This window comes from Ursus americanus, chromosome 14 (assembly GCF_024610735.1).
Source record: "Ursus americanus isolate L20-20 chromosome 14, mUrsAme1.1.p, whole genome shotgun sequence".
Taxonomy (NCBI): Eukaryota; Metazoa; Chordata; class Mammalia; order Carnivora; family Ursidae; genus Ursus; species Ursus americanus.
The window spans coordinates 68,950,983-69,220,574 of NC_142140.1; the positions used below are offsets into that span (position 1 = coordinate 68,950,983).

At 43.2% G+C, this 269,592-nt stretch overlaps 6 protein-coding genes, 1 long non-coding RNA gene, 1 other non-coding gene and 1 pseudogene across 23 annotated transcripts; 4 read left to right on the top strand and 5 right to left on the bottom strand.

Annotated features, from left to right (window-relative positions):
- Positions 1 to 18,721: 18,721 nt before the first annotated feature.
- TVP23C (trans-golgi network vesicle protein 23 homolog C) lies at positions 18,722 to 38,541 on the bottom strand. The gene is made up of 7 exons (XM_045778212.2): positions 38,403 to 38,541; positions 34,076 to 34,158; positions 32,660 to 32,804; positions 29,653 to 29,742; positions 28,324 to 28,455; positions 21,606 to 21,734; positions 18,722 to 19,829 (listed from the first exon to the last, which is right to left on the bottom strand). The coding sequence occupies exons 1-7, from the start codon at positions 38,412 to 38,414 to the stop codon at positions 19,803 to 19,805; spliced, it is 618 nt and encodes a 205-aa protein (XP_045634168.1). The 5' UTR covers positions 38,415 to 38,541; the 3' UTR covers positions 18,722 to 19,802.
- A 1,600-nt stretch (positions 38,542 to 40,141) lies between these two features.
- Positions 40,142 to 83,914, bottom strand: FBXW10B (F-box and WD repeat domain containing 10B). 10 transcript variants are annotated; one of them, XM_087867638.1, is made up of 16 exons: positions 81,854 to 83,914; positions 79,328 to 80,958; positions 77,349 to 79,063; positions 75,039 to 76,164; positions 74,241 to 74,417; positions 72,842 to 73,269; positions 71,931 to 72,053; positions 69,169 to 69,278; positions 66,915 to 67,115; positions 62,270 to 62,391; positions 57,459 to 57,607; positions 56,311 to 56,453; positions 49,281 to 49,439; positions 47,400 to 47,668; positions 45,926 to 46,081; positions 40,142 to 41,787 (listed from the first exon to the last, which is right to left on the bottom strand). In XM_087867638.1, exons 4-16 carry the CDS (start codon positions 75,541 to 75,543, stop codon positions 40,988 to 40,990), a joined length of 3,342 nt encoding a protein of 1,113 aa, XP_087723764.1. In that variant the 5' UTR covers positions 75,544 to 76,164; positions 77,349 to 79,063; positions 79,328 to 80,958; positions 81,854 to 83,914; the 3' UTR covers positions 40,142 to 40,987. The 10 variants fall into 10 exon arrangements, with proteins under 10 accessions (XP_087723764.1, XP_087723762.1, XP_087723767.1 ...); XM_087867636.1 differs by having other exon boundaries at positions 75,039 to 75,843; positions 75,971 to 76,164; positions 79,328 to 83,914; XM_087867641.1 differs by having other exon boundaries at positions 72,842 to 72,969; positions 73,069 to 73,269; positions 74,241 to 74,372; positions 79,328 to 83,914.
- Positions 83,915 to 84,046: 132 nt separating this feature from the next.
- On the bottom strand, positions 84,047 to 105,848 carry TRIM16 (tripartite motif containing 16). Its single transcript, XM_045778138.2, has 6 exons — positions 105,103 to 105,848; positions 98,453 to 98,548; positions 93,635 to 93,868; positions 90,230 to 90,395; positions 89,652 to 89,747; positions 84,047 to 85,718 (listed from the first exon to the last, which is right to left on the bottom strand). The coding sequence occupies exons 1-6, from the start codon at positions 105,601 to 105,603 to the stop codon at positions 85,135 to 85,137; spliced, it is 1,677 nt and encodes a 558-aa protein (XP_045634094.2). The 5' UTR covers positions 105,604 to 105,848; the 3' UTR covers positions 84,047 to 85,134.
- A 3,041-nt stretch (positions 105,849 to 108,889) lies between these two features.
- Positions 108,890 to 134,157, bottom strand: LOC148109023 (uncharacterized). The gene is made up of 7 exons (XR_015726782.1): positions 133,956 to 134,157; positions 132,445 to 132,530; positions 119,550 to 119,645; positions 118,480 to 118,733; positions 117,168 to 117,272; positions 110,909 to 111,079; positions 108,890 to 109,152 (listed from the first exon to the last, which is right to left on the bottom strand). It is a non-coding gene; the product is annotated as an uncharacterized LOC148109023 (long non-coding RNA).
- A 1,435-nt stretch (positions 134,158 to 135,592) lies between these two features.
- LOC123779765 (uncharacterized) lies at positions 135,593 to 145,715 on the bottom strand. Of its 2 annotated transcripts, XM_087867644.1 has the most exons (3): positions 144,460 to 145,715; positions 142,135 to 144,371; positions 135,593 to 141,114 (listed from the first exon to the last, which is right to left on the bottom strand). In XM_087867644.1, the coding sequence occupies exon 3, from the start codon at positions 138,633 to 138,635 to the stop codon at positions 137,073 to 137,075; it is 1,563 nt and encodes a 520-aa protein (XP_087723770.1). In that variant the 5' UTR covers positions 138,636 to 141,114; positions 142,135 to 144,371; positions 144,460 to 145,715; the 3' UTR covers positions 135,593 to 137,072. The 2 variants fall into 2 exon arrangements, with proteins under 2 accessions (XP_087723770.1, XP_045634223.2); XM_045778267.2 differs by having other exon boundaries at positions 142,135 to 145,715.
- A 13,915-nt stretch (positions 145,716 to 159,630) lies between these two features.
- ZNF286A (zinc finger protein 286A) lies at positions 159,631 to 177,942 on the top strand. 2 transcript variants are annotated; one of them, XM_045778216.2, is made up of 7 exons: positions 159,631 to 159,723; positions 160,121 to 160,358; positions 161,526 to 161,614; positions 164,946 to 165,060; positions 166,242 to 166,334; positions 173,638 to 174,892; positions 175,793 to 177,942. In XM_045778216.2, exons 2-6 carry the CDS (start codon positions 160,322 to 160,324, stop codon positions 174,867 to 174,869), a joined length of 1,566 nt encoding a protein of 521 aa, XP_045634172.2. In that variant the 5' UTR covers positions 159,631 to 159,723; positions 160,121 to 160,321; the 3' UTR covers positions 174,870 to 174,892; positions 175,793 to 177,942. The 2 variants fall into 2 exon arrangements, with proteins under 2 accessions (XP_045634172.2, XP_045634171.2); XM_045778215.2 differs by having other exon boundaries at positions 173,638 to 177,942.
- Positions 177,943 to 186,324: 8,382 nt separating this feature from the next.
- Positions 186,325 to 197,727, top strand: LOC148109024 (uncharacterized; annotated as a pseudogene).
- A 3,050-nt stretch (positions 197,728 to 200,777) lies between these two features.
- ZNF624 (zinc finger protein 624) lies at positions 200,778 to 241,730 on the top strand. Of its 5 annotated transcripts, XM_045778219.2 has the most exons (6): positions 200,778 to 200,846; positions 209,141 to 209,229; positions 211,704 to 211,769; positions 221,356 to 221,482; positions 222,207 to 222,302; positions 233,481 to 241,729. In XM_045778219.2, exons 2-6 carry the CDS (start codon positions 209,143 to 209,145, stop codon positions 235,697 to 235,699), a joined length of 2,595 nt encoding a protein of 864 aa, XP_045634175.2. In that variant the 5' UTR covers positions 200,778 to 200,846; positions 209,141 to 209,142; the 3' UTR covers positions 235,700 to 241,729. The 5 variants fall into 5 exon arrangements, with proteins under 5 accessions (XP_045634175.2, XP_045634177.2, XP_087723772.1 ...); XM_087867646.1 differs by lacking the exons at positions 200,778 to 200,846; positions 221,356 to 221,482 and having other exon boundaries at positions 209,209 to 209,229; positions 211,704 to 211,783; positions 233,481 to 241,730; XM_045778221.2 differs by lacking the exons at positions 200,778 to 200,846; positions 221,356 to 221,482; positions 222,207 to 222,302 and having other exon boundaries at positions 209,157 to 209,229; positions 233,481 to 241,730.
- A 15,941-nt stretch (positions 241,731 to 257,671) lies between these two features.
- Positions 257,672 to 257,743, top strand: TRNAW-CCA (transfer RNA tryptophan (anticodon CCA)). The gene has a single exon. It is a non-coding gene; the product is annotated as a tRNA-Trp (tRNA).
- Positions 257,744 to 269,592: the final 11,849 nt, after the last annotated feature.

Genomic DNA, 269,592 nt, shown 5'->3' on the forward strand with positions numbered 1-269,592 from the left:
CCGGGGAGCAGCGCCTTCCCTCCTCTCCCTTGGGAGGCAGAGACATGACCAAGGACACCTGGGCTACATCAGACGTGGATTTTATGCTGAAATGTCGCCAAAGTCATTTAGATTCAGAGAACGGTGGCAACGGAGTATTTTGGGGGTTTGTTTTTGTTTGTGGAGAACCGCAATCTAGAAAAGCCAGATAATACAAGGCAAGTCTCTCAACACCGAGCCAAAGAGTTGAGACGGTAATTATCCCCAAATCCAGCTTTCGTCACAAATGGCCTCACTTTAACTTACTCATCCCCAGAAAGGGCCCGTCTCCAAAGACAGTCACATTCTGAGGTGCCAGGGGTTAGGACTTCAGTATGTGAATTCGGGGGGTGACGCGATTTTGTCCAGAACAGTTAGCGCTAGGACGATGGGTTTGGTTCCAGGAAGACCAAGTTTGAGGTGACGGCCAGACCTCCCAATGTAACTACCCAGCAAGCTGTATGGCAGATCTGGGCACGAAACTGAGATTGCATACAACCAGGAGAAGCCTCTTGCCCGCCCAACTCAGGGTGTGTGCTGTCTGGGGAGGGACACAGGCGCGGTTTCTCACCCCGGGTGTGCGAGTCCAGAAACTCCACCGTCTCGGTTCACCGAGCTCTGACCAAACCCCAGTGAGTCAGTTTCCTCACTCCGCAAACTCAAAAGAGACCGCCTCAGAAGCGAGAGGGCCCGTTTAATAATTAACCCGCAGAAATCCCTGGAAGGCTAATGCGTGCCAGCCATCTCCCTTGGCCGCTCCTCCCTGCTGACCACTGGGATTTCTCGCCCTTTCCCCCATCACCCTACACCGATGAGAAGCTTTCTGCGGCCCCAGCACTGGGCCCCACTCAGTTTCACACCCCCTTTCCTTCATCCTTACGTGGATCTTTTTTTTTTTTAAGATTTTATTTATTTATTTGTCTGGGAGGGAGCAGGAGCAGGGGGAGGGGCAGAGAGAGAAGCAGACTCCCCGCTGAGCAGGGAGCGCCATGCGGGTTCGATCCCAGGACCCTGAGATCATGACCTGAGCCGAAGGCAGATGCTTCACCGAGTGAGCCACCCAGACGCCCCCCCAAACGTATCTTATTAATATTTGTATCCTTCCCGGCATCTAACACAGTTTCTTTCTTTTTAATATCCACTGTGCGTTTGCCACAGTACCTAGTCCGTCTCATCAAATCTCCAAGCGACTATTGGAGATGGGTATTTCCAGCCCTCCTTAAAGAGGAAGCCTGGTCCAGGGAAGAGAAGCAGCGTGCGGGGAGCCGCTCAGGTGACAGGGGGCAGACAGACAGAATGTGAGCCCAGAGCTGAGCCTTATGCTTTTTCTCTTTCTACCACACCACGAATTAGGCTGAAGATAATCCCCAGCCAAGAAGAACGCCCCTAGGCTCTCACAGAGAGCCCCAAGGGCACTAAGGGTCACAAGGTGGGGCTCTAACCCCAAAATAAGGAGTTCAGAGATGCGATCATGTCCCAACTCCCACTCTATATGGTTGCAGCCCTGTGCACTGTAACAACATCGCATCCAAGCTCAATACCTTTTGCATTTGCATAATCCAGAAGACATCCCTAGTATTCAGTGCCCCCCAAGTGTCCCCTTGGCACTCAGCCAAACCTCCAGCATACCCACTGTGCCCACGTAGCTCCGATGTCGGGAAAACAGATGACAGCTGGGGTCCCCAGCAGCTGGCCGAAAACACAGATCATGACCAGGACAGGTTGTTACTGGGCCTTAGAGCATTGTTAAACATTCTTTGGCCCCAGGACAGCAAATAGGGAGACACTGTCAGTTCTCATTCTAATTAATAAGAAGTCATCGTCGAGAATCGGTGTTTCCAGAGAATTTCCGTGGCTAAGACTGAGCTCGGTGGACAACAGTTCCATGGTTGACTAGTGATGTCTGCCAGGGGCACGGCAGGGGAAGCAACACTCCAGAGGCACATTTGCTAACCCCTCTTCGGCCAAAGCGCTCCATGTCCACACAGGTATTGAGGAAGTACCCGGTGGATATCCGCATGGCTTATTACAACAGCGTGCGTATGACACATGTGCAGAAAGGCACACAAAAGGTGAGAAATCAAATTAAAATATAAATGCAATTGATAGGTGGGGGCAATTCTTGTTTTAAAACCCTAGTCTTGGGGCACCTGGGTGGCACAGTGGTTAAGCGTCTGCCTTCGGCTCAGGGCGTGATCCCAGGGTCCTGGGATCGAGCCCCACATCGGGCTCCTCTGCTATGAGCCTGCTTCTTCCTCTCCCACTCCCCCTGCTTGTGTTCCCTCTCTCGCTGGCTGTCTCTATCTCTGTCAAATAAATAAATAAAATCTTTTAAAAAAAAATAAATAAATAAAACCCTAGTCTTTTTTTTTTTTTAATGGGGTGGGGTCTTCGGGGATTCTTCCTTTTCTCGACATTCTTCAAAACACAGTCAGTTGGTGTCACCTGCCTCTTATTGAGTCCAAGCTAAAAAAAAAAAAAAAGAAAAAATCAAGCCATAAAGAATCTTGAGGATGGGCCCCGGATGTCATTTAGGTCGGTCCCTTGGGCACAGCAGAAATGCTTCCAGCAACAGCCCAGCACACCTGTTCAGTCCCTTCATCGGCTCAGTTGGACAAGGCAGTCAGTTGAACCTGATGGCTGTAATCGCCACGAATGTTTCCTTGGACTCAGCCAAAATCCTCTCCCTCTAATCTCTCACCAACAGCCCTAATTCTAACTCCCCGAGCCACACAGAACACGAATTCCCTGCTCAACATGACAGTCCCGCCAATCTCTGAACACACTCGGCATATAGCCTCCCTGCCCCCCTGAGTCTTTCCTACTCCCAGCTAAGCAGCCCCAGGACTCGCACTGTTTCCCAGGTGACCAGACTTCAGATCACCTGCTTACCCTGGGCTCCCTTCTTCAGATCATCTTTGATCCCGGCTCTGTTTCGTTTCCTGCTCCTGATCTCATCGTCAGAAATTGCCTCCAGGCAGAAAGCCAGGGTGATTATAAGGCTCACTTCATTTAGTTCCCCGTTCTCAGGCACTGCAGTTATGCACCGCCTGTTTTCCAATGCCTGGGGGGAAACATTATTTCATCTATGTTGTCCAGTTTTCTCATTGTTTTCTACGGGAGGTTGAGTCTGGTCCTTGCTACCACATCATGGCTGGAAGTGGAAATCCCCAGAGAACATTTTTTTCCTACACATTTATAATTTTGAAAGTTCTGGGGCGCCTGGGTGACTCAGTCGTTAAGCGTCTGCCTTCGGCTCAGGGCGTGATCCCAGCGTCCTGGGATCGAGCCCCACATCGGGCTCCTCTGCTGGGAGCCTGCTTCTTCCTCTCCCACTCCCCCTGCTTGTGTTCCTTCTCTCGCTGGCTGTCTCTGTCTCTGTCAAATAAATAAAAATAAAATCTTTAAAAATAATAATAATAATAATTTTGAAAGTTCTTCCTGAGACTTTTTAGAGACTTGTCCAATGTCGCGTCCCCCGAAGCGTGTGTAGGAATGTCTGGTCCAGACGTTTTCCGAAGGTTCCATTATGTTTGCACCCGTAGCTGTGTGTTACCAGGGACTTGCAACATGCGATCGTTTATTCCTCACAGTTCCCGGGAAGCCGGTAGAACTAACACCGTTTTTGCAAACAAGAGAACCGGGGTTGAAAAGACTAATGATCGGGGCCCTGCATCGACCAGGCAGCCTTGTCTTCACAGGGTGATACCAAGCAAGATGCTGAGGCCTTTCCTATAAGTCCCAGCCTCCCAAACGCACATAATATTAAAGTTTAAATGGAAAAATATGTGTGCTTTCTAGTCACTGTGACTTTACCTGGCCACAGGTCTTTCTAAAACTTCGGCCTGATCCTTTTTCAAAACTGGGCAACACGGAGCGTCTGGGTGGTACAGTCGGTTAAACGGGTGACTCTTGATTTTGGCTCGGGGCATGATCCTGCATCAGGCTCCCTGCTCGGGGGAGAGTCTGTTTCTCCTTCTCTCTCTGCCCATCCCCTCCCTCCCTCATGCTCTCTCTCTCTCTCCTAATCTCTCTCTCAAATAAATAAATAAAATCCTTAAAAAATAAAAAATTGTGCAAGTCAAAAAACACACTAATCCAAGTTAAAAGTGAAGTTGTAGACCGGAAGAAGATATTTTCAACACATGGCAAAGGATGAATATCCAGAACATTTAAAATGTCTTCTACACCCCACAAAACCAGCTGAAGAAAGCCTGGCAATTTGAAGAACCACCAGATGTTTCCCACGAGTGTAGACCAGAGTGGGGTGTGTGTGTGTGTGTGTGTGTGTGTGTACCTGCATACTACTCTCCACACCTTCACACAAGTAATTCCTTTGACTTAGAATGGCTCTTTCTCTATTTTGTTCCCATACATTGTTCTAGCATTGGGGTGAATGTCAGTCTGTAGCAAGTATTCTATCTCCCCCACTCCTGTTTCGTTAGATCTTTGAATTCTTTTTTTTTTTTTAAGATTTTATTTATTTATTTGACAGAGATAGAGACAGCCAGCGAGAGAGGGAACACGAGCAGGGGGAGTGGGAGAGGAAGAAGCAGGCTCCCAGCGGAGGAGCCTGATGTGGGGCTCGATCCCATAACGCCGGGATCACGCCCTGAGCCGAAGGCAGACGCTTAACCGCTGTGCCACCCAGGCGCCCCAGATCTTTGAATTCTGTCCAGGTCTTTGAACGTCTGCCGTAAGTCCACTTCTCTCCTAGGTGTTAGGGTATCTAGATGGGTCTTTGGTTGTTGCCAGCCTATTCCTGTAGATAGGTCTAAGGAAGGGGATAGAAGGCAGGGTTCTCGGAAGCAGCATAATGGGACCCCAGAGAGAGGAGAGAAGAAAAGATGAAAAAGTGTTCCAAGGTGTGTTTAAATTCTCAAGCAAGAGGGGACCCCATTCTCTTTGATGTGGAGGTATGAGACAGATGGCCAAGAAAGCTCCCCAAGGGAGTGCATTTTTAGCCTAATTTTTGGTAGATGCTTTCCACCATCTGGGCGGCACCTGCCATCCCATCTCTCTGTTTTGTCTTTTTTCTCTTCCAGAAGGGGCTGCTTGAAAACCACTGTGCCTTCTTTCCAACAGATGAAGTTGTAAATAGGCATCAGCAGCTGAAAAGACATGCCAGCAGTAGCCAAAATCAGACAGTATGCACACGGTGCCCTACGAGGACCCCCACTCAGCTCTTGGTGGTGGCAGCGCTACCCGTGGCCCCTGCTGCCCGTGGCCATCGGTGGCTTCATCCTTAGCTCCTGCTGCTCCAACCAGGGGGCCCCAAAGAAAGTTACCTGTGCCTTGAGAACACTTAAGTCTGCAGCCTAGCCCCGGTCTACAGCTGAACACGGATGCTCACTTTCACCTGGGCTGCTAGACGGCGGGTACCCTGTTTACTGCGTGTCTGGTGTGGGGCTCTGCACGGGGAATAGACACGTGACCGAGAAAGCTAGGATCCCTCCTGCCATCGAGTTGACAGACAACTGGAGGAGCTTGATGGCTCGTTTTATGTGTCTACTTGGCGAGGCAAGAGTGCCCCGTTATTTAAGCAAACCCGAGTCTCGGTGTTGCTGAGAAGGTATGTTGTACCTGTGATTAAGATCCACAATCTGTTGACTTTGCATAAAAGAGATTCCCCTCGGTAAGGTGGGTGGGTTTCATCCAAAGAGTTAGAAGGCCTTCCGGGCAAAACTTGAGCGTTTCCTGAAGAACGTTGGCCTGGGGCATTGCAACAGGAGCTCGTGCCTACGAGTGCTGGCCGAAGCTGCCCTACAGACTTGGGACTTGGCCAGCTGTCACAACCGCAGAAGCAGCCAGTTCCTTGAAATACATCTGTGTGTGTGTGTGTGTGTGAACTAGATACAGAGGCACCTCTACACAGACTTAGTTCATGGAATGTACCCTACTGTTTATAGATACGGAGATACAAAGATAGGGACAGAGCGAGAGAGGGAGATTCGCTTATCTCCCCTGCTCGTTCGGTTTCTCTGGAGAACCCTGACTAGTCCAGGGAGAGTCCCATGTACACAAGGGATTACTACGCAGTGTCCTCGGTGCTATGACCCCGGGAGCAACGTAAGCAGCACGCAGCCGTGTAACCTTAAATCGGACTCGGCTGGAACCCTGGATCCGTCGCGCAGTAGACGCGCCATGACCTTGGATCAATTCCTACACTCTTTAAGCCTCAGCTCACTTGCGTGTAAACGGAGACAGTATCCCCCTCGTGGGGTTCTTGCAAGGGGTCAACGAGGTTAACGATCCTGCCCGTGAGCACTCGCGTGGGAGTAGGAGGCCAGGATTCAAACTCAGGTCTGCCAGGCTCCGAAGTGTGTACCCTTAACTCTTGCTCTGTCGATGCACATGGGCGTTGGTTCTGCAACTGGCACTTGGCCACGGACAATCCATACGTCGTCGTAGCTTCCACTCCGCTCTGCGGAGAGGCCTCTTAAATTTATTACACCTTTGGCCCAATCCAAAGGTGGAATTCCAGGCTCCGTTGCGTTCCGGTGCTTGGATGTGACCACTGGCTTCAGACCCAATGTCTCTTATCTATCTATCTATTTATTTATTTATTTATTTATTTATTTATTTAAGAGAGAGAGTGAGCGTGAGCAAGACGGGCAGAGGGAGAGAGAGAGAATCTCAAGCAGACTCTGGGCTGAGCACAGAGCCCGACATGGGGCTGAGCACAGAGCCCGACATGGGGGGGGATCTCACGACCCTGAGATCACAGCCTGAGCTGAAACCAAGAGTCGGACCCTTAACCGACTGTGCCACCCGGGTACCCCAAACCCAACTATCTTCAATCCAAACTCATCGTCTTCCCCCAGCACTGACAAATCCCAGCTTCGTCTCTCTCTATATATGACCCTGGGAAAACTACTGACCTTCTAATCCTCAGAGTTCAATGTGGGGGGAGGGAGATTTGGCAATACGAGGAAAGCAGACGTATCACAGGTGGTTCCTATGTTTCTTTTTGTCCACAGTACCTTTATCTCTGTGTCTGGTACACTCTAGGTACGGGATACGTTATTCTATTTATTCGTCCAGCATCTATTCATCAGCACCGAATTTAATTAATTGCACCACAGGAAACATGGATTTAGTCCTAACTCACTATTTGCAGGCTAATTTTCCAGGAAAATCACCATTTCCCACTAAACCAAGTAAATAAGGTGCTGCAATGGGAACGGTTTCATTTACATTTTATGTTGATGTACTGCCATCTAGTGGACGATGTGCAAGTTACAAGCAGAAAGAGGATGGGGCGCCTGGGTGGCTGAGTCAGTAGTTTCTGACTTCTCATTTCCATTCAGGTCATGATCGCAGGGTTGTGAGATCGAGCCCTACTTCGGGCTCCAAGAGCATGGCGCCTGCTTAAGATTGTCTTTCTACCCCTCTCCCCCTCTTTAAAAAAAAAAAAAAAAAAAAAAAAGGAGGAAAAGAGCGGGTAGAGAAAAGCAACATCCTAGAAGAAATGTTTACAATTATGAAGACAAATCTATGCATGACATTGCTGGATTTCAACAACCATATGAAAAACATAAATAACAGGATGCCTTTTAAATATAAAATAAATTATAAACGAACACTATAGCAAGTTACCAGCTCATATAATCTTATGATCCTCGCTTGTTCTAAGCAAAATGAAAAATAAGAGAGTCAGCATTCTTCCCTGCAACTGACTGCTTTGCTCTGTTTGAATTCTCCAGGCCCTGTGTTGGAGGGGAATCCGAATTAAAGAGAAGCCGCTCAACCAGGGGTTGGATTTCCTGACAGCTCTACCTTTAACGAGCTAAGAACTGTTTTCCTTTCTGAATAAGTTACCATTATCAAGCGCTTCCCGTGAGCTTGGGGCCGTGCAGAATATTTTACATGGATTATCTCGCTTAATCCTTGTGAATCCCTCCCCCTGCTAACTCAAAGGGTAAGTGCCTTGTCTATAAAAATAGAATAAGTGACTTGTTCAAAGTCAAAACCAGGACATAAAACTGGATCCATGACCCAGATGTGTCTGAAAATACAGATTCTTCGTGATTACGTCGTCCCACGTGCAACACTCCTGCACAACGCCAAGAATGTTGTGAGGACGAAACGAGTCATGGAAAGCACTTTTTGGAGAAAGCACGATGTTTGAAAACTTATACATAAAACACCGTTACCCCCACAAATAGGTGTAAGATGCTCTATGTTCTATTAGGACAACCATTACTTTACAAAAGTATTATTCGGTTATGGATTGCTTTTTCTCAGCAGTGATGTCCCCTCTTTCATTCCTTAAAATTCCTAAAATTAGTAATTTTAATCTTTTTCCCAGTGAGTTGAGCTGAAAGTTGGTCAGTTTCGTTGCTCTTTTCAAAGAACTGATTTTTGGTTCTGTTGATTTTCTCTATTGTTCTCCTATTTCCTCTCTAGTATTTCTTTCCTTGCTTACTTCGGGTTTACTTTGCTCTTCTTTTTCTAGTTTCCTAAGGTGAAAAATTGGACTATTGATTTGAGATCTTTTTTCTTAAGACTTTTTTTTAGTTTTATTTTTTTAAAAGTATTTATTTATTTATTTATTCATTTATTTATTTATTTAGAAAGATCTATTTATTTATTTGACAGAGAGAGAGGTGGGGAGGGGCAGAGAGAGAGGGAGAGAGAAACCCAAGTAGACTCCACGCTGAGCACACAGGCAGATGTGGGGCTTGATCTCACAACTCTGAGATCAGACCTGAGCCAAAACCAAGTCCGACACTTAACTGATTGCGCCACCCAGGCGCCCCAAGACTTTTTTTTAGTTTTAGATTCACAGCAAAATTGAGAGAAAAATGCAAAGATTGCAAACAAACGCATAACCTCCCCCACGATCAATATTTCCCAGCAGAGTGGTTATCTTTGTTACAACTGATGAACCCATATTGACACATCATCATTTCCTTAGGCTTCCGTCTTGGTGTTGTACATTCTGCATCTGGTTAGATGTAAGAGGCCGTGTGTCCATCATTATAGTATCATATAGAGTATTTTGCCTTTTCCAGAATGTCATGTAGTTGGAATCATAATGTGTCATCTTTCCAGATTAGCTACTTTCATTTAGTAATATACATTTTTTTCCTCCATGTCTTTTTGTGGCTTGATAGTTCACTTTTTAGTGATGAATAATATTCCATTTTCTGGGGGCACCTGGGTGACTCAGTCGGTGAAGCGTCCAACTCTTGATTTCGGCTCAGGTTGTGATCCCAGGTTCCTGAGATCGAGCCCCGTGTTGGGCTCCACACTGAGCATGGAGTCGGCTTGACTTTCTCTCTCTCTCTCTCTCCATTTGCCCCTCCCCCACCCCCTCACACGCGCATGTGCTGACGTGCACACATGCATTCTCTCTCCAAAAAACAAACAATCGTATTCTGTTGTCTGGGTGTTCCACAATTTAACTATTCATTCATGTACCAAAGGAGAGCCTGGTTGCTTCCAATTTGGGTCAATTATCACTAAAGCACCCAAGTCCAGCTTTTTGTGTGGACGTGTTTCATTTCATTTAGATAAATATCAAGGAGCGCATTTGCTGGACCATACGGGAAGAGTATGTTTCGTTTTTTACGAAACTGTCCAAGTGCCTTGCAAAGTGGCTGCAGCATTTTGCATTTCCACCAGCGATGAGTGAGAGTTTATAGTTACAAATATAGGGGTTTATAGTTCTAAATTTCCCCTCTACCCATGGTTACGGCCGCATCCCATACGTTCTGGTATGTCGTGTTTTCATTTTCATGAATCTCAAAGTATTTTCTAGTTTTCCTTCTGAGTTCTTCTGTGACCCATTGGTTCTCTCAGTGTGTTGTTTAATTTCCACATATTGATTTCTAATATAACCCCGTTGTGCTCAGAGAACATACTTTGTGTGTTTTTAATCCCTTTGGGTTTATCGAGGATTGTTTTATGGCCTAACCTATGGTCTATCCTTAAGAACGTCCCACGTGCTCTTGAGTAAAATGTGCACGATACTGTTCTTGGACGGAATAGTTGTCTGTTAGATCTAGTTGGTTGGCAGTGCTCTTGGATTCTCTGTTTCCTTGTTGTCCTGCCTCATTCATCTAGCCGTTATTAAAAGTGAGATATGGGGGGGCGCCTGGGTGGCACAGCGGTTAAGCGTCTGCCTTCAGCTCAGGGCGTGATCCCAGCGTTATGGGATCGAGCCCCACACCAGGCTCCTCTGCTAGGAGCCTGCTTCTTCCTCTCCCACTCCCCCTGCTTGTGTTCCCTCTCTCGCTGGCTGTCTCTATCTCTGTCAAATAAATAAATAAAATCTTTAAAAAAAAAAAAGTGAGATATGGGGGTGCTTGCGTGGTGCAGTTAAGTGGCCGACTCTTGATTTCGGCTCAGGTCATGATCTCAGGGTCCTGGGATCGAGCCCCGCATGGGGCTCTTTGCTCAGCAGGGAGCCTGCTTGTCCCTCTCCTCTGTCTACCGCTCTGCCTACCTGTGCTGTCAAATAAATCAACAAAATCTTTAAAAAATAAAATAATGTCTGGGCTTCAAGGATGGTTTCTGTTGACTTCTTCTTCCCCTGTGCCTGAGCCATATTTCTTGTTTCTTTGCCTATCTCCTAATTCGTTGAAAACTGGACAGTTAGAATAAGGTGGCAATTCTGAAAATCAAATTTGTTGCCCCCCTCCTTTCAAGGTTTTTTGTTCTTGCAGAGGTTTTTGTTTGTGTGTGTGATTTTCCTGAATTATTCCGTAAAGTCTGCATTGTTTATCACGCGTAGCCACTGAAATCTCTACTGTCAGCTTAGTCTTCAGCTAATAATTAGATAGGATTTCCTTAAGCACCTGAAACGGTATCTCCCACCTTTTGCTGAGGGCCTCTTGTGGACTAGGGCACATCTTCAAGACTCCAGCAGCTGACAACTAAGCCTTTACTTTCTGTTTGGGCAGAGACTCAAGATCATCCAGAGCTGAGAGACTGGGGCCTTTTCGGGTCTTTCCAGGGCATGCAAATCCTGCACAGGCATATGCTTTCCCACATCCCTAGAAATAGCTTAATGATTTTCAAAGCCTCCTGTTGCATCTCACTCTTATCTTTTTGCATTTTTTTGACCAGTCTCGTTTGCCCCAACTGGCATCACCCAACCGGCAGCTGTGCTATTTATGCAGTTACCGCGGATTATTTCCAACAAACCACCTGCGGACAGGGTTTTTCTCAATGGGTCATGTTAAATAAAGAGAAGCCCCATCACTGGGATTTTTCTAGGGAGCTGTCAGGCAGATCAAACAGTGACAATTCTTTTGGATCACTCCAAGCCTATTTAGGGGAATTCCAAACTATTCCAGTGGTTGCTAGGCCCACTGTCTTTCACAGTTACCGTGGCTCAAAGTTGCTGGTTTTCGAGGCTACCACAGAGCTAGGGAGAGGGGGCTGGCAGCGGGACAGGTTAAAAATACTGCGAAGCTTATTGTTCTTAGAGAATCAACCATTTTTCTTGAATACATGTTCCTCCAATTGTTGCAGTTCATTGGCTAATTTCTGGAGTTTGAAAAAGTCGATTTTGACGATTTCTGCCAGTGTTCTCATTGCTTTTCTGGAGGATCGGAATTTCAGAGTGCCTTACTGCACCATTCTTGAAATGCTTCTGCAGGATTTCTTTCGATAGAAAATGGAATACTTGCTCTCTTAAATTAATGCAATCAGCATATACTGAATTCACTAGAACAGCAGACATTCCTCCTACGACAAACCATCCAAATGAGAAAACTGTCTGGCTTCTCCAATTTCGCAGAATATCAGCGCTGGTTCCTGGACTATGGCATCCCCCCCCCCTTCAGATGAGAACACCAGAGTTCAAGCCCAAATCTATCTGCTCTTCAGCTCCACCTGAGTGAAGGGGATCTAAGGGATCGACTGTCCATTAATAAGTGCAAACTAGTGTTTCTCACCCCTCCAGACCCACACCCACTTGTTATTACAAATATTTTTAAATGCCCTTTAAAAATGGCGTTAGCCTAAAAAATGAATAAACAATGTAACTTTAGGCATTTTTTGAATCACTATCGTCTAACTGTAACTTACGAGAAATAGAAGGAAGCAACTGAGGGTGGCATGTAATTCAATATGAAAATAAATGGTCACAGCTGCTGAAGACACAATAAGTAGTCAGATGCTTGCATGGATGTACATGTAATTACCACGAAAGGGGTCACTACGGATGCAGACCGAGGTAGCTTGCAGTGAATTCTGACTTGCCACTCAAATGCCATGAGCAACGTTGCCACTGGTGACAGGAGTTTTCAAAATGGTGAAAAACTCTTGGTAAAGTCCTGAGCAAAGAGTACAACCTTCCCTCGCTCGACAGTTGCGTTTTTGGAGGAGTACCGCAAAACTGCAACAGCAAAAAATGTAAATTGTAGTTTATATATGTACAACGGACTTAAGAGTCCGGGCTCAGATAATTACTGTCAGCGTTCGCCAGCTAGAGACACCACGGGGAACAGAGCTGTGGTCGAGCCAAGTGGGTTTACTAGCGCTCTTTGCACAAGGGAGACCCCACACCATGGAATGCCTCAGTACTGGGTGTCAGCAAGGATTTATTCTAGGATTTGGGCTTGTGTCAGGCCCTTTCAAGAAGGGTTCCACGAGTCGTAGGTTCAGTCTGGATTGGGTGCTTTCAGAAAACGAAGCAATTCTACACGTGGGCATCTTCACGCTCATCTGGGAGGTAGCAGAAACAGTGGCCCGAAGCAGCAGTCAGTCACTCATGTAGGCCAGGACGGGGAGGGGTGTGTTTGGTCATTTTTTGTGGTTTGTGCAGTATTCTCGTTTCTATGCTCCAGCATGATTACAGAGTCCTTATTTCTGCCTTGCTCTGTCACGGTCACAGAATGGCTCTGTCAGATGTTAGTGTTGAATAAAATTATGTTATGTTCAACAGGAAGCCATAGGCTTTGCAGTTCAGGTCGGGTCAGCTTCCAGCTGACAGCTGTTAGGCGGGTGCTTTTTCTTTCTCATTATAAACAAAATGTTCATGTAATTGTTCAGTGGGAGATGCAGATGTTATTAGAGACGTAGGACAACTGTTGGCTGTAGATAACTGTCCTGTGCTCCACAAGGGCCTGGCGCCCCCAGGGCTCCACACGTTCAAATATCACCCAGCAAAGGGACCAATCATTGTGTTAAGCAACCCCCTCCCTCCCCAAATTACAAAAACACCCTCCCTTGGGGGTGGCGCCGTCCCCCTGAGAACTACTGCTCTGAATATCCTACATCTGACCCCCATATCACATTGATGTCAGGACACGTATTAAAAGTACATCAGACTACACCCTCCCAGAACTATCTTACCAGGTTGTAGTGAACGGCTTTGCATCAAAAGTTGGCTAAAAAAGCTGTGTCGCTCAAAGGCGAGTTAGCGTAGAAATAGCACTATCAGCACTAGCTGCCAGCAGCCAGGGTCCTCCACATAAAGCCTCCCGTGAGAAATACGTGGTCAGCAATGCTAGTCGCTTACCTAATGTCCCTTGCTTTTTCCCCTAACAAAATCTCATTTTTAGGCAAGACAGCAATGTGCCTTCCGAAATACCTGCTCTTCCGGACTTCCTGACACCTGAGTGACGCCATTTTGGCTACTGAGACGTACGCAGCAGCAGGTCTCCTGCAACTTCGGAGGAAGCTTTCGCGTTTCTGATGAAAGGGGACAGATGCAACTGGAGCGTATAATCTTCTTCCTCCAAAAGAGATGAGTCATCTTCAGCTGTGACCGTCCTCTTGTGACCCTGAGGCGATGAGCAAGGAGACAAAACCCAGCTCTCTGAAGAAGCGTGCAGTAGCCACAGCAACACTAGCCAATTGCCCACTTGCAGACTTCCTTTGTGGAAAAACACACGGACTCTTTTTTTGTCTGAGCCACTATTCTTTGTAGGACTTTCTGTTCCTTGTGGCTGAACACATTATTACGAGAGGAAATCAATAGTTACAACAGATATCTGATGGAATAAAAAAAAAAAATAGAGGTTTATGTTAAGCCTTTAAAACATAGTAACCGATTGGACAAAAAACGGTGCCCGAACTATGTGTGGGGGAAGCGATGGAGTTAAATCTTCATTCTTCCGTAGGAGGAAGTCAACAGCTGATGTATCAAGCTGAAAGGCCAAGAAACACTGTAAGCACTATAAGAATATTATTTAGAAGTATGGAAATAAATATCCCAAAATATAAAATCAGAGGCAGCTGAAGACATTTGCTTCAGGGAGCAGAATTGAGAGTGAGATAAGACTGTTGCTTTTCTTTTTTTTTTTCTTTTTTTTTTTTTTTTTTAAGAAGACTGCTGCATTTTTTTGTAGTCTCTGTAATACTTGATTTTCAGACTCAAGTTGTTTTTTAATTAATTACTTTTTTCTTGGCAATAAATTGTAACTTCTTCAGGAAATCATATGCCTCCTCCTTTCTTATGTAGAATAATATAAAGGTTTTAAAGAATGCCTGCTGCTTCCTGTAAGAATTAGGTATGATTTCGATTTTATTTGTAACTGGAAAGTAAACTTAACATACAATTTTAGAATGTGTTCAAAACCAGCAATAGACTAAGTTTGAAAATCATTGCACGATGGTAAAAATTGGCACAGCTGAATTTCACCTGCAAATATAGTTTGGTTTCACATGTGTTTTTTTGTTTGTTTGTTTTGAGAGAGAGAGTGCACACACAAGCGGGGGGGTGGGGGGAGCAGAGGGAGAGAGAGAATCTTAAGCAGGCTCCATGCTCAGCGCAGAGCCCAACTCGGGTCAGGATCTCGGGACCCTGAGATCCTGACCTGAGCCAAAATCAAGAGTTGGACGCTTAACTGACCGAACCAACCAGCTGCCCCTCTTTCTTATTTATAAATTTAATTTATAAGTATTAAAGGATTAGATTTCATGTAAACATCTAGACTTTTCGTGTCTCTTGAAAAACCGAAAAAACCTAGCAATAGCAGAACCACACTCTTGAGTGGCAATGATGGCTGGAAGTGAGAAGCTTCTGGACCTGCAGATGGTGTGTGGACTCTCCTAGTTGGCAGTTTTCACCTGGTCAGTGTCACCTGCCTGGTCCCACCTGCACTACAGGATAAGGAATCCAGTTTCTTTTCTTGCAAAAATGAATAGCTTGGAGCAATGGTAAGATTAATGAATTCGGACTAAAAGTTTTCTAAGTGGGACTTATTGGCTGTGCAACTAATAAGTCATGTTGTGAAAACAAATTAACCACATAATCAAGTGGCTTAACACACCAAAAGTTTCTTTCTCACTTGTGCTGTATGTCCCGCAGGAGTAGGCAGGGGGATTCTGCTCTACGAGTCACCCTGGGACGCAGGATGGCAGAGGTTCCACCATCTTGACACCCCCTGGTTGCCACCAAAGGGGAAGAAAGAGTAGAGATTTCCCATTCTTCACCCAGAAATGACACTGGTCACTTTCACTCACGTTTCATGGTCATAACTGCTCACCTGGGATCAATTAATTAAGGGAGCGGGGAAATGCAGAACAAATGGAATACCTGGGGAGCACTACTATCTCTACCACACCCAACCTTCAGTAAATCATTTTACTTATCTCACAGGGCACCTGGGTGGTTCAGTCGGTTAGGTGTCCCACTCTCGATTTCAGCTCAGGTCATGATCTCAGGGTCCTGGGATTGAGCCCCATGTCAGGCTCCGTGCTCAGTGGGGTCTCTGCTTCTCTCTCTCTCTCCCCCTCTCACTCTGCCCCTCCTCCTGCTCACATGCACTCTCTTCTCTCTAAATACATCTTTTTTTAAAAATTTGTTTTACTTATCTCAGTCCTAGTTATGCACTTGTAACATGAGGCGATTAATGGTCTGTCCTCCCTCTTGGGCTTACGGGGCGAATCAAATGAGATCCCTCATGTTGGCAAGGATGCGTAGAAAGGGGAACCCTCTTGCACTGTTGGTGGGAATGCAAACAGTACAGAAGTTCCTCAAAAAGTTAAAAACAGAACTACTCTACAAGCAGCAATTGCACTATTAGGTATTTACCCAAAGAATACAAAAATATTGATTCAAAGGAGCGCACACACCTCTGTTTATAGCAGCATTACCAACAATAGCCAAATTATGGAAAGAGCTCAAATGTCCATCAACTGATGAACGGATCAAGAAGACGTGGTGTATGTAAACACTGGAATATTACTCAGCCATAAAGAAGAATGAAATCTTGCCATTTGCAACAATGTGGATGGAGCCAGAGTGTATTACGCTAAGTGAAATAAGTCAGAGAAAGACAAATACCGTATGAATTCACTCATATGTGGAATTTAAGAAACGAAACAGATGAAGATAGAGAAAGGAGAAAAAAAGAGAGAGAGAAAGAGGGAAGCAAACCATAAGACATTCTTAAAGATAGAGAACAAACAGGACTCATGGAGGGCGGCGCATGGGGGATGGGTTAAATGGGGGATGGGCATTAAGGAGGGTACTTGTGATGAGCACTGGGTGTTGTAGGTCAGTGATGAACCACTAAATTCTACACCTGAAACCAATTTTACCGTATATCTTAACTAGAATTTAAATAAAAAATTGAAATTAGAAAGAAAAAAAAAAACAAAAGAGATCATACATACAGAAGAATTTTGATGAGCTCTAAAAAGTCATACCAATTTAAAAGGATCCTAGTACCTACCCCATGGTGGAATACGCTATCACCCCTACACACACACACACACACACACCGGCCTATTTATCTCAGAGGTGTGGTCCAAGTATAGATACTCTGGGAGCTATAAAATGCAATGTTGCTTTCATTTTAATGGCACGATGCAGCCAGTTCACCTGTACTCAAGGCTGATCCAGGGAAGAGAAAAGAGAAAATAATGCTCATTTTCTTGGCCTCTCCCAAGTAACTTTTCAGTCTTGGTGAGAGGATTAAAGCAGATGTGGCAGATTTTACTTTCCAAAGAAGGCTCACAGTCTCTCCCAGCCCACATGTCCTTGTTTAATCTTGACCGTCCTCTCATCAAGCTGGGGTCCACGTACCCTTCCCTTCAACTCGGGGGGGCCTTGGCGACCGTGTCAACCACCAGAGGAGCAGAAGTGATGTCATGAGGATTCTCAGACTGGTCGTAAAAACACCATGTGCTTCTCTAGGGAAGCTCGCTCTGAGACTCTAGCTGCCAGCTCGTGAAGCAGCCCAAATAAGCCTACACAGAGACCACACGAGGACATCACAGACGTGCTCCGACAACAGCCTAGCAGAGCTCCCAGCTGACAGCCAACATCAACCTCCAGACCCGTGGCTGAAGACACCCCCCGAGTTCCCTGCCCCTCGCCAATGTGTAAAGACGGGCCTTCAAATCGTCACAGCTGAGCCCCAGATACTATACAGCAGAGAAAAACTGTCCCACCGGGCCAGTTCCAAATCCCTGCCCACAGCACGTGCAAGCGTAACAAAATGACTATTTGACATCACCACGAAATGTTCCTGCAGCAACAGCATCTGGTAGCACTGAATTCATTAGCACCAGTAACAGGAGCTTTATTACCACACAGAGAAAAGGACAAATGTGTGTTTACTGAATGCTATACTTACGGAAACAATTATGGGGGATGCTAAAAATAGATGTACTGATAAGAATTCCGCTAAGCTCTAGCAACAGAGAAGCCAAAACAGGAACAGGTGAACAAGAGAGAAGTTTGTTTCTCACCTAAAAATTCAGACAGGCAGCTCAGGGCTGCTATCCCTGTCAGGGAGAACTCAGACAATCCCTACCTTATTTCTCTTATTCACACAAAGAGGCTTCCATCCCACGGTCAAGATGGCTGCCCAAGCTCCATCTGTCATGTCTGCATTTGAGCTAGCAGGGAGGACAAACCGGAATGGGACGGGTAGACCCCTTTATTATTTTTTTTTGAAGATTGATTTTTTTTTTATTGTTTGATTGATTGATTGGGCAGGGGCAGAGGGAGACAGAGAAACCCAAGCAGACTCCCCGCTGAGTGCAGAGCCCCAGGCAGGGCTCAATCTCAGGACCCTGAGAGCATGACCTGAGCCGAAATCAAGAGTCGGGTGCTTAACCGACGGAGCCACCCATAGGCCCCTCCTTTTAAGAATACCTCCTGCAAGTGCGTCCTCCGGCCAGAACGCAGCCACATGGCCACACCGAGATGCAGGAAAAGCTGAGGAAAGCTGTCTGTTGCCCCATCCCTGCTAATAAGGGGGAAATCTGTTGAAGGGAAGAATGGACCTTGGGAAATAAGTCGTAGCTTCTGCCACACGCATATTCCAAAGTTCAATTCCTATGACACAGCAACCTCAGGAACCACACCAGCGTGGCCCCCGTCAGACTCTCAGCTCTAAAGATTTAGTTTAGAGCTTTCCGATTCAACACGCGTCTTTACGCGGTATCGACTTTCCTCACCAGACGAGTATAAGCAAAATGGCAAGTAAACACTTAAGAAACTACTGATTCCCAAGAAAGCAAAAGACATTTAGTGACAAATATGTCCTCTAAAAACCACAGTATGTCCTGGTGGGTCTTCCTGTCATCTGTGTTTCCTTGGACAAGGCACTCGGTAAACCTACAATCCCGTTTCGTCAGCTGTAAACAGGTGTCACACGTAACTGCTTTGTCGTGAGGATGAAAGGAGGTAACACGTGCTGAAGTGCTCTGTAAACAGTAGAGTTTTATACAAAGTTATGCACCTTCAAAGTTATCACTCCAATAAAGACACGTATTCAATTAAACATCTTTTTAAATTTTTTAACAATGTATAAATACATCCCACAAAATAATCTGTTGGTTAAAAGACTCCAACAAAGTTTACAGAACCTACAACAGAATTTATAGACTCCTACAACCGCTTGTAGATTGTGACATATATTGCTTGAAGAAATACCATTAATACAAAGGCATGATTTACAATGTCCCCATTATAGCAAGAAACAAAAAATAGATTCATACAATAAAATGTCTTTTAGGCATTTATTATGCCAAGTATGTAAATGATTATTCTCACTATGACATAAGAATAATATTCTTTCAGTGATAAAAGATAGATTTCAGGAGGCCAAGGCCCACTGAAGAGCTTCCGGAAAGTTCTAAAGTAAAATCTAGCCATCCCTTCCAAAAAAATAAATAGAACAGCAGCAACCTCTAAGGAATCCCCTAAACATATACTGAAAATTCCATGTATATTAACTGGGCCTTAAGTACATGAGTTATTACAAATGAACATAAAATTTACAAACTAGTTAACCACTGGCCCAAATGTGGTTTTTACCTGCCTGTGAGTGCCTAAGAAAAGAAGTTCCATCACGAAGTATATATTAAGTTGTAAAATTAACAAGGATAGCTAATTTATATGTAAGCCAAAGTGCTCACTCTTACCATGGAAGCAAAACTTTCTTCTGACAATAATCGACAGAAATAATATGTACACACCTAGATTTCTGAGACAGACGGAGAACATCCTCCCATATTCTACGGATCCAAATGCAAAGGTCTCCATCACATACGTACGTGCACGCACTTTCAGTAATCTGGGATATACGGGCACTATAGGACTATGCGCGTACACGTGTAAAACCAGGAACCACTTTTGACAATGTTCCTGGCCACACCATACTTTCAAGCCCCCAATGCTAGAAAGAGAATAAAAACGTGATATGAAAACTCCCTCTCCATTTTTTAAAAGTAAATTTTAAACTGGCAAAACAAACCCAACACTCCTCTTTGCAACAATGGACTGAGTTCCAAAAGCCTCAGGGTCCAGAATCTTTCAGCTGTTCCCCCGTGCAACAGGACACACGAGATTGCTCTCACTCTCTTCAGGAAGTCTGCTCATCTCCGGCGCTCTGCAAAAGAGAAAGAACTCCTTCATAGTGAGAACTATTCCACTTGACATGCCAGCCTTCAAGCACCAGGAAAACATTCCATGTCTGTAAGCGGGGCCAGCTGCTACACCTTTACAGGAAGTGCACGGCCCAGTGAAGTTAAAAATCATGGACATGCGGAGAAGTACATCGAAGGATCCCCCGAGATGTCCAGCAAGTCGGTCTTGTGTCAGCAGAAAACTGCCAGGCGCCATGTAACTCTACTGACCCTACCCATGTTATGTCAGGGTCAAGGCTTAATTTCCCTGTATTCAATGTCCCTCCCACTTCAGAAACACTAAAAATCCAAAGGGAAAAAACTAGTCGACGCACACTTGACAATCACCGTACACTGGACCCCTGCAAAGATGTACCTGGGACTGTGCAAAAACCCCTCAGGAAGAGAATCGTGTCCCTACAAGATTATTCCTTTTCTGGACTTTTCATCATTTATATAAGTAGAATAGAAAGAACAATGAATTTCAAGTGAGAAGAGGTGGGTTAGGCCCTAGCTAAGTACCCTGTATTAGCTGTATATCCTTAAGAAGTCACTCAATCTGTCAGGGCTCTAGCCATCTAAATGTAGTCCCGGGACCACCAGCCACCTGGGAACTTGCTAGACATGCAAACTGTGAGACCCCGCCAGGTCAACTCTGGGAGTAGGACTCAGCCATCTTTGTTTTAGCCCTGCAGGTGATTCTTTTTTTTTTTTTTTTTTTAAGATTTTATTTATTCGACAGAGATAGAGACAGCCAGCGAGAGAGGGAACACAAGCAGGGGAAGTGGGAAAGGAAGAAGCAGGCTCATAGCGGAGGAGCCTGACGTGGGGCTCGATCCCTTAACGCCGGGATCACGCCCTGAGCCGAAGGCAGACGCCCAACCGCTGTGCCACCCAGGCGCCCCCCTGCAGGTGAGTCTTAGGCAGGTTCGAGTTTGAAAACCACTGTCCTGTATGAGATTTCTGCCCAACCTCTTGCACTAAACACATGTGAGCTATCATACGAAGTACCCAGTCAATTCTCCCAAGTGACTTAACAGTAACTATTCACCTATTCCACTGAAACCCCTGATCTAAATCTCCACAATGGGGAACTATAGTAAAACCTTTATACTCTAAAAAACAAACAAATCTGAGTACTCTAAAACAATCTTTAATGATACAGTCTTATGTCTCTACTTTTCTTACCATAAAATCCTAAAATCATAATATACGTTCTCCAAAACTTCATTTAGAGCCACCAGAAATCATGGAAAGCTACTGAACTTAATGTTTGTTTTTTTTAAATAAGTTATTATCAATAATAGCTTATCCCCGGTTTTAAAACAATTTCAGGGCAGGGCTCCTGCGTGGCTTAGTTGGACTCTTGATTTCAGCTCAAGTCATGATTTCGGAGTCATGAGATCAAGCCCCCATTGGGCTCTGTGCCAAGCATCGAGCCAGCTTAAGATTCTCCCTCTCCCCGTCCCCACCAATTATTTTCTTTAAAAAATAAATAAGTAAATAAAATTTTTCCAAAAAAATAATAAATAAATAAATAAATAATAAAATAATTTCAGGGCACTGACAATACATTTCTAGAATGTCCTAAAAGTCAAGAGTTGCTAACATAACTTTATCATCATCTCATACTTAAGTATGTGCTTTAAAAAAGCTTATTTTTTAAGTATTTCCTAAAAACCAAACTCTGTAAGAATTAGAAATGATTGCACTAGTCAGTGCGCACATCGAAATGACTCTTACATCCAGAAAACACTTACTTGTCTTAAAAACTGCTTTCCGAGATACGATGTAGCCATGTTGGTTAAATTCTTCCTGCTGCCCACTTTGCACCTGATGTAACCATACAGGTTGGCACCTTGCAGCACCACACCCATGATAACCACTGCCTGGGACAGAAAAAATAAGCAAAGATTACTGGCCTAAAACTGACTGACCTTCCTCTGCGACCCAAACAAAACAAAACAAAAAAAAAACAAAACAACACCACCACCAAGACAAAGCAGACTGTCATAGGAAAGAGAAGGAAAAAGGAAGCTCATGGGTGGGGCTTGTGCCAATGAGACTCCTTCACCTGGCAGAACAGACCCACCCAATACCCGCTGAGCACAAGGCACTCATCACCCACCCAACAAATATTTACTACACACATATGCTATATACCAGGCCCCACGCTAGCCCCTGGGGATGCAGTGGAGGGACCATCCTCTCTCTAGGATTTTCCATGGGTCTGCAAATACAGACATAAAAATAAATAAATAAACAGAGATTCAGAAGAGGCTCAAATGTTAATTATTCCTTTAAGAATTACAAAAGAAAAGGGGCGCCTGGGTGGCTCAGTCAGTGAAGCGTCTGCCTTCGGCTCAGGTCATGATCCCGGGGTCCTGGGATCGAGTCCCACATTGTCGGGCTCCCTGCTCAGCGGGGAGCCTGCTTCTCCCTCTGCTTGTGCTCTCTGTCCAATGAGTAAATAAAATCTTAAAAAAAAAAAAAAAGAATTGTGAAAGAATGGTCAAGAGATCAAGCTCAGTAAACCGAGAGCATGCAGGGGGGAATCTCCGCTCTATGCTGACATGTACGCGTGACAACTGGCTTCTGGGAGAGCAAAGCAGAGCTGCCGGGCAGCAATCAACAGGCGTTTGCCTCCTGTGATGAGCGAGGTGCACGGGGAGCACTGGGAGGAAAAGCACTTGGCAGAGTAGTTTCTTCCTGGTGGCCACATCCGGGAACCTATAGGTCACCCCGCTAAGATCATTAAACACTGAGAATAAGAAACTCAAGCCTGCTCTTTAAATATTATGGAAGAAAAGTCAATTAGGACAATGTGAGGAGGTCCCATGGTTCCTGTAGAACAGGGGTTGGAAAACTTTTTCTGTGAAAGGCCAGATAACAAATATTTGAGGCTCTGCGGGCCATGCGATCTCTGTTACAGTCACTCAACTCTGCCATTCTAGCCTAAAAGCAGCCACAGACAATATGTGAACCAACAGGCAAGGCTGGGTTCCAATGAAAAGTTAGAAAAACGGGCGTTGGGCTGGATTTGGCCCACAGGTCATAGTTTGCCGACCCCTGCTCTAGAATAAACAACTCATCAACCCCTCTGCTGTTATAAGGATTACTGGAGAAATGCTTCTATAGTTAAAAAGCAACACAGCTAAACAGAGTATCTCTTGCCAATCCAGACTTACTCTCCTTAACTCTTAACAAACTGCAGCTGATTTTAAGGAAGCTAAAGGATTTGAATGTTGAATTAAGGAATAGATACAAATTCCTAGTAAGTGGAGTTGTACTTGCTGTTTAAAACTTGTGTTTCACAGAAATGAACACATAAGAATTATACAAGGTTGTTACTTACCTAAATAAACATAAAACTATATATTTTTTAAACATTTTATTTATTTATTTATTTGACAGAGAGAGAGAGAGCGCGCGCTTGCACAAGCAGGGAGAGCAGCAGGCAGAGAGAGAAGCAGGCTCCCCGCTGAGCAGGGAGCCCAATGCAGGACTTGATCCCAGGACCCCGGGATCGTGACCTGAGCCGAAGGCAGATGCTTAAGCAACTGAGGCACCCAGGCTCCCCATACAGCTATATTTTTATTTAAATAAATCTCCTTCAATTTCTCATGCTTCTCAAACTGGGACACTCCTAACGTGTCAGGAGCACGGGCCCTGCAACCAATCTTCAAATGTATTTATTAGTTACAACAAGCACACGTCTGGTTTACGATGGTACAGTGAAGCCAGATAGCAAGATCTCTCTATCCCTAATATATAAAAGATTTTTAAAATACACAGGTTTAAAAGAGGTTTTAAAAAACAGGTTTCAAAACAAGGCAAATAAGCTGGGACCAGTAAACATTTAAAGGGGGGGGTGGCTGGTGTTTGGAGAAAGACCCACTACACAGCTCCTTACTCTTCAAAGACCCTCTAACAGAAATTTCACGGATGGTCACCACCCCAACATCTTGGAGGCAGGAGTCCAAAGGATACAGACAGCCCCGAGAAAAAATGCAGAAGGAGACATGACTCCCAACCGCCCACCACCAACACAGGCGACGAATCCCAGCAGCCTGCCGGGAGATGCCCCCTGGTAAGAAGGAGTAGCACAGAAGGACCAGCAATCATCATGCCGTGTTCCCAGCAGGACAGAAGCAGGAAGAGGTTCCTGGACAGCCTGAATGATGGGATCCCAGACCACCTTCCACATAACCTCTCCCAGCTCTGTTTTAGGGACGTGGAACCAGTGCTAGGGAAGGACTGCGCTGACCGCCCCCAGATGGATGCGAAGTCTCCGGGGCCTCTCAAACGATCCAAAGCAGGAGAGTAGCACCAGCATGAACCCAGGAGAAAGAACCGCACTACCTAAGAGAAGGCAAAACCCAAAGGAGCTGGTGAGGCAGCCGGAGGCCGGGCTGTGTCCTCTTCCTCACAGCCACACCTCAGGCCACCAGAGCAGAGCCCAGACGTCTGAGACAGCACCCAGAGGCAGTCAAGGAGAACTCGCCTGCATGAAGGCAGCATGGAGAAGAGGTCTCCGGGCCAGAGCTGCCGCTGCAAGCATGCGCAAACTGCAGGGAAAGAGGGAAAGAAATCCATGCAAAACTATGGAGGAGGAGGGGGAGGAAGAAGAAGATGATGATGATGATGAAGGACGATGATGAAGATGATGATGATGATGGAGGAGGAGGGGGGAGGAGGCGAAAATAATAAGAAAGGAACACAGTGTGAAAAAGGAGAAGAATCTATTCTGAAACAAACGTAGCCCACCAAAATGAAAGCATTTCTGGGAACACTTCACCCTATGAGGAATCTGAAGATAAGCATTCAAAGGCGCGTCAAGGTCACGCAGGGCAAGAGGAGGAGATGAAAATGGGGCTGGCAGAGCTGAGGAAGTGCAGAAGGAAGCCGCTGCCCCCCCACCCGCGCCCGCTGGGAGTGGCCCGCTGTTGTCGCACCCCCACCCCCACCCCGCCTTCCCCTCCAGCGTGTTCCACTAGCAGGGCGGCTCTACCAGAGCAGCGACCTTGTCTAGCTGGCCACCAACCGCACCCGAGGGCCTGGAACGGCTCCGGCATCGGGAAGGGTCCTCAGAAGACTTGCTGACTGAATCAGCAGAAAGGAAAAAGTGAGAGAGGGAGAGAAGAACATAAAAAATGACCCAACAGAGAGAGAATGGTCCGTCAGAATCAGAGAAGCCCAAAAACAGAACATAAGCGAACGTAAACACTTGGCAGAAGACAACCGTCCTGATTCAAGGCAAAACCTGCGTCTACATCCTCGAGGAGCACAGAGTTTCCAGAAACGTCAACAGAGAAAGACAAACACAAGGACACACTGGATTTTTTTTAAAACTCAAGAATTAAAAAAAGCAATTTCTTCATCCAGGGAGAGAAATGATGCACTCACTCACACGCAGGTTAAGTGAACCCGGCCTCAGGTTTCTCTGCAACATTCAATAGAAGAAAACGATGATGTAATGTCTTCTAAGGGCTGTGAGAACGCATCTGTGACCCACCCCGCCACGTCATCAATCGAGAATGAAGTCAATAGGGAGGCGCCTGGCTGGCTCAGTCAGTAGAGCATGCAACTCCTGATCTAGGGGTGTAAGTTAGAGCCCCATGTTGGGTGTAGAGATTACTTTAAAATAAAAAATAGGAACAATAAAAAAAAATAAAGAATGAAGCCAACAGGTTCATATTCTTTCTCTTTTTTTTTTTTTAAGTAGGCTCCAAGCCCAGTATGGAGCCCAACACAGGACTTGAACTCACAACCCTGAGATCAAGACCTAAAATGAGGTCAGGAGTCGGACGCTCAACCAAATGAGCCATCCAGGAGCCCCAACAGGCTCATACTCTTCAATATGACAGAGCCAAAGGAAAAGAACACCTATAAGGTTTTTTTTGGGGGGGGGAATCACCCAACAATGAAATTTAGCCAAACAGGAGGTAAAAGGAAAAGCTGCACTTGATAGAACTGAATCAGTGTATTTTAACAGATCAAAGAATGAACACCCAGTAAGAAACATCATTTCAAAAGATAACTGTTAAACCTTGACAACAAAACTAATACTGGAGCGAACAGAGCTCGGGCAAGAGGAAGGGAAGAAACAACAGAAGGGACAGAAGAGCGTTTCTCTCGTTCCCTTTCTAACAGACTCTAGAGGTCAAGAAACCTGTTTAAGAACAACACTTAAAACAACTAAAATAAGCCTACAAGCAACAGAAATCCAAAGGCAGAAGCAGGGAGGAGAGGCAGAAGAGAGCGTGGCTGTTAACTGTGCCATCCTTCACAGCAGGAAACCAAGACAGACTCACTACGTTTCCCAATCCACAAAAGAGGGTGTGATACAAACGTAAAGTAAGAGAGGGGCGCCTGGGTGGCTCAGTCGTTAAGTGATCCCAGAGTCCTGAGATCGAGCCCCACATCAGGCTCCTCCGCTGGGAGCCTGCTTCTTCCTCTCCCACTCCCCCTGCCTGTGTTCCCTCTCTCGCTGGCTGTCTCTCTGTCAAATAAATAAATAAAATCTTTAGAAAAAAAAGCAAAAAAACAAAGTAAGAGAGACCTACTAGAAAAACTAAAAATACACAATAAGCCTCCCAAATCCCAAAAGGGAAAGTATGTACATGCATACACAAAGAAAAAAAGAGCCTATAGAGCAAAACAGAACAGAGAAGGAAATATTCAAAATATGGGAAAAAAACATAATTAAAGCCAGAATATACCTGGTATCAATAAATGTTAAGTGAGATAAACTCAACTATGAAATGAACAAGAATCACAGTTTGGGTCAAGTGACAGATTATATTTTCCAAACACGGTAGCAATAACATCTGTTCCACATGCTTTTCTAGAACCTTCTCCTTCCCCCCATCAAGCTACAGAGCTTAATTCCCATTCCCCTGAATGTGGAAGGGTGGCAAAAGTGATGATTTCTGACCTAGATTGCTGCCAAGGCCTGAGTTGTGTCTCCCCAAAATTCTACTGTTGAAATCCTAACCCCAGCACCTCAGAATGTCACTGTATTTGGAGACAAGTTTACAAAGAGGCAATTAACGGGGCGCCTGGGTGGCTCAGTCAGTTAAGCATCTGCCTTCAGCTCAGGTCATGATCTCTGGGTCCTGGGATCGAGCCCCGCATCGGGCTCCCTGCTCAGTGGGGAGTCTGCTTCTCTCTCTCTCTCCCTCTGCCCCTCCTCCCTGCTCATTCTCTAAAATAAATAAATAAAATCTTTAAAAAATTGGGGCGCCTGGGTGGCACAGCGGTTAAGCGTCTGCCTTCGGCTCAGGGCGTGATCCCAGCATTGTGGGATCGAGCCCCACATCAGGCTCCTCCGCTGGGAGCCTGCTTCTTCCTCTCCCACTCCCCCTGCTTGTGTTCCCTCTCTCTCTGGCTGCCTCTATCTCTGTCGAACAAATAAATAAATAAAATCTTTTTTAAAAAATAAATAAATAAATAAAAATTAAAAAAATAAAAAATAAAGAGGGAATTAAGGTAAAACGGGGTCACCAGGGTGGACCCTAATCCAGTACGACTGGTGTCCTTGTAAAGGGATTAGGACACAGATGTGCACAGAGGAAAGACCACGCAGAGACACAAGGGAAAGACGACCATCCACAAGGCGAGGACAGAGGCCTCGGAAAGAAGACATCAAACCTGCCAACATCCTGATCGGGGTCTTCTCGCCTCCAGAACTGTGAGAGAATGAGTTCTGTCGCTTAAGCCCCCCCAGAAGCCAGTCCTTTGTTATGGCAGCTGGAGCAAACACACACGGCCATTAAAGGCAATTCAGCCTCTGAGCTCAGACCCTCCCCATCGGAGCCCGAGCCCCGACCCTCCGAGGAAGCATTCACACTGCCATGAGGCCACCACGCTGTGAGGAAGCCCCACCTGGCCAGGGGACTTCACACGCCTGACTGCAACCACACGGACCCCAACGCATAACCTCCCACACAAGCCCCCCCCTTCTGAACCAGAGAAACTGTGAAAGAGAATAAAATTTTTTAAATTATTTTATTTCATTGTTTTCTTTCTTATTTATATTTTATTTGTAGCTTGATGGGGGGAATAAAAATTTATTGTTAAGCCACCGTGTTCTGTGAAGATATAAGCAATAGACAGCCAGAACAAGTTACCAACTGGTATTTTCGGAGAAGACCCCTCGGTTAGTTCCAAACGAAGCTAAACATGTTTGTTTGGCGTTTACTGAACATCCAACAAGATCATACTGTGATAAATATATCGTAAGCTCTGTAAAAGGTGGGTTAAATCAAAATTCTGCTGGGCACTAGGGGAATGGGTGAAACTAGGTATTTAAGAGGATTCTTGGAGAAAAGCAGAGTTGGGGAACGGAACTTGGGAAACGCGTAATGGACCTGCCTATTCAAGAGAGGTCCCGAATGTTCACACAGATGGTTGCTTATGGTGATTACCCATCAGACATCCTAAGGAATTAGCCAGGACATCCTCACTGATACTCACCAGCCACTTCACTCTGAAGGAGAAGAGCGCGCTAAAGGCAAATATCACCCACAGCACAGGGCAGGCAATAAGTCCTAACCAAAAGATTCTTGATTCGGCCTCGGAAACAGTTTTACTCTCTTGAGCGGATGCCTAAGAAAGAACATAAACAATAACTGGTATTATAGTATTTATCAGTAAGAAGTTTCACATTTTTAATGAAAAACACCTAAATCTAAAATCTGAATAAATTAATAAAGATGACCCAAGTCTCAAGTTAGAAATCCGCCCCCCCCAAAAGAACAGTTAGTATATCTACCACTATGTTATTTTCGGAACTGGCTTAAATATGCTTTAACTCAACGATTTTGTATTTTCAGGGCAGAATGGGCAGTCTGTCATGACCCCAGATATGGGTAAAAGTAAAGCTTGTTTCTGACAGGCTGCTATTCGATTCTTCCTGCTCTTGTACCGTTTATTCATAATCAAGCTTTGAATCACACCGTAGGATCTAAGGATCAAGGAAATCAAGGCTATAATCATCCCAGAGACTAAAAGGTCAAGTCAGGGTCCAGAGAGAGAAATGGAATCAGGGGATTTTGGACAACGGCCAAAATGTCTCAGTAATACCCAGAAATTTGAAGTCCATACAGATTTTATAACGTAAAGGAACATGGGCTTATCACTAAGCACAGTACTGCTTTCTCAGAAGTAAAACTCGTCAAGGCCCTTCCAAGCAGAAGGCAAACAACTTAATTAGTAGTGTTCTCCAAGAATTCTGTGCTCTGCCTCCCCCGCTGATTCCACAGGGAAACCGAATGTTCGCTACAGATAAGCAGCCTAACTCAAAACAGATCAGCATCCCCAAGGGCTCCTGGAGTTAGAGGCTTAAAGAACATTGTTCTGGTTGATTCGGATTTCCTATCTACTTGTAATCCCTCTTTTTCTTTCTCTTTTCCCTGCCCACATGTGGAAGCGGACTGTGGGAGCAAGGACAGAAGGAGCTGCTGGAAGCAGTTATCTGCTGACGGGGATAGAACCCTGGAGAGACCGGGCACAGCAACACCAAGCTGAGGGTCCTCAGAGGCCCTTTATCCGCAGCCCCTGAGAAACAGCTTAGCACATGGAACAAACTCGGACTCAGAGGCTTCTTTCCTGTACACACCGTACTTCCAGTCTCAACCAGACAGAAAAATGCAGTTTGAAAAGGCCTTCGGGTTTAGTGCTGACATGCCAAGGGATCCGGGGTAGTACTTTTAAGCCTGAATACTTCACCCGTAAATATTCTAATGTAATCTGCACATAATTTATCGAATGATATTTTTGGGGGAAGAAAAGGGGGCACTATACCTTCCTGGATTCAAACACCCAATGGCTTTTTCCATCTTCATCTACGTGATTCCACCAACGCAGACCGACCATGAGTCTACCTGTGACGTTCTGGTAAAGATGAACACAAACACACACATTTTGAAAGCACTGTTTAAAGGCCTACGGTAAGGTCATATCTCAGTGTAACATATCATAAACCAAAAAAATCTTCAGCTCTACCTCCCATAATATCCAGTTAACAAAGACCACCACATACCAGGCCTGGACAAAAAAATAAAGATAATGCAACAGCGCCACGAGCAGGGGTGGAGGTGACAGGATAAGCGTATCAATAAACATCACCCTTCTCTTTTTTCTCATGAACTCTTGTCCCTTCTTCCAATTCTCTAATGTGTTCCTTTTTTTTTTTTTAAAGATTTTATTTATTTATTTGAGAAAGAGACAGAGAGAGCGAGAGAAAAAGAACATGGCGGGGGGGGGGGGGAAGGAACAGAGGGAGAGGGAACAGAGTCTCCGCTAAGCAAGGAGCCCAATGTGGCACTGGATCCCAGGACCCTGGGACCATGACCAGAGCCGAAGGCAGATGCTTCACCGACTGAGCCACCCGGGCACCCCCCTAATGTGTTCCTAAGCCCCATGCTCTTTAGCTACTGAGACCTATGTGCTCCCATATATCCTGACCGTAGCTACATACATTCTATAATTGTATATCTCTAAAAATGGTTGCTCTGGACTGAATGTTTGGGTCCCCCCAAAATTCGTAAGTTGAAACTCTAACCACCCCTCACCCCCCCAGTACTAGGTCAGGCCTTGGTGCAGTGATTAGGATTAGATCAGGTCCACAGTGTGGAGCCTTCTCGAATGAGACTGGTACTAAGAGTCAGGAGATATAGTATTTATCAGTAAATACTGACTTCCTCCTCTGCTCTGCCATGTGAGGATAAAAGGAGAAACTGGCAGTCTGGAACCCAGGAGAAGTCCCTCGCCAGAAGCTGACCATACTGGCACCTTGACGTGGGACTTCTGGCCTCTAGAACTTGAAAACTAAGTTCCTGGGGTGCCTGGATGGCTCAGTCAGTTAAGCATCTGGCTTCGGCTCAGGTCATGGCCCTGGGCTCCCTGCTCAGTGGGGAGTCTGCTTCTCCCTCTCCCTAATAAATAAAATCAGGGAAGGAAGGAAGGAAGGAAGGAAGGAAGGAAGGAAGGAAGGAAGGAAGGGAGGGAGGGAGGGAGGGAGGGAGGGAGGGAGGAGGGAGGGAGGGAGGAGGGAAGGAGGGAAGGAGGGAGGGAGGGAGGGAGGGAGGGAAGGAAGGAAGGAAGGAGGGAAGGAAGGAGGGAAGGAAGGAAGGAAGGAAGGAAGGAAGGAAGGAAGGAAGGAAGGAAGAAAGAAAGGAAGAAAGGAAGAAAGAAAGAAAGAAAGAAAGAAAGAAAGAAAAAGGAGGGAGGGAGAGAGAGGGGGAGGGGGAAGAAGGAGAAGTTTATCAGAAAATATACTTTGGGGCCACATTTTTTAAAACCCTAAACCCAGAAGGATTTAACTATTTAACTATAAGAATTGGGAAATGACCAGGAAGAACTAACCGGAGGCCGTGTTCTATTTGGCTAAACAGAAATTACTTGAGCAACAAAACGAAACATGCCTCAAAACAAAAATTGTGACCAGGATACAGTAAACAGAGCTAAAGCAGCAGAAGACATTCAAAGAAATACAAGCCAAAGACAGTACAAAAGAAAAGCCTAATAAAAGAGACCTTTACACTCATTCTTAAGAGCTTTGTGGCCTGTGGAAGCTGGCCACCACCAAGCCAGCCACTTCTGGTGTCGTAAGAGTCAAGAGGTCTAAAAATGTCGGGGCTGGTGGCTGTGAATAGACCTGTATCATCTGCCTATTCTCTGAGTCAATACACATGCCTCTGAAATCCCAAAATTAGCTTTGGCTTTTTTGTTACCTTTGATTTTTCCCCCACCATTTTACTATGAAAATTTCCAAACACACAGAAAAGTCAAATTTTACAGTGACCACCCACACACCTACCACTAGAGTCTACGCTTAGTATTTACCTACAGTTACTTTATCACATGTCCACCTATCTAGGTACCTGTCTGTCCATCCATCCACCTCTCTACCTATCACTGCATCTGAGTTTAAAGCCATTTCTTACTCCCTCCCATCCCTCCCAACAGGGTTTCTCAACCTCAGCGCGACGGACATTTGGGGCCAGATCATTGCTGTGGGGGGGCTGTCCTGTGCGTGTGAGGACACTCAGCCGCATCCCTGGCCTCTACCCACTGGATGTCAATAAAACACCTCCCACAACCCCAGCCATGCCGACCAAAAATGTCTTCAGACACGGACAAACGTCCTCTGGGGGACGAAACTGGTCCTGGTTGAGACACACCACCCTGGAACACACAGAGGAGCCTTTGTGAATGGTGGCCACTCCTTAAGAATGTGTGCGGGATCTGTTCTGGGCTCTCCTCTAGAAACCCTACACAGCACACCTAGAGGTAACCCTGAAGCAAAACAAGTATAAGAATGAGAAGCAGTAGGGGCGCCTGGGTGGCGCAGTCATTAAGCCTCTGCCTTCAGCTCAGGGCGTGATCCCGGCGTTCTGGGATCGAGCCCCGCATCAGGCTCCCTGCTCCGCTGGGAGCCTGCTTCTCCCTCTCCCACTCCCCCTGCTGTGTTCCCTCTCTCGCTGGCTGTCTCTCTCTGTCAAATAAATAAATAAAATCTTAAAAAAAAAAAAATGAGAAGCAGTATACAGGATCTGTGGCTGCTGGTCACATTTTATCTGTTTAATTTTAAAGCCGACGCAGGCTGACGTAAGGCACAGACAGATGAGTCACGTAATAACCTACATGCGATCTGAGGATATTAACACAGATGAGGGTGAGGCAGGTAACAAAAAGATAAATTAACGCAAACCCAAACTGCTAAGGGTCTTCTTTTTTTTCACAGTTCATGCATCATTCAATCTTATCACAGTAAACACAATGTTAAAATAAAAACGATCAAACCTACCTTGACTGCCCAAAAGTCACATGACAACAACAAGATAATTGTCACCATACAGGCAATAAAGCTGCTGCTGAACAATTCACAGAGAAGATAGACTACAACTGCACTGACGCGAAAGAATAAATGGAAAAATGATGCCACTGGGTGTCTGAAAACCAAAACATAATAAAAGAAATGCAATTACATTTCACCACAGGTACTGCAGACGGAGATGAACAACGTTTCAGCCATAACACAACCATGCAGAGTTTTGTCAAAGCCAAAGAGATGACCTGAGGAAGAAGTAAACCGCCCACTTCTCTTTGTTCCGAAGTCCCACTATTTGACTAAGCCGTGTTGTCAGAAAATATACTATAGAAACAGGACTTTTAACACCTCACTGAATATAAACTTTCACAAAATATATAATGAGAAACTCTGCCAAGCTTGGAGAATTAAGGAAACTATATTCTTGGGATTAAATCCTATTTTCACATAAAAAACTACTTCGGGAGTGCCTGGCTGGCTCAGTCGGAAGAGCACGTGACTCCCGATCTCAGAGTCATGAGTTCAAACCCCATGGTGGGCACAGAAATTACTTAAAAATAAAAAATAAAAGTAAAAGACTTCCTGGGCCCTCAGAAATCACTTCAGGCTTTAAGGCAAAGTAACTATCAGGTAGACATGTTTTTGCTTTTTAACAGCTTTACTGAGGTATAATCCACACACCATACGATCATCTATTTAAAGTGTATACACCAGTGGTTTTTGGTATTTTCACAGAACTGTGCGATCAGCACCGCAATCACTTTTAGAACTTTTCTTTACCCCAAAGGGAAACTCTATGCCCACTGGCAGTCCCTCCTCATCCGCCCCAATCCCACCCCTCTCCAGCCAGAGGTCACTACTAATGCACAGCTAACTCTATAGCTTTGCCTGTTCTGGACATTTCCCATAAATGGAATCATACCATTTGTGCTCTTTTGTGACTGGCATCTCTCACTTAGCATGTTTTCAAAGGTCAGGCAGAATTTGATGGCAGTAAGTGAATTTCTTTAGAGGCAACTAAATTTGGAATAGAAATATGTCTAGCTTGACGTGTTCATGTTATTTTATAGATAAAACACGTGATTTTGAAATTTGCACAATCAATCAAAGCGGAACAGATCTAGAGAAACTAAAGAAATGTGTGTTCTTGGGAAACAGCAGCTAGAAGTAAAAACCACAGTGTTCACAAAATTGGACTCACAGAAGCGAAAACTCGGCACTGAGTACAAATCCACACGCCAGTTATTCCCAAAGAAAATCTGAAATGTCTTCGTCTCAGACCAAAGCTCAAACTAGCCATGTCCACTACACACCAAATACATAATTCAGGGCTCGCTCTGCCCTAAATCCCATCGGCTGGCAGCCACACAATCTTACAACGTGTCCTCTTACCTGATCTTGGATTTTTTTGGTCTGTTAGTTGTCTCCTCTTCCGCATCAAACAGGGAAACATCCTCGGTGTCATCATTACTGTCCTAGCAGGAAAATTGAGTATCCATGAAGCAAGATGAAATTCGGTACTCACGTGCTTCCTACATACAATGTAGCATGCTAGGGGTGCCTGGGTGGCACAGCGGTTAAGCGCCTGCCTTCGGCTCAGGGCGTGATCCCGGCGTTGTGGGATCGAGTCCCACATGGGCTCCTCTGCTATGAGCCTGCTTCTTCTTCTCCCACTCCCCCTGCCTGTGTTCCCTCTCTCACTGGCTGTCTCTCTCTGTCAAATAAATAAATAAAATCTTTAAAAAAAAAAAAAAAAAAAAAGAATGTAGCACGCTAGTCCAAACGGAGGACAAAAGTAAGACACAGTCACGGACACTGGGGAATTCACAACCTAGGGAAAGGGCACCCCGGGATCATCTGGCAACGAGCCATCGCTCCCTCGCTGCTGAGCCCTATGAGAAACCCCTGGGGCGTCAATGACACTCCTGCAAACCTCCCACGTGCGCTCTCGGCTGCTTTCTCACCAGTCACAGAGAAAGCAGAGACTATCAGGGACACACTCGATGCTTCTGGCTCCTTCACAAAATCACCTGCTTGCACCCTCGTTTCCCTTCTTACCCTTCACTTTGTATCCAAGGCGAAAGCAATTGTTGGGCTTGGAATCTCTTCTTCTCCCGCCTCCTTGGGGGCTTATTCCATCAATTTCCCTTTTGCTTACACTTTCTTATATCCTCAGGTCTTTCTATTGGATCTTTCCGATTACAAATGAACTTTTTCCTGCGTCATTTATTGCTTGAAAAGATGTTTTAAAAACCCTGATCCTGAACCTCCCCTTCTATCTTTTGCTCTCATCCCACGGCATTCCTCCCCTTTCACAGCCTTAGGTTCGAAGGATGGCTCCCACCTCAACTTACTGCTTTGGCCTCAACCACAATGAACCTGCTTTTACACCTGGCCTCGGGCCAGCCACCCGCCACTCACCTGCCTTTACCTCATCCCTGCCCGACTCCGGCCCCTCATTACACACAGAGCCGTCTTCCTAACCGGAAGGTCACACCAGGTCAACCCCCTCTGCAAATATTTTCAATGGCACTCCCACATGTATAGGATAAAACTGAACTCCTCCACGTACAGTACAAGGCACGTCATGACCTTCTGACTCTCCCTCCCATGGGGCAGTGCCGCAACACCGCTACCACGTGTTCTCTGAAAACACCACGGCCTCCCAACTGTCTGCCTTTCACGTGTGTTCCCCGCCCAGAAAGCTCTTCCCTTCTCCATCCCCTATGCAGCTCACCATCAGGCAACACCAGATCTAGCTTTCAAATTTCAGCTACAAGACTGAAAGAGCTGAGAGACTCTCCCTACAAACCCCAGGCTTCCCGTTTCCCATGTTCCCACGGCACCAGGACAAACGTCCACTTGCGCAAGAGAATCAGGGATTCTCTGCAGGTCTCCACTGACTACCTCCACCTAGACTCCAAGCCATTGGAGGGCAGGGAGTGTCACTGCATCGTGGTAAGTGCTAGTGTCCAGCAGATCACCCGGCCAGGCAGTACGGTATTTACGGAAGGCACGGGCAAACGCACAAAGGGGGCAACTGCAGACGGTGATCGGAGCTGGGAGAAATACAAGTGCAAATGGGAGCACAGGGAAGGAAGAGAATCATTTCTACTCGAGGGCTCTGGAGGAGAGCTTCTGTGCTGGGTGCTCACAGAACAAGAAGGCCTCCTGCTCACTCCAGTCCCTTGACTAAGGAGATTTTCAAAGGCAGAGAGTGGAAACAGACAGGCATATCCAGGGAATGGCCAAGGAGTCCACATAGGAAGTGATCAGTGAGAGATGCAGAGTGGGAGCTAAAGCTTTAAAGGGAAAATGGACTCAGATCTGAGACCAGTGGTTCTCAACTTGGCTTACAGGCTGGAATTGCCTGGGGTGCTTTAAAAAAGAAAAAAGGGGGGGAGCCCTGATACTTGGGTCCCCACGCCAAGGTTCAGATGAATTGGTCTGGGGCGTGGCCTGGGTATCTGGATTTTTTTTAAAGCCCCCCAGATGATAATAATCTGAGCCAAGACTGAGATCCACTGTATGATGCTATGGACTAAAACACTGAGACTTTTGCCCTTGATCCCAATCTTGGTCCAATCTCGATGCAGCAGCCAGGGTGACCTTTCACACTTAGATCATATTATCCTCCTACTGAAAACCTAGAGGACTTTGACTGAAAAACTGACTCCCTACCAGGAGCCATCATGATCTGGCCCTGCCCACCTCGAGGACCTTATCTCAGGCCACTTACTCTCCCTTCAGGAACTGCGATGCACTGAATAATGCTTCCTCTCCCTCCTGCCAAAGACATACTGGTTCTAATGCCTGGAATTTGCAAATATGTACATTTACTTAGCAAAAAGATTTTTTAGATGTGATCGAATTAAGGATCTTGAGAGGGGAAGAGAATCCTGTTCAGGTGGGCCCAATAGGAACACAAGAGGGTCAGAGTCAGAAAGGGCACTGAGACCATGAAAAGCAGGAGTCGGAGAGAGAGAGAGATTTGAAGATGCTATGATGCTGACTCTGAAGCCTGAGGAAGACCACCGGCCAAGGAATGCAGGTAACTTTCAAAAGATGGAAAAGGCAAGGACAAATCTAGTTAGTTACTGTATAGGTTTCCTGTTGCTGCACATTACCATAAATTTAGTGGCTTAATACAAATTTATCGCATCACAGTTCTGGGTCAGAAATCCAGAATGAGTCATAAGGGCTAACTGACATCAAGGTATTGGCTGGGCTGAGTTTCTTCTGAGGCTCTAGATATGTCCCCTTTTTTTTTTTTTTAAGTAGGCTCCACCCAGCTCAGAGCCCACCTCCCGACCCTGAGCTGAGATCAAGTCAGGCGCTTAACCGACTGAGCCACCCAGGTGCCCCTTAAGCTTTTAAAATTGGAAAAAAAAAAAAGAAGAAGAAGAAGAAGACTGAGGCAGAAGAGCGAAGGGAGAATGGCTGGAGCACTGCCTTCCAGCAGACCAGAGGGCATGGAAACAGTACACAAATGGAGGGGATGGCCTAGGGATGGAGCACAGATGGGAAAAGGAAGGTAGAGTCTATGGGAGATTATGAGCACAGAGACGGCAGGTGGTGTGAAATTCTCTTCCAGTGGCTCCCGCTTTCTCAATGAGATAAGAAGCAGAGAAAGGACAAGGGAAGAAATGGGAAAGGTCTGAGGAAAGAGAAACCTCAGCAGTGGCCCAAAAGGGTGGGAGGCTGAGGAATGTGTGATGACCGCCTGGCAGCATTAAGGGCTCACTGAGGTTCACGGTCACACACTTAAAGTGGGAATAGTCAGTACGGTTGTGTGGTTTTCTCCAGCCTCCTTCAGCCTGGGTGCAGGTTCTGAAAGCGGAATCTAACCATCATTGGATCGTCTCCACTTAAGTGACCTGCTCAGGGCGGTCTTTTCTGGCCATCAATTCTAAAGTTATCCTATTTCTCATACCTGCTATGACATCACTTTGTCTTTGCTATCATCACCTGAAAACATCCTCAGTTACATAACTTACTATCTCCCCCCACCCCAAACCATCCACAAGCGCCCATCCCCTAGCACCATAAACCTGTCTGGATTGTTCACAGCCCTATCCCAGGGCCGAGAACAGCAAGTGCCTGGGCCACAGTCATCCCTCAGTAAGAAGAAAATACCTATATTCTTGAGGGAAAGTGCACTAGAAACAGTAAAAAGTTTTTAACGTGGGAAGAGGTTATTAAATTAGTCTTACTCATCTCTGGTCGTAACCTGTAAACTGTAATTAATTCTAAGGGCACAGACATGATGACCGAAGTGATAAGCAATCACCATTAGTGTCACTTCGGCGACAGACACTTGAGTGCAAGACCCTGGCGGTGTCTCCCACTCCCACAGGACCGCGGTGCACCCCTCAGAGTCCCCGAACGGCTGGGAAAAACCAGACCACCCGCAACTTCACACCGACGACGTTTCCACAGCACCGCACCCGAGCGACCCAGCGCCCCGCGTCGGCTGGCACTGCGCTCTGCACACCCCGCAGCTGTCCCTCCAAGGCGCAGCCGGCCGCCCTCCACCAGAGGCCTCGGGGCTGCCAGCCGCGCTCCCCGGGACAGCGGTCCGCAGCCCCCCACATACGAGCGCACCCGCCCTCCCCCCAGGCTCGGGCAGCGAGCGGGGCCGCGGGCACAACGGCCCTCGGACCAGGCAAGCCCGGCACCCAGCCACACCCACCCTCACAGCGCGCCCGCAGCCCCTCACCTGCTGCAACATGACGGCCCTGCGCCAGCCCCACTTCCGGGAGCCACGTCAGCGTCGTCGCTGACGCGGCCTGGTCGGCGCAGGAGGGGAGGAGCAAAGCAAAAGCCCAGCCCGTTCCCACTTCCGCTTCCAGGTGCTTTGGGCGGGGGGAGTAACTGGGAGGGCGGGGCGAGCGTGTGGACGGGAAGATCTCGGGGCGGAGCGCGGGGAGGGCGGGCGTCCTGGGGGCGGGGCGAGCTCGGGGCGGAGCGAGCGCGAGGGCGGTGGGCTGCCCGGGAGCGGGGCGAGCATGTGGGCGGGGCGCCCGGGGCGGGGCGAGCTCGGGGCGGAGCGCGACAGGGGCGGGGGGCCGGAGGCCCGGGGGCGGGGCTAGCGGGGGGCCGGGCGAGTGCGTGGACGAGGTTCCCCTTAGGGGGCGGGGAAGTGTAGACTTGGCAGGGGTGGGGGCCGTTCCAAGCTGGAACGAAAGACACGCTCGCTGGTACAGCAGCCCCGAGGCTCAGTCGCCTTCAGGGTGAAGGCTTTGTGGTTTGCCACGTGGGGATGTTGTTGCACACATCTGTGTCTTGAGAGCAAGGGGCTTGGGGGGACGGGCTTATTATAACACAGTTGCATTTCGTTTGACTGTTTTACAACATGTGTTCATGTACTATTATATGTGGACCTTAAATTGTAGAAGCAACTGAAAAAGATAAATGTGCACTTGCTAAGAGGTGGAAAGGCATTAAGAAGAAACAAGATGGAGGACTCAACAATGGAGAGGGAGGAAAACAGAGGCCAGGGAACAGTAAGGAATAGAGGTTGAGGGCATGGGTTTGAGTCCCCACTTCTCCAGGTACTAGGTATCCAGCTAACCTCTATGTATGTCTTTCCTCAGTTGTAAAGGGGGGATGATAATGGTATCCGAACAGGGTAAGTGTGCTTAGTAAATAGTAAATGTAATTCTGATTACTGTTTTAAGTCTAATCGCTGGAGATGTCATTTTTCTCCAAGAAGGACCTGACATTCAGGGACTTGACATCATCTTTGAAACTGTGATTATAATGATGTGACTGTAACGCTATCCCATCTGTCTGGCCTACATCAAAGGGCTGTTGGGAGACTCATGGAATAATGTGTTAGCAGGTTTCCTTCATTGAGGGGATCCTTTCCATAGAAATCACAATTTTTATATGGCTATTTACTAGTGCTGCATTAATTTTTTAAAAGATTTTATGTATTTATTTATTTGAGAGAGAGAGTGAGCGGGAGGGAGAGGGAGAGAGAATGTGAAGCCGACCCCACACTGAACCCAGAGCTGACGCGGGCTCCATCCGATGACCAGGCTATAGATTGAAGGTTCCAATCACCCCCTTCTTGAGTTCAATTAATTTGCTAGAGGGGTTCACAGAACTCGGGGAAACACTTTCTTACATGTACCAGTTTATTAAAAGATACAGATGAACAACCAGGTAAAGACACATACAGGGCCGGGTCTGGGAGGGCCCATGGAGTTGGGGTGTGTCACCCTCCCAGTACATGGATGTGTTCACCAACCTGGAAGCTCTCTGAACCCCATGCTTTTGAGATTTTTATGGAGGCTTCATCACCATAGGCATGATGGATCATTAACTCCATTTCCAGCCCCTCTCTCCTCTCTGGAGGATGGGACAGGGGGACTAAAATTGCCAAGCTTCCAATCCTGTCTTTGTCCTTCTGGTGACCAGCCGCCATCCAGAAGCCCACTCTGAGTCCCCTCATTAAAACAAAAGATGCTTCTAGTGTTCGTATCAGTTAGGAATTTATAAGGGTTTCAGAAGCTCTGTTTAGGAACTAAGGACAGAGACCGATATATATTTTCTATTACCTCACACCATCCTATGGTCATGCTAAGCCACCAAAGAGAACTACCCCTTTGGATAGGGCTTGAGCTCTCCAATGGGCCATAGCTCCCATGGTGTGCTTCACTGTTTTCAGTTACCTGCCTGGTCCCCGACACCATCCTTGGAAGGTCTAGGTGGAAACATCAACACACTTGGTATTAGTGTCCCTCTTTAAAAGAAAAGGCGAATATGCTTAATTCTGTTCCAAAGGAGTTAGCCTTGAGAAGGAAAAGAACACGTAATGTTCTCAAATGCAACAGGTCAACCCCATTGAGGGCTTCTCCTTTTAGATTCTTCACTGAAGTCATTGAACTTATCAGGCTTTGGTGCAAAAGATCAGGGAATTCCAATGCATTCTTCTGATACAATCCCATCAGTTCCTTTTTTGCCAGGATGATAGCACTAAATTGGTGGTGATGGGTGGTATTTAATTTCCATTGACCACTTTCCCATCACCCACCAGTGAAGCTGGGCTTTCATAAGTTTTGTTAAATAGTTTTCAGTGGGAATACAGATGTCAGTCTCACCCAGCAGCACCCCCCTCCCCCACTGCCTCTGTTTTCTTGATTTGATCGTATCAATTCTTTGGCTTATAGGAAGATAATTAAGACTCCCCACATGGCTAAGGGACAGTCCAAAACAAACACACAAAACAAAAGGCCAAACACCAGCATCCACTTGGGTTCTCTGTTTATTGTAAGACGTTCATTTCCCAAGGCTGGTTCAGATAAACATGTCTTGTCCGAGCTCAGGGGCTGCTGTTTTCCCTCGCTTCATGAAATGATCTATAGGCAGGCCTTTGATCTTCCTGATCCAGGCAGCTTTGCTGGCTTTTCCTGGATTGACCACTTCACTGGGCTTTCTGGCCAGATACTCCTTCATCTTGGCCTCCCTGTACTCTTTTTCCTCCTTTACGGTCAACAACATGAACTCGGTGTTCATTCTAAAGGGATCAAGGGTCGTGTAGAAGCAAGGTCGTTCTTTCTTGACACACTCGGTTTTCACGCCCATGGGTGGAGCCAGCATGCGGTTTGGTTTAATGACCTGCAGGCTGGTTAACGGGCTAAAGCTGCGCACTGTCCCGTCCGTGGAGCTGGTCGCTTGGTCTTCACCCTTGAGGCCGCCTGCGAACCTGGGGCGGATAATCGCAGGCTCGGGTATGGTGGACTGGACTCGGGGACTGTGCAAAGAGTTTTTCACGTTGGGCTGCAGTTTCTGGATCTCAAGGGGAACACTGGTTTCCTTCACGTCGATGGGAGGGTTGCTCCATCTCAGCCTATCAACAGCCTGTTGGACTGATTTTCCTTTGAAACTCAGGACCTTCCTTGGGTGTGAAATTGAAGGTCCCCAGGCATCAATGACTTGGGTTTGGGGCCTCCGGGGATAGGCAAACTCCCCTGAATTATGGGCCTGCTGCAGGGCGTTAACCGTGAGAAGGAACTGGTCGGGCGACATAGAGATTTGCCAGTGCTTCTTCTTTGAGCGCTTGGTCAAGTCTCCGGGTTGTACTTTCTCCTCGTCCTCTGGGTGTTCAAAAAAAAGAAAACAAAAACAGGTCAGAGTGTTCCATGAAAACCGGTAAGTAGTTATGCATGAAAGTTAAACCCATTCTAACGGCGATGCAAACTGAGGTCTTGGTGGTCCAACGGGCGTGCCAAGATGTGGACCAAAAATCCTCTACGACGCTAGAAATGACGACATATTTAACACAGGTTTTGAATAAATGTGCAAGTACTTGAGTACACGTGTGTATTAACATGGAGGGGACATATGTCATCGCAGCGTTTCACACATTTTGAAAACTCCCTGTGGGAATGAGCTTCCTCCCTCTTTCATGATTCACACAAAAAATAGGCCTTACAAATTGATAGTAACGAATCTCTATTTTTAAACAAAAACCGTATCACAAAGTTTGATCTCCATCTTATTAATTATTCATCATATTTGATTTTAGATGATCGTTGGGACATTTCCCCAAAATCAAAATGGCCTTCAAACTATCCATCACCCCTTGGAAATGCAAAATATCACAACCTAACCAAACAGCAGTTTCTGAACAGGAGTTCCTAAAAGGTTTTGAGCAATAGATACAGTTCGAAAAGCCACTTGACAAGGACAGAAGGTTCATTCTGGCGTACTCCATTATGGTCAAGACTCCCAAGGTGCCAAATACCTAGAGGTAACAAGGATGTCTTCACATGTGAGCAAATCTATTATCTCTCTCTCGTTTGGGCTTTTCAGTCCCTACAATGCCTCACAGATACCCTGAAGGCATTATCCCCATCTTACAAAAGGAATAACTGAGTCATGAAAAGTAGAAGTCATTTGTCTCGTCTGACCTAACAGTTAAAAGTCTGTACCCCAAATTATGCCAACGTATAACTAGTAAAAAAAAATGCAAAAGTGCACTGAGCGTATAATTTTCCTTGACGAAATGGGTTTTGTCCCAAGATGTTTGTGTATGAACATACTAAGATGGAATGAAGTTTCAAATATCTCCCCGATTACTTTGTTAAATAAATAATATTTCATTGAATTATTAAATGTTGTTAAATCATGAAATTAAATATTATTTGATAATTATAATATCAAATTAATGATTACATTAAATATTATTACATTGCTATTAAATAGTAAGATATTAAATATTTTTACTAAAGCATACAAAATTAAATTAAGATGTCAAAATCTTCCCCACTGTCCTTCTAATCCCAGAATAAACCACTCTGCATGTATGTATGAAAATACACACAGTTTTTTTCCTTTAAAAAAAAAAAATTGTGTCAGGGTACCTGGGTGGCTGAGTCAGTTAAGCACCCAACTCTTGATTTCAGCTCAGGTCATGAGATCGAGCTCCACGTCAAGCTCTGAGCTCAGTGCAGAGTCAGCTTGAGATTCTCTCCTTCTCCCTCTGCCCCTCCCTCCCTCCTCCCCCTCCCACTCATGCGCTCTCTCTGTCTCTAAAACAAATAAATAAATAAAATCGTTTTTAAAAAAAAGGAATTGTGTCAAAAAAGTAGGGTTAGAGGGAACATACCTCAACATAATAAAGGCCATATATGAAAAACCCACAGCTAACATCATACTCAATGGTCACACAGAGAGAGAGAGAGAGAGAGAGGAATATTACACGGCCATGAAAAGGATGATATCACGCCATTTGAGACAACATAGGTAGACCTGGAGGGTATTATGCTAGGTACAATAAGTCAGACAAAGAAAGACAAATACATGATTTCATTCGTAAGTGGAACCTTAAAAAAAATGAAAAAAAAACAAAAAATAGAATCAGACCTATAAATACAGAGCACAAACTGATGGTTGCCAGAGGGGAGGTGGCGGGGGGTGAGCAAAATGGGCGAAGCGGAGTGGAAGATACAGGCTTCCAGTAATGAAAGGAATAAATCATGGGAAAACAAGGCATAGCATAAAGAATACAGCCCATGATATTGTAACAGGGATGTATATGGGGACAGATGGCAGCTACACTTGTGAACACGGCATAATGTATAAACTTGTCAAGTCATTATGTTGTACATCTGAAACTAATGTAACATTATCTGTCAACTATACTCAATTTTTTTAAAAAAGGAATTGTGATGACTCATTGTTCATTAAGGTGTCTTTTTTTGTGTAATAATATACTGTGAATCTCTTTGCAAGTCACTATGGTATGTCCTCATGATAATAATTTTTAGCTACTAGATAATATTCCATAGTATGAATCTTTCCTTATCTTTACTTAGTCATTGCCCACTGGTAGACATTTCGTTTGTTAGTGATCAACTTTTTAAAAAATGCAAATACCATTTTTATTTATCATATGAGCAACTACAAAAGGAGAGATAACACCTAGTTTGGGCCTGGGTGTAGTGGGAGCTCTCATGCATTGTTCGTGGGACTGTAAATTGATACATCATTTTTTAAGGTTGACTATGGCAATATCTTTCTAAATTTTTTTATTTTTATTTATTTATTTTTTAAGTAAACCCCCCCTCAAGGTAGGGCTTGAACTCATGACCCTGAGATCAAGACCTGAGCTGAGATCAAGAGTCAGATGCTTAACCGACTGAGCCACCCAGGTGCCCCTCTAATTTTTTTTAAATCCAAAGAAAATGTATCAGTTACGCTAGTGTCCTCCTTTTTTATTATTTTTTTAAAAATGTAATTCCAGTATAGTGAACACACAGGATTATCTTAGCTTCAGGTGTACAACAGTGATTCAACCATTCTGCACATGACCCAGCACTCATGATGACAAGTGTACTATTCACCCCCCTTTCACCTATTTACCCATCCCCCCACCCCCACCCCCTCTGGTAACCATCAGTTTGTTCTCTGTAGTTAAGAGTCTGTTTTTTGGTCTTTTTTTCTTCATTTGTTTTGTTTCTTAAATTCCACATAGGAGTGAAATTGGCAACTGTCTCCCTCTGACTGACTTATTTCACTTAGTATTATAACCTCTAGATGCAACCATGTTGTTGCAAATGGAAAGATTTCATTCCTTTTTATGGCTGAGTAATATTCTAGAGTGTGTGTGTGTGTACACACACCACCTCTTTTTTTTTCCAATTTTTTAAATTTTATTTATTTATTCAAGGGAAAGAGAGCACGAACGGGAAGGGCAGAGGGAGAGGGAGAGAGACTCTGAAGCAGACTCCTCATGAAGTCCCAGTGCAGGGCTAGATCTCATGACCCTGAAAGCACGACCTGAGCCAAAACCAAGAGTCAGTCACTTAACTGACTGAGTCACCCAGACGCCCCTAAACCACCCCTTCTTTATCCATTCATCTATTGATGGACACTTGGGCTACTTCCATAGTTTGGCTATTGTAAATAATGCTGCAATAAACAGGGGTGCAATATCTTTCCAATTTTTGAGAAGATTTATTTACTTATTTTAGAGAGAGAGCACGAGCAGGGGGAGAAGGAGGGAGAGAGAGAAGTGGATTCCCCGCTGAGTGCAGAGCCTAATGTGGGGCTCGATCTAATGACCCTGACTGAGATCATGACCTGAGCTGAAATCAAGAGTCAGACACTTAACCAACTGAGCCATCCAGGTGTCCCAATATCTTTCTAATTTTTAAGGGTAGTAATCCTTTGGCTCAGCAACGCCACCTCTAAGACTTTATCCTACAGGTATACCTATACAGATACATAAACAGGCATATTCAAGGCTACCCATTGTTGGTATAGCCCTCCTGAAACTTAACTGTTTTACACTCACCTTGAAGCTGGTCTCTACAGGGAATTTCACTCAAAGAAGCACTATTATGTTAGCCAAACATATTCGAAAGGCATTTTAAATCTTTACCAAAGTCTCTCTCAAAAACAACAAAGGGATATCCTATTCATGATGACACACCAGTCCAAGAAGCGAGAAGTCTCAGTGGCAGGCATGGGAGGCAGGCTGTGAGCCCAAAACTGGACATGCAGCTCTTACAAAGGCTTGTGTCTTGCGGCCTCAAGTTAGTAAGGGGATAATTAAGGAAAACCAATCATCCTTAAGAAAAGTCAGACATTTTAACCATTCTGAATTCTCAAAGATAGGCAAAGTCATTGACTTGCTGAAAAATTAGACAGAACAGAGCAAGCAAGCAACAGGGAGAGAGAGAGGAAGTGAGAGAGAGGATCTTGCCCCGATCTGGAATAAAATATCACCGTTCGTTGTATCTCCTGCGGGGGACTTCGCTGCCGAACTCTCTTGCCCACCATCAATGTCACTTGCTTCTTTAGAAACAGGACTTGCTCTCTTCTTGCCATCTCTTCGGGGTGATTTTGACTTTTCTTGACTTTGCAATCCCTCTAGTAACACTTCTAAATGAAGATGGAGGAGGAAATCACACAAATTACATAATTCAATGAGGTCTAAATAATGGGGGGCATAGCTGGTAATTTGGCTGATTTGTACCCAAACTATCACCCCGTTGTTTGTTGTCGTGTGACACTGGGTTAAGTCATCTGGAGCCTAAGGTCTACACCACCTCCTGCCTTTCCTCTCACCCACTTTTTCTTTTATTTTTTTTTAAGATTTTATTTATTTATTTGACAGAGAGAGAGAGAGAGACAGCCAGCGAGAGAGGGAACACAAGCAGGGGGAGTGGGAGAGGAAGAAGCAGGCTCATAGCGGAGGAGCCTGATGTGGGGCTCGGTCCCATAACGCCAGGATCATGCCCTGAGCCAAAGGCAGATGCTTAACGACTGCGCCACCGAGGCGCCCCTCTCACCCACTTTTTCAACTGACTGTCGAGCTTTAGGCATTATCTATACCTGTTGGCCTCTCTCCTCAAGAGAGAGCTGATCATTTGTCAGTGTAACATACCTGGACGTGACCTAGACTTGTGGATCCACTTTCACATGCCAGATATGGGACAGGTGAAAGGAAGGAGTCTGGCTACTCCAGCCCACACCTAACTTATTCTTTGTGTGTCTTAAAATGGCATTCCATATGACACACACACACACACACACACACACACACACACACACACATTTCTGCTTCATACTAGTATTTTCTGGGTATGCATGTAATCAATCAGGACTCTAGAGATAATACATTCTGCCTAGAACATTTTTCTGTGGTAGAGTAATATCTTATCTCTGTTCTAAGGAAATAATTATTTAATGTATGTTTGGATGGGGGTGGAGAGTGTCGGTGGTTTTTGGTTTGAATGGCAAGTGGTAGAGCCGGTATTATCTACTGTACAAAGATTCTAGTGCGTTTGGTAAGCCCAGGCCTTGAACAATCAGGAGATTCTCTTGAGCTGGAGAATGGGCTCCCACTTTCCTGAATGGTTAGGAGTTACGTCATCAAGAAATCATTGGCTAGGGGTGCCTGGGTGGCACAGCGGTTAAGCGTCTGCCTCTGGCTCAGGGCGTGATCCCGGCGTTATGGGATCGAGCCCCACATCAGGCTCCTCTGCTATGAGCCCGCTTCTTCCTCTCCCACTCCCCCTGCTTGTGTTCCCTCTCTCACTGGCTATCTCTATCTCTGTCGAATAAATAAATAAAATCTTAAAAAAAAAAAAAAATCATTGGCTAAAATATCCTATAGAGAAACTAGTTCCGTCACCACCACCACCGGAACCCGCTCCATCAGGAACCACCGAGGCGGCCTGGGATTCAGCTCTCTTACCTGTAGGCACCCTGGCGGGCTTCAGGAAAACTCGGGACCTGTATGGTTTACTTAATAGGGACTCCTGGGCCACGGTTTGTTTACTGGACATTGAGTCCCTCAGGCTGAAAACCTGAGTGCTAGACCTGGAGAGGACTTCTGTGAGGCCATTTTCTTCCCTGTCCTCCTCTTTATCCTTCTTCTTTTGTTTGGCCCGGTCCAGGGAGTACTGCCACTTTATATTCTCAAACTGGAACATGAGAATATTGCTCTCTGTGTTGATCACCATCCTGGAACCAAAACAAAAAGATGGCCCACAAAAGGCAAGGAGGCCACCACTGCCTGGCCCCCAAATATGCTTTTCAAATACTGCCCCATCCAACCGTAAGCCTGAGGGAACAGTGCCTGGGACATGACTGTACAAAGAGGGGGGTGGAGGTTGTTGGAGGGTCTGGAGCAGTGAATGGTCACAGGTCAGGCAACAGTTGGGTGGGGGGGGTTCTCTTGAAAATTAACTGTAAGCAGGGCATGTATGTTCTGATTCCTTCCCTTTTCAAGTTAAAATATTTTAAAATGAATTTCTGTTCATAGAGTGAGTGCCAAGTCCCTAGGGTGCCCAGAGCAGAAAGGTTAGGTACTCTGCACACTGGTGTCTTGAAATTCACTCTTTTTTTTTTTTTTTTTTTAAGCATGGTATCCAAATGCCATGTTTTATTGCTGTGATGGGGATAAGGAGAACTCTGGTCCCTTGCTGACCCACCAGCCCACCCTCCGTCCCTCTATCATTCCAGGGTCTCTGCATGCTCTACATTTAAACAAAACAGCTGTGCTTGATGAAGCAGGATGATTTCCATGTTTCCTAATCCACTTTTACGCCTTGGTAGGAAAAGAGTTCCAAACCTGGGCCCCCCAGCAGGGACCCCCAACCACCCAGTGGTTTCTGTCATTCATAACATTCACAGAGCATGTTAGCTACCCTACTCTGTACCTAGATCTCCTAGAACCATAAACGAGCAATGGAGATACCATGTGTAGGTTCCTTTCTGCTCCAAAAGGCTGAATTTTAAGACCTTAACTGTTAGTGTAAACTCTCTATCAGAGTGACTTGTTTCGGTTAGAAATGCTAGAATGGAATTTGGGGAATCATGCCAATTACGAATCTCTTTCAGACTCATTTTTACTCGGGCCCAAAGGTAATTGTCTTTCTTTGGATGTCATAAAAAAGGAAAGGTCAGAGGTGATTTTTTAAATGGCATTATTACTTTGAAACGGAAACGTGTCCCTTTACTGAGACTTCCTACCAGCTCTGCCCCTTTAAGATGAGAAGTAGCCCTGGTATAGTTTCATTAAAAGGAAGGCAATATGGTTTGGGAAGATTAACTGATATCTCAAGTGAGCCTGTGCAAAAGTGAATTCTATTTGGGTATTTTCACATAATTATCACTCTGAATCTAGCTTATGACAAATACAATATGACATACATGGTCTCGGTTCTGGTTTCTGCGAGCTCAGTTCTGCCCCACCAGACACTGGACCCCCTGCTACTACCATCCCCCACTCCTCCTATAAGTCTCTTTGAGTCAGAAGTGAACATCAGAGACAGCTGGTCAGGGAGCAAGCTGGGGCTATGCATTCACAGCAGAGCTATGCCGTACTCACTGCCTGATTTGCCCAGACATCCAGAACAAATTCAGAGTCATGTGAACCCTGCTTGCTAAGTTTTGTGCAAAGTCTGATTCACCCCCCCCCCATATGATTATTGGCCCTTCTACAGCCAAAATTGGAGGGGAGCACTGCCCCCTCTCTCCTACTGCCAGCAAATGCAGGGCTGGTGTCCCAGAGCAGAAGAAAATCATCCAGACAGAAGAGCTCACGGCCCTGACCTCCACACCTACCACCCACCTGTTGCCCTGAATAAAGAAGGACAGCACAGGATCACCTCTGCCATTGGCTTTCATCACCTTCAGACAGTTCCCATTGAGGAAATTGTAAATGCGGATCTTGCCATCTGCACAGGCACTGATGACCCGGAGGAAGAGAAGAGCTACGTGGAGCACCTCCCTGGAAGGGAACAGAGCAACAGGCCATCCATGTCTTCTGGGAAACTACTTGGGTTCGTTTGTAGCTTGGGGGATTTTGTGCGCATGCCTGGGAGGCATTGGTCGTGACTGCCCTTCCTGTGATGTTTGCCATCATTTCATAATTCTGGATGTAAGCCATTAACCCTCAAGACATGGTCGCTCCCTCTCCTCCCATTCTGCTGTTGTGTTTCTTGCAAAATGGTCACAGTGCCACAGGATGGCAACACGCAAAGGCTTACATCGTGGCTTTTTGTTTTGCTTTGCTTTGTTCTGATATGTAGACGATCGCGCTTTTCTCCTACAATTTGGTTCCTACCTACTGACTTCTACAAAAGTCATGCAGAGAAGTACTTAATGTTTTGATTCCTTTTCAAATAGCATTATTAGATAAAGAAAGAACAGAACAGATGGGGAAATGATCATTTTTATACGAGGGAAAAACCTAATATTTCAGCAATCTCTTTTGGGTCTTGAGTTAGTGGCTTTCATTCTTTCAGTGAAACATCCCAAAGGAAAACTGTATCCAGGGATGAGATTTAGGAGTTCCCTTTTGTGGTGACCAGCAGAAACAGAGGGAGGACCAGGAGACTTAGATGCCTCCAACCAAACCTTCCTACGACGGCTGTGGCCAAGGGCGACTCCAGGCGTGTGGAGTACTCAATTCTGCACAATGTAATTACCCCATTCCTGTTAATGATACCGAAAAGTTGAATTTGGTACCACCAATTTGTTAGATCTTATGTGCAAAGCAAGTCCTCTGATCCCTGCCATCTATACGTATGCAAGTCCACCCATGGCCTTGCTCACATGCTACCTTCTCCATAAAACCACCTTTACCTCCATCTCCCCTTCCCCACGCACACATACACAAACTTCAGATACACTGTTAGATTCTCGGGCAGAACACATGGCTTACGCATCTTTGCATGCACAGCACCTAACACAAGTCCTAGCCCATAGAAGGTTCTCAATAAATATCCGTTGAAGTGGTGAGTGTCAGCTCAAGTTTCAGAGTATGATCGCTGATACAATGAGTTAAAAGAATGGCATTCACCCCATACCATTTAGCCTTAGCCCTGATCAGATCCAAGAGCCAGATTAAGATATTTCAAAGCCCCAGCTGCTGGCAAAATAGAAACAACAAAGACTTTGAAAGGCAGGAACATGCTTAGCGTGTTCAAAGGACAACAAAAAGGCCAATGTGGCTCATGGGATGGATAGATCAATCAATCAATTGATCACTCATTCTGAAATGCAAAATAAATATAGCAAAGTCCAACAAAGTTCTAGTTTTATTTCTAAGATGTAACTATAATACATTTATTGGTGCCTTAAGTGCATCTTAGTCTCCCTGTAGGGGAATCCAGAGCTAGGAGAGATGCCCTGTGATAGAAGGGTTTGTCTCTTTCTGTACCTCTTTTGATCTTGCAGAGCTGGACCTGCACTTCTCATAGGTTCCTGTGGCATTTGGTAGTTCAGCCTATACCATTAGAGCCCAGTGATTGAAAGCAGGGGCTTTAGGATCAGAAAACCTGGGATCCAAACTTGGTTCTACCACATACTGAGTGGTAACCTTCAGAAAGTAACATGACCTCGGTCTTTAGTTTTCTACCCTATGAAAAGGGGGTAGTGATTTCTGCCTCAGAGGATTGCTGTCAGGATTAAATTAATGGAGGTGCTTTTCAAACAGCTCATAATGGTTATTATGATCTTGTCATAGCCCAGTCTGCATTCAGGTTTTATCTCTGCCCTAGAAAAAAGTCATTTATTTCTTAAGTCTCCTTCTTTGTTCTTTCTTTATCAAAAGACACTGCAGAGAGTGATGTCAGGGAGAATGGTGGAAGAAGGAACTCCAAAATCCCACCCTTCCATAAAAGCAATGAAAAAACTGGCAAAAACTGTCACAATCAACTTTTTCGGAACTCTGGAAAATACCCAAAGGCTTGCAGCAACCCAAGGAGCACTCAGACAAAAACGAATGGCTTTGTCTCAATAAGAAGAATGAACTTTGTGGTATATTAACTTACCCAAGTCCCATTCCCAACTCCCCAGCTCCGTGGCAACCATGAAAAAATAACAGCCCACATTCCTGGTACTGGAGGAAACAGAACAAACCTCCTTCACAATGAATTATTTGACTTCTCTCATGGCTTCTGAACATGTTCAAATAGCAAATAGAAACCATGTCTACAAAACTAAAAGAAAGTATGAGAACAGAGAATACCAATAAAGAGTTAGAAATTATTTTTTTAAGAAGTTCAAATAGAAATTCTGGAGTTGAAACCTACAGGAACTGAAATGAAAATTCACCAGAGGAGCTCAACAGCACATTCACGTAGGCAGAAGAAGCAAAGGACTTAAAAAGAGGTCAGTGTAGATTTTCCAGTCTGAGAATGGAAAGAAACAAGAATGAAGACAAATGAACAGAACCTCAGAAGCCTGTGTGACATCATTAACTCTCAAAACGTGCGTAATAGGAGTCCCAGAAAGAAAGGAGGGGAAAAGGCAGAAATATCTGAAGAAATAATGGCCAAATGCTTTCCAAATACGATGAAAATCATTAATCTACACATCCAAGAAGCTCAACAAACTCTGTGATAAACTAAACAGATCCACACCTAGACATATCATAATCGAACTGTAAGAAGCCAAAGGCCAAGAGAGTGTTGAAAGCATCAAGAGAGAGGCAGCTCGTTACATAAAAAGGATCCTCAGTAGTATCAACAACAAATTTCTCATTGGAAACCATCAGGACCTATGGAGGCCAAAGGCAATGAAATGGCATATTCAAAGTGCTGAAAGGAAAAAATAACTGTAAACCAAGAATCCTATATCCATCAAAACTAACCTCAAAAATGGAGAAATTAAGATATTCCCAAATAAACAAGAACCAAGAGTTCACACTAGCAAGAAATGCTATACAGTCTCCTTCGGGTGGGGATGAAACGACATAAGTGTAACTGAAATCCGCATGAAGAAATAAAGAGCATCAGTAGAGGTACCTACCTAGATTAATATAAGACAGTAAAATGTGGTTTTTGTTTATAGGTCTTTTTTTCTATCTCATTTAAAAGGCAACTACATAAGGCAATAATTGTAAGTCTATGATGATAGATACACAGGATATAAAGATTTAGTTTGTGACAACAGGGTAAGAAGGAAGAGGGAGAAGGAACTCTATAAGAGCAAGTTTTTTGTATACTATTGAAATCAAATTGATATTAATATGAACAGGATTATTATAAATTAAGATATTAACAGTAATCCCCAAGGCAACCACTAAGAAAATAACTCAGAAATATAGTTTAAGAAAAATGACAAGGGAATTAAAATGGCACACCAGAGAATAGCCATTAAACACAAAAGAAGGCCATAATAGAAGAACTGAGGAACAAAAAAATTACTTAAGACTGTAGAAAACAAGTAGCAAAATGGTAGAGTAAGTCCTTTTTACCTTAAATATAAACGGATTAAACGCTTCAGTTAAAGGCATAAATTGGAAGGAAGGATAAAAACAACATAATCTAACTATATGCTGTCTATAAGAGACTCACTTTAGGGGCACCTGGGTGGCTCAGCCGTTAAGCATCTGCCTTTGGCTCAGGTCATGATCCCAGGGTCCTGGGATCGAGCCCCACATCGGGCTCCCTGCTCAGCAGGAAGCCTGCTTCTCCCTCTCACACTCCCCTTGCTTGTATTCCCTCTCTCACTGTCTCTCTCTGTCAAGTAAATAAATAAAATATTTAAAAAAAAGAGAGAGAGAGAGAGAGACTCACTTTAGATTCAAAACTACAAATAGGTTGAAAGCAAGAGAATGGGAAAAACACCAAAACAAAGCACAAAGTGGAGACAAAATTTAGACAAAATTTTAGACATACTTGTTAATAGACACCAAAAAATATATATGATGAAAAAAAGGTTGACTTCATCAAGAAGATGTAACAATTATAAACACCTATAAACCTAACAACAGAGCCCCTAAATACATGAGGCAAAACTCCCAGAATTAAAGGGAGAAACAGATGACTCAACAATCAGAGATGGACACTTCAATACCACACTCTAGATGATAGAACAACTAGACAGAAGATCAGCAAGGAAACAAAAGACATGAACTAACATTATAAACTAACTAGATCTAACAGGCATGTATAGAACATTTCCCCCAAATAACAGCAGAATGCACATTAATCTGAAGAGCACATGGAACACTCTTCAGGATAGGCTTTATGTTAGGCCAGAAAACAAGTCTCGGTACATTTTGAAAGACTGCAATAATACAAAGTATGCTCTCCAACCTCAATGGAATTAAATTAGAAATGAGTAACGGAAGGAAATTAGGAAAAACCGTTACTATGGAGAACTTAAACATGCTCTTAAATAACCTCTGACTCAAGGAATAATTCTGAAAGAAAATTAGAAAATACTTTCAGATGAATAAAAATAAAAACACAACATATCAAAGCTTTAGGGTTGCAGCTAAAGCAGGGCTCAGAGGGAAATTTATAGTAGTAGTAGTAGATGCCTACATTTCTCCAACCAATAACCTACCCTTTCACCTTAAGAAACGAGAAAAAGAACATCAAACTAAATTCAAACCAAGGAGAAGAAAGGAAAATAAAGCTTGGAGAAGAAAGCCATGAAATAGAGAATTCGAAAACTATAGAGAAAAGTCAATGAAAACAAAAATTTGTTCCTTGAAGAGATCAAAAGATCAACAAACATTTAGCTAGACAACTGACAAATATTTGCTTAGACAACCAAGAAAATAAGAGAGAAAACAGAAATTACTGAAATTAGAAATGAAACAGAGGATATTACGATTGATTGACAGAAATGTTCTGTAATGAGATAGCGGTGATGTGGTTTTTTTTTAAGATTTTTTTATTTATTTATTCAACAGAGATAGAGACAGCCAGCGAGAGAGGGAACACAAGCAGGGGGAGTGGGAGAGGAAGAAGCAGGCTCATAGCGGAGGAGCCTAATGTGGGGCTCGATCCCAGAACGCCGGGATCACGCCCCAAGCCGAAGGCAGACGCTTAACCGCTGTGCCACCCAGGCGCCCCTAGATAGTGGTGATGTTTGCACAACATTATGAATGTACCGAAACCATTAAATTGTACACTATAAAATGGTGAATTTTATATCATATGAATTTTAAAAATATTATCTTAATACTACCTGTGGAAAAGACACTAAAGACTAATATTTTTTAAAAACTACAGAGCACAGAAACTTTTTTAAGGATCATCATTCCTCTCAGCCCTATTTTGTACCCTGTAAGTTCATCTGTCATATTCTCTCCCACACTATATGCAGAATCTTAATTTTGGGTGAAAAATATTTTTGGATCAAGAGGACAGAAGGAAGACCTCTTTCTTCAGACAGCCATGATACCCGTTTTTTCACCCACGTCATATTCAAAAGATGGGTACCAGTCCCATCATTAGAACTCTCCAGAAAGGCAATCTGCAAGATGGTTCTCATTACCAATCAATTAGAAATATTTACTGAGCACTTCCATGTGCACACCACTACTACAGATGAGTGGAGGAGGGGCCCTAAAAACAAGAACATTGACCATGTCCTCCACATTCCTATGGACTTGCTGTAACTGTGAAGGTATCAAGAACCAATGTGAATGAGATTTGGGGGCCATCATTCAATGGCAATGAGAATGGTCTGAGAAGATCTCATTGCTGAGATAGAGTAGGAGGCTCCTGGGTTGACAGAATGGCAACCAAACTCCTAGATTTGCTGGGAACAGATTATTTTCTAATACCTACACTAAATCCTACAGAATCATGCTCGGAAAGTTACAATTTTCAGGTGATATCATAAAGTTTGACTCTTTTGAGTTTGATAATCCAGATGACATGCTAAGAAGCTTACTGATAATCACCTATGAGCTGGATAAAGCACCAAACAGAAGCCTTGCCCAGCACCCACTCATCAATAATGCAGTCATACACCACAATGAGTAAACATTCACGTATATAACCCAAATCCCCTTCCACCTCCCACAAAGTCAGTGTATGCCCAAGAGGTTCCTATGAAGATATGAGGAAATCTAGGGCCATATTCTACTAAATAACTATCCCCAGTAGGTTCCCTAGAAGACCTATTTACTCTTTCAACCAATTAGGATAGCATTTTTTTTTCCTAGAGTTTTTTATAGTGCACTTAAGAGGAAGAAGCATTATTCTTGCAGCGCAAGAGGGACTCAGAGCAGCCTATGAAACCCATGGCCATGGAAGAACCATTAACTGCGCACAATATTCCGTCCAAGTTAGCTCAGCTATGACCTCAGACTACTTCTCAATTGGCTCCAAGCACCACCACCACCAAAGTGGGACTGGAATTGTAAAATAAGATCCATTTGCTGTCCTGGAATAGAATGCAGCCAGCAGACTTGTAAGAAAGCCCCTTCTTTAAGCCCTTAAGTTACTTTTAAACCTTGGGCACTTGGATGATTTTTGTGAATACAGGCTTCTGGGGTAGAGACCAACTCCAGGTATTCTGAGTTTACTGGAACTGGCGTTCTTAGGGACGGTTCTGCCAATATTCTTAAGTTTGGTAGACAACAGATATAAATGTATCATGTGTGTCATAAGCATAAGATTTCAATAACTTCTCAACATCCACGTCAAGTACTACTCTTTCTTAAGAGAAATAAGTGACAGTGGGAGAGGGAATGGACAAATGGGGAGTAGGGTGGAGATGGGTAACAGGTAGAGGGGACAAAAGTCAGCAGAGAGCAGAAGGGACTGATCTACCAAAAACCGAAGTCTCGACTATGGGGGAAAAGGAGAGAGTACTACATTCATCGCTCAGAGCTTTCCTGTACCTACTTTGGATGCTTGTAGGCCATGAGGCACCGCTCATACTTTCCCACCATGCTCCAGGCCATGACCAGGCCATCAGCACTTCCTGAGAGGAGATGCCACTGGTCAAAGCACAGACACTTCACGGCTCCCTCGTGACCACTGAGAGTCTGCAAGAGAAGAGGGCTCTGTTTTCACCCCATCTTCAACTCAGACTGTGAGTCCTCCAAAGGCCAAAGCTGGAGGCGTTTTTAGATGAACTGCAAAGCCACACTCTGCCAATCCATGACTACCACTCACTTGGTATTTACCTGAGCTGACTTTACTTTTATTCTAAGAAGGCCAGTGGTGTCCATGCCTCCCTCTCTCCAGAGCTCGCTCTTCCCCGTGAAGGAAGAATGTGGTCAAGGAGAGGCCTTGCTCCTGGTGGGTCTGTGGCTGGGGCAGGCCTCATCTTCCTGGAGTACCAGAGAGGGCCAGAATTCACCGTCGTCTGCTCCCACAAGGTGTAGGGGCAGGCACTTCATCCCTGGCTCCTTGCCAAGACCAGAAGACACCTGGGACATCCTAGCACCTTTAACTGCTGGTTAGACCATGGTGACAAGATTGATGGGAAACAACCCACCAGCCAGGCCAGCAGCTTCTCACTGTGCCCCTGTGCTCCTGGCACAAATGTATCCCACCACTGCCCACTAGGGCCAGGGGGTTTCAAATGCAGCAACGTTTTTTGCATGTGAACATTCAATCGCTTTCAAGACAGCAGATGTACTCTTTTCACCGGAGAGTAAGGAGAAAACCCACTGTGACTTTGTTCATTCCCTTACCCCATGCAAGAGTCAGGGTAGAATGTTCTGGAAAAGGAAAAGTCACTTTACTTCTGCTGCTGTTAAAAGACCCTGAGCCCATATATCATGCTGAGTCAGAATGTAGCCTTCCCCCACCACCTCCGTGACAATGTGGGTCACATATGCGCTGACCCTCCACTGACTCAGAATGGCCCTTTCTTGGGGGGATCGAGGAGGAGCTTCCTCGTCAGCTCTTCAGGACCATCCTTTTGGTGACCATAAGTTGGTAGCTTTAGGGTCGTCTGGGGAGGTCCATGGGGGAGACCATAAGTCTCCTCCAATCCATCGCCACCAGTGCCCCGTTCCCCTGACAGCCCACCGCCCTCTCACCTTTACCAACTGGGCTGTGACAACGTGCCACACTTTGACTAACCCCCGCTCACAGCTGCTCACGATGTAGATGTCATTGATCCTGGTGGCCAAGATGGGGTCTTTGTGTTTAAACGTCTTCAGACACTTCCCTGTCTCTACATCCCACTCTGAAAGGGAGGGGGGAAGAGAAGAGGCATGAAGGCAGGTTACGGTGGAGTTCTCTACCCCATCACAGAAGCCAAGCCCATCAAGTCAGACCCTAGAAGGCTCTCGGCTGGCCCAGCACCCCTGTAGGCTCACCAACAGCTCCGTGTGCCTGCAACACAGAGCTCCCTGACCATGGGCCCCTGGAAAGCCACCATCCATAGACCTTGGCTCCAACCCTAGAACTTAGTGTTGAGGTCCAAGTGCTAGGCAGCTCATCTCAAATAAGCCTGCAAAATACTTGCTATTGAGTGAATTTCAAGAAAATCACCACATGTGTTCTGTGGCCTCATTCTTTCCAGACACTATTCTCCTGATTTATTATCCTTTCTATCTCCGAAAGAAAAAGAAAGCTGTCTGTCCTTATTTACATTTTAAAATATTTCTGAATGTGACTTTTGGATTTTACTAACTGACGGATTGCCAGAGCTGGGGGCAGGCTTAATGCTGCTTCTACATAGATGGTGTTGGACAGCTGCCTACCACACTGTGTTGGGAAGATATGAAAGTAGATGGGTAGGTGGGAGAACAGAGCTTGAAGGAAAAAACTGAAAGGAGGCACCACAAATTCAGGGATGATGAGACCATGAAAGTCAGCCTCGTTGGCCCCAGAGTACCTCTCAGGCAGCAGAATGTATAACCTGAGACAAAGTAATAACCACAGCTGATACTTAGATATAGCAAGTACCATGAGCCAAGCACCATTGGGAGTGCTTGACCACGTATTAACTCGTCTTCACGAGACAGTTGCTATCATTATTCCCCCACTACACAGATGAGGAAACAGGCATAGAGAAGTCCAGTAACCTGCTCAAGGTCAAGCAGATGGTAAGCAGACTGAGCTGGGATTCGAACCCAGAGAGTCTGGATCCAGAAGCCACGCTCTTAACCGCATACACTAGATTAATCTGAACTATGTAGGTATGCTTTTCTTCATGTATTTTATATATATATATTGGCCCTTTTATCTAATTAGAAAGGAGAAAGCCAGGGGCGCCTGGCTGCTCAGTAGGGGAGCGTCTGACTTTGGCTCAGGTCGTGGTCTCGGGGTGCTGGAATCGAGCCCCTTGTTGGGCTCCCTGCTCAGCGGGGAGTCTGCTTGTCCCTCTCTCTCTGCCCCTCCTCCTGCTTGTGCTCTCTCTGTCTCTCTCTCAAATAATTAATAAAATCTTCAAAAATAAATAACAAGTTGGGGGTTACATTTCAGGTCTCTAAGTGTCTCCTCTTGCTTCTGTGGGTAACCAAGGCAGGTGGGAGGGGCCCAGGGGAAGCAAGCAGGCTGGGGGCTGGGGCCAGCATTAGGGTAAGGGGATATCTTTTGAAATTTTTTTGGTCGTGTATTTTGTGAATTAATTTTGACCTTTTAAATACTGTGTTAAAATGTGTATCTTGAGAGGCAGCTGGGTGGCTCAGTCGGTTAAGCATGCCTTTGGCTCAAGTTGTGATCCCAGGATCCTGGATCGAGCCCCACATTGGGCTCTCTGCTCAGCGGGAGCCTGCTTCTTCATCTGCCCCTCCCCCTGCTCATGCTCTCTGTCTGTCTCTCTCAAATAAATAAATAAAATCTCTAAAAAAAAAAAATGTGGGGGCACCTGGGTGGCACAGCAGTTAAGCGTCTGCCTTCGGCTCAGGGCGTGATCCTGGCGTTATGGGATCGAGCCCCACATCAGGCTCCTCTGCTATGAACCTGCTTCTTCCTCTCCCACTCCCCCTGCTTGTGTTCCCTCTCTCACTGGCTGTCTCTATCTCTGTCAAATAAATAAATAAAAGCTTTAAAAAAATAAATAAAAATAAATAAATTTTTTTAAAATGTGTATCTTGATTACTAGGAGTTTTGGGTGCCCCATTAAGTTTTACACCTGAGGTGAGAGCCTACCTTCCCTTGCCCTAGCTCCAGCCCTGCCAGTGGCCCTGCAAGACTCTCCCAAGTTTGGAGGCCTTGTCTGGACTTCCAACTCCAAACCCTCATCCCCTCCTCCTCTCCGTTCTTCTCCTCAAAGCAGTCATGGCTAAGAGACTTCCAGTCGAATCAAGGAGGGCAAAGATGTAGGGAGGAGTAAGGTTTCTTCAACAGGTCTGAGGATTTGCATATGGAACAACACTCCATTCTTGCTTTCCCACACCTTTTTCCTCCACCTACCCCTAACATGCTGTGGTTTCCTGGGTCCCTTGCTTCTCTTCTCTTTTTACTCTTTTCTTGTGCTTTGCAGGGGAAATCTCATCCGTACCTGGGGCTTCCCCCTTTCATTATAATTGATAACCACCAAATCGACGTATCTGGAGCCCCAGACCTGTTACATGGTAACCTCACATGTAAACTCACACCTGCCTCTCCGTCCTGCAGTCCTCCCCTGGCTATCCTCAGGAATCCCATACCCGATGCATTAGCTTTCTGTTGCTACTGTAACAACTTGCCACAAGCTTAGTGGCTGAAAACAACACAAATATATTATCTTACAGAAATCTGACATGACGTCCTCACAAGGCTAAGATCAAGGTGTCAGCAGAGCTGTGTTCCTTTATGGAGATTTTGGGGCCGGAGCGATCCATTTCCTTGCCTGTTTCACCTTCTAAGGGCCACCCATGTTCCTTGGCTCATGACCCCCTTCCTCCACCTTCAAAGCCAGCAACGTTGCATGTTTCTGACCATTCTCCCATAATCACATCTCCTTTTGATCACAGATAAGAAAGTTTCTGTTTTTAAGGATCTATGCGATGACCCAGAGGCCCACACTGATAACCCAAAATAATCTCTCCATTTTAAGGTCCTCAACTTAATCACATCTGCAAAGTCCTTTTTGCAAGGTAACATGGTCACAGGTTCCAGGGATTAGGACATGGACATGCTTGGTTGGCCATTATTCTGCCTACCACACTCAGCATGTCCAAAGTTGAAGCCATCACCTCTTCCTTCCTTCCTCACCCTACCTTATTCTTCCCCTTAGTCCTTATTTCCATCCATGGCACTTCCACACATCCACTGGCCTGAGTTTAAAAGTCTGGCCTCATTATCTGCCCTTCTATCTTTCTCACATTTCATATCCAGCTGGCAGTGAAGTCCTGCCAATTGTCCCTAGAGAAATCTCCTTTCAGTCTATGCCACCTCACGTAAGCTCATATCCACCTGACTTTCTTCACGTCTGCTTGTTCTCAGGTAGTCTGAAGATGCCACAGCAGTTCTCTAGACTGAGTAGTATCTTCACCTGTCTCCTGTCTCCACATAGTCCTCCGACTCCAAATCTTCCTTCCATACTATTCGCTAGAGGCATCCTTGTCAGATACACATTTGATCGTGTCAGTCCGCAGCTCAACGTGCATTTATAGTTTCCTGCAATCTATACGATACAGTTCAATTTCCTACCATGATGCAGAAGGCCCTTGATAATCTGGCCCCAAACAAACTAACCAGCCTTATGCCCAACACCACGTGCTGCAGTCCAGCCATACCAAGCAAGGGGAATTCCCTAAAGATGCCATTTTTTTCACACTTCTGTGGATTTGCCTGTATTGTGCTTTCTGCTTAGAATGTCCTGGGGCACCTGGGTGGCTCAGTCGTTAAGCGTCTGCCTTCGGCTCAGGGCATGGTCCCAGCATTCTGGGATCGAGCCCCACATCAGGCTCCTCTGCTGGGAGGCTGCTTCTTCCCCTCCCACTCCCCCTGCTTGTGTTCCCTCTCTCGCTGGCTGTCTCTCTGTCAATTAAATAAATAAAATCTTTAAAAAAAAAAAAAAAAAGAATGTCCTACGTTCTCCCTCTGCTTGTAGAACTACCCATCCTCAAGGACACACTCAAACACCACCCTGTCTGCTGTGTTTTCGCTGTTACTCTTATTTCTATGGTCCCTTGGAATTCCACATGTGGGACACCTGAGTGGCTCAATCAGTTAAGTGTCTGACTTTGGTTCAGGTCATGATATCAGGGTCCTGGGATCGAGCCCGCGCCGGGGGGGAGGGGGGGTCTGTGCTCAGCAGGGAGTCTGCTTGTCCCTCTCCCTCTCTCTCTGCCCCTCCCCCTGCTTGTGCTTTCTCTCTCTAATAAATTAAAATCTCAAAAAAAAAAAAAAAAAAAGAATTCCACGTGGTGGTTAGGAGCACATGATTTAAAGTGAGACAGCCCTGGGTTTCAATCCCCAGTCTCCCACTCAGCAGCAGCTCTGATTTGGGGCAATGGTTTTCTCTCTGAGTTCTGGATTCCTCATCTGTATCCACACCATAGGCTTCTTGTGAGGGTTAAACTAGTAAATAATATGTGCAAAGTACCTATGTCGGTCACAAATAGCAGCCATTATTATTCATATATTTATTATATCCTCCATTATGTATTTATGTATCTATCTCCGTTAAGAGATTATGAGCCTCTTGAGGAGATAAAAAGCCGTATTGAAAGGGCCATATCATATTTATTTTTCTCCTTAGCTCCTAGCACAGTGTCTAGAATATCGTAGGTATTCCGCAAATAGTTATTACCTGAACGGATCAATAGATACATGGATGGATGGATGGATGGATGGATGGATGGATGGATGGATACAAGAATGTCTTCCTACAGAAATGAGCAAAACAGTATTTTGACAATTCATGGATTAGGGGAAACTTCTGAGAAAGTTCAAGGCATTTCTTTCTCACCTTTCACCTGGCAATCTCTTGCTCCAGATACGAGCCTGTTCTTATATAAATCCATGCAAGTGACTGTCCCCTGGTGGCCATTGAAGATTCGTATACAAGCCCCAGTTTTCAGATCCCAGGATCTGCAGGAATCAGGCCAAAAAAATGTTTTTAAGATTTTCTGAGGGCCTAAAGGGATCTTACTGCATATGACTTCCCTTAGATCAGCAGTCTGTTGGAAGGCAGCAAAGTTTCATGGTCAAGTTCAGAGTCAGAGGCCTGGATTTGAATCCCAGTTGCAGCACCTACTAGGTGTAACTTTGGGAAAGTTCCTTAATTTCTGTGTAAGCGTCACTTCCTCATTTGTAGAACAGAAATGATAATGATAGTTACACCTCGTAGGGTTTTTGTGCAGAATTAAATATGCAAATGCAATGATTGCCAACCAAGAGTGATTTCCACCTCTAGGGGACATTTGACAATGTCTGGAGACATTTTTGGTTGTCTCAGGTGGGGAGAGACACGCGTCTGGTATCTAGTGTGTAGAGTGCCGGGACACTGCTGAACGTCGTGCAATGCACAGGACAGCCTCCACACCAAGTACTTTACACTCCCAAATTGAGAAACCCTGCGTTAATTCACGTAACATTGGAACAACGACCAACATGCAGAAAACGCTTAATAAATGTTGGCTGGTGTTAGGTGGAAGAGTTTTTAGAATTACCACCAGGCTTAAAATCCGTGGCACTGATTGAACGGTAGAGCTGATCTTCAAACAAGAACAACTTACTTCAGTCACTTAGATCCAAAATATTTTACGTGTATTTCTAAGACATATCTAAGAGATACATGGGAACATGTGTGAGTCACAGCATTTCTTAATAAGCAAACTTGCCGAGGTGTCTCACCTATCACCGATACAGACTTCCACTTCAGCCACTGTGCTTTTGTGAGAGGAGGAAGTGTAATATTAAGATAGTGGGCTCTGGAGCCAGGCGGCCTGGGGTACAGTCCCAGGTCCATCACTCACTACGTGTATGATCGTGGATAAGTTAATGAACCGCTCTGTATCCCAGTTTCCTCATGTGTAAATCGGGGATAATAATGGTAGTTACCTCATAGAGTTATTATGACAGTTGGCATATAATAAACAATTAGTAAATGTTTCTTTTGTTTTTCTTTGAATGCACTAAGCTTTTTCCTCTAATATTCCCAAAGGTCCTGTGGCCTTGGCTGTTTGTCAGAGCCTGCTATGCACCCACAGTGGATTTCACGATATCCCAATGGCCTGAAAAAAAGCATGTTTTGAATTTCTGTTTCTAGCCACATGGCTGACCATGTGTTCAGGTTGTTTTTCTTAAGTTATGCAGAAAAGATATTTGATAAATACTTTTAGAAAAATAGGAATATTTTTCTAAAAATATTTTTATTTTTAGACTGACGCCTGGCTGGCTCAGTCAGAAGAGCATGTGACTCTTGATCTTAGGGTCGTGAGTTCAAGTCCCACATTGGGTACAGAGATTACTTAAATAAATAAATAAGCTTAAAAAAAAAAGAAAAAGAACAATAGGAATAGGAATAGAAGGAACATCCTTGATTTCACAAACTTATAAACAAAAAGTCATCACAGCAAGCATTATACTTAGTGAAAAAGACTGTAGATGTACTCCCTTCAAAAAGGGTAACAAGATGCTTGCTCTCACTGCTTCTGCTTAACTGGAAGGCCTAGGTAAAGTCAGAAAGAAAGCAAAAGAAAAAAGTAGTATATAAGTATTAGAAAAGAAGATAATTATTGTCATTATTTCTGTTGAAAGATCATCTACTTAGGGGCACCTGGGTCACTCAGTCGTTAAGCATCTGCCTTTGGCTCAGGGATCACACCCTACATCAGGCTCCTCCGCTAGGAGCCTGCTTCTTCCTCTCCCACTCCCCCTGCTTGTGTTCCCTCTCTCGCTGGCTGTCTCTCTCTCTCTCTGTCAAATAAATAAATAAAATCTTTAAAAATAAAAAAAAATTTAATTTTAAAAAAATTTTAACAAAAGATACTTCAGGAGAATATCTTTATGACTTTACCAAAGGGAAGGATTTCTTAAATGTGTCAAGTCCACAAAGTCAACTACCTTAAAGTTGAGGATTTTTGTTCATCAAAAAACACGACAGTGAAAACAGGAGTCTTGAATTGGAAGAAGAAATTTGCAACACAAAAATGAAGAAAGAATTAGTATCCAAAAAAATATAAAGAACTCCAACGAATCAGTAAGAAAAGGATAAATAAATAAACAGAAAAAGAGGCCAAACAACAACAAAAACTGAACAGGAATTTCATAGAAGCAGCAGCACAATGGCTGTAAAACACATTGTGATGGTTAATTTTGTGTGTCAGCTTGGAGGGTGTTTTGGGACAAGATCAACATTTAAACCAATGGGTGTCGAGTAAAGCAGACTGCCCTTCATAATGTGGATGGGCCTCGTCCAATCAACGGAAGGCCTAAATAGAACAAGAAGACCAACCTCCCGCCCCAACTCCAACATGAGGGAATTCTCCAGCAGACCACCTGCAGACTTATCTCCACTTCCAACTCTCCTAGGTCTCCAGCCTGCTGGCCCACACTGCAGATTTGAAGCTTTCCAGTCTTCATAATCACATGAGCCAATTCATTATCTGGAAGCCTTACTACCTACATATGAAAATATGCCCAACCTCATTAGTAATTAGAGAAGTGAAAATTATAACCACAATAAGGATTTATTTAGTACCCATCAGATTGGCACTTAATGTTGTCAGTCTTGAACATTTAATAGTAAGTGTTGGTGGGGATCTATAAGAAGGCACCTTGTCATACCCAACTGATGAGAGTGTAACTTAATACAACTGTTTTGAAAAACAATTTAGGGGCACCTGGGTGGCTCAGCCATTAAGCGTCTGCCTTTGGCTCAGGTCATGATCTCAGGGTCCTGGGATCGAGCCCCACGTCGGGCTCCCTGCTTGGAGGGAAGCCTGCTTCTCCCTCTCACACTCCCCTTGCTTGTGTTCCCCACCCTCCCTGTCTCTCTCTGTCAAATAAATAAATAAAATCTTTTTTTTAATTAAATTAAATTAAAAAAATAATAAATAATTTTTAAAAATTTAGTACTCCTACCTAGAAATTTCACTACAAAGAATAAACCTTAAGAAAAACTCATGCACTATGGTTAACAATACTGCATCATACGTTTGAAAGTTGATGAGAGTAGATCTTAAAAGGTCTCATCACAAGAAAAAGAATTTGTAATCATAAGTAGTGATGGATATAAATAAACTTACTGTGGTAATCATTTTTCAATATATATGTATATATACACAAGATATATACATTTTCATATATATATATATATATCAAATCATTATGTCATATACCTAAAACTAATATGTTGTATGTCAATTATATTTCAGTAAAAAAAATTTTTTTTTACTAATTTTTTAAAATAATCTCTACATCCACCATGGGGCTCAAACTCACAACTCCAGGATCTCATGCTCTACCACTGAACTAGCCAGGTGCCCCCGAAAAAACCTTTTTAAAAACTCACGCACACGGGTATCAGGAGACATATCCAAGAACATGTGTAACAGCAGATGTTTATTCTTTGAAAGAAAAAAAAACTGGGAACAATGCAAATATCCATCAACAGAAGACGACATGAGTTATAATATATTCATCCCATAAAACACTATGTCTCAATGAAAATAAATTAATTACCGCTACCTATATCCTATGGATAAATCTCGAAATCATGGTTCAGTGCAAGAGTCAAGTATATTCGAATTTTTTAAATACAATTCCATTCACATTCAGTTGAAAAATAGGCAAAAGTAATCAATATATGTGGAGATCTATAAATAGTTAGCAAAACTAGAAAGAAATACAAGGGAATAATTAGTATAAAATTTAGGACAACATTACCTCTGGCTGGGAGGGAGAAAGAAGGGAAAGACACACAGTGAGAATTGGGGAACAGTAACAACCTATTTCTTGGTCTGAGTAACAGTACATGGATGTTTATTATATTGTTTACAAATAAATGAATATGTACATTTTTAAATACTATTTTGCTTCTATACCGTATTTCATACCCACAGAAAACCACTTTTCCCTGAGGTATCTATAAAAAATATATATAAATTATGCCATCATCTAAGAGTGCTAAAAAAGATACTTTCCGAAGGGCACCTGGGTGGCTCAGTAAGTTAAGCGTCTGCCTTTGGCTCAGGTCATGATCTCAGGGTCCTGGGATCAAGTCCCGCATCAGACTCCTTGCTTGGTGGGGAGTCTGCTTCTCCCTCTCCCTCTGCTCCTCCCCCCTGCTCGTTCTCTCTCTCTTACTCTCTCTCAAATAAGCAAATAAAATCTTGAAAAATTAAAAAATATATACCTTCTGATTCACAGCCTTCAGCTAGAAAATAGATCTGATAATTGCCACAAATCAATCTCATTCAAAGTTTAAACCGTATACAAATTATTGGTTTTTACCTCGCCAAATAAAGAAAAAAAAATGGTATGGGTTATTCAAGAAGTCAGTAGGATAAGTTTTCAATAAACATGAAAAGGAAAAAGCATGCATGTTTCTTCCACGAGCTGACTTTAGGCCCTGGGGGGGTGGACCCCAACTCCCTTTTACCACTCACCTGATACTCAGGTCATAACTCCCGCTGAGTAGAAAGTTCTCCTCCTCACACAAGAAGAGGGCACGGACACTCCCAGCATGGCCTCGGCACTCGATGGGTAACTCCTTCACTTGTATGACATCTAGAAGCTGGATCTTCCGGTTGGATGACACTGCGACCAAATCTCCCCCAGAATAATGAATGACTCTGTTTCGGTCCCACCTGAGTTGCCCAGGGAAAAAGATAATCCATGAAAGAAGAGTTAGTGTCCTTCCAGGAACTCCCTGAGTATGATGGCTGTCACCTGCAGCAATGGTATAGTGGAAAGCTGAAGAAGACACATCCCCAGTGGACCCCTACCTCGTACCATACCAAAAAGTCATTTCAGGTTAAAACCTAAAGACAACAGGCAAAACTATTAAAAAAAAAATCTGCTAACATATGATAAATCCTCAAGAGAGAGAACAGAATATGCATCATTTCCCAAACTTGTTTGACCACAGAAATCTTTTTTTGTGGAAAACCTCAGAGGAACACAGCTGGGAAGCCCTATACCAACGGCATATCCCACCGTTTCTTTTTTTTCTTTTTTTTCTCTTAACCAATATCCACTGAGCCTATTTTAGGTTCAAAGCCCAGTGCTAACAAGTACCATGGGAAATACAAAGATGAATTAAGATATGGGTCCTGCCGTCAATGACCTTGCAGTCCAGTAAAACAGGGTAAGTTAATTGTCCAATCATAAGATTATTAGCAAACAGATATGAGCAAGATGACCAAATCATTTATTGTCCAAATTGAGAATTTTTTATTGTGAAAGGGGACACTATTATTGATAACTCCAGGACCACAGAGTAAAGTGGGATTATTTCAGCAAACAGAGATGTAGTCATGTCTGAATATGAGAAGTAATTCTTGATATTTTCATCCTCCTTCCCCTTGTTATGTCTAGACTTCAATCAGCCATCATCTTTTCTTAAGGGCACTTATCACCATGCCAGCCATAAAAACTCATCTTTGCCTTTCCCCAATCTGCTGTGTCTTCCCTCTACTGACTGGTCAAGATGTAATTTGTAAGTAAGATTCACAGTCAAAAAATAAAATAGAGAGAGACAGACTCCACAAAACCTGATGAGTAAAGAGTGAAATCCTAGGCCTAAAGTATGGCAGAAAATTGATTATTGGGGCACCTGGGTAGTTCAGTTGGTTAAGCGTCCACCTCTTGGTTTTGGCTCAGGTCATGATCTCAGGGTTGTGGGATCAAGCCCTGTGTTGTGATGGGCTCCATGCTCAGTGGGGAATCTGTTTGGGATTCCCTCCCTCTCCTTCTGCCCCACCCCCTACTTGGGCTCCGGCTCGCTCTCTCTCTCTCAAATAAATAAATAAATCTTTAAAAAAATAAGTTGATTGTTGAAGGGCCTTCCTCTGGCATACCAAAGGGATATCACACCATGCGGTTATCATCAACACCATTTTCATGTTTAACATGGAAAGATATCCATGGTACTTTGCTGGAGTGGGTTACAGAAATATGTGCAGCATATCCCCATTTTTTTAAAGATTTATTTATTTATTTATTTATTTATTTATTTATTTATTTAAAGACAGCATGAGAAAGAGAGAGCATGAGCAGGGGTGAGGGGTAGAGGGAGAGGGAGAAGCAGACTCCTGGCTGAGCAGGGAGCCCGACTCGGAACTCGATCCCAAGACTCTGGGACCATGACCTGAGCAAAAGAGAGATGCTTAACCAACTGAGCCACCCAAGCGCCCCCATAACCCCATTTTTATTTAAAATTTGTAGGTATACATGCAAAGAAAATTCTAGAATACACATAAATATACATGAATATTAATATAATGAATATTAATCCACGTATTACTATACATGAAGATTATAGGAGGTCTTTGCTTTTCTCTACACATTTTCCGGCATTTGGTGGATTTCCTCTCCGCATTAAGCATATATTACTTCTAAAATTAGAAAAAACATAAAAATATTACAAGAAAAGCAATGCTTTTATGCACGTGACTTGTGTGAAAGACTGTTGATCAGTATACCCAAAATGATAACAGGACAGTGTCCTCTACCCACTGCCGAGAATGGTGCAAACACTCAGCACTGTTCTCCGAAGAGGATCTCATGTCGGTGGGGGGCTGGAGCTTGAGGTGAGGAAGGATTGCCTTTCCAAGTGAACAGGGTCACGGGAATCCTAAAGACGCCAGTGTGGGTAATTCAAGGGTCCCCGAAGACCTGGATTCTGACCCCAGTACCTACGTGTCAGAGAGGATGCGGATATTGTAAGTCCCACAGAAGACATTTCTCTCCTCCATCTGGACCTGCTGAGTTTCCTGGTTCTGGTATGCGGCCCACAGGTTGTAGTCATTCTAGCAAGGGAACACTCAGAGTCAAAGCACAGTGGCAACTTTACCCCGGGCCCCAAAGATGCACCCCCTAAGGTCTCCCCTGGTAGAGACGTAAGGGCCCAAGGATTCTTCCTCTTTGGGCTGTGGCTGCCACTACACGTGGGTTGGGAGGGACCCACGAGCAGGACCTAAAGTAATCCACGGAGAGTCAAGGGTCCTGACTCGTCCTCCACCTCTTTGTATTTTCTGTGTGTTCTGAGTCCATGAACTTCCGAGGTCGCCGATCGCTCAACTTTTCCAAAAACCCAGCTCACAAAGGGTAATGCTCACAAAATAAAGTCACAGGTGCCCTCTAACGGACTATGTTGCAGGAGTCTGGGTTTCGTGGGTACACTGCATATACCTGACAGTACAAAGCGTACTGGTGGGAACTCAAGCCATATGGGAAATCACAGCTACACACTCTGCATTTGTGCCTCCATGTCTGCACACGGAGGCAAGCTTGATTTCTCCTTACAGCTGCCGCAAGAAGTACATCATTTGCCCCATGAAGTATTCTCATCGTTTTACAGATGAGATATATCCGAGCCTCAGAGAGAGGAAATCAGTTTTATCAAGTCTCAACAGGGGTGTTTTCCTTCCCTTTCTAAGAGTTATTTCCTTCCTTCCTTCCCTCCTTCCCCTCCTTCCCTCCCTCCCCTCCTTCCCTTCCTACTCTCCTTCCCTCCCTCCCGCCTTCCCTCCCTCCTTCCTTCCTCCCTCTTTCCTTCCTCCCTCCTTCCTTCCTTCCTTCCTCCCTCCCTCCCTCCCTCCATCCCTCTCTCTCTTCTTCTTTCCCTTCCTCCCTTTCCCCTGTCCCTCCCTCCCTCCATGGCACACTTTCTGATCCACTGTGGCATGCCAGACATGCTGAATTCTGGCACAATGACTCAACCAGACTGAGTTTCACTCCTCTTTGCAGCCATACTCTTTACCCTCAAATAGCAGGAAATGACCACCATGCTAGCAGGAAACCAAAAAAGAGTGTGAGTTTATCATGAAAGCAAAGAAGACCACAGCATCATGTTTGGACCTGGGAGCCCTCCTGGGAACATCTCTTCAAAGTCTCCTTCCTACTTAGCCTTCTTCTCCATGCCCATAGATTCTTCCTTGGAATGCCTATTTTTCTTGGCTCAACCTCCTTCTTGATTTCTAACCCAGTAGTGATGTCCACCTTAGAAGCCTCTTCCCGGGGGGCGTCTGGGTGGCTCAATCGTTAAGCATCTGCCTTTGGCTCAGGGCATGATCCCGGAGTCCTGGGATCGAGCCCCGCATCAGGCTCCCTGCTCCGCTGGGAGCCTGCTTCTTCCTCTCCTACCCCCCCTGCTTGCGTTCCCTCTCTCGCTGGCTGTGTCTCTCTCTCTGTCAAATAAATAAATAAAATCTTCAAAAAAATTTTTTTTAAAAATCAAACACTGTCCGGGTAGTCCTTTTTTGTCAGGCAATTACTAGCTACATCACCTAAAACAGAAGGATGTTGATTCTGTTATACTTAGAGCAACAAGCTTGGAAAGAGCGGGTCAGCGTCCAACTTATGTCTCTGTCACTCTGTCTGGGAGACCTGAAACTCTCTGTGCCTCAGTCTCTTCATCCGTAAAATGAGTGAGTGGGCCAACTCAAAGATAAAAAATTGCAGGTCAAATGAAGTCCACGAATGTGTTTTCTTTGGCCCCCATAGTTTTAAAAACAATGCTTTTCATTGGTTGCCCGCATTTAAGGAAAACAAGAGATGTCACAAGATAATTCAGATTTCTGACTTCTCTAGAAAGCTCACATGGATGGGGAGGTGGAGGTCCGTAGTCTCCCATGCCAATAATTCGCGGGAGCTGCGCAGCAACTGGCCCCTTCAGATGGGGAGGGAACTCTCCAGCTCATGGTGGTTCCGTCATACTCGCTCACACCACCAACCTCCCTCATTCATGCGACCTGTCTGGCCTCTACAGACATATGAACTAGATGGTAGCTCCGGTCCCTTCCAGCCCTCAAACTCTAACTCATACTACACGGTTGCCTTAGGAGAAGCTACAGTCTGGCCACGCCTCATTAAGTGCCCTTTTGGGGCCCACGGAAGAGATTTCAAAATAGAAGGCCCTTGAGCAGAGAGGAGGGGGCAAGAATGTGATGGTTTTAGGAATGACCATCACGCCTGGACATGCTGAATAGAGATCTCAGAGCCTTTCACCGGCTCTTCATTGTTGCCTGAGATTTGGTAGGGGGTCTATGGTTAAGTAACTCCCCCCTTCATTCCTAGAACCAGAATAAACCTGGAAGTGAAAGGGGAGAAGGATTAATTCATTCGGGACCCTGGACGTTCTGGACCTTCCCTGGCCCTTCCATTTCTGAGCCACACTTTTGCAGCCTCTGGACGTGGGGACTGACGGGTGTCGAGGAAAATCCCAGCCATCACTGACATCCACTCGCTCACCAGATGAGGAATTTAAAGCTGAAGGAGAGGAAGTCACTTGCTTAAGGACACACAGCACAGAACTCTGGTCTCCCTTAGGGAATGTCACCTCCCAGACCTAAATCCACATTTCCTCTACCCTCATGTGACGGCTGAGTCTGGACTCCAGCATGGCTACGGAGAACAGGACACACTCACAGGGACTTGCCCCAGACGCCACCGCCACCCACCTTTGTTCTCAGTTTCAATTTCTGATTTTTCACACGCATGCGCTTCCCGTTATCGGTTATTTTAGGAACTGGGATAAAAAGCTTGTTGGCATAATTAGCATCGATTCCCTTTGTGTAGGATCCCTGAGGGAAAAAATACACAGAAAATGGTTACTGCTTTGGGCCCGTACTCTCCAAGAGGAGGGGGGAAACCAGTATTTGGCAAGATCCGAAAGGTGGGTAAACTCTGGTGAAAGAAGGCCCCGGCCTGACCCACTAGGCTGCTAGCGTACGCAGACCGGCGTACGGTCAATAACGAATACCAGACATCTGGAGAGCCACCAGCGGGAAATGGCCAGCAGTCCTCAGCTTCCCAGAGGATGGCCCGCCTCACAGTGCTGGCCTCTTTCTGTCTTCTGTCATCTATCTCTGCTAAGAAAAACTCAAGCTCTCAAGAACCCATGATTGAGGGTAAGGCTTCAGGCAGGAAATAGAAGCAAAAATGCCAGAGACGGATACTCTCCAGGAAAATGGCACCTTGACCCGAGAATATATACTTCATGGTCTTTGAAACATCTGTGTACCATATAAGCTGCTCCAAGGACATCCTCGTGGCCCTCTTATTGCAAAAGCCACAACAGAGCTCTCTGGGGAAAACAACTGCCCGCTCTGCGAGGTTTCAGAAAGCCTCCGCCTCTCTCTTCCTGAGAAGTTTCTATATATGTTGTCCCTGCTAGATGCACTGACCGTGGGGTGTTTAACGGGGAGACCAGACACAAAGGAAGGGGCCACTGAAGCCTGCAAAGCAGCAAACTTGGAGGAGGAGGCCAACTAAGGGTCTACGGAATAGACCGGAAAGGCCCACAGTCAGGCCAACCTCAACACGGAAATGGGGCCGGTCTCTGGATGGACCCCACGCAGACGGGAAGTACCTGCAAGAAGGCAATATGGTTCTGAATGAACGTATGCATGGACAGATCCATCTTGACCTGCTGCACCAGCGTGGCCCAGTGCTGGCTCACCAAGGCACACCTGTTCAGGCTGTTTTTATCCAGCATACCTGAAACAAAAAAAAACAAAAAAAAATGGAGCTGGGAAACTCCCAACCGAGCCATAATGAGCAGCATCTCGAGAAACCCCCCAGTACAGCCCAGCGTACTTAGAATATATTTGGAGAGGTGAATGGGCAGGTTACGGATGAAGTCCCGGTATTTGCTGACCCCAGAAGACAGGTCTTTGACGACGTCCAAGTCAACCAGTGGATCGGAGGGCATGTACTCTGCCTTTGACATGCCTGCTTTTCTGGAAAACAGCCTATTCATCTCAGAAATACACTGGATCGAACTCTTCCATTGTCCTTCTAGAGGAAAGCCAGAGAACGGGGCAGGGTGGGGTTGTGTCTATGGTAACTCCAGGCCAAGAGAAGCCCTCAGCAAACCCTCTCCCCAGAAATAGAGCTCATCGGAATCCACCCACAAGACCGCTGGATTTTTGTCACTTCTTCTGCCAAACTGGAAATGATAACCTCCCCAACCAAAGGCACAAGGACTTTTCAGGCTTCCCAGTTCAAGGAGATAGAGTAGCAAAGCCTGCCTGGCTTGGGTGAAATGGCCTTTTGCCTGGAATTCCCTTAGAATACCCCAAGAAAAACGAATGTAAACAATTTGGAAAAGGGGGAAATGAATGACATGAGTGGGTCAAGTGTTGATAATTATTGAACTTGAGTGATGGTTATTACATTGTCCTATCTGTTTATGAAACTGGAAGTTTCCAGATAAAAAGTGCTTGAGAATTGATGCTTTGGGTTTCTTGTAATTACGTCACGTAGAGATCTCGCTTCACAAACCAACTTAGGAGAGCCCTGAGGTCGGGCCCCAGTTCCCCACTGCTTTTGTTTCCTCCTCAAGACTGAATGCAAGGCTGCAGAAAATAGGCGCTGGTGGGCTGACCCCTAGAGGTACCCACAACGCCAAAGGTCAGGGGCCAGACAGGGGATGGTGGCCCAGGACAAAGGGAGACTCCAAAGGAAACCCTTTGATAGTGTCCAATCTGAGCTCTATTTTCAGGTGTCTCTTAGAGGCACCAAGATGGAGAAGTGAAAACATGGACTTCAAGGTTATAATGACTGTCTTTAATTCTTGCTTCTCCCCTACCGGATTTGGGATTCCATGACGTAATAAGGATCCGTGAGCCCAACACACTGTTAGCGCCAACTGAACGTTCGTTTCCAAATCTGCCACCTCCAGATGCCACTGCCTTGCCCGCCGCTCCAACCCCATTGGGCCTTCCCGGCCTCCTGCCTATTAGCTTCCTCGCCACACGCTGACTTACCAAAATTAGATGCTTCATCCCCCACATTGTCAAGCGAATTTTCTCTTCCTGAAGCTCTGGACAAAGGGAAGGACGCGTTCCTGGTGCTGGCTGCCCAGCAAACATCTGAGGTCTCAGACTGCGGGTTGTAGTCTTTCTCGGGAAAGAAAAACACATCCCTGGTGTCTTGATCGAGGCCTGAAAAGCCAACGGCCAAGACAAGGTTGCTCTCTAAGCGGGGGTGTGGAGGAAAGGAGGTGAGACAAGCAGTTCTATTTCTACTTGCTTCTCTTCAATCTACATGAAACAGACCCGGCCAGTTATGTCTGGGTTTTCCAGCGGGGTGGGACAGGGTCCTCTGAGTTTCTATATAAAAATTGCAGGAAGGGGCACCTGGGTGGCTCAGTCGGTTAAGCATCTGCCTTCAGATGCTTCCCTGGGTCCAGCATCGGGCTCACTGTTCAGTAGGGAGCCTGCTTCTCCCTCTCCTGCTCCCCCTGCTTGTGCTCTCTCACTCTCTCTCTCAAGTAAATAAATAAAATCTTAAAGAAAGAAAAAGCTCTAAAAAGATCAAGACAATAAATAAATACATGCCTGACAGTTACAAGTTCTGCACTTCCTTCTGTGTGTGCACTTTATACTTTTCTAGAAGGAAGTCACAGTCGGCAATTCCTCCTTTGGTAAACAGGACTGCAGGTGAGGACAAGGAACCCCAGCCTGCATTCTGGAAGATCCCCAGCTACCTAGGCTTGTCCACACCCCTGGTCTCTGGGTGTGGCTTCTGAAGTCGGCCTTCCTAGTCCCCGTGGCCTCGTTTACCTGCGACATTGTTCCGCCGTCTCTGAAACAGGGCCCTGATGACACTGGCAGCCGTGAGCAGGAGCTTGGGGTCACACATCTGCAGCAGCAAGAGCGTATACTTTGCCTTGGTCCGGGGGGTGCTTCTCCGAAACCAGTACAGAATCTCCCTCATCTTCTGCTCTACGGTTTTATGCAACATCTGGTTCAGGGAAGACCTGACGATTTTCCCCTCCTTCCTGCTGAGGTTGACCCGGGAGCGGCTGTAGATGAAATCCTTCCCCTGCGTGGTCTGAAGGATATTCTGAAAATAGTGCAGCAGGTAGAAGCTGTTCAGTTGCTCCAGGATGCTCACGAGAAACCGCCTCTGGGGCCCCTCTCCGATCCTCTGGAACCACTCTTTGGTAGAGAAGATTTTCCAAGCCAAGACACATGTTTCACACTTTCGGCACACAGGGACAGCACTGTCTCCCTTCTCACAATGAAAATAGGGGGCATTCCTGAGCCTCGGGTCCAGGCTTTCCATGATCCTGAGATGACCCGCTCATTTTATCCTTGCCCGTTGTCAACCCCACCAAACACCAGAGGTACAGGAGAAGCTGATGGAGATCCCGGTTGAGCCTTTTCTGTTATAAACATTTCCCAGAGGAAAGCTAAACACCTGCGTTGGATGGAAAGTTGATCTCTCCCAGAAACTGCCGGTAGAAGTCTGGCTTTTTGTACTGACCTCCTAGGAAACCTGGCTTTTACCGTAAATCTCCTAAACTGGGCACTGCTGCGGTGGAGGCAGTTGCTGTATATTCTGAAAGAGCTGGTCATCCCATTTCTAGGACAACAAGAACAGTGTTAGTCAAATTTAAGTTCTTAAAGGAAAAAAATATATATGTATTGTGGAGCCTGGCGTTGAGCTGTGATTGTGATTAATGACGGGCAAATAGTCATGATGTACTTACGTTTATAGCTGTTTGTATACGATCCTCAATGCGTTTATAGTCATTTCCTAACTCTCGTCCAACTGAGCACGCAAATGTGTAACAGGAACGTAAGTTGTTTTACTGCTTCGGAATGCTAACCAGAAACCTCTACAGGGAAGCCCTCCTTCGTGGAAAAATGTCACTCGGCCTCCATCGCACGCACGAGCACGGGTCTGGGAGACAGTACAGTGACTGAATTCAAGAGGGGGTCGCCCCTTGGGGTTCATGAAATTGAGCACAACCCGAGGAAGTGTTTGAGAGCAAAGAACTTTTGATTATGTGAGGCAAGTAAGGAGCCAGGGAAAGAGCTATCTCCCAAAGCACTGTCTCCGTGGCGTTAGGAGGGGAAGACTGTATTCAGTGTATGAGGGGGCGGGGGCAAGGAGCTTGCATATACATTAAGGAATTTATTCATATTCTACTACTTGGGCATTTCGGTGCAATCACTCAGGCCCAGCCCATCCACACGTTAGTGCATGCATTATGTCCGAAAATGGCAGAAGATTCCGCCCATAGGTGGAGATCTTAGTATTATAATGAGCTAAAGGTAAGTTCAGGACAAGGTTGAGGGGAGCGGGGGCGGGGAATCTGTGCAGAGCCTCAGCTCCAAGCCAGCTCAGACTGGCTCCGGGAGGAGACATCAGGCTAAATATCTAACTAGGGGCTACCAGGTGAGACACCCAGCTGAGCAGCTCCCAAAACACAGCACATTCCGTCCTGGCTCACCTCCGTTCCCCCTCTTCTTCTACCACTAGCTTTCAGCCCTCTGATCTGAGTAACCCCCAATGCATCCCAGGCAACACTACAGCAAGTGGCGAAGAGTGAGGGGTCTGGGGTCTGACTCCGGGTTTGGGCCCCAGCCCAGCTTACTAGCTCTGTGTACGCAAGCACATTACTTGATCCCCTATGCCTCAGTATACTCATCTGTCAAACAAAGACAGCAATAGTTTCGACTTCAGACTTGGGGTTTTGTTTTGTTTTTTTGAGGATTAAAAAGATGGCCTGTTAGATATTCAGCCCTCCATAAGCACTAACTATAGTCCTATTGTCGTTGTCATCATGGGTGTCATTGGGATCATTGCTCTGAGCAGCCAAGTAATCAATGCCCGCTCCAGTCTCTACACATGTGTGTGTGCACACATTGAGATGAAGGTAAAAAATGACCATATGCGTGCATAGTTTTTAAAAGAATAACGACAAAGGAGCACCCAGGTGGCTCAGTCAGTCAAGCGTCTAACACTTGATCGCAACTCAGATCTTGATCTCAAAGTTGTGAGTCCAAGCCCCATGCTGGGCTCCACGCTGCATGGAGACTACTGGAAAAAAAAAAAAAAGAATGATATGAAACATGGTGTACCTGTTTCATGAGGTCTGTACCATTCGCCATGGCTTATGATCCAATCAGGAGCGATGACTTGGGTCCTTAGAGCCAACCGTCTGAGTGCACGTGGTCCCTGAGGTCCTGCTGTCACTTATGATCCGAAAGAGACCAGGGGCTCACTGGGCTTTTTGACCATTTTGAACAACAAAATCTTATTTGCAAATCTTATCTTCTGTAAAAGCTCAGTGTGTAACATAGACAAAAGTAATGTTATATTAGCATAAATCTATGTCATATGTTCAAAGTTCACATCTTAGCAAGGCAATTAGGGAGAACAATGGGCCTACTTTGATGAAGACAGAACCTGGAGACCTGAAGTTAAAGATGACAGACACACAGGCACCTGGGTGGCTCAGTTCGTTAAGTGTCCGACTCTTGGTTTTGGCTCAGATCGTGATCGCAGGGTCGTGAGATCGAGCTCTGTGCTGGAGCCTGCTTAAGATTCTCACTCTCCCTCTCCCTCTGCCCTTCCCCTCCCTTCAACAGATGACTGGATTAAGAAGTTGTGGTCCATATATACAATGGAATATTACTCAGCTATCAGAAAGAACGAGTTCTCAACATTTGCTGCAACATGGACGGCACTGGAGGAGATAATGCTAAGTGAAATAAGTCAAGCAGAGAAAGACAGTTATCATATGGTTTCTCTCATTTGTGGAACATAAGAAGTAGGAAGATCGGTAGGGGAAGAAAGGGATAAAGAAAGGGGGGGTAATCAGAAGGGGGAATGAAACATGAGAGACTAGGGACTCTGAGAAACAAACTGAGGGCTTCAGAGGGGAGGGGGTGGAGGAATGGGATAGACTGGTGATGGGTAGTAAGGAGGGCACGTATTGCATGGTGCACTGGGTGTTATACACAACTAATGAAGCATTGAACTTTACATCGGAATCCGGGGATGTGCTGTATGATGACTAACACAATATAATAAAAAATCATTAAAAAAAAATTATAGCTTTCTTCCTGGATTAAATCAGATGTGTGAGACCCATTGTCACTGCTCTTGTTATTATAATGATTTTCCTAGATTAAGCCAAAATGTTTGCAGTAACTGAGCATTTCTGCTGCTCACATCTGGAGACCAGGCTTAGCTAGAGAGAAAGGTATTGGATATCATTGCCCTGCTTGGTGGCAAAGGCCGTCTCGTACAAGAGTCGGGGGTGTAGGGAGAGGAATCAGGCCGGCAAGGAGATCACTTCTCACAGCTCAGTCTCTTCTGTCTGAATTAGTATCTGGAGAAGAGGTGAAAGTAGATTACCATCTCAACTATCGGGAAGGCCAGGCGGAGGACCGGTGGCCGGGAGGAAAGAGTACCGTTATGCAGAGGGCTTGGGTCTGTAAGCAGGAGACACACTACCCCCAGAGTGGCTACAGATTGAACGTAGCTTGTGTTTTTTGTTTTGTTTTTAGAGAGGCGGAGAGAGAGAGTGGGATGGGAGGGGTGAAGAGGCAGAGGGAGAGAGGTTGAGAAAATTTTAAGCAGGATCTCACAACCCTGAGATCATGACCTGAGCTGAAATCAAGAGTTGGACACGTACCTGACTGAACCACCCAGGAGCCCCTAAAGTGGCTTGTTTCTGAAGGTCCAAATTAATCAGTGAGGCCGACGTACATCAGAGCAGTTTTATCCACCCAACTCAGTCTTGATTCCATGCTGAGCGCCAACTGTGGCCCCGTGGAGAAGCACAAACCTGGGAGTCAGAGAGACTGGCTGGAACCCCACTGCTGCTCCTTACTAGCTGTGTGACCTTGAACAAGGGACTCCTGCCTCTCTGAGCTCCTATTGTCTTATCCATAAAGACACATAATCCCCACCCTGCAGGGTGTTGTACTAGGAGGACTACATTAATTAAAGTAGGTGAGCATGGAATTTACTTCTGCTTCCTCCCCATTCCACACGCGCACACACACACACACACACACACACACACACACACACACACACAGCATCTTACCTGCAAGGTGACCGGATGGGATAAGCCAATAGTGGGGAACTGGCGCCACTAGTACCCAAACAGGCAGGCAGGCAAATAGCTCTCATCAGACTCAAGACCCAGGAGAGGAAAACATTTCTCAAAGGCAGGCTTTGGGGCTAAGTCCACCTGGAGATTTCTCAAATATTCAGGCTACCAGCAGCCTGGAGGCTCCATGCCAGCCCCTAGGGGTTCTTTCTGCCCTGTGTTCTTCACAATTCTGATTAAACCGTCTTCCCATTTGGCCCCAATCTCTACTTCCTTTTCCCACCCTCTCACGCAATTTGGCGAAGCCCAGACGGTACGGCTGCTTCACCCCAGCCCGCTCTGCTCCCCTAGTTAACATTGCACCCACAGCCACCTGCCCGGTTCAGCCAGCAGGAAGTCGGGAAAGGGCTTGGGGGCCGGAGAAGGAGGGTGTGCGGTGAAACCAGGCTGTGCCATGACCAGCTACCTGCCCCTAGATAATTCCCTTGCCACTCCAGGCCTGCCCCCCTTCTGTAAAAATGGAGATCTCACCTCTGCTTAGCTCACAGGTGAGTGTCAGGGTCAAATGAATGGATGTATTTGAAGGGCATCTTACAATGTGTGAAGAACTATGCAAGTACTGTTACCAGGGAAAGCGGGGAAACTCGCATTTTATCATCACCTCCCCATTATGCGGTGTTACACAGTTCATTGAACAAAGCTTCTGTTCCTGAGAAGTCCGTGATTTTCCAGGCTGCCGAATTGCCCTTTGACTTTGAAAGAAGCAGGTGGAAAACAACGGCATTGGCTAGAAATGTTGTATTATCCACAAGGGGGAGAACCAAGACAAGCACAGAGAAGTTCGAAGCCCAGCTATTGCTAATTGAAGAACAGAGCAGATTAAGGAGAGATAGATGGAAACCAGTGGTTCTCAAACTGACATGGGCTTTACAGTCCCCTCGAGGCCTTAATAAACCAGACTGCTACGCCCGGTCCCCAGAGTTTCTGAGCCCTCAATCCAGGCTGGGAGCCCAAGAATTTACATTTCTAAGAAGTTTCTGGATGGTGCTGATGGGGCTGGTGGGGAAACCACACTGAGAAGCACCGATGTGAGCTGCGCTTGTGTCTCAGAATCTGTGAACCGAACTTCATTTAAAAAATAAACACAGGCTGGGGCGCCTGGGTGGCTCAGTCGTTAAGCGTTTGCCTTCAGCAAAGGATGACAAGGGTTTTTATGGAAACTTCTGGAAGCAAGTTATAATTTGAAAAGGCTGAGAACACCGAATTGCTAGAGCTCAAAGCACCTCAGATAGGATAAGGGGTTCACTGAGTTTGACTATAGTAGCTTAGTACATCTTTTGAAAATTATTTTTCAAATAATTTTTTAAAAAAAATTTTTTTCAATAATTTGAAAATTATTTTTTTATGTGAGACATAAACACACACACTTTTTTCCCCAAGTAATCAGGGTCACTACATTAAATAATTTAGGGGAAAAGTCGTTAATTTGGGGGAAAGGATTTTAACCTCGAAGTCCGCGTCACTGCTATGTTGACCCTCGGTCTTTGTCGGATGACCTGTATGCCCTCTTCTTTTCCAGTACCTGGGCCTCCTCCCTCCAGGGAGACTGGATTTTCTTAACAAGACTAGAGAACAAACCAGAAATGGAGATAAAGACTAAGCACGTCCCAACAAAGACTAGACGACCAGTCACTCTACCCAAGCCATACACAGTGTGTGCCCTGCATGTGCGTATCAGCTGCACACAATATAGTGACCCTCCTTGAAAGGCCACCTACCCTACCACTGCCATGTCTCATCATGGGTGCAGAGGGAGGGAAGTCAAGCTCAAATCTGAGGGAGCTGGGAGAAGCAGGAAATGTGCCCTCTACCATTTCTTCCATTTCTGTCTTTGGCTAATGAGGCTGGAGTGGTGAGCCCCGAAATGCGGGCATTTGGTTGTAGAGATGGGGAGCAATCGGGTAGATGGTGAGTCAACGACACAATACAAAATCCAAGATGGCCTGAGAAGACATTAAATTAGAGGCAGCGCATCAGACATGGATTTGAGGGATGCGTTCCATACTGCCTTGTCTGTTACTGTTGTGAATAGTAGATTCCTTTTTTTTTAAAGATTTTATTTTTATTTTTTAATCTCTGTACCCAACATGGGGCTTGAACTCACAACCCTGAGACCAAGAGTCACATGCTCCACTGACTGAGCCAGCCAAGTGCCCCTTGAATAGTAGATTCTTCTTTTAAAAATATGTTTAACAATTATTTTTTTCTAAGATTTTATTTATTTATTTGACAGAGAGAGAGCACAAGCAGAAGGAACCACAGAGGGAGAGGGAGAAGCAGACTCCCCGCTGAGCAGGGAGCCCGAGGCAGGACTCCATCCCAGGACCCTGAGATCATGACCTGAGCCAAAGGCAGATGCTTAACCAACTGAGCCACCCAGGTGCCCCAAACAGTAGATTCTATTTAGCTCTTCAGATTCTGTCACTTTTCACTTAAATTTAAATCAATTTCTTGGGGTACCTGGGTGGCTGTCGGAGAAGCATCTAACTCTTGATTTCGACTCAGGTCACAGTCTCAGGGTTGTGAGATTGAGTCCCGCGTTGGGCTCTGTGCTGAGCGTGGAGCCTGCTTGAGATTCTCTCTCTCACTCTCCCTCTGCCTCTCTCCCCCTGATCGCTCTCTAAAAATAAATAATAATAACAAGTAAAATAAAAATATGAATCAACTTCTTGTGATCAAAAGATACAGCTAGTTATGTTTTGGTCACTTGGTGCCTAGCATAGTGGCTTGCACGTTATAAATGCTACGTGTGTTGAACCAATTTGATTTGAGGACAGTCACTCCAAAACCACGCTGAACCAGGTTAGAGAAATAAAGGTTGTTCCACGACCGGGCCAAAATTCCTATCTCCTCATTCCATCATGAACCTTGGGAGGATGTGGGAATTTGCTCAGGTTCCATAACGTTCCTGGAAGAGAATGCCATAGGCACTTGAACTTCAACCTGTTGGGACAAGAATGAATTACGTAGTGTCTAAAATTACGTTCTGACTCTACAACCACAAGGGTCTCATAACGGAACAAAACAATCATGCACCAGAAGGAGCTCCTGATGAGTTCAGGTTTTTTTTCCAAATGCGTCTACACAATGGAAGAGGAAGTAAATGTAGGTAAATACAGAAGGGTGGTGTGCACACACACACACACACACAGCTTAGGGGAAATGACAGAATATAAAATAGGCCTTTGTTCTCTTGTTTTATATATATATATATATATATATATATTTTTTTTTTTTTAATATGTTCATTTTAGGCAACTCCAATTTGGAGACCAAGAATAAGAAAAATGATATGCCCATCCGTGGACACAATGACAGACAGGAAGTAGATGTCCCAAACTCTCAATTTTGCTTTGATCTTTTATATCAAGAAGGGAGGTGTAGGGGCGCCTGGGTGGCACAGTGGTTAAGCGTCTGCCTTTGGCTCAGGGCGTGATCCCGGCGTTCTGGGATCGAGCCCCACATCAGGCTTCTCCGCTATGAGCCTGCTTCTTCCTCTCCCACTTCCCCTGCTGTGTTCCCTCTCTCGCTGGCTGTCTCTATCTCTGTCGAATAAATAAATAAAATCTTTAAAAAAAAAAAAAAGGGAGGTGTTGACACTGAAATTGAATGAACAAAAGGAGTTGGCAGGGAAATGAAGTTCCAGTCGGTGAAGGAGACACCCAAAGGGTCCCTTTGTAAGAGCTCAGGCATTCTGACCTAACCCAGCTACACCTCACGACACTGACACTGTTTACCAATATGACCAAAGGCCAGGCAGTAATCTTCGAGAAATTAGGAAAAGTGGTAGAGGATGGGGACACACAAAACTGTCTTAATCTTTAAAAAGAAAAATAAGGTAGGTTCTGGAAACAACAGACTCATCAACTTGATGTTGACTCATGGCAAAGGAATCCTAAAATGGTTGAATCAAGCGGGTGGTGAGCATTTAGAAAATAAAGCAGCCAGTGCCAATAACCCACAGCGGTTCGATAAAACACAAGGCAGGCCAAGCTGATCTCAGTTTGTCTTTTGAGAGCATTGTGGGACAGACGGAGCAAGGAAATGCAGACATTTCTAGACATGTCTTGATTTCTCCCTTTGGAAAAGTTCTTCCTGGTGCCTGGGGATAAAGGGCTAAAAGTGGGGTACCTTAGTATAGTTTTACCAAAGTGTAACTTACTGAATAACTAAACCCAACAGGTATCGACTGGGAGCTGCCAGATTCCATATTTGTCCCTCCCCTCATCGGTATGTATCAACATGACTAAGACTTCAGAAGAAAAGTTTACCCACTCTGTAGGTGACACCAGGCTAGGAAGGAATCAAAAGTATCTCAGCAAGCAGCAATGATGCAATGAAATTTAAAATCCAAGTAAAAAAATAATAAAAATCGAATTTAAAAAAATCCAATAAAAAATTCAAATCCTACACAGTATAAATCCTTGGATACGAATAGAGGATGGGGTCTCTGGAAATAAGACAAGCGACGTAAAGAAACGTACTCTTGAGAAAGGACCATCGGACCGTATGAGGAAGAGCCTTGCCTGACACAGTTCACAGGGAAAGACCCAGAAGTTACGAAGAAAAGTGGGAAATGCAGCATAGAAACAAGACTACTTCCCTGAAGGATGTGCAGGAGAACTGCCTGCAAATATTTGAAGGACTGTCCTCTTTTTTTTTTTTTTTAAGATTTTATTTATTCATTTGAAAGGGAGAGAGACAGAGAGAGCACCAGCAGGGGGAGAGGCAGGGGCAGAGGGAGAAGCAGACTCCCTGCTGAGCTGGGACTCTGAGGTGGGGCTGGATCCCAGGACCTCAAGATCGTGACCTGAGCCGAAGGCAGATGCTTAACCATCTGAGCCACCCAGGTGTCCCCTGAAGGACTGTCCTCTGAATGAGAAATCAGGCAAGTCCACATCACGAGCTGAGACCCTCCGCAGAGGTCATGAGGACTAAGACTCAGACACAGGAAAGACATTTCGTATCATCTTCACTATCCAAAAATAGGATGAGCTGCTGTGTGAGGTAGTGAGGTCTCAGCTGCATGGCCCAGCCAGACGGAGTGGGTGCAAAGACACTGAGGGTTTAAGAGTCTCGATGTCCATGCCGAGAAGGTCATCATGTGGCTTATTCCCTTACACACAATACCCACGATGGAATGAGGAGGGCAGCATGGTGTAGCGGTTAAAATCTCCACATCGGCCTGCCCAGGTTCAAATCCCAGCTCTGCCACTCGCCCACCACGGGAGCGCAATGACTTTGAGCAAGTTCACTGATCCCCCCCGGGGACCAAAGGTTCCCCAGCTTCAAAATGAGGACGATAGGAGCCTCGACCCCCAGGGGGTTGCTGTGAAGGTGAAGTCAATGGCCACGCAGCATCCAGAACAGTGTGCGGGGGGGGGGGGGGGGGGGGGGCAGGCAATGCAAAATAGAGTTTGCAATTGATTCTGATTAGCCTGCCGTCTTTCTGATTGCTCCGAAGATTCCTGATCACCCAGCCTGGACACAGTGTGACATTCACCTGAGCAGACAGGAGAATATCACTAGAAGATGAGAAACGGGTGTCGGTGCCTAGGGAATGCTATAACATAGAGAACCGCACAGCAGGGAGCAAAAGGGAAAAGCCAGAGACCTCTCTCCTTGCGCAGGGACCCACGGGATTCCTAAAGCCCACTACCACCGGCGGACCTTTCCATCCCCAAGTCCCCCTTAAGATGCAAGCTGCTGCCCCGTCTTTGTGGGCAGCAAGAGTCTGGCGTCTAGGGAGCAGCCTCGGTGGAAGTTGGCATTGGCTTCTCAGGCTCCTCCCCCAGATCCACGACCCGGATGGCATTTTCCTTCTTGGAAAGCCAGAAGGCAGGGTAGACCGGCTCTGAAAACTTGCACTCAAACTTGTGAATCAGAGTCATGGCATCGGGCTCTACCCCATAGAAGGAGAGGATCCCCCCCGGAAAGTCCACGTAGATCCCCAGCCTCCGGAAAGGGCTGGCTTTGAGCGGGGTTTCCGTGTCGCTGTGCCAGGCTGTGAACTCCTTCCCGTTCCAGTGGAGGCTCCAGGAGAAGTTGTTTCCAGAAATGCAACCATTGCGCTCCTCCCCTTTCCGGTCGATGCCTTTGCACGTCAGGCCAACGTAGGTGCCCGCCCCGGAGATCTCTACCTCGAAATAGTACCTGTGGAGGTACAGGCTCTGGGGGGACAGCACCTGCCGCCAGTGCACGAACCTGCTGGGGAGGTCCGGGTAGGGATGCTCCCAGGGCGTGGTGTTGGTGACCTTGCGATTGTCCTCCTGCAGCCGGAGATACCTGTGCGCCGTGTCCGGGTCGAAGGAGACGTCGCACGCATCTGAGTGGGATACGGAGGAAGGGCAGGGAGGCAGGTCAGGAACGGACGGCTGCTCCAGACAGAACACTTCCAACCCAGCCTGCCTCCCAGGTCTGAGCAAACATCTCTCTCCTCTGCTCTGTTTACCTCGGGAAGCTGCTCCCCCGTCCCCAGAAAAGAGGTGGGAGAAAACCAGAGAACCGAGAACACAAGTCACTCCATTTCCTTCCTTTCTGAAGTTCAAATTGCTTGGCATTGACTATGTGATTTGCGGAACTGAATCAAGAAATAAAACCCACTGATTTCGTCATTCATTCATTCGACAAATACGTATTGAAAGCCAGGCACTATTCTTCTCAGTGTTGGCAAGGGCTTGTGGAAATAGGCACTCACATTCCCACACTTGAGTCTTTCTTTCTTATTTGACCAATATTTAGCATGGTAACCTCTCAAAAATTCCCTTAAACACATTCTCTTCCCAATCCCAGAGAATGAAAACATAATGGCACCTCCATGCACCCTGTTGCTTGAGTCACACTAAAGTTATTTTGGAAATTTCTTTGCCCCCATCCTCACCACCACCCCCCCCACACACAGACAGCCTCAAGCCCAGTAGATCCCACTTCTGTCCAAACCACTGCTTCACCCCCAATCTAGCCCAGAATCATGCCATGCTGCTCTGTCTTGACCCCCTTCTATCCCTTGTCCACCACAGAGCCGTGTAGCATGTTTCAGGGTGTAGGCTAAGGTAAGTCATGTCACCCCAGCTTCAAGACCTTGGATGGTGCCTCTTTCCCACAGAATAAAGCAGTGACCCCTCACCCCAGGCTGCATGACTTGCCCGTGTCTCCAGCTTTGTCTTCTTCCCTCTGGCCCTTCATGGCCATGGTCCAGTCATCCCGGCCTCAGAAACGTGCAACGCTGAGCCCTCTAAGGGCTTTAGCATAGACCGTTCTCTCTGTGACATCATCATCGCCCTAACCTAAGTCTGGGGGATTCCTACTGATCCTTTCAAATTGTAGCTAAGGGTTCGTGTCCTCAAAGAGGCCCTCCGTGACTCGCCACCACTTTCTCTCAGAGCCCTCTGGCTTCTGAAGCGTCATGGTACTCCACACAATGTGTATAATCTATTTATTTATGTGTTTGTTTCATGCCTGTCTTCCTTCTAATTGATAAAACTCCACAGTTCACATGGGACTCGATCATGGGCTTCTAGCTCAGAGAAGATGTCCAGTATTTATTTCCCAATTAGCATATTCGAGCCAATTTAAAATCCATTAATAAAAAAAATTGTTTGAGATTAACCCAGAGTTTTCCCAACTCCTTGGAGTCTAGGTAAGGGAAATTTTTTTTTTTTTTTTTTTTGGTAAGGGAAATTCTTAGTAGGCAATGAGACCACTTTAGAAGGATAAAAAGGACACAACAATCTAAGTTAAAAGGAAAAATGAAGGGGCACCTGAGTGGTTCAGTCGGTTGACTGAAAGACTCTTGATTTCGGCTCAGGTCATGGTCTCAGGGTCGTGAGATTGAGCCCTGTTTTGGGCTCTGTGTGGAATCAGCTTGAGATTCTCTCTCTCTCCCTCTCCATCTGCCCCCCTCCCCAGCGCTCTCTCTCTCTCTCAAAATAAATAACATCTTAAAAAAAAAAAAAAGGAAAAATGAATGTGAACTGAGGACCATAAAAAGGCATAGAGGTGCTCACTTTGGCAACATATATACTAAAATGGGAATGATGCAAAAATTGGCATAGTCCATGTACACGTGTACAATTCGTGAAGCATTCCATACTGAAACTGATACAAACTTATCTGTCAATAATATCCCAACAAATGTGTTTTTAAAAGGCATTATTTTTTAAGGATTTATTTATTTATTTTAGAGAGAGAGCGCAGGCACGAATGGTGCAGGGTATGGGGCGCCTGGGTGGCACAGCGGTTGGGCATCTGCCTTCGGCTCAGGGCTGATCCTGGCGTTCTGGGATCGAGCCCCACATCAGGCTCCTCTGCTATGAGCCTGCTTCTTCCTCTCCCACTGCCCCGCTTGTGTTCCCTCTCTCGCTGGCTGTCTCTCTCTGTGTCAAATAAATAAATAAAATCTTTAAAAAAAAAAAAAACGAATGGTGCAGGGTCACAGGGAGAGGGAGAGAAAGAGAAGCAGACTCCCCACCAATTGGGGAGCCCGATGCAGGGCTCGATCTCATGATCCTGAGAGATCATGACCTGAGCTGAAATCAAGAGTCAGACGCCTGACCAACTGAGCCACCCAGGCACCTGAAAAAAGGTATATTTTTAAAACTATCTGCAGCTCTGTGTTCCTAAAAGTTCCCAACAGCATCAGCAGCGGACTCTGACCAACCAACTCCTTTGGCAATCCTTAGCATCCAGAGAGTAAACAATAATATTCTTCTCATCTAAGGGGACCCAGGACTTCTTGGCAAGGAGGTGACTCTATGTCTTGGGACCAGAAAATCAGAGTGGGTCTGGAATATTCTGTTAGCGCCAAAAAGCAACGATACTTTTCCCAATTTCAAGGGCAGAATGTCAATGTCTAAAGGAGAAAGAGTGGTGGGGTGCCTGGGTGGCTCGGTCGGTTCCGAGCGGTGACACTTGGTTTCGGCTCAGGTCATGATCTCAGGGTTCTGGGATCAGCCACGCATCGAGCTCCGTGCTCAGCGGGGAGTCTGCTTGGGACTCTCTCTCTCTCTCTCTGTCTCCTTCCACCCCTCTCCTGCTCTCTCTAAAATAAATACATAAATCTATTAAAAAAAAAAAAAGGCTTTAAAGGAGAAAGAGTGGCTCCCACTGGTCAAGTTGGCAACTTGAGCCACGTGACTTTGACAGGTCAAACAATCTGAGTCTATAAAAGCCTCAAAGTTCATAACAATACCCAAAATGACAACGTTGATATTGGGTATGAAAAAAGACCTCTGTAATACCAAAGAAGATAGATTATAATAGGATACATTTCATTTTTATCTTAATGTCAAGAATAAAGGGTGTTTGGTGTCTTGTATTAATTATATCTGTTTATAAAAAATACAGATATGCTTCTGGCAGGAAGTAGGAAAGAATAAATAAAGGAAATTTATGTGAGAGCGAAGAGGTCCTGAGAAAACGTAGGAGCTGTGGCAAAAACAGGAAACAGTCCTTGGAACCTGAGGCTCCAAAAACTGGAGAAAAAGGAGGTCCAGCAGTTAGCCAATCAGTGGTCACCCTCAGAAAACAAGCAGTAACTGGATTCAACAACACGTTCCAAAGAGATTAATTTGCCAAATGTCATAAAAATGAGCCTCAACTGCACAGATGAAGTCCTGCCTCTCCTGGGAGATGACAGCACGTGGACTGGTTAAGTCTGATCGGAAACATGGTGTTTTCAAACATGCAACACATCAGGTCAATACCACATAATGACAGGACAATGGGCTACGGAGTTCTGGCCAAGCCAGACTTAAAAAGGAGTCAGCTGGTAACTAGCCAGGAGCTTCCAAAGTGCCAAGCTCATAAAGGACAGACTAAGGGACAGGACCTAGGGTGGGGGGAGACTAAGGAGACAGGGAAACATCTGTGATCCCAAATCGGACTTGGGGCCAGAAAAAGGACATTGGCTGGCACGCTTGGTGAAACCCTTGGATAATTCTATAGATTAGTTACTAGTAGTGTAGTGATGTTCTTTTCCTGGCTTTGGTCGATGTACCGTAGTTATATGAAGTGTTAGCGTTCGGGGAAGTCCGATGAAAGGTATACAAGAATTCTGTCTTGTTTTTTCAGTGCCTTTGTAAGTCTGAAATGGTCTCAAACATGAAAAGTAAAAATTAAAATTAAAAATTAAATATCCCATTTAGGGATAGACCCGAGGTTGCAAGAGCCTGAGACTTACAGGAAAGACAGCGCTCTTGCTCCAACGAGCATTACGCTGACATCAGTAAGTGGGTAAGGGACGCTGTTTGCAACTTACATTGGAGGAACTGTTGCCTGGTGCTGGGCTCGGGTTTTGAGGTCCAATACTTGCGCTCCACAACAGCAGACACTTGAGTGCTGATATCGTACTCCTCTAGAAAATCAGAGAGTTATGAATGCATACCTGTCCAGGTTGTCAGGAGAGACTAAGAAGCAGGACTTCCCAGCCGCTCTCCCCCGGGCTCACCGGGGCGGCGGGGGGTGGGGGGTAGAAAGGGCTGGACTCTAGTCATGTCAGAGACACTCATGCTCAGTGGATGATTTCTCCATGGCTGAAACAAAATACGCTGGAGAGCGATCCCAACCTGACTTGGATTTCACTTAAAAATACAAGCGTTAGCAACCTCAGGAACTAGTCGGAGAAATTCGAGCCAATTGCAGGATGTAACTAGCTCGACTTCTCTGGGTCTCAATCATAAACTAAGATCATCAAGGTGAGTGTCCGTTAGCCACCGGCCTGGCCAAAGGACGGCTTTGCAAATGAGCCATTCCCCTGATTTCACCCTCCCTCCCCTGGCTCTCTGACACTCTGAGAAACACACATACCGTAGTGCCGGCCCAGACAGCTTTCCTTACCTTCCTTGGAGAAATCCTGGAGCTTCTCCTTGTAGTTCTGCAGCAACTGGATTAAGTGCGCTGTGGAGTCTGTGATGACCCTGCGGATGCCCGAGAGCTTGTCCTTGAGCCCGATGTAAACACTAGGGAAGGCATTGTCCTCAGTGTTCTTAAACTTGCAGTACTCCTGCAGGAGAGGAAACATGGCAGAACTTGCCTTCATTTTTGGATTTCTGAAACCAGACTGCTCTCATTATCTCACTTCCTGCATCTGTAAAATGGGTTGATGGTAACGTGGCCATCACAAAGCAGGCATAAGTAACATGTCTAGCTCAGGACCTAACAACATAGAAAGTTTCGTTTTTTTTTAAACTGGGAAAGTGGGCTTTTAAAAATCAAGAGACACACATAAAAAATAAACATAGAAAAATAAAAATAAAGAGACACACAAAAAAAAATTTAAAAATTAAAATTAAAATCAAGAGACACTAGATGCCTGTGAGCAGCTCCAATGCACCTCCCAGACTAGGGACCAAGAACAAGAACACATTTTTTGCCATCAGTCCAAATAGCAACAGTAACATTCCTGCAACTTTCATTCCTTCCGGACTTCTTCTTCTTTTTTTTTTTTTTTTTTAGAATTTTTAAAAAAGATTTTATTTATGTATTTGAGAGAGAGAAAGCATGGGGGTGGGGAGAAGCAGACTTCCCCCTGAGCAGGGAGCCCAACGTGGGGCTTGATCCCAGGACTCTGGGATCATGCCCCGAGCCGAAGGCAGATGCTCAATCGACTAAGCCACCCAGGCACCCCTCTTTTTTATAATTCAAACACAAGTCACGGTATGGAAGGGAGGAGTGGAGAAGCAGGTGCAACGCTAGGAAGACCCATGAACAGGTGGTCAGACAGGAATGCTGCCTTTGCCTTGTGAGTTCAATCGGATATACAAGCTCTCTCTAATTTTTGCACTGTGCTCATTAGAGTCTGAAAAGTGCTTTCAGGTAGATAATCAGATGAAGTTGCTTAAGATTCAAAACAAGGGGGGCGCCTGGGTGGCATAGCGGTTAAGCGCCTGCCTTCGGCTCAGGGCGTGATCCCGGCGTTATGGGATCAAGCCCCACATCGGGCTCCTCCACTATGAGCCTGCTTCTTCCTCTCCCACTCCCCCTGCTTGTGTTCCCTCTCTCGCTGGCTATCTCTGTTAAATAAATAAATAAAATCTTAAAAAAAAAAAAAAAGATTCAAAACAAGGCGGTGATCAGGAAAGGCTGCTTTCAGATGCAACACAGTATCAACATCCAAACTCAGCCAGAGCATTGCAGGGCAGACTGGATATGGCAGAAAACAGCAATGGAAAGAAAGTTGTACCAAAATGGTTAGGCAGATTCATGGAAGAGAAGAAAAAGGCCAACCCTGGGGCGCCTGGGTGGCACAGCGGTTAAGCGTCTGCCTTCGGCTCAGGGTGTGATCCCGGCGTTCTGGGATCGAGCCCCACGTCAGGCTCTCCCGCTATGAGCCTGCTTCTTCCTCTCCCACTCCCCCTGCTTGTGTTCCCTCTCTCACTGGCTGTCTCTATCTCTGTCGAATAAATAAATAAAATCTTTAAAAAAAAAAAAAGAAAAAAGAAAAGAAAAAGGCCAACCCAGAGAGTCGATAGAAAGATAAACATTTTATTTGATTTTTAAAGATTTATTTATTTGAGAGAGAGAAAGAGAATGAGAGGGAGCGAGCATGAGAGGGGAAGGGTCAGAGGGAGAAGCAGACTCCCCACTGAGCAGGGACCCTAGGACTCCAGGATCATGACCTGAGCTTAAGCAACTGAGCCACCCAGGCGCCCGAAAGATAAACATTTTAACATTGTATATAGATTCAGAGCCAAACATGAGCAAAGTGGTATTTTAAATCAGTGGGGGGTGGAAAAGTGTTATTCAACACATGTCATTTCAACTGGCTCACAATTTGGAGAAAAAGACGTTAGCTTTCTACGTAAATAAGTTATCTTATACAAAAATATATACATATTAAAGTTTTCAAGTTCAAGTCCTAAAAGGAGAAAAAAAAAAAAGAAAAATTATTTATGTCCTCTTTGGCGGAACTCAGGATGTGGAAAGCCAAGTATTTATTCATATTTTGTTTTGATATTGAAAAGCAAGGGAAGGGACTGAAAGAGGGACATTCTTGTGAGTATGTTTGTCTGTCGTTCTCTGCCTGCTTTTCTTTCTCTCATTAAAGGGGTAACAATGGTTGTTTTCAGGTGGTAGCAGTATGAATGACAGTTTTCCTTCATCTTTCCCTGTGTTTTCCAAGTGTTTTTTCATAATAACCATTTATGTTTGTTGTAACTATAGGGGAAATTTTTCAAAAGGGCAATCAAGAAAAATTATTTGTACTTAGGGATATTAGAGCTGAAGGAGCCTTGAAAGTTATTGACTCTGGGGGCACCTGGGTGGCTCAGTCGGTTAAGTGTCTGCCTTCGGCTCAGGTCATGATCCAAGGGGTCCTGGAATTGAGCCCGGTATCAGGCTCCCTGCTCAGCGGGGCGTCTGCTTCTCCCTCTCCCTCTGCCTGCCGCTCCCTGCCGTTGTGCTCTCTGTCTCAAATAAATAATCTTAAAAAAAAAAAAAAAAGAAAGAAAGCTATTGATTCCGACCTGATTGTCTGATAAACGAGGAATCTGAGACCCAGCAAGTTTAAGTGACTTAGTTAATAACTACACAGCTATCTAGTGACAGATCTGGAATGACGGGATTTATACCCGATCCCTGCAAGATTACATGTCCTTCAGATCTGGCCCTAATGTGGCTTAGTGTATAATGAATTGCCCTGTAATGAAGCGTCTCCTCCGCTGGGTCTTCTTCAATCAACCATGACGCATGGCCCTCTCTGAAAGGCAAGAGGTCTCTAGCCTCACCCCTGCCAGGCACACTGACCTCAGCTCCTCACTCCCCCACCTGAAACCCTCCACCGGCGTCCATCCATGACTTCATGCAGAAGAACACAGGTCTCTCACAGCCAGATGCCTGCCTGGCCCAGCCAGCCTCACCTCCATCCCTAAGTGCCCAGCAGCTCATGCCCCATCCTTGTGAAAGCGCCTTATTCCCCAAATCAGCCGTGCTCTCTCAAACCTCTCTACCTGTGCATAGGCCATTCTCTCTCTTTGGACATGACTTACCTCCCATGACCTGGTTCCAGCCTCCCACTCTGGGAAGGCTGGCCTTCCCCTCCAGTATTCCTGTATTCTGCTAAAACCTGCTTCTCCCTGCCCCCGCAGCCCCCCATGCACCCCATTATTCAAAGAGCAGTTCCATTCCCACATGTCCCACATCTGCTACAGACCCAGCCAAGTGAGGGTGCTCCCTGGCCCTAGTGGCCTGGACGCCTCTGCCTCCGCCCTGCACCCCCCACCCTTTGACCCCTCCCCTCCTCACCTCCAGGAACAGGACGGTGTTGCTGACGGCAGCAATCCTCTCCAGCTCCTGCCTGCTCTTCTCCATCTGCGCACCCCTGTGCTCCAGGTGCGTCTTGATGCCGTTGGCCTGGCTCAGAGCGGCCTGCTCCTTCTCCTCCAAGAAGAGCATCACATCGGCCTGGGCCTTCCTCATGGCAGCGAGCAGCTCCCCAAACTGCTCCTCGGCCACCACCTTCACCTCTGACACCGACAGCTGGTGAGGGAAGGTGCAGTGAAGAAAACGTGAGCGAGGCATGCCACGTTCTCGAAGCTCAGCACACAGGACTGTGAACCCTAGGAACCCGTAAGTTAGGGAGCAATTTTCTATTGTAAAAGGAAGATTTTTTGGGGTGCCTGGCTGGCTCAGTGAAGCATCTGCCTTCGGCTCAGGTCATGATCCCAGGGTCCTGGGATCAAGCCCCACATTGGGCTCCCTGCTCAGCAGGGAGTCTGCTTCTCCCTCTCCTGCTGCCCCTCCTCCCCACCAGCGCCCTCCCTCCCCCCACCAAATAAATAAATAAATAAATAAATAAATAAATAAATAAATAAAATCTAAAAGGAAGATTTTATTCTCATATGAATCCTGGGGTCCTGGAAAAAAAAAAAAAAAGGATTTACACTCCAGGGTGAATTTACTAAATGTACCATCATCAACTTCGTCTCTCATACATTTGACGCTCTCTGAGACCCCGGCAGCTCTGACAGTCTGGTGTTACCATTCAAGTGTTTGAAATCAATTCTCCTGCCAGGGAGATGCATGTATTCAGTATACTCGATAGCTATCTTTCATCCCCCCCCCCATAACTATCTTTCTTGCGGGACATTAATAATTCGACTTCTTTGTACAAATCAGTGGCGTGATCTCGCTTTCTCGGCATTTCGTGACGTCAGGTTAAGCCGCCCACCGAGTCCATCAGAACTGAAAGCACGTCTAAGCATAGGGTGTCTCTATCAGGCACAAACGTTTAGGGTGTGGGTAGGTGGCCACGGCACCTGAGAGTGTGCAGGAGGAATGTGTTGTCCAAACAAAATACAAAGCAAAGTCCGTGTGATACACACTAAGGGTTTGCCTGATGGCATTTATGCATGTGCGTGTACTCTGCCCTTTCGCAGGATGGACATCCTGTATACCTGCCTTCAGTCAATATCACGTTTATAACATCAATCCAGGTGTAAATGCTTCCCTCTGTCCTTTGGTGGTTCTTAAGGGCCGGTGCTGACAGCTCCCTCTGATACTGTCCAGCTTAAACTTCATCTAACCGTTTTGGACACACTTTCCTTTGCTCATACTCCCTTCACTTCATTCTACAGCCCGGAGCTTGTTCTTCACCTACCTCAGCCTCCCCAGTTGTCCCACCCACATCGATCCCGTCTGAGAGCAATCTGAGCAACCCCTCCGGGTGCTGTTTTCTGTTGCTCCTCCCGAGAGCAAGGGCCAGCCCTGGGCATCTACGGGGAGCTCAAACAACAGATACCTCAGAGGCTGAGGGTGCTAGGGCACCTCTGTTCCCTGGCAGGAAAGATGGGGAGGGAAGGAGGAGAATAAGGAGGGGCCTACAAAGGAAAGGACTCAGAAAGGATGGCACTCTGGGCCCAGGGCATGTGGAAGGCTTAAGGTTGGGAAGGAGATGGGAAGAAATGATGATGCCAGGTAGGAGGACCTCTGCTTGGCTGAGGACCTTGCTCGACCAGTGCTCAGGATTGCAAGCCCACAAGAATGCCTAGTGGCGGCCCGGTCTTCAGTCTAACTGGCAAGGGAGGAAGAAGGAGGAGAAAGGTAGCCAGGGGCATCTCTACGGGGGGCGGGGAGATGGGTAGAGCCTCTCTACATTGTCATTTTCATGCCAACTGCCCCATTGCTTGTTGGCTTCCTCAAGGTTGGGGCAGCTGAACAGAACTGGAAATAAAATGAGCTGGTACTGGGGACTAAGAAGGCAGATGGGAGATCTTCCCCAAATTCCTCAAGCCCAGACCGAGAAGAGCCCATGGAGAACAGCAGCCGTCATGTAAGTGCCCAACATTAAATATGTCATCCCTGAAGCATCCATTGCAAAAGACATCCATCTGGAATAAACACATTGCCGGCTGTGGTTCACAGCTAAGAGCAACACAACCGGATAAGGAATCGGGCCACCCCCACCCATGAAGCTCCCTCTTTCAGAATTCCCTGGGGGGATCTAGATATCTGATCCCTTGAGTGACCCTGCCTCTTTCCGAGCCAGAATTCTTGCTCTCATGCTTTAAATAAGCCAACTAAGAATGAACCCATGAAACCCTAGACACCCAGCTTCAACCCCAATAAAGGCAGACCCCAGGTCTGTACTTTCTCGTACCCTCTCTACCTGCGACCTTGTAGAGTGGCTGTGTGGCCCTCGGGCAGTGTTCTGTGCCCTCCAGGACCTTTGAGTAATAAATCTTGTTCTTCAAAATGCCCTGCAAGTTTCTTGCTGACATGCATCCTGCAATCACAAGTTTCTCACAGAAGCACAATGCCATGAGGCTGAAAAGCAGGAGTCTAACGAGAGACTTCAGGGTTCAAATCCCCTCTTCCACCAAGACCCTCCTGAGGAAGGGTGATGGAAGGAGGCTTCAACTGATGTTGGCGGATTGACTCTTCTGCTGTCAAATGTGACCTCTCGTTCCTAAACTGTTCCATGGAGAAATACTTGTTCCTTCCATGTAAATGGAATATGCAAAGGATATTCTTTACTCCCCAAATAATGACAAATAAAGACTAAAGAGAGAAGGGGCCACAAGGATGTCAAAGTATGGAAGCTGATGGTTTAACGAGACTGAGGATGATGCACATGCCCGTAAATGTCCTGAATGTCTTAGGTTGAGGGAGCAACAATCCCAAGTTCCTGTTTCATCAGTCTGGGGGCCCCAGACAAGTCTTGTCATCTCTCTGTGTGTTCATGTCCCTTGTACATGTTGGCTATTGTGTCTCACAATTATAAGAAAAGCTATGTAGGGATCAAAGTGTCTGAAAAATAAAGGGCTAGAAAAAAGACAGGCTGTTCCATGTGGTTCTCTAGATTATCAAGAGCCTGGAAATCCACAATCTCTGAAGGCTTTTAAGACTTTAAAGGGACAATTATTTTTCTTCTTTTCATAAGGTGATGTGGGTTCAAAAGAGGCGTTGATCTTTCACAGCTAGTTAGTTGTCAACACTGAGAAGGAGGAAATTAGGTTGAAATGGATACATGTGTCAGGGATGGATGGATGGATGGATGGATGGATGGATGGATGGATGGAAAGGTGGATGGATGGATGGGTTGAAAGATGGATAGATGGAAAGATGGATGGATGGATGGATGGATGGATGGATGGATGGATGGATGGAAATTTGATGGATGGATGGATGGACGGAGGGATGGATGGAGGGAGGGATGGATGGATGGAAAGGTGGGTGGGTGGATGGATGGATGGATGGAAAGGTAGATGAATGGAGGGGTTGAAAGATGGATAGATGAAAGATGGATGGATGGATGGATGGATGGATGGATGGATGGATGGATGGATGGAAAGGTGGATGGATGGATGGATGGATGGATGGATGGATGGATGGATGGATGGAAAGGTGGGTGGGTGGATGGATGGATGGATGGATGGATGGAAAGGTAGATGAATGGAGGGGTTGAAAGATGGATAGATGAAAGATGGATGGATGGATGGATGGATGGATGGATGGAAAGGTGGATGGATGGATGGATGGATGGATGGATGGATGGATGGATGGAAATTTGATGGATGGATGGATGGATGGATGGACGGAGGGAGGGATGGATGGAGGGAGGGATGGATGGAAAGGTGGATGGATGGATGGAAAGGTGGATGGATGGATGTATGGATGGATGGATGGATGGATGGATGGATGGATGGATGGATGGAAAGGTGGATGGATGGATGGATGGATGGATGGATGGATGGATGGATGGAAAGGTGGATGGATGGATGGATGGATGGATGGATGGATGGATGGATGGATGGAAATTTGATGGATGGATGGATGGACGGAGGGATGGATGGAGGGAGGGATGGACGGATGGAAAGGTGGGTGGATGGATGGATGGATGGATGGATGGATGGATGGAATCATGCATGGTATGCAAAGTTGCTGTTGCTGACTCACTACCATAGCTTAGGTGTTTTGCATTCCTTTCTGAGTGATGGTTTGGCTTTCCACTAATGAGAAGTATTTGTGGAACTGTTTGGGTCCAGTTAGAATTAAGTGGCCATAAACCAGACAGACTAAAACCAAGTAGCCTGGCACACCATTGGCCTTTTCAAGTTACCATCCACTAATCAAGCAGTTCTCCACTCTTTTTTCTTGCTGCCAAGTCATAGGTCTGGTGACACTCACATGCAAAACACCCTCCTATGGTAAGAGAAGCCCAGACTCTGCCTGATTCCTGGAGTTCTAGCCAGATCCCCCTCTATTCCCCCCCACATTCCTTTCTCCTGGCCAAAAAAGCATATGCTACATACAATGTAAAAACAGGAATGCTGTTATTACAGGACTAATCTTGCTCCTATTCTGTATCATGAAAAAGGAAATCACTTGCCAGTTTTGAACCTAAATTTCATAGCAAAAGCCGACAGTGTGGTGAGGCCACCCCATGGTGTAGCCGCTCATATCTCTACCTACAATTCTCATTTGCCAGGAAACCCCAAGGAGCCCATGGACACAGAGGCTGGGCCTGCGACCCCGTGTCCCACAACCCCCGATAGGCCTGGCTGAGCCTGCAGCAGCGGCCAGGTGTGCTGATGTGCGGCAGGGGACCCAGAGAAGCCTTACCAAAACGGATTTGTGATTGGCTTGGAGCCTGGCGATGGCGTTTTCATTCAACCTGAGTTTCCGTTCCAGCTCTAACTGGGTGTCCCGAAGCTCAGCCTAAGAAGAGGGAAGAACGGCATTAAGGAGTGCACACAGAATGTCCGCAGGGGCGATGGCGCCATCCGCCCTTCTGGCATGGAAAGGAGAATCTGACCTTGGGAGCTGCCTCAGAAGCCAGCCGGGAGGGTCCTAAATGGACAGGAAGGGTCAGCTGTGTGCCAGAGCCTCCCGGGGCTGAACTCGGCACAAATCAGCTTAAACTACCATAAGAACTTACGTGGTGCTGCGCGGGTCACCACCTCCAGCATTTAGATGTATCTCCTATCGCCCTGACCACACCCATGTTAGCTAAGTACCAATATCCCCATTTCACAGATGACGCAATCAAGCTACCCAGTCAAGGTCACACAGTTCAACAGTGGAGTTCGGCCGAGCCACGCTGCCCCCAAAATAACCTAACAAGGAATACGAGCTGGAGCAAAGGGTGGGGACACCAGCTTTTCTACTTAGCAGCTGCTTCTTTGGAAAAATCTACTTTACGTCTCCAGACTTCCATTTCTTCACCTGCAAAATGGGGTAACTAAAGCACCCAACCCAAGGGGTTTTGTGAGGACTGAATGAGATAGCGTGCGTTAATTCGAATTTGCTCCAGTAGCTGGCACACTGTGTGTGGTCCACCAATGTCGGCCATCATGGGGGCCCTTCTTCCAGGTTATTGCTACTGATGAGGGAGCAGAAGGCTGGCTGAAGACAAAGCATAAGCTTAAACCCCACAACCTCCCCCCCCCCACCTCCCACTCCAGGGTGGGACAGGTGTTACACTTTTCCAGGGATCTTGCAACTGTCTTAATGTTAATACCTTGCTAGGGGGGAAAACAACCTTAACTTGACAATGGCAAGAACCTGGTATCCAGTAGGTCAGTCCTCTTTAGCACATGAAAGTTTTTTTTTTTTTAAAGGTTTTATTTATTTATTTGACAGAGATAGAGACAGCCAGCGAGAGAGGGAACATAAGCAGGGGGAGTGGGAGAGGGAGAAGCAGGCTCATAGCAGAGGAGCCTGACGTGGGGCTGGATCCCACAACGCCGGGATCACGCCCTGAGCCGAAGGCAGGCGCTTAACCGCTGTGCCACCCAGGCGCCCCAGCACATGAAAGTTCTTTTGAAACCTCCCTTTTCCTTACTCCCCCCAACTCCCAAGTATATAATCACCACGCTTCAAGGTCCCAGGGCAGCTGCTCATTTTGCCCTCGGGTTCCGTCCCCGGGCTTTAATAAAACCACCATTTTGCACCAAGGACGTCCCAAGAATTCTTTCTTGGTCCTCGGCTCTGGACCTCACCCCACTGAACTCACCTACATTCCACAACCACATCACTACCATGGCTGCTTTCCATCATACGCTCATCACTCCTGGAGGCAGGCTAGCCCTCCAGCCTGGGCAAGTGGCTGCCTGAGACCCTCCGGTTTGCCTGCTCTGACCCCACTGCCTTCTTCACTCTTCCCTCCGGAGGCTTTCTGCCAAGAAGTGTGCCAAGGCCCAAAGCCTAAAACTTTGCAGCCCTCAGAGGCCCTCCCAGGGCATGAGTCAGCAAAAAAAGAAAAGACTAGCTTTAAATGCTTTCAGTAGGTTTTATCAGCAACGGAAGCAGCATGTTTGCGCCCTAAGGGAACTCAGACGGCATCAATGTCCTCTGCTTTTTCCCCACCGAAGCCTGGGGGGAGTTCCAGGCCCCCCAGGGAGGGTAGCCCAAGCAGGCCCAAGGCCTCACCACCCTGCAGAAAGCAGGTAACTTTGTTTCGTTTTGTTTTGCTCAGATCTGGGGTGCTGATATGGAGCTGAGGGAGCCCAGTGACCCATGCCCCCACCCCTGAAACCTGCTTGGGGGTGGGGGGGTGGGTCTGGCCTATTTAGGGGCAGTGGTGGAAGGGGGGGAAAGGGAGGAAAAGGGGGGAAACGTGAGTGCTTGTTTAAAGCTGGTGAAGGCCACAACCCAACACACCCTGGCAAGGGGCACGGGCAGCCCCAGCAGGATCCAGAGGCACAGGGAGATTCTCAGAGAGTAGCCAGGGAGGGGGCGCTCTCCCTTGCCTGCAGATTGCCATAAAAGGAGAAAAGGACTCCTGAGTACCTAATGGGACTTCTCCAGTGAGTCACCCCAAGGGAAGGCACTCCGGATTACTACAAAAGGTGGGGCCGCTTTGGGAGACCTGTATCTCCAGTTATTCCTGTTCCTAGAAAATGACAGGGTGCCTCAGGCTCTGGCTTTAGGGTTTCCCATGATGTCAGCCATACACACATCTCAGGCCAGGGTGGATGGGGTCGGCACGAAAGCGGGACAGTGGTGCCAGTGAGTGCAGACAGCCCTGTACTGAAGGGCATGGAGGGTCCTGCCAGCTTCAGCAAGGTAATGACAAGTGTCAAAAGGTACAATATTTGGGGTGTGAAGGCCTGCCATTGCTGGCCATCTGATCTCTGTCAAATCACTGAGCTTCTCCCCTGGTGCAGGGGCCACAGGAATGCATTAACATAATTGTTCTTGCTTCTATCTACAGGGGAAGGTGGTACCCAGAGGTTAGGGGTCAGACTTGGGGTTAGAGATGCAAATAGGAAGAGCAGAGGGAAGGAGAAGACAGAAAATTCCAGGCAGTCCAGGTTCCTCTGTATTTCCATCCGCACAATGGTAGCCCTTCTGGGGAGTGCATTTGGTAGACTAGAGTTCCACCTGGGCGGACTTCATTCCTCAGCCAATTGGTCTAGAACCTACCACATGCCAGTGCAGTCAAATAGGACACCCTCCCTGCTCTGGAAAGACATACAGTCTGGTAGAATGTGTAAGAATAAAACAAGTTATGTAATACCAAGTTCAAGGCGTTCCTCAGAATTTCTAGAAGAAATTCTTTTCCTGGGTGCCCTCGAACCATCCGTGTTGTGGCCAGCAGCAAATAGGCTATGAACAGTGCTGGTTAACTGTTCTCCAGAGATGCATGAATACCTGTGGCTTGCAGAAACTTGGCTCCTGCTCTGCAAGGAGACTGTGTTCCCAGGCCACTTCTAGTCCTGAACCTTCTGGAACCGATGCTGAGGCTGAATATAACATGGCCTGTCACTAGTGGACCCATGATCTAAGACAGATCTTCCCACCTCCAAGAACCCTGCCCTGCCTTCTCTCCTGATGACAACTCCCTCCTGGACCGTGTAGCAGTTCTGTTGCCTCAGCCCTTTGGCACTCCAGGGAGCTGTGGAAGTTGCCTTGGCTTCCTTGTTCGAGTCCAAGCTCCCTGAGGACAGGCAGTGTGGTCTCACACTGAGCCCACTGGAAACAATCAATGATGTCTGATAAGCTTGAGGAAGAACAGGAGTGAACCGGGGTCAGAACAAACAAGGGAATGGCCGAAGGAGTCCAAGTTTTATCAGGCATTGCATACATGCACACACATACACAGCAAGGCCTGCTGATCTTAAAAGCAAACGGGCCTGGGGCGCCTGAGTGGCTCAGTCATTAAGCGTCTGCCTTTGGCTCAGGGCATGATCCCAGGGTCCTGGGATCGAGCCCCACATCGGGCTCCCTGCTCTGCTGGGAGCCCGCTTTTTCCTCTCCCACTCCCCCTGCTTGTGTTCCCTATCTCACTGGCTATCTCTTTCTCTGTCAAATAAATAAATAAAAATCTTAAAAAAAAAAAAAAAAGCAAAGGGGCCTTAGAAAGCTGGCCTGGGACGGAGAGAAGACCCCATCAGGAAGAACCAGGATCTGGTAGACCAGCAGGATAGAACATATATCAACGAGCACCCACCCTCCAAAATCCAGAGTTTTGCCCACTGGCATAGCTAGAGACCAGAGAAGCTTCAGGAGGGCCTCCCTTGGTTAACTGAGAAGGAAGTGGCTCTGTGGATCTGATGCAGGATCTTAGCTGCTTTGTGTCCTTGTGACTGACCCTGCCATTTACACTTTCCTACAACAACATGCCTGCTTAAGTAATTAGCCCTTAACACGATCCAAAGTGACCTTCAGTGAGTGACTCCAGCAGGCTGGGGCTAGCTGAAGGGGACACAAGGCTTCTGGAGCCTTCCTTATGCCTAGTAAAGCTTTCAAAATAATCCTAGGGGCATTTGCAGTTTCATCAAGCCACCGTGTCTTCTAGGCTGGTCTCTTGGGCTCCTTGCTGAGAAATCTTTTGCTCCTAAGATTTGGCGGAGCCCCCTAGAGTGTGGCTGCACTTAGGAAGGAAACTTGCTCTCTGAGCCAAAAACAAGGACATAGGAGAGAAATGGTGAGAGCTCTCTTAGAGCAGAAGGGCGGAGATTTTGAACGGGGGTCCTCATCAAATACCTGGGGTCTGAGGCTGTTGGATTGTACCTGTAACCATGATTGCTTTTCAACACCAAAAATTGCTCTGGGGCCCCTTACCCAGTTTTTTACTTTACCCTACACAGCTCTCCCTGAGGATGCCTGAACTTAGGGTTCCATAAATGCTCTACATAATAACTCTTCCTGCTCGGAATTACAATCACCCTAACTCTGTTTAAAATTTATATTGTATCCATGCTGTCATAGACACAAAGCGTCTGAAAGAAAACAAAAGAGAGTAGATAGTGGTGTTTGTCTGAGGAAGGAGGGGGGGGGGGGTTCAGGCTAGAGGGAGACCTTTCCCTGAAATGATCTATTGCAATGTTTGGTGGAGATTGCTTTTCAACATGTATATACAAAAGTTTTTTCAGGGGCGCCTGGGTGGCATAGCGATTAAGCGTCTGCCTTCGGCTCAGGGCGTGATCCCGGCGTTCTGGGATCGAGCCCCACATCAGGCTCCTCTGCTATGAGCCTGCTTCTTCCTCTCCCACTCCCCCTGCTTGTGTTCCCTCTCTCGCTGGCTGTCTCTGTCTCTGTCGAATAAATAAATAAAAATCTTTAAAAAAAAAATAAAAATAAAAAATAATAATAATAAGTTTTTCCAGTTAAATACAGTAACATTCAGATATTATACCCAAAGAGAACAGCAGTACACTTTGTCTTGGTATCTCTACTGTATGTATGGCAGGAATTTGGTACCAAAAAAAAAAGTAAAGTTATAATATTGACATCTTGGAGTCCTTCACTCACGTTCCCTAGGTAGGGCGGCTTTCCAAAAGCTTCCATTCCTCACTCCGTGACTTAGTTGTGTGTATGAGTTGGGCAAAATGTGAAGATAAAAAGAATTGCCACCCGGTAGAGTTATCTGAGGAATGAGAGTTATCTGAATGAGGAAATCCACAGAAAGCATTTGGCACAAGGCAGTGCTCAACCGGGACCATTTTGCTCAACTCTGTCCAGAGTTTTCCTTTTGACCCGTCTGTTGATACGAGCCTCTCCATGGTTACGGAAGAGTATTATACTGAGTGGCAGCAAACTGCTTTCCTGACAGGACATTTCCCTGATGCCGGAAACACTGGAAGCCGTTGGCAAGTGGCTCCCTGCACTGGGAACGGTGACTCATTGGCATCTGGAATACAGAGCTTTCCAGAACAATGGCCACTAACACTGGATAAAAGCTGTGCCTAAGAAAGGACATGGAGGAGGGCCTGGCAAGTAAAGTGCCCTTCCCAGAAAGCCCTTCCCTCTGCTGCCCAGGAACATTGGACCAAGGAGTTGTGGGGTTCCCTCCCTGTGCAGCGCAAACAGGGAGCTGACAGCAGGATGACCGTAAGGAATGTGGGAGAAAAGTCAACTGCACTGCCCTACTGAGGGGGGGGGGGAATGTACTCCTGAAAAGTCAAAGTATGAGAAAAAAAGAATACAAAGTAGCTAAATCCACTCCCAAGAACTTCCCCATGCTCTCCGCTTAAAGGCAAAGAAAAGCTGGTTGTTCTAGAAACAGCTTCCGTATCTGATGGGAATAAAATTACAGGCTCTGAGCATGGTGTTTCTTAGTCCCTCCTGGTACCTCCATCTGATGAGGAACTTCTAGTTTCCCGATGTTAAGCCGTCCTTGACATTGTACCTGGAGGTTAAGTGTCCAATTCTAGGCTACCTTAGCATTTCTCAAGCTCTCGGATTTCACACCGGATTGTCTCTAAAGGAGCCCTTTCTACCAGTCTCCCGTTTGGGGTAAAGGGGAAAAAGAGAAATTAGGTGAGAGGTTTGACTTTTTTCTCTTGAATTCCTGCCAAGGCTTACATTTCATTAATTGCCACACATTAAGTGAAAGGTTTGACTTTTTTCTCTTGAATTTCTGCCAAGGCTTACATTTCATTAATTGCCGCACAGATCCAGCCAGAAGGAGACGTCACTGCCCTAAGCCCCAGAATTCCTGTATCCCGCACCCAAACATGCATCCATCACCGAAAGCTGAATGACAGATAGGAAACTAGCAAGCGTGAGGTGAGACAGACACACATGGGGATAGTATAGGGACAGCCAGATGGAGATGGGAGCAGAGGGACCCACTTCAGTTTCCAAAGCCAAGTGCAACAGATATTTACCCTGGACGCACAGCCAGGTACTAACGCTAAAGTCCTTGTCAGGACTCAAAGCACAGAAGTGAAGTCGGGAGCCCCAGGAGCTGTGGCGGTGGGCCAGCCTCTCCCCGGGCATGCCATCTCCCCACCTCCCTCCCCTGGATGGACCCCAGCACTCGCCTCCTTGTCCCTGCGGGCAGCGTCCAAGGAGACCGAGGCGTGGCCCTTGTGCTCGTCCTGGCCACACTCCTGGCAAATGCACTGGCCATCGGGGCGGCAGAAGGCGACCAGGGGGCTGTGGTGGGCAGGGCAGGTGCGCAGGTCCCGGTCCTTCACAGGCTCGGTCAGCTGGTGGCTGTGCAGTTTGCTGTTCTCCTGGTGAGGCCGCAGGTGCTCCTCGCAATAATTCACCATGCAGGTCAGGCAGGACTTCACCGCCTTCACCCTGCCGGTCCCGAGGCAGAAGTCACACAGGATCTCCGCCTCCCCCTCGCCGTCAGGATCCCCCTGCCCTGCAGGGCTGCTGCCCTGTCCCTCCGTCTCCCCCTGAGGGCTCCCTGGGGAGCCCATGTCCTCTTCTTCGGCAGCGCTGCCCGACCCAGAGTCTGGGCTGACAGTGGCCAGAGGGTGAGCGGTGATGCCGGGCAGGGGCCCTGGAGCCATCAGATCCAACTCAGCCATCTGGAAGGCTCTGGCGCCCAAGCTGTCCTTCCTCTGCCCCTTGGCCCAGGATCTTGTGCGGCCCAAGTCAGACGAGAAAACCACGCCTAAGTGATTGCAGCTGTCACAGGAGTTTAACTGTTTCCGCCCTCCCGGAGGAAGCTCAGTTAGTCATTACTCGGCTCCGGGCTCGGACGGCCGCCAGCTGCAGTGATGACAAGGCAGCTAGGTTATTGAGGCTGAGGACAGCCGCTCTGTCTCCCCAGGGGCTCAGGCCCCTCCTCGGGTCCAGCCCCGAAACTTATATTCTTGCGTGAAACCATTCGCACCCCATAGGCTCAGCCGCAGACCACGTGTGTCTGTGGCCGCTCTCAGATTCCTGAGCTCTGCTGTAGAAAGCCTGTGTTCCTTTATGGGGCTTCACAGGCTACGTTTTTCGTTTGCATTTTTTAAAGGGATCTAAAATGTAAGGACTTCGGCGATAGGACAGCCCTTCATCCCTTCCCACCTCATAGAACTGGACAGGAGGCACTGGGAAAAGGAGGATATGTGCCCCTGACCCTGACCTTATCCATACCACCTCCTTGCAAATAAGTGCTCAGGAGGGATCAGAGGGTCGGGGAAGAACATGTCTCCTTCCACACAAAGCTCCATTCAGATAGCTCTCCCAGGCTACACGTCCCACCCATGGTTCCTAGAAAGAGGTGTGTACCAAGCAACAGCCCCTTTGCCCACTTAATAGGGTGTGCCTGGACACAGAGTTTCCTTGTGTGCCGTAATAACACAGTACCACAGACTGGTTGATACAAACCACAGAAATTAATTTTCTCATAGTTCTGGAGGCTAAAATCTAAGATCTAGTGCTCAGCAGGGTTGGTCTCTTCTGAGGTCTCTCTCTTTGGCTTATAGATGGCCGTCTTCTCCCTCTGTTTTCACATGGCCTTCCCTTTGTGTCTCTGTGTCCTGATCTCCTCTTCTAATAGAGACACCAGTCATACAGGATTAGGGCCCACCCTAGTGACCTCCTCTTAATTACCACTTTCAAGACCCTGTCTCCAAATACAATCACATGATGAGGTCCTGGGGATTAGGAGTTCAGCATATGAATTTGGGAGAGAAAGACACAATTCAGCCCAGAACACATGGCCGGAGGATGGGACCGGAAGCATCTAGCTCCTTAAAAGAAAGGAGCTCCCAGGCATCACCACCGGGTGGGAGTACACGGTGGGCTTAGTATCTGCCAGACGGGCACCAAGGGACCCAGGATGATTCCAGGGTGCCTGGACCCCAACACCTGTATCCTGGAAAGTTTCTACAACTCCCCCCCCTGCCCGCCCCGAATTTTTTCAGATATACTCAAAGGAATTTGGAAAGCTTATGAAACAGAGAAAGAATGGGGGAGAGGGCCCTGGTCCAGTTCATCCCTGAGATCCGGGGTTGAGGTGGCTCCAAGACATGGCACCCCCTGTGGCTCTCCACCCCACCCCACCCCACCCCTGAGCACTACAGGATCTAGGTTAAACCAGATAAACCAAGGGACGGTCCAAAAATTCAAGAACTCTAGAGGCTGCTCAAAGTTGAAGGGCATTAAGATTGTAAAAATCTATCTCGGCCACAGCTCTGTTGTATTTTCAACGTCCATAGAATATTCGTATCACGATTGCCTAAAAGCAGCCCTTTTAGCAATATGAAGTTCCCTAAGTGTCGCTGTCCTGAATGCTGTGGTCCACTGTTGAAGAGCCCCCGGAAGAGGTTTCCCTGCATTTAAATCCACGGTTTTTAGATCTCCAGCCAGGAGGGAAAGAAGCTGGTTTCTGCAGGCTGGCACTGGTCTCAGGGGTAGCAGATCAGGCTGCTTTCCCTTCCATTCCTTTTTCAGAATGACCTGGTGCTAGAGCTGAGCTGGTCCGCCCACAGGCACAGAGCCTTTGATCTTTCTGCAGAGGAGGAGGGAAAGTGGCCAGAGCCTCCAGGGCTGATCCAGGGACATTAAAACAGTCTGGTGTCCACCTGGCCTCTCCCATTCTTTCCTTCATCCTATTCCCACCCTCTCTCCTTTCATGAACTGTTTCCCTGCCCATCCCTCCTCTACTGCCAATCCTATAGGGCAGCTCGAGGGCCTACTCCATTCCGCACTGGGGAGCCTAAGCTAGCAGATTGGCCGCAGAGGCGTGGAAAACAGGAAATCTGAATTTCGGTCCCGCCTGGCCTGAGAAAAGCCTTTGTCCCCACAACACCCGAGTTTCCCCACCCATAAAATGGGCATGTCAGCCTGAGTCAGGGTGGCAAAGAGATTCCTGGTTTCGCTCTCTGGGGCACTGTGTTGTCTCTGACTCCCTGTCTGAGCTTCTTGGGAGAGTGCAAGCCCTCTGGAGGCCCACCTCTAGATGGCCACTGAATTCGCCACAGCTTCCGAATCCCTTCCACTGCCAGGCCTTGAAGCCGAGCCTTCCAGATGACAGTAGCCCTGAGCTCTGACCCTCTTCCAGGGGATCTGACGTGTGTCATTGTGCCTCAAATACCCTGGTTCAACACTTCAGCACCAGAAGATTGCAGCTAACGTCAAGCAGATCTTTGAAACTCGAAATCCCTGTTGCACCAAGTGCCCCCCAACCATTATCTCCCCTTTCCTCCTGCTGCAGCCCAGGGGTGCCCAACATTCTTAGTCTTTCTTAGACAGTTCCTTCTGCTTCCTTGACTTAACCGATGTTTGGCTTCCCCCAAAGCTTCCTGCCACCTCTCAACTGGCACTCTTGCTTCTCTCACCCCTACAAATGACAGAGCCAAGGCAGGCTGGGCGTCCTCCTCACTCGCAATCACAACGTGCACACTGTCCCCCCAGCCCTCCCATCAAGCTGGCTCCCCTGATGCTCATACGCCGCCCCTCCCCAGCCTTCCCATCAGGCCCCTTACTCAGGGGAGACTGCAGCTCCTGGACCACAGCCTCCCTCTCCACCCCAGCCCTGTCACCATTCTCATGACCTGTACCGCTGCAAGCTTCTAGAGCCACGCCATTGCTGGGGACCTTTGCCACAGCCACACCTCCTACAGTCACAAGTGCAATTTATTTTTATTTTTATTTTTATTTTTTTTACTGTGGTGAAATACACATCACATAAAACTGACCATCCTTAACTGTTTTTGAGTATACAGTTCTGTGGCATTAAGTACACGCACACTGTTGGCAGCCATCCCCACCGTCCATCTCCAGAACCCCTTTCGTCTTCCCCAACTAACGCTCTGTCCCCGTTCAAGCCTAACTCCCCATCCCTCCACTCCCCCCCCCCCCCCCCCCCGGCACCTGGCAGCCACCCCTCTACTTTCCATCTCCAGGAATCTAACGACTCTAGGTACCTCATCGAAGTGATATCAAACCGTGTTTGTCCTCTGTGTCTGGCTTGTGTCACTCCACGTAAGGTCCCCACGGTTCGCCCACGTTGTAGCAGGCATCAGAATTCCGTTCCTTCTTCACACACAGATTTTGCGTTTGCCAGAAATCTCTTATCTCCGAAATCATGAATTGGGAGTTTTACTCTCCGACTATACCTGCAGCTCCCCTGCCGCGATGCCCTGGGGAAGAAAGGGCCTCAGGTCCAGCGCGCCGCTAACGCAGTTCCTTTTTGCCATCTTTCCCCTCCTGTCTTTGGGTTCTTCTTAGCTTCTCTGAAACTCCATGGCCCAGCATAAGCATGGTGCCCTTTCCGCCCTCTATCTCCCCTTCCCGGCAACCCCAGAATGCTCCCACCTTCCCCAAGCCTACACCGAAAGGTAAGGATCGCTGGAGCAAAATCCCCAATCCCACAGAGAGGCGCCACTAAACGTTCAAGATGGCTACCCTCCAGTGGCCCCAATACTGCATAGCCATGGCGCTGTGTATTTCTAGGTAAGCCCTCTCTTCCCTCCTCAGGGACCAGGCTCCTCCATTCTCAACCCTCTTCCTTCTTCCTATCTCCCCTTCGTGCAGAGGATCTGGGCTCCTGCTTTCCTGTGAAAAAGAAGCCACTACTCAGGAACTTGCTGACATCCCCATGACCAGCTCTACAAAGGCGCCAGAGTCTGTCGCCTCTCCTCCTCCTCTTCCTCCTCCCTCTGCAGTGGAAGCAGGGTCCCTAAGTCTATTAAAGAGTCTAGTCCTTCCCCAAGAGTGTTGGACTCCCCCCCTCTTCTACTTGCCTTAGCAGGGCCTCTGCCCCTTCAGTTATGCTCCTTCCTGCACCCTTTTTCTGTCCCTGTCACTAGATCGCTCCCAGGAATTTGCAAACATACTCTAGTATCTTCCATTATAAAAATTAGGGAGGGTCTTGCTTAATCCTTCCAGCAGCAGGGAGTGATACCAAAGTTCTGGCTGCCATTCTCCTCTCACTCCTGACTCTGGTCAGTTCAGCTCTGACCGCCAAGTGCTCTGGGGCATTCTGCAGCCTGCTGGTTGGTCGCCACAGCAACAAATTATTATGTGCAATTCACTGAGACCAATTCAGGCACAGGGATGGCCCTGCTGAGAGGAGGCTTGGTCCAGGATTAACTGGACACCACTCACATCCATTCAAAACTTTCACCCTTGTATAAAATCAAGTGTCTCTCTCTTCTTCACAGAACTAACATAATTTCACTGAGGTATCCTTTCCTGAGTCAGGCCTGCCTCCAGGAATGTGAGGGCGGGTGGTGGTTTGTATTCCTTTCCAGAATTAAGGGAGGTTTCCCTACCCAGAATTTGGAGGACTCGAATTCTAACAAGCCATGTGGTAGATGATTTGTAGGTAGGCCAGTACCTATTAATCTATCATCCAGTTGACTTTGGGACAAATAATCCCACAAACTGGCAAACTCCCTAAACATTAAATGCCAGTGGATTCCCTCTGATGTGGGGAACATATTTACATGTTCTTATAACCTGCAGTCCCTTAACAAATACTTAAGGCAGGCAGATTTTAACATTCCTCCAAGAAACTCCCAAATGTCTTCATGTTAATGCCTTGCTAGAGGGAAAAACAACCTTAGCTCGATGATAGCCAGGCCTCGGGGATCCTCTGAGTCTTCTTCAGCATATAAAAGTCCTTTTGGAAACCTCCCTTTGGCCTTACCTCCCCCACCTCCAAAGTATATAATCAGTCAGTCCTCCCTCACACCCCCAGTGCAGCTCTTTCTGCCCACGGGCTCTTGTCCCCCGTGCTTGAATAAAACCGCCTTTTTGCACCAAAGACGTCTCAAGAATTCTTTCTTGGCCATCAGCGCCAAACCCCAACGCTCCAAACCACATCACCTCGTTTGCATGTTTCAGGTCATTGCCTTGAGGAATCTGGAACAATTCAAGGAGAGCTTTCCTAACCTCAAGATTCTACTTGGCAGTTTCTGGCTGAAGACGCGGCTCAAGCTTTTCTCCAACCAAACAGCTTCCCGTATGTCTCTTCAAAAATCTCACCAGATTTTTTTCATTTGTGTCTCTGCTGAGCCATGCAGAGCTGTGATTCACAAATGTAGATAATATCCCTCCGTGAGCCTGCAGAAATTAAGAAAAATCAGCCCATCAGACTGAGAAAGTGAGAATAATAGAATAAAATGGTCATAAATTTGAACTTTGGTTGATTTTAAGGGATTATACTTTATTGAGACTGTGTCCTGCACCCTTTTCTGGAAGTCAACATCTTATCTTTTATGAAACTGGTGATAACAGTGGGGGTGGAGTTATCTGGAAGAGTTACATGTAAGTCAGTCCTCCAAATTCATTCTGCCATTTTTCCACCAAGACCCCAAAGTCTGAGAACCACAGAACTGGAAGTTAGATCGTTCTTCCGGAAACCAGCCCAGAATGTTCCTGGTACACCTGGGGGTGTGAGCTCAGTGGACTTTCTGGCCTGGGATCCTTCTCAGCAAACTGGTCCCCAGCTCTCCTTTTCTACTAAGATCCTCTTGGATTGTTTTGGTGATTGGTTATTGCTGGCAAAACAAGAGAACGAACTGAAGGGGAGAACAGAGTTTAGGGACTAGAAGGATCATTGCACTTAGTTTCAGAACATGATGGTTGAAGGCAGCCCCCACCCCTGCCCCCTAGCCCCCTATCTCTTTGTGGGGTAGTGACTGGTCCCCCCGAGTAGGAGGGGCCACCCCAAGCCTTCTCTTCACAAAGACAGGGGACACCCATGTTGGTTTGGAAGGCGGGATTGCACACTCCCATAGGGTCTGTCTTGCCCAACACCCAGCCAATGCCTGAGGGCTCTTGCTGTTGGCAGGAGAAAACTGGCTGGAATCAGTTTCCACTTAGCTTTAGCGACAGACATCCTCCAACTGTCAGGAGGAAGAATTTCCTCTGCCCTTCAAGTCCCCCTAGCCAGGCTAAGACTCAAATTGAGATGAGACCAATTAACAGGAGAAGATCATATTGACTTTTGTACAGACAGGAAATCCACATCCACTTGGAAATTCCGAAGGCAGTCAGAGAAAACGAGGTGTACGTGTCATTCTGAACTAAGAAGAGGGTAGGAGTCTGGGGCTTCAAAGGGAAAAAATGCAATTCCCAAGAAGATGAGAAAGAGTTAATGTTTGGTAAATCAATGTTTGCTGGGCTGCTTGGGAACAATGGGACATAGAGGACTTTGGTCAAACAGGCCCTCTTAGGTTCCTCCCCGTTCACCATACCTCATTCCTGTCCTAAGCTATCACAAGTTCTCTAAGCAGGTCCTCTATCTAAATTCTTTAAGGCAGTTGTGAGAGAGGTAAAGAGCTTTTCCTGAATCTGCTGGGTTTTGAGAGCTTTTTAACTCAAAACAATCTCCATCTTGGGGAGATGGGCCCCTACACAATGAAGGAAGAGCACTCAGGTTGTTTCCTCCCTAAGCCACAGGAGGGCCGGGACTGGGCTGTTCCCAGGCTGCCTCTTGTTTGCCAAAGAGGTATGGCTGTGGTACACCTTGACCACCTCTTCTCCAACACCCCAGGCTTGCAGGACCAGGGTCAGCAGCTAGACCACCCAGAGACCTCGTCATGGGGAGCCTTCAGTGCTCTAGAAATGGACAGCCAAGGAATCTGACCATTTTGTTTGAGAGAGAAAGAGAGAGAGAGAGAGTATATGGGGGTGTGGGTACACATGCACTACCAGCAAGGGGCGGGGAGTGGGCGCAGACGACCGGAGAGAATCTTAGGCAGGCTGCACTCTAGGGCTCGATTTCACGACCCTGAGATCATGAACTGAGCCAGTCAAGAGTCAGATGCTTACCCGACTGAGCCACCCAGGCCCCCTCTCCAGCTCTTAATAGATTTCAGAGCCTTATGGGGCACAAAGTTAGCACATTTGTTCGACAACGTTCTGACAACAAACTTAAAGCAGTTACACAAATTAAATTCTCATTATCTTTACAGGTTAGGTCTAAAATGGCAAAATAACCTACTTGTCACAAATGAAAGAAATCTTTTAAAACAGGTAACAAACATTCTTCCTTGCCCTGGGGATGGAACATGGGTTTCCAGCTTGGCTTATGCCAGGGGCCTAAGGCAACTGTTGTTTTGGTGACCGCTGGCTTTCTGGAAGTTAGACAGCTGTCCAGCCTCCAGTCAAAATGGGTGCCTCTAATCTTGTTGTTCGCTGGGATGCCACACATTCCAGGAAGCCAGATTTACCTTCCTAAAATTATCTCGGGCCAGCCTAGGCCGGCCAGGGTGTGATCACCACCAGCGTGCTCTAAGGAGCAGGGCGGGTGGGCTGGCAGGTGCAGGGCAGCCAGGGTGAGGGACCTCTTCCATTTACTAGTGAGGTATAGACCTTCAGAGTTGGAAGGAACTTTAGAAAATCATCCCTTCCACGATCCTCCTTCCTAACATTTATGAATAAGGAAACTCAGCCCTAGAGAACGTGAGTGTTTAATGTCAGATAAACAAAAAGGATGGAGGATGGTAACACGTAGGAGCCTCGGCATCCTGGCTCCAAGCGTGATGCCTGTGAAGAGTGATGAGGTCACGGAATACTCGTGAGGTTCAGTGGGGTGGAGTCCGGAGCCGACGACCAAGAATAATTCTTGAGGCGTCTTTGGTGCAAAATTGGTGGTTTATTAAAGCACGGGGACAGGACCCCGTGGGCAGAAAGAGCTGCTGCACCGGGGTTGTGAGGGGTGGCTGATTATACACCATGGGGTTGGGGGAGGTAAGAAAAAAGGGAGGTTGAGGAAATACTTTCATATGTTAAAGAAGACTTACAAGATACCAGAGGCCTTGCCATTGTCGAGTTAAGGTTGTTTACCCCTCTAGTAAGGCATTAACATGAAGATAGTTGGGCACTTCCTGGAGGCTGCAGATTATAAGGGCATTTAATTGTATCTACATTCCCTTCCTGAAGCTAGGTTATTGATAGAAATGCTTCCTTCTTGTAAACTGCTAAAGACATTTGCAAAACTGAGGGAGACTCAAGTCTTGCAGGATTGTGGTATCTATAGGTTAACTATTTCTTTGTCCTTTAGGGCAGCCAGGGGTGCCTGAGGAATGTCACATACAACCCATGGGGGGGGGGCGGGTTGCGGGGCGTCAGTTTCTGCTTTGTCGTCAGCTTGTCTTCTGTTCCCTCATCAAAGAGGACTGAAGAGCGAGCGAGCTGCATGGGCCACTGCTGTGATGGAAGATGATTGTAGGATGTGGAAAAGACGCCAAAGCATTGCCCATAGTCCGTGAGTGTGTGCATGTGGGTGTGTATAGACCTGAAAGTACTGGTTCTGATCAAAGCAGAACTTGAAAATTACCAAAACCCAGAAATTCCCCAGGGACCTGGCCAGTCAGCCCAAAGGCAGATGCAGACTTGCCAAGAGAGGAGAACAAAAGTGGGCATCTGGGGGCTCTCGGGTGGGGCAGTCAGTTGGGGGTCTGACCTGCTTGTGACTCAGGTCGTGATCTCAGGATCCTGAGATTGAGCCCCACAAGGGACTCTCTCTCCTGGGATTCTCTCTCCCTTTCTCTCTGCCCTTCTGGCTTGTGCTCTCTTTCTGTCTCTCTAAAATAAATAAATAAATCTTAAAAAAAAAAAAAAAAGTAGGCATCTGTGCTGCAGAGAGTCTGGGACTCAGTGGGAGCCCATGTGTAGTGAAGGGAAGGAAACATTCTCCCTCTCTACCCTCAAGGTCTTCTGGCTGGACCAGGAATTAAATTTACATGAGACAGATTAACAGAGGAAAAAATATCGAAGTTCTATCATGTGCACAGAGAGACCCAATAATGAAATTGAGACCTAAAAAATTGATGAGGGAACGGAAGTCAAGCTGAGGACAAAGCTAGCTGACACCCCCACAACCCCCCCCCACACTCCCAGGTGGGCTCTGAGTGACATTCCTCAGGCACTTCTGGCTGCCCTAAAACTAAGGGAAAGAAAAACAAATGGTTAATTTATAGAGATGACAGTCCTGCAAGACCTGAGTCTCCCTCAGTTTCCAAACGTCTTAGTGATTTACAAGGAAAAAGCATGCTTATCAATAACCTAACTTCCAGAAGGAAATGTAGATAAAATTAAATGTCCTTACAACCTGCAGCCCATTGACAAACACTTGAGGCAGTATAATGTTCCTCCAAGAAGCTTCCAACTGTCTTCGTGTTAATGCCTTACTAGAGGGGAAAACAACCTTAACGTGACAATGGCGAGGGCTCCAGTATCCTGTGAATCTTCTTTAGCATATCAAAGTCCTTTTGAAAACCTCGCTTTTCCCTTACCTCCCCCAACTCCCAAGTATATAATCAGCCCCCCCTCACAACCCCAAGGCAGCAGCTCTTTCTGCCCACGGGGGGGGGGGGGGCAAGTCCCCGTGCTTTGATAAAATCACCTTTTTGCACCAAAGATATCTCAAGAATTCTTTCTCAGTCATTGGCTCTGGACCCCACCTATATTCCAAAACCACCTCAAAATGACCAAGGCAGGCAGTTTTTATAATTTTTAGATAGAGACAATAAAACTGTGAGGAAGTGACTGGACAAAGAAACCTTAACTTTGGGAGCTTCCGTGAGTGAGGGATTCTAAACAGAATTTGGGCTGGAGGGGTTCAATTAGCACAAAGTAACAGAGGTTGTTTCTACAGCCATTTTGGCCCCAAAGTTCCCACCTCTGAGCTAAAGGATGCCTCTTTGCCTCCTGGCACAGGGAGGGCACCTTTCCCATGGGAGATTTATTCCTGTTTTCAGGGGCACAGAGGAGGGTCTGAGATTCCTTCTTACAGAGGCTACACTATTGATACTACTCGTATCATTATCGGTGCTAAGGGCTTTACATAGAACATACAGGCTAATCTTCACAACAACCCACAGGGAGAGATGCTATTACTATTTCTACTTAGTAGATGAGGAAACTAACCAATAAATTGAAGTTAACTGGGCTTAAATAACTTGCCCAAAGATGTTGGATTCTGCACCAGCTGGGATTTGAACCCAACGGGTGACTCTGACACTGTGATGTTAATGAGCATGTCTACAATTTATTTGAGAATGTGCATTTTGTTAATTCTCCCCCAGCAATCTTGGAATTGGCTTTTACTTATTATTATTATTATTATTATTATTATTATTATTATTATTATTATTTATTCTGAATAAGAAGTAAGGACTACTGACCTACATCCCTGAACAAAGGAAGGAAAAAAACATTTTTCTTTCTAGGGCCAAAACCTGCCCTTCCTCCAAGGATCTCTGTGGCCAGGGTCAGAGGACAATGGTTTGGTTTCTCTTTTAAACAATATACTCACTGCCTGGCAGAAGATACTTTGTCTCGGGAGTATCCCGAGATACTTTGCCCCTGACCTTCCATTCTTAGTTCCACTCCCCCTGGAGACACCCATTTGCTCAAAAGTTTTCGACTTTTGCCTCATTGTTGCAAACCAGATGGTCGAAGCGCGCTCTGTGTCTTTGTACCCTGACTGGGTGGAGAAAGTATAACATCTGTGTACGTGGATTTCCTGGAATGCGGGCAGCCTTCCTCCAAAGCAGGATGCTGCCGACTTAGGAACTAAAGAAACATCAAGAGCACTCAAAAGTAGACATCGGAGTTACTGTTTCATCCGTGAGAGTAAAATAATCACTGTCTTGCCAAGAATTTTAGTAGGAAGGGGGCGCCTGGGTGGCTCAGTTGTTAAGCGTCTGCCTTCGGCTCAGGGCGTGATCCCTGCGTGATGGGATGGAGCCCCACATCAGGCTCCTCCGCTAGGAGCCTGCTTCTTCCTCTCCCACTCCCCCTGCTTGTGTTCCCTCTCTCGCTGGCTGTCTCTATCTCTGTCGAATAAGTAAATAAAATCTTTAAAAAAAAAAAAAGAATTTTAGTAGGAAGGAAACAAGCTTATTAAACAGGAGACTTGAGTGGTTTTGTTATGGGAGGACTCCGGATAGAGTCAGACAGAGAATCTGGAGTTAGAAGTGCCAGGTGGCAAGTCTCTATCATTCTGGCCTAGCACCTACCAGCTAGCTGTGTGACCCTGCTAAGAATCCCAACCTCTCTGAGCCTGTCTCTCATCCATCAGATGGAGAACGCAGTCTTGCCCCTACTAATTTACATTTTGTGAAGAAATCGAAAGAGAAGACATCATTTAAATGCAACCGGATTTGTATACTAATAATATATGGTCACAAATACACACCAGGTATTTGATGAGCTGAAGACTTCTTCGAACGAGTTTTCTTAAGCTGCGAGACAAGAAACAGGCCAAGGATGACCCTCTGTGGGCAGAGAAGGTTAGGGATCCCTGGAAAAAGGAAGTCGAGACATAGCTTTCTTAACATTTGAGGCCCCCAGCCATTTGGTGATCTATGCCTGACTAGCACTACGTGCTCAAACACATTTCCTGCGGAACTTCCTGGAAAATGCTAAAATTTGGGGACGATAGCCCTTAGTTGTTAATTATTCTAAGGAACAAAAACAATGTGACAACAGACAGCCACTACCGGCCGGGAGATAGCCTCCACGTATCAGAGATAATAAATTGGTGGTAAGCCCCCAGTGCTGTTTCAAAAGCAAAGATTGTCCTGAAACACATTCTTTAATCGTTTTTGCAGGATTTAAACCCCCCTGAGCACTCAAACACCAGACTAAGTGGAACCAGAGAATGATGGTGCCAGCCCTTGCTGGCCCCATGACTTCAGTGTACCAGGACCTGGGCTCTGTCAACTCAGGATGACTTTTGCCCCAATTCTAGACTGAATTCTCCTCTGCCAAAGTCCCCACCCCACCCCAACCCTCCATGAACATCCATGCACCCTTAGCTTAAAACTCCCCACTTTTGTTGTCCCAGGAGACACTGCTTTGGGAAATAGCCCTGGTGTTCTCCTTACTTATCACAAGTAAAACCCTTCCTTTTTGTACTCTTTGGCTTGGTTGTGTCTTTGGGCTCAACACCCACCAAGAGGTGAATCTAGTTCCAGGTTACAAAATTTGGCAACCCAGATGGGACCTCCCACCTAAGCCCTTTGAGATCCCCCAGCTCCCACCAGGTGGGCAGCGGCAGGTCACCAGGCCAACTGGTCTATGTTGCTGGGAAACCTGGGGCAAGGGCATTAAGAGAATTCTTATTGGCAGCGGATGTGTTGGGTCGTACAACTGAATGGGTTCACTGGCTGCTCTGGACATTGTAATCAGAGTCCCCCTTCAGAGAGGTCAGTGAAAATTACCCCACAAATCGCCTTTCTGGCTCAGCCCCTATTTCAAGGGAGGAGGAAAGGAAGGGCTCGAGGTCTGTGCCGTGATCTGGTCTGGTCTGGATGGGAAGCCTGGGGGATCATCTCTGTGTCCCTGAGTCCTGGAGGCTCATCAGGGATGCTGATCTTGAATACCTCATCCTGGAGGCCTCAAGGAGATAAACCTCTGGTTCTGGAGATGATAGGGAGGCCCCAGTTTGGTAGAGCCAAACAACTGAGTGTGCACTTTTAAATGATCAGTCTTAAGAGCTTACTTACCAACTCTCCAGAGAAGGAAATTTTCAGTTGGCTGAGAACGCCCAAACTGATGGCTCCACTGACACTTATTAGAGACCTCTTGGCAGGTGGAGACAAATCCTTAACAGAGATCCAAGCTCGGGGGAAAGGTTTTAATAAAAGAAGAAAGGCTTCTTTGGTAAAGGCTCTGGTGGACTGAATCCTCTTTAGAGTTGAGCCCAGAAGTCCTCAGTTGAAGGAGGTGACAGCATCCCAGATCCTTGGAAGCATGCACCCTGGACAGGTTAGTGGGATAAGAAAATTTTTAGGATCCTATTAAGGAGGATTTTTTAAAAATTTTTTTGAAGATTTTATTTATTTATTTGCAAGAAAGAGAGAGAGTAAGCAGGGGGAGGGGCAGAGGGAGAAGGACAAACAGACTCCCACTGAGTGTGGAGCCCTACACGGGGCCTGATCCCAGGACCCCAAGACCATGACTTGAGCCAAAGTCAGACGCTTAACCGGCTGAGCCACCCAGGCATCCCTATTAAGGATGATTTTAATGCTCGAATGGCCTGAATGAGATGCTTTGGAATACCTAATTAGTGTATTCGTGCACCCGAATCCAGAAAGCGGCTGTTAACTAAATGATCCTAGTGGGGTGCATATTCTGATGGGTATTTAGAAGCTGCTAAAAAAACACCGACAGGATACCATCCATGCAAGAAACTAATAAGGAACTTTTCGAAATAGTGACAAAATTGAGCCCCAAAATATCAACTCCTGAAGAAATACTTCTTACCGCCCTACCTTTGTCTTACTCTTTAAGTGAGATGCCAGGGAGCAGGGCACTAAAATCAAGACCCTCCTTGTCCTCACCATGGTAAAGCCGTGGTAACCGTAGCCACAAGTTTGGCCAGATTGGAAGCCGATATTCAGATATCAGCCTGATAGGAATTATTTTTAAGGCCTTCTCCCCTAAGTCCAAATGAGAACTACATGCTCAGAGGGGAAAGAGCAAACTGAGAATATAAGCAGATGGGTAGATCAACCGATGATGTCACTTAAATTGCAACCCAAATCCTTGAGGGGCTCAAAGCAACTGTCCTTACCTTGCACATCTTTGCAAAAACCAGAAGTATGGCCCCAGAAACAATTCAAAGTCCTTCAACCTCTCTAGGAACTCTTATCCAGATCATTCGCCATTCCTAAAACCAAAGGGAAAAAGGGGGGAGGGGGAGAAGAGGACTTTTAAAAATATAAATGGCTAGAAAAGCACCCTTGTTCAAAACCTAGCACCCAGCTTCCATAAGATACCTTGTCGAGGATAAATACATATCTCAACTATAAGGTTTTTGTTTCTGTCTGTGGATGTTTGGTATTTTCTACCTCCAGATGGTATTGCTAAACTCCATTATAAAAGAGCTCTGTGATTAGGTGGTTTGAAGACAAACGCTTATAAAAATTGAGGATTCTAAAGCTCAGAAAGATAGAAACTAATCCAAATGTTTCTCAGGTTCACGTGATCTGGGATAATCTCTGGTAAATTAAAGTTTACGTCTGTTGGCTTAATTAAAATAGGCATGTCTTTTGGAGTCATCAACACGTTATCAAACATAACACAATCAACCTTTATTCTACATGAATTTATTAGTTAAATTCATGTTGTATCTGTTGCAACTTGTCACCAAAGATGACGTAAAATGATGGCTGGTTTTGTCTGTCTCATGAAGTTTCCATGGGTAATGATGTGGGAGACAAAAGAAGAAGAAAAACCAAGTTTCCTTACTACTTACAGCCCATTGACAAGCCCTTCAAACAGGCAGAGTGACCGTCCTCTAGAAAGTCAACTGCGTTGATGTGAATACTTTGCTAAGGGCAAAAGGCAATCTTAGTAAAATATCTCGAGGTGGGGGGGGGGGTTGTAGGCAGATAGGGTTGGGGGGTCCCCAGAAAAAGGAAGACTAGACAGACATAGCTTTCTTAACCTAAGAGAAGAACATGGCTTCCACTGACGTCGGGAGAACGCGTTGCCCTGCCTGGTACCCATCCTGACGTTCATAATGATCTGTCGGGGTTGGTGCCCTCATTCGAGAGGAGGGGGGCATTTGTTGTGTCATCTTTGAAATAGGGTACGGCTTCATCTGGGGCATGTGGGAAGGAGTGTGTTCATTCTGTCCCCACAGGCCTGGGTAAGGTCATCTGGTTGAGGTATACAACACATACCCTCCAGGGTTACATGAGAGCAGCGAGGATTAGAAAGCAAGTCATGGAGACTTGAGTTTCTACACCATTATTCATTCCCAAAAGTACTGTAAGTCCTCTACCCAACATGACTTGTTTGCTTCCGGCAAGGTGTTCTGTTTGCTCTCCTAAGATTCTGCCAAACAATTCACTCAAAACCAGTTTTTCATTATGTAATGGCATGAGGAAAGGATTACGGTATATTACGTTTCTAGAGGAAGATTGTAAAGTGGACTGTACACTATGAGCGTAATTACGTCTAGAAGAGTAGCTTTGAATGTGTGTGTGTGTGTGTGTGTGTGTGTGTGTGTGTGTGTGTGTGTGTGTAAGGAGGTATACAGCAGGAAGAAAGCTGCATGAAATTGTTGCCAGGAGTGACCTTTTCATGCCTTCTCATATCTTCCAACTTTCAAAATAACAACTCATCATTTATGTAGAGAACGGCACCTTTGAAAAAACAAATCCGTCTGTTGGCAGGTCTCCCGTGGCAGTTCAGTGATTGTGTTCACAAGCAGAGCCGCCTGGGGTTTGGGAGTCAGAAGACTTGGGTTTGCGTTCCAGCACAGCCCTCGATCGGCCCCTTATGGGTGTCATTTGCTTTATCAGCCCCAAATCTCTTCACCTATAAAATTAGTAGGACCAGCTTTGAGAAACTCTCGGGGTTACTATAAGATTCTAGATTTTAGAACAAGGTAACGCAGCAGAAAAGTAGATCACGAATGGATAATTTTCAAAGGACGTCACGTTCTCTGGGTTGCCTTCATCCCGGTGGACATTGCTCCTCCCCTGTTACCTGGCTGTTAAAGTGAGAAGTCTTTTAAGGTCTTAACCCAAGACCTCCTCCTACTCCCAACCTCTTCTCTCTCCCTAGATGATTCATTCCTAAGACTTCAGTTTCCCCTGGTAAAAATGACTCACAAGTTGGTGTCTCCAGACCAGACTTGAAATAGGAGATCTCATATGAAATATGAGAACTCGACTTTCTTATAGCCACCTCGAACCTAACATGTCCAAAATTAAATGTGACCTTTCCAGATCCCACCACAACAAAGCTGGCCCATGGTTCTTTTCTCTGAGATTGTGACCGGCATCCAACCTGGAAGACATCCCTAACTCTTCCCTTTCCCTCACCCCCCATACCCATTCCATCACCATTGTACAACCCAAATATCTCCAGAACCTTTACCCTTCATATTTGCACTGCCATCACTGTAGTCCAAACCGCCATTGACTCTTACCTGCATTATGACAATAACCTCCAAACTAGGGTTCCTATACCCATTTGTTCTTCTATACAACCCATTCTCCATAATTGCATCCAGAGAAAGCTTTTTAAAAAATCAACTGCATTGGGGCACCTGGGTGGCTCAGTCCGTTAATGGTCTGACTTCAGCTCAGGTTGTGATCTCAGGATACTGGGATCAATCCCTGCGTCAGGTTCCCTGCTCAGCAGGGGAGTCTGCTTATCTCTCTCCCTCTGCCCTTCTCCCCTGCTAGTGCTCTCGCTCTGTCAAATAAATAATTTGACAGAGCAAGAGACAGCCAGAGAGAGAGAGGGAACACAAGCAGGGGGAGTGGGAGAGGAAGAAGCAGGCTCCCAGCGTAGGAGTCTGACATGGGGCTCGATCCCAGAACACCGGGATCACGCCCTAAGCCAAAGGCAGACACCTAATGACTGAGCCACCCAGGCGCCCCTAAATAAAATCTTTTTTTAAAAAATCAACTGCATTGAGGTATAAGGTACATGCAATAAAATTCATACATTGGAGTGTAGAGGCCAATGAGTATTGACAAATGTGTACAATCATGGGACAACTACCCAATCAAGATAGAGAATATTTCCAGCACCAGGATAGCTGGGTGGCTCAGTTGCTTAAGCATCTGACTTCATCTCAGGTCACGATCTCAGGGTCCTGGGATAGAACCCTGCCCTCTGCTCCCCACTCAGCGGGCAGTCTGCTTGTGCCTCTGCCCCTCCCCCCACTCATGCATGCGAGCCCTCTCTCAAAAAAATAAATAATCTTTATAAAAAAAAGAAAAAGAATATTTCTACCACCTCAGAAAGCTCCATTTACAATCAGTCTCTCTGCCACGCAGAGATCTGATTTTTTTAACCTCGTTTTTTTTATCGCTATAGTTTTGCTTGTTCTAGAATTTCATATATATGGAAATATACAGTAGGGACTCCCTTGTGTCTACCTTATTATTCATTCAGCAAAACCACAAGGAGATTCACTCATGTCATGGTGTCTCAGCAGCTTGTTCACTTTTATTGCTGAGTAAATACTTCCTTCTATGACCATACACCACAGCGTATCTATCCATCACTTGCTGATGAGCATTTAGGTTGTTTCCGGGTTTTGGCTATCTGGTATTATTTTTTTCCTGTCCTTTTAACAACCTACCTAGGTCTTGATATTTTTTTTTTTAAAGATTTTATTTATTTATTTGACAGAGATAGAGATAGCCAGCGAGAGAGGGAACGCAAGCAGGGGGAGTGGGAGAGGAAGAAGCAGGCTCCCAGCCAAGGCGCCTGATGTGGGGTTCGATCCCAGAACTCCAGGATCACACCCTGAGCCGAAGGCAGACGCTTAACCGCTGTGCCACCCAGGCGCCCCTAGGTCTTGATATTTAAAATGCACCTCTAGGGGTGCCTGGCTGGCTCAGTCAGTGGAACATGCAACTCTTATTATTGGGGTTATAAATTTGAACTCCACGTTGGGTACAGAGATTACTTAAAAATAAAATCTTTTTTTTTTTTTAAGATTTTATTTATTTATTCGACAGAGAGAGAGACAGCCAGCGAGAGAGGGAACACAAGCAGGGGGAGTGGGAGAGGAAGAAGCAGGCTCACAGCAGAAGAGCCTGATGTGGGGCTCGATCCCATAACGCCAGGATCGCGCCCTGAGCCGAAGGCAGACGCTTAACCGCTGTGCCACCCAGGCGCCCCTTAAAAATAAAATCTTAAAGGGGCGCCTGGGTGGTTCAGTCGGTTAAGTATCTGCCTTCGGCTCAGGTCATGCTCCCACGGTCCTGGGATTGAGCCCTGCATTGGGCTCCCTGCTCAGCCTGCTTCTCCCTCTGCCTCTGCCTGCTGCTGCTCCCCCTGCTTGTGCTCTCTCTGTGTGTCAAATAAATACATAAAATCTTTAAAAAATAAATAAATAAAATCCTTTTAAAAATTAAAAAAAAGAAAACGCACCTCTTGTTAGGCATTGTATAAGTGAGTATTATTTTTTAATCCAGCTAAATGATCTCTGCCTTTGGCAATAAGGAGGAGGGAGTGACGTGGCAAGCACTGGAGAAGAAAGCTAATGGATTTCATTAATGGGATAAATATAACAACCATAAAGTATTTGTACGGACTTGCCTTCATCTTCTAAAAACTGGATGCCTGCCATGAACCCAGTGGTTCTAAGAGTGTAGCCTAGACCTGGGGCCCAGTGAGACCCTTTCAGGGAGTGTGTGAGGTCAAAATTATTGTCATGTTGGGGTGCCTGTGTGGTTCAGTCGGTTAAGTGTCCTACTCTTGATTTCGGCTCAGGTCAGGATCTCAGGGTCTTGGGGTGGAGCAGGCATAGGGATCCGGGCTCAGCGGGGAGTGTGCTTCTCCCTCTCCCTCTGCCCCTCCCACTGTTCATGCTCTCTCTCTCAAATAAATAAATCTTTAAAAAAGTATTTTCATGTTATTACCAGGATATTATTTGTATTTTTCACTGTTTTTGCATTTTGCACTGATGATGCAGAAGCAATGGTGGGCAAAACTCCTGGGGGCTTAGCATAAGTCAAAGCAGTAGCACCAAGTTGTACTAGCAGTCGCTGTACTTTCCCGGCCACGCACACTGAGATTTAAGGGGAAAAAGTCAGTTTCACTTGGGTACATTTGATGAAACTGTGAAAATTAACTGTATTAAATCTCAACCCTTGAGTAATAGACTTTATAATATCCTCTAAGTGACAAAATGGGAACTATGCATAAGGCACTTCTTTTTTTTTTTAGATTTTATTTATTTATTTGACAGAGAGAGAGAGACAGCCAGTGAGAGAAGGAACACAAGCAGAGGGAGCGGGAGAGGAAGAAGTAGGATCCCAGTGGAGCAGGGAGCCCGATGCGGGGCTCGATCCCAGGACTCCCGGACCATGCCCCAAGCCCAAGGCAGACGCTTAACGACTGAGCCATCCAGGTGCCCCTGCATAAGGCACTTCTGACGGTTTTCTAGAAAAAACTTAGTTGTGCAATTGTGTGAGATGCAAGCAAAAGTAGATTAAATTAATAATTAATTAGGTAAATTAAGATAAAATATTGATAGTATCCAATGTAGGAAAGAGTATGGGGAAATAAGTATTCCGTTACACCACGAGAGTACAGGTTAGGACTGCCAACTCGTCAAGACTCTAAATGCACATACACTCTGACTCAGCTCTCACATTTCCAGCAATCTATCCTCCAGAAATAACAGCAAGACCATAGCAGCGCTTGTACCAGCAAAAAATGGGAACGAACCCAGATGCCTATCGATAAGAATATATATAAATAAATTACAGTACACGCATACATCAGAACACTATGCATCCATTTAAAAAATGAGGTGGCTCTAAATTACTCATGTCCACAGTATAATGGTGAGAATTAAAAGTGAGTTGCAAAACAAAAGCCACCGTACGAGACTAGTTACACATGTGGGTACATACACACATACATAGGAATCTGGCCAGGTCCACACCAAACTTAGTTCTAAAGGGTACGAATTGGGGGCGCCTGGGTGGTGCAGTTGTTAAGCGTCTGCCTTCAGCTCAGGGCGTGATCCCGGCGTTCTGGGATCAAGCCCCACATCAGACTCCTCCGCTGGGAGCCTGCTTCTTCCTCTCCCACTCCCCCTGCTTGTGTTCCCTCTCTAGCTGGCTGTCTCTGTCAAATAAATAAATAAAATCTTTAAAAATAAAAATAAAAATAAAAAATAAAGGGTAGGAATTGAAGGGGGAACAGAAGAACCCTTCTTTTTTGTTTGTTTGTTTTTATGGTTCTTATTTATTTGACAGAGAGAGAGAGGGAGAAGCAGACCTGAGCTGAAGGCAGACGCTTAACCACTGAGCCACCCAGTGCCCCTATTCACTACAAAGTGAATAGATTCACTTTGTAATTTAAAAACAATTTGTGTCTGGGGCGCCTGGGTGGCACAGCGGTTAAGCGCCTGCTTTCGGCTCAGGGCGTGATCCCAGCGTTATGGGATCGAGCCCCGCATCAGGCTCCTCTGCTGGGAGCCTGCTTCTTCCTCTCCCACTCCCCCTGCTTGTGTTCCCTCTCTCGCTGGCTGTCTCTATCTCTGTCAAATAAATAAATAAAATCTTTAAAAAAACAAAAAAAAACAATTTGTGTGTGTGTTGAGATAGACTTCCAATAACTACGCTCCTGGTGAGCTCCTTTACCATGTCGGCAGCAGGAGTCATGACTGCCACCTGGTGGTCACACACAGAGCCACGATAAAGTGTGTATCTGAGGGTTTCTCAGTTGTCGGCACTATGGCCATTTTGGACCAGAGAAACGAGGGAGGGATGGGGTAGGAGGCTGTCCTGCATACTGTAGGGTGTTTAGTAGCATCCCTTGCCTCTATCTTCTAGGTGCCAGTGACGCCCTCTCCCTAAGTTGTGACAACTGAAGAGGTCTCCAGACTGGCAGTTCTCCCCCCAGGGACGGGGCAAGAGTGACCCCGGTTGAGAACCCCTGATCTAAGAGAATGGAAGCCTTATGAATGCACGGTAAACAAACAAAATGTGCTCATTCATTCACTCACAAAAATATCACAGTAGACAAGGTATCTTTACGAGATCTATTTCTAATGTCTGCTGGAACTAGTGATCTCTTTTACCCATGGTTGCTCTCACACAGAAGTCTTTTCACAGCTTTGCAATATTCTGAGGCTTAAATTCAGTAGAAGAAAAGCCATTCTTGGGTGCCTGGGTGGCTCAGTCGGGTAAGCGGCTGCCTTCATCTCAGGTCATGATCTCAGAGTCCTGGGATCAAGCCAAGCCCTACCTTGGGCTCCCTGCTCAGCAGGGAGTCTGCTTCTCCCTCTCCCTCTGCCCCCTTCCCTGCTTGTGCGCCCTCTCTCTCTCGCATAAATAAAATCTTAAAAAAAAAAAAAAGGAAAGGGAAGGGAAGGGAAGGGAAGGGAAGGGAAGGGAAGGGAAGGGAAGGAAAGGAAAGGAAAGGAAAGGAAAGGAAAGGAAAGGAAAGGAAAGGAAAGGAAAGGAAAGGAAAGGAAAGGAAAGGCAAGGAAAGGCAAGGCAAGGCAAGGCAAGGCAAGGCAAGGCAAGGCAAGGCAAGGCAAGGCAAGGCAAGGCAAGGCAAGGCAAGGCAAGGCAAGGCAAGGGAAAGGAAAGCCATTCTTACCCAGTGAATCCCCAACTGCCTCAGGCAAATCCTAGCATGCATGCCCCACACCCCACTCCCAGACCTACAGCAGGAATTCACAGCACCCTATGTTGTGGCCTCAGCCCTGTGCCCCCAGTCAGTAAGTGCCACAAAACAGCAAGCCAGTCCCCTCCTGTCCCCTCACTCAGCCCACTGATTGACCCCGTTTGGAAGCATCCCTGTGTCCACTGCACTCACAGTATTACCGCCTTATAGCCTAAAGGTCACTAGGAAGTATTGGGGTGGGGAGGGGAAGTCTGTGGAAATTCATCTCTGCTATTGATTACCCCCACCACCAAAAAACCCACAGAAACAAAAACATAAACCAGACATGGCCTGGGCATATCAGTTAATCTCTCCCGATCTCTGTGTCCTTATTTATGAAACAAACGACCCATACTAGATATCTGAAGCTCCCTTTCAGTTCTATAACCTATGATTAGAGACGACTGGAAATGATCCGGGACAGGTGTTGCTGTCCCTGCTACAATGTAAGTATTTTCTCCAGGAAGGATTATCCTGTATGAAATTAAGCTGGTGCTACTGGAGTCTTTTTATTTATATATTTATTTAAATTCCAGGATTTGGGGGTCCTATAAAAATTGTAATTGCTGAATAGGCATAGAATTCTAAGCCACAGGTTCATAATACATTTATTGTATTCCTAGGGCTTTGTTGTTTTTGCCAGTGGGCATTATCTGATATCAATAATATATGAATTGTATTCCCACTTTCATTATATTAATATTTTCATATCTGTTACGTGCATAATATGTAAATTACCTGACGCTGATTAATGTTAACCGAAAACAGAAGGCTTTGCTGTATTTATATGATCTCTCCAGGGTGAATCTGCAGAGGTAGAGTAAAAGCTCAGTGAGGACAGGTCCCCTCAAATTCACAGCATTTGTGAGTTTTCTTTTCAGTGTGAATTGTCTGATGAAGAGTAAGGGGGACGCTGAGACCAGGGGCTTTGGCACATTTGTCGCATTCACATTGTTCTCTCTGGTGTGAGCGTTGCAGTGAGGAGTAAGATGTGTGCCCCAGTCAAGGGTCCTCCACTTGTAAAGTATTCAGAGGGTTTCTTTCAAGTATGGATTATTTGATATCAAATTCAGTTTCAGTGATTACTGAAAGCTCTTCCATACTTACTGCATCATATGGCTTATTTCGTTGTGTGGGTTTTTGGGTTTTTTTTTTTTTTTTTTTTTTTTATGAGAGAGAGCAAGAGCAGGGGTGAGAGGGACAGAGGGAGAGAGGGAGAGAGAGAATTTTAAGCAGGCTCCGCATTCAGCACAGAGCCTGACATGGGGCTCAATCTCATGACCCTAAGATCACAACCTGAGCTGAAACCAAGAGTCAGAGGCTTAACTAAGCCACCCAGGCGCCCCCAATGTCATTTTATTTTAAATTCTAGTATAGTTAGCACACAGTGTCATATTAGTTTCAGATGTTCACAGTCGTTGCCAAACATGGACATTCCCCAGAAATCTTTCTACTACTATTTTTGAGGCTATCCTCTATGTAATTCCAGGGGACCCTATTCACATAGACTCTGGTGCTAATGTCACTTGGAATCCTTTAGAAGTGGTCCTGCTAACAGGATCAGCTGGGAGTTAGAAAACAGAAGATCTTTGAGAGTATCAGTTATGGAGATGCTTTGGAAAATTTCAAGGTATTTGAAATGCCTGTAAAAAACATTGCCCTTGTTTTCCTTATGGTAAGTAGATGGAATTGACAGAATGTGACTAATATCTATTTTTCTGATGAAATAGAAAAACCCCCCAGTGGTGTCTTGGAGCCATCCTGTACCACTCACAAAAGCCAATCATGCCCATTTCTTCCCAACTCAGAGCTGTTGGCAGCTTGAAGTCAGGCATGATGGGATTATTTACACCACAGAAAATGGCTAATCGTACAAATCAGGACCCTCCCTGCCCTTGCTCCGGAAAACTAGCTGTTGAGAATTTCCCAGCCTGCCACTGGGTGTACCAAGTGCCACACTGCCTCTCTGCAATGAAGACCATATAAAATCAAGTTTCCCCAGCTTATATGTGGAGTCTAAAAAAAAATACAAACCACAAAACAGAAAAAGACTCACAGATATGGAGAACAATCTGGCAGTTGCCAAAGGGTAGGGGGATAGAAGGATAGGCAAAATAGGCAAAGAAAATTACTTCCAATTCTAAAATAAATAAGTCGTGGAAATGAAAAGTACAGCTTTGGGAATATGGTCAACAGTACTATAATAGTATGGTGATAAATGGTAACTACCCTTATCATGGTGAGTATCCTATAATATATTTAATTATCCAATCATTATGTTGCATACCTGACAGTAATATGTCAACTATCCTCCACTTAAAAAAAAAATAGAGATTCCCTACCTTAAAATTCCCTTTTTAAATGGGAATTATGCTTGCTTTATTATTTCTCTAAAAAATATCAGGAAGTTTGTCCCTCAATGTCTAAATAAGGTGAAAGAAAATTGTCATTGACGTTATCTTAGCTTGCCATTTCTGTTCTCTGTGAACAATAAGAGATGAAAACACTCTTCCCCTCAGCCTAGCCTCGACCCTCACAGTTGCCGGCCTACCCACTGAGATTCTCTTGTCACAAGCAGCCCTTCCATTTCCTGCCCACATGGCCAAGGGAGCAACATATGCTCTGGGGGAAGGTAAAGAGGTGACTTTCGGGTGGGCAACTTGACAATATGCGTTTAAAATATGGGTATAATTTGACCAAGAAATTCCACTTCTGGGACTTTATTTTAAAGATATAACCAGTCAGGGGGTGCGTGGGTGGCTAGTCGGTTAAGCATTAGACTCTTGATTTCAGCTCAGGTCGTAGTCTCGGCTCAAGTCATGATCTCAGGGTCATGAGATTGAGCCCCACCTCAGGCTCCACACTCAGTGTGGAATCTGCTTGGGATTCTCTCTCCCTCTCCCTTTGCCCCTCCCTCCATTCACATGTTCGCTAAATAAATAAATAAAATCTTTTAAAAAATAAAAGATAATCATATTGCAAAGATGTGCAGAAGTGCCAGTTAATACTTCAAAAGCAAACCTCAACCAATGAGGAATGGAAGTTGGTGAATAAATACCCAGGTTCCTGGATGCTTCTTGGGCAAGTGTGAGATGTCATATACACAGTCTCTCAGGGGGTCCACAGAGGGACTGAGCCTCAATGGTCACCTGATCATTAACTGCCCTTTATTGCCATTCCTTCCTCCCTGTTTCATTTCCCCATTCCTTCACCATGCCTCTTAGGATCGCCTCCAAATTAACTACTTGCCTCCAAACTGTTGTCTGAGTCAGCTTTGGGGGAAGTCCATCCTAAGACTGTGTTTCAACCCAAACCACTAAGTTATTCATGTTCTCATATTGACTTATCCTTCTCACCACACACAGGAAAAAAAATAAGGAAAAAGGGGCACCTGGGTGGCTCAGTCATTAAGTGTCTGCCTTCGGCTCAGGGCATGATCTCGGGCTCCCTGCTCTGGTGGGAACCTGCTTCTTCCTCTCCCACTCCCCCTGCTTGTGTTCCCTCTCTCACTGGCTGTCTCTGTCAAATAAATAAATAAAATCTTAAAAAATAATAAGGGAAAAAATGAGGTGGTTTTTTTTTTTTTTTTTTTAAGATTTATTTATTTTAGAGAGGGAGAAAGAGAGCACGTGCACAGGTGGGGAGGGGCAGAGGGAAAGAATCTGCAAGCTGACTCCCCGGCTGAGCACATAGCCCTATGTGGGGCTGGATTTCATGACCCGTATCATGACCTGAGCCGAAACCAACTCCTTTGCTTAACGACAGAGCCACCCACGGGCCCCAAGGGCCTTTTTTAAAAAACAATAATTAACTGTTACTCAAATGCAAACTGTTCTGTAAAGTTTTATAAAGTTACTTCCTCAAATGCAAAGTGTTTTGTAAAGTTAGACATTTAATAGATTAGTCTTGGAGTTCGTGGTGAGCACTTTTCCTTTTGAAACGGATTCCTTCAGTCTACTTCAGTGTTTCTACTAGAAAATTCGTAATGGTTTTACAAGTCATTTTAGGTCTTTCAAGGAGGAATATGATTGTGAGGAAAGATCTGAAATAAAAATTTAGACATTAATTCATAATAAGGACTAAAATATTTGACAGTTATTTTGCACACCAAAAATATCTGGAAACATTTTCCTGCCCTACTATATAATATTCTTACTGTCGTTAAAATAATCAGCCTGAATAGTTCTTCCCAAAAGTTCGGGAGGGGACAAAAAAGTTTCCCATCTTTACTCTTCGAGAAGTTAAATGCCTTGGTGAAGAGGGATGAAATAAAATCTTAGCACTTGGCACTACAGCAAAGTTGGAGAAGTGCATCACATGGAGGTAAATGTGCCAGCAGAGTGCTCCTTCATACCAACACGAGAGTCCTGAGACAGGAACAGGAGTCAGGCGGAGGAGACAGGGATTGCACCCAGCCCACCTTGTTAGAAATTCCCACACATCGATATGATTTAAGACACCAACCAAAAGGGAGCCTTCCTTGGCCAGGGAAAATATCGCCTGCAATTTCTTCCAGCGCAGGCTCCAAAGGCTCTAGACTGAGTCCGGCGCCCTCTCTAACGTGCCCTAGGCTATGGATCCACCTCTCCGGCGCTCCCTCTTCCTCCCCCACAGGAGGAACGGGTTCCTCTCTGGACCGACGGTCAGTGGCTCTCCGGGTTCCCACAGTGGACACAGCAGGGCTCGGCCGCCCCACCGCAGCGGACCGCCCACGGCCGGTCCTTGGCGCCCGAGTCGCTGCGCTGCGGTCCGCGCCACAGGCCGGCACCCACCCGGCTGCGCAGCCTCTCCGGGAGCGACCAGGGTGAGCAAACGGCTGGACCCGAAGCGAAGCCGCACCGCCCCGGGCCTGCCTCGCTGAGGGTTCCGGACGTGGCGGCAGAGCCAGGACGCGGGGCCACGCGGGAATCAGTACCGCCCTGCGGTCGACGATGACAGGTAGCTCCGCCCTGGGATTAGCGGACCGGGACCCAGCAAAGAGCCAAACGCATATCCCAGGACAAATGGCGCCACAGCTCTCGGCCAGGAAAGCTATGGGCCTGCGCAGACAGGAATCTTTCGGGCTCTGCGCAACAGAGTGGCTTCCTAGCCAATCAGCAGCTGCGGCGTTTCCTCGCCCCGCCCCTACCCGCCACGTCCTCGTCTGGTCTCCATGACAACTCCTGTGTTTTTCCCTCCCCGCCCCCCAAACGGTCAAGCCAACCTCAAAGAGCAGCTGCGCCAAGAGACGGAAGGCAGGAGGAAGGTGACTAATTTCTGTGTCTTTATCATCTTATGTAGGTAGGGCTGTCGTAAGGGGAACCCACCTGATCGATGAACAAGAGATTACAGCGAGAAGGGCTGGGTTCCAGAACCAGGCAAAAGAGGCCGATGAACTGAGTGTGAGCATTCCCTAAAAGAAAAGCCAGAGGACACATTTTAAAAAGTGAAAACTAAGGGCGCCGGGCTGGCTCAGTCGGAAGAGCGTGGGGCTCTTGATGCCGTTGTGAGTTTGAGCCCCACCTTGGGTGAAAGATTACAAACATAAATAGCCTTTAAAAATAAAAGTTTAAAAAAATTTAAAATGTAAGGAGTAAAAGTGAAAAATAACCACTCTTTTGGAGTCCACGAGGAAAGTGAGCTAAGGATACAAAACAGAAATATCCTCCCAAAATAGCAGAGAAGTTGGACAACCTTGTAGCCAACATAGAAAGCAAGGAGCTTTTCGCGAGGGGCAAGGCAAGTGTGCTCGCGAGGAGCGAGCGAACAAAAGCATTAGACACTGCCTGCGACTGCCCTCTACTTGGATCAGCTTTGCAGGAAAGGACTCCCCTAACTCATCTGGGATTTTCAAGCCTTCTCCTCTGTTGGAGACCTTTCCTCCCATCCTAAGCAGGGAACAATGACATAAATCTACAAGACACTGGATTAGGAATAATTTTGAAGTGTCACAGGAATCATATGCCATACTCTTAAAATGATAAGAAATAAAAGGAAACAAATCTCAAGAATTTTCTCTTTGTTTTCCCGGTTTCCTCACACTCTGGCTTCTTGAATTTACTACACAGAGAAACCTCTGAATCCCTTCTCGTGTGCGCTTATTACTATGTCAATCATCGAGTACAAAGGAGGGCATGATTCAGAAAGCCTTCTTCAGGAAGGACTATCAGCCCGTGTTCTCTGCTCTTAAGAGGCCCCTGGCCTTGTCACAGTCATGAATCTTAAGGACCACACAGGAGCTGTCAAAAATACTGGCCTCTCTCAAAGGGACTGGTAAGTAAAGTTGGGCTGTTCTATCCAAGGAAAACCACTCTGACTTTCCTGTATGCTATTTAATACCTTCTTACACTTATAGCAGTTGCCTAAGCAGGCACTATAACTTAGATTATATTAGAGAAGGCACCTCTTAATCCAGAACTCTTTCCTTTGGAGCCTACACAGGAACAAATCCCAGACAATACCGTCCCATCCAACGAGGTTCCCTTTGGACGGTGTCTTAATGTGAAGAGTGTGCTAACTCCGAGCTCTGCCTCTAAGTCAATACAGAAGCCATCTACCCTTGGCATATTGTCTTCCCCAAGGCTACCAGATTGTACAACATGGAGAAAATCAAGTTTTCTGACATCTGTAGTCCATCAGTCACTGATGCTTCCACCATCCCTAGCAAGTGGTTCCATTATACCCTGGTGATTGGCACGCTCAGCAGCCTTCCTCAACTACTTATCTCAGGGCCACACATACATGGGCACATGTGCAGAAAGGCAGTAGAGTAAAAAGGTTAAGAACAAGGACTCTTGAAAAAAAAAAAAAAAGAACAAGGACTCTTGAGCTGGACTACCTGGGTTTAAATCTCAGCTCCAGGGGCGCCTGGGTGGCACAGTGGTTAAGCGTCTGCCTTCGGCTCAGGGCGTGATCCTGGCATTGTGGGATCGAGCCCCACATCGGTCTCCTCCGCTATGAGCCTGCTTCTTCCTCTCCCACTCCTCCTGCCTGTGTTCCCTCTCTCGCTGGCTGTCTCTATCTCTGTCAAATAAATAAATAAAATCTTTAAATAAAAAATAAATCTCAGCTCCACACTGTTTCCAGGTTGGCCAGTGACTTTGCCTTTCTGAATCATGGTTGCCTCCTCTAGAAAATAGGGATAAGAGTGCCTATTTAAGGGCATCATTGGAAGAAATGAATGAGTTGGTGCATACAAAGGTGCCTGAACAGTGTCTAGCATGTAATTAATCTTTACTACAAGCATTAGCTATTATTGTCACAGAAATCTTCTGAAAGGGGTCTGGGAAGAGCTAAAATACAAAGAACAGACAAATGGCAGTTTGTACACTAAATTCTGCCTTACCTTATGCTTATAAAAGGAAAGGAATGGAATATCAGTGCCTACCTCTCAAACTGCATTTCTAGGATAAGGACAAAATCCAGGTAGCTTTCCTTTCTTACATTTACTAAAGAAGAGATTAAACTAGGTCTGCCTTACAAACTGAGGCAATTATCCAGATACCTAAGGCCAGGTTTATTTGGGGAAATGGATTTTTTTTTTTTTTACCTAGATTAAACAGAAGTATTTCTCAGTTCTCCATGTTGCTCTATCATAGCAACCTTCCTACTAGGATGAATTGGCATATCTTCTGATATCGATTCTGGCCAACTGAGCAGAAACATTCATGGAGAGGAATAAAGTAGTACACAAATGTACTGGCTATGCCTCTCAATTCTTCGGAGAAATGAAATTACCTTCTGCAGTGAGCCCATAAGGTGGAAATAGAGTATTATCAATATTGTCCTTATAAATCTCACATTTGCTCATAAAATGCAGTTACATAGCTTTGTGTATAACTCTGATAACACACACTATTATGTGTTCATATGTATAAATGTATAAGTAAATGATAGAATGTTACACATGTATGTAAAATATAATTTTACAGTATTTTAAATTTCACTAATTTATCTGTTGAGCTTTTTTGGAGGGGGAGTCTTGGTGCATATGGTTGAATTCTTATTAAGTAAAATGTGAGTATGATATGATTTTCCCAAAGATGTTTATTTCAAGCCACTATATTTTGTATTCACGACTTTGGCAAAACATATCCAGAAATAATCTAATGTATGATGTGTATCAAAGGTACTACAGGGATGACTTTTAACTCATCTTATATGAATTTTTAAAACCATGTATAAGTATTAAATATTATTTTGTTTAAAATCAACAATAGGGGCGCCTGGGTGGCACAGCGGTTGAGCGCCTGCCTTCGGCTCAGGGCATGATCCCGGCGTTATGGGATCGAGCCCCACATCAGGCTCCTCCGCTATGAGCCTGCTTCTTCCTCTCCCACTCCCCCTGCTTGTGTTCCCTCTCTCGCTGGCTGTCTCTCTCTGTCAAATAAATAAATAAAATCTTTAAAAAATAATAATAAATAAATAAATAAATAAATAAATAAATAAATAAATAAAATAAACAATAAAACACCTTAGAAGATAGTTACTTTCCTCGTGGGGAGAACTGTGTTAAATCTGGAGATAAAACCAGATGGTAAGTTCAAACTAAAAATGTTTCATAGGCATTTATGAGGGATATAATGAGTAGCAAAGTTTTTCAGAGGGGGAGGTTATTTTCAACTGCGGTGGTCAGGGAGAAGGTGACACTTTAAGTTGGGTCCTAAAGGAGATTAACTTGTAAATTGAAAACCGTGATAATGTGACAACTACCTCTTGATTAAAAAAAAACAAAAAACAAAAATAAAAAAAGGATTAATTCTCCCTCAGAAAAGGCAGAAAGCCCTGCTTTAATCAACAAAGATCTCTTCCTGCAATCCTCAGATCAAGCCCAGGGTCACCATACAATGAGCTCGTCACAATAGTGAAAACTATCCAAGCTTCTTGGAGGAATTTGAGATATAACACAAATATTAATTTTCCCTTCACTCAACACAAGTAAGTCAATTGTAAGCAGTTTTAACCACATAAATTAGTTTTAACCATATAAATTTTTTTCTAAACCATATAAATTTTTTCTAAATAACCTTTCTGAAGGTTATTATAGATGAGGCCTCTGAAGGAAGGGCAAATGTTTCTCTACAACCAAACTAACTGGCTCCAGGAAAGAAAAGTTTTTGAAAAGACCTTGCTAAACCTAAGATGTTAACTAACATTATTTGAAGAGCTCTGATTCTAATAACAGACACTTTTATGGAAGATTCTTTTTTTCTTGCCTTCAATTTCTAAAAGTTACTAAAAAATTTCATGGATTTCAAAAATTATTTCCAGAGGTCACCATTTCTTTAGAGTATTTTCGTCTTACAATTTTCTGAACAAAAACTCTTTTTTCCTCTTTCAGTTGTGCTTTTCAGCTCTGAAACTCAAGCCTTGTTGAACTTCAAGCTGTAGCTAACACTGTGTAAGCACTTTAAACAGAAGAGAAGGACGGGAAAGTCAGTGAGAAGGGAGAGTTCAAAGTAGCCCTTTTAGTGAGGACAGTACTGGTAGGGGTAGGAATGATTGTATATTAAGGCAAAGATTTATAGGAAGGTGGTATTTGGATATATGATCAACCATGAGTCTATTTAACATGGACATGGCAGTATTCCAATCAACACAAGTAGGGGCAATGAGCCCCAGTTTGAACAACTGGAATTCCTTTGTGTGTTGGAACAGCCTATTCCTGGGGCAGGAGAAAAAAAAAATCACTTCATGGTGATTAGTCATTTTCAGGTACAGATGAAAATACACACACAGAAAGATTGATGATTGGTCTCTTGGGCTATTCATGCTTTCAGATCAGTATTTCTTCACATGGATTTGTGGCATTCTGGCAGCTAATTCTTTGCAGGAGAAAATGGGAGGAGAGCATTTTCAGCCCTCAAAAAAAAGGGGGGGGATCGCAATTATAATAACCCATTAAAGTAGGATTCTTTGGTATTTAACAAGGTGAGGAGTCCAAATGACCACACATTCAGAGTGATTCTCCACTGTGAAGTCTCTGATGCCTAATGAGGGCTGAACTACACCTAAAAGCTCTTCCACATTCATTACACTCACAGGGTTTCTCTCCAGTGTGAATCCTCTGATGTTGAGTAAGATGGGCACTTCTACTGAAGGCTTTCCCACACTCGTGACAATCAAACGGTTTCTCTCCGGTATGAATCTTCTGATGTTGCATCAGGGATGAACTCTGGCTGAATGCTTTTCCACAATCTTTACAGGTGTAAGGTTTCTCTCCCGTGTGGGTTTTTGTGTGTTTTATGAGAGTTGAGCTCTGGCTGAAAGCTTTACCAAATTCTCTACATTTGTAGGGTTTTTCTCCAGTATGAGTTCTCTGATGTCGAATAAGGGCTGATCGATTGCTGAAGGCTTTGCCACAGTCATAACAGGCGTAAGGTTTCTCTCCAGTGTGAGTTCTCCGGTGTTGATAGAGGTGTGAACTCTGACTAAAGACCTTGCCACATTCACTACATTCATAGGGTTTCTCTCCAGTGTGAATAAGCTGATGGACAATGAGGGAAGAGTTGTGACTAAAGGCTTTCCCGCATTCACTGCATTCGTAGGGCTTCTCTCCAGTATGAATAAACTGATGCTCCATTCGGGATGAATTATGACTGAAGGCTTTACCACATTCATTACATTCATAAGGTTTCTCGCCACTATGAATTCGCCGGTGTTGAATAAAATGCATTATCTGAATAAAAGCCTTCCCACATTCATTACACTCATGATGTTTCTCTCCAGTATGGATTCTCTGGTGTTGAATAAGAAAGACATTATGATTAAAGGCTTTCCCACATTCCTTGCATTCATATGGTTTCTCTCCAGTATGAATTCTCTGATGTACTGCAAGAGCTGAATAATTACCAAAAACTTTTCTACATTTGCTACATTCATAACATTTCTTTCCATGTTGGGTTCTCTGATGTTGAATAAATGGTGCATTCTGAATTAAGGCTCTTTCATGCACATTATATTCCTTCCCACCATGAACACGCTGATAATGTTTGGTAAGGTCTGAGTTCCAGGTATAGCCTTTCCTATCTTCACAAGACTTCTCTCCATTATTAGTTTTCCGATGTGAAGTGAGGTGTATACTGTGACCAACAGTCTTCCCATGCTGATTATATTCCAAATTTTTTTCTCCATCATGAGCTATACAATGTTGAACATAAACTGAGCGATCATGGAATATTTTACTACATATATTACACTTAAGAGCTTTCTCATTTGTGCTATCTTTCTGATGTCTTATTAATTTTGAATTCTGTTTAAAGCTCTTTCCCTGAGCATCAGATGTATAAGGTCTCTCTTCTTCAGGGTGTCTTGATTGTATAACGAAGTCTGACTTCAGACTAACATATCTACCAGATTCAATACATTTGGTGTTACTATCAGCTATAGAAGTTCTTTTCTTGCGGGTAACTGTTGCTTCTTTCCAGAGTCTATCTTGAGCATTCTCTTTGATCTCTTCATATCCCCAGGCTTCCTTCAAACTGGAAGTCCTTTCATCAACCCCTGCCCTTCTCTCCATATTTATCCCCTGGTACGATTCTTTTCCAGAAAATAACTCCTGTGGGTTTGACTTTCTGATTTCCAAATCTGGAGGGGAAAAGTAAAAATGTTCCCTGTACTAGAAGAAGGAAATGACTAAAGCAGGAATGAGATAATGAAACTGCATAAATACCATTAGTCACAAATATAAGTCAAGTAGTCAACAGATAATTTATTGAACACGTATTATGGGCTAGGCACTGTGTTATGTGCTAGGATTCAATGATAAATGAAGCAGATATAGTACCAGCTCTTTTGAGATTTACAGTCTTTTGGGGAAGATAAGTATTAATCAAATAATTTCAAGAATGATAAATGCTGTAAAATAATGTGTCAGGGAGATTTTAATTGCAAAATGATCGGTACTGAACATAGGAATGAGAGCTGCCCCTAGCCGTTGAACCACTAGAATCTTCCCTTGCTTACAATACCACCACCACCGGCAGCCCCCTGTGTCCCCTGTCTGGAGTTCACTCCAGCTAGGGTCATCCTTCAATACCTACATCTTCCTTCCCACTTGCACAGTTCCCCAGGAACACTGCTTGATTATGCCTGAGGTTGCTGCTGGAGTCAATAAGATCATTAACAGTATTTTCCTTTGCTACCCTGAATGTTATCATTTGCCAGAGATTTCCTTCAGCTTTCACTTTTTTCCCTCTCTCTGGGCCTCCCAAAATATACACATACACACCCCATCAAAGACAAAGAGGGTCAAAGCTCAGGAGAATGCAGAAATTTTAGGAGGATCAGGGGATTAGGCTTACTGCTAGTCCTAGTTCAGCTTTCTTATGGGTAAACTACACATGACATACATTTTAATTGTTGTACAGTTGGGACTTCGTAACTGGGGATCTTGTAAGTAGTCTTTCAGCCTTATGAAGGGTAAGGCAAAACAGCACATGTGTTTTGCAAGCTGGACTATTTTCAAGGTAACCTTTGAAAGTTAAAAGAAGGCAACATAAGCTAAGCAGGGGAGAGAAACGGTAGCAGGGGGACTAATTCACTATCTTTAGCAAAAAAAGAGGGAACAACCTGTTCAGTCCAATGGACACTCTTCAGGTCTTTACTAGCATATATCACTATGTGCACTTCCCCTCCTTGAAATGATCTTTTCTGTTGGCTTCCATGACAATGACCTGACCTGGTTTCCTTCTACTCTGACCACCCTTTCTTAGTATCCTTTCTGGATTCCCTTTCCTTCATTTATATTGATAAAATTTGCATAACATACCTCTACTGCCATCACCCATTATTAGAAATTATTACTATTTTATTATTTTGACACCATTTTCCCCCATGTGTTTTTTTTTTAAGTACACAAGTGATACATACAGATATAGACAGACAGCTAGCAGATACTTAAATGTGTATGTTCATTGGCCTTCTAAGTTTTCTTGCAACTCTTTCTATGCTCTATTTCTCTATTTTCATGTTTCATCCACTCCCATGGCTTTAATTACCATCTATTCTCAGATGATTCTCAAAGTTGTACCACCAGTAATGATCTCTTTCCTCCACCAAGATCCATTTGACATCTCCTCCTTATATTCATCTATCTTCCAGACACCCCTACTTAGACCAGAGTTTCTCAACTGCAGCACTACTGACATTTTGTCAAGACAAGCCTTTGTGGGAGGAGCTGTCCTGTGCATGGTAGGATACTTACCAGCGTCTTTGGCCTTGACCCGTTAGATGCCCATAGCACCCTCCCAGTCTTCAGACGTGTCCCCTGGGGGCAAAATCACCCCTGTTTGATAACCACTGATTTAGACCTGTTATAGACTCTGCGAACAACTTAGAATAAACAGAACTCATCTTCCACTCCCTCCCCCCAAACGTGCCATTTCTCCCGTGTTTTCCCATCTCAGGGAAGAAACTGTCCATCTACTTACACAGCCAAGCCAGAAACCTGGTAATTATCTTTGTCTGTTTCTCCCTCACTGCCCACATATAGTCAGCAAATTCTATCAATTTTACAACCTTAAAATTGGATGTAAGATCACACTCAAACTCACATTCAAATTCTTCCATTCTCTTCTTACTTTTGAGGTAGGAAAAAACTAGGCACAACGAAGACAAAGTAAATGAAGGAGAGACTCCTACTAGAGAGGAAAGGAATGAGCTCATCAAATGCCACAGTGAGGCACAACAGTGGTCTCTGGATCAAGTGTCGGGTTAGAACTTTAAAGAGGAAGTACCTTCCTTAATTCTGGGAAGAAGCAGAGTTAGGCTAATGAGACTGATATGTCCAAATGAAGATGAGACTTAGAGGGGGCCTTAACATTTTCTACAGGCCTGGAGGATTTGTGGAAGAACCCCTAACTCATATTTCAAAAGATGTTGCCTGTCTGGTTCTTACTTACGTGTGCAGCTGCTTCTTAGCGCTTCTCTCTCCTGCATCCGTGGGTTCACTGCTTGTTCCAATTGGGAGATGATATCAGGTTTAGAAAATGGAAACCCTACTCAAGGGAAAGAAATAGAATGTGATTGTCAGTTTCCAAGACAAAGGACCACTCCATTTTCAGTACCACTCTTGTGTCTTCAAGAGCAGAAAGCAAGATAACTAACTGTCAAAAACAATTATACATTTTCTACCAAAGTAGGGTGAGAAACAGTTTAAAGATCTGCTCTGGATTCTGGAGGAAAATGTTGACCAAAGCCTCCTTTCTTTCTTCCTTTTTCTTCCTTCTTTCTTTCTTTCTTTCTTTCTTTCTTTCTTTCTTTCTTTCTTTCTTTTTTTTTTTTTTTTTTTAAAGATTTTATTTAATTACTTGACAGAGACAGAGACAGCCAGCGAGAGAGGGAACACAAGCAGGGGGAGTGGGAGAGGAAGAAGCAGGCTCCCAGCAGAGGAGCCTGATGTGGGGCTCGATCCCATAACGCCGGGATCACGCCCTGAGCCGAAGGCAGACGCTTAACCGCTGTGCCACCCAGGCGCCCCTCAGGGCCCACTTCAAATCTCACTGCTTCTATTAGCTCAGGGCTCCTTAAAAGGGCTTAAAGATGCTGGCTGAATGAATGAAGCCTTCCCAAACCTCTCTCAGCCAGACACGCTTGCTCACTCTCCTCTGAAATCATATAATATTTTCCCTAAAGCACTTTATTAAGTAGGGTGTCAGTAAATTTGCTGATTTGTGCCACACGGAGATGGATACAACAGATATCTCATGTGTTTTTGCTGATCTAAGCCAAAGGCCTCAAGTAGACAAAGGGAAGCCTGACTCTCTCCCAACCACGCTCTCGGTCCTCTGTTGCCAGCTGATAGAAGAGACTGCCAAGCGCCATCTTCACTGCTACTTCCACACAATAAGGAACACCCAGGCGCCATGTTGTTGGCAGTCCCTCCCACCCTCCTGATCCTATCTTTGAAAACTGCTGACGCTACCAGGGCTGACGAGCTTCACGCAATGAGAGAGAAATTTATTCACTTCGGGAATGAAAATGAGATTTTAGGGATGAGAGGAAAATCCCCAACTCACCTGGGACTTTGCTGCCTGGAGAAGGGCAGCCATATTCTCCTCCTCAAGATACCCCTTTTGGAAAAGGGCAGCCTCCCGAGATGGCACAACTGGAAGGGAAGAATAATAAAGGAATCCGGTTTATTAATATGTGTCTCAGACCTATTATATTAGAAATAGCCACTCGTGACAAAAAGTGCCTTTGACTTGGCTGTCATATGGTGGATCCCACAGACACCTATGTAATGAGGCTTCCAAGATAACCTCGGAGAGTAAACTGAATGTAAACTTAGTCAGGGACAGGTATGATCATTAACTGGGTTCAGGATAAGCCTGAGCCTGTGCTCTGAGAATGAGGATCCCTGTGACAACAACAACAACAAAAACCCATATACTGTTAGGGTTAGCAGGAAGCTTCCAGACCTCCTGCCTCAACTCCTTTATTCACAAATGGAAAAACTTTCCAACTTCATAGAACAAGAAAAAGGAGCCACAGAGGCAAAGGGCAACGGTACCCATCCCGGCAGTTTAGGACACAGGAAGCATGAGCCACCAGATCATGAGTATCCCAGGCCCCCGCTAAGTCTGCAGCCATCCTAGGTTCATCCCACCACACACGTGATCCACTAAATCGTAGTCCGTCATCTCCTACTCCCCTGCATCCCAGGCACCCAACGTGGGTGTTGAGAATGAATTTGTAATCCCTCTAAGTCCTTTGACTCCGTGCCCATCGAGCAAACTTCTGCTAACAATTTCCTTTCCCATTTTGATTTTTTTTTTTTTTCCTACTGGGAGAGAACCGATAATACTAACTTTGAGCACTTCTTTGAGCTTATCTTTGGGTGGTAGGGTTATATGCCATTTATTTTATTCTATATATAATTGTTTTCCTAATAGTCTAGTTTATTATTTCTTTAACTCTCACTCTCCCCCACCACCAAAAAGCAATACTTAAAGTCCCTTGTGGCGGGGGCGCCTGTGTGGTTCAGTCAGTTAAGCTTCGGACTCTCGATTTTGGCTCAGGTCATGATCTCAGGGTTGTGGGCTCAAGCCCCATGTCGGGCTCCCGGCTCAGCAGGGAGTCTGCTGGAGATTTTCTCTCTCCCTTACCCTCTCTCCCTGACCCTCCCTGCACACTCAAGCACTCTCGATCCAATAAGTAGATAAATCTTTTTATTAAACAAAAAGTCTCTTGTGGATTTGCTTGGGGAAGAAGTAGGAATTTCAAGCTCTTATCCTTATAAACAGTACAGAGTTTCACGATTTAAAAAACAAATCTAGGTCTCCTACAACGCTTTCTCACTAGAACACTGGCTCTGGAGGCTGCCTCCCTGCTTTTAAATCCTGGCTCTGCAGGGCTGTAGGGCAAGTTTCTTCTGTGCTTCAGCTTTCTCGTTGGAGAAATGGGAATAACAATGGTACCCACCTTAAAGCATTTGTGCATTAATGTATATAAAGGGCCCAAATCAGTACCTGATGCAGAATGAGCATTCAGTAAATGTCATTTATCAGTTAATTCTTATTCTTACTATTTTCTGCATATCACCACTAACCAAAATTTTACAGGATTTTCTTTCTATCCTTTGTTTTATGAAAACTAAAGGCATCATCAATGTATATGGTCATACCCAAAGCCCTTACTTCCCCACAAGATGCCTGTCGGCTCCCTGTACTGAACTCTGACAATCAGTGAAGGATGGGGTAGAGATGGGAACTCGTAAATTTCAGGACCTTGGGCAATCAGAGGGGCTGAGGGCCGGATGTCTGGGAAAACCCAACGGACTGAAGCTAGACCATGGAAGCCTCTTCTCATCTGGGCCACCCTTTTTGTATCTCCTTAAGAGAGAATACTTCTTAAAAGAGATTGAAAGGAAGTCAGGAGAAGTTCTCAATCCCACCAGAATTGGGCAATGGACCCTGCAGATGCAGGCCCCAACTCTGCACTTGACCTCTCCCATGTGCTAGAATGCCAGATCAGATCACCTGCTTCTCCATGTCCATTTCCTTTTCTCTATCCAAGGAGTCTGACTTGACCCCTCTCATCCTTTGGAGAGGCATCTGGTATAACAGAGTAGGGACAGTGAGATGTGTTACTTTTTAGAGCTTCAAGCAAAAAGGGAATGATATCAGTAAAGTTACTACTACTTCTGGAGCATTCACCATGTACCAGTTGCTTTCCATAAATCACTTGTTACAAATGAGGAAATTGATGACTTGCCCAAGGTCTCAGAGCTGCCCACACACATTTTACAAGGCTGCTGTAAAGAAAAACGAAAATGAGATTATTGTGTGCACACTGTAGGTGCCCAGCTAACAGCAGAAGCCTCTCTCACTTGTGTTTCTTACCTCTTTTCTGGAGTTTGTGGCTCTGACCCTCCATAACCACAGCCTTTGCACCGTTTGGGTAAAGCAACTTCACCCAAATCCTCCATGTCTCTTCCTGGGGTTACCAACATTCTCCCAGAAACTCTAGCAAGAGATTCTGGATTGAATTCTTCTTTTCATTGTACTTCTTCTTTCATTCGCTGAGACCCCACTCATAACAGTAATCAGGGAGTCCGAAGCAGTATATTTTGAGCTAAGACTAAAGTCAGGAAGTTCAGCAGTCCCTCAGGCTTCGGGAAGCCCATTCACAGGGAAGTCTCAATAAAACCTTTCCCCCAGGGCCCTGCAGAGACAGATGCCCAAGAACATAGATAATCACAGACAACAGGTAAAGATATTGTTACCAACATGCTTGAAGGATACACAAGTGCAGGCCATAGTGGCAAGTGCCCCGCTGAGAATGAAGGCACCTGGGTTCTCATTCCTGTGTACCAGATGGCTAGGTGACCCAGAACAAGTAACTTTTCCTACCTGGGTTTGTTGCTTTTTATGTACAAATGGGGAGGTGGATACCTACCATTCATAATGGCTACCACTGATGGAGCCCTTACTTAGTGCCTGGCACTGGGTCAACTGTTTCATATCAAATTTCCACTGAATCCTCACAATCACCACGTAAGGTAGGGACAATAAACTTCACTTTACAGATAAGGAACAGGAGAGGCAACGTTCAGTAACTTGCCTACGCGCACATCACCGAGCAATAACCGCTTTCTCGAGATGTAGACAAATGGCTCTCTTACACCCACGCCCTCCCGCGTTAACATCATCTGAGTCTATACAATGGATCCACCACGGTGTGGGTTGCAAGGTCACAAGCGCAGGTGCGCGTTGGTCTCTGACCTGGGAGCATGGACAGCCTTGGGCCCTACCTGCCTCACCTTCCAGCCAAGCGCTTCAGGCTGTGCGGGCCCTCAGCCCATTTCCGAGCAAAGGGCCTGGACGTGCCTCAGACTTAAACACACGTACACACCACCATCACGTTCACACAAAACCCAGAGCAGAGGGGCAGGGTCAAGGTGGCCGAGCCCTGACAGACAGCTCCCCAGCTCCAGCAGGAGGGATTACAGTCAGGTCAGCGGGCCCAGGGAGATCCCCAGTGGGACGCGCGGCCAGACCCCCAAGCCTGACAGTCCCCTGCTGGACACACACCCCTGTCCAACGTCTGCTCCTCCCCGGTCGAGACACGGAGCTGGTCACTGTAGGTGGGACCAGAAGAACAGACTAGCCGCGAGCGGAGCGCGCCCAGACAAAGGAGCCGGAAGCGGAAGTGCGCGCCGAGACTCCTGGGAAATGTAGTTCGGCCCGACCCGGCGCCTGGACTCGGAAAAGCACGAGAGGGGCTGAGTTGAAACCCGGCCCTGACCTCCCCGACTCCCGCTTGTTCTGCCCTGAGAAGCAAGCCACCGAGTAGCCCTAAAAAGAGAGGTTAACGTTGGCAGCCCGGCGAAAGTGGACGGGAACCATTGGGGGCGTTTACTAAACCATCAAGGACTGTCTAGAATGTTTGGGGGATGGTGGGGGTAGGGTCTGGAGAGCGGAGGTCTCCGGTGAGCTAGTCCCTCTGGTCACTCTTCATAGAATAAGCGGATCTGCAGCACTGCTTCAGAAAGCCCACCACGACAGTCCCACAACCACGCTTGAGGTTCCGCATCTTTCCAGCAATCCGGGCGGATGCCCTGTGCTTTCACATTCTGGGACAGATCTTCACCGGTTCCCACGCTCCTGCACCCTCAGCCCAGAACCTGGGTCCTTTGACGGCCTTTTGGGTTTCTGTCACCGAGGTGTAGTAATCTGAGACATGGAGAGGTAGGGCCCACTCCGAGCGATGAACACATCTACTGTACCACTCTTCTTAGCAACCTTGATGTTTACGTGTCTCAGTCCAAAAGAATGCTGCATTGTTCCTATTACTTCCTGTTTGCTAGCCATTTCCATATGCGTGACAGTCCTCCAGATTCCTTAGTGATTGATTTTATATGCATCTAGGTTCAGTTAATTTAACCTTTTGGGGGTACATTCTACAGCCAACTCTCCTTAATGGGCCCATCTGAATGTACTTCTACACGGTTCTACTGCGACAGGACAGAAGACAGTTGAGTTGTTGGTGTCTTCTTTATCACTTCCAGAAGCAGGAGGTGTTGAGAGGGTGTCCCAACTTCTAGGACAAATCCCCAGGCTTACCACCACCTCTACCACCCACCCCACCCCTGAGGAGGAGAACCTCTATATAAATCCAGCCTATCCAGTCCTCATACCCTGGATCCTGTCTTTCTATGCACTTTTCTACACAGAATGCACTGGGCATCACAAAAATGCTATTGTAGAGAAAGCAAAACCTCAACCATGAGATCCTTATGCCAGGATTTCAGAAGGAATGCTGAGGCCTCTACAGTTTTGGATTCAGTAGGTAAATCCCATCTAACACTCTACCAGCTGGACTCCCCCTTCTCCACACTATCCCCCCAAATCCCATAGCCCCTAGCAGTCTAATGGTTTATTTTAAATGTGTAAGGTGATAGATGCAACAGGAATGGCAAATTGTTGATGATTATTGACATTGGGTGATAGATAAATGAGTGTTCATTATGTTACTACTTCAACTTTTGTGTTTGAAATTTCCATAAAGTAAATTTTAACAATGCAAATTAACTTAAAAAATAAAGCCTATTAGACCATCTGTCTCCTATGCTCAGAATTCTTGGTTGGCTTCACACTACAGAACAAAATCTGAAGTTCATACTAGTAAGGGTCCTTGTAATCAGTTTAGTGCCACACAATCAGCATTTTTAGAGAGTGAAATAGAACAGAAAAGAAGAAAAAAACACTAGTGTTCATTACATGTAATAATATGTCTTGTTTCAATGCACTTTTCTTTCTGTTCTGTGTTTGTGCATACTTGGTTACGATGTAGTGTGTGCATGTGTGTTTGTGTGTTTTCTGTGGGTCAGATCAAGAGTTTGAAAATTATTGCTCTAGTGATCCAGTCTCCAACCTCATATCTGTCTCTCTCATCCCTTACTACTACTTTACCCTCCATCCGCATCCTCAACCCACTCCAGTCTCCTGGCCATTCATCAACATGCCAAACTCTATCCCCAGATATCCACATAGCTCTCACTCACCTTTTTCAAATCCTGTTTGAATGTCATCTTTAACACCAGTGTCTTCCCTCAACACCATAGACAAAATAGGGGAGCCAATAATGCCATTCACCACCTCCCTTATCCACTTTTGTAATTTCTTAATGATGCTTTTCTCTACTTGATGTATATTTATGTTTATCTGTTTACTATTTTCCTCTCTCCACTCCAAATAGAAGCTCCTCTGTTTTGGCCAATGTTGTATCTGAAGCAAACACTTAATAAGTATGTGTATTGTCCTGTTCATTCATTTTTTTTTTAAGATTTTATTTTTTTATTTTTTATTTTATTTAATTTAAAGATTTTATTTATTTATGTGACAGAGAGACAGCCAGCAAGAGAGGGAACACAAGCAGAGGGAGCGGGAGAGGAAGAAGCAGGCTCCTAGCGGAGTAGCCTGATGCGGGGCTTGATCCCAGAACGCCAGGATCACGCCCTGAGCCGAAGGCAGATGCTTAACGACTGCACCACCCAGGCGCCTGCCCCTGTCCTGTTCATTCTTTATTAGGTTAACTCCTAGGTACTTTTGTTGAGCTTCGACTGATCTCTTACCATGTTTACCCTTCCACCATGTGAGGACACAGCAAAAAGTCCACAGTCTGTAACCTGCAAGAGGGTCGTCGCCAGAACTCGACCATGCTGGCACCCTGATCGTGGACTTCCGGCCTCTAGAACTATGAGAAATTAATTTCTGTTGTCCATAAGCGACCCATTGTATTCTGTTATAGCAGTCCAAACAGGCTAAGACGTGTTTGTATGCATTCTTAGAATTCGAGAATTAGGCATTCTAGCAACCATTTAAAAATGATTATTCACTGAACTTCAAATATAATCATGGTACTGAAATGATTAAGTAAATACAATATATTTTAATATAGCAACACAAAAAATGATTACATAAATTATAGAGCCCTTGCTAGCAGCTTTTAGTATTTTGCCAAAGGGAAGTATTGTATTCATTGTAGATTATTTAACTGTTCTACAGGTCACCTGTGCATACCCACCCCAGGAGAAAAAAACAATCAGTATTGCAACTAGTAGAGCGTGGAATTGTTTTAATTTTCACTGGTAGTTTACAGCAGAAAATTGTTTTATTGTGAACAGCATATAGAATCTTGAGTAAGACCATCTTTGTTGGGCGCCTGGGTGGCTCAGTCGTTAGGCATCTGCCTTTGGCTCAGGTCATAATCCCAGGGTCCTGGGATCGAGTCCCATCTCGGGCTTCCTGCTTGGCCAGGGGGAGTCTGCTTCTCCCTCTGCCCCCCATCCCCGTGCTCTCTCTCTCGTGAAAATCTTAAACAAACAAACAAAAAAGAGCATCTTCATCATCTTGAGCTCTATTTTACAAAAGGAATCCACCTAGAAGAAATACAGTGAAGCATATTAGCTTATGGTTTACTTATTTCCTGGATAGGAAAAGAAGAAATTAATGCTGAGTCCCTGCCTTCCATGTGCTCCGCACACCTGCTGGTTGCTTTATATACATTATCTTATTAACTCTAAAAGCGTATTCCTATTTTATTTTTATTTTTTAAGTTTTATTTATTTAAGTAATCTCTACACCCAACATGGGGCTCGAGCTCATGACCCCCCAGATCAAGAGTCTCATGCTCTTCTGACCACGCCAGGCAGGTGACCCAGAATGTTCCCATGTTAAAGATAGTAATCATCATCTCCTTTAAAGACAATGAAATGAAGGCTCAGGGAGTTACAGTGAATAGTCCAAAGTCACACCAGCAGAAAATGACATTCAAGTCAAGAGCCAGGTATCATTTAATTCACCAGTCCTGCGACATGTTTACTATATGCTGCCTAATTGAGAAGAGATGATCATTTTCTGATGGAGATATAATTATACATCAAACTACTTGGTCCGGTTGAGCTACCGCTCATGTAAAATCCCCTTCAGCTGCCTCCAGAAATTATTTCTGGGAATGAGAGGCGCTACTGGGAGTGATTAAGAGCAAGGGTTGTAGAATCTGAAAGCTTGCACTGGAGTGTGGGCTCCACTATTAATTAATCTTTCTGTGTCTTGGTTTTTCTCATCTGTAAGACGGAAATAATGGTAGCATCGAACTCAGCAGTTTATTATTAGGATTGAATGCAATAACATAGAGCTCTTAGAATGATTCCCGGCATATAGGTAATGTTCAATAAATATTAGCTAATTGATTTGTGTAGGAAATTTTATTTTCTAACAGCAGAGGGAAGGAAAAGGCTTTAGGGAGAGAGGAGCCTGAATATAATATAGTGGGATAGGGGCGCCTGGGTGGCGCAGTTGTTAAACGTCTGCCTTTGGCTCAGGGCGTGATCCCGGTGTTCTGGGATCGAGCCCCACATCAGGCTCCTCCACTAGGAGCCTGCTTCTTCCTCTCCCACTCCCCCTGCTTGTGTTCCCTCTCTCACTGGCTGTCTCTCTCTCAGTCAAATAAATAAATAAAATCTTTTTTTAAAAAATATATATATAGTGGGATAGAATGGTACCTGGGATTTAGTGATTAGATGGTGAAGGCCAGCAGTCAGAAAAGCTCTTTTGTTGAGAGATTTTATGGGAAAGCAGTAGGAGAACCCTCTACATCTAGTTTACAGAGGTAAAGGTAAAGCCATCCTTCCCCACCTCTTCATGAACCTAGAACCTTCTAACCCTATGAAGATTGACAGCTTGAGAGTACCAAGAGGTAAAGCAGTTTTCTTTGGTACCGGCAATAATGAGGCTCCTTCGACATTTGAGCAGCCCACAAATGTTTTCCAGGGGAGCCACAGCAAGAACAGAAGAACAAGGCGGCCCCCAAAGTCTGGCCTATGCCTGTGTAGCTTCTGGAGCCTCGTTGCATAATTCCAGAAATGCCTGGGGTGACCTTGCAAGGAGTGCATGAACAGAAGGCAAGAGCAGCAATTTGAGATTATCAATTGTACCATGGTATAATGTTGTATCTTCAGATTGGGAAGATCTGAAACTTTTTGGTAGATTTTAATGTGTATATTATATGCACACATAGGTTTACATAGATGGATATCTTTGGCTTATGATCCCTGTATTCTGCATATTCATTAAATAGCCCCCATTAATAAATAAAATGTAAATGTATAATGTGTTGGGAAAGTGAATTTTGTAGAGCAAAGATTTATCTAAATGACAGAACCCCTGAGGTCCACAAATTATTTTGATGTTGTTAGAAATCAAGACAAAAAAATCCTTTTTTAAAACTTATGATATAAAGAGCACACATGCAAAAGAATACATAATGCTTAAAATAATAGTAAACCATGCCCATATATCTACTACCAGTTTAAGACATATTGCCAACGGTATGTTACTTTCTGTTACAGTTGGTGCAGAGGAATGTGATTGACATTAGTAAACAGACTGAATTTAGAAAATAGGCTAAACTTTATTTTTTATAGCTTTAATGATTTGTTGATTCTTTTAGGTTTTCTCTATTGATACTCATATCCTGTTATATCATCAGCAAATAACTAAATAAAATACATACGAGTTCATTTAATATGAACTCATTTAATCTTCACCTATATAGCTCATTTCATTTTCACAACCACCAATGAAGTAGGTATTATTTATTGTCCTCATTCTACAAAAAGAGAACTGAGATATAGAGACGCTAAGGAATGTGCCTGGGGTCATATAATATGCAGCAGAGCCAAGATTTTACATTTGAAACCTGGTAGTTTGAATCTAGGGTCTGTGATCTTAACTTCTATGAATATAAGTAATTGCCATTCAAATTTTGTCTCTTCCAGTATCCTAACCAGCCCCTCCCCTCTTCCCCCCCTTCCTGTATTGGACAGTACTGTATTCCCTCTTCTACTATATTCAACATCGACGTGATAACATTCTTGTCTCATTCCCAGTCTGCTAGGGAATACTCCTAATCGCCTCTGTTAAATTCACATTTGCTCTAGGCTTTTGGAATATAGATTTTATCACGTTAAGAAAGATTATCTGAGTTTTTAACCTAATCATTATTAGATATTAAACTTTATCAAATGATATTTCCATTTCTGTTGATTTCATCATTTTATTTTTATCCTTTTTGAGTCCATTAATGTAGCACATTTTTTTTTTTTTTTTTTTTTTTTTAAAGATTTTATTTATTTATGTGACAGAGAGACAGCCAGCGAGAGAGGGAACACAGCAGGGGGAGTGGGAGAGGAAGAAGCAGACTCATAGCGGAAGAGCCTGATGTGGGACTCGATCCCGGATCACCAGGATCACGCCCTGAGCCGAAGGCAGACGCTTTAACGACTGCGCTACCCAGGCGCCCCTGTAGCACATTTTTTAATAAGATTTTATTTATTTATCTGTCAGAGAGAGCACAAGCAGGGGAAGCAGCAGGCAGAGGGAGAAGCAGACTCTCTGCTGAGCAAGGACCCTGATGTGGGACTCGATCCCAAAACCCTGGGATCATGAGCTGAGCTGAAGGCAGACTGTTAACCAACTGAGCCCCCCAGGCGTTCCAATGTAGCAAATTTCATAGCTAGATTTCCTGATGTTAAACTCTATATGATCATAGTATCAATTAAATTCAGTTACCTAACATTCTATTTAGGATTTTTTAAATGTTTTTTTATTATATTATGTTAGTCACCATACAGTACATCCCTAGTTTCTGATGTAAAGTTCGATGATTCATTAGTTGTGTATAACACCCAGTGCACCATGCAATACGTGCCCTCCTTACTACCCATCACCGGTCTATCCCATTCCCCCACCCCCTCCCCTCTGAGGCCCTCAGTTTGTTTCTCAGAGTCCATAGTCTCTCATGTTTCATCCCCCCTTCTGATTACCCCCCTTTCTTTATCCCTTTCTTCCCCTACCGATCATCCTAGCTCTTATGTTCCATAGATGAGAGAAATCATATGATAATTGCCTTTCTCTGCTTGACTTATTTCACTTAGCATTATCTCCTCCAGTGCCGTCCATGTCTATTTAGGACTTTTGCAACTAGATCTAAAGGTAGAATTAGTTTATAATTTTCTTATTCCATGTAGTGTCCTTATCCATTTTAAGGACCAAGGTTGTACTGAGTTACTAAAACAAATGTGGCAGCTTTATCTCTTTTTATTTTCCTGTTTTTAGAACATCTTATGTAAGATAGAGTTTTTTTCTTTGAAAGTTTGGTAGAATTTGGAGTCTGCTCTCTTATTTCAATTTCTTTTATGGTAAATGCTCTGTTAAAGTTTTCAATTTAATTTTGCACTGATTTTTTTCAATGTGTATTTTCTTTTCTTTTTTTTTTAAAGATTTTATTTATTTATGTGACAGAGAAACAGCCAGCGAGAGAGGGAACACAGCAGGGGGAGTGGGAGAGGAAGCAGCAGGCTCATAGCGGAGGAGCCTGATGTGGGACTTGATCCCGGAACGCCAGGATCATGCCCTGAGTGGAAGGCAGACGCTTTAACGACTGCGCTACCCAGGCGCCCCTCAATGTGTATTTTCTTAAATTTATCTATGTTTTCAAATGTTGTTTAATAATCTCTGTTGTGTCTCCATTTTGTCTTATTTCATCTGTCTGCTTCCGGAGATTCATTACTGTCACCACAGGTTTGTGTAACTTAATTAATTTATTCATTGAACCAGCTTTAGGTTTTATCTTCTTCTTCTTCTTTTTTTTTTTTTAAGATTTTATTTATCTATTTGACAGAGAGAGAGACAGCCAGCGAGAGAGGGAACACAAGCAGGGGGAGTGGGAGAGGAAGAAGCAGGCTCATAGCAGAGGAGCCTGATGTGGGGCTCGATCCCAGAACGCCGGGATCACGCCCTGAGCCGAAGGCAGATGCTTAACGACTGCGCCACCCAGGCACCCCAGGTTTTATCTTCTCCATGGGCTTTGGGGTTTGCTACTTCATTGACTTTAATCCTTTATTATTTCTATACTTCTTATTTCTTTTGCTTAATCTGTCCTTCTTTTTAGCTCTTTGAATGGACTCCTTAGCCCACATGTTTCCTATTTTTCTAAAGTGTGTTTGAAATTATGTGTATTCCCTTAAGTACTCCTCTGGTTGTGTCCCACAAATTTTGAATGAATTTTTTCATTGCATTCCCTTATTTCTTTCACTCTTTCCTCTTTAACCCAAAATTTATTCAGTACTATATTTCATTTTGCTTTTACTATTCAGAAAGAGAATTTTCAGCTCTCTTTTCATTTTTTATTTCCATTTTATTGCATACAGTCAAAGAAGATAGATCTGTGCTATCCAATATGGTAGCCAATAGCCATATGTGGATACAGAGAACTTGAAATGTGCCTAATCTGAATTGAGATGTACTTTCAGTGTACAATACATACAGATTTTGATGACTCAGCACAAAAATGTAAAGTGTCTTATTAATAAGTTTGATATTCATTAAAAGTTCAATATATTGGGGGGCACCTGGGCGGCTCAGTCATTAAGCGTCTGCCTTCGGCTCAGGGCATGATCCCAGGGTCCTGGGATCGAGCCCCACATCAGTCTCCACGCTCCACTGGGAGCCTGCTTCTTTGTCTCCCACTCCCCCTGCTTGTGTTCCCTCTCTCACTGGCTGTCTCTCTCTCTGTCAAATAAATAAATAAAATCTTTAAAAAAAAAGTTAAATATATTGGATATACTGGGTTAAGTAAATATATTTATTTAATGCATTTTACTTTTTTTAAAAGATTTTATTTATTTGACAGAGAGAGACACATCGAGAGACAGAACACAAGCAGGGAGAGTGGGAGAGGGAGAAGCAGGCTTCCCACTGAGCAGAGAGTCTGATGCAGGGCTCGAAATAAATAAAATCTTAAAAAAAAAAAAAGAGGTGAAAAAATGATATAGCAAGGACTCGTAGAACATCATAAAAGAAAGAACAATGTTTAGGCAAATACAATAGATTATACTTCTCCTCATGAGATTTACAAGTATATAGGTCTTTCTTTTGTCCATTATGATGCTTTTATCTTGAACCTAATTTTATTAATAACATTTTATCAGGGTACTCTTTAAGTTCATATTTGCCTGGTATATCCTTTGCCATCACTTTGTTATTAATTTTTCTGTGCTGCTTAGTTTCCAATGTATATTTTGTAAAGAATATATTGCTGCATCTTGGGGTTTGCGTTAGTTTTTTTTGTTTTTTTTAAGGTTTTATTTATTTCAGAGAGAGAGCATGGAGGGGGGCAGAGGGAGAGGGAGAAGCAGGTTCTCCACTGAGCAGGGAGCCCAGTGCAGGGCTCAATCCCAGGACCCTAGGATCATGACCTGAGCTGAAGACAGATGCTTAACTGACTGAGTCACCCAGGTGTCCCAGTTTTTTGTTTTTTGGGTGTTTTTTTTTTTTAAGATTTTATTTATTTGACAGAGAGAGACACAGCGAGAGAGGGAACACAAGCAGGGGGAGTGGGATAGGGAGACGCAGGCATCCTGCTGAGCAGGGAGACTGATGTGGGGCTCAATCCCAGCACGCTGAGATCATGACCAGCCGAAGGCAGATGCTTAATGACTGAGCCACCCAGGCACCCCTTCTGTTTTGTTTTTAATTCAAACAGAGAATCTCTGCCTTTAGATGGATGGGTTTGACTCATTTACAATTTTTTGTAATAAATTATGTAACAGGTCTTATTCTGTCTTTTCCCTTGACCATACTTTATAGTTATTTCTTGTTTTCCTCTGGTTTGGGTTTCCATTAAATAATCAGTTCTGTTCTGGTTTGAATGTTATACATCTCCTTTTACTCTCATGGTACTTGTACCTAACTTATTAAAACTCACACCTATGTTTCTTCCCCCCATCCCATCCATTTATCAAGCTTGTGAATATGTATATCCTCCCTCTAATCAGGACAAGTAACTCAGTTACCTCATTTGTGCATTTCTACTTCCAACCTCATCCCCAATGGTATTAAAATTTCAGTGGAATTGTCATGTACATGTAGTTGGTGTCACCCTGTTTCACTGCCTCTGTTCCTTTAAGATGATAATAAACTCTTTACTAAATTTTATTTTGCCCTTACTGTCTTTATATCCTAAAGCATCTTCCTGAATCCTTTTCCTTCTTGCAGCATAGTTTCTCCAAGAAAATTTCCAAGGTCTTGTATGCATAAGAGTATCCTTATTTTGACTCATTTACATGATACTTAATTAAAATATAAAATTCTAGATCCAAAGTTTTATCTTTTACAATTTGAAAATATCCTTACACTTTCTTCTGTAGTTAGTACTACTATTATTGATTAATCAGATTTATTCATTCAATCATTACTTATTAAAGGGCCACAAAATGCCAGGCACTGTTTTTGACACTGAGGATTTAGCATTGGACTTTGTCTTGTAGGTGATTTGTTTTGTCTCTGGGAGTTTTTAGAATTTCTTCTTTGTTATTTATTGTGAAAGAGGTCATGAAGAGTGACTGCCAGTTGACCTGTGAGCTAGACCCAAGCAATGGGAGGCTCCTCACCACCACCAACCCCGCCCCCCCACCCCCGCCACCCCACCCCACCCCCCCACCTTGGAAATGTATATTCTGCCCAGCATTCCCACAGTAGTAGTCATTTGGGAGATATGGTCTTGAGAAAGTAATGTGGTACTGAGACCATGTGGATTGAATATGTGACTGAACCCAGTTAAGCCTATATAGAAACTTTAAAGATTCTCATGGGCGGGTGCAGAGATCAACTTGTCTCTTAAAAAGAGACCCTGGTATTTAAGTTCCCTTGTTTATTAAAATTGCTGCCTACCAACCCGGAGTAGTCTGCCTCTTTCTTCAGTCTCTCCTTGCCCTCCATATATGGGGGCCAGTTTCAAATTTCACCTTGGGAAATCTCAAGGCTGCAAACCAATATTTATGTTGTTACATTTCATTATAATATGTGGTGTTTTTTCCTTTTTTAAAAGATTTTATTTGACAGAGAGCGAGCACAAGCAGGGGGAGCGGCAGACAGAGGGAGAGGGAGAACCTGAGGCAGGAATTGATCCCAGGACCCTGGGATTGTGACCTGAGCCAAAGGCAGATGCTTAATGACTGAGCCACCCAGGTGCCCCTGTGGTGTCTCTTCCTGTTTTTCCTATTTGCCTTTCTAGAAGCACTTTCAATTTAAGTTCTTTGACTTTCATTTCTCCATAATTCTTGTTTATTATTTATTCTTCTTTTTTTTTTTAAAGATTTTATTTATTTATTTGACAGAGAGAGAGTACAAGCAGGGGGAGCAGCAGGCAGAAGGATAGGGAGAAGCAGGCTCCCCGCTGAGCAAGGAGCCCAATGCAGGGCTCGATCCCAGGCCCGGGCCAAAGGCAGACGCCCAATTGACTGAGCCACCCCGGTGCCCCTTGGTTATTATTTCTTGAAATATTTTCTGTTTATTCTTTCTTTCCTTCTAGGACTCTTATTATATAAATAACTAGTCAGTTTCCATGTTGTTTAAAATTTCTTTCATATTTTTCAACTTTTCATCCCTTTCTGATTTCTTATGGAAGAGTAGAGTCCAGCTTTAAAGTTCACTCTGGTTTTACATATTCTGCTATTCAATAAAATAGTATTTTATTTCACCCATTTATTCTTCACACATGGTTTTGTTTTTATGATAAGTTCTTGCTAAATATTTCTTATGTCCTCCTTTATCTTTTAGGATAGCTTTTTAAAATTACATATATTTTATCCTAAATAGTCCACTAATTCTGCTTTATCGTCTATAAATTGTTTAGTTTGTTTTCTTTTTACAGCAACAGAGTTCTTCAGGTATTTTTTCCCCCTGTAAACCCATACTCTCCAGGCCCAGGTTATAAGCTGGTAGTACAGGAAGGGAAGGGAACCAAGCCCTGGAGTGTTTCCTAGATCTTCTGCAACTCACCAGGAAGGGCCCAAGCTGTAGATCAAATGTTTGTATGTGGACAGGGCAAGAGGTACTTAGGGGGATTTGCGGTATTTTAAAAGCAGAGAATCTCTGGCATTAAAATTTGGGCAAGACCACTCTGCATTTACTACTTTCTTCCTACCAGATGATCTTATCCCTCAGAGAAACTCTCTATCTCTACCTTTTTTTTTTTTTTTTTTTTTTACAGTAATTGCCTGGTTCATTTTGTGTGTTTGTGTGTGTGTGTCAGGGTGGGAGAAGGCTCAATAAAACCATTTGAGGTGGATATGCTTGCATCTATTAATATCCACTCTTCTCCCAGCCCACCTCTAGGGGAAGGAGCCGGCAAAGAATTACCCAGGGCAATGTGGGAGTAGATGGAAAGGAGCACAACAAAACACCAAAAAGCACCCCCACTCCCTATAGCATCTCCTTTCAGTCTCCTTGTGGCATCTGTCTTTCATTGCTGCTGCCATTCCCTCCCCACCTACACACACACACACACACACACACACACCCCTAGGACCAACTGTAGCCATCTATCTTCCAGAGGGCTTCCAATCAGTTTTTCAATAGTTTCTCAAATTCAATAACCTCCCTCCTTCCAAAGGATATTCAGGTTGGGTTTTGGGAAAGGAGCTAGCCATTTACCTTAGGATGCTGTATTAGTAATATTTCTTTGCATAGCAATATTACTATATACTTAGTAGCTCGAAACAGCATACATTTACTATCACACCGTATCTGTGGGTGAGGTCTGAGCACAGCCTAACTGGGTCCTCTGCAGCCAGCTATTAAGGTGTCAGCCAGGACTGGGTTCTCATGTGAAGACTCTACCAGAAATGATTCACTTCCAAGCACCACGAGGTTGTTGATAGGGTTTAGGTTCTTACTAGCTATTGGCTGAAGTCCAACCACAGTTCCTTGTCACGTGAGTCCCCCCAACATCAACCCCTGCTTCATCAAAGCCAGCAAGGAGTCTCCAACCAAGAAGCATTAGACTTGTCACCTTTGGTGTGTTCAATTGTTTAACAGTGAGTCACAGGTCCTACTCACACTCAAGAAGAGGGGATTACACAAGAAGAGGGAATTACACAAAGGTGAGAGCCACATTAGATAATGGGAGCCAGAGAAGGGGTGTCTTCTCATGGGGACTAAAAACCATCTTTCCCCAAAGGTTTTGAAAACCATTTCAAAAGTTGTAAGCAGTAAAATCACATTATATTCTTGCTCTAGAATGATCACTAGCCAGGAAGTGTGGAGAGTGGACCAGTGGGAGAGAAAACTGGAGTCACGGAAATCACTCAGGAGACTGAGTGTAATCCTAGTGAAATGGTGGTGGCCAGAAATAAGGTAATGCCAGTGAGAATAGCGATGGTCAAATTGGAGAGTTGTTTAAAAATATAATGAATAGGAACTTGGAGAAAAATAGTGAAAAGGAAGAGTTGAGGATTTTCTGGGTCCGGCTTTTGCAGATGGGTTTGTGGACAGTGAAAACCATTCACTGAGAAGAGGAAGAGCAGCTTAGATGTTTTGGAGTTTGGGGTGGGTAGGTTAGTGGAAGAGCAGTATTAGAGACGAACCACGGTCCATTGAACAAACAACCTCTTTTGATAAATTTGAATAACTTTTTACGGCTGCAAAGAATCTGCTGCTCCAATTTGTTTAAACTGACTGAGTCTTTTCAACTCATCTATTTCACACAAGTTAATTTTCAGTATCACAAAGCAGTCTTATGAATGCACGAACATCGCCTTGGGTAGACAACCTGCTGTTCTCCAAAACTACACCTTTCACGTTGCTTAAAGGCAAAGGATGAGTTTGGGGAGGACAAAAATATGGGAAAAGCCATATACTCTAATATAGCTTAGAGTTTGTCATTAGGGTTGAACTCCTCAGCAGTAGGGCCCTAAGCACTGCGCTGCAGTCCCACGAGCAGACAAAGCTCGGGTACCGATACCAACTCTGCTCAGTCTCTCGGGCGTTCGCGCTCTCTCCTGGGTGAATCCGACACCAGCGATGCGGCCCGATACTCTCGCGAGAGGGAAGGAGACCACAGCTCCATCGATTCTCCCAACCGCGCCACGTGTGCTCCCACCTGCAGAGAAGCGGAGTCTGGCAGCTCCCAGGGGCTTCTGGGATTGGTAGTTCCGGGGCTGGCTGAGGCCTGCCAGCCTTGCCCCGCTCTTTCTGACGCATGCGCGACTCCGAGCTGGCCCAAGAAGTTCGTAGCCTTTGTCAGGCCTGGGATGGGAGGTGAGTTGGATGTTCCCATGGCGCTCTTCTCCGCTCAGCCTGGGTGGTGGCCCCTGGGGCATCAGTTCGTGCCGAGTCGGGGCTGGAGTAGGCGTTTGTGGAAGGGACCTCGAGGGCGGACCATGAACCCCATCCCTTTGCGCTCCGGCCCGAATCCCTCCGGCGGCTACCGCCTCCCCGAGACGCGGGTGCGAGCGCGGTGCCGGCGGGTGCGCGAGGGGCGGGGCGCGGGGCCGTCGCGGGGCTTCGGGGAGAGCCCGGAGCGCGGCAGGATTTGTCTGCGCGCTTGGTACCTGGCTGGTCCCTTGCAGCCGCTCGGTGCCCCCAGGGACAGCTGCAGGCGGCAGGGACAGGCACCTGGCACCCAGCCTCAGGGATGCTGTCCCTGGGTTTCCAGGTTCCGGCCTCGTAGGACCGAGCCAGGCTCGAGAGTGAGGAAGAAACCCGACCCGCCCTGATCGGAGCCTTCCAGCAGAGCCCCCGGAGGAAAGGCAGGAAGGAGGACGCCGAGGCCGAGGGGGCTTCTCACTGTGCTGCCGGGAGAAGTCTGAACTGGGGCGGAGATCGGAATATTCAGAACGGGGAGCAGGTGGTGATCATGGAGACCGACTTGGCCGACATGCCGGAGAAGAGAGGTAAGAGTTGCTCAAGTGTTGCTGAACTTGTGTTGTGGAAGGGCGAAATTCTTTCCTCCTGAAGGGAAATCAGTTGCGTCGCAGGAGGTGGCTCTTGGCGGAGAGTGCTGTCCGGCTCCTTTGTCTGGGGGACCGATGGGCTCTTGGAGAGTGCACGAAGGGCTTGGTATGGGATCCACCCCTCTCGCTTCTCCACCTGGTTGCACAATGGACCCTTCAAAGCCACCCTCAAAATCCGAGCGGAAGGTTAGCTTCTAAGGCGTGAGCAGAGCCTCGATTACTTTTTCTCCCACGTTCTTCCTCCCAGATGATTCTGCCATCCTAGCTTCAATCATGGGTCTGGGAATTTAGCTTTTTGGTTGGCAAAAATATTTTCCACACGTTTTATGCCACTTAGCAAGATTACCATGTGATTTCAATAAGCAAATCATTTTTTAAAAGATTTTTAAAATTTATTTTAGAGAGAGAGCATGAGCGGAGAGAGAGGCAGAGGAAGAGGGAGAAGCACGCTTCCCGCTGAGCAGGGAACCCCAGGCCAGGCGGGGCTCCGTCCCGGGACCCTCAGGTCATGACCCGAGCTGAAGGCAGACGGATTAACCGACTGAGCCAGCCAGGCGCCCCAAAAAGCAAATCATCTTTTGTTATATAGGTGAAAACGGGCCTAGAAGTCAGTGACTGACTTTCAGTTTACTAGAGCAGTCTTGGTTGAAGTTTGGCCTATGACCTCCTACATCGAATTACCCTTCCTGAGCGCCTGTTAGATTTCTAGATTGCACCATAGACTCAACTAATGATAATTATTTGGAGGTGGGATATAGCAGTCTTCGTTTTAAATAAGCTTACATGGTGATTTTTGAAACCTATTGAGCCTGTTTGTCTGGTATGGACATTAAGCTCAGGGAGAAAACTGACTAGGTTTTATTTCTAAATCAGAGAGTCCATCTTTCCAGCATGTGTTAGAATTATAGCAAACGAGTGAATTTGAGTCCTGAGTAGCAACACTTCTGGGCATTTCTCCGCGATCCCGGGATCCTGGGTTGTTTGGGGCTCCCTTCTGTTACAGTGTTTGTAGGGAACACCATTAGTATGGTGGAGGGAATTTTAGACTTGTAAATCTGAGTCACAAGATGGATGTAGGCCCCGTCATTACTGCTTTCTTGCCCTTAGCTCTGTCTTCCCAGGATTCTCCCTTTTCGCAAGAGCAGAGCACGGAAGAGGGAGAAGTGGCAGCTCTGCGCCTCACAGCCAGATCCCAGGTGAGTGTGAGTGTCTACTGATTATTAAAAATACCCCCTATTTCTCGGAGTACAGATGCACTCCCTTGTCTTTGATGTGGAGTTTCTTTGTCCGCTAGAGCCAGTATAGAGAGCTGAGTTCCAGTTCTAAGAGACTGCTTGGGTATCTAATGGACTCAGTAGAAAATGTCTTCTCCGTACTCATAGTAACTTCTCCACCTAGTATCTGTTGTCATTATCAATAGGCATGTAGAAAGCATCGCCCTTCTTTGAACTTTTATGCTTATTTCTGTGCTTGAATGACATAGGAAACTATTTTAAAAGAAAATGTGGTATGTACCTATTAAAATACATGTCTGTCTAGGGGAAACAACATACATATGACTGTTAAATAGAAATTTTTAAAAAGTACCTTAAATGCTGAAGCGAATTATGAAAACAAGTATTCAGATAGTTCAAGGAAGTGCTAGAAAGGGAAAGTCTGTGGAAGGTTTAATTTAAAGAGTTAGAATTCGGCCCTCCAAGATGATGAACACTGAAGTGTTTTAGAGGTGAAGTGTTACATCTGCAGCTTGCTTTCCAGTCCCCCCTCCCCAAGAGAATATATCAAGACTCGTTGACTTTGAGTGGTGGTTGTACTGTATGGGTGCACAGTGTGTTAGTCTCCCAATTTTTTTGTATATTTGTAAGTTTTTATGGAAAGAAGTTGGGTAGGAGAAAAGAGCTCTCCATGATGTGTGTGCCATTCCTCCGTTAGCCTTTCTTTCTGCTACTATAATCCAGAGTGTAGAAAGTAGACATTACATATTGGTACTGTTTGAGAAGTGACTTCTCAGGATCCTTTTTTTTTTTTTTTTTTAATTTTTTCAAGTTTTTTAATTTATTTAAGCAATCTCCACACCCAACATGGGGCTCGAACTCACGACCCCAAGATCAAGAGTCATATGCTCTCCCGAGCAAGCCAGCCAGGCGCCCCTTCTCGGGATCCTTATTTACTTGCTTATTTCTGTTGGTTTCTCAACTGCCGTACATGAGTATTGAAGACTTATCAGTCAAGAAGTTTTAAGTTGCAGCTCATGAAAATTCAGACTGGCTTAAGCAAAAAGTTATTGAGTAACATAACTGAAAAATCCAGGTGTGGCTAGAAATAGAACCCAAACAGTAATATTATTAGCACGTATTCTCTCCATTTCATTGAGGTCCCCCCCACCACTGGGTTTTGCTCTCAAACAGGCTTTTTTTCCTAGTGCCTGTTCCCAACAAATTTAGGCTTACATCTTCCTGTGTTGAAGACCAGAGAAAAAAAGACATCTTCTCTCCTAGTCTTTCTAGCCCAAGTCCTGGAATGAACTCTTGAGCGGGTATTAGGTACGTTCTGGCACCACTATTGGCCAAATAAAATTGTAATTCTCTAGTTAATTGGTTAGATGTCGGAAATATACCTGCACACATTCATCCAAGCACACACCCCACCCATGAGTCAGGGATGGAATCAGTATAACCTGAACTATACTAACAGTAGCCAGGCATAGTGGCCAGAGGAGAATCGGGGTGTAGGTAACAGGAAGGGTGGATGCTTTATACATTTCAGCATTTGGTAATGGATTCAAGACTGTTCCAGCTTCAAGGTGGATTAAACCTTTTATGGAAATAAAAAAAAAAAAACCTGTCTTTTGCCTTGCATTAGATTTTGTTTGATGCTAACAACTACTTTTCTTACTAGAATTTGCCTGAGCTATTTTTTTTTTATTTTTAACTTAATAGATTTCTAAAAATATTAAAGTGTTAATTCTCGCTCACTGTTACCAGGTGAACAGCACAGACATATATAAATAAAAAGACAATATTACTTGCTCCCCCAAATTCAGCCCTCCCCCTCTCCCTACTGAGCATAACAGTTTGGTGTGTATCTCTTTCCACTTCCCTCTCATCCCCAACTTTGGGATTTTCGTTTGAGTGTCCTTTCTGTAGATAGGATGTGGGGTTTTTTTTTAAAAAAAAAAGTTTTTGTAAGGTAAATGAACTAATTCACATGAATTACTTTTATGTTTCAAATTTTTCTTGCCACATGATTTTTATAATTTGTTTATTATGCTTTCTTTATTCTTTTTTATTTTCTTTTTGTGCCATTGTTTGCATTTTTTGTTCTGGTTTTTTGTTTTCATGGTTTGCAAATTGATGCGTATTGAGTGTCATTTTAGCTATAGATATGTAGATTATAGGATCAAGGTCATTTTTTCCTCATAATATCTTGTCTACTTAGTGGCTCCTTAATGATTTTTAGATTTTATTTTATTTTCCAAGGATAATTCTTGGCTTGTTTTGTTCTTGTTATTTAAATCTCAGATTATTTCCACTTTGGAAACTTTATTTTGAAGTAATTTTAGACTTAAATAAATGTTGTAAATAGTAAAAAGATTTTTTGTATACTCTCCATTCAGAGTCTCCAAAAGTTAATATTTACCTCACTTATTATAATTTATTACAGCTTTTATATATTTTGATTTCCCGAAGAAATTTGTTATATAAACTTGGTCCTATGATGGTTACACAGGAACATTTATAAGTTATATCTGTACCTTCAGTTAATTTGTTCCTGTTAGGTTCCCGTTTAATGCTTTTTTTTTTTTTTTTTAAAGATTTTATTTATTTATTTGACAGAGATAGAGACAGCCAGCGAGAGAGGGAACACAAGCAGGGGGAGTGGGAGAGGAAGAAGCAGGCTCATAGCGGAGGAGCCTGATGTGGGGCTCGATCCCACAACGCCAGGATCACGCCCTGAGCCTAAGGCAGACGCTTAACCGCTGTGCCACCCAGGCACCCCCCCCCCCCCCCGTTTAATGCTTTTTGCCTTGAATCCCGTGTTTGACTGGATTTGGCGCTCGCTGCCAATCTTTTCATTGCATGACTTCTTCATTTCCAAGTTCCATATTTCAAATCATCTTCTTTTTGGCTAGATTGATTCTTTAAGTTTTTACTGGGGACTCACAAAGAGAATGACTCAGGCATGCCTTTTTCCTCTGCCCAAATTTTGTTTACTTCGCCAAATTGCATTGTTGACCCGTTGGTTCATGTTTTAACTCTTTGTTCCCCAGAAAGATGACAGTCTCAACAGAGAAACCATAGTCTGTCTTCTTTTGGCTCTCATACTGGATCCAGCACAGCGTGCCTGGCACATAATTGATACCTAGTGACTTCACATAGAGTATTCCAAATCTGAATACATTCAAATGCTCGTCGTTTACCACAATCATTTCTCGTCCTGCATCTAGTCTAGGGCCAGCAGAAACTGGGGGGTGAAATTGAATCTGTCGAGTGAGAGATGGTGAACCAAAGTATGTTTGTGTCTTAGGCATCAGTGACATTCAAGGACGTGGCCATGGACTTTACCCCAGAGGAGTGGGGGAAGCTGGATCCTACACAAAGGGAGGTCATGCTGGAGAACTATAGGAACCTGGTCTCGCTTTGTAAGGATGGTTTCTCACCGTGACTCTGGAATCTGCGTCTGGGGACATCACTACATTATTGAAATGAAGTAGCTTAACGAAGCTCCCTTTTACATTCAGAAATCATAAAGTATTGATCCCTTTGGGCCCAGAGAAAATCTGTTCCTGCCCTAGTTCTTGGTGAAATGTTTGTGCTTGTTTCGTATCAAAATTCTTTGGATTCGAATGACAGAAACCTAATTCACACTGCTTAAAGGGGATAAAAAAATCTTGATTCAGGGAATCATGTGTATTGACAGAAATTTCCTTTATTTATTTTTTTAAACACGTGGCTTGGCTTTGCCCTGTATTAGCTTTATTCTTAGGATTTCCCCATGTGGCAAAGACGGCCATTGGCAGCTCTGAGGTTACATGGTTCTTCCAGTTAGAGAGAGTACTCTCTAGCCAGTGTGGTCACCTCTCTGGGGGGTGTGCATATGCACACGTGCACATGTATGTGTTCACGTGGCGGTGGAAGAAACTATGATAACTCTTCCCAGTGATATTTACACATGAACGTTATAAGTTAGATCTGGACCCTTAATTTGTTGCCATCATTTTCCAGTTGAATGCTTTTTGCCTTAAATTAATTTTGTGCTTGTGTAATGAATTCCCTGAGAAAGTGGGTTCTGGTAACTGAAGAAGGAAGAAGGGGAAAAACTATTAGAAGACAAAAACTCTAGTCACCAGTCACACCTTTTTGGTGCTGCCACGGAGGTCCCACTTTCTCCATTTCTTCCCGAAGCCAAGGACTCACCTGCAGTGTCTCCCTGGAACTTCCTCAGTAGAGAAACAAAGAGAAATTCTCTTCTCTCTCTCTCTTTTTTAAAGTAAGCTCTATGCCCAACGTGAGGCTTGAACTCACGACCCTGAGATCAAGGGTCACATGCTCTGTGGACTGAGCCTGCCAGGCTCCCTGAAAAGTTCTCTTCTTTTTGACAGGCAAAAACACTTGCCTTTTCCAATGCATATAAGCTCCTTACCAGACCCTGACTCTTGCCGCAGATATTTTAAGCTGCATTCAGAGGCCCATCCTCCCTCATTCCTGATCTTGCTGTAACATCCTGTCCTTGTCGATCACAGAGTTGGGTCTATGCTTTGTACCCATCACAAATACTTAAGTCCTGTTTCTTTTTGTTGTTCTTTCTTTTTTAAACGAGCAGGGCTTCCAGTTTCCAGACCTGAGAACTACAATTTGGAGAACGGAAAAGAACCACTGATGCTTGAGAGAAAAGCCCCCAAAAGCAGCTATCCGGGTGAGTCAGATACATGAGAAATAATAGCCCCCTAGGACGGTGAAAAGGGAGCGCTTTTCAGTGCTTAAGAAAGAATATTAGAAATGCCTATGTGCTTTTATTTTTTTAAACGTCTTATTTTAAATGATAGAGCATTTTAAGTAATAAAAAAGTAACACATATGCATTCACTGTCAGAATCAAACATATGGTAATATTTTGCTTCTTTTGCCTTTGTTTCTTTCTCTGTTTGGCAATATAAACTAAAAACATCTTAACCGCACAGTTCTGTGAATTTTCACAAAGGAACACATTCCTGTAACTGGTGCCCAGATGAAGAAGCAACCTTACCAGCCTAGAAGTACTCTCGTCACTTCATTCCTTCCGAGGGTGACCTTGTCCTAACTTCTAACACCATAGATTAGTTTTGACTATTCTTGAACTTCGTACAGACTATGTTCCAACGTCTGGCTTTCTTCACTGAACATTACTGTGAGATGCAGCCAGTCATTGCTTGTAATTGTAGTTCATTCTGTTTGTTTGTACAGTCTTTCATTATGTTAACATACCAGTTTATCCATTCTCTGGAGATGGGCATCTGGGGAGGTTTCCAGCTTGGGGCTGTATGAACAGTGCCGCTATGTATGTTTTCCATGTCTTGGGGCAAACACATACAGGCATACCTTGGAGATAGTGTGGGTTTGGTTCCAGAACACCAGAGTGAAGCAAGTGTTGCAATAAAGGAAGCCAAATGAATTTTTTGGTTTCCCGTTGCATGTAAAAATTATGTTTATATGATGCTGTAGCCTGCTAAGTGTATAATACCATCATGTCTAAAAAAAAACAATGTACATACTTTAATTAAAACATATTGTTAAAAAATGCTAACCATGAGGGGCGCCTGGGTGGCACAGCGGTTGGGTGTCTGCCTTCGGCTCAGGGCGTGATCCCGGCGTTGTAGGATCGAGCCCCACATCAGGCTCTTCCACTATGAGTCTGCTTCTTCCTCTCCCACTCCCCCTGCTTGTGTTCCCTCTCTCGCTGGCTGTCTCTATCTCTGTCGAATAAATAAATAAAATCTTTAAAAAAAAAAATGCTAACCATGAGGCGCCTGGGTGGCACAGTTGATTAAGTATCCAACTCTTGATTTCGGTTCAGGTCATGATCTCAGGGTCGCGAGATTGAGCCCCACGTCGGGCTCTGTGCTCAGCGGGAAGTCTGCTTGAGATTCTCTCCTTCCCCCTCTGCCCCATCCCCACTTCTGCTCCCACTCTCTCTAAAATAAATAAATAAATAAAATCGTAAAAAAAAAAAAAAAGAAAGTTTCTTAAAAAAAAAAAGAAGAAAATGTTACAGATTTAAAGTCCTTTTATTTGCTTTCTCCCTAGAAATAACTAGTTGGGGTGAATCATTCTAATGTGTGTGCGTGTGTGTGTGTGTACACACATACACATATACACATGTCAAGAAACAATTACGTGCGTATAGTGTTACGTTACACTTTTTATTTTGTAATCCAGTTTTTTTAAACTTCACTGGGATCACGCCCTGAGCCGAAGGCAGACGCTCAACCGCTGTGCCACCCAGGCGCCCCAAGGAACTACTTTTATCTTTTTCCCATGCTTAAAGCTGATAGTCCAGCATCCTTTATTGAAAAAAATCTATGTTTTATCACAGATCTGTAACACGAATTCTGGTAAATTCTGGTCCCATATATATATCGGTCTGTTTCTAGGCCCTCTGGTTTACTTGTCTATCTGTGCTGCAGTGACACATTGTTTGAATTATTATACTTTATAGTATGTATTTCCCTAAAAGGAAATCTTGCTTTAATATTCTGCTTTTAAAAACCTTCTTGTTCTTTGGAATACTGAGTTTTAAAATCTTCCCCCATGATTATATGTAGGTCTGTTTCCCCTTGCAGGCCTGTCAGTTTTTGTGACTTGCCTATTCACCACCCTTCTCCCTTCTTATGTGGGAGATATTGCCATTTTCTGAATGTTCTAGAACTCATCATACATTAGGCATTTATTCCTTGTGAGACATTTTTTCTAGTTTCTGCTGTTCGGCTTTGCTGTGCCTTTTAATGTACAAATTTAATCCATTGCAATCTTCTAAGTTTTCTGATTTTTGATGAGTGCTTTGAAAGTTCTCCCTCCAAGATGAAAAAATATTTGCTTCTGTTCTCTTCTATTATATTTGTCCTTTAATCATTTGGAATCACCTCTTCTCTCGTTGTATCTTCTTTAGCTTTCTTTTCTGAACAGTTGAATGTTTGAATTGCTCCAGGCTTGGTTTTAATCTCTCGTCCTTCTGTATACTTGGAATCATAAACTTGAGTGTCTACATGGGACAGCAGGTAACATACCTGAGTGAAGCAAGCAGGGTAAGCAGGGTGGGACTGATAAACTGGGAGAACACACACCTCAACTGAAAGGAGTAGCCATTACTCCATTACCTCTAGCTCAGGAGCTGGCAAATTTTCTTATGTGAAGGGCTCTATAGTGAATAATTTATCTTGGGAGACATGCAGTCCGCTGCAAGCCCTCAGTCTGCCATGGTAGCGTGGAGAGCAGTTACAGACAGTTCAAAACTGAATGGGTATGGTTGTGTTCCAATAAAACTTTATCTAGAAAAACAGCGGCGAGCTGTAGTTGCCAGTCTTTGCTCCAGTTGGTTGTTGTCATGCAATATGCTTCTCTCTTTTTTTTTTCCTCCAAGAGAAACCCCAAATTTGAATTTACGTGTGAAATCTCCCCTTTTTTAAATGTTGTCACTAATCTCAAAAATTTGCGTAAACAGTGTGGGCCAAACAAAACATATCTGAGGGTCACGTTTGTCCCACTGGTCACCTGTTTGCAGCCTCTGCTTTCTCCCATAACCAAATTATCAGCTCTATCTAGGCGAATCCCCAATTTGTGTTTCCAGCCCAGATCTCTCCTTCGGCCTCCTGTTCTAAACCTTTGTGTTAGTATTTGATGTCTCCATGTGCTTATGTTCAAGTCTTCTCAATACAGCATGCTTACAACTGATGGCCTAGGGACAACTAGGTGGCTGTTGGTTAAACCTACAACTCTTGATTTCTGCTCAGGTCATGATCTCATGGTTGTGAGATCCAGCCCAGTGTAGAGCCTGCTTAGGATTCCTCCTCTCCCTCTCTGCCCCCTGCCACTCATGTGCGTTCTCTCTAAAAAAAAACCAATAAAACTGAGTGCCTGATATAGGCCCAAATTCTCCATCCTCTCACTAGGATCCTTTTCCACTTAGTGTCTTAATGACACTCACCATCTTATCAAATTGCACAAGCCAGAAATCTATGAACAGTTTTTACACTTCCGTCTCTCCTTTATCCATTTCAACTTTGCATTTATCCAACCATTCTGTAAATATTTTTTCATTGTTAACATCCCTCCGTCTCTCTCTTGTTTGCCTGGACCACTGTGATAATCTCGAGTCTCCCTTTGTCCCCATAGATTTACACCAGTCTTTATATCACAGCGAGAGTGATATTTTCAAAGTACAAATCTGATGGTGTTGTCCTTTTGCTTAAAACATTCCAATGTCTTCCCATTGCTTTTAGGGTAGCAGCCAAAATCCTTCAGTCCTACACAGTCATAAAATCTGGCTTTTACTCATTATTACAACCTAATCTCATACCTACTCTTCCTCTGTTTTTGTACTCTAACTAGTGGTTCTTAAGTACTTTGGCATCAAAGGACCAAGTTTAAAATCACTGAGGACCCTAAAGAGCTTTTTTTTTTTTTTTAAGTACACTTAAATTTTATGTTTGGGTTATATTTACCAATACTTACTGTATTAGAAATGAAAATTGAAAAAAATTTTAAACTATTAAATAATTCATTAAAAAATAACAAAACTCATTACATGTTAACACAAATAATATAAATTTTATAAAAACACCTATTGGCTGCAAAAAAAATTTCGACAAGAATTCATTGTTTTACGTTTTTGCAAATCTATTTTCTCACTCCTGTTTCTGAATGCAGTTTGTTGTGATATGTTGTTTTGGTTGACTTGTGTGAAGGAAATCGAGCCTCACACCAATATATAGTTGGAAAAGGGAGAAGTATTTTATAGCTGTTTCAGGTAAGTGTGGCTATTGTGATAACTACACCAAAACTGGATAAGTGTTAGTTTCGTTTCTTTTTTTTTTTTTAAGATTTATTTAATTATTTGAGAGAGAGCATGCATGTGTGCCTGTGAGCAGGGGCAGGGGCAGAGGAAGAGAATCCTCAAGCAGACTCCCCACTGAGTGCAGAGCCCAACATGGGGCTCAATCCCGGGACCCTGAGATCGTGACCTGAGCCGAAATCAACGTTTAACCAGCTGAATCACCCAGGTGCCCCTGGGCAAGTGTTACTTTCTTAAAGATCATATATAATGTGGCACCTGGGACCAGATCCATGAATTTTTTATACTCTTTTGTTAAAATCTATTGATCTTTTGGAAAATACTGGTTCAGTGAGTTACACAGACCTTCTGAGTATTGACACGTTACATTATGCAGTATTTTGTAAATCACAACTTTTGCTATCACCACTGACCTTATCAGAAAAGTCTTTAAGGACTAAGAAGCTACCAAGCTCTCAAGAGCTGATATAGGTTTTCCAAAATTCTAATTTCTGCCCAAAAGCTGAAATTTTATTGAATACTATTGATAGTTTCCCTTGAAGTGACAAGCTCATTTTGTTCATATTTTTTTAAAGATTTTATTTATTTATTTGACAGAGAGATAGCCAGCAAGAGAGGGAACATAAGCAGGGGGAGTGGGAGAGGAAGAAAAAGGCTCCCAGCAGAGCAGGGAGCCCGATGTGGGGCTCGATCCCAGGACTCTGGGATCACGTCCTGAGCCGAAGGCAGATGCTTAATGACTGAGCCACCCAGGTGCCCCAATTTTGTTCATTTTTGAGAAAATATCTGTCAAATACTCAACTTGAGTAACGTATTTTGTCTGTCACTCTCCCAAGTAAAAATTGTGGTCCGTGAAAAAAGTGGCTAGTCGAGCTCACAGCTCAAATGATCCCACAAGTGGTTTTCTTCAGGACAACCAGCATACTTTGATATGAACAGAATTGCTTTATGAACTATTTCCTATTTCATCAGTTCAGAATTTTAAAAAGGCATATACTCAAGGCTTGAAATTTAGTAAAATCAATAGTGTTTACTGTTTCCTAAGACATTTTTAAGTGAAACTGGCTCCTTTTTTTCTTAACTGATAGTACATGGCAGGGAAGGCTACAGCTGCTAGTAAATTTGTTGTCCTTGTCCTGATTTGTGCTAAGTCAGAAGCAGTTTTACCCTGATTACTTTTGTAACAGTGCAAATGACAAGACAGTGAAAGAGACAAATAATATCTAAACATTATATTGATAATAGTTTTGAACTTCTGGCTTCCCAGGGGTTTATGGACCATACTTTGAGTTTTCTACCTATGTCCCTGTACCAGCCTTACATCAAATTACTAGCACTTAGGCTGTGTCAGAGTTTTTAGTGGTTTATATTCCTTTCATGCTTATTAAGGTGGGTGTTGTCATTATTCCTCATGAAATATGTACTGTTACTGCCCATCTTATGCATAAGGAAACTGAAATAGAGAGGTTAAATAATTTGCCCAGGTCATGTAAGTGGCAGAGCTGGGATTATCTTCATGCATTCTGATTCCAGAGTCCATGCTCTCAACCACTGTGCTTTCCTTGTATGTCCCTCTCACTGTGGCGCTTTGGTTCATACCATTCCCTCTCCCTGGAACGCTCACCTCTGTACTTTTGTACCGATTACCTGCGACACTCACCTGAACTCCAACCCCACTTTCATTTCAGCCCCGTGATTTACTTCCTCAGAGAAGTCTCCCCTCATCTCCCTAGATTTCCCCTCTTACATTTTTTCATAGTGTCATTTGCCTTTTATTCCTCAGTACTTAATCACTACAGGTGCATTTTTATATACACTTGCGAATGTTAGACCAAATTCTCTCTCCCCTCGTATGCGTGCGTCTTTCCCCAGTGCCTAACACAGAGCCTAGCATGGGGTAGATATTCAGTGGATAACTTGAATAAAGGGATAGAAGGGTTGCTTGGTGAAGGAATAGAATTCATTTGGCTGTATAGAATGAGGGACAGATCTGACTTAATTTTCTTCTAAATGTGTAATCAGTTGTCATAGCACCATTTGTTGGAAAACAAACGATCCTTTGTTGACTAAAATATCACGTTTGTATTAATTGTAATGCTCAACTTTCTGAAGTTCCTGTTCTGTTTCAGTGAACTGTCTATTCCTTTGACCCACCACTCTCTTTAAAATACTGTGGCTTTATAAAGTATTTTTATATTAGACGTAAAAATTCTAATATATTAGATATATTTAGAGAGCTCTGGCTTCCATCCCTGCCTGTCCTCTTTCCTCTATTCTGATACTTTCCCTGTAGGCAACCATTTTTATTAGTATTTCACTTGTCCGTCCTTGGTTTTTTCTAATATAACCAAATATGTACATACATATGTATCTCCCTCCCCCATTTTTTCTACATAAAGAGGAGCAAACTATACACACTTATTTGCAGCTTGCTGGTGTTTGAAAAAAATTATTTAATGTATCCTGGAGATAACTTCATATCTATATATGAGATCTTTCTGACGTTTTAAAAAGTTGCATAGTACTCCATTTTATGTCTACATCATAGTGTATTTAAACAGGTCTCTATAATCGATGTTGAGATGTTACCAGTGTTTCGCTATCGCCGTAGGTGTTACAATAAGTAGCCGTGTGTACATAAAATATCTCATGTATTTGCCATTATATCTGTGGGAGATCATAGGAGATTTCTGATCAGAGATGTATTATAAAAACATTGTTAGGGAAGATTAAACTGGAAATGGAATGCATATTTGGACATGAGTAGGATTGGGTGCCTGGAAACCTAGAAATCATAATGTCCTCTACACTAAAGTGATAACTGCATATTTATTACTGCAGTAGGTATTCAATAAGAATTTGTTTCTTCCCTCTTCTGATCTATGTGCTCATTCTTGCTCATCCAGTGATACACTGCCTCATCTGCACCTCTCCTTCTGTATTTCTGGTCATCTTTTCCCCCTTTTGACTATCCTGGATAAGGTCTACTCATTTTCTCCACATATATTATTGTGCATTTGTTTCCTTCCATTTGCTTCTCTTTGCAAGTCATCTTAAAAAGTCAAATCCACTTACTCCTCCGAAGCATGCTTTTCATCTTGATTAGCTGTTACAGAACGGTCTTTTATTGAGCACGGAAAACAAAGGAAATTTGCATTTCCAATTTCTTTCAGACCTGGAGACTAAACCTGAGGGCAAAGATTCAACTTCAGTGCAAGATATTTCCAAAGACGAATCATGCCAGGCTGCAATAATAGACAGACTGACAAGGAATAGTGTCTATGACTCCAATCTGGAAACAGCTCTTGAATGTGAAAATTGGTTAGAGAATCAGCAAGGAAATGAGGAGAGGCACTTGAGAGAAATGTTCACCCACGTGAATTCACTCGCTGAAGAAAGAGCTCACGAGCATGATGTATATTGGAAAAACTTTAGTCAGAAGTCTGTTCTTCTCACTCAAGCCAGAGTTCCCAAAGGATCCTATGCCTTCCATACACTTGAAAAAAGGTTGAAACAGAAATCAAACTTAATGAAAAAGCAAAGAACCTGTAAAGAGAAAAAACCTCATAAGTGTAACGATTGCGGGGAACTCTTCACTTACCATTCAGTGCTTATTCGACACCAGAGAGTCCATACTGGAGAGAAGCCCTATAGCTGCAGCGAGTGTGGAAAATCTTTTAGCCACAGAGCTAATTTAACTAAACATCAGAGAACTCATACTCGAATTCTCTTTGAATGCAGTGAGTGCAAGAAAGCCTTCACAGAAAGCTCATCCCTTGCGATACATCAGCGAATTCACATTGGAGAGAGACCGTATGAATGCAATGAATGTGGAAAAGGTTTTAATCGAAGTACACATCTTGTGCAGCATCAGCTGATTCATACTGGAGTGAAGCCTTATGCATGTAATGAATGTGATAAAGCTTTCATTCATTCATCGGCTCTCATTAAACATCAAAGAACTCATACTGGAGAGAAACCCTATAAATGTCAGGAATGTGGGAAAGCCTTCAGCCATTGCTCATCCCTGACTAAACATCAGAGAGTTCATACTGGAGAAAAGCCATATGAATGTAGCGAATGTGGAAAAACCTTTAGTCAGAGCACACATCTTGTTCAGCATCAGAGAATTCATACTGGAGAGAAACCCTACGAATGTAACGAATGTGGGAAAACCTTCAGCCGGAGCTCAAATTTCGCTAAACATCAAAGAATTCATATTGGAAAGAAACCATACAAATGTAATGAATGTGGAAAAGCCTTCATTCATTCATCAGCTCTTATTCAACACCAGAGAACTCATACTGGAGAGAAGCCCTACAGATGTGATGAATGTGGGAAAAGCTTTAAGTGCAGTTCATCCCTCATCAGACATCAAAGAATTCATACTGAAGAGCGACTCTGAAAAATTACTGAATGTGAAGAAAAGTAAGTTGGCTTTATCACTGTGTTAAATACCTGAGTGTTTAGGTGGAACACCTGTAAAATGCTGCTTGAGGACCAATTCTGTATGCGTCTGCTTTTACTTGCATCACATGTAGTTTTGAGCCATAGATAGAATGTTCCTTATATCTGTTGATTTGATCATCATGAAAGCTTCTGGCCAGGGATCTCAAATTTTGATCCCCACCCCCTACCCACCACCACTGCCAAATACCCTTTGATGGAAATTCAAGAAATCCTTGGGCGTGGATAGCAGTATAATCATTGTGAAATGTGGTTCCTCCCTCTGTCACATGAAAGCCTTGTTATAGCTTCTCGCTCCTTAAGGAAATTCTTATTTGTAAACGTAGGTAGTGGACTCCTATCTTTATCATCAGGAAGACAGAGTTGTTCCTCTTTGGAGCCAAAGTAGATCTCCAGATGTACAGGTGTCATTTTTCCAGGGAGGGTTACTTCTTTTACATTAGCTATAAAATGTAAAGGTTAAGAGTTGACATATGCTTTGGATTCCCTCGCCCAAAGGCTCCTGTCTAATTTGACGAACATAAATAGAATGTATTGCAGATTCTAAGTTATGTTCACTTGGATTATGCTGGTCATAAGTTTAGGTCCTTGTTTACCCTTTGCTCTGTAGATTTCATTTTCTACTTCCTTGGAATTTCTCTGAAGTTAAGTGTGGTTCAAAATCTTAACTGCAGTTTTCAGTCAAATGCCTCTTTTCTTATCCGTGGCATTGAATGAGTCCTTGGTTTTTCTATAATCAAAGAGTTAGGGATATTTCATTTCCAACTCATTCATTGACAGTTATTCTGTCACTTTGAGAAAAAGCCCCTAGGATGTTGAGGGCCTGAAAAATTGATGAGTTCAATGTGTTATTATATTTAGGGTCCCAGTCAAGAAGGAGAACTGAAACAACTCTGAGACACCAGGACACACCTTCCTGTCAAATATGGAAAGTAGTTCACAGGACAGTGACTCACTGGAGGATAGCAGCTTCCCTCCATGAAGAAGAGGTTGCCATTTCTCTGGCTTTCATGTCTACCCACATTTTTTGTTGTTTTTATTGTTCTGCCTATATGTTTGTTGGGCTATATCCCAGAGCCCTAAAGAAGATAGAAGGGGCATGAAACCACAGAAGTTACATGGGTGACCAAAAACCAGTGGTGGGATTGGGATCGCAGAAGCAAAAGTTCACATAAATATTTAGGAAAACACTATACAGATGTCAGTTTTTATTGTTACTCTATTGTATGAAAAGAAGAGTATAGAAAAGATAGAAGGAAAATAGTTACAGTTTTCTGACTTCTCCTAAATTCTATCCTTCATGAACATTCAACAACCAGTCCATGCTCTTGCCTTCTCCACATTATCTCTGTTATTTTTCATAATTCCTTCTCTGTAAACCTTAGTTGTATTATTAAGGAGAACTAGAGGAATAGAGTTTAGAGCAAGATCATTAAGGATGAATGGGTTAAATCCAGCCGTGATGGAAATTAAAGAAAACGATAGGAAATGCAGCTGAAAGGAGTGGGAAGAGGTTTGGAAAGAACCAAAAACACATCGGGGGTGGAGGTGGGTGGGAGGGCTCAGGGTCTGAGAGTCAGGGTAGGAGGCTGACACAGGAAGAGGGTAAGGGAAAAGGCGCTCAGCTCTCTTCACCTTAATACTCAGTATTCATGTTCAGAAGTAGGAACTGACAGGTTATGACCTGGACCCACAACCAAGTCCGGCCTTCTGCCTACGTCTCTAAATGTTTAGCTGGATCTCGACCACACTCGTTCATTTACATGTGTTCGTGCTGCAATGTCAGAGTTGAGTGGTTGTGGTAGAGACTGTAAGTTCCCCCCAAAGCCTAAAATAACTTGGTATTTCTCTGTGGAACAAACACTTGAGTGAAAATAAATTCATCATTTGGGGATCAAACTTTGACTCACAGAGTAAGACCCATTGGGCTTTTCAGAGCCAAGTTTGAACTCCTCCACCTCCGCTTAGCTTTTATGTGACCTTACTACTTGCTGTCTCTAGGTCTCAGGGTCTTCATCTGTAAGATGGAAATAAAACTTACCTCTCTGGTAAGGTTGTGAGGATTAAATAAGACAATGCATGTAAAAGACCTGGCTCACAAATTAAACAGCCTCTATATGTATATGTTTGTAAATATATACATACATCTGGATTTTAAGGAAACGTCAGTCCATTTGGGCTGTTAGAACAAAAAAACTCACCACAGACTGAGTGGTTTTAGAAACAACATGCTGGCAGTTCTGGAGACAGGAGTCCCAAGATCAAGGCCCCACCAGGTTCAGTGTCTGGTGAGGGCCTATTTTCTGGTTCAGAGACCACCATCTTTTTATTATGTCTTTGCATGGTGAAAGGGTAACGGGGCTCGGGCCTCTTCTGTAAGGGCAACTAACCCTATTCCTGAGAGTTCTGCCCCCATGACCTATTCACCTTCCAAAGGCCCCATCTCCTAGTACCATCACTCTGGGGATTATGTTTCAAGATAAATTTGGGGAGATATAAACTCAGTCTGCAGTAAGTGGCTAAGCATCAGTGAGGTAGAAATTACTTAAGAATGAATGTGTCTTCCACACCTTTTGTTTACTGATCAAGAACTGTCACCATCCTACTTTCTAGTGCATCATAGAGAAGGGCCTTCTCCTGCTCTTGCTTCCATCTGGTGCTGCTCCCTACACAGCCTCCTTTAGACCTTGGGGAATCTACTTTATTCTCTTCTAAGTACCATTTAACCAGGAACTCTCTGATAGTTTCAGAGACTCAAGTTTGTAATAATTGCAGTTTAAGTAGTGTTAAGAGACTTGCTCTGAGTTAGTTCTACTGGGAAATCTGGCCCTTGACATTTCAGTATTTGTTCTGTTTATGTTTGATGTTCAATATGACTGTATTTGTACTCCAACGTGAATCTTGGAAGTTTTAATGTTCTGCTTTTCAAATGTTTTTGGTTACCTATAAACTAACTAAATTTGACTGCTCTTATTGGTCCAATGTCAATAAAGATGTTGTTTATCTATTTATTCTCAGAAACTTCTGTAAATCGCTTCTGAAGTTTCCTAATTTAAGCATAGTTTAAGAGGCAAAGATAGACCAACCATAAACTATCTCCATACCATTCCGGAAACCAGTCACATTTTGAATTGTTCGTCTGGGCTTCTCAACTTCTGAAGACGTGGTTTGGGGAATTCCCTCCACAGCCCATGTCTCTGCAAGAAGTTTAAAGAGTAGAAGAAGGCTGTTTCTACCGAATGGTGTTGAGTCCTCAGGCCAAGTGCAGGCGCCACTCACTTAAGAGGAGGTAATGGGGGAAAAAGGCACCACTCATTTAGCAGGGACTACTATAAAAAGTACCATTACAACTAGAAGGGATCAGGTAGACTGATACAGTGTAAGTTTTAAATTACATCTGGCTTTTGGGAGGACAATATTACATCACCCAAAGTATTAAAACAATAGTACTGTATAAGAACACCAAACAGTATTCAAATTAGTCAGCAACTGACTAGTTCAACTGTCTATTAAAAGTTTCTAATAACTTTATCTTCCTAGATGAGTTTTCACTTTTTAATATCACAACAAGACTCAAGTTGGAAGCTCTTTGTCCCTGCTTTCTCCCTTTCCTTACCTAATCCTTTTTAGGTTGCAGTGGGGAGTCTTGGATCCAGAACCACATGTGCTGTCCCTCACCATAGGTTGTATTGGCAAGAGGGAAGCGTGTGTACCCCTGCGGTAATACGTATAACACGACATCTATGGGTCACCTTGTAGTTCTAATTGATGTGCTCAAAAAATCAGATGTTTTCATTGAATTGTCTTTAAATTTTTTACAATGTAACCTCTCTTATTACAAAAACCAGATAATTTGCCCGTAGATTGAGTTGACTATACATAAAATGTGTATACTTCACTCACTCCCCCCAGTTCACCCACAAATATTACTATGATGTCAAGAAAGTTCACATGTCTGAGGAATCAAGAGTCAAACTAGAGACTCAGGGATTCCTTGATCAAGGACTATTTCTCCACCTCTTCCGTGTTTTTCTGTATGGGCTGTATTCTTACCGGTCTTTTCCAGTGATGACAGATACATCTACTGGCAACTCCAGGTTAGTATGCCTCTGAGCATTTACAATCCCAAGGAGAATACTTCTAAATAGCTCCAGCAAAATCTCCAAGGCTATTTCTCAACTTTGCTTGAGATCATGCTGATTGATGACTGAACATTATTGGTTCAATTTTTCAAACTGGAATACAAGCAGTAGAGTGGATAAAAGTATTACATCCATGTTAGGTTTATTGGCGCTGATAACGATACCATAGTTATGTAAAATAATATTCTTATTGGGAAATGCACATTGAAGTACATCGGGGGATAAAGCGTAATGCATGCACTTGCTCTCAAATGATTCAGAAAAAATATGTATATAGAGAGAGTAAATGAGAAAAGAAATAGGATAAAATGTTAATAAGTGAATCTGACTAAAGGGAACATGGATATCCTTTGTATTTCTAACACAACTTCTATAAGTTACAGATTATTTCCAAGTAAAAGCATTTTAAGTAGACAGATACATTAACAGGACCTGAAATCAGACCCTTGCTATAACATATATAAATAAAAGGCAAAAGTATACACAATGCAAATATGTTAAAAGACGTTTGTATCTTACTTAAAACCTAAGTATCCAAAGATTATCTATTAATAAATTTTTGAATGGGAGAAGATACTTTCATATTTAACTGAAAAAAAGACTCAGTATTTTTTTAATTCTTCAAAATCATTTAGAAAGTGTAACAGCACAGTAGAAAAAAATGTGCAGAAAATTTGCACAGACCCTTAAAAACAGTATATATAAATTTTCAAGAAACAAAGAATATGCTCAGATCTTTTTTTTTTTTAAAGATTTTATTTACTTATTCGACAGAGATAGAGACAGGCAGCGAGAAAGGGAACACAAGCAGGAGGAGTGGGAGAGGAAGAAGCAGGCTCATAGAGGAGCCTGATGTGGGGCTCGATCCCATAATGCCGGGATCACACCCTGAGATGAAGGCAGACACTCAACCGCTGTGCCACCCAGGCGCCCCTATGCTCAGATCTTTTAATAATTAAATGATCAAAATAAAGATGAAATACCACCACCTACTAACCAGAACAGCTAAAATGAGAAAGACTGATACAATCACGTAATTTCCAATATTGTGTAGAAGGAATAGCTATGCCTATCATGATTTCTACTATGGCCATCAAAACAAGAAGATATGTAATAATTAGAACTCTTAAATTGGTCGTTGAGTTGCATACTGGTCAAACACCTATGGAAAACTGTTGAGTGACGTGTAATTTGAATATAGGCAGGGACTCAGACCAAGCAATTTCATAGGTTGGTCCATACTTAACTAAGATATCGACTGCATGTGCACCAAAAGAAACCAACAAGAATGGTCATGGTTGCATCATTGCTAATAGCCCCAGCTTGGAAACAAACCGGATGTCCATCAACAGCAGAACTGATCACTGGTACATTCATAAAAAGAATACACTGCAGCGAGAATGAATGAATTGCTCCATGAAACCACACGGAGGAGTGTCACAAATATAATGCTGAGCAAAAGAAGTCAGATGCAGAATAATTCCTGGTGTATGCTTCTAAATACACAAATTTATAAAAACAGGCAATACGAATCGGTGGTGTTAGAAAACAGATGACGGTTCACTCTGGCAAGATAGAATGGATAGTGGTTGGGGACTACCAGGAGATGGGCTTCTGGGTTGCTAGTTTTATTTCCTTGAACTCTGTTGTAGTTACATGGGCATAGTCACTCTGACACCTCAGTGAGTATCAGAGTTGTGATTTATGGCTGTGCTTTTTGGTATGCATGTTATACATCACTAAATGCATTTGAATACATTTTTACTATTAGGACAAATAAGGTAAATTATGAGACTTCGCAATCTCTTATCATTTCCATTTTATGAAGAATAGTCACCCAAAGGAGCGTTTCAGTTATACAGCTTGTATTTACAAATACATAAATATATATTTTTGAACATCCACAACTATCTGATATAATGTTGTTTGAGTGTAGAAAAAGCACAATTATGTTTACAGTTTGCTGAATCTGTAATCTTTTAGTTGAAGGTTGAGCTAGCTATCCACACCCATCAATGAAACTTTCATGTAAGAGTCCTGTGACAATTAGTAGAGACATCAGAAAAGTCATGTCTTCTTCATTATCTGTGTAAAACATTATATTTCTTAGAAGCACAGGCTATCAAATTCTCATTTCAGGTTTTTCTTTCATTAGTTCCTGTGATCTTGTAATCAGAAAAGAATTTTTATGTTCCAGTATCACAGAGAGGGCATAATTATGACTGTAGTGGTTGCCACAGTGGGCCATCAAGACAAGCCCATGTGTATTCCCTGGATCCCAGCAATGACCCTTCCTGGATGTAATGGGAAATCTGCTGTCAGCCAGAAAGTCATGGATCCTCTCCTGGAGAGCCCTGGTTAGTATCTGAAAAGAGACCTGCTCTGGGAATTGTGGAGACTGAATATAGTCACAGTCTCCATGTCTGATGCTTGAGTCCACAGCCTGATCACGTGAGCTAGGACCTCATACAGACAGACTGAAACCTGTGTCCGTTCTTGCCTCTGACCTCGGGAATCAGGGCGCCCTGAAGAAGGCAGGGCCCTTCATCCTGGAGCTGAACACACACCTGCATCCCAGCAATCAGAGAAACTGAAGGAAAAATCCAAAGGAAGACAAAGCAAGTGCAGGTCCAGCTTCTGCTTCGTGCCAATGCGCTGAGTCAGTAGTTCAGCAACAGTGTGCATGTGTGTATGTGTGTACACGCATACGTGCTACAAAATCCAATTCATTTTATTATCAGTTCCAGGCTTTAAAGTTAACTACGGTGAAGGTCCTTTGGAAATTATTTCTAAGCTGACTACAGAGCAACACAGTTACTGTTGATACCAAAAAGTCTGTCGCAAGTATAATTCAATGGAAGTGAACACCAGCATTAAGTTTTTCATAATCTTTAACATGTGGAAGTAATATAACTTAGCAGATAGGTAAAACCGTAAGTTTAGATCAACTAAGCCCTCTGTGAGAAAGCAAACCCAAGTGTGATACTGTGATTTAGAATAAGAAATATCTATTTGAGGGGGGCGCCTGGGTGGCACAGTGGTTAAGCGTCTGCCTTTGGCTCAGGGCGTGATCCCGGCGTTCTGGGATCGAGCCCCACATCAGGCTCCTCCGCTGTGAGCCTGCTTCTTCCTCTCCCACTCCCCCTGCTTGTGTTCCCTCTCTCGGTGGCTGTCTCTATCTCTGTTGAATAAATAAATAAAATCTTAAAAAAAAAAATATCTATTTGGTCTTTGTCCTCATTTCTGGCAGAGTTCCTAAAACCGTTGGAATTTCCTAAGGGATGAGAGTGATAACAGTCTTTTGTTGTGTTAATGACTTTGGGACAGCACCTAAGGATGGGGGCTGGTTGCCAGGAGAACCATCCAGGTGGTTAAAGCGTTGGAACTGTTGCCCCCCCCCCCCCCCCCCCGACCTTGGGAAGGGAACAAGGGCTAGGGATTGAATCAGTCATCAGTGGCCAATGATTTAATCGATTGCACCTATGTAAGAAAGCCTCCATAAAAACCCAAACCCAGATTGGTGGAAATGGGAAGTTTTGGGGAAGATGGTGTGCTTAGAGGGGATATGGAAGCTCTACACCCTTTCCCCACCCCTTGCCCTCTTCCATCTGGCTGTTTTGAGTTATATCCTTTTATAATAAACTGGTGATCTAATAAGTGAAATGTTTCTCTGAGTTCTGTGAGCGGCTCTAGTAAATTAATTGAACCCAAGGAGGGGGTCATTGAAACCTCCAATCTATGGTGGGTTGGTGAGAAGCACAGGTGACAGCCTGGATTTGTGATTGAGAACTGGAGTGGGGTGGGGGCGGCAGTCCTATAGGATTGAGCCCTTAGCCTCTGGAATCTGAGGCTATCTCCAGGTAATCATATCAGAATTGAGTTAAATTATAGGACACCCACCTGGTGTCTAAGAATTGCTTGGATGTATACAAAAAACAAAAACAAAAAAAACCCCCATACTAGAATCAGAAACATACCAAATCTTAAAAAACAGAGAATGCATGCTTACGGTATATTCCGTAATGATACAACTCAGGAAGAAACATCTGGCTCTTTTTAAACCAAAATCATCAAGCCAGTCTGATTTGTTTACAGAGCCACCTTGATTATGGGCACTTGGATTCTTACATAAAAATCCCTCTAAACTAGTGTTTCTACGAGAAGTTTGGTTTTTTTTTTTTTGTTTTGTTTTGTTTTTTGTTTTTTTTTCCTAAAAAGGCCGTATTCAGAGAATTAGAAGTCCAGTCTCTTCTCTGGGAATCCTAGAGTTTCCGTATACTACATTTATAAAAAAAACTCCTACTATTCTCTATAAATTAATAAGAAATCCTTTACCTTAAGTCTTTATAACCTAATTTATTAATCCCCTCGAACTGTAGGGAAGTATTTGAAAAACACACAGTAAGATAAAGGTCAATGTCTCTGTAAATGAAACAGATACACAGATACCTTGCAGGTTCATTTCGCCAACCTTAACCACAAGTCAAAAGTAAACAATATAAAAGCTCACCTGTGTAGGTCTCATGGAACTGTTCTCGTTTTTGGTGGATAGGGGACATTTTCTGGAGTTGTATGAAGTCACATACAAACAAACCAGATTTTCTGTCTTCTCCCACACATCAGAGAATAGGTTCATTCCCCATCACAGAGATCTGAGGAATTTTGTAAAGCAGAAAAAAACCTACGGGGCAAGAATGGGAAGACTTTTAATGATATCAACAGTCCACTGTGGAAAAAATCCTAGGAACATGAAGACTTATTAAAAAGGAGCAAGATAACAAGGGGTATCATCTGATGGAAAGTTGACTTTTTTCACAAGATACTTCAAACTGGAAAAGAGGCTTCAGATTGAAATTTATCTATTTTACTACAGAGCCTTCAGGAAAGAGTCCACATATGAATGCACATGAAATGAAGATCACAAAGAAGTCTGACTTAATCATCCATTGAAAAGTTACTTCAGAAAGATAGTTTTAATCAATGTTAAAGAACCACAGACCAGCACTAACACTTTATTTTATATAAGAATATTTGCACTAAAGAGAAAATGTGACAGTTAATTTTATGTGTCAACTTACTAGGTCATGGGTGTCCAGACTTTTGGGTCAAACATTATCCTGGGTGTGTCTGTGAGGATGTTTCTGGGTGAAATGAGTACTTGAATCTACACACTGAGTAGAGATTGCTGTCTCTAGAGTGGGTGGTCCTCATTCAATCCACTGAAGATCTGAATTGAACAAAAAGCCTGAGTAAGAGGGAACTCCTCCTCCCTGACGTTGAGCTGGAACACCGGTCTTTGCTGGCCTTCACAGCTGGATGGAAACATCAGCTCTCCTTGGGTCTCAAGCCTGCCAATTTTCAGATGGGAACTTGAACCATTGACTGTCCTGGTTCTCAGGCCTTCAGACTCAGCCAGGGACTCTTCACTTGCCAACTCTAGATCTCAGGACTTATCAGTTTCCGTAGTTGTGTGAGCCAATTTTTTATAATCAATCTCTCTATTCCTTTTTTAAAATAGATTTTTAAGTAATCTCCACACCAACATGGGACTTGAACTCACAGCCCCGAGATCAAGAGTCACATGCTTTACTGACTGAGCCAGCCAGGCGCCCCTCTCTGTATTCCTATTGGCATTGTTTCACATCCTAGTGGTTGTGTTTCTCTGGAGAACCCTGACTAATACAGAAAATGTATAGACAACACAGAATTGTTTTTCTATGTATAAAGAAAATAGATGGTTTATAAAGAAAACAGAAAAGAAAATAGTTGCAAATTTAATAAATGTGAAAAACTTTTCTGTGACTCCAGAACCATAGCCTGCAAGCAACAATGTTTGTAACTATCTCAGAATGCAGCATCTAGTAGGTGCATCCATATAAAAACACGTTTCCTACAAACCCAAAGAGGCTAATATCATTGAAATGACTAGAATGAGGGTAGCCTGTGTGACAGCAGAAGACAGTAAGTTCAATGTGGGACAGGTTCAGTTTGAGGTGTTTAGAGGGGCCCTGGGCAGGTCAAGTAACGTCTCTGTACTACCTCATCTGAAAAATGGAATGATAACACATACATACTTGATAGGTTGTTGTGAGAAGTCAATGAATTAGTGTATGTCAACTGCTTAGAACTGCCTGGTCTATAACAAATTCTATACACGTTAATCATTATGATGTATCTAGAGCTCTCTAGTGTGAACTACACATAGCAACAAGGCAGTTATCTACATGTTAATGGCTGTTGATAACATGCAAGGAAGAGAACAAAAGAGACCACCACTGAGACTGCTTTTACACCGCGAGAAGTGGGTCCAAAAGAGGTGTCAGACCCGAGCGACCATGAAAGCAGGAGAACCTGTAGCCCCCAGGCTGGAGAAGGAACAGTCTAGAGGGAGCACCTTCTCCTGCTTAAGGAGAGCAGCTTCAAAGAATCCGAAAGTCCTCAACTCAACCAAGGTGCTGGAAAATACTTTTCTGGGTATTGAGAACAAAAGTGGGGCAGCGCCAGGAGAACTATGTGGCCCAACAGCCGAGAAAGGGAAGTCCCGTTGCAGAGCGCGGGATGAGGGAAGGGTTTTCATTCCACGATCTGCAGGAAGGACGAGCTGAGGCCAGGCCACCCCTGCGCAGAATCGAAGGGTTTACCTAAGTTACAAAGGCCCGCCTGTCCTGCCCGTGCGCCAGAGTCTCCCTTGTGCTTCTCAGTCATACTTTTGTAGTCGCTCTTGAAGTCTACGTCGGTTTCCTCGGCGCTTCCCACGCCCAGCAGCACCCAGCGCCGCACTGGAATAGCGGGACCAGCTGACGAGCACCGGGTCACCTAAACCGGAAGCAAAGCCAAGCCCTATGCGCATGCGGGAGTGCGTTGCTGAGGGGCGCATGCGCACTGAGCGTCTCCGCAACCCGCCAGCCCCATTGTGACGAACTTGACGTTCCCTCCGCTGTCTATACCCGCGGGCACGGACGCAAACTCACGTGGGGCCCGGGCGGGCCTCTTGCCTTGGGCTAGCCGGCCCCTGAAATGACAGCGGGGTTGAGGCGCTAGTGCGGGAGTATCACCGACTCCTGTGGAGGCGTCAAGTGCCCAACGACTTGGTGTGTCTCCGCATTCGAGTCCCGGGCCAGGAGTCTAGTCCCCGGAGGGCCAGGCGTGCCGGCCCTTGACTGTATGGACCCCTCGCCCCCAGGTCGCCTCCTAGACCCGGGAAGAAGGAGGCTGACAGGAGAATCTCGCAGGGTCCTCTGAAAAGTGCGGATGATGGTGAGTGGTTGCCCTCTGAGTTTCACATGTCCAGATCTGTGCTACCTAACAAGTGGGCATTCTCCCTGGCCTGAATCGAGTCACTTTTTTGTAAGCTCATTTTAATGCACAGGCAGTTCAGATACTCCTTTTTAAATCTCTATTCCCTGACATATTATGATTGCCTAAATTGGGGGTTGCTGGTTGGCCATGAAGATCACACAAGGGATGATCTCTTGTATTTTACATAGCAATGCAGGTTTAGGAATCACGACGCAAGAAATTTCTTCCCGATAAAATACCCAGGCTGCTTATGCATCACCTAATCTTGGTCATCTTGCTTTGGGAGATTAAGACTTGTAAAGTTACAACACCCTAAAATATCCTGGGAATAGGATCTGACACAAGAAGCAGGAAGTAGCTGGTAATGACCAGCCAGTGATTGGCATAGGACACTTCCTGTTAGATGGAGAGAAACATAGAATGGTTTGCCCCATTTAGAGTAAGTTAACCAAAGCCCAGAAACTGAAGGAAATTGTTCCCCAAGTCACCCTTCCAGGCATTGGCATAATCAAGACACCGAATTAAAGAGCAAAAGATTTTAAACTTATTTTACATAAATATTTAACTTATTTTACATAAATATTTACCACCAAATTGTCCTTACAGTGGTTATACCATTTTATGGTTTTTTTCTTTATTAATGCCTATATTCACTGGCAATGTTTCCCCACATTCTGCCATATTTGGTATTGTCAGAACTTTTCATTGTATCACTTTTCTATTAATGAATTAACGAAATTGATTCATTTTTATTTCACTGATGATTGCTGATGCTATCTTTTCATGTTTATTGGACATTGCATTTCCTGTCGTGAAATTGCCTACTTTTTGCCCATTTTTCTTTAATTCTTAAATTTTATACAAGATACAAATAAAACATAAATCGATTTTCAATTAAATAAAAACAAAACCCCAAGCATCATAGGTAAATCTAAAGACTCCTTTGATCACAAACCTTAAGATCATTTCCTCATCTTCCTCAGTGGAACCACTGTTGACACTAGAGTATATATTTTTAGAATTTTACAAAATAGTTTTACAACTGGAACTTACTGCTAAATCATAGCACTGAGAAAAGACAACTAGAAATTAGCCTTATGAGTACATATAAAATTTATGTTTATACTATACCGTAGTCTATTAAATGTGCAATAGCATTATGTCCAAAAAAGCAAGGCACATAACCATCATCTGAGCTTTCAGCAAGTCCTAATATTTTGCTGATGGAGGTGCTTGCCTCAGTGCTGATGACTGCTGACTGGTCAGGGTGGTGGTTGCTGAAGGTTGGGATGGCTGAGAAATTTCTCAAAATAAGACAATGAAGTTGACTACATAGGTTGACTCTTCCTTTCACAATTTCTTTGTGACATGCGATACTATTTGATACCATTTTACGCACAGTAGAACTATCAGAATTGGAGTCCATCTCCTCAAACCCTGCCTGTGATGGCAACAGTTCTCCAATGCCTCCTCTTGGAGTTGTACCTGATTTTATTACCAGTTTTCATCTGAATCCACTGTGGAATGGGACAATTCTGCTCTCATTCCTTGACCAGGAAGCACTTGATACTAAAAGTCTTTTGAGAAGACATGGCGAAGACCAGTCAACCACACACACCACAATGGTGGAGAAAAGGAAAGAGAGCTTAAGTTTTTAATGTCCTTTTAAAAAGTCTCGTAGCTTTCTTTATATAAATCTTAAGATTTTTTGCTATTTTTTAATAGTTTCTGTACCTGTAGAAATTGGATCTTTCTAAAAATTCATTTTTAGAATGGCTACTGCTAATATAAATTGGGAATTTTATGTATATCTTCCTGCTTTCCTGGGTGCCAGGAGTATTCATTGCTATTGGGTAGCACTCACATCTAGTCCTCTTCAGGCAGAGCTATAAAGTAGATATGTTTTTTAATTTTTTTAATTCCAGTATAATTCACATACTGTATTGTATTAGTTTCAGGTATACAATATAGTGACTCAGCAAGTCTCTTCATTACTCAGTGCTCATCAAGAGAAGTGTGCTCTTAATCCCCTTCACCTATTTCACCCATGCCCCCTACCCACCTCCCCTCTGATGACCATCACTTTGTTCTCTATAGTTAAGAATCTGGTTTTTTATTTGTCTTTCTTTGTTTTGTTTCTTAAATTCCACAAACAAGTGAAATTATACGGTATTTGTCTTTTGCTGACTGACTTATTTCATTTGGCATAATACTGTCTAGATACGTCCTGATTGTTGCTGATGGCAAGATTTCACTTCTGTATGGCTGAATAATATTCTATTATATATACCACATCTTTATCCATTCACCTGTTGGACACTTGGGTTGCTTCTATAATTTGGCTATTGTAAATAATGTTACAACAAACATAGGGGTGCATATATCTTTTCAAATTAGTGTTTTCATATTTTTTTGAGTAAAAACCCAGTAGTGGAATTACTGGGTCAATGGTAATTCTGTTTTTAATTTTGTGAGGAACTTGCATACTGTTTTCCACAGGGGATGCACCAGTTTGCATTCCCACCATCTGTGCAGTAGGATTCCTTTTTCTCCACATCCTTGCCAGCACTTGTTGTTTCTTGTGTTTTTGATTTTAGCCATTCTGACTGGTGTGAGATGATATCTCATTGTGGTTTTGATTTGCATTTCCCTGATGATTACTGATGGTGAGCATCTTTTTGTGTGTCTCTTGGCCATTTGAATGTCTTTTTTGGAGAAATATCTGTTCTTGTCTTCTGCCCATTTTTAATAAGATTATGTGGGTTTTTTGGGTGTTGAGTTATATCAGATCTTTATGTATTTTGGATACCAACTCCTTATTGCATACATCATTTGCAAATATCTTCTCCCATTCAGTAGATTGTCTTTTAGTTTTGTTGATTGTTTCCTTTGCTGTGCAGAAGCTTTTTATTTTGATGTAGTCCCAATAGCTTAACTGACTGAGCCACCCAGGCATCCCCTTTTAGCTTCTATTTCATTTATTTCTGCCCTAATCTTTATTATTTTCTTCTACTGATTTGGGGTTTTATTTGTTCTTCTGTTTCTAGCTCCCTTAGGTATAAGTTTAGGTTGTTTATTTGAGATGTTTCTTGCAACTTGAGGTAGGCCTGTATTGCAATAAACTTCCCTCTTAGCACAGTTTTTAGGATTTTTAGCAAAATCCTAAAGATTTTGCATCATTGTGTTTTCATTTTCATTTGCCTCCGTGTATTTTTTTATTTCCTCTTTGATTTCTTGGTTGACCCATTTATTGTGCAGTATCGTGTTATTTAACCTCCATGTGTTTTTTGTGTTTTCTCCAGATTTTTTTTCTTGTGGTTGATTTCTAGTTTCACAGCATTGTGGTTGGAAAAGATGCATTGTACGACTTCAGTCTTTTTTTTTTTTTTTACTTGTTGAGACCTGTTTTGTGGCCTAACATGTGATCTATTCTGGAGAATGTTCCATGGGCACTTGAAAAGAACATGTATTCTGCTGTTTTAGGATGGAATGTTTTAAGTATATCTGTTAGATTCATCTGGTCCAATGTGTCATTCAAAGCTATTGTTTGCTTGTTGATCTTCTCTTTGGATGATCTATCCATTGACGTGTGGAGTCCCCTACTATTATTGTATTATTATCGATTACTCCCTTTATGTTTGTTAATAGCTACTTTACATATATCTGGGTGGTCCCATGTTGGATGCATAAATATTTACAATTGTTTAATCTTCTTGTTGGGTTGTTCCCTTTATGATTATGAAGTGTCCTTCTTTGTCTCTTGTTACAGTCTTTGTTATAAAGTCTGTTTTGTCTGACATAAATATTGCTACCCTGGCTTTCTTTTCACATCCATTTGCATGATAAATGTTTTTCCATCCCTTCAGTATCAATCTGCATGTCTTTCAGTTTGAAATGAGTCTCTCGTAGGCAGTATATAGATGGGTCTTGTTTTTTTTATCCACTCCGTCACCCTGTGTGTTTTGATTGGAGCAGTAAATTCATTTACATTCAAAGTAATTATTGATAGATATGTACATTTTGTTACTTGTTATGTTTGTTTTTGTAGTTCTTCTCTGTTCCTTTCTTCTCTTGCTCTCTTCTGACGGTTTGCTGGCTCTCGTTAGTGATATACTTGGATTCCTCTCTCTTTATTTTTTGCATATCTATTACTGCTTTTTGATTTATGGTTATCATTAGGTTTATATATAACACCGTATGTGTATAGTAGTGTATATTAAGTTGATGGTCACTTAAGTTTGATATATACAATTGATTTATGTACTATTCAAATAGAAGCAAAGTTAATCAGTATAGTGTTTAGAGATACATATACATTTGGTAAAACTATAAAGAAAAGCAAGGAAACGTTTAACACAAGATTTAGGATAGGTTATTATTCCTACAAGGATAAAATCCAGGAAGGACACACAGGTGATTTCAAATGTACTGGTAATGTTTTATTTTTTAAGCTGGGTAGGGATACACTGTTGTTCAGTTTATAGTGATTTTTATAGACATTCTTTTGTGTATTATATATTTAACAAAATTTTAAACTTAAGAACTCTGTAGTGAAGGAAGAAACTTATGATTTCTGGTTCCAGATCATAAGACAGTGGTTAAATGTTACTTGAAGGCAGATTTTTATTTAAATTATAAAAATATATGCTAACCATGAAAATCTTCTGAGAATGGAGTAGGCTTGCCTTGTAAAAGAATAAGTTTTAATCCTTGGAGCAGTCCAGGCAGAGATTGGGTGACTACTTGCTGAGGACATTGAAATATCCTCTTAGGAACTGGACTAAATGACCTGCAAGCTCCCTTCCAAATTAAGGATCTTCTGTTTACATGAATCTCCCTATCAATACTCTATGTATTTTTCTTCCCAATAGGTTATAAAATGGATAGTTTTATATTATTATAGTGTACTTGATGTTTAGGAATCAATGACATTCTGGGATGTGGCAGTAGACATCACCTGGGAAGGATGGAAGTTAATGGACCCCACACAAAGGAGTCTACACAGGGACATAATGCTGGAGAACTACAGGAACCTGGTCTCTCTGGATAAGAACATTTTCTCCTCTGTGACTCTCCATCTTTCTACTGGACCAAATGGAGCTTAGGGTCCAGGGCTTTAGGATTTCTTAAGGACCCTCTATGGAGTTATTCTATCCCCATTTCCAAGTAAAAACTCTGTTCTTCATAGAGTGAAAAATTTATATTTTCTGTGACTTACCTTGAAAGCCACACCTGAAAATAATCCTGAAATTTAGGATTATCTCTTCTAGAATCTCTCGTAAGATACTTCCATTCTGCCTTTTTCAGGGAGTAGGGGGAGTCGACCTATATTCATTCTGTGACAGTATTTCAGCATCCCTGGGAGCATAGATTTGAGCCCTCCCCAGGTACTTCTGTAATGAAATGGAACTCCTTATACTGGCCACACCTTCCAAGAGATTGATGACCTCACTGAATTCTGGAATGGCTTTTTGTCACCAACATGGTCAATTTTCATTCCTTTCCTGAACAGGGCTTGCACTTTCCAAACCAGACATGACTTCCTAGTTGGAAGCAGGAAGAGAACCTTGGATGGTGGTGAGATAGATTTCAAGAAACCTCTATCCAGGTAAATAAATGAGAACTAGGATGTTAGGTTTCATTGCAAGTGATACCCTCAGTTAGTGTTGAAAAATTATCTTCTGAAAAAAAAATTTAAGATAACTCTTGTCAAAGAGGTTTCACAGGAAAAGGACCCATCTTTTGATCTTTGATATGCTTTGCTTGTTGTCTGTATCTCATGTCATCCCATGCTGCTTTCTGGGATTTCTTTTGGGTCTTTGACTGGGTCTTTGACTCCCAGTAGAATCGTGATACGAAGTATGGAAGCGCACCTTTCATTTTTGAAATGTTTTTTTCACATTATATACTACATATGGTTTCCTGAGTAACTAAATATTTTTCTGCTTTCCTATCCATCCTATGCCACATGATTAACTTTTCCTTCAAAATTTTTTCAGCTACAGACATTTCTGTATTCCTCTGATCTCTCTCCATGCAGGTCACACATTCTGAGGGACTTTTTTTCCAAATTGTATTTGGTCTAGGACTTCCAAAAATTGCTAGTGGAAGTCACCTACATGTATAGAGTTTCTACAGTCTCTAAATTATATCTTTTCTGCTTCCACCGAGCCATTTTTTTAACCTATGGATTTGAATTCTTTGTCTTCCTCATAATAGGAAAATGAGACCCTGGCTTTTCTTGGTTAAAAGAAATAGTCACATATATGGGACACCTCGCTCCTACAGAAGATACTAGGTGATTTCCACTAGAAATCTAAAAGACAGCAAATCTTTTAAGAAAAAAATTTTTTAAATAAATATGTTATTTCCTCATGTGGTACTTAATGTAACTGTGTATGTGACTCATCTATGACATTTAATGTTCTCTCTTAATTGTGTTATTTTTAAAAGATCTGTACGATTCTTTTTTTAAAAAAGTAGGCTCCAGGGGCACCTGGGTGGCTCAGTTGCTAAGCGTCTGCCTTCGGCTCAGGGCGTGATCCTGGGGTCCTGGGATCGAGCCCGGCATTGGGCTCCCTCCTCCGCTGGGAGCCTGCTTCTTCCTCTCCCACTCCCCCTGCTTGTGTGCCCTCTCTCACTGGCTGTCTCTCTCTCTGTCAAATGAATAAATAAAATCTTTTTTTTTTTTAAAGTAGGCTCTGCGCCCAATGCAGGGCTTCAACTCACAACCTCAAGATCAAGACCTGAGCTGAGATCAAGAGTTGGGTGCTCAACTGACTGAGCCACCCAGGCGCCCCTATATGATTTTATTTAAAATATTCTTGGTGGTTTTTAATATCCTGTTGTTCCTTTCTAATGTTTTTCATTTTGTCTTTTATATTTTAAACATTTTCAACGAAGTTATTTAAAATTTTGTAACAGATAAGCTCTAGATCTGAAGTTTTGGAGGATATATTTTCTGTAGGTTAGTGTTTCTGCCTTTCACTCACAGTGGCTTGTTTCCTTGTTTGTTCTGTGATTTTTTAAATCATGGGCTTGTATTTAGCTGATCTTTGTCTCCCAGAAACAAGAGAACTGAGGCCGCCACAGATTTGCATTTGCTGAGTTTCTGATCTCAGAATGTCTTAAAGAAATATTCTTAAAAATCTTTTTCATGGCAAACCCTTTTTTATTGCAGTCTTGTGTGAAAAAATCTGTTGTTTACTCTCTGATACCACTCTCCTTTGAGGATCTGCTTCATTCCCTGTGCATTTTTATATGTGAGAATATACTGGGAAGAGGGGTTAAAATAATTCATTCTTATTATTTTTTACTATACAAGCCCTTTGCCAAGTAGTCAGCAATGATAATAAATTCCATGACACATAGTTTCTGTTCTCAAGATTTCCTCTTTGGTAGGGAAAACAGAAAGTAAATAAATCTTACTACAGCTTGTTGGTGAACAGCCCTTGAATAAATAAATTTGTTGTAAATGAATATTTTCAGTCATTGTATTTTAAGAACTGTCATTTTGTATGGATTGTGGAGAATTTCTTTAACTTTTTATCAGTCTTTAAAAAGCTTATTTTTGCATTTTGAAGAATTTTTGCTTTTTAAAATTTCCTATTTTCAAGCATTTATATCTGTTCTGCTTAACTGGCACTATGATCATGAATTTTTGTCTCTTTCAACTTTGAGGGAATTGTCATAAAGCAAATTATTTAGGAAAAAAATGTTCCCAATCATTAGTTCATATATGATAACTTTTATGGACTCTAGTTAACTTTATAACCTTTCATGCATTAATTTTTTTTCTTTTCTAAGTTGGATAATTTTAAAATATCAATATTTTTAATAAATAAGTAACTTAATAAATAAATAATAAATAATCAATTTCTTTCCTTTGTATCCTAAATCTATATTATAGTTATAAATGCTTTTCATTGTAGCTGTAATTTTGATATATGAGTTGTATCAAAAAAAGAGTAAAGCAGGGGATTTTATGCTTAAAGTTAACAAAATCTGCTAAAATGTAAAATAAATATATTGTCAAAATATGGCTTAAATAGCTATATTGGAAAGTAAGTTTTATTTGCTTAAAATAAATTTAATTTTTTTAAACCCTTAACTTATTTCCATAAATATACTTAATTTTAAATAAATGCATGATGGGTGCCTGGGTGCCTCAGTCATTAAGTGTCTGCCTTTGGCTCAGGTCATGATCCCAGGGTCTTGGGATCGAGCCCTGCATGCTCCTCCCTCTCCCACTCCCTCTCTGCTGTCTCTGTCAAATACATAAAATCTTTTTTTTTTTAAGATTTTTTTTGTTTATTTGGCAGAGAGAGAGCCAGCGAGAGAGGGAACACAAGCAGGGGGAGTGGGAGAGGAAGAAGCAGGCTCCTAACGGAGCAGGGAGCCTGATGTGGGGCTCAATCCCAGAATGCTGGGATCATGCCCTGAGCCGAAGGCAGACACTTAACAACTGAGCCACACAGGCGCCCCTAATACTTACATCTTTTAAAAATATTTTGTGGCTATATAATATTCCATGTGTAGATAGACATGGGAAGAAAAGCTAATAAAATGAAAACTCATTGTGATGTTTGCATGCTTTAAACAAATGATTGGAAATCATTTCAGTAATAATTGTGTAGTACAAAGCTGATCCTTTTCACTTTCCCCATCATATTTACACTAGAGCAGTTAACTTTCTCCTTTGCATTGGAAATAACCTGCTTTTTCCATCTCTTTCAGACTAGAAGCTGAAACCTGAAACTAAGCAACCTGCAACTACAGCAGATATTTCTGAAGAAGAAACTTGCCAGGGGGCCACAGTAGGAAGATTCATTACAAATGACCCACAGCACCCTAGTTCAAGAGAATCCCAGAACAGAGATAACACGTTATTGAGACAAAATAGTTGGGAAATTTTGAATGAGAGAATAATTAGCCATGAAAAAACTCTCACTGGAGAAAGTTACTTCTTGTGGAAGTCTATTCTCTTTAAAGAACAGAGAATTCTCACAGAAGACAGGCATGACCAAAGGGATCTATATGGACAAAGTTGTCAAGAAGTCCCTGAGCTAATTATTCAAACAGGAACCGACTTGGGCAAGACAATTTTCAAAACTACTAAAGGAAACAGAGATGTGAGGCAGGCCTCCCAACTTAAAATAGATAAGATAATTAATGGTAAACAGAAACCTTATAAATGTAATGCATGTGGAAAAGCTTTTAGTTTTATTTATTTATTTTTTTTTAAGATTTTATTTATTTATTCAACAGAGATAGAGACAGCCAGCGAGAGAGGGAACACAAGCAAGGGGAGTGGGAGAGGAAGAAGCAGGCTCATAGCAGAGGAGCCTGATGTGGGGCTCGATCCCATAACACCGGGATCACGCCCTGAGCCAGAGGCAGACGCTTAACCGCTGTGCCACCCAGGCGCCCCAAAGCTTTTAGTTTTAGATCATCACTTATTCAACACCAGAGAATTCATACTAAAGAGAAACCATTTGAATCTGAATGTGATAAATATGGGAAAGTTTTCAGTCAACCTGCATACCTTAATCAACATAAGAAAATTCACAGTGGAGAAAACCCTGTAAATGTAACAAATGTGGGAAAGCCTTCATTGTTTCTTCGACTTTAATTGCACATCAGCAAATTCATGCTAAAGACAAACTTCAGGAGTACACTGTCTGCGGAAAAGCCTTCAGCTAATATGCACACCTTACCCAGCTTCTGAGAATTCATACTGGAGAGAAACCCTATAGATGTAATGATGTGGGAAAGCCTTCAGAAGTAACTCAAGCCTTACTCTGCATGTTAGAGTGCGTACTGGAGAGAACCCTATGAATGTAATGAATGTGGCAAATCATTTAGTTGTACACAAAACCTCATAGCACATCAGAGAATTCATACAAGGGAGAAGCCATATACATGTAATGAATGTGGGGGAGACTTTAGAAATAAATCAAGCCTTACTGTACATGAAAGAATTCATACTAGAGACAAACCGTATACATGCAGTGAATGTAGAAAGGCCGTCTTGCATTTCTTATCTCTTATTATTCATCAGTGAATTCATACAGAGGAGAAACCTTATGGGAGTAATGAATGCAAGGAAACATTCAGGCTAAAATCACACCTAATTGTTCACCGCAGAATCCATACTGGGGAGAAACCATATCAGTGTACTGAATGTGAGAAAGTATTCACTCAAATGGTAAGTCTCACACAACGTGAGAAAATTCATGTTGGATTGAAGTCATGTCAGTGTACCTATTGTGGGAAATCTTTTGGGAGTAATTGTACGTCAGAAGACCCATAATGAAGAAAAAACACAAATGTAATGAATGTAAGAAATTTTTTGCTAAGATGTCACAGCCCAGTCTGCATAAATTACTTCCTACTGGTGAGAAACCTTACAAATGTAATAAATGTGAAAAAGTCTTCACCCAGTAATGCAGGCCCCAATGCCCATCAAATAATACATTCGGGGGAGAAACCACTTACATGTAATGACTATGGGAAGTGCATTCAGCAAGATGATATATGTTATAGAACATCAGAGAATTCTCCAGTTACTCTTATGGGGGGAGAAACCCCATAAATGTGATGAATGCAGAAAGGCCTTCAGAAGAGCTTCTTACCCTGCTGTGCACCTGAGAACACATACCAGACAGAAGGAATATCGGGAAAGTTTTATCAGTGTATCACAGCTTACCCTTCGTTGGAGAGTTCATACCAGTGAGAAGGCCTAATGCATGGAAGGAATGTGGGAACACCTTCAGGAGTAATTCTGACTTTACTGTACATTAGAGAGTACATACTAGAGAAAAGCCTTATAAATGAACGTGGAAAAGCTTTCAGATATAGTTCAAGCCTTACCATACATCAGAGAACACAGCAAAGAGTATGAATATAAGGAATACAAGATCTCATACAGTGTCAGTTCCCAGAGAATACATGCTGAAATAAATTATATACATGTAATGAATATGGGAAGGAAAATCTTCAGCAATTATTTACAACTCCTATTTATCGAAAAAATTCTGGAGAGTGAAAACTTACAACTATAACAAACACGGGAAATTAATTATGTATCGAGCTTTGTGGCTTATCAGAAAATTTAGAGTTAATAGATGAACCATAATTGGCAGGGAATTTTTTTCTTCCAAATACCATTCTTTCAGTTTTCAGTGAATACCTTGGAAAACATTTTGGAAATCAATTGCATAGCATAACAAATGTAGGAGAGTGAACTGTGGAAGTAAGTATTCAACTTAAAATTGAAAAATTAAAGGCCCTGGCTCATCAGTCTCTTAAAGGATTATGTTAATTAGCAAAATAAAAACTTGGGTAGAAAATCAGTAACACGTATAATCTAGCACAGAAAGAAAATAAGATGTGCAAAATTTTAAAAATTAATTTTATCTTACAAAACCTATGTTATTATATTGCTAGATACTAAGGAAGTATAGAAAAAAAAAGAACATTTCCTATAATCCAATCACCCTAATAATCACTTTATAATTTTTGCTTATTTCAAGTCTTTTTTAAAATTAAAATAGCCTTGTGTTTTATTGTAGAAATAACATTCTTATTCTAATAAGTGTAAAAATAGAGAAAAATGTTAAGTAAACAACCTAAATCTTGCCATCCAGAAATAAGTAATATAACATGTTTATTCTGAGCTTTATTTTTATACACACGTTTTGTAGTTTTAATCTTATTACACAGATGGGGGGCATCTGGCTGGTTCAGTTGGAAGACCATGTGACGCTTAATCAAGACTGCACCACTCGGACGCCCCTCCAGTGTGAACTTGATCTTAAAGTTAAACTCCCCTTCTTCTGCTCTTTGTTTCATACAGGGTTGCATACCTGTAGGTGCAAGAGGACGGCATAATCGATTTTCTCCTCTTAATCTCAATAAAAGCTGCTACAACTCTTCCAGGGTTGGAGCTAGGAGAGGGAAGAGGGGTAAGAAAAGCCCTTGGCTGGTACTGTTATAGGATGGTCTTGTGCTTTTTGGACTTTGCAGAGGTGTAAAGGTGACTCAACACTTCCATGGGCTCTTTAGCAATCTTCCCATCTTTCTGGAATTCTAGTATGTGCTAATGCATGAGCACTAATTGCTTATACCTTCCTCAGTTCTTAGGAAGCTGGTAGTAACTTCAGCTGCTTCTGCTAAAAGCCCATCTACTCCACCTCTCATCTCAGAGATAGGATTCAAGATGACGCCATTGCCATCTCTCACATGTTCATGGTATGTACACTTTGTCTTAAGGAACTCCAAGTGCAAGGCACTCATGCAATCACTTCTCTCTACATATTAGCAGTTAGACACCTAATTTCTTAGCCTTTGGTCAGACCAGCTGCAGAGAATGCATATCAAATACTGCCAAGAGATCTTCAAAAGTCTTTTTGTATTCTCCAGATTATGCCCTTAATGGAGAGAAAAAATTTAGAAGCCATCTAATTCATTCTCAGCCACCTACTGTCATCTTGGGGTTTTCACCAATATTTTCATTTTAACATTCTGCTCCAGTTACTCTTCAGAAGGGTGTTGTTGTTGTTGTTGTTGTTGTTGTTGTTGTTGTTGTTGTTTTCCCCAGAATCTATTATCTTTAGAAATATTTTGACTAAGTAAGGGGCACCTGGGTGGCTCAGTCGGTTAACTGTTTGCCTTTGGCTCAGATCTGATCCTGAAGTCCTCGCATTGAGTCCGCAAGTTGGGCTCCTTGCTCCGCAGAGAGCCTGATTCTCCTTCTGCCCCTCTCCCTCTCCCCTTCCCCCAACTCATGTTCTTTCTCAAATAAATAAAATCTTTTAAAAAAATAACAGTGACATCTCAAATAGCTTTCAAGCAAAAATAAATAAGTCAAAACAATGTCCACACTGAGGAAGATAAAGACTAGACAAAGCACTAAGTTTAAAGATTTTTCTCATGCTCTTCCATCTAGAGCAAAAGCTCAATACAGGCAAACAAATTTATGAAATATATAGACACACATTTGAAGATGAAAATTTGTATTTCATTTAAGAAACATTTATAATGTCTGTGCTTTTTTTAAAAAGAAAAATTCATTTAAAATCATCCTCAGTATTACCTCCCCTAACCTCTTAGATCCATATTAAGTCAATAACTGAACATCATAGTAATGCTCAGCACACAAAAGGTTATTTTTAAGTTACATTATGCCTTAAGGCAGCTGCTGTTTGTATTAGGCCAAGAACTAATTTAACTTAAAATGATCTCATTCTAACCCTCTAGGAAAATATGGAATTCTTAGAGACTATTTTTATTATGTTCAAGAGTCCTGTTCATTTAAGTTCAACAGCAACAGTGATGCTGAGTAAGAAAAAAATTATGCAGGGGCGCCTGGGTGGCACAGCGGTTAAGCATTTGCCTTCGGCTCAGGGCATGATCCCGGCGTTCCGGGATCGAGCCCCACATCAGGCTCCTCCGCTATGAGCCTGCTTCTTCCTCTCCCACTCCCCCTGCTTGTGTTCCCTCTCTCGCTGGCTGTCTCTCTCTCTGTCGAATAAATAAAATCTTTTAAGAAAAAAAACAAAAAATTACGCAAATAAAGCTATAAAAACATAATTTTTAATTCCAATTTCAGTCGAAGTACAGAAAGATCTTTTTAAAATAAATTTCTCCCACTTTCTTACTCCTGAAATCCTGGTGCTACACAAAAGAGTTGGAAACAAGGCTCTGGATAGGCATAAAAGAGGTTGGACATGGTATATATACATGTATGTCACTAACAAAAGTAAGGAAATACTCCAGAAAGGAACAGTGGCTGAGGATTGCCACATTATTTTTTCCAATGAGATCTGTTAGAACACCAAAGCAAAATACAATTTCTATGATTTTTTTTAACGCTGGTAACAATCATGTGGAAATAATTTCCAGGTAGTCTTAAATGTGTAGTACTTTTTATAGTGTACCTTTGAAGATACAATGAAAGCAATATCGATTTTTCGGTCAAGAACCTGAAAGACAAGCAAAAGTGTGCACACGCACTTACCAACTCTACTGGCATCCGAGGCTTTAGCTAATTTACAGAAGGCCCGTGTCTTCTGTCATTGACCTTATTTCTTTAGGCACACTGAAATGTTCAGCGTCAAGGGGTAGTGTCATTCTTTTCTGCGTCACTCGTGCTAATGCCTGACATAGTTGTGGCCTCTCAATACAAGTTTGTTCAATTTGATTGGATTTTTTAAGTCATCCAAATTGTCGATAAACACAGCCAATTCCCTCTTAAATGCAGACAAAAGAGGAGAAGAAAAAGAAAAAGAAGAGAGAAAAAGAAGAAGAAAAAAGCTCCGCGCTGAGGGTTCTGGGCACTGTAGTTCGAGGGCCCCGGCTGCGCAGGCGCACTGGCTGGCCTGGAGGCCGGCCCCGCCAAGCCGGCGCCATTGCTGGAAGCGTTCCCGCCCTGCTCTGCGAGTGCCCTCAGTTGTCCTCAGTTCGGCAGCCAGGTACTCGTTGCCCCCGGCGCCAGGCCCCGGTTCCCTGCCACCCCTCCCTCGGCGCTTGGCTCCTGGTGGCGTCCGGGGCGTGGCCGGTCCCTCCAGAGCCCCTGTCCCTGAGCCGACACGCCCACCCGAGAGGCGGCTGGGCCTCCTGCCTGGCGGTCGGCTCGGTGTCCCCCTGGCCTGGCTCGGGCGCCGTCGGTGCTCTCGGCGGCGGGCGCGGCGCTGGGGGCGGGGAGTGCCGGGAGCGGAGCCCCGGCTGGTAGGGTTCCACTGGGGCTGGCCGCCTGTTCCCAGTCCCGCGCCTTTTATGGAGGGAGGAGAGGGACCCGCGATGCGCTCCTAGGAAAAGGGGGCGAGGCTGGAGGAAGGAGTCTCCCTCCCGGCTTCTGAACCGGCGGGGATGGAACGGTTTCACACCTGGTGAACTGACAGGTGGATGAACTCCTGTCTTTCGGTACCCGAGGCAGTTTTCCCCTGCCTCATTTTATGGTATTTCAGATAATCACTTTTAAATCACTTGTCTGTCCCTGACGTGATAATGGCATCATTGCTTGGTTTGGGAAATGCTGGACTGGTCCATGGCGCTGAAGTTCTCAAGAACATGGTCCCCTGAGTTATTTTAAAATAACAAAGCTGGCTGGCTTAAGATCCACAGCAAGAGAAATGTCTCAAGCCCTTGATACTTCCGCAGTGCTTGGAAAGACAGGGCTTGGGTGAAGTCACAATATCCCGAAAAAAAATATCTAGAAAATTATGACTTTGGAGAAGTACTGGCCTAGATATCTTATGTGTAATGTCGGAGGCGAAAGGAGAAACTGCGCAAGTGATTTGCCTTGTGTTGAAGTGGTTTGTCTGTGGACATATTTCCACAGTAGCCAAACCAAAGTTAGAAGCGGGGGGTGTGGACAGCCACTGTGGAATTTTATCCCTACACCAGACTCCTGTGTATATATAGGTCCTTCTTATTGTCTACGTGGAAAGTGTAGAAAAGTAGAAGGAAGTGTAAACATCATAGGCCCAGCGCTCAGAGGTTACAGTGGAGTTTTGGCTCATTCACTTGCTGTCTTTGTCTCTATGCATTATTTTTACATAATTGAGATCAGGCTGAATATATTGAATTTTAAATAGCGTTGGTTATTCTGATTATAAAATTTTAAAAGATGTTTATGGCACAGTTTGGTATTATACTTGGCTAGCATTATCTATATAGGCATATTGCCAGGGAGGAGTTTATTAATCTTTACAAATTTAAAAAGAAATAATGACTCAGTCCATTGTTAATAAGTTTTTAAAGATGCAGAAAACCATTACTGTAGTTCTTTGGAATTGAAAATGTCTTCAGTCACTCTTTGTAAGTCCACTTGTGTGTTTGGAAAAAATGGTTTTATTTATTATTTCTCTTAGCCCTTTTTTTTTTCCTTCCAACCTTGTAAAACTGGATTTCTTGACTTGAGGGTGAGTGTATGGGTTGGGGAAAGTGAAAGTCAATCTTCAAACTCCCTGAAATAATATGCAACATCACACGCATGGGCATTATTCTGTGGACAAGGTCAAATTCTGAAATAGATCTGTAACTCCTACTGGCATTGACATGCAGTCATTGTTACTATTTGTTAGAACCCTTTCTTTCTTTTCTTTTCTTTTTTTGAAGAGGGAGAGAGAATTGTAAGCAGGCTTCACGCCCAGTGCAGAGCCTGAGGTGGGACTTGATCTCATAACGCTGAGATCATTACCTGAGTCGAAATGAGACGCTTAACTGACTAAGCCACCCAGGCTTCCCAGAACAGTTTCGATTATTGTTTTAAATTGTGTTTGAACTGGCCACAAGTGTTGTTTCTAAACTGTGAAATGAAGAGTGATTCAAAAAGTAACAGGCTTGAAGCAGAAACTCAGCTAAGGGAACTAATAATAGGGCCAGCTTTGCCTGGGCTCTAGAATCGTCTTGTAAAACATATTTTAATTAGATTTTCCCGTGTGAAAAGAAGAGTCTTTAATTTGGGGTTCAGGAGTTAACTTTAGAACTATATTCCCAAAGTATGAACTTGAGGTACTTCTTGACAATGTAGATCCCAAAGTATGAACTTGAGGTACTTCTTGACAATGTAGATTTTTGTGTTTCACACTTAGAGATCCTAATTTAGATCTCGGAAGGAGCCAAAGAATTTCCTTTTCATAAAAAGCACATCTAAGGGTGCCTGTGTGGCTCAGTCGGTTAAGAGTCTGACCCTTGATTTCAGCTCAGGTCATGATCTCAGGGTCATGAGATGGAGCCCCGCCTTGTGCTCTGCACTTGGTGTAGAGCCTGCTTAAGGTTCTCTCCCTCTCCGCCTGCCCCTCCCCTCCATCCCCACCTTTCCCGCCACTCACGTGCCCTCTCTCCCTCTCTAAAAATAGAATAATAAAATAAAATAATTAAAAAGCATGCCTAATGAGCTTTATGCGTCCTCAGATTTAAGATGTGGGAGTTTTTTGGTGGTTTTTTTTTTTTTTTAAGAATTTATTTACTCGTCGGAGAGAGCACAAGCAGGGGGAGGGGCAGGCAGAGGGAGAAGCAAGCTCCCTGCTGAACACGGAGCCCAATGCAGGACCTGATCCCAGGAGCCTAAGATTATGACCTGAGCCAAAGGCAGATACTTAACTGATTGAGCCATCTAGGCATCCCAGATGTGGGAGTTTTCTAATTACATTTAGGAGTTTTCTGGGGGAGAGTCATTTTCTTTAGATTTGCAAAGGAATCCATGACCTAAAACAAGGTAGAGAAACATTGGTGTATGGGAAAAGCACTTTTACTAGTAACTTTTGAGACTTCAGTATAAGAATCCTTTCAGATTATTCATTCTTTATTCCAGTCTTACCTTCACACTACACTGTGTTTTTCCTCCCTCAACTTCTTATTTCTCTTTCACCAAAAGCTTTTCATCAGGCATAGTGAAGCCCCAGGGTCATGGAACAAACTACATTTGGGGGTCTTCTGATCAGAAGTGGGGCCACCAAATGTGGGGTGACCCAATCAGGTAGAGGCCGGTGGCAAGGGTGGTGAAAGAAGTCACCCAAGGCAGAACAAAGGAGATAGAAGTTTATTGACTACACGGCAAAGGAGTGGTGGGCGGGACAAGCAAGGGAGAGACTGTCCACAGGGAGGCAGTGGGGTGGGGGCTGGAGATAAGGGGGAAGGTGAGGAGGCATGGGAACATTCAGAATTTTCCTTTTTTGGTGCCTGTGTCCAGATATAAGTAACCCCTTGGTCAGCCAGGGCTTATGGATATTTTGAGGTAGGTCCCCTAACGGGCCTGTTTGTATTCAGCTTCGTGTTCACTGTGGGCCCTTCTACCTCACTCAGGTTTCTATTGTTCAAGTTGGTTGCCTAAAAGCAACCTCTACAGTCCTAAAATAATCACATATTCTTTTTCTTTTTTTTTTAAGATTTTATTTATTTGAGAGAGAGCATGAGTTGGGGGGGGGGGAGAGCAGAGGAAGAAGGAGAGAGGAAGAGAATCTGAAGTAGACTGCGCCCTGAGTGTAGAGCCCTACTCGGGGTCTTGATCTCATAACCCTGAGATCGCAACCTGGGCCAAAACCAAGAGTCAGATGCTTAACCTACTGAGCCACCCAGGTGCCCCGACAATCACGTTTTCTTGATTTAACTAAACCCTACTCTCCCCTGCTTACCTGAGAACTTATGTTTTTCTTTCATGACCATTTATTCTACTAATTAGGAAGTTAATTTTTTAGCTTTAGCGGAGTCTAAGTGGTTTAAACAAGAAAGCATATTTCTTTCTCATATAAAAGTCTGAGTTGTTAGGTGGCAGGCTGTGATAAGGGTAGGTTCCAGTCATCTTTTTGCTTCTCCACCTCTTGGGGTGTTGTCTTTCCTCTGGTAGAAGGGGCTCACTCATCCCGTTACATTCCAGGCCTTTGGAAGGGGAAATGAAGAACTGGAGGTCAGGCAGCTCCCTTTTAAAGATGTGACATCAGCTCTCTTATTCAGATCCCATTTGCTATAATTTAGTCACATGGGCACACCTGCTTATGTGGTGGCTGGGAAATGTCTCTAGCTTCATGGCCTTATGTCCGCTGAGATTTCAAGCCTTTGTCAATACAGAAGGGGAGACTGGATGTTGGAAGGCAATTAACAGTCTCTGCTACATTGGCCTACTTGTTTCCTGCTGCTTGAGTCAGTCTTAGAAAATTTTTAAACAAAAATTGTTCTTGGGAAATTTTATTTTTATTGGCATACAGTTTTAAGATGATTTATATGTTATAGCCCCTTTCTTATTTCTATTTTTAGTTTATTGGTATTTTTCCTTCTTTGGCCAGTGGCATATATATTTCATTATTTAGAGAATCAGCTCCTGCCTTTGTCAACTGTTTTGTTTTCTTATTAGTTTCTTTATTATTTCTTCTTTATGGTTTCCTTGTTAATTATTTTTCTTACTTAGTTGAATGTTTAATATTTATATTCTTTTTAAAAATGTTAGTAGCATGTATATAGGGATATAAATTTTATCTTTTTTTTTAAGATTTTTTAATTTTATTTGAGAGAGAGACCAAGCAGGGGGAGAGGCAGAGAGAGAGGGAGACGGAGAAGCAGGCTCCCTCCCAACGTGGGGCTCTGTCCCAGGACCCTGGGATCATGACCTGAGCCAAAAGCAGACACATAACCACCTGAGCCATCCAGGCACCCCTAAATTTTATCGTTTTAAAAGTTTTGGCAACCCATGAGTTTTTAATTTATAATTCTCTCATTTTCTAATTCACTGGAAATTAAACTTCTCTGTTTGACTTAATAGGTATTCAGGAGGGTCTATTTTAATTCCCTGGTGATTGGGTTTTTCCCCCTCACTCCAGACTTACATGTGTAGTTCTACCACACCATAGTTAGAGAATGTCATGTATTCAGTTTCTTCTTTCTTTTAATATTTTATTTATTTTATTTGAGAGAGAGAGCACATGAGCGTGGGGGGAGGGACAGAAGGAGAGGAAGAGAAGGAACCTCAAGCAGACTCCCCACTGAGCACAGAGCCCCACGTGAGCCTCAATCCCATGACCCTGAGAGCATGACCTGAGTGAAAATCAAGAGTTGGACACGCTCAACCAACTGAGCCACCCAGGACCCCCCTGCCCCATCCCCTTGCCCCCTTGCCCCCCTGCCACATGATTTATTTTAGAGTGTGTGTGTTTATAGTGAGAACTTTCTTTCTTTTTTTTTATCCACAAAGATACTTATTACTTCATTCTTTAATTGAAATATGATTGACATATAACATATTAGTTTCGGGCATACAACATAATGATTCAGTATATGTATATATTGCAAAGTGATCATCACAAATCTAGTTATCCATTACCGCGCATAGCTACAAATTTTTTTCTTGTGAAGAGAACTTTTAGGATTTACACTTATCAACTTAAAATATATAATACAGTATTATTAACTATAGTCACCATTCTGTACATTACATCTCCTGGACTTACTTATTTTATATTTGGAAGTTTATAGCTTTTGACCACCTTTGCCCATCTCACCCACTGCTCACCCCTGCCTCTGGCAACCATCTCTTGCAATCTGTTCTCTGTATCTATGAGTTCAGGTTTGGAGAGGTTTTTGTTTTGTTTCTTTTTTAGATTCCACATAACAGTGAGATGATACTTGTCTACGTCTGTCTGAGTTGTTTCACCTAGCATGGTCCATCCATGTTTTCACAAACGGCAAGATTTCCTTCTTTTTTATGGCTGAATGATATTCCTGTGTGTGCATCACATTATCCTTTCATCTGTCAACAAACACTTCCAATTCTTGGCTATTTTAATTAATGCTACAGTGAACGTATGGGTGTGGATATCTTTTTCAGTTAGTGTTTTTATTTCCATCAGATAAATGCCCAGAAGTGGAATTGCTGGAAAATGTAGTACTATTTTTAATTTTTTGAGGAAACTTTGGGGAAATTTTAGTATGATTTGTTTAGTTTTGTGAAAAATGTTTGTTGGTCCTTTATAGGGATTGTATTAAATCTGTAAATTGCTTTGGGTAGTATGGACATTTTAACAATATTTGTTCTTCTAATCCATGAGCACAGAATATCTTTCCATTTAATGTCTTCTGGTTTCATTGTACAGATCTTTCACCTCCTGGGTTAAATTTATCCCTAGGTATTTTATTCTTTTTGATGCAATTGTAAATGGAGTTATTTTCTTAATTGCTCTTTCTTATAGTTCATTGTTAGTGTATAGAAACACTGATTTTTATAAGTTGATTTTGTATCCTGCAACTCTACTGAATTTGTTTATCCTAACAGTTTTTTGATAGAGTCTTTAGGGGTTTCTATGTATAATATTATGTCCTCTGCAAATAGTAACAGTTCTTTTCCAATTTGGATGCCTTTTATTTCTTTTTCTTGCCTAATTGCTCTGGCTAGGACTTCCAGTATTATGCTGAATATAAATGATGAGAATGGGCATCCTTGTCTTGTTCTGTTCCTGATCTTAGAAAAAAAGTTTTATTTCACCATTGAGTATGTTAGCTGTGGTCTTGTCATATATGGCCTTTGTTGAGAGTTGTTATCATAAATGGATGCTGAATTTTGCCAAATGCTTTTTCCTCATCCATTGAGACAATCATATGATTTTTCATTTTGTTAACGTGGTGTATCACATTGAGTTGCAGATGTTGAGCCGTTCTTGCATCCCTGGAATAAATCCCACTCGATCATTGTGTATGATCTTTTCGATGTATTGTTGAGCTCAGTTTGCTACTATTTTGTTGAGGAACTTTGCATCTCTTTTCAAGAGGGTTACTGACTTCTAATTTTCTTTTCTTCTGGTGTCCTTGCCTGGTTTTGGTATCATGATAATGCTGGCCTCATAAAATGAGTTTGGAAGTGTTCCTTCTTCTATGTTTTTTGGAAGAGTTTAGGAAGGATTGGTATTAACTCTTCTTAAATGTTTGATAGAATTCACCAATGAAGCTACCTAGTCCTGGATTTTGTTTTTTATTATTGATTCAATCTCCTTAATAATAATCAGTCTGTCAGATTTTCTCTTTCTTTGTGATTCAGTCTTGGTAGGTTGTATGTTTCAGGAATTTGCTCATTTCTTCTAGGTTGTCCATTCGTTGGCATGATCTTTTTTAGATCCATATTGCCTTAAACTTTAATGTGTGCATATGAATCAGCTAGAGATCTTATCAAAAAGCTGATTCTGATTCAATAGGTTCTAGAGTTGGACCTCAGATTTTGCATTTTTCACAAGCTCTCCAATAGTGTTTATGCTGCTGTTCTTCAGACTGCACTTTTGAATACAAAGCTCTTGGATGTGAATTCTTGATGGAGGCAAATTGTCTATGGAAGGCAGGGACAGATTCAGCATAATCCTGCATAGATTCTTTTGGGCCCCAAAAGCCCTACTGCGTGGTGAGAGCACCAAACTTCCTAGGAAACTGTCATTAAAAAGAATTTCACAAAATCTGGGAAGCTTAATTCTTACTGTGCCGCTGCCCCCTTACATGTCTTGCAGGATCATTCTGCAACTATGCACTTATTAAGAGAATGTTTACAAACATCATTCTCTTGTTTTGCAACCAAACTCAGCATTAGCAGGGCCATGTTCTTTCTTTCTTTCTTTCTTTCTTTCTTTCTTTCTTTCTTTCTTTCTTTCTTTCTTTTTTTTTTTTCTGCTTCCTTTTTATTTGGGTTTGCCTCATACAGAATGAGTAGATAAAGATCTGTTTGAATATGAGATCGAGAGAGGCATGTCAGGGCTTCTTTTAAGTTTGGAAGTTGTGGTGTTCTCTTTACATGAAGCTGAAATCTCTGAAAATTTTAGCAAATTATCGTCACATGAAAGACAGGAAGAAGAGATTCTTAGAATGTTTCATTTTTAGATGAATAGGTGATTGTGGCAAAGAATGATTGAATTATTTTCTTTCACAAGTTGATTTAATAGAAAAGTTGTGGGCATTGGAATTAGACTGATTTGGGATCATACATGGCCTTGGGTAAATAGTGTAATTTCTCTAAGCTTCATTTTCCTGATAGTGCAAATGGGAATATAATTCCCATTGGATTGATGTGAAGTTCAAATTAAAAGCACCATGTCTGGCCTGCTAGCCGTGACTACATTTAATGGTATTAAAATGTCAAGATCTCCAGGAGCAAGGATCTTTTTTTCTCACTGATCTTGGGGGTTAATCTTGTGTTCTTTAGGGAAGTCATGCTTACTTGTAGTGTCAGGATTCCAACTAGGTAAGTCTGAGATTTCCAAGGCAGGATGGGTTTTCATGGTTTATTTCTCTTTCTCAGATATGCCTTTGCAGGACTCCACTCTTGCCAGAGAGGGGAACCCAGAGGAAGAGATTATGGCTGCTGTAGTTTTTTCAGTTGGACCTCTGGTAAGTTGGGGTTTCCTCTGGTCCTGACCTACCTCTTGGTTTGAGAGCATGTCAGTTTTTCCTGAAGCCTGTGACTTCCCTACCTTACCCACACCCCTTCTGGTAACTGAATCAAACTGTTTCACCCATGAAATTTGGGTTCATCGTCGTAAAGCTTGTAATCTATAAAAAGATTCATCGTACATATTGAGCCAAATATCAAGACACATGATCTTTCAAAAAATACTTTTGCTATTTTTGATAGATAGACAGTCTAGGAAATTTACTTTTGATGTTAAATTTGTATTGTTCCCAGGAAATTTCAGTTATGGGGTAGAAGACTAGAATAGTTTAAATTGGAAATTTTGTTTAGGAAATTTTGGGGAAAATACACACACACACACACCCACACCCTCTTAATTAATTAAGAGGGACCATTCCCCTTGTGCCCGCTCTCAGTGGTCTCTTCTTTTCTACCCATTAAGAAGTGACCCAGCTTAATAGATGACATGGAGAGAAAGAAGATGTTTAAGACACAGTGGTTGGCTGTAGGGAGCTGACAGTCTCATTGAGGGAGGTAAGGCATACAAAAGAAATAGTTACATAATTTATTTAGGTGAATGATAGTTGCTCAGCCATATGATAAAGAAAGAAATGAAACATGAGTATGGGCAAAATTAGTCCATGAGAAAGCTCATGAGGACAGTTAGACTTAAGGTGGTACCCAGTTACAAGTGGGATTTAATTTGTCATCAAGAATTTGTGAGGGTGCTTCATGTGCGAAGGGAGTTCAAGGGCAAGGCTCCGTGGCAGAGAACAGTGGGGTGAGCTAGTGATTCCAGTTGGAAAGTTATGAAAAACAGGACTGGGAATTAGCTATTTAAGCTGAATTTTTTAATGTTTCCTTGAAGACGTTTAAGTATACATATGTATATGTGTGAGAGTGTGTTCGAGATAGTTAATGTGATAAAAGCTGCATTTTAGCAGTGACTTTCTGAAGTAGGAGATCCCAAAGAAAGATAATACCAACAAATATGATTTCCTCTAGTAATAATCTGCGGTAACCTGCAGTAGTGATCTTTTATTCTTTGTAGTTGGGATGTACAATGAAAGTAGTCCTTAAAACATACCCTTGAAAGATAAATAAGGGGTGCCTGGGTGGTTCAGTTGGTTGAGCGTCTGACTCTTCTTATTTTATTTTATTTTATTTTATTTATTTATTTGACAGAGAGAGGGAGAGGGCACAAGCAGGGGGAGCAGCAGGCAGAGGGAAAGAGAGAAGCAGGCTCCTGCTGAGCAGGGAGCCTAATGTGGGGCACAATCCCATGACCCTGGGATCATGACCTGAGCTGAAGGCAGATGCTTCATCGACTGAGCCACCCGGCGCCCCAAGTGTCTGACTCTTGATCTCAGCTCAGATCTTGATCTTAGGGTCTTGGGTTCAGGTCCTGAATGGGGCTGCACATGAGCCTACTTTTAAAAAAAAGAGAGAGAAAAGATAAATAAAAACCAAAATGTTGTGCTTGATCAGTAGATCCAAAGTATTTGTCTAGCATTGACATGGTCAAATCTATCCCTGATTACCAGAGGTTAAAGTTCACATTTTCTGGAAGCTGAATATTTGTATTTTGTATTTATTTTTTTTTTAAGACTTTATTTATTTATTCGACAGAGATAGAGACAGTCAGCGAGAGAGGGAACACAAGCAGGGGGAGAGGGAGAGGAAGAAGCAGGCTCATAGCGGAGGAGCCTGATGTGGGGCTCGATCCCATAACGCTGGATTCACACCCTGAGCCGAAGGCAGACGCTTAACCGCTGTGCCACCCAGGCGCCCCAAGAATATTTGTATTTTTTAGATAAGAACTTGGGAGGGGAGAACTAAGATAATATTTTTTCTCAGTGGACTTCAGATAGTTGTATTGCCCATAGTTTTTAAAATGGCACACACAAAACCTAAAATTGTTACATACTAATAGAAAGATAGAATAAACGATCAATTCATCTATAAAATCAGGCCCTCATGGGGATATAGTTTATAAGGTTTGGCGGGTCCCCCTGACCCCCACAACACTGTAATGATTTTCAACTGTGGAAAATACATAGTGTCGGTAGGTTTTGAGTACTTTCCTTGAGTGAGATAGGTACTTTCTGGAAAAATACATTTCAGCCCTACATGAACAGGGAAAATTATGTAGCATCTGAAGGCCTCTTATTATGAATTTATTTTTGTTGGGATAGGTTCTTTGTAGGAAGCCTCCTTTAGAAACCATGCAGGTATGTCTTTCTCAGCCTCATGCTTGTCCTTGTCTTAAACAAGGTCAGAGAAGATTATAATTGGATGTTACTATGGGACCTTGATCTCAGCCCTAAATAAAACAGTAAAAGAGGTTATCCCGTAGGTGCCACATCCACAGTGGACTGGCGTTGCTTGTTGAGGCTCTGCTGTAGGTCCTGGGCAGCCTGTCACTGAAAGATCTTATCCTGTCTCCCCTCAGAATCCCGAAGATTCCCAGCCAGATGAAGATCTTCACTTTCAGGCAGAAGAGCCAGAGCTGGTAAAGGTAATACTTAACATGTATGTAAGGGAAAGAGAAGGGCCTCTTTCACCGCCCCTGGTTCTCAGTGCTCCTAGTTCATGGCAGGTTTACAGCGAACACCGTCTTGCTTGATAGGGGAAGTAACCCCCGGACTGGCACCATCAGTTTGGCAGATTCCCTTTCTCTCAGTGGTGGCAGCCCTAATGTGGCAGATAGCACATTGTTACTGCTAATTGGTAAAATATCCTCTGTCACATCCTCTGATTCTTGCTTAGCATTGTAAGACTCAGCATCATTAAAAATACCAAGAATGGGGCACCTGGGTGGTTCAGTCATTTAAGCATCTGCCTTTGGCTCAGGGCATGATCTCAGGGTCCTGGGTTCGAGTCCCACATCAGGCTCCCTGCTTAGCAGGGTATCTGCTCCTCCCCCTCTCTCTCCCCCTCTCCCCTGCTCATGCTCTCTCGCATGCCCTCTCTCTCTCAAGTAAATAAATAAAATCTTTTAAAAAAATGCCAAGAATGCATCAACGTGAGTGGAAACATTCTTAAGATGTGTTTAAATTAGTTTAGTTTTTTTGTGTTTCATTATTGCCTTGTTAAGCTTGCTTTCTTATTTGTTAAGTACAGAATCCACCAGATTTTTCAAAAAAAATCAACGTCAGAAATTTATGATTATGTTAAGAAAAATGATCTAAAACTTAGAAATAAGGCAAAAGATAAATGCATACCCTTTCAGTGTCATATTAGACATGTCCTATTCTGGCATTCTTTTTTCTGCTATCAGTAGAAAGCTGTTTTTGTGTCTCCTTTGAACCAGCTTTGTCAAGCTGCTGATCTCTCATTAACGACTTAAGTCAATCTTTGGCATGTGTTGACAACACTTTTAGGATTAAGATTTTTTTTTTTTTTTAAGATTTTTTGTTGAGGTATAGTTGACGTATGATGTTCTGTTAGTTTCAGGTGTATAGCATAGTGATTGGGCAGCTATACATTACACAGTGCTCACCACGGTAAGCGTAGTTACCATCTGTTACCATAAAAGTTATTACAGTATTATTGGCTATACTCTCTATGCTATACTTTTCATCTCTGTGACTTATTTATTTTATAACTGGAAATTGTACCTCCTAATCCCCTTCACCTATTTCACTCATCCCCCTCCCCTCCTAGCAACCACCAGTTTGTTCTCTGTATTTAGGGTTTTTTTCTGTTTTTTGTTTGTTTGTTTTAGATTTCACATGTAAGTGAAATCATATAATATTCGTCTTTGATTTATTTCACTTAGCATAATACCCTCTAGGTCCATCAGTATTACGATGAATGACAAGATTATTTTCTTTTTTAAGGCTGTATATACTATTATATATACTAATATATAATATGTATATCATGTAATATGTATTACATATATGTTATATATATATATATATATCTCACATCTTTATCCATTCAACTGTTGGTAGACACTTGGATTGCTTCTATATCTTAGCTATTGTAAATAATGCTGCAGTAATCATGGGGGTGCATATATCTTTTTGAATTAGTGTTTTCATTTTCTTTGGGTAAATAGCAGTGGAATTACTGGATCATATGATAATTCTGTTTTTAATGTTTTGAGAAACCTCCATACTGTTTTCCATAGCAGCTGCACCTGCTTGCATTTCCACCAACACTGCCCAAGTAGTCCCTGTTTCTCCACACCCTTTCCAATTCTTATTATTTTTTGTGTTTTTGATTTTAGCCATTCTGATGACTGTATTTTCTCATTGTGGTTTTGATTTGCATTTCTCTGATAATTAATGATGTTAAGCATCCTTTCATGTATCTGTTGGCTATCCAAATGTATGTCCTCTTTGGAAAAACGTCTGTTCAGGTCCCCTGCCCATTTTTAATTGGATTATTTGGGGTTTTTGTTGAATCGTATGTGTTCTTTTTATATTTTGGATATTAATCCCTTATCAGATATATCGTTTGCAGATACCTTCTCCCATTTTTGTGTTGGTGGTTTCTTTCACTGTGCAAAAGCTTTTAAGTTTGATATAGTCCCAGTTGTTTACTTTTGCTTTTGTTTCCCTTGCCTGAGGAGACAGATCCAGAAAACTGTTGCTAAGGCCAGTGTCCAAGAGTTTACTGCTTTTGTTTTCTTTTAGGTGTTTTATGGTTTCAGGTCTTACATTTAGGTCTTTAATTCATTGTTACTTTATTTTTTGGGGGGTATAAGAAAGTGGTCCAGTTTCATTCTTTTGCATGTAGCTGTCAAGCTTTCCCAACACCATTTGTTGAAGAGACTATCTTTTCCCCATTTATAGTCTTGCCTCCTCTCTTGTAGATAATTATGGTTTAAAAAAAGATTATGTTGAAGTTCAGCTCTATTTTTTTTTAGAATTATGTTTTTAAGTTTTTTAAAATTACACTTTGGAAGTTGGTTTTATTCCAAGAATGTTCTATGTAAAACTGGGCTTTTCTTTTTGCTTCTATGAGAAATACATTCTGTGACTCTTACACATAATTTTTATATAGTCTTTTTGAAATTTAATTCTGGGCCAATCATTCTTAAAATTGTCCTTTAAATATGACAGTTTAGACTTAAAAATTTTAAGGTAAAATATTAATAGTTTCAGACTTTGAATCATGAACTATAGGAAAATATCATTATTTTTAACATGGTGAATAATTCGTGTGGTTTATTTTTGTTCTGACAGGGAGTCCTTGGCAGAAGATTAATTCTGTCTGGCTCTTTCTTAAATTGTACATCCTGTTTATAAGTACTGAGCTTAGTTTTGTTTAATTTTTTTTTTTTTTTTTAAGTAGGATGGAGCCCAGTGCAGGGCTTGAACTCAGGACCCTGAGATCAAGACCTGAGCTGGGATCAAGAGTCAGACACTTAACTGACTGAGCCACCCAGGTGCCCCTAGTTTTGTTTAATTTCAATTTGAGCAGAACCAATGTTTGTTTGTTTTGTTTTGTTTTTTTTAAGATTTTATTTATTTGACAGAGATAGACAGCCAGCTAGAGAGGGAACACAAGCAGGGGGAGTGGGAGAGGAAGAAGCAGGCTCCCAGCAGAGGAGCCCAATGTGGGACTCGATCCCGGAATGCAGGGATCACGCCCTGAGCCGAAGGCAGACGCCTAACGACTGCGCTACCCAGGCGCCCCGGGTGTAGAGACTACTTAAATATAAAATCTTGTAAAAAATCAGTTGTTCCTGAGTGTTGTGGTTAATTAAGCATCCTACTCTTGGTTTTGGCTCAGGTAGTGATCTCAGGGTTGTGTGATCGAGCCCCTTATCAAGCTCCATGCTCACCACGGAGTCTGCTTGAGTCTTCCTCCCTCTCCCTCTGCCCTGCCCAACTCTCTCGCTGTAAAATAAATAAATAAAAATCTTTCAAAAAATCGAAAATAAATTATACCTTTTATACATTATGAGCCCATTGACAGAATGTTATGATTATTGTTCTGTGCAGTTGTCTTTTAAAAATAGATTAAAAAGGGAGGGGCGCCTGGGTAGCGCAGCGGTTAAGCATCTGCCTTCGGCTCAGGGCGTGATCCCGGTGTTCGGGGATCGAGTCCCACATCGGGCTCCTCCGCTGGGAGCCTGCTTCTTTCTTCCTCTCCCACTCTCCTGCTGTGTTCCCTCTCTCACTTTCTGTCTCTTTCCTGTCGAATAAATAAATAAAATCTTTTTAAAAAAATAGATTAAAAAGGGGGCACCTGGGCGGCTCAGTTGGTTAAGTGCCCAACTCTTGATTTTGACCTAGGTCATGATCTCAGGGTTGTGAAATCATGTGCTCAGCGGGGAGTCTGCTTGAGATTCTCTCTTTCCCTCCCTCTGCCCTTCCCACCCCCACACCCATGCTGTCTCTCAAATAAATGAATCTTTCAAAAATAAAAAAGGAAAGAAAAAGTTACAAATAAAAATATGTTTATATTCTTATCTGTAAAGTTATGTTTACTGGTGCTTATTATTTCTTTATGTGGACTTGTGTTACTGTCTAGTGTACTTTCATTTTACTTGAAAGATACTGTTTAGAATTTCCTGTAGTCCAGATGTGCTAGCAATGAATTCTCGCGTTTTTTGTATATCATTTTTGAAGGATAATTTTGCTGGCTGTAGAATCTTTTGTTGACTTTTTTTTCTTCCAGCATTCTGAATACGTCATAACATAGCCTCTACCTTCATTGATTTGTGATTAGAAATCAACTGACAGGGGCGCCTGGGTGGCACAGCGGTTAAGCGTCTGCCTTCGGCTCAGGGCGTGATCCCGGCGTTATGGGTTCGAGCCCCACATCAGGCTCCTCCGCTATGAGTCTGCTTCTTCCTCTCCCACTCCCCCTGCTTGTGTCCCTCTCTCGCTGGCTGTCTCTATCTCTGTCAAATAAATAAATAAAACATTAAAAAGAAAAAAAGAAATCAACTGACATCTTTACTGAGGACCCCTTGTATATAAGGAATCCCTTCTGTTTTGCTTCTTTCAAGATTTTCTCTGTCTTTCATCAGTTTGACTACGACATATATAGGCATGGGTCTTTGATTTTATCCTACTTGCTGTTCATTGAGCTTCTTGTATGTGGAGATTAATGTTCATCAAATCTGGGGAGTTTTTTTACCGTTATTTTAAAAAATTATTTATTTTATTTATTTGAGAGAGCATGAGTGGGGAACAGGAGCAGAGGGAGAGGGAGAAGCAGTCTCCCCACTGAGCAGGGAGCCCAATGCAGGGCTCTGTCCCAGGACCCTGGGATCACAATCTGAGCAGAAGGCAGATGCTCAACCAGCTGAACCATCCAGGTGCCCCAGGCATTATTTATTGAAATATTTTTTCTGCCTCTTTTCCCCCGCTCCTTCATGGACTCCCATCATGCATATATTGGTGTGCTCATTGTCCCATAGGTCTCTGAAGTTCCGTTCACTTTTTTCATTCTTTTTTGCTCTGTTTCTCAGTCTAGATAATGTCATTTTATCTATTTTCAAGTTTACCAATTTTTTAAAATTTATTTATTTATTTATTTTTTTGCCTGCTTACTTTAGTCTGTTCAGGCTTCTGTAGACAAATAGAACAGACTGGGTGGCTTGTAGAGAACGGAAATTTATTTTTCACAGTTCTGGAGACTGGATGTCTGAAATCAGGGTGCCAGCATGGTCAGATGAAGGCTTTGTTCTGGGTCACGGACTTCTCATTGTAATCTCACATGGCAGAAGGAGCCAGGGATCTCTCTGGAGCCAGTTTTATAAGGCATTACTTCCATTCATGAGGGTTCCACCTTCATGACTTAGCATCTCCCAAAGGCCCTGCTTCCTAATGTCATCACATTGGGCATTATGACTTCAACATATAAAGGGGGGGGGAGGAGAAGTAGACACAAACATTCACACTCTACCACTGCACAATTTGCTGTTTCCTTTCATTGAACCTCTCTAGTGAATTTTTTATTTCAGTTATTGTATTTTTCAACTACAGAATTTCTGTTTAGTGAGATACCATTTTCATAATTTCCTTTAATTCTTTCGATCTGCTTTTCTTTAGGTCTTTGAATATACTTATAATATTCATTTAATGTCCTCATTGAGTAAGTACAACTTCTTGGCTTCCTTAAGGACACTTTCCGTTGACTTTTTTTTTAACCGTGGCCCATGCTTTCTTGGTTCTCTGTGTATCTTGTAACGTTTCTTCAAAACACATATTTTAAATAAACGGATGCAGCGCCTCTGGAAATCAGATTCTGCATTCCCCAGGGTTTGTTGCTGCTGCTTATGCTGCTGCACTGTTCTGTTCGTTTAGTGACTTTTCTGGACTAATTCAGTAACGTTTGTATTCTTTGTCCTGTGCAGTCTCTGAAATCTCTCTTGGTCAACATAGTAATTAGTTAATGACTGGACACAGATTTCCTTAAATGCCTTAAACCAGCAGGTCTTCTAACATTTGTCAAAAGGTTTTTGTATGTGGTGGGCATACCTTCTCTTCCTAGTTTTAAGTAGGAGTTTACAGCTCTCGCTTTCACAGACCCTCAAGGTAAGCCAAAGGTGAGAGCTGAGGGCCTTCTTAATTTTTTCCTGGGGCTTAGCTCTTGGTGGGAAAAAGAAAATAAAACCTGGTTAGTTCATCATAATTGGAGTGACGTGTGAAGTGATTAGCAGTAAAGTTTATGTACTGTCATTATCTCCCATATTAGCTTATTTTATTATTAGCAGAATGAAAAGTTTGCTTCATGGACTTTCAGGTACAAATAAAGAGGTTTAAACAGTTGACAAGTATACATATCTGTGTGGCAGGAAAACACCCTAGAGGAAATCTGTTTCTTCTGATATAGAGCAAATCTTAGCCAGACATAATCTAAGTTGAGACCTTTGACTGATCAGCTAATCGGATTTTTAGTTTATTAGATCATAGAGTTAGTGATTATGAGTTCAAATTCTGGAGTCAAACTGCCTGAATTTGAATCTAGACTTTACCTTTTCTGAGAACTTGGGCAAAACATGGAACGTTTTCATGCCTCACTTTTCTAATTAGCACCTTCCTTATTGTGCGGATTCAGTCATTACAAGGCCTTAGATCAGTACCTGGCAAATATTATGCTCTGTATGTATACAAAAGAGCAGAGAGTGGTTTCATGAATCCCTTTGTACCTAATGCCTGTGTTCAACAATTATCAGCCCTTTGATGATCATAACTTCATTTGTAATCTTACCCTCTCTCATTAATTATTTTGAAGCATATACAAGATATTATATAATTTCATTTATAAATATCTTATTATATACCTATAACATGTTTTTTTAATGTTAAGTATATTACCATGGTTTCAGCTAAAAACAAGCAGAAAGCCTTAATATCATCAAATGTTGACTTGGTATTTGTTTCCCCAGTTGATTCATATGTTACATTGTCTCTTAGGTCAATTTTAGGCTAGAGTTTGCCCCCTCCCTCTTTTTTTGTCCTTGTAATAATTCATTGAAGAAACCCAAGTTATTTTACTTCCTGGCTGTGTTGCCCAGTATAGTAGCCACTAGCCACATGTAGCTGTTGAGCGCCTGAAATGTAAGTAGTCCAAACTGAGATGCCCTGTAAAATTAAAATGCATGTCATATTTCAAAGACTTAGTACAAAAGATAGTGTCTCATTAATAATTTTTACATTGATTGCATATTGAGATTATAATATTGCATATATATATTAGGCTAAATAATATTAAAGATAATTTCACTTGTTTCCTTTTATTTATTTATTTATTTAAGATTTTATTTATTTATTTGACAGAGAGACAGCCAGCAAGAGAGGGAACACAAGCAGTGGGAGTGGGAGAGGAAGAAGCAGGTTCCTAGCAGAGGAGCCCGATGTGGGGCTCGATCCCAGAACGCTGGGATCACACCCTGAGCCAAAGGCAGACGCTTAACGACTGTGCCACCCAGGCGCCCCTTGTTTCCTTTTATTTTTAATGGGGCTACTAGAAAACGTTAAATTACATATGTGACTTGCAGTATACTTCCATTGGACACTATTGATTTAGAATTTCATACAACATGGATTTTATTGTTTGTTAAGTAAGGGTTATTTAAGATGTTTCTCTGTCTCCTGTATGTCCAGTATATTGTTGGTTAGATCTAGACGCTTAATTAGATTCTGATTTAATTCTTTTCAAAATGATTTTGGCCGTAGTGTCTCCGATACCTGGTGTATACCACCGGAAGGCACATAATGCCTAGCCGAGGCCTCCTTGGTATATTAGCAGCCACTGATGACCCTTTAATTCGTTAGAGGTTGCAGAACAATGATGTTCTCATTTTTTTGTTCCTTTTCATGTATTAGCTGGGATCCTTCCATAAAGAGAAATCTCTGTTCATCAACTATGTGATCACACTTGATTACTATACAAGCTTTATGTGTTTTACATCGGAACAATTTATCTACCAGGTTCCACGCATCCTCCAAAAATAATCAAGGAGTATTTTTATAGTAGTATTATGAAATCATGAATTTAAATGTGTGTTTTTGAAACCCATTGTATTTATTATCCTCACTGATGTTCAAATTGTCTTATTATTATTAACGAGTGGGAGTTTTTTCAAGTTGTCCCCTGTGTCTTAGATATGATCTTAGTAGTCTTTGATAGCTTCCTTGCCTTTTAATATCACAGAATGTTCCAGGCCTTGGTTCCTTTTAGTGAAAAGTAATACTTAGAGGCCACAGTCTAGCTTGTATAATGTTACCTTATTAGTTATTGTTTTTATTTTTAGGCCTTTTCCATGGATGAAGCTAGGAAATATTTTTTTTTCTTTAAAACTAAAATAATTCATGAGTTCATACTGATACTTCCAATTCAAATTTGGATCTATGGAGTTATTGCATAATTTCATCAATATTACATTTATATCTTCTTTCCGTCATGCCAAATTTATTTGTTCTCAGTGGCATCAGTATACTAATTTGCTTTACCAAACACTACACACACAGCACTACCAGCAACAGTATGATTATTTATTGAAAACATTGGTTTTGGTTTTTGCTGTTCGTTTTCTTCTTGGGGTATATATTTCACAAAGGATATACATGTTATGTTTCAAAGTCAGTTAAAATATTTCATCTTTGATGAATGTCTGTGCTTCAAACTGGTTTCATTTTTCTTTTAAATTTTAGGGATGACTTTTTTAAATTTTAATTTTTCTCCTAATACATTTACATGGTTCAAAAGTAAAATCTACAGGGGCGCCTGGGTGGCACAGCGGTTAAGCGTCTGCCTGCGGCTCAGGGTGTGATCCCGGCGTTATGGGATCGAGTCCCACATCAGGCTCCTCCGCTATGAGCCTGCTTCTTCCTCTCCCACTTCCCCTGCTTGTGTTCCCTCTCTCGCTGGCTGTCTCTATCTCTGTCGAATAAATAAATAAAATCTTTAAAAAAAAAAAGTAAAATCTACAAAACAAGAAATACTCAAAAGAGTCTAGCTTCTAATTCCAGTCCTCTCCACTCTCTCTATTCCCTCCTTCCTCTAACAGGTAACCACTAAAAGAATTTTATGGCTCATTCTTACGTTTTTTATAAGAGCACATATATAATTCATATCCTGACCAAAAAAGTTCTCCAAAGTCCCCATGATTTCTTATTTTTCTTGCTCAAAGACAGAGCTTACAATATCCTGTATCCACAGTCTGATTGAATAACTATATCTTTTATTGTCATATTCTGTAGATTTGGAACTGAGGAAGAGCAGATATTATTGATAAGCCAGGGTTTTGAGGGAGAAAGGATGATTTGAGTAGAAACCACTAGCTGTTATCAGATGTTAAGCCTTTCTAGGGAAGGAGGAAACCACACTGTTTGACTCCAGATAATATAGTAAGACCAATATTTCAAAGTTAGAGAAAGCCAGCTTTGAATTAGTCTGAAAAGAAAATCCTGCTTCCAGTAAAACTCAGGAAATGGAATGGGCTTCCTCTTGTAGTTTTAAGTTCTTATCACTGGAGAGATTCACTCATCCTTTAAGGGTTGCTGGTTGACTTAAGTGGTCATTTGATGATTCTGATTTCTGGAGTATTCCTCCAGTTTTTTATGTATTATTCTCCCCAACAGGTCTCATTGTATAGTCCCTGGGTGATCACAGTATATTTATTTTAGGATTCCGTGACATTTAAAGATGTGGCTATAGACTTCACATTAGAAGAGTGGAGGTTGATGGACCCTTCACAGAGGAACCTACACAAGGATGTGATGCTAGAGAATTATAGGAATCTTGTCTCCCTGGGTAAGGATAACGTCTGTGTTCCCATATATACCCACTTGATCAGGTTTGCTGAAGGTATAGAGCCTCTAAAGTACTTAACTGAACTTGGGGTTAGAGTTTGGACATTAAAGTCTCATATTAGGGGGATGTTGTTGGAAGTCATGCTATCCCTTGCTCTTAATTAAGTGGCCCGTCCATTGCAGAGTAAGAAATACATATTTCATTGGAATCTTGGAGATCGTTGGCAGTCCCCCAGATTTAGGACTAAAGTTTTTTCTGATCACTTTTCTAAATGGGAGTTATCAGTACCTCCAGAAAGAAGGGAACAAATGCGTTCATTTTCTTTCTAAACTCAGATTCTGCCATGTTCTCTTATCCCAGAAAATCTGGGATCATAGTGTTGAGCTCCTCTGTAATCATCTGTAACACCACCGTACAATAGACTGTTCTGTTGTGCTGGGAATGTTCTGTCCCATATGGCTGGCACTAGCCACTTGAGGCTACTGAGAACTTGAAATCCGGCTTGTCCAACTGAAGAACTGAATTTTAAATTTTATATAGTTTTAACTAATTTAAACTCAAATTTAAATAGCCACATGTGGCTTTTGACAGCCGTAGTGGACAGTGCATCTCTGGAACTTCCCATAATAGCCACTCTGCGCAGAAGATGAAGAGCTGAGACTGAATTTGGCAATAGTTCTTACTCATAGACACAGTCAAGTCCTATTCATTTTTCTCTGAACAGGGCTCGCAGTTTCCAAACCAGACATGATATCTCATTTGGAGGATGGAAAAGGACCATGGGTGGTAGTGAGAGAAATTGCAAGAGCCCCCTATCCAGGTGAGTTAATAAGAACCAGGAGGATTGGATTTATTTTAAGTTCATAGGTTATGGCTGGAGCAGAACATCTGAAATATTTTGGGTAGTATCCTTGCTCAAAACAATCTCAGAAGAGATTCTCTCCCTCCCTTGCTCTCTCTCTCCTTTTCCCTCTCCTGTTGCTTCTCCTTCTCTCTCTATTCTCTACTTTTGACTCCCATCTCAACCTACTTTGCTTTCTTAAGGACATGATCTTCGTAATTAGTCCTTCCTTCAAACATGCGTGAAGCACCCCTTTCAGTTCTGTCCTCTCCAGTTAACTTTACATTTTTCTCATTTGTTTAACCATTTTCTGACATCTGTTCTTCATTAATTTTCTGGAAAATGCTTTCCTAAGGGTCACCACTGATTTCTTTTAAGCCAAACCTATTTACTCATTATTTAATTTTCTTCACCTGAAAGCCTGCTGAAATTTTGGGGGAGCCCTCCTCTTCTCCTCCAGGTTCTTTGCCAATTGAAAATACAAAGAAGGAATTAGTTGAGAATCAAAATGCAGTATTTATTTATGTATTTAATTGGTATTTATTAGACATCTGTATTCTGTGTGCTGGGTTAGGCACTAGGGCTACAGCAATGAGTAAGATGGACCAGGTCCCTGCCACCACAAAGATTAAAATTTTTGAGAAATTAACAAGTATATAAATAAAAAAGCTACATAATGGTTGTAACAACCTTCAGTTATGAGATAAATTGGGGGATATGAAAGAGTAACTGGGATGGAGATGAAGGTTCCTCCTTCGGAGGTCAGGGAAGGCTTCTGAAGAGGGACGTTAAAGCTGAGCCTTGAAGACTCAGAAGCAACCAGCCAAGGGAAGAGGAAAGGAGAAGCATTCCAGGCAAAGGACTGGACACAGAAAAGAATGAAATGTATTCTAGAAATGAAAAGGGGGCTGCTCTGACTGAAGCCTAAGTGACCGGGAGACTGATCAGAGTTAGACAACAGCCTATCTCCTCAGAGCTTTGTAGGTGATGGTAACTATTTGGATTTTAATCGGAGTGAGTGTGAAGGCATTGACAAGACTTCAGTCAAGGATTTTTAGGAAATAACTCTGTGTGTGGAAATTGAACGTGAGGGCATTAAACCAGGTAATGAGGTGGTTACAATAGTCTAGGCAGAGATGATAACTTTGGTTAAGCTGATAGTGGAGAGGGAATCAAAGAAATGGATTCTAGTTCAGTTGAGAATTTTATCATGATGCCATCTGTAAGTCAATATGTATTACATATATTCTTTTAATGTGTCATTATTATAGGTTTTTTTATTCAAGTATAATTAACATAGTTTTATGTGAGTCAGGTGTACAATATAATGATTCAAGAATTATATTCATCACTCAGTGCTCATCAAGATAAGTGTACTCTTAACCTTTAACCTATTTCACCCATCCCCCACCCACTTCCCCTCTGGTGACCACCAGTTTGTTCTCTATATTTAAGAGTCTGGGTTGTTTTTTGTTTTTTGTTTTTTTATCTCTCTTTTTCTTTGTTCATTTGTTTTGTTTCCTATATTACACTCTGACTGACTTATTTCACTTTGCATAATACCCTCTAGGTCCATCCATGTTGTTGCAGATGGCAAGATTTCATTCTTTATTGTGGCCAAGTAATATTCCATTGTATATACACACCACATCTCCTTTATCCATTGTGTCAGTGGACACTCGGGTGGCTTCCATATCTTGGCTATTGTAAATAATGCTGCAATAAACATAGGGGTATATACATCTTTTCAGATTTGTTTTATTTGGGTAAATACTGAGTAGTGGAGTTACTGAGTCATATGATAATTCTGTTTTTAATTTTCTGAGGAACCTCCATACTGTTTTCTTTTTTTTTTTTTAAGATTTTATTTATTTATTCGACAGAGATAGAGACAGCCAGCGAGAGAGGGAACACAAGCAGGGGGAGTGGGAGAGGAAGAAGCAGGCTCATAGCAGAAGAGCCTGATGTGGGGCTCAATCCCGTAATGCCGGGATCACGCCCTGAGCCAAAGGCAGACGCTTAACCGCTGTGCCACCCAGGCGCCCCCTCCATACTATTTTCTACAGTGGCTGCACCAATTTACATTCCCACCAACAATGAATGCGGGTTCCTTTTTCTTCACGTCCTCACCAACATTTTTTACTTGTTGTGTTTTTTATTTCAGCCTTTCTGACAGGTGGGAGGTGATATCTCATTGTGGTTTTAATTTGCATATTCCTGATGAGTAGTGATGACCATCTTACCATGTCTCTGTCAGCTGTTCTGTGTGTCTTCAGAAAAATGTCTTTTCAGGTTTTCTGCCCATTTTCAATTGGATTATTTGTTTTTTGGGTGTTAAGTCTTTATGTATTTTGGATATTAAGCCCTTATCAGATATAACATTTGCAATTATCTTCTCCCATTCAGAGGTTGCCTTTTTGTTTTGTTGGTGATTTCCTTTGCTATGCAGAAAGCTTTTTAGTTTGGTGTGATCCCAGTAGTTTACTTTTACTTTTGATTTGCTTGCCTGAGGAGATATATCTAGAAAAATGTTTCTATGCCCAGTGTCAAAGAAATCACTGCCTATGTTCTCTTCTAGGAATTTTATGGTTTCAGTTCTCACATTTAGGTTTTTAATCCATTTTGAGTTTATTTTTCTGCATGGTGTAAGAAAGTGGTCCAGTTTTATTCTTTTGCATGTAGCTGTCCAGTTTTCCCAGCACTGTTTTTGAAGAGACAGTCTTTTCCCCATTGTATATTCTTGCCTCCTTTGTTATAAATTAATTGACCATATAAGCATGGGTTTATTTCTGGACTCTCTGTTCTATTCTGTTCCATTGATTTATGTCTCTTTTTGTGCCAGTACTATATTGTTTTGGTTACTGTAATATATCATGAAATTGTAATATATCATGAAATCTGAGATTGTGAAACTCCCAGCTTTGTTCTTCTCTCTCTCTTTTTTTTAGAAAGGGGGTAGAGATCATGACCTGAGCCAAAATCATGAGTAAGAAGCTTAACCAACTAAGCCACCCAAGCACCTCTGTTCTTCTTTTTTAAGACTGCTTTGGCTATTTGGGGTCTTCTGTGGTTCCATATAAATTTTAGAATTATTTTTTCTAATTCTATGAAATATGTTATTGGTATGTTGATAGGAATTACATTGAATCTATAGATTGCTTTGGGTAGTATAGACATTTTAACAATATTGGTTCTTCAAATCCATGAGCATGGAATATCTTTCCATTTGTTTGTGTCATTTTTAGTCCTTTTCATTAACACTGAATGTTGAAAATATTACGTATTTTTTAAAAAGTGAATGAAAAGTAGATATTAGAGAGTTTTAGATGACTCTTTAGAGAAGGCGCCCCCCCCCCCCATGAAGAGGGAAAGAGAAATGGGACAGTAGCTACAGGAAAGTCTTAAATGAAGAACAAAACTCTTTTGTTTTATATTTGAGATGGGAGTTTTTATGGCATATTTGAGTGCTGGTAAGAATGATGCCATAATGGAGAGGGAGAAATTGACATTGCAAGACCAAGATGGGATCAATGAAAACTAAAACTAAAGTGTGTGAGAAGGTTAAAGGGAATAAACTCAAGAAAGGAAAAGGTGGGATTTACCATTGATAGGCAGAGAGGCCACCTCTTCTGCTATAGCACTAGGAGGGGTGGAGAAGGCAGGTGCAGGTAATAGGTCAACCAGTGATGGGATGGTCAAGGCATTCTATTATAACAGCGTCTGAATTGAAGGTAAAATATGAAGCAAGGCCATGAGGAGAAGAAAGAGTTGGGAGAGAGGGAAAGATACATGGTTTAAGATACATAGATTTCATTTGGGGAAGCCATGTTGGCCTGATGCTTTTATTATGGAAGGTGTTTTATAACTTCTGTTCCTTCTGTAGTTATAGGACTATTAATAATTCTTATTTCCTTTTGTTTCAGTTTAGTAAATTATGTTTATCCAATTGGATATGTTTATCCAGTGGGTCCAATTGATCCATTTTATCTAAAATTTAAATTTATTAGCATACTATCCTCTCTTTTAAATGTCTGTGTGGATCTGAAGTGATGTCTCCCTTTTCATTCCTGACATTGATTTTTTTTTTTTTGTCTTCTGTCTTTTATCTTAATCAGTCTTGCCTAGGGTTTATCAATCTTATTTGACTTTTAAAGAATCTTTTTTGTGTGTTTGATTTCTGTGTCATTACTTTCTTCTCTTTATTTTATTGTTTTTAACCTTTTTAGCATTTAATTTGCTGATCTTTTTTAACTTCCTGAGTTGGATACTTACATCATTGATTTTTAGCCATTCTTTTTTTATAACCTATTTAAGGCTATGTAGACTGCACCACATCCCATAAAAGACCCAAAAAATTTTTAACAACAACAAACAAACAAACAAAAATACCCAACATCACACCCTTTTGTTTTATGTAGCAACTTCATAATTATTGAGTTCAAAGCATTTGGTAACGTCCATTGTGATGTCTTTGTCCCTCAGGTTATTTAGAAGTATTTTTCTTAATTTTGTACCATCTGGGGATTTTCTAGTAATCTTGTTGCCTTAATTTTTCCTGTGGTCAGAGGTGCTGTGTATGATTTCAGTCTTTACAAATTTCTTAAAATTTGCTTCACCACATGGACAATTTTGAAAGCATTTTGTGTGCACTTGGAAAATGTGTAGCCTGTAGGTATTGAGTGCAGTTTTAGATATATCAAGTTTTTGTTTTAAGATTTTGTTTATTTGAGAGAGCACGGGAGCAGGGAAGTTGCGGGTTGGGGGTGGAATCTCAAACAGACTCTGTGTCAAGTGCAGAGCCCGATGCGGGTCTCAATGTCACAACCCTGAGATCATGACCTGAGCCGAAACCAAGAGTCACAGGCTTAGCTGACTGGGCCATCCAGGCGCCCCCATATATCAGGTTTTTCATGTTGCTAAAATCTAAGTACTTATTGATTGTCCACTTATCCTGTCAGTTATTGAGAAAGATTTTTTTAATGTTTCCCAGTCAAAGACTGTATATTTGTCTGTTTCTTATTTTAGTTACTTTAATATTTTCTTGATGTATTTTGAGGCTGAGTTATTAGGTAAATGCAAAGTTATAACTGTTATATCTTTTTTTTTTAATGATTTTTTATTGTATTATGTTAGTCACCATGCAGTACATCCCCGGTTTCCGATGTAAGCCTCGATGATTCATTAGTTGTGTATAACACCCAGTGCACCATGCAATACGTGCCCTCCTTACTACCCATCACCGGCCTATCCCATTCCCCCACGCCCCTCCCCTCTGAGGCCCTCAGTTTGTTTCTCATAGTCCATAGTCTCTCATGCTTCATTCCCCCTTCTGATTACCCCCCCTTTCTTTATCCCTTTCTTCCCCTACCGATCATCCTAGTTCTTATGTTCCATAGATGAGAGAAATCATATGATAGTTGTCTTTCTCTGCTTGACTTATTTCACTTAGCATTATCTCCTCCAGTGCCGTCCATGTTGTAGCAAATGTTGAGAACTCGTTCTTTCTGATAGCTGAGTAATATTCCATCGTATATATGGACCACAACTTCTTAATCCAGTCATCTGTTGAAGGGCATCTCGGCTCCTTCCACGATTTAGCTATTGTGGACATTGCTGCTATGAACATTGGGGTGCATATGGCCCTTCTCTTCACTACGCCTGTATCTTTGGGGTAAACACCCAGTAGTGCAATGGCTGGATCATAGGGTAGCTCAATTTTTAACTTTTTAAGGGACCTCCACACTGTTTTCCAGAGTGGCTGTACCAACTTGCATTCCCACCGACAATGTAGGAGGGATCCCCTTTCTCCACATCCTCTCCAACATTTGTTGTTTCTTGCCTTGTCTCTTTTTGCCATTCTAACTGGCGTAAGGTGGTATCTCAGTGTGGTTTTGATTTGAATTTCCCTGACGGCTAATGATTTTGAACATTTTTTTCATGTGTCTGTTAGCCATTTGTATGTCTTCATTGGAAAAGTGTCTGTTCATATCTTCTGCCCATTTTTTGATTTGTTTATTTGTTTCTCTTGTATTGAGTTTGAGAAGTTCTTTGTAGATCTTGGATACCAGTCCTTTATCTGTAGTGTCATTTGCAAATATATTCTCCCATTCCGTGGGCTGCCTCTTAGTTTTTCTGACTGTTTCCTTGGCTGTGCAGAAACTTTTAATCTTGATGAAGTCCCATAAATTCATTTTATCTTTTGTTTCTCTTGCCTTTGGGGATGTGTCATGAAAAAGGTTGCTTTGGCCGATGTCGTAGAGGTTGTTGCCTATGTTCTCCTCTAGAATTTTGATGGATTCCTGTCTCACATCGAGGTCTTTCATCCATTTGGAGTTTATTTTTGTGTATGGTGTGAGATAGTGGTCAAGTTTCATTCTTTTGCATGTAGCTGTCCAATTTTCCCAGCACCATTTATTGAAGAGACTGTCTTTTTCCCACCGGATGTTTTTTCCTGCTTTATCAAATATTAGTTGCCCAAAGAGCCGAGGGTCCATTTCTGGGCTCTCTATTCTGTTCCATTGGTCTATGTGTCTGTTTTTGTGCCGGTACCATGCTGTCTTTGTGATCACAGCTTTGTAGTACAGCTCGATAACTGTTATATCTTTCTGTTAAATTGGATCTTTTATTCTTCTGAAGTGTCTTCTTTATCTCCGTAATCATTTTTGCCTTGAAGTCTATTTTGCCTCGTACAAATATCACTATAGCATCTTTCTTTTGGTTATTGTTTATATGGTACCTCATTTTAATTCTGTTCACTGTCATCTTTTATATATCCTTGTATTCTGTTTCTCTTATAAGTAGCATATTGTTGAATTTTTGTTTTAACCAGTTGTTAGATTTTTGTCTTAACCAGATTTTGTTTGTAACCCAGATGGTACAAAATTACTTCTAAATAATCTGAGGGACAGTCTGTATCTTTTGGAGTATTTAATTTATATTTACATGATACAATTACATAATGTTTATCTATGATCTAGTGTTATCTACATCTAACTGTAAAGTGTCTTGCCTGTTCTATATTCTCTTTTTCCCCATTTATGCCTTTAGATTTATTATCTTTTATTTTTCTATTTCCCCCTCTAATCACTTGGTAATTATAAATTTCTAAAATTATTTGCATAGTGATTAACTTTAAGATTAAAGTATGCATCATTGATTCAGCAGTCTTAGATTTTCTCTCTTCCCAAACAACACAAAGATCTTGGAACAACTTATTTAACCTAACTTATATGTTGTTGAAATTATGTATTTTAATCCTAGTTATATGTCAAATCTTATAAGACTATGTTCTGTGTAGTCACTATTCATTTAGACTTACCTCCAATTTTGCCTATATTTTCTTTTCATTTTTTTCTTCATTTCTAAGCTTCTACCTAGGATTATTTTTCTTCTGCTTAAAGAATACTCTTAAATATTTAATTTTATTCATAGCTGCCCATATCCTATTCCCTCCATTTTTCTTTTCATGGAAAAATATTTTTAATCTTCATTTTTGGATAATATTTTTGATAAGTTTAGACTTCTAGGTTGGCATTCTTTCAGCATTGTGAAGGTATCATTCGTTGTTTTCTGTCTTACATCTAATCTGTTGACAAGTCAACCATCTGTTTAATTCAGGAGTCCACAAACCTTTTCTGTACAAGGTAAGACAGTAGATATTTTAGGCATTGTGGAAACATGATAGCTCTATTGCAACTATTCCATTTAGCAATTGTAAGCAAAAAAGCATCCAAAGACAAAATGTTAACCAAAGAATGTGGTTATATTCCACTAAAACCTTATTTATGGACACTGAAATTTGAAATTCATATAATTTTGATGCGTCACAATATATTATCTTCTTAATATATTTTTCAGCCATTAAAAACTGTATATTCTTGTCTCACTGGCCATACGTAAACATGTAGTGGAACAGATTTGGCTGTAGTTTGCACCTTTGATCTGATTTTTGCCCCTTGATGGAAATCTTTCCATTTCTTTTATATTTCCTTTGTATTTCTCCTACTTGGGATTCATTTGGCTTCTAATATCTGTGGCTTGATATTTTTTATCTGTTTTGGAAAATGCTTTGGTGTTAATGTCTTTGAATTTGATTTCATCTCATTCTGTCTCACTTCTCTTTCTAGTCTTCTGGGACTCTTACATCTGTGATAGACCTTTTCATTCTATCCTGTTTGTCTCTATGATGTTTTTTTAAAATAATTTTTTCAAGTTTTTCATCATTCCTGTATTTCAATATGCATATTTTCTACTGACCTATTTTCCATTTTGTTAACACTCTCATGTGTCATATCTACTGTGCTGTTAGTCCTTGAGTTCTTATTTTCCAGTTCTAGAATTGCCATTTGGTTCTTATTTTATACTTTCCAATTATTTAGTGAAATTATTGGTCTTGTCTTATTTTCTTGAATGTACTAATCAGGATTATTTTAAGTTTATGTCTGAGACCTTAACTGTCTGGATACCTTTTAAATCTGTTTCTATTATCTGTTTTTTCTCTTGACTTTTTTTTCTTTTTTTCTTTTCTCTCTCTCTCTCTTTTTTAAGATTTATCTATTTGAGAGAGAAAGAGAGCAGGGGAGGATTGAGGGAGGGAAAGAGAAACTTCAGCAGACTCTGGGCTCAGTGTGGAGCCCAACACAGGGCTCAATCTCACGACCCTGAGATCATGACCCAAGCTGAAACCAAGAATCAGACATTCACCAACTGCACCACCCAGGTGCCCCTCTCTTGACTTTTTTCTAATGAGACTTGTCTTCTTGTATGCCTGTTATTTTTCATTGTCAAGCATCGATATGAGAACCTGTAAAAATAATTTGAGGTTCTGGATTGTGTAATCTTTTTCATAGAGAATTAATTGCTTTGGTGGACTGCTAGGATAAAGGCTGTAACTGTCCCCAGTTACCTTAATTCAGTTAGACATTTAAGTGAACTGGGTTCTAGGGTTGTCCTCTTTGGTGTCCCTGAATTCAAATCTTTGTCCTTTTTTTTTTTTTTTTTTAAGATTTTATTTTTAAGTAATCTCTACACCCAACATGGGGCTTGAACTTACAACCCTGAGATCAAGAGTTGCATGGCTTACCATCTGAGCCAGCCAGGCGCCCCTCAGATCTTGGTCTTTTTAAAAAAGATTACACTGTGGGGTGGTGGTCTTAAAACTTGCTTTAAATACAATTTAATATTTTACTCTTTTTAAAAAGATATATTTATTAGAGAGAGAGTGAGCATGCATGCACAGGTTGGGGGGAGGGACAGAGGGAGAGAATCCTCAAGCAGACCCTCCGCTGAGTGTAGAGCCCAATGCACAGCTCGATCTCACTACCCATGAGATCATGACCTGAGCCGAAAGCAAGAGTCGGACACTCACCACCTGAGCCACCCAGGTGCCCCAATATTTTACTTTTTTTTTTTTTTTAAGATTTTATTTATTTATGTGACAGAGAGACAGCCAGCGAGAGAGGGAACACAGCAGGGGAGCGGGAGAGGAAGAAGCAGGCTCCCAGCGGAGGAGCCCGATGTGGGACTCGATCCCGGAACACCGGGATCATGCCCTGAGCCGAAGGCAGACGCTTAACGACTGCGCCACCCAGGCGCCCCTCAATATTTTACTTTTTAAAAAATTATTTATTTATTTATTTGAGAGCGAACATGAGTGGGAGTGGGAGAGAGACTCTCAAGCAAACTCCACACAGCACAGAGACTGACTAAGGGCTCAGTCTCACAACTCTGAGATCATGACCTAAGCTGAAACTAAGAGCTGGACACTTAAAACTCTGCCACCCAGGCACCCCAATATTTTATTTCTTAAAACACTTTTTTTTAAAGATTTTATTTATTTGAAAGAGAGAGTGAGAGAGGGAACACAAGCAAGAGGAGTGTGAGAGTGAGAAGCAGGCTTCCCGCCGAGCAGGGAGCCCAATGCTCGATCCCAGAACCTTGGGATCATGACCTGAGCTGAAGGCAGACACTTAACGGCTGAGCCACCCAGGCGCCCCTTAAACACTTTTATACTTTTTTTTTTTTAAGTAGGCTCCTCGTGGAGCCCGATGTGGGGTTTGAACTCACAACCCTGAGATCAAAACACAAGCTGAGATCAAGAGTCAGATGCTCAACTGACTGAGCCACTCAGGTGCTCTGCACTTTTATACTTGTTTTAAATTTCTAATTAATTTTCAGACAGTTCTTTCTCTCTTTTTTTTTAAGATTTTATTTATTTATTTGACAGAGAGAGAAAGAGTCAGCGAGAGAGGGAACACAAGCAGGGGAAGTGGGAGAGGAAGAAACAGGCTCCCAGCAGAGCAGGGAGCCCAATGTAGGGCTCAGTCCCAGGACTCTGGGATCACGCCCTGAGCCGAAGGCAGATGCTTAACGACTGAGCCACCCAGGTGCCCCATCAGGCAGTTATTTCTAAATGTTTAAAAAGAAATTGGAGCAAAACTTTTTGTGGATAGTGGAATGTTTCATGACTTTAAAATTCAAGGTGTAAGTAGTTTTGATCCAATTTTTTTGGGCAGACTTTTAGGGTGTTTTTAAGACATAAAAAGTTGCAAAACTACCCTTGATAATTGTTATCACTATTTGAAATATTAATAAGTAAAAATATTAATTTTGATTAATTTGCTGTTCAGTCTACTTTCTGAAAAATCAAAGTTTTTTTTCCATTAACGTTTGATTAGAAAGTACATAAAAAGACTTGAATAAGCTACTCTGACAGGGAAATTTGAGAATGCCCTCATTCAAAAAGCTAGCAAACAACGAATGAGAACAAAGAGAAGATATGGTTGGGAACAAATGCCTGGTTTGTAGAGTAAATGGGAAGCAAGAAAGTAGTCACAACTTAGGAAGAATGGTCTGAAAAAAAAATTGACTGTAAAGGAAATGAGAAAAGAAGTGTTCGAGATATTTAGATTCTAGGAGGGTTACCATGCATGAATTTTTTTTAGTAGGGGAAAAATGAATTTACTACTTTGGTTCTTGGCTCAACCTGCCTCCCTCAAACCTATCTCTTTCTTCTTAGAAAACAAGGCCAATTTGCAAGCAGTTAAATCTTTATATTCATTATCAGCTGAAGTTTCCCTTTTATTATCCTGTTTACTGAGATCTTCCTAACTTAGGAAATAGGAGTCATTTGATTTGATTCTATCTTTTTTCCCCCAGAGTTGGAGACCAAACCTGCAACCAAGAATGCTGTATCAACAGAGGGTATTTCTGAAGATGTATCACAAGAGACCATAATAGATAAACTCACAGAGAATGGCCTGTGGAACTCCAAAATGGGAGGATTATGGAAATGGAATGAAAGGATATTGAGATTGCAAAATAGTCAGGAAAATCATTTGAATCAAAAAATAGTTACTCACAAGAAAATTCCCTCTTGTCAAAGAAGCTTTAGATTTGGATCTATTCTTTTTCCTGAAGCAGGAGTTATCACAGAAGAACACCACAGCAAATGCCAAACACATGAAAATTTCACTGAGAATTTAGATTTGATTACAGATATCCATCTGGGGAAGAAAACTTGCAAGGATACAGAAGGCAGCAAAGCCATAAGGCCTACTTCAGAACTTACTGTAGGGAAAAAATACAATAATAAAGAAAAACCCTATAAATGTAGTACATGTGAAAAGTCCTTTCGTTATAGGTCACTACTCATTCAACATCAGAGAACTCACACTAAAGAAAAACCTTATGAATGTAATGAATGTGGGAAAATGTTCAGCCAGCCTTCATATCTCAGTCAACATAAAAAAATTCACACTGGAGAAAAACCCTATAAATGTAACGAATGTGGAAAGGCCTTCATCGCCTCTTCATCACTTATGGTACATCAGAGAATTCATACTAAGGAGAAACCTTATCAGTGCAATGTCTGTGGAAAATCTTTTAGCCAGTGTGCTCGCCTCAATCAACACCAGAGAATTCAAAGCGGAGAGAAACCCTATAAATGTAGTGAATGTGGGAAAGCTTTCAGTGATAAATCAAAACTTGCAAGACATCAGGAAACTCACAATGGAGAGAAACCCTACAAATGTAATGACTGTGGGAAAGCCTTTAGGAACAAGTCATATCTTAGTGTACATCAGAAGACCCACACTGAAGAGAAACCATACAAATGCAATGAGTGTGGGAAATCTTTCAAGAATACCACAATTTTTAATGTCCATCAGAGAATTCATACTGGAGAGAAACCCTTTAGATGTAATGAATGTGGGAAAGCCTACAGAAGCAATTCAAGCCTTATTGTACATATAAGAACTCATACTGGGGAGAAACCCTATGAATGTAATGAATGTGGGAAAGCATTCAATCGTATAGCAAATTTCACAGAACATCAAAGAATTCACACAGGAGAAAAACCCTATAAATGTAATGAATGTGGAAAAGCATTCATTAATTATTCATGCCTTACTGTACACCACAGAATGCATACAGGAGAGAAACCTTATAAATGTAATGAATGTGGAAAGGCCTTCATGCGTTCTTCTTCCCTAATTATACATCAGCGAATTCATACTGAAGAGAAACCTTATCTCTGTAATGAATGTGGAGAGTCTTTCAGAATAAAATCACACTTAACTGTACATCAGAGAATTCATACCGGAGAGAAACCATATAAATGTACTGACTGTGAGAGGGCATTTACCAAAATGGTAAATCTCAAAGAGCATCAGAAAATTCATACTGGAGTGAAACCTTATAAATGCTATGATTGTGAAAAATCTTTCAGGACGAAGTCATACCTTATTGTACATCAAAGGACACATACTGGAGAAAAACCCTATAAGTGTAATGAATGTGAGAAAGCTTTCACTAATACATCACAACTTACTGTACATCAGAGAAGACATACTGGAGAAAAACCCTATAAATGTAATGAGTGTGGGAAGGTTTTCACAAGTAACTCAGGCTTTAATACCCATCAGAGAACACATACTGGAGAGAAACCATTTAAGTGTAATGACTGTGGGAAAGCATTTAGCCAGATGGTACATGTCACAGAACATCAGAAAATCCACAGTGGAGAGAAACCCTATAAATGCGATGTCTGCGGAAAAGCCTTCAGGAGGGGTTCATACCTTACAGTGCATTGGAGAACACATACTGGAGAAAAACCCTATACATGTAAGGAATGTGGGAAAGGTTGTATTACTCTATCGCAGCTGACTCTCCATCAGAGAATTCATACTGGGGAAAGGCCCTATAAATGTGAAGAATGTGGAAAAGCCTTCAGAACCAACTCAGACTTTACTGTACATCTGAGGATGCATACTGGAGAAAAACCCTATAAATGTAATGAATGTGGAAAAGCCTTTAGGAGTAGCTCAAGCCTTACTGTACATCAAAGAATACATCAAAGAGAAACTCAGCTAATATAAAGATTAATAAATCATTCATCCAGATGCCAACTCCACAAAAGAATCATAAACTGTGTCTTTTATGAATGTGAGAAAACTTCCAGGAGCAATTTGCCAGAAAATACACACTTTATTTTGTATTGGTACTTTAGAGGGGGAGCCTGGGTGGCTCAGTTGGTTAAGCATCTGCCTTCAGCTCAGGTCATAATTCCAGGGTCCTGGGATTGAGCCCCACATCGGGTGAGCAGGGAGCCCGATTCTCCCTCTGCCGCTCCCCCTGCTCATGCTTTCTCTTGCTCTCTTTCAAATAAATAAAATCTTTTTCAACAGAGAGATACTTTAGAAACATGAGAATGTAGTAAAGCATACGTCACATTAAATCTTAGAAGTTCTAAGAAAATTCACAATAGCGAAAAATGATGGACAAATGAAAGTATTCATCCAGATTTCATACTTTATTCACTTAACAAATCATCTTCAATGAATTGCCTATATATTTTTTTGCCTATTTTTCTATTGGTTTGTCTTTCTTATAAATCTGGAGGTGCTCTTTATATATTTGAAATATTAATCGTTTTTCATGTGTGTTGCAAATTTTTTTATCTGGTGATTGTCTTTATGCTTTTTTCTATAGTAAAAGAAGTTAACGTTTTAATTTTTCATAGTAAGATATTTATATATTTTCCTTTTTGGGCTGTTAATTTACTCTCTTAGTTAAAAGGGTCTCCTTAATCCCTAGGTTTATACAATGGTCTCCTAAATTTGTTTTTAAGATTTTGATTATTTTTTACATTAAAGTCTTTAATCCGTCTGGACTAGATGGCTAGTCATAAAGAGTAAATGGCCATTAATCTCTGAAAGTGTTAGGAACCTAAGAAGTACTCAGGGAAATGCAAATTAAAACAACTGATGAGATGTCACTTCCACTTTGTGGCGTTGGCAAAAATTAAGAGATCTTTTGCTAGCAGGTTTTGGGAAACCATCTGCTTTTACAAAAAGGTTATATCAACTTATATTTCCACCAGCAGTTCAGCAATATATATTTAAATGTTTTTAAATAAAATTTTAAAATAAAAATACTTTGACCCAGCAGTCTCACTTTGGGAATCTGCCCCCACAGAAATAACATCATCAATGCATAAAAATATAAATAAGGAGTTTTGTTGAAGCGTTGTTTGTAGAGGCAAAGTAGAAAACCACGTGGAGACAGAGTGACTGCCCATTAATGGGGGAACGGTTGAATAAATTGTGATATAGCCATTCTATGGAACAGCATGAGAGTGATTTTTTAAAATTAGTTGTATCTACACTAGTTGATCTCAAGGTATTTCCACAATTTTTAATAACTAATTGCTTTACAACAGAGCTTTATGTGTACAGGATTTCATTTGTTAATGATCACACCCATTTATGTATATATGTGTGTATATGATGAGCATGGAAACAAGTATGTATACCAGAAGAATATATACCAGGCTGTTGTTATTGGTTCCCTTGAAGAGAGGGAGAAGAGAAATAGGGAGATAAGTGGGGGAGAGGACTGGAATTCTTTTTTTTTTTATGTAAGTGCAGCATGCATGGTATAAAACTCAATGTAAAACTATTTGTGTGAACTTTTGAGAACCATGAATGAAAGGATGGACTCCAAAAAGTTGATGATTGTTTTAGAGTTGGTGGAGTATCCGGTATTTTTTGTCTGACTTCTGCACTTTTCTGTATTTCATAAGTTTTTCTTTCCAGTGAGCATGTAATATTTACATAAACAGGAAAAACCTATTTTATTTGTGGAGGTAATTTACTGGACATCTGTTATGTACCAAGAATTACCCTTGGGTAAGGGTAGTCATGGAGGGTAGAGGCAGTCATGTATCTAATTGGTTCTGATGCAGCCTAGATTCCAAAGAAGTTACCCAGCACCTCATTCCCCGTATTCTCTTGGTTTCATTTGGAGGAGGTAGTAATTTGAGACAAAAAACATACCCAAGAGTATCCGGAACTTGTGTCCAGCTATTGACCAGAAGTCTGCAAGCCTCAAGAGAAGTTCTGTCTTCAACATGGCACTGAAGAAAAGGTCACAATGGTGAAAAGTTCCATGTACAACCTCACAGAACATTGCGTGATGACTTATAGAGAGGGGAAAGAGCCAAAGATACCTAAGTCCATAAATGAAGTCTTGGAAGTTCTGGCGATTCTAAGAGTCCTGGAACAAAAATGAGAACCTAGAGGCTGCAGCCCTCATACAAGAAGACCCTAACAGACCATGGACCTGATACCCAAAAAGGACAAGACAGGAGCTATTATGTTAGAATATGTATCTATTTAATATTGGAAAGGGGATATTGGACAAATGATATGAGCTCCCTCCCATTACAAGTGAATAATTTGACACCGTTTAAAATGGCCATTTCTGGTTGAATTTTACTAGTGGAACTTAAGACCTGTTACCAAGAGACACACCTCCTTTGGATGTAATATACCAGTTTCTGATTGGAAAGTTTGAGAGTTAAATCCCGAAATACTACCCTTAAAAGACCCTGCTGTTAAAGAGTGGACACTACTTGATGTCTACCTGTTAGCTGCTCCTTTCTACCTCCTAACCCTCACCACACATGAAACCCTCTTCCCTGCCTTAGAGCCAAGCCTTTAAGAAGAGCATGGTCAGCAGGCTCAAATGACATAAGTGAAGAGTGTCCACAGGGTTAGGGGATGGCGATGACACCGGCCACCTTTCCTAGAGCAATGTCAATGGCGAGGAAAGGCGGCAAAGCCTGGTTCTAGCGTGTGGCAGCGTCTCATTATAGGTTTAATTTGTATTTCCTTTGTGGCTAATGTTATGGAATCTCCTTTCAGGTGCTCATTGGCTTTTTGAATATCCTCTTTTGAGAAGTGCCTTTTCGAGACTTTTGCCCATGTGTTTTAATTGGGAACTCTTTGTTCATTTGTAGGATTCTTTCTGTATTCTGGGTGCAAGGTACTTTTTAGATACTTGTGTTACAAACATCAACTCTCCATCTCCAGCTTGCCTTGATGTCCTCTGATGAATAGAAGGCCTTTAATTTTAATGAACAGCTAATCAATCTTTTATGATTAGTTTTTTTTGTGCCCAGTTTAAGAAATGTTTTCCTAATCCAAAGTCATAAAGATATTTTCCTACATTCTCTTCTGCATGTCCACTGTTTTACTTTTCACTTTTAGGTCTGCAATCCATCTGAAATTAATTTTTATGTGTGGTGTGAGGTAGAGGTCAAATTAATATTTTCCATATGAATATACAATTTATTCAACATCATTTAATTGAAAAGACCACCTTCTCCCCTCCCCCTTGTGTTGTAGTGGTATTCTTATGATAAATCAGATGATCATATATGGGGGTCTGTGTCTAAATTATCTATTCTGTTACTCCATTGAACACCCAATGTTCTTAGGGTAAACAGATTTAGAGTAACTCTTGACATCTGGTTGTATATGTCTTCTAATTTTGCTCTTTTTCAAAATTGTCACTGCAATTCTAGGTCCTTGGCATTTTCATATACATCTTTGAATGATGTTTTTTCAATTGTTTCACACCAAAAAGTTGAGATTTTAATGGGCATTACATCAAATATATAATTTTGGAAGAATGGACACTTTAACAATATTGAGACATCCAGTCTATGGGCATGCTACACATTTTCATTTATATACATCTTTTAATCAGCAATTTTTGTATTTTTTCAATGTAGAAATTTTGAACATTTTTATTTAGTCCTATGTATTTAATGTTTTGATGTTGTAAATGCTATTATCTGGTTTAGTTTACAGATTTCTGCCAATATATATCAAATATATACGGTTGATCCTTGAGGAACACAGTTTTGAACTGTGCAGGTCCGCTTACACACGTTTTTGTTTTCAATAAACATATCGGAAAATGTTTTGAAGATTTTTGACAATTTGAAAAACTCACAGATAAACCATGTAGGCTAGAAATATTGAAAAGTTAAGCAAAGTATATCACACGTGCACAAAATACATGTAGAAAATAGTCTCTTTTATCACTACTGTAAAATATACACAAATCTATTATACAAAGTTAAAATCTATCAAAACTTACACAAGCAGACCATACATGACACAATTTGCACTTGAGACAAATGTAAAGGAAAAGATGCAGCAGTAAATGATAACTGTATATTAACTATAGTACATCCTGTACTCCTGTAATAATTTTGTAGCCACCTGCTGCTACTGTCTTAAGTTCAAGTGTTGTAGCCACTTAACATGCTGTGTGACAGTGATGACACTGGTGGTCACTGAGAAGTTCATCTCTGATACATTGTATATTACAGTAAAAAGTCATCTCTCACAGTTTGTGTATTTTTCATCATGTTTAGTGAAATACTGTAAACCTCAAATAACACCATGGGACCCATATGAAGTACCACTAATGATGCTGGAAGTGCTCCCTAAAAGCAGAGAAGTCATGACGTTATAAGAAAAAAGTTGAATTGCTTGATATGTACCATAGACTGAAGTCTGCAGCTGCAGTTGCTTGCCATTTCAAGATAAATGAATCCAGTATAAGGATCACTGGAAAAAAAAAATTTTTTTCATGAAGCCACCACTGCCCCTAAGCCAGCAGGTGTGAAAACTTTGGACTTTTTGTGAAATACCCTTTTTATCATACTGAAAATGCAGCTTTTATAAGTAAGGCATACCTATAGACTTCAATGATTTGAGAAAAACCAAAGTCTATATGGCAACTTTAAAAGAAAAAGGAAGGGGCCGCCTGGGTGGCTCAGTCGTTAAGCATCTGCCTTCAGCTCAGGACCTGATCCCAGGGTCCTGGGATCGAGCCCCGCGTCAGGCTCCCTGCTCCGCTGGGAGCCTGCTTCTTCCTCTCCCACTCCCCCTGCTTGTCTTCCCTCTCTCGCTGGCTGTCTGTCAAATAAATAAAATCTTTTAAAAATAAAAAAATTAAAAGAAAAAAGGAAGATGAAGGATCTAGCTGGAGAATTTAATGCCAGTAATGGCTGGTTTGATAATTCTAGAGGTTTGGCTTTTACAATGTCATCAGGAGAAGCAGCTTCTGCTCACCACGAAGCAGCAGATTAGTTTCCAGACATTAAGGAAATCATTGAGAAGAAAGAATATCAGCCGGAGAAGTTTTTTAACGCAGACAAAAGTGTCCCATTCTGGGGGGAAGAAAATGCCACAAAGGACATTTGCTAGAAAGAGAAGCAAGTACCAAGATTTAACGCATCAAGGGATAGGCTAGCTACCGTTCTGTGCCAAAGTAGTTGGGTTTATGAGCAGGACTGTCCTAGGTTTCCAGAAGAGTGTGTGTAAAACTGTGCATTATTCATATTGGTATTATTTTTCCATAAGTGTTTCCTATAAAAATCACCAGCAAAGGGGCGCCTGGGTGGCACAGCGGTTAAGCGTCTGCCTTCGGCTCAGGGCGTGATCCCGGCGTTATGGGATCGAGCCCCACATCAGTTCCTCTGCTGGGAGCCTTCTTCTTCCTCTCCCACTCCCCCTGCTTGTGTTCCCTCTCTCGCTGGCTGTCTCTATCTCTGTCGAATAAATAAATAAAATCTTAAAAAAAAAAATCAGTAAAACTATCTGAATCCGGAGTTTTCTGTATAGGAAAATTTTAAATTATAGATTCAATTACTTTGATAGACATACTACTATTGATATTTTCTCTCCTGTGTCCATTTTGGTTGGTATTTTTTTATTTATCCATATCATTTCATTGAAATATCTAATTATTACCTTTAAATAATTTGTATCCATTTGTTGTATTTTTAATATCTGGAGAACCTAAAGCAATATTCTCTTTTCTGTCTTGGTAACTTGTGTAGTTTCTTTGTTTTCTTGATTAGGCATTCTAGGGACTTAACACTCGAGTAATCTTTTCAAAAGGACACCTCTTAACTACTATATAGCTGATTTCTTTTTCACTGGTTCATGCTTTTTATAATAACAGCAACCTAATTTAAATGATCAAAAAAAATTTTTTTTAAGATTTTATTTATTTATTTGACAGAGATAGAGACAGCCAGCGAGAGAGGGAACACAAGCAGGGGGAGTGGGAGAGGAAGAAGCAGGCTCATAGCAGAGGAGCCTGATGTGGGGCTCGATCCCATAACGCCGGGATCACGCCCTGAGCCGAAGGCAGACGCTTAACCGCTGTGCCACCCAGGCGCCCCAAATGATCAAAATTTTTAAACAAATATTTCACAAAAGAGAGTTATAAATGACCATTAAACACATGAAACACTCTTATCTGTTTTATTTGAATTTAATCCACTGGGTTTTTTCTAGCTTCTTGAAATTAAATCTTAGATAATTGATTTTTTCAACCTTTCTTTTTGGCTAAAATTTTCATTTAACAATCTAAATTTTTCTTAAGAACCCATTTCACTGCATCCAGTAGAGGTTTTTATCACCTTTATTGAGACATAATTCATATATAATAAGTTGCACTAAATTTAACTTTACATTTTTGATGAGTCTGGGTAAATATACACTCTTAATAGAACTACCATTAAAATCGAGAAGTATAACATTTTCATCACCCCAAAAATGTCCTGTATCCCTTCCCAGACAATTCTCCCCATCTCTGACTCCAAGAAACCATTAATGTGCTTTCTGTCACTGTATATGAGAATTGTCTTTTCTAGAATTTTGTACCAGTGGAATTACCTTGTATGTACTATTCTGTGCCTACCTTCTTTTGCTCAGCTTAAATTTTGACATTTATTTATGTTGTGTATTATGTTACATCCCATCGTACTAATATATCACTATCTGTGTACCCATTGATGAACATTTGGATTGTTTCCAGTTTGAGACGATTATGAATAAACCTTCTATGAACGTTCATGCATAAGTTTTTGTGTAAACATACTTTCATTTTTATTATATAAGTGCCTAGGTTTGGAATTGCTGGGTCATATGGTAAGTGTATGTATATCTTTATATAAGAAACCGCCAGGTTGTTTCCCCAAGTACTTGGTAGCACTTTGCAAGCCACCAACAATGTATGTGTGTTTCAGTTTACTCCTAGACTTACCGACTTGTGGCATTGTCATTCTTTAATTTAATTTTATTTTGATTTCATTATTTAATTTTGCAGATTCTAATGTGTGTAGTAATACTTGATGGTGGTCTTAGTTTGCATTTTTCTATGATTGTGTTGTACATCTTTCATGTGTTTAATGGTCATATCTCTCTCTCGTGAAGTATTCGTTTAAACTTTTCACCAATTTTTTGGAGGGGGGAGGGGCGGAGAGAGAGGGAGAATCCCAAGCAGGATCCAGGCCTAGTTCAGAGCCCGATGCCAGGCTAAATCTCAGAATCCGGAGATCATGACCTGAGCTGAAATCAAGAGTTGGTTTTTCAACTGACTGAGCCACACAGGTGCCCCAACTTTTTACCCATTTAAATTAGGTTGTTATTATAATAATAATGTTGTTACAAGTATTATTATTATTATATAGTCTAGATACAAGTCCTGTGTCAGATGTATGTGTCATAAATATTTTCTCCCAGTCTTTGGCTTCCCTTTTAATTTTTCTTAGTGGTATCTTTTGAAGACCAGATTTTTTTTTTAAAGGTTTTATTTATTTATTTGACAGAGAGAGACAGCCAGCGAGAGAGGGAACACAAGCAGGGGGAGCGGGAGAGGAAGAAGCAGGCTCCCAGAGGAGGAGCCCAATGTGGGACTCGATCCCAGAACTCCGGGATCACGCCCTGAGCCGCAGGCAGACGCTTAACAACTGTGCCACCCAGGTGCCCCCAGATTTTTTTTTGAAGGATATTAGTTTAATATTTCTTTTTTATGGGCCATGTTTCTTGGGTCCTATGTAAGAAATATTTACTCACCCTAAGGTCCTTAAGTTTTTTCTCCAATGTTTTCTTCTAGAAGTTGTATGACTTAGATTTTATATATTGACCTATGATTGATTTCGAATTAATTTTTCTGTGTAGAGATTTTGCTATGTTGTATTTTTATTATCCTTAAGTTAAAAATATTTTGTAAGCATCAGTATAATTTCTGCCTTTACAATTGGGTTATTTATAAATGTGTTGTTTAATTTTAAGGAATTTGTGGATTTATTTATTTATGTGTTTATTTTAGATTTCTGGTTTAATTCCACTGTGACTAAAGAACACACTGTATTATTTCAGTTGTTGGAAATTTGTTGGTACTTTATGGCCCAGCCTGTGCTCTATTTTGGCAAAGGCTCCATGATCACATGAAAATTGTGTGGAAATAAGTATTTTTCATTTGAAATTCCTGCAGTTAGATATAATGTTCTATAAATATTAATTAGATCAAGGTGGTTAGTAGTGTTCTTCAACTCTATATTCTGACTTTTTCTGCTTGTTGTATCAGCTACTAAGAATGCTGTCTTCAGGGGGCGCCTGGGTAGCACAGCGGTTAAGCGTCTGCCTTCGGCTCAGGGCGTGATCCTCGCGTTCTGGGATGGAGCCCCACATCAGGCTTCTCTGCTGGGAGCCTGCTTCTTCCTCTCCCACTCCCCCTGCTTGTGTTCCCTCTCTCGCTGGTTGTCTCTCTCTCTGTCAAATAAGTAAATAAAAATCTTTAAAAAAAAGAATGTTGTCTTCAGATTTCTAACTATGATTGTGCTCATCTCTTTCTTCTTTTATGTCTATCAGTGTTTGACATATATTTTGAAGTTAATGTTATTCAATACATATAAACTTAGCATTGTTATATATTCTTGTTGAGTTGACCCTTATATTATATATCATTCTCTATCTCTAGTAATTTTTTGCCATAAATTCTACTTTTTCTGATATTAATATAGTGAAAACAATTTTGTTTTGGTTAGTGTTTTCATGGTGTGGTAGGCAGACTGTTAAAATGGTCCCCAGATGCCCAGCCCCTTATATACAAGCAGTTCCCAGATATTCAGTTAAACACCAATCTCAGTGATTGTATGAAAGGATTTTGCAAATGTGATTAAGGTCCCAAATCAGTTGACCCAAAATAAGGAAATCACCCATAGGGGGCCTGACCTAATCAGGTGAGATCTTAAAAAGCGTAGGGCTCTTCCTGGTGAAAGAGTTTTAAATATGGGAATTTGATGTGAGTGATATCCTTCATTGCTGGCTTTAAAGATAGAGGGGCTATGTTACAAAGAATGTGGTCATTCTTTAGGAACTGAGAGCATATTGTGGCTGACAGCTAGCAGAAAACCAGATACCTCAGTTCTATAACTTCAAGGAACTGAATTTTTCTAACAAGTTGAGTGAGTTTGGAAATTGATTCTTCCCCAGTCTCCATACAACACTCAACTCAGTTGACTCCTTGATTTCAAACTTCGAAACCTGAGCAGAGAATCCATCATGCCATGCTTGAACATCTGATCTACAGAACAGTAAGCTAATAAATAGTTGTTGTTTTAAGCTATTGTTTGCATTAATGTGGTATGTAGCAGTAGAAAACAAATCCACATGATATAGCTCTTTTTCATTCTTTTCCTTTCAACTTATCCGTGTCCATATATTTAAAATGTGTCTCTTATAAACAGTACATATTTGGGCCTTATTTTTATCTAGTCTGACAATCTTTGTATTTAATTGGAGTATTTAATCCATTTATCTTTATTGTAATTACTTATATATTTAGGTGTATCTGCCATTTTATTTATTTTTATTTGTTTTATCTGTTTCTTTTATTTTTCTTTTCTTGCTTTTCTTTGGACTAGTCGAATACATTTCATTATCTCATTTTCACCCTATCTGATTTAGTTGTAAATTCCTTTATTATTTTGGTGACTACCCTAGAGCAGTGTTTCTCATAACTATTTTCATAATAATTCTAAGACATTATTTACCTTTATTACTCTCATTTTTCTCATGAGAGAAATATCATGCATGACATGATATTACAAATGACTTAATGCAAAAAGAGATCTGAGAATTTGGCTATCCTCTATTAAGCCATTGTTATTGACTGAATTGTGTGCCCCCAAAATTTGTGTATTGAAGTCCTAACACCCAGTACCTAAAAATGTGACTGTATTTTGAAATATGGTCTTTAAAGAGGTGATAAGTTAAGGTGAGGTTGTTAAGGAGGGCCCTAATCACATCTCACTGGGGTTCTTATAAGAAGAGGAAATTTGGATTCACAGAGACACCAGGGGTTCACATATACAGAGGGACAGCTATGCAAAGAGGCAACAAGAGACTGGCTACCAGCAAACCAAGGAGAGAGGAGTCAGGAGAAATCACGCCTGCAGACACCCTGATCCTGGACTTCTTACCTCCAGAACTGTGAGAAAATTAATATCTCTTGTTAAAACCACCTCTGGTATTTTGTTATAGTAGTTCTAACAAACTAATACAGTCAAGCGTTAAAGAGATTTGCAAAAATGTAAAACCATGCTACTCTGCACCAATTTTTTGTCTTTGAAAATATTGTTTTTAGGGGCGCTTGGGTGGCACAGTCATTGGGCGTCTGCCTTTGGCTCAGGGCGTGATCCCGGCGTTCTGGGATCGAGCCCCACATTGGGCTTCTCTGATGGGAGCCTGCTTCTTCCTCTCCCACTCCCCTGCTGTGCTCCCTCTCTTGCTGGCTGTCTCTCTCTCTGTCAAAATAAATAAATAAAATCTTAAAAAAAAAAAAGAAAATATTGTTTTTATTAGAATATGATTTTTTCAATATCATGTCATTGTTTATTGCCAATTTTAATACATTAATCAATATTTTTTATTTTTCCTACTTTAATTTCAAATGTGGTAAATATCAATAGATATAACCTACATAAATAAAAGCCCTTTGGTTTCCTCAATAATTTTTAAAATTGTAAGAGTATCCTGAGACTGAAATGTTTGAAAATCATTGCCCTTAAAATTCCCTATGAATCTTTGACTCAATAGAGCACTCTTGAAATTAATATTTTAACATGTCAAAGCAATGAGAAAACTAAATTTAATTCTATTTACTCCTTGACACTTGTTCCATCATTACATATTTTATTTCTGCATATGTTTTAAACTCCAAAAGATATTATTACTGTTACTGTGTAAGCAATGCTTATTGATATTTAATCACATATTTACCTAGTTTTCTTCATTCTTTCCTGAAGTTCCTTGTTCCAGGGAGGATCATTTCCCTTCTGTCTGGTTAATTTCTTTTAACATTTATTATAGTTTTCCAGTGGGTTATCTTAGTTTTTGTCTGAAATATTTTTATTTTGCATTAATTTAGAAAGGATATTTTCCCTTGGAATTGGAATCATAGGTTGGCATTTTGTTTTCTGTTGTCTTTTTTTTTTTTCTTTTATCACCTAAAATAAAATGACATTGCTGTCGTCTGGCTTCCACGGTTCTTATTAAAAGGTCAATTATACATTCTGTTCTTGCTTTTATCTTTCTATAGCTGCTTTTAAGATTTTTACCTTTGCCCTTGGTTTTTATAAGTTTTTTTAAAGAACACTTTAATTTTAAGTAAACACTACACCCAACGTGGGGCTCAAACTCATGACCCCAAGATCAAGAGCTGCATGCTTTCCTGACTGAGCCAGCCAGGTGTCCCCATTTTTATAAGTTTGAAAGTGATGTGCCTAGGTGGGAAGGTCTTTTGGTTTATGTTTACATCCCATTTACTGTTTGTAGAGCTTCCTGAGACTGCTATGATGTCTCTCATCAGTGTGAGGAAATTCCCAGCCAGTGATTCCTTAAACATTGTTTCTTCCCCATTTTCTCTCTCCCTCATTCTAAGATTCCAGTTATATATAAATTAGACCTTTCACGTGTTCCAGACGCCTTTTAAGGTTTTCTGTATTTCCTAACCTTTTTTTTTCTCTCTGTGCGTCAAACTGATTACTTTCCACTGACTTTCCTTTCCATTAACTAATATCTATTCTATTTTTATTTTGTTTTTATTTTTAAAATTTTATTCTATTTAAATTCAATTAACATACAGTGTTTCGTTAGTTTCAGAGGTAGAGTTCAGTGATTCATCAGTTGCATATAACACCCAGTGCTCATTACATGACGTGCCCTCCTTAATGTCCATTACCCAGCTACTCCATCCCCCCACCTACCTCTGCTCCAGGAACCCTCAGTTTGTTTCCTATAGTTAAAGTCTCTAATGGTTTTTCTCCATCTCTGATTTCATCTTATCTTACTTTTCCCTCCATCCCCTATGATCCTCTGTTTTCTTTCTTAAATTCCACATATGAGCGAAATCGTATGATAATTGTCTTTCTCTGACTGACTTATTTTGCTTAGCATAGTACCCTCTAGTTCCATCCACATCATTGCAAATGGTAAGATTTCATTTTTTGAAGGCTGAGTAAGATTCCATTGCATTATTCTATTTTTAATCTTACATTAAACCCATCTCTTAAATTCTTAGTTTTTGTCAAATTTTTTGTTTCTGGAAATTTTTTTCTGTCTTTATATGGATTCTGGGTATCTGCTGAAATTTTCCATTCTTTCTCAAATTTCTTAAGTCTATTAAAAATGTTTACTTTAAAGTCCCTGACTATTAACTGCAATAGGTGAATCCCTTCTGGGTATGCTCCTATGTCTGTTGTTTGTCTTGCTATCTGGTCAGCTGATCCTTCTCTCTCTCTCTCTTTTTTTAGCATGGCTTCTAATATTCCATTTGATGCCAGACATTATAGATGACAAAAATTCTATAGATTTCTGATTTCTCTTTTTCTAAAGAGGGAGGGTCATATTTTAGTGTAGCAGACAGCTAGAGCACTAATGCATAACCTGAGCCCATTTATGATTGACTCCAGGCTTTATTAAAGCTGATCTATTTCAGGGGCGCCCGGGTGGCTCAGTTGTTAAGCGTCTGCCTTCGGCTCAGTGTTCTGGGATCGAGCCCCACATCAGGCTTCTCCGCTATGAGCCTGCTTCTTCCTCTCCCATTCCCCCTGCCTGTGTTCCCTCTCTCGCTGGCTGTCTCTCTGTCAAATAAATAAATAAAATCTTTAAAAAAATAAAAAAAAATAAATGAAGTTGATCTATTTCAGTTTTGCCCCTTACTTCTAGAGTCCCTCACTTCTTCTAGAGTCTCAGTGGAAAGTCCAAGGTGTTTACTTGGTAGGGCTTGATCTTGAACAATAATCTCTGTCTTTCCAGTATTGGACAGATGTTGAAATCTGTGCTCATTCATTTGGCCTGTCCGGTGCTGCTCTTTTATAGGGTTTCTCTTCTTTTCCACCATGCACAGCTCAGGACTCAACTAAATATTCCAGGAAAATTGTAAGTTTTAGGGCTCTCTCCCGTAATATATTGCCCCTTATCTTCCAGTGACACACCCCTGAACTCTGACAGTAGAAGGGTGATTTTCTCAGACCCTTGGCAGCAAGTCAGCTCTGTTGGACCCCTTCTATTCTGGATAGCATATGCAGCAATGCACATGACTGGACTCAACCCATACTGTAGGTATATGTTTGCCTCTCCTGTTCTCAAGGCCTCCGACAAAAGCTCTGACTATTTGGGGGGTTATAGAATGCTTGATTCCCTGGCATGGGGTCCCATATAACTTCACACCAAACCAAGGAACCGCCTTTATCACAGAGGAGGTAAAGGAATGTGCATACCGTCATGGGATCCACTGATCTTACCACAAACCACATCCCCCAAAAGCTGCCAGGCTGATAGAGTGATGGAGATGGAATGGCTGTGAAAGACACACCTGAGGTGCCAGCCCAAGGCAAGGATGGGACACTGTCTTCAGAGTTCAGTGTATATTTTAAATCCACTACCTGTTTATGGTTCTGATTCCATAGAGAGAATACATAGACTGGGAACCAAGGAGTAGAAGCAGGAGAGACTTGGCTCACCATCACTCCCAGTGACGCAGTTGAGGAATAGGTTTCAATTTCTCAAACCTGGGTGCTGTAAGCTTGGAAGGTTTGTTCCCCAAGGCAGAACAATTTGTTCAGAAAACACATCAACTCTGAGCTCTACACTGTGGCTACTACCAAGAGACCAGCCAGCAAGAAGAAGAGTCACCATTATGGCAGGGATATTTGATCCTGATCCTTGGCAAATGGTAGGGCCATTGTTACACGGCAGGAGAAGGGAAGCATATGTTTGGCACCCAGATCACCCGCTAGAACACCACTTGGTACTATTGTATCCACTTTCGTAGTAAACAGGTAGGGACACAAAGCCTGAGAAACACACTGGTGACCAAGGCCTCAGAGATGAGAATCTGAGTATCCTGCCATCTGCGAAGCCACCAAGACCAGCGTGAGGAGCATCAGAATGGATGTTAGAGGAGAGCAACAACGAATATAGTTTGCAGCCCTAGGACCAGTGCAGGGGGAGGGGAGACTGGAGTTCCATCCTCTTATAAGATTCTTCCAGGAGAAGAGGCCCACCAGAATCCTGGAGTTGCTTCTCCAAAAACTAAGTCCAAGCTGTGAAAGGTGAGGGCTGCTGGGGAGCCTGGGTGGCTCAGTCGCTTAAGCGTCTGCCTTCAATTGGGGTCTTGATCCCAGGGTCCTGAGATGGAGCCCCGGGTCGGGATCCCTGCTCAGGGAGCCTGCTTCTCCCTCTCCTCCCCACTCAATGCTCTCTCTTACTCTCTCTGTCTCTCTCTCAAATAAATAATAAATAAAATCTTAAGAAAAAGAACGGTGAGGGCTGTGGTGGATGCTGCCTGGGGCCCCCCTTCAGAACTGAAGAATTCCTTCTCCAGGGGCTGGGAGTGTTACTGGCATGCAGCGCTCAGCTTAAGAGAGCTCCCTCCCCCGCCCCCCCCCCCCCCCAAATCACAGCCCATTCTTGGGACAGCCCACACCGAGGGCCGGCTAACATTGGAGCAAAGAACTGGCTCTTCTACACAATGCTGGGGCAGTTTTGAGGGACCAGCTCAGCCTCGGGGCATGTCGCAGGGTCAGCTGATACCTTAGCTGAGATGTCATGGTAGCCCAACTTCTCTGTCTACCCAGGCCTGCTTCCTACTCTTCTGCGTACATGAGCCTCCGCGTGATTGGCCACCTCAGAGTTGGCTTCCTGGGCCACCCAACCTGGGACGTCTCCTTCCCTGCCTCTCATATTTATTTTGAAAATCTAGACTGTAATTATGGAACAAGAGCAGCTAAGATTTCTACTTTTTCACTATTACAAACACAATTTGGGTAACCCTACAGGAAAACCCTTCCAAACATCCTTGTTTTCATGGGGCCATAAAAGCCAAATTTCTGGGGCAAAGTACACGTATTGATAAGGACTTTTAATACATAGGTCATATGCCTTCCAACAGCTTTGGACTCTCCCCAGTTGTGTATGAGAGTGCTTCCTGCCCACACATGTTTGCCAACATAGGGCAATCACATCCTTTTTAATAATTGCTAATTCAACATTGCCGTCTCTAAGTTTGGGGATTTTGTATCCCATAGAAATTGGGAGAGGAAACTTCTTCTTTCCATAGGGAAATGAGTTTGGGGGGAATATCAAAATTACTGAGGTGAGCAGGATTCAAATTTTTGAGAGGAAACTTTCAACTCCTGCCATCCCATCTGCACCTGGAGTTTCTCCAAATCTGTTCATATAAGCAGAACTCCACACTGTCATTTGAGGTGATATTATTGCCATAGAAAACCCTGATGTTTCATATCCCCAGGCAGTAAGTATCTTAGGGAAACCCATATAGAAATTTGAGAATTTGGTGCGACGATATTACTCTTCTTTTCCTCAGGTGGGAAACTGGACTCTGGACTCATGTTTTCTGAGGGAAAAGTTGTCTCTCCCAAAGTGGCTTTTCTGCGAGGCCGATGCTCATGGCTTTACAAGGTTGAAGGGAAGGAAGTTAGAGGAGAGCAACGAATATAGTTTGCAGCCCTAGGTTTCAAGACTTGTGGTCCTTTATCCCTTTCTTATTCTCTGGGAGCTCTCTATGCAGTGAGGATAAGTGACCAGTGAAGCCAGGGTCAGCGCAGAGCGAAAGCAATGAGAAGATGATACGTCTGTAACCACTCTGTCCAAGGTGATGAGAGCTCGCTCCTGGGAGGGTCCCCCCAGCACATTCCTGGAATCCCCACTGTCCTGGAGCTCTGTCTCTGAAGTGGATGGTGACTGTGAGATCACCACTTTCAAATCCACAGGAGCCCTTTGGAGAAGAAAGACACCTTGATGAATCAAGGGATTCTAATCTAATGGCAGGATTTCAGACACAGGGTTTTTTTGATGTAAGAAATACTTGAGGAAAGAGGCTTCTTCCTCTCAACCTCTTAAATTTCCTTCTCGGGCCACCATCTATCACACCCTTGGACATGCTCGACTTGTAAGACAAGGTCAGCATGGATGGCATGTTCTTCCCGCTGAAGTCATAAGACTGGAAACAGCGGAGAAGCTTGGCCATTCCCAAGAGAAATCCAGTAGCTTTTCTGTGCTAATACAGCATGACAAGATGACAAGGCCTTTGGTGATATAAATAAGAACACAGGAGGCATAGACCAATTGACTGGCAGACCCTCAGATGACGCAGTTGGCCACGTGATCCTCCCTACGTCATGGGAATTAGGTAATGTCCCAGATCCAACCCGACTCAGAGTTATAAAGATTTTATGACTCCAAATATAACTTCCCACGTCCTCTCTCCATTCCACTCCCCCTCAATCAGTGCCGTAACCAACCACATTCCCACAATACTGCGCCTTCTCTCCTTTTCCCATCTGGGTATGACCTTCTTAGCAGGAATGTGGTAGTGAGTCCGAGGTGATAGGCAGGCTTATTTAAGAGGCTTTAGGACTCCCTGAGCTGGTACAAAAGACACAAAGGGACCCCCCCCACACACACACATTGTGCACATATATGATCATTTGAGGCTGTCCATTAACACCCTCAGAATGAACTCAATAGAACAGACTCTGGTCTACCTGCCCTGTACCCTAGAACTGCATTTCTAACCAGGTCCTGTGCTCAGCTACATTTTCTCTCTGAGGACAAGAATCAAGCTTCTGGCTCTCCTCCTCCTCCCCCGTCCTCCTCCCCCTCCTCCTCCTCCTCCTCCCCCCCCTCCTCCTCCTCCCCCCCCCCTCCTCCTCCTCCTTCTTCAAGCTTCTGGCTCTTCTTCTTCCTCTTCTTCCTCTTCTTCTTCTTCAAGCTTCTGGCTCTTCTTCTTCTTCTTCCTCTTCTTCTTCTTCTTCTTCAAGCTTCTGGCTCTTCTTCTTCCTCTTCTTCCTCTTCCTCTTCCCCTCCTTCTCCTCCTTCTCCTCTCCCCAACCCTAGCGGCCCATTCTTGTTTTTCTTTTGGCAAAAGAGTGGGTCACTCTACAGCTCTACCCATAGGGGATGGCAAATAAGAAAACAACCTGGGGACAAGTGGGACCACATTCATGTCTAACAAGACAGAAGCCAGCACTGGGTGTTACACTTAACTAATGAATCATTGAACACTACATCAGAAACTAATGATGCACTATACAGTACCTAACTGAACATAATATAAATAAATAAACAAACAAACAAACAAGCTCTGGCATGGAAGGAAGTGTAGGGAGAGTGTTACCACCCACGGCCTCAGACAGAACCTGTGTTTTCTTCTGCATCGCCTGAGCCTGGTCCTGGATTCTTCTTCCACCAAAGCTCTTCCAGCCCAGCTCTGCTCCACTCTCCTGGGGCAAATAGGAAACCTATTGGATTTCAGTAACTTTTTAATTTATTTTATTTTTAAATGATGATTAAATGGATTGATTCTTATTTGTCAAAAACAGTTGAGACTATAATTATTTTTTAAATTTTTTGATTTAAATTCAATTTAATTAACATGTACTGTATTATTGGTTTTATAGGCAGAATTTAGTGATTCATCAGTTGCATATAACACCCAGTGCTCATTACATCAAGTGTCCTCCTTAATGCCCATCACCCAGTTACTCCATTCCCCACCCGCCACCCCTTCAGCAACCCTCAGTGTTTCCTAGAGTTAAGAGTCTCTTATGGTTTCTGGGGCGCCTGGGTGGCACAGCGGTTAAGCGTCTGCCTTAGGCTCAGGGCATGATCCTGGCGTTGTGGGATCGAGCCCCACATCAGGCTCCTCCGCTGTGAGCCTGCTTCTTCCTCTCCCACTCCCCCTGCTTGTGTTCCCTCTCTCGCTGGCTGTCTCTATCTCTGTCAAATAAATAAATAAAATCTTAAAAAAAAAAAAGAGTCTCTTATGGTTTGTCTCCCTCTGTTTTCATCCTTCTTTATTTTTCCTTCCCTTCCCCATGTTCACCTGCTTTGTTTCTTAAATTCAACATATGTGTGAAATCATGTGATATCTGTCTTTCTCTGACAGACTTATCTCGCTTAGCATAATGCCCTCTAGTTCTGTCCACATCATTGCAAATGGCAAGATTTCATTCTTTTTGATGGCTGAGTAACAGTCTCTACACCCAGCGTGGGGCTTGAACTCATGACCCCGAGATCAAGGGTAGGCTGTTCTACTGACTGAGTCAGCCAGGCCCCCCAGAAGATTTTACTTTTGATAAGGATCAATTGATAATTTTTTTTCTCTTATTGCTTTCTGTGACCTACAAAACCTTCCCCTATGCCCAAACCATGAAGATGTTCTCTAATATTTCCCTCTAAATATTCCAGGGTTTTTGCTTTTGTTTCCCTCAGAGTTTTAGCTTTTATAGTTAGATGTATAATACGTATCAAATCAATTTTTTCAGTAGGGTGTGAGGTGATAGCCAATATTCACTTTTACTTCCATAGGAACATCTACTATCCCAATAGTGTTTAAGAAATTCCTTTCCCCCATTAAATGACTTCGTATCTTTGTTGAAAATCAAATGACCACAGGAGCACCTGGGCAGCTCAGTTTTTTGGGCAACCAACTCTTTTTTTTTTTTTTTTTTAAGATTTTATTTATTTATTCGACAAAGATAGAGACAGCCAGCGAGAGAGGGAACACAAGCAGGGGGAGTGGGAGAGGAAGAAGCAGGCTCATAGCGGAAGAGCCTGATGTGGGGCTCGATCCCAGAACGCCGGGATCACGCCCTGAGCCGAAGGCAGACGCTTAACCGCTGTGCCACCCAGGAGCCCCAGGGCAACCAACTCTTGATCTCAGCTCCGGTCATGATCTCAGGATCATGGGCTCAAGCCCCACATCAGACTCCACACTCAGCATGGAATCTGTTTGTCCCTCTCCCTCTTCTCCTCCCCTGGATCATGTTCTCTCTCTCAAATAAATAAAATATTTCTTTAAAAAAAGAAAATCAAAAGACCATGTAAGTTTGGGTGTGTTTCTGTTCCATGGCAGTATTCTGTTCCATTGATCTATTTGCCATCCTTATAACAGTATAACTTGGTTTGATTCTACAAAGTTTCCATCAGTAGGAGAATCGATAATCTATAGTATATTCATACCATAAAACATTAATGAGCAATAAAAAGGGGCAAACTACTAACATGGATGAAAACATACTGTGTGAAAGAAACCTCGCCCAAAGAAAAGAACACATATTGTATGATTTCATTTGTTTGAAATTCCAGAATAGGCAAAAATAATCTATGGTGGGGGCTGCCCAGGTGGCTCAGTCTTAAGCATCCAACTCTTGATTTTAGCTCAGGTCATGAACTCCGGGTCTCGGGATCAAGCCCTGCATCAGGCTTCCCACTCAACGGGGAGTCTGCTTCTCTCCCTCCCCTGCTACCAAGCACATGTGCTCTCTCTGTATTTAAAATAGATAAATACATCTTTTTAAAAACTAATCTATGGTGGGAAAAAATAAGAATAGTCATTCTACCTAGGAGTTGGGGTTGGGAATTGGCTGGAAAGAACCATGAGGGAACTTTCTAGAGTAATGCCAAAGTTCTATAGCTTGATAAGGCTTGGGTTGCACAATGATACACATTTGTTAAAACTCCATCAATTTACACTTAAGATTTGTGCATTTTCTGTTATAAATTTAACCTAAAAGGGAAAAGAAGTTTAAAATGTTAGACTCTCCAAGAACAGGAACCAGGACTCCTTGGACAAATGGTTGATTCAAGGACACGCATAGGAATAGTACGGGATGAACCTGGCACATCTTGCCAGAAAGTAAGGAAATGCTGAAAAGAAGATGGTAGCATGTCGAAAAAATCCAAGCGCCAACCTGAAGGAGCTCATAATGGCCAAAGCTGGAACAATTTTGGAAACAATATAAGAAATGGTATTTTATGGATTAAATCCATAGAAATAAAAAATACCCAGGAGAGGGGCACCTGGGTGGCTCAGTCGGTTAAGCATCGGACTCTTGATTTCAGCTCAGGTCATGATCTTGGCGGTCATGGGATGGAGCCCAGTGTCAGGCTCCGGGAGCAGAGTGGTGTCTGCTTGAGATTCTCTCTCTCCCTCTCTCTCTGCCCCTCCCCACGCTCGTGCTCTCTCTCTAAAATAAATAATAATCTAAAAAGAAAGAAAGAGAAAGAAAGAATGAAAGAAAGAGAGAGAGAAAGGAGAAAGAAAGAAAGAAAGAAAGAAAGAAAGAAAGAAAGAAAGAAAGGGAAAGAAAGAAGAAATGATATTCTATGGATTAAATCCATAGAATTTAAAAATACCTAAATCTGTATTGAAGCAAATGAGTAACTGAATATGTAATATATAAATAAATGGGAAGGAAAGCCAGCTCTTTCTTATAGAAGGATCACGATCATAAATGTAGAAGGAAAAAGGAAGTCGAAAATTACCATCAGTAATAGTTGCCACAGGCAAGATGGATGCTAAAATTAGTAGGTGCAAGCTTGAGGGGAAATACGGTATTTGCCTGGTTTCAAAGCATTTACCCCCAAATATTTATTAATTACAAAACAGGAAACAGCAGGACAATGGAGAAACAGCAGAAACCATGTTAACTAAATGATCTAAGCTAACATCACCGGTCAGAAGACCTCCGAGAGTAGGGACTGGGAAGGTCAGAACATCATTTCAGGGAGTTGGGGGGCGCTCTGAAGGCAAAAGGGAGGGATGGGGAACCCCATGAAAAGTGACTTTTACAAAAGGAGACTATAGTGTTATGGATGCACGTTTGAATGATAAAACTATAAAGAAAGGCAGTGGGGGGCGCCTGGGTGGCTCAGTCCGTTGAGCGATGCACTCTTGATCTCAGCTCAGGTGTTGATTTCAGAATCCCGAGTTCAAGACCCCGCGGGGCTACACGCTGGGCGAAGCCGACTTAAAAAAAAGGGGGGGGGGGGGAGAAAAGCAGGTAAGTAATTACCCTAAAGTTGGAGAGTGGTTGTGGACCCTCCAGAGGCTTTTGGGGGTGAGTGGTGGGCAGGTTCTGCTTCTTGACCTGGCTGGCGGTGGCCAGGGTGTTTGCTCCCTTGGTGATGACTCATTAAGTGATACCTTTGTTGTGTGCAGTTTTCTGAAACTCTGCGGTTCTTCGCAGTCACGCCATCATTGGACACTTGTGAGTACCTGGGAAGAAGGAAATGTGGAAATACATCAAAAAGCAATCAAAGAACTCACTGATTTCAAGTTTTATTACACTCTTCTATAATACCCAATTTTCAAAAATGAGTTTTGGTTTTATAACTGGGGGTGGGGCGGGGAGGAGGGGCTCACGACCATTGTTCCAAAGTCACTTGGATTTTTTTCCCTTTACTCCTGTCCGTGGGACGAGCGGGCTCCCAACCTTCGCTTCCTGGCGCCGAGTGGGTTGCGAGTTTCGCGGGCGCTACCTCCCAGCCGCCGGCCTCCCGGGGGCCGCACGCTGGTGGCCCCCGGAGACAGCAGCCCGGGCGGCTCCGGGGCCCCTGGGGCCGCCGCGCCCGGCCTGGAGCCCGACCGTCCCTGCGGAAGGCCGAGCGCCGCGTCCGGCAGGTGGTGGCGGCGGCGCCCGGGCACCGGCCCTGCGGCGGAGAGCCCCGGCCCTTGCGGGGTGCAGCCCCGCGCCCGCGCCTCCGTGCCGTCCGCCCTGCGGCTCACTCGGAAAGCGCAGGAGCGACGCGGGGACGCGACCGGGGAGGGGGGAGGTGTAGGAAGGAAGAGCCTTAAAGGATCAAAAGTCGTTCCTGTTCGCTGACCTCGTGGCGCAATGGTAGCGCGTCTGACTCCAGATCAGAAGGTTGCGTGTTCAAGTCACGTCGGGGTCACAAGCACCCATTTTCTCCCCCACGCAAGGAAATGGGGGGTTTAGGTCATTTGTCATTTCGTCCCTGCAAGGACGCCAAGGACCCTCCTGCCACTAACTCCCTTGCAGCAAGGAAGCCAGAGAACTGAACCTCAGGGGACGGGCCGTATCGTTTTCCGAGCCCGCGGCGCTGATCTGAGCAACGCCAGGAGGCGCTGCCTCGAGCCTGGGCACCTCGGTGGGGACTCTCCGGACAAGGGACCCTGCCCACCTCCTCCTTCCCCCACCCCGTCACAAAACTTGCGACCAGAAGAACAAGTTTTTAAAAAGACCAACCACGCAATAGAAAACAGAAAATGAAACGTAAATCGTGTTGAAACGTGAAAAGAAACAACTCTCATCGTTAAAGCAATGCAAATGACAGGGTCAGCGAGATTTTCGCCTAGGAGACTGGTTAGCCTATGATCCAGGAAGGGAGGAAACTGAAATAGTTCTAGAAGAATATTTTTCACTCGGCCTCTTTAGAAAAGTCTTCTGGTGTATTTTTCAATCTTGCTTCTGTTCTTTTTGTTCTAGCCTTTTTCCAGGAATGCCATTTACCCTTCCATACGGTGGATAAGCACCACCCAGTGATGGGTAATTGGGCTTCTCCGTACTCTGCATCTATCATCTCTCAAATTGTTGCCTGTGTTTTCCCATTTTCCGTGCATTTGAGGATATCTTTGTCCATCATCCGGGATCCCATTTTCTACAACTTCATCTCTGCTCTTTAAATAGAGGGCATTGTAGGCGCCTGGGTGGCTCAGCCCGTTAAGCGTCTGCCTTTGGCTCAGGTCGTGATCTCAAGGTCGTGGGAACGAGCCCGCTATCGGGCTCCCTGCTGAGCAGGGAGTCAGCTTCTCCCTCTCCCTCTGCTGCTCCCCCCGACCCCCACCCCCGCTTGTGCTCTCTTGCTCTCACTCTCTCTCAAGTAAATAAATAAAACTCTTTAAATAGAGGGCATCATAATCCTGCCACTGTCATTTTGAGTTCCTGCTGTAGTCTCCTCTCTTTTAAATTCAGCCACTTGCTCCATAAAGCTTTTCACGCCTCATTTCAAAGAGGCCGTATCTTGGAGGATGCCTCGTATTACTTTTCTGAAAAAAAAAAAAAAAATCTGAACCGTTTGATCATTTTCAGGGGTATGTTTTTCTTCTGCAGGGAATGATTCTCTTTTCCTGGCCCTGCAGAATTTAAAACAAAACAATATAAAAAACAAAGGAAACTTGCTTTTACCTCTTCCTCACCTTAAATTAGGCTCCGTGAGTCAGCTTGGTCACCGGAGGGCAAATCCTTTCTCAGATCTTAGTACTAAACACTGGAGATCCCACATTTCAGTGTGAGTTTCAACTTGAATGTCTGAAATGGATCTTACCTCCTTGGCTGGGACAGAAAACACCTTTCTATTAATTTAAATCTCCTTTTATTAACATTTTAATGTGATGCCAAACGAACACTTGGAAATCCCTTAGAGTTTTCCACCTTTCAAGAATTTTACAAAGAATCTGTTGTGTAGGTATTACAGCCTAAGAATTAGTTCCGTGCAAACTTTATTAGTTTTAAATTTTCAATAGTGTCCTTCAAGTCTCTTACATGAATTAATAAACTTCTCTTTTTGTGTATTTATAAACTAGATTTGAAAAGGGCTACATGTAGGGCACCTGGGTGGCTCCGCTGGTTAAGTGTCTGCCTTTGGCTCAGGTCATGATCTCAGGGTCCTGGGATCAAGTCCCCCAGTGGGGCTCCCTGCTCAGAGGGGAGCCTGCTTCTCCCCCTTCCCTCTATCCCTCCCCCTGCTTGTGCTCGCTCTCTCCCTGTCAAATAAATAAATAAATAAATAAATAAATAAATAAATAAATAAAACCTTTAAAAAAATAAAAAATAAATAAAAGGAAAGTAAACATTAAAGATGGCAGAGCCTTGCACACGATATTTGATACATTTTGTCGCCCCATTGTCCCTCCCAGTGTGGGCGCTTCCTTAGCTCCAGCCAACCTGGGCCTCGGGACCCGCTTCTCTAGCCAGACGGATGTTCTCGGGACAGAACCTGAGCCAACTGCTTCTTATCTCCAAGGAATTTGGATTGCAAACAATGGAACCCACTGTTTGCTTTGGAGGGCATTCTAAGCCAGTACACGTGTGAGATGAAATGGTAAAGTGACTTTGTTTCTTATCATTCCTTAAAATACGTATTGTTTGCTAGTTCTGCTTCTCCTGGAGGAGGGAGCTAAAGGGGGTGGGGGAGGGGAGAGAGGGAGGGACAGTTGCCATGACTTTCCAGGTCACTGTGATTACAGTGATTACAGCGTCCATCCTGTGTAATAGTCCCGTCTCTGAACATGATTTTGCAGGAGGGCTTTTCTTTCCTCCTGCTCCCGTGTTTGTGTCCCTCTGCCCACAGCTTGCTAACTGTGTCTCTGATCCCTTCAGAGTCAGAGCTGGGGAGTAGGAGAAACAAGGGTAGGGAAAGTCTCCATGCTAGATAGTGTCATCAGCGGAAATCCAACTCTTGCAGACCCATGGAATTTTGAGAGACCCCCTCCCATATTGCACTTAGCCCTGCTGAATATATTTTTATTTCAGCTGGTTGCACTTTGCTGACTCAACATCTGACATCTAGGATTCTCCTCTAGGAGATCAGTCCACCTTCCAGGCAGCCCTGTGAATAGCTTCTTAAAGCCCACACGCACACAGATGGTGTCTAGACCATGCGAAGAACTCCTGCATCCCTTGTCCCCCAAGCCCCCTCCCCCAGTGGTCTGCAGGTGCCTTCTTTCCACTTGACCATCTCTTGCTCTTAGGTTTGTTAAAGAAAAATATGCATCAAGCCACTGAGCCTCCCAACTCCTGGAGACAAGTATCAAGCTGTCGGGGTAGCCTGTTAAAGCTTCTCTCACTAGGTCCGAACTCCGGGGCAGACATCCTCCCACCCCTTCCCTTTGTGAAGCTCTCCCCAGAAGTTCAGAAGCCATGTTCTTCTCATAATTCTCTGATACTGTCAGAATGGGTGAGGACCTTAATCAGCTAACAGTTTCTCAGCCACTACTTTATTATTTATTATTATTATTATTATTGCCAGTTCTGTGGTGGCTTGCTTCAGAACTCCCTTTAGCTATCTGTTATCTCTTATTAGATCCTTAGCACAAAATTCCATTCCAGAAGCAGTGGAAAGGAAGGATTGAGGTGGAGGTGGGGACGACTCTCTTCTCTGCACAGCAGTGGGGTTCCCCCAAAGGGCCCAGGCCCGGCGAGTGACTCCAGGATGGTTCTAAGAGGATCAGAACTTGTCCACCATCCAGCACAGCAGGAGGCCCTCCGCGACCTCCCACCTTGCCTCCCAGACCCAAGCTCTGGTAGAGGAGGTGAGGAAACCTCTTTTTCGGGTGCTCGGTGCTGAGGCATCTGGGTTCTCTCGGCCCTTGAAGGAAGTGTAGCCTCTGCTGGCCCAGCCTCCGTTCCCACCTGGCCTGCAATCCAGACCTGGGCCACACAGGCCCAATTACCCGCGGTGATCCTCTTGGGCCTCAGCCCTTCTGACCACAGGGCCTTTGAACCAGAATCCCCTCGGAAGGTCGATCTTCCCTGGGGAGGCCCAGAGAGAGCCAATGGCTCAGTGAGAGACTCTCAGGGTGAGAAATGGAGGCAATCCCCAGTCCACCTTCCAGAACAGACCACGCTCGAAGGGTATCTTCACCAACCTCAGGCCTTTCTACCAGTTGTGAGAGAGGACTGGGCCTGAGGGAGCTCCTCCCACTTTCTAGGGGCTCAGCTCTTCCCAAAGGCCTCAAGAAAATTCCTAACTTCCTCGCATGCACCTTCCAAGCAGTAAAGACACCTCCCTCTCTAGTCCGAGCAACTGCCAGCTGCGGGGACATTCCCACCCCCCACCCCCAAGTCCAGGTAGGGAGCTGCATTCACGTATCCTCAATGAAGGGCAGAGGAGCTCTGGGTCCAGACTCTGGTCCTTGAGGTGTCCATGGCAAGGCTGCCCTGGGAAGTTTTGCAGAACCTGGATGGCAGTGATGTTGGGGAGCACAAGGAAGACCAGGACAGCTCCTAGAGGAAACAGCCAATTCAGAAAGGAAGGGCCTGTAGGAAGCCAGCATGGGCGCTGGTGGCCTCTACCGAGCCCCCCTCCCCCCATCCCCCGGTAATCACCAGCTCCCCTCTCCATCGCTGCCCCTGGAACCACCACCCCGCCCCCCCGCCGCCCCGGTGCGGTAGCCCAGGCACGTCGCACCCCCTTAGTTAGCACCAGCCAGCGATCAGTGTGGGACCAGGAGGGAGACGGGGGAGTGGTCGAGCAAAAAGGGTTTGCAGAGGGTGTCCCAGAGGAGACTGCATCTGGCTCTCAGGTGGCCAGGCCAAGGTCAATGTCCAGGCGGCGCCGGCAGCTCCAACCACCACCAGGTGGCGCTCCAGTCGGCGCTCCGACAGGTGCAAGCCGCGGCGCTCCGCGAGCCCCAGGATGAGATTTTGTAAGACGCGAGTATTGCGAAGCATGTTGCTGGACCCTCGCCGCCTGCACCCTTCTTTATCCAGGAGACCAGCTAGTGCGGAAAGAGGCGCTTCAGGAGTCCTAAGTCGGGGAGGCTGATACCAGCCCTACACGGGCAAAGAGGTCATTCAAGTCTTCACCCTCATCTATGTGGATCATATTCAGGACACGGGCTTCCTTATTCAAGCGGGCAAATCCTTTGTGGAGAAACACCTTGATATTCACCCATCGCCAGATGGTTATTTCGAAATGTATGATTTTGTTACACCTTAATATAGACGACTTTAGCAGTACACTTAAAGTTTTTAATTTAAAATTTTGTTTTTCTCGGCTCCATTGAGGTATCACTGATAAATCATTTAGCCATTTAGCCAAGTTTTTGACAGCAATTTTAGTGAAATGCTTGGCAATGGGATTCAGCAATTTCATGGCCAGGAATAATCATAGCATTTAAATAAAATTAACATATACCGGCATACCTTGGAGATATTGTGGGTTCTGTTCCAGACCACAGCAATAAAGTGAGTCAAATGAATTTTTTTGGCTTCCCAGTGCATATAAAAGTTATGTTTATGTTATACTATGGCCTGTTAAGTGTATGATAGCATTATGTCATAAAAAACAAGGTACATACCTTAATTTTAAAATGCTTTATTGCTAGAGAATGCTAAGCATCATCTAAGCTTCCAACCAAGTCATAACCACTGATTACAGGTCACCGTAACCAACAGAATAATGAAAACGTTTGAAATATTGCAAGAATTAGCGAAATGTCGGGGCGCCTGGGTGGCACAGCGGTTGGGCGTCTGCCTTCGGCTCAGGGCGTGATCCCGGCGTTATGGGATCGAGCCCCACGTCAGGCTCTTCAGCTGTGAGCCTGCTTCTTCCTCTCCCACTCCCCCTGCTTGTGTTCCCTCTCTCGCTGGCTGTCTCTATCTCTGTCGAATAAATAAATAAAATCTTTAAAAAAAACAAAAGAATTAGCGAAATGTGACACTGAGACCCGAAGTGAGCAAATGCCGTTGGAAAAATGGTGTCGTTAGATTTGCTTGGACGCGGAGTTGCCACAAACCTTCAATTTGTAAAAAACACAATATCCACAAAGTGCAATGCAATGAACCATGGTGTAGTGGTATTTCCATCACTGTCTGGTTTCCTTTTCCTTGGCTTATAAGGGTTTAAAAATTTGCAATGGCATTTAATAAATCAACACTTTACTAAGTACTAAGGTTTGGTTTCTTTACTTTTTAAAAGTACGTCTATTCCTTTCAAGCTGGCCTTGCCTGGTGCAATCATCCCCTCTGCACCCCAAATTTCTCTTGGGGTATCTGGAGGCACCCTTCTGTGGCAATAGGGTGCCTCAGGTGGGCAATACCATGTAACTCTGAGCTTGTACCTTGCATGAAGTGAGTTCACTGTGTCCCGATGTTTCTAGATCCTGGTATGTTAACTACCAACCCTGAAACCTATCAGTGCCTGGGTCTATAGATCGGAAACACCAGGCCAGGGGCACCTAGCTGGTTCAGTCAGTAGAGCATGTGACTCTTGATCTTGGGGTTGTGAGTTGAGCCCCACATTGGGTATAGAGATTACTTAAAAATAAAATCTTTTAAAAAAATGAAGAGAAAAGAAACACCAAGCCAACAGGTGCACTGACTTCACAGACCTGGCTAAGAGGTTGGAGCCAGAGATGGCACACGCATTCTTCATACGTGTGGGAATGGCTCGGCAGTCTGCAATGCTAGATGCTGATCTAAAGTTGTTGGTGCAACAGGTCTCAGCACATTTCAGTAGGTTTGTTTTGTGTAGTGTTATAGGTGAAGAAACTTCAAAACCATTTTAGGTGCAGTGAAGGATTGAGCAAATCGGTAATGCAATTTTGTTGGGAGCCACGGGTGTCACTGAGAAGACAAATATGGAATGAACAGAGGCAAGAAAAGACTCTAGGGTGCAGAACATTTAGAAGAATTTCTATGGGGGACGCCTGGGTGGCTCAGTCGGTTAAGCGGCTGCCTTCAGCTCAGGTCATGATCTCAGGATCCTGGGATCGAGCCCTGCGTCGGGCTCCACGCTCGGCAGGGAGTGTGCTTCTCCTTCTCCCTCTGCCCCCCCAACTCATGCTCTCTCACTGTCTTTCAAGTAAATAAATAAAATCTTTAATAACATGTATTTGTATGACTCTGACGTTAAAGAGGTAGACATACGTGTGTGTGCAGATACAACTGTATAAGTCTATGGAAATGTGCAGTTGACATATACACCCCACTGGCAATGAGCACACCTAGCGACCAGATTATGGTCTCTAATATTCCCCACGAATAAGTCAAGGCTCTTAGCTCAAGGGGCCAGCAGAATCGAATCTTCGAGTGCAGACTGTCTTCCTGGCTTTCTGACAACTGCCTTCTCATGTCCTCACATGGCCTTTCCTCTGTGCATGCACTGAGAGAGAGAGAAAAATCTGGTGTCTCTTCCTCTTCTTACGAGGACACCGCAAGGTCACCCTTATGACCTCATTTAACCTTCATTAGCTCCTTAAATATAGTCTCTCTGGGCTTAGGGCTTCAACCGTGAATTGGGGGGACACGACTCAGTAATGCAGCAGGTGGCTAATTTCAGGACTGGATCACAGTAGATACTAGACAGCCCTGGAATGTCTTCTTCAGGGAAAAAGCAAAAAACTATAAGGAAAAAAAAACCACTGGGTAGGTCACAAGGAAGCCATCCAGCTTAAAGTGACAGGTAGTAGCCACAGCTAGAACAATCTGAACATAAAAATAATACTGATGATTATAAGATGATACATGATAGATAGATAGATAGATAGATAGATAGATAGATAGATAGATAGATAGAAGATGTGGAGTGACTTCCACATAAAGGACAATACCAAAGGCCAACTTGTAAAGTCGAAGAGATTGCTAGTGTTGGAAAATTATCATTCTGCCATCATCATAGTAAACCTGGATCATGCAAGAATCATCCACGAATCTTAAACATCAGGGAACTAGGGGGAAATTATACTGAGGAGCAGGATATTTCTATCGTCTTGAAATATCTCCCCTGCACACTTCTTATTAGTTGTGGGTGAAAAGACATTATATCGTATAGATAGGGGATAAAACCTTCACTGGGTAATCAAAATTATGAGCACGAATTTTTTTTCTTTTTACCAACTACTGCGAGGGACAGAGGGACATATGGACATCTGTAGGGGAGGCAAAACTTTATCTCTACCTTCTTAGGGTCTTTGGATAGGCCTGAGAATTAATTTTACACGAGACAGATTAATAGAGAAAAAAACCCCATAGATTCATGCAGCGTAAGTTTTGCATGGCCTCCGAGCTCTCATAAGGAAATGAAGACCCAAAGAAGGGGCAAAACCCAAGTCTTGTTTAACGAGGTTGAACAAAGCAATTGCGGAAAAGTAGCTAAAATATACTGGGAGGCTAAGGAAAGATAAGAATTGTAACAAAGTCTGTTTGCACAGAATTCTCTCAGCCTTGACTCCCAGTCTCTGGTGCTAAAAATGTTTCTTTCCTCCCCATGTAGGGAGGATATCTTTCACCTGGGATTTATTGCTTAATTCCAGGGAGAAAGGGAGAGGGGAGGTGTCAGTCTTTTACCTGCTGTTTTTTCGGTGTCTTAGCTCAAAATATGCCAAAGCAATCTATTTTGGGGGCGCAATCTGCCATCCTTCACCTCCGATTGTCAAACCCTGACAAAGTCATAGGGTCACCCCGTAGCCTTTCAACTAAGAATGAGTAAACGGAATCAAATTATGAATGACATAAAATAAATCTTTTAAAGAATGGGGAGAGGGCTGTGTGTTATTAAAATAGATCCATGTCCTCACTGACACCAAAAAGCTACAGAAATACTCCAGACTAAAGAAAACAAAAGACACTTAGTGGTTAAAAGTAGAGTAGGTCCTGTACTATAGAGAGGGGGCGAAAAGGTATCTGAAGTGATTTGATAAAATTACAGTATGGACAATAGGATTTATGAAACTGTTTTGTGAAGGTCAAATATGTGGTTAACAAGTCTATCAACCTCACATATTTACTGTGTGTGTGTGTGTGTGTGTGTGTGTGTGTGTGTGTACCCTTGGGTTATCTAGGCTCTTAGCAAAATTCAATTATATGATATAGTATTGTCAACTACAGTCACCATGTCATGGGGTAGATCCTGAGACCTTATTCATCTTATAACTGAAAATGTGTATCCTTTTACCAGCCTTTCCCTATTTCCCCACCTCCAGCCCAGCCACCACCATTCTATTCTTGGTTTCTCTGAGCTCAATTGTTAGTTTGTAAAGATTCTGGGTGTAAGTGATACCAGGCAGTAGTCTTTGTCTTTCTCTGTCTGGCTAATTTCACTTACACTGATGCCCTCAAGTTTCATTTATATTGTTGCAAGTGGCAGAATTCCCTTCTTTTTGAAGGCTGAATAGTGTTCCATGTCTGTGTATACACCACATTTCTTTCTCCATTCATCCATGAGTGGACACATGGCTGTCTCCGTTGGCTGTCTATTGCCGATAATGTCGTAATGAACATGAAAATGTAGGTATGTCATCAATACAGTGATTTTGTTTCCTTTGAATACATACCCAGAAGTGGGATTGCTGAATCTTATGATAGTTCCATTTTTAACTTTTTGAGGAACCTCCAGAGTGTTTTCCAGAATGACTGCACCAATTTACTTTCTCTTTTCCCTACACTGCCACCAGCATTTGCTATCCTTTGTCTTTACGGTCATAGACATTCTAACAGGTGTAAAGCGATATCTCATTGTGGTTTTGATTTGCGTTTCCCTGAGGACTCTGACCATCTTTTCGGGACCCTGTTGGCCATTTGTATGTCTTCTTTGGAAAAATGTCTGTTCAGAACCTTTTGCCATTTATTTTTAGTATAGTTGGCACACGTTACAGGTGTACAACATAGTGATTCGACAGGCAATAATTTCTCTGACAGCAGCTGTAGCCACATTTTTCTAGCTATGTCTCCTAAGGCAAAGGAAAGTAAAGCAAAAATTAACTATTGGGACTACATCAAAATAAAAAGCTTTTGCACAGCAAAGGAAACCATCAAGAAAATGAAAAGGCAACCTGCTGGATGAGAGAAGATATTTGCAAATGATACATCCAATAAGGGGTTAATATCCAAAATGTGTAAAGTATTTATACAACTCAGCATCCATCCCCCGCAAATAATAATCTGATTTAAAAATGGACAGAGGATCTGAATAGACATTTTTCCAAAGAAGACATACAGATGGTCAACAGATGCATGAAAAGATGTCTTCCCATTTTTTGAATTATTTGTTTTTCTGCAATTGAATTGTATGAGTTCCTTGTCTATTTCGGGTCCCTTATTGGATACACGGTTTGCAAACATTTTCTCCCATTCTGTACATTGCCTCTTCAGTTGTGGGTGGTTTCCTTTGCTGTGCAGAAGCTTCTTAGTTTAATGTAGTTCTGCTTGTGTATTTTTCCTTCTGTTGGTTTTGCTTTTGGCGTCAAATCCAAAAAAATCATCACCAAGATCAATGTCAAGGAGGTTACCCCCTATGTTTTCTTCTAGGAGTTTCATGGTTTCTGGTCTTATGTTCAAGTCTTTGATCCATGTTGTGTTGATTGTTGTGTATGGTGAAAGGTTAGGGTCCAGTGTCATTCTTTTTGCATGGGGAGTTTTCATTTGTGTTTGGGCTTCTAGTCAAATCCATTTCTCCTGACCTGGCATCTGTCTTCCATACATAGTCACAGAGTTAGATATACTCTAAAATAAATTTTAGATACTCCGTATGAGGGGACTTACACAGTATTTTTCTGAAACTGGCTTATTCACTTAGTATAATGTTTTCGAGGTTCATTCATGTTGTCACAAATGATAGGATTTCCTTCTTTTTCAAGACTGAATAATATTCCCTTGTGTATCTACCCATGTTCTTTATGCATTGATCCGTTAATGGACATTTGGGTTGTTTCCATATCTGGGATATTGTGACTAGGCAAGTGGGACTATATCAACTACGAAACATCTGCACAGCAAAGGAAACCATCAGAAGAGTGACAAGGCAATCTACAGAATGGAGAAAATATTTGCAAACCACTTATCTGACAAGAGATAGACTCCTTCAACTCAAAAGCTTAAAGAAACCAAATGACCCAATTTAAAAAGCGCAAAGGATTTGAATAGCCATGTCTTTAAAAAGGAAAGAAAGAAAGAAAGAAAGAAAGAAAGAAAGAAAGAAAGAAAGAAAGAAAGAGGGAAGGGAGGGAAGGGAAGGGAAGGGAAGGGAAGGGAAGGGAAGGGAAGGAAGGATGGAAAGAAAGAAAGAAAGAAAGAAAGAAAGAAAGAAAGAAAGAAAGAAAGAAAGAAAGAAAGAAAGAAAGAAAGAAAGAGGGAAGGGAAGGGAAGGGAAGGGAAGGGAAGGGAAGGGAAGGGAAGGGAAGGGAAGGGGAAAAAAAGACATACAGGGGCGCCTGGCTGCCTCAGTTGGTAGAGCACACAACTCTTGATCTCGGGGTCATGAGTTCAAGCCCCGCATAGAGCTTACTTAAAAAAAGAGAGAAAGAGAGAGAGAGAGAGAAAGAGAGACATACAAATGGCCACAAGATACACAAAAAGGTGCCCTACATCACAAATCATCAAGAAAATGCAAATCAAACCTCAATATCACCTCACACCCACCAGGGTGGATACTGACCCCCCAAAAAAGACAAAAAACAAGAAATAACGTGTTGGCGAGGATGTGGAGAAACTGGAGCCCTCATACGCTGTTGGCGAGAGTGTAAAATGGGGCAGCCTCTGCGGAAAACAGGATGGAGTCTCCTTTAAAAATTAAAAATAAAACTCCCATAAAAGCTAGCCATTCCCCCTCTGTGTGTATATGCAAAAGAATTGCAATCGAGATCTCAAAGAGCTATCTGCATGCCCACATTCACGGCAGTGCTATTCGTAGTAGCTTAGGAGAATTCCATTTGTCTTTTTTATTTTTAGAGATTTCATAAGGATCATGTATATTCCAACAAAATTGCAACACATTTAAAACTGGAAAAGAGGGGTGCCGGGTGGCTCAGTCGGTGAAGCGTCTGCCTTAGCCTCGGGTGATGATCCCAGGGTCCTGGGATCGAGACCCGCATCAGGCTCTCTGCTCATTGGGGAGCCTGCTTCTCCCTCTCCCTCTGCCTGCTGTTCCGCCTACCTGTGCTCTCTCTCTGTCAAATAAATAAATAAAATCTTTAAAAAATAAAATAAAATAAAATAAAATAAAATAAAATAAAATAAAATAAAATAAAATAAAATAGGAAAGAAATTCACGGTTGTCTTCTC

Bases quoted from the DNA above. Each gene is read 5' to 3' on its own strand.
- TVP23C (XM_045778212.2), bottom strand. The intron at 32,805-34,075 runs GTAAGAGGACAC...TTTGGTTTTCAG, and splicing joins CCAAAAAAATCCAAGATCAG to ACACCCAGTGGCATCATTTT. The intron at 28,456-29,652 runs GTATAGTGCCCC...GTTCTTTCTTAG, and splicing joins GGGTGTTTGAATCCAGGAAG to GCATCCGCTCAAGAGAGTAA.
- FBXW10B (XM_087867638.1), bottom strand. From the start codon at position 75,543: ATGGAAAGCCTGGACCCGAGGCTCAGGAATGCCCCCTATTTTCATTGT. The intron at 74,418-75,038 runs GTAAACGAGGCC...TTGGCTTTTCAG, and splicing joins ACGGCGGAACAATGTCGCAG to GCCTCGATCAAGACACCAGG. The intron at 49,440-56,310 runs GTAGGTACAGGA...GTTCCCTTCCAG, and splicing joins ATGGCCTACAAGCATCCAAA to GGAGGTGCTCCACGTAGCTC.
- TRIM16 (XM_045778138.2), bottom strand. From the start codon at position 105,603: ATGGCTGAGTTGGATCTGATGGCTCCAGGGCCCCTGCCCGGCATCACC. The intron at 93,869-98,452 runs GTAAGGCTTCTC...TTCCCTCACCAG, and splicing joins CCAATCACAAATCCGTTTTG to CTGTCGGTGTCAGAGGTGAA. The intron at 90,396-93,634 runs GTGAGGAGGGGA...CCTCTCCTGCAG, and splicing joins ACACCGTCCTGTTCCTGGAG to GAGTACTGCAAGTTTAAGAA.
- LOC123779765 (XM_087867644.1), bottom strand. From the start codon at position 138,635: ATGGAGAGAAGGGCAGGGGTTGATGAAAGGACTTCCAGTTTGAAGGAA.
- ZNF286A (XM_045778215.2), top strand. From the start codon at position 160,322: ATGGAGACCGACTTGGCCGACATGCCGGAGAAGAGAG. The intron at 160,359-161,525 runs GTAAGAGTTGCT...TCTTGCCCTTAG, and splicing joins CGACATGCCGGAGAAGAGAG to CTCTGTCTTCCCAGGATTCT. The intron at 166,335-173,637 runs GTGAGTCAGATA...AATTTCTTTCAG, and splicing joins CCCCAAAAGCAGCTATCCGG to ACCTGGAGACTAAACCTGAG.
- ZNF624 (XM_045778219.2), top strand. From the start codon at position 209,143: ATGCCTTTGCAGGACTCCACTCTTGCCAGAGAGGGGAACCCAGAGGAA. The intron at 209,230-211,703 runs GTAAGTTGGGGT...GTCTCCCCTCAG, and splicing joins TTTTTTCAGTTGGACCTCTG to AATCCCGAAGATTCCCAGCC. The intron at 222,303-233,480 runs GTGAGTTAATAA...TTTTTCCCCCAG, and splicing joins TGCAAGAGCCCCCTATCCAG to AGTTGGAGACCAAACCTGCA.